At 38.4% G+C, this 209,692-nt stretch overlaps 13 protein-coding genes, 3 long non-coding RNA genes and 1 pseudogene across 77 annotated transcripts; 9 read left to right on the forward strand and 8 right to left on the reverse strand.

The window, feature by feature from the left end:
* The first annotated feature begins 4,230 nt into the window (after positions 1-4,230).
* Positions 4,231-16,899, forward strand: LOC126585491 (MADS-box transcription factor 23). The gene is made up of 7 exons (XM_050249939.1): positions 4,231-4,412; positions 11,734-11,809; positions 14,744-14,805; positions 15,954-16,053; positions 16,162-16,203; positions 16,307-16,390; positions 16,774-16,899. The coding sequence occupies exons 1-7, from the start codon at positions 4,231-4,233 to the stop codon at positions 16,897-16,899; spliced, it is 672 nt and encodes a 223-aa protein (XP_050105896.1).
* A 4,499-nt stretch (positions 16,900-21,398) lies between these two features.
* Positions 21,399-33,278, forward strand: LOC126585487 (MADS-box transcription factor 23-like). 2 transcript variants are annotated; one of them, XM_050249936.1, is made up of 9 exons: positions 21,399-21,539; positions 21,787-21,975; positions 27,384-27,462; positions 31,359-31,420; positions 32,036-32,135; positions 32,244-32,285; positions 32,391-32,474; positions 32,612-32,799; positions 32,910-33,278. In XM_050249936.1, the coding sequence occupies exons 2-9, from the start codon at positions 21,794-21,796 to the stop codon at positions 32,923-32,925; spliced, it is 753 nt and encodes a 250-aa protein (XP_050105893.1). In that variant the 5' UTR covers positions 21,399-21,539; positions 21,787-21,793; the 3' UTR covers positions 32,926-33,278. The 2 variants fall into 2 exon arrangements, with proteins under 2 accessions (XP_050105893.1, XP_050105892.1); XM_050249935.1 differs by having other exon boundaries at positions 21,422-21,539; positions 21,784-21,975.
* On the reverse strand, positions 26,803-40,158 carry LOC126585496 (uncharacterized). 8 transcript variants are annotated; one of them, XR_007610536.1, is made up of 8 exons: positions 39,976-40,157; positions 39,641-39,738; positions 34,379-34,436; positions 32,931-33,097; positions 29,608-31,125; positions 28,026-28,096; positions 27,338-27,494; positions 26,803-26,992 (listed from the first exon to the last, which is right to left on the reverse strand). It is a non-coding gene; the product is annotated as an uncharacterized LOC126585496 (long non-coding RNA). The 8 variants fall into 8 exon arrangements; XR_007610534.1 differs by having other exon boundaries at positions 26,803-27,021; XR_007610538.1 differs by lacking the exon at positions 26,803-26,992 and having other exon boundaries at positions 27,107-27,494; positions 29,608-30,672; positions 30,824-31,125; positions 39,976-40,158.
* A 1,631-nt stretch (positions 40,159-41,789) lies between these two features.
* LOC126585482 (uncharacterized) lies at positions 41,790-58,190 on the forward strand. 9 transcript variants are annotated; one of them, XR_007610522.1, is made up of 11 exons: positions 41,813-42,242; positions 42,339-42,440; positions 42,578-42,737; positions 42,834-43,013; positions 43,137-43,271; positions 43,523-43,605; positions 45,029-45,122; positions 45,277-45,397; positions 47,844-47,981; positions 48,469-48,866; positions 57,978-58,190. XR_007610522.1 is itself a non-coding variant. In XM_050249932.1 (9 exons), exons 1-8 carry the CDS (start codon positions 41,983-41,985, stop codon positions 45,364-45,366), a joined length of 1,104 nt encoding a protein of 367 aa, XP_050105889.1. In that variant the 5' UTR covers positions 41,805-41,982; the 3' UTR covers positions 45,367-45,397; positions 47,300-47,641. The 9 variants fall into 9 exon arrangements, 3 of the variants coding, with proteins under 3 accessions (XP_050105890.1, XP_050105889.1, XP_050105887.1); XR_007610524.1 differs by lacking the exon at positions 48,469-48,866 and having other exon boundaries at positions 57,531-58,190; XR_007610521.1 differs by lacking the exon at positions 57,978-58,190 and having other exon boundaries at positions 48,469-49,135.
* On the reverse strand, positions 46,277-48,081 carry LOC126585484 (oligopeptide transporter 4-like). Its single transcript, XM_050249934.1, has 3 exons — positions 47,812-48,081; positions 47,237-47,419; positions 46,277-46,994 (listed from the first exon to the last, which is right to left on the reverse strand). The coding sequence occupies exons 1-3, from the start codon at positions 48,079-48,081 to the stop codon at positions 46,383-46,385; spliced, it is 1,065 nt and encodes a 354-aa protein (XP_050105891.1). The 3' UTR covers positions 46,277-46,382.
* Positions 58,191-58,521: 331 nt separating the features above from the next.
* On the reverse strand, positions 58,522-61,438 carry LOC126585486 (oligopeptide transporter 4-like; annotated as a pseudogene).
* Positions 61,439-63,304: 1,866 nt separating this feature from the next.
* On the forward strand, positions 63,305-67,376 carry LOC126585481 (uncharacterized). Of its 4 annotated transcripts, none has more exons than XM_050249929.1 (7): positions 63,305-63,574; positions 63,669-64,781; positions 65,506-65,585; positions 66,196-66,460; positions 66,571-66,639; positions 66,721-66,856; positions 67,009-67,376. In XM_050249929.1, exons 2-6 carry the CDS (start codon positions 64,025-64,027, stop codon positions 66,834-66,836), a joined length of 1,287 nt encoding a protein of 428 aa, XP_050105886.1. In that variant the 5' UTR covers positions 63,305-63,574; positions 63,669-64,024; the 3' UTR covers positions 66,837-66,856; positions 67,009-67,376. The 4 variants fall into 4 exon arrangements, with proteins under 4 accessions (XP_050105886.1, XP_050105885.1, XP_050105884.1 ...); XM_050249928.1 differs by having other exon boundaries at positions 63,307-63,574; positions 63,669-63,719; positions 63,845-64,781; positions 66,571-66,856; XM_050249927.1 differs by having other exon boundaries at positions 63,307-63,574; positions 63,650-64,781; positions 66,571-66,856.
* Positions 67,377-68,785: 1,409 nt separating this feature from the next.
* LOC126585478 (heat shock 70 kDa protein, mitochondrial-like) lies at positions 68,786-72,399 on the forward strand. Its single transcript, XM_050249924.1, has 6 exons — positions 68,786-69,052; positions 69,582-69,646; positions 69,739-69,817; positions 69,920-70,486; positions 70,568-71,188; positions 71,465-72,399. The coding sequence occupies exons 1-6, from the start codon at positions 68,978-68,980 to the stop codon at positions 72,089-72,091; spliced, it is 2,034 nt and encodes a 677-aa protein (XP_050105881.1). The 5' UTR covers positions 68,786-68,977; the 3' UTR covers positions 72,092-72,399.
* A 5,149-nt stretch (positions 72,400-77,548) lies between these two features.
* Positions 77,549-85,651, forward strand: LOC126585476 (rDNA transcriptional regulator pol5-like). Its single transcript, XM_050249922.1, has 8 exons — positions 77,549-78,258; positions 79,229-79,354; positions 79,456-79,653; positions 81,111-81,338; positions 81,509-82,633; positions 83,097-83,384; positions 83,779-84,241; positions 84,418-85,651. The coding sequence occupies exons 1-8, from the start codon at positions 77,701-77,703 to the stop codon at positions 85,272-85,274; spliced, it is 3,843 nt and encodes a 1,280-aa protein (XP_050105879.1). The 5' UTR covers positions 77,549-77,700; the 3' UTR covers positions 85,275-85,651.
* Positions 85,652-86,924: 1,273 nt separating this feature from the next.
* LOC126585480 (transcription factor GTE7-like) lies at positions 86,925-89,654 on the reverse strand. 2 transcript variants are annotated; one of them, XR_007610519.1, is made up of 4 exons: positions 88,008-89,654; positions 87,678-87,894; positions 87,399-87,560; positions 86,925-87,282 (listed from the first exon to the last, which is right to left on the reverse strand). XR_007610519.1 is itself a non-coding variant. In XM_050249925.1 (3 exons), the coding sequence occupies exons 1-3, from the start codon at positions 89,442-89,444 to the stop codon at positions 87,502-87,504; spliced, it is 1,713 nt and encodes a 570-aa protein (XP_050105882.1). In that variant the 5' UTR covers positions 89,445-89,654; the 3' UTR covers positions 86,925-87,501. The 2 variants fall into 2 exon arrangements, 1 of the variants encoding a protein (XP_050105882.1); XM_050249925.1 differs by having other exon boundaries at positions 86,925-87,560.
* A 10,197-nt stretch (positions 89,655-99,851) lies between these two features.
* Positions 99,852-101,339, reverse strand: LOC126585494 (uncharacterized). Its single transcript, XR_007610529.1, has 3 exons — positions 101,120-101,339; positions 100,553-100,640; positions 99,852-100,075 (listed from the first exon to the last, which is right to left on the reverse strand). It is a non-coding gene; the product is annotated as an uncharacterized LOC126585494 (long non-coding RNA).
* Positions 101,340-101,583: 244 nt separating this feature from the next.
* Positions 101,584-104,431, reverse strand: LOC126585498 (uncharacterized). Of its 2 annotated transcripts, none has more exons than XR_007610542.1 (3): positions 104,212-104,431; positions 104,011-104,119; positions 101,584-103,439 (listed from the first exon to the last, which is right to left on the reverse strand). It is a non-coding gene; the product is annotated as an uncharacterized LOC126585498 (long non-coding RNA). The 2 variants fall into 2 exon arrangements; XR_007610541.1 differs by having other exon boundaries at positions 104,011-104,124.
* Positions 104,432-119,837: 15,406 nt separating this feature from the next.
* On the forward strand, positions 119,838-121,555 carry LOC126586229 (DNA-directed RNA polymerase subunit 10-like protein). Of its 2 annotated transcripts, XM_050251005.1 has the most exons (4): positions 119,861-120,028; positions 120,160-120,218; positions 121,039-121,133; positions 121,278-121,555. In XM_050251005.1, the coding sequence occupies exons 1-4, from the start codon at positions 119,993-119,995 to the stop codon at positions 121,301-121,303; spliced, it is 216 nt and encodes a 71-aa protein (XP_050106962.1). In that variant the 5' UTR covers positions 119,861-119,992; the 3' UTR covers positions 121,304-121,555. The 2 variants fall into 2 exon arrangements, with proteins under 2 accessions (XP_050106961.1, XP_050106962.1); XM_050251004.1 differs by lacking the exons at positions 121,039-121,133; positions 121,278-121,555 and adding an exon at positions 120,453-120,735 and having other exon boundaries at positions 119,838-120,028.
* Positions 121,556-126,046: 4,491 nt separating this feature from the next.
* On the reverse strand, positions 126,047-127,828 carry LOC126586220 (uncharacterized). The gene has a single exon (XM_050250953.1). It carries the CDS (start codon positions 127,676-127,678, stop codon positions 126,275-126,277), a length of 1,404 nt encoding a protein of 467 aa, XP_050106910.1. The 5' UTR covers positions 127,679-127,828; the 3' UTR covers positions 126,047-126,274.
* A 9,835-nt stretch (positions 127,829-137,663) lies between these two features.
* LOC126586223 (phosphoglycerate mutase-like protein 1) lies at positions 137,664-191,509 on the reverse strand. 39 transcript variants are annotated; one of them, XM_050250988.1, is made up of 10 exons: positions 191,253-191,475; positions 166,065-166,132; positions 140,943-141,050; positions 140,711-140,790; positions 139,439-139,601; positions 138,848-138,922; positions 138,597-138,685; positions 138,240-138,359; positions 138,079-138,123; positions 137,664-138,007 (listed from the first exon to the last, which is right to left on the reverse strand). In XM_050250988.1, the coding sequence occupies exons 2-10, from the start codon at positions 166,122-166,124 to the stop codon at positions 137,911-137,913; spliced, it is 837 nt and encodes a 278-aa protein (XP_050106945.1). In that variant the 5' UTR covers positions 166,125-166,132; positions 191,253-191,475; the 3' UTR covers positions 137,664-137,910. The 39 variants fall into 39 exon arrangements, with proteins under 39 accessions (XP_050106945.1, XP_050106939.1, XP_050106937.1 ...); XM_050250982.1 differs by lacking the exons at positions 140,943-141,050; positions 166,065-166,132 and adding exons at positions 165,369-165,476; positions 189,991-190,058 and having other exon boundaries at positions 191,237-191,475; XM_050250980.1 differs by having other exon boundaries at positions 191,237-191,474.
* Positions 191,510-203,222: 11,713 nt separating this feature from the next.
* Positions 203,223-206,579, forward strand: LOC126586221 (protein trichome birefringence-like 12). 2 transcript variants are annotated; one of them, XM_050250954.1, is made up of 4 exons: positions 203,223-203,849; positions 204,379-204,516; positions 205,176-205,425; positions 205,674-206,579. In XM_050250954.1, the coding sequence occupies exons 1-4, from the start codon at positions 203,305-203,307 to the stop codon at positions 205,953-205,955; spliced, it is 1,215 nt and encodes a 404-aa protein (XP_050106911.1). In that variant the 5' UTR covers positions 203,223-203,304; the 3' UTR covers positions 205,956-206,579. The 2 variants fall into 2 exon arrangements, with proteins under 2 accessions (XP_050106911.1, XP_050106912.1); XM_050250955.1 differs by having other exon boundaries at positions 205,697-205,894.
* A 109-nt stretch (positions 206,580-206,688) lies between these two features.
* Positions 206,689-207,546, forward strand: LOC126586228 (uncharacterized). The gene has a single exon (XM_050251003.1). It carries the CDS (start codon positions 206,833-206,835, stop codon positions 207,382-207,384), a length of 552 nt encoding a protein of 183 aa, XP_050106960.1. The 5' UTR covers positions 206,689-206,832; the 3' UTR covers positions 207,385-207,546.
* The last annotated feature ends 2,146 nt before the right edge of the window (positions 207,547-209,692 follow it).

The raw sequence follows: 209,692 nt of genomic DNA on the forward strand, positions 1-209,692 counted from the left end.
CAAAATAATTGTAAAAGTTGTCAGAAGTTCCTGAGTGTGTCCTGAGTCCTGATAGGAGGAACCCCACACACACACACAACGCACGCAACCACACACGCACACAACAACGCACGCACACAAACATCACACACGTAGACACACAAAAACCTCTATCTCTCTCTCGATCCTTCTCTATTCTCTCCATTCTCCACTCCCACACACACACACACACAGAGATCTCTCGATCTCTCTTCTCCTTTCTCCCACACACACACCACGGCTTTCTGCTCCTTCCTCTCCTTTCTCTCTGCACCGAGACCCACATACACCTCTCATTTCTCTCTGCACCGAGACCCACACGCACACTATCGCACCTGCTCCGGCGAGTTTCTTCAATTTCTCTCCATTCTCCACTCCCCCACACACACACAGAGATCTCTCGATCTCTCTTCTCCCACACACACACCACGTCCTTCTGCTCCTCTCTCTCCTTTCTCTCTGCACCGAGACCCACATACACCTCTCCTTCCTCTCTGCACCGAGACCCACACGCACACCATCGCACCTACTCCGGCAAGTTTCTTCAATTTCTCCGGTTAGGTAAGCTTCGGGTTTTTCTTTTTCTGTTCTAGATCGAAGCTTAGATGTGAAATTGAAGTTCTATCTCGTGTTTTTGCAAGGTTTTTGGGATGAAATCGGCTCGGGAATAGGCACACCCATCTCCGGCGAGGCCGTGGGTATCGACGAACTTTCCGAACACCTCCGACCGTTTCACGGCAAACAGACGTTATAAAGACGTTCCTCCCGTCTTCTATTTCATTTTCATACCTAGATCGGAGTCTAGGGGGCTCTTTTACAGTCGGCCAGAGCTATAGAAGCTTCGGCGTTCTTCTCCGATTTGCACAGTTTCGAAATTTCGCGATAATATCGACAATATCGTGATATTATCGATAATATCGCGATATTTTGACGAAAACTAATTGGATAACCATTAAAATATCGGTCTAACGAAAAACCGATAATATCGGCGAAATATTGCCGATATTATCGGCATTTAAGACACTGCTTATTATTGAGAGGTTTTAAGTTTAATTTTTGTTAAACGAATTCGAACTAAATTATTATGGCTAACTCACTGTGAGGTTTAGCACAAAAATTTCTAAATTTAAATGATAAATATCGTACTTCATGTTAAATACATGTATTATAATTTGATTAAAGTGGTTTCGTGGTAATCATTATATATCTAAGCAGTCCACATGCCACGCAATATCTGTAACACACAATAATTTATTTTTATTGAGAAGCACTGGAATAAATTCGATTCCCGCTTCATTTACTTTATGCAATTTTCTTTCAGACTCTCGTCTCAACACACATTTCCCACTTTGACATATGGTTGCCTATGATCTAGCGAAGCTTGCTTTAGTTTTTTAATATGATGATATTTTATATGTTTGAAGAACCTCCAAACATCATTCTGGTTTTTTATTTCGATACTGTAATACATTCTTATTAATTACAATCGAATCTCTATATCACGCTTTTCCTCATATAATTCCACAAGTTTAGAAGGTAAGCGTTGAATTATTATTCGCCAACCCTTCCAAAATTTAACAATTATGTCTATAACATTACCAGATTATATATATATATATATATATATATATATAAAATTGATTTTTATAACTGCGTTTCCGGTCGAGCTGCATTTCTTTATTTTTGTTTTTGCATGCTTCACCTGATCAGGTGTGTGGCTCCATGGATAACCTTTTTTTTACTGAAAGTATCTCCATGGAATTTGACAAATTGTACGGAATCATATGCAAATCCTGGCATTACAAGTTGCAAAAGCAAGTGTGCGGTCCTCCTTCTGTCGATCCTTGGTAATTGGATTCGAGCTCAAGTGCTATAGAAAATTAAGACGGAGTAAGAGGACAAAATATATACAAACAAACAAACAAACAAACGAAACCATATTTTAACTCGGCCATATTTCAGAGAGTTGTAAATGATCGATGAAAAAGGTCTGCTATCAATTCAAGAGGGTTTTTTTTTACACACACACACATATATATATATATATATTTTTTTTTTTTTTCGGTAAGAAGAATACAAATTAATCTAGAAAATGATGTTAAGAAATAATAAATAAAAAATCTTAAGATTGTAACAATACATTAGAATTTGGTTCGCATGCATGATTTGTAGAAGTCAAATCCTAGGTTTGTAAAACGAATCATTCTTCAAACGTACTTAAACAAAAGGTGTCTGAACGGGAAAGTAGTTATAAAATGTCTTCACTGCACATATATCAATTTCACATGCATGGAACAAATAGTTTTATCAAAGTATTTGAACAGTACAGACAAAGTGTGAACACTGACGATAAGATTCTTAATTAAGTTCTATCTTCCCCCTCCTATCATTCTTGTATTATAAATAAACTAACGTATGTATGATTCAACATTTATGTTCAAATTTATTAGTGAGTAACTAAATAAATCAAATAGAAGCATATTCAAGTTTGGATCGTACATAAGTTAGTGGTTGTCCACACTCCAATAGGTGGTACCTGTCAGCCGTTAATGTTTGTGATATGAATTAATGAGAAACAAACTAATCAACGGTGACAAACATCCAAACTGACACATGCTCGTACACGTATAGTGTTATTAGATTCTAAACTTATCTCTTTAGATCCCAACTTTATATTTTTTTTGTTCTTTAATAATAATTAGATTAATTTACAGACAACTTGTGTCTTCATATTCATGAAAATCTAAATAAGTAACATATTAAACTCGATTAAAAACATAATTCAATTTGAATCGATGATAAGCTAGACAAATCAAACTCTATCATATATATAATCTAACACATCAACGTCAGCAACAATAAGCACTTAGTTAAAATCAAATAAACAAAATTACTTATATATGCATCATTTATTAAGAATATTTAGAAAATATTTATGTTTAAAATTGGTTGATTACCAACGCTAGCCTTTGCTTGAACTATTATTCAAAAGAAGGGAAAAAAAAGTTAAACAAAAGAAACCCAAACATATACATATATAACCTAATTAAGTACTGTGCAAACTTTCTTTAAGTTGGTACATATATAATAAACATAGAGAACAAAATAAACTTGTGCTTGCATCTCTATTTCAAATCTTCCTTCACACGTTAAATGGTTGTCAATCGTTCACTTACATAAAATTTTCATACATGATTAACAGACACACACAACAATCTAAGCGTACATGTCATTACCAATGAAAACATAAGAAAAATACTAATGTTCTTTATTTGAGTCTCTTAATTTTCTTTTAATTTCGCAATTCATATATATATATAAAAGCATAAGTGCCTTAATTTTATAAGAGAAGAACAGCTGGGCATATAGACTATAGCTAATAGCTAGTAGGCCGACTACTGAGACTTGAGCAAGCCAAAACCCCTCCCAAAAAGAATGAAAGCGCCCTTGGTTTCCAAACACAACGTGTCAATCATCTATACGTCACCCTCTCCCATCATTTGTACACTCATACAAACAACGAATCCGGGGACTCTCTGAGAGTCCGAGGTTTCCCAATTCCCCACGCTTTTCATTTACACTCGCCAACACTCGCTCTCTTCCTCTTACGCGTGCCCATCCTGATCTGCCTTTTGTAACGTGAGCACCTCCTCCGATTCACTCCCGCTGGTCAACAGGCCTTTGTTTGATTCACTTGACAAAATATGGGCCCCAAGAAGCGAGTAGAATTGTCTTTCTCTACTCTAGCGAGTGGGGATGCGGTCCAGACGATTACCACTAAGCGGTTTCCCTCCAGAGCAGTCCGTACCGCGTTTCCTCAAATAAACAGGGTTTCTACTTTGTGGCTTTCCATAGAAAGCATTTATCGGTAGGTATATCTGAGGAAATTAAGGAAAGAGGGAGGCTGCTGCTGTTTTCTCCATAGCTTCTTCTAAGTAAGAAACTACAACTTTATTTTTTGAGGAAAAAATCAAAAAGAAAAAACGACTTTTTTTTTTAGATAAATATGATGATTTTTGTTCTTTTGGGTTTTTTTGGTTCATGTTAGTGATCTCGTTTTGCTTCGTATTACTGTTATCTCTAGCATGCTTTTGATCTTGTTTGCTTCAGGTTTTGATAACCAATTCAAGCGAATAGGAAAATTTTCCTGAATATGAGTAACTAATTTAATTTCTCTATGTATATATCTACCGATCTGATATAGAAGAAGGTATGGGGAGAGGAAAGGTTGTGATTCGAAGGATTGACAATTTGACGAGCAGGCAAGTGACCTTTTCGAAGAGAAGAAATGGGTTGCTTAAGAAGGCTAAGGAGCTATCAATCCTTTGTGATGCTGAGGTTGGATTGATTATCTTCTCTAGCACCGGCAGGCTTTACGATTATGCTAGCACTAGGTTAGATCTCTCTCTCTCTCTCTCTCTCTCTCTCTCTCTCTCTCTCTCTCTCTCTCTCTATATATATATATATATGTTGCCGGTGAACTTTTTTGTTGGATTGAGTTTGCACTGGAACTAGAGCTACTTGTTCCATGTATATGTCTTTAATGGTCTATCGAACTTTAATTTTCCTAGCTGACTTAGGGCTGGTTTGGTATTGCTGTGCTTTGAAAAAAAGCTGCTGTGAGAATAAGCGGCTGTAAAATAAATCAGCAGAGTGTTTGGTAAACTTTTTTGTAAAAGTGCTTTTGGAAAAAAAAAAGCAGTCTAATAGTGGGTCTTTTCATTAAAGAAGCACTGTAGCTCCATGTGCTTTGAAAAAAAGCCAGTTTTCCAAAGCTGCAAATAGCAGCTTCAGCTTTTTCCTTTGATTTCAGCTTATTCTCACAGCAACTTCCAAAATAAGCCCTTTTTTTTCAGTTTACCAAACACCTAAAACTCTCACAGCATTTTTTCATGGGTGCTTTTTTTTTAAGCACCTCACTCCCAAACTAGGTCTTAGTAGAATTTATGTATCCATGTTGATATATGCTGTATGTTCTAGCATAGGATTTGAGGTGGACTTGTTACTGGACTAGTCCAGACGACATATATCAGCAGTAGCGTCCTTTTTTATGAATCTATATATATATATATATATATATATATATATATATTTATATATAGAATGTCGAATTACTTACCCGAAGATGTTATTTGGCTATGTTGCTTCCTGTCTTAGGTCATGGATTGTGTAGAGTTTTGCCTTGTCTATTTTGCATAGGAATTCAGAAAGCTATATTATCTCTGATAAGAAACTGCTTTTAAAAACTTCCAACGAAAAAAAAGGTTACAGATAAAAGTATTTACATATGAATGCTTCTCACAATGTCCTATATATAGGATTCAATTATGATATAAGATATATATGCAAGAGCTGACTATTTACATATAATGATAAATAGAGACACGATGGAGTTAATGGATGATACGAAATTACATTGAATCCAGTTTATTTAGTAATGTTCAACGAAGAGGGGTTTCTGAGGTGTATGTGCGTGCGTGCATGCGCGCATGTGTCCCTCTCAGTTATTAGACCGTTTTCTCTTTAGCAGTTTTGGTTGGGGGGGGGGGGGGGAGGTGTTTATGATACTTCAAAGGTCTAAAGCATGCACAAGGAGAACTTCTACAGAAGTACTATTCAGGCAACCCCATGCATGCTTCTCCTTACTTTGACTTCCTTAAGATTGTGTTGCATGAGATGTGTTGTCTTAAAGAGAAGTTTGTAGGTAGTTTGTCAATTCTCGCGAAAAACAAGTATTATAAGGTGTACAGATTCAAGTATATACATGTTAGCAACTGTAATATCATCTAAGAATATCACATTTCTTTAGGGACTAAATTGAGGAACAGTGTAGGTCGCAATTCATCGGTGTCATTTCTTGGTACAAAGGAGGATGATGGGAAAGGCAGAATTTTCTGAACAAACTTCTCCACCACTGAACTTACAATTTCCCACTCATGTGCACCAATATATATCAAGTTAAAAATTAATGAACTTTAATTATCGTTTTTAGTGTTCAAGAAAAAAAAAAACATAAGAGATAAAGTTTGATAGGGATGACAACGGTCAATGGAGCCCGTTAATTAGTGCTATTAAATCATAACTAAATATATATATATATGTTGTCGATATATACTGTAATAGCATAACCAAACACTTACTTTATAAGTGACCTCATCATTCACAAACTCTGTTGTGACATTTTGACGACTTGATCAAGAGCGATGATGTGGGGAGATTTACTGATGGGAGACTTTGGATCTGGTCCTTAATTATGAATATTCTTTGATTGAAACCTTGTTGGTTTTTAATTTTTGATCAAGGTCCCTGAAATTAATGTGATAATTTATTTCTATGTATGTTACTATATTTTTTAAATTAAAAATTAGAAATTTTATTTGTTTATATAAATGATATTTTAAATAAAAAAACCATAATTTGTGGGATTAAAAATATTAAAATATAAATATACTATTGTAACATCCCACATCGCCCAGAGGAGTGGATCATGTAAGCCTTATATGTATATTCTCATCTCAACCTAGCACGAGGGCTTTTGGGAGTTCACTGGCTTCGGGTTCTGTAGGAACTCCGAAGTTAAGCGAGAAAGGGGCTAGAACATTCCCAGGATGTGTGACCTATTAGGAAGTTCTGCTCCCGTGAGTTCCCAGAAACAAAGCCGTGAGGGCGTGGTCGGGACCCAAAACGGACAATATCGTGCTACGGCGGTGGAGTTGAGCCTGGGATGTGGTGGGGGCTCGGGCCTAGATGTGACAACTATTGTGTGTGTGCGTATATAAACATGGGTACATTCATCAAAATTAACCAAAAAATTTATTGTATCAAAACATGGGTACATTCTTCAAAATCACACAAAAAGAAAATATATTAGGCTTAATAACATTAGTAAATTTCTTCGATTAAACTTGACATGGATACATTTTAAAATCAAAGAAAAAAGAATGTACCCATATAAGTTTAAAAATGGATTAGAAAAAAATTGAATAGATTTTATATAAAAAAAGGGGTACATTTTACATATAACAAATTGGTATATTTAAGATCAAGGTCTAAAATATCGATATTATTGGCGATATTTCGCCGATAATATCATTTTTTTTAGAGAACGATATTTTCACACTTATCCACTTAATTATCGTCAATATATCGATATTTTTGTCGATATTATCGCGATAATATCAGAGACGATATTTTCAACATTTTAATGCATTATTTGGGCAATCTATTGCGATATTATCGATAATATTGATAATATCGCAAAATGAAACCCAAATCATCTGCAACCTGTTGCATCAAGTTATTGACCTCACCTTCCAGTGTCGAAAGCGAGGTGGAGCCAGCCATGGCGGTCTCCATGAACTTGGCCTGGACCTCCATGTTCACAAACTGCTTCTCGAACGAGTCCATGGTCTCCGACATCTTCTGGTGGTTTCCAGTGGCTAGCGACGACTCGAGCGATTTGACGATATTGCCTATTGACTTGTTGATGGTGAACATCTTGGGCTAGGTGTCAAGCTGCGTCACCACGTTGTCGAGCCGCGAGGCGAGGCGGAGGTAGTTCATCTGCTCAGTGCACTTCCGGATCGCGTTCTCGGCGGAGATCCGGGCGCTGTCGACGTTTCCCTTCTCCATTGCCTTCTTGATCTTGAGCTTCTCGTCTTTCTCCTCCTTCTCGCACTTCCTGGACTGCGCTGGAGCGACTTGGAGGTGAATTTGAGCTCCATGATCTGGTTCATCACCTTCTCGGTGTTTCCCATGGCGGAATTTGGGGATTTTTTTGGGGGAATTTGATTTTCTAGGGTTTTGGTTTTCTGATAGGAGGAAGAAAGATCCGAGCTTTTGTGCATTTTTGGACTTCGATACACGTGTTTCGCGTCCGTGCCTCAAAGAAGTCAATAGAGGGCGAGGCCGACGTTTCCTACCTTACTTTTTTGGGCACTTCTGTGCAATATTTTGGGCCTCACTTGCAATTATGTTTTCACAATATATGGGGCATGTTAACCAAATTGTCAGTGATATCAAGGGTATTGCCTCAAATTTTCAAACCATTAGTTGGAACCAAGGTCTAAAATATCGATATTATCGACGCGATATTTCGCCGATAATATAGTTTTTTTCAGAGGACTATTCGAACCCCTCCCTTTGTCAACCACGCACCTGGGCCTTATCCAACTCGCTACAGATGTGTTTGTAATTACATATTTAGCCTGTAATATTTATATGGTCGTTAAGATGTCTGCAAGGCTTGCAAGCTAATATTTATTATCTAGGATAAATTTCTATGAAGTGTAAAATATTGTACTAATTCATTATATATAAATGATTATGGTGTGTTTAAACTTCTTTCATTAATTACTACATATTTTCTACACTCACAATGTTTGCCAGCTCGCTATATAATCAACTTAAATTAGTTAAATCCATCATGCAATCCATTTCCTTCCAATTTTTTGTGATAAATTAATAGATAATTGACTAAATAAACATCCTGCAAAGTTTCAATAAAAATTTCCAAGTTTTTCTTACAATTTCCGTGGTTTTTATTCAATTTTTATTGATATCGATAATATCCTGATATTTCCATTGAAATTTCCGTGTTTTTGGACTACGGATATTTCCGATATCATCGATATTTTAGACCTTGTTTAAGATTGAGTACATTTTAAGATTAAAAAGTTTTACATGAATGGGTACATATAATTAGCCTGGGTACATTTAGCAAAATAAAAAGTACAAATACAAAAAAATATATGGGTACAAATACAAACAAACTTTAAAAAATATGGGCACAAAAAGAAATTAATATATGGGTACAAATTAAAACTGAAAAGAAAATTGGTACAAGTTAAAAAAGAATTACAAATTAAAAATGGGTACAAACTAAAACTAAAAATATATGATAAAAAATTTAGTCATAAATATAAATATGCTAATTGTAACATTTTTAATATTAAATGAATATATTTAGAAATAAAAAAATATTTTATTATTGAAATAATGAATGATGTTATTAATACCCAAGGACCTTGATCAAAAATTGAAAATTAATAGGATTTTAATCAATGGAGTAGCAAAAGGAATGATGAGAACCTAATTTCTCCTTTACTAATATATACCTACGTACTCTGCATGTTAAAAAACCGAATTCTCTTCCGATCTCCCTCCATGATGATTTCATAATGTTCAGCAACACTTGGTTGTTGTAGCCCCTTGAATGCTCACTTGTGAAGAGAACCTTTAGCAATTTCATGTGAATGCTTTGTTCACGATTGTTTTATCTTCGTTCAACTTCTCAGTCAAGTGAAGGAAGAGTCTTTATACTTATCAGAACAAAGATGTAGTTGAAACATGATATCATAGTTATATTGGGTTATACTATGTTACTTTTAAGTTTTATCTATATCAAATCGTGCAATTTTATAAGCATGAAAAAAAAAAATCGAGAGTTGCCCAATTGGCTACATCAATAATGCTTAGAGAATCTCCAACACTGCTAGCTACAAATTTGTTAGTTAGCGTGAAAATGATTCAAAATCTATAATAGCTAGTTAGTTTTCTATGAGCATCTCCTACATTACTAGCTAAATAATTCATTTGCAAGAGCTAGTTGTTTTTGTGAAAATTGTTGATTCATTTAAGATGGACAAAGCCTCATGAAATATTGCAAGCCTTAAAACCATTTAAATCATTTTCCATCTCAAGTGGTTAAAGGATCAAGAAATGAAATGAATAGTACAGAAACTATAAGTCCCCAATCACAACCCTGCTCCCTTCCTTTGCCTTGGATACTCACCTAATAAGTGCTTGAAATATGCAGTCGTAGTCAAAGCCAAATAAGCCACGGACACCAAATCAATGTGCTAAAGTGAAACTTGTCATTCATCAGTCAAAAATTCTTGAAATGATAGAATATTTGATTTGAGGGTGCAACAAAGCGGTATATTTTGGTTAATTTTCTAGCTAGTAGAGCCTCAATTGAGACAGAAAAAAATAATAATGTTGAAACTCAATATTTTTCTTTCTTAATTGTAAATTTTGTCTACAAATTTAGTTTTCTTAGTATTACCCCTTTATTTTTGTTTTCTTTCATTGGTTGGCATTTGCGCATTGGTATTGATATTGGAATTTGCATTGGCATTGGTAGCAGCATCAACATGCATCAACATCAAAACTAGCTATTTTCTCGGTAAACTCATGATCTAGTGTACCTTCATGAGTTTGATGCGAGTTCTAAAAGCTTTGCAATTTGGTTTCTTTATGCTAGGCTATTTTTAGTATTTTATGTCTTAGGATTTCCTACCTTATGTTAAAATATATAAGGACTATGATGCATACATGGGTGTAGCCACATTTACTAAAAGGGATCATGTATATGAGTCCAAATCTCCCTCCCTATAGTTTTATGTTTGTTTACCTTTTATCTTCTAGGATAAGTATTGTTCTTTGCTAAGTGGGAAAATTAATTCTTGAAATGTAGCCATTTTGTTCCCTAGTCCTCTTGGCAAATAAAGCCAAAATGTAACTCTTTATGCTTGTTTGCTTCAGTTACATATGAAATAGGCGTATTACACCCCAAATTTGTTGTTGCAGTTGCATTGGTTGTTAGACCAAAAGGGTATCAGCTTAAGAGAGTATTGGCTCTTCGACGGCCGGTCACCAATGTTCTTGATATATATATATATGGCCACCAACACTTTCTTGTAGGTAAAAGTCTATTTGAATGGAGTTAGACTGAGCCATTATTGAGGAGGGTTTGAGTACTTTTGCAATGGCTACTAAAGTTTTCAGAAGATCTCTCCGCATAGATGTTTCCAACCATTTGACATATATGCACAACGTCAGGTTAGGGTTTAGGTTTTAAGGCTCCAAAGAGCTGCCAGAGGTGATGGTTGAGTAGACATGAGTGTCTGGGAGATTTCTTGGTAAGGTTAGGGTTAGGGTTTTAAGGGTACAAAATAAGAGGAGAAATGAGTTTCGGTAACTAAGGTAGGATTTCAATTAACTTTTTTTAAACCTACAAACTAAGGAACCGGATTCTCACTTCAGTAATACTCTAGCTAGCAGCTAGATCAGTGACCTAGTTACTGGATTTGGCTATCAACTCAGATTTGATATAGGATGGCTTCTTTTTCATTTTAATCAAGTGTGGCTTCTTTTATTGTTGGGAAGAAAAATATCACTCAACAGTAGCTATGCATAATGCGAATCAGGGCCAACAAATATCATCATTTAAGCAATTGAAATGACCAAATGACCAAAATATGTAACAGCATGAAAAAGTATTGTCAGATTCCTTAATACTCAAAGGGACTCTAGCTCAAGTTGCCAATGGCATTTGGCCATCCCGTAGTTTGTCTGCATACAAAAAACGGGTTACAGATTTCCACAAATCCGTTTAAAACAAACGTTAACAAATATTACAAGTATTTCCCCCATATGCTTGATAAACTTGTTTATACAATAGTTGAAAAAGATTATAGGGATTTTTGCCTTGGTTTATTCACTTGAATACAGTAGTGGAAGCATTTCAACTTATGTACCCCATATATATACATAGATATTATTCATAATTTGGTCGAGAAACATACAAAGTGTATATATCCATTGAAAAAGGAAAGGACAGAAAATATCTCATTACAATCAAAACCTAAATAATATTCACAAGGTACATGATTGTTGCATCTAACGACCATAACGCTTTGACTTTCTTATCAGCATGAAATCAGTTGTCGATCGTTTCAACAAACTGAAAGTGGAGCATCAACTGCTGAATCCTGCTTCAGAAGTCAAGGTAACCACTCAACAAAAAAAGCTCCAATTTTCTTTGTGCTGAATACCTGCAATTATACTGAATAAAGGCATTATATCTATCTGACACTGTCACTAAGCTTCGTCGACAATGAGTACATGCTAGCCAGATTTGATTTCATATAATTTTGTATGCTCTACGTAATGCCTACGCATGCATACCACTTCTTTAATTACATAGCTCTATGGTTTTGCCTATGTATAGTAACAAACATTAGCAAACATATATAATCCCCTCTAAACAATGTTGGATTATATCCTTTCAGAGAGATTAGAGACAAGCAAACATAGAAATAGCGAGAGCTAGCTCTCCAAGCTCCTGTAGTCTTTCTTAGTCACGAATTTAGTTGTATGGGAAAGTACATGATGGGATTAGTCTAGATAGTCTGAAATAGCATTATGGAAGAACATGTATGCCTAGAAAGTGAGAAATTAGGACTCAGATGTTACCAGTTTTCATTACAAAACTTCTGAGACAATCATAGAGCTCTATCCTCTTCAACACATTCTTGTCACTTGACTCATGAAGAGATGCATAAAGGATTCTAGGGAAGAGAAGCTCAATACATTAACAAACCATCAAACAATTGCACCATTTTCCAAAGGTCTAAAATGCACAAGATTGAAAGCCTGAACAAAATTTTGTATCAAAAAGTTAAACACTCAGGTTGATCGGAAGAGTGGTGGATCACGATAGGACATTCAGGAAAGACAGATACATGCTCTTTCGACGCTGACAATAGTAACTGTGAAGTCCGAATTGGAAAAGAAACATGGAAGAGAAGGTATTTATGTTATTGACATTGTCGTTCCACAGGCTCAGGTGAAATCAGGTGTTCAATGAAGTTATAAGGTATGCCATGCAAACTAGTCATTCTTCCAGGTTGAAAGTTCAATTTAAGATACCATTACTACAAACACATCGAGGGAAAGGGAGATGAGTTTCACTAATGTTGCTCTGGGACAACTTCTTTCTCATCTAGCTGACATAACTTAAGTTCAAACAACTTGTTAAAGTCTAACTGACGTTCTAGCAAATAGAAACACAAAGTTTCCATATTGATATTATAATTCGAATTTTCCGTTAGAAGCAAAATCTGGTAGTAGTAATAATTCAAGGGGTTTTCTTCAATATATCTGGAGAAAAGCCCAGCGTTACTTAGGGAAGGGTAGCACTTTCCTTTCAGGGATGCTATTGCTACTTCAGAATATACTTAAGTGAAACCTAGATTATATTTTCTTCTTTTATGAGGAGATAACTAACCATATCTTAACCACTCTTCAAAAGAATGTAGCAATCTAAAATAGCCATGGTACTCAAAGGAACCATTTAACATCCTTGCAACACCCCACCAGCCTGAAATCATTGTGGAATGAATACAACACATGAACATGCGGAGTTAACAATGAAGCCTGTCTTTGATGGATTGTAGATAAAAGGAAAATAAAGATGCAAGGCCCGGACAAGCTAAACTTATCTTATGTATAATATTCCATTTGCAAAAGGCAACGCCGTTAGCTAATGCATATTTTTTTGCATTTGCAGAAGAAAAGAACAAAAGTCTAAGAGGAAGTATGATGGTGCTGAAGCTTTGATAGCCCCAAGAGTTTTAAGGATCCAAGCTTTAGAAAAATTCCATTGAATAATAGTTCGTTTGTGTTGAACCATTTTAGACTATTCCAACTCGTATCCAATTAGAGGGCTTTATATTCACGAAAAGACAGACAGCCCGGTAAAATTCTGAAGAAACAACGAAAAAGTTAATATATTGATCCATTGAGAAATTCAACTTGCCCCATGTAACGAAAAACTTCAGCCTAGGATTGTAGTATAGTGGAAGGGAATATTTCCATTTCCATAGTTATTAGTAACATATAGTTTCTGGACATGTAAATCAGGACCTCCCACAAGAATTCCTCCATTGATGGGAAGAAAAATTGAAGAAACAAGTGCAGAATGGAAATCTTTGAGTTGATGGACACAAATGGTGAAAGAAATGGTGTGGGAAGCAATTTCCATATGTTTTGAAATCCAGGAATAACAGATGAAGAGAAAAATGTGACATAGTTGTATCCTAGGGTTTTAGTAAAACATGGGAGCTATCAGAACTTCTGAACAGCTTACCAAAGGGTGAATGTTGTTGTCATTTTCTCTTTAGTGCGAAGGATACTATGCATGGCAGGTAACATCCTTCAATTTCTATTTCAATTTCAATTTCATCGGTAATGTTCTAGCTGTTCGATCAGTAGAATGATGTAGACACCTGCTCTCAACAACTTTGTACCATTAGTAGTCACCGAGTAGCTTAGTAAATAAGTGAAAAGGCAACTTTTAGAGCAGACATAAGATGCACGTTTGGGATCAAACAAAGAATAATAATATTCACCAACATAAGATGCACGTTTGTCACAAACCTCAAACCATACGCCATTTCATTGGACCATCAATGATGTTCTCGGTTGGCATGGCCCATCGGGCTAGTCGACCATGTGTGATGTATAGATGCATTCATGTAAACCCCAGTCAACGTGCATTTATAGATTGACTATGAAAGAACAAAGCGAGTTACTACCATATGGTAGCAAGACTTCCTTGAAACGGATTCTTGGAAGAGTTAGACAGAAACGGCCAAAGAAATTAACCAACAATTTGTGCCCTAAGCTATGATGAAATTTAGTTTACTATTGTTCCTATAATCTCTAATTTGTGAGCACATGCAACCAAAACCAATTGGTGATGAGTGGAGAGGCCTAAGATATGTATTTACAGGACAAAATATAAAATAAAATATGCCACTTCAAATTCCTGATGTGTGATTTTACATTGGCTAACATTTTCTAGTGCTCCTATAAATGTGATCATCTAGTGAGTTCATATTTCATGCAGACAAATATTTAATGTATTTTTATTTGATAGTTTTGGCAAAGGGAAGCAACAAGCTTGAGGCAACAATTGCGGTACTTGGAAGAATGTCACAGGTACAATCATTGCTTTTTATTGAATCTTCAACATTACATAGCAATTTGATTCAAGTACCAAAACCTAACAATGCATATTTCATGTTGCTTACTGGAAAAGGATATCATACTAACTATGGTTCATCTAACTACCCAACCAGAAAACCTTTTCGACATGGAAGACGAGTAATGAAAAGACGTTACTTGATTATTCATAAGAAACATAACAAATAATTAGCAATAATTAATTAAATACAATAGCAGTGGACAAGAAGCTACGGAAAAAATAAAAAAAAATTAATTAGTATCCTGCTGCTCAGCCCTAACATAGAATATACAGATGCAAAATCAAGAAATTTCACAAAAGGAAATATGAAATGTCTCTGAACTTTTAAAAACTGAGGTCCCCAAAAAAGTTTCACATCTTGTCACACATGTATTGATCTAACATATAAAAATATTAAGTATATAAGAAAACATGTATTGATAGCAAAATAGTTTCGCATGTTGTCAGACATGTATTGATCTAACATATAAAAATATTAATTATATAAGAAAGGTTCTGCTAATTTCTTTAGATTACAGAGATTTGAGTCAGAGTACTCAATTCTTTCAATCCTCTATTTACGAACTTGAGGTAGTGACTGTTATTATTAGTGTTCTTCACATTTATATGGTGATGAAACGATCCCGGTGAAATCTACTTTCCGGCAGTCAAAACTAGTTTTTTCCGGACATAAGCCAGTAATCTTTTTGTATGTATTACATGAGTTGGAATCGAAAACAATTCCAAGGAATTTAGGTCTAGTGTAATTGGGTTTGAATTTTTAGGGCATTTAGGTCTATTTAGGTGGGGTTTTTGCTATAATTGATAGTTTTTTTTTATTAAAAAAAATGTCATTTACAAAATTGGAATGTAAGTTTTGGCTATTTATGATAAATTATCCTTTTAAACCAACTGAAATGCAACTTTGTAAAAATCGCTTCACAATATCCTGATACTGTTAGTTAAATATTGCTAAAACACTTAAGGTTTACCCATGAAATGTGAGATAATGATTTATTGGGAAAAAATAGTATCTCATACTCACAAAGTAACATTTAGTATATATGAATCAGTTTGTGAGAACGTTTAGAGTATAGCCTCACACCTTCTGTAAATTATGCAGGCAGTTAATGGGGGAAGAACTTTCTGGTTTGAGTGCCAATGATCTACAAAATTTGGAAAGTCAGCTTGAGATGAGTTTGAAAGGTGTCCGAACGAAAAAGGTATCAAATGCCATAGACCCTGATTACAGTCTCACTTAATAATTTCATGCTCCCTTCTTTATATAGCACATGCATGGCACTCATTGTTTTAATTTTTCTATTCTGCAGAACCAGATATGTAATGATGAAATAAAAGAACTGAACCAGAAGGTTGCCCAGGAACTGGCTCAATTTCTCCCAGTTGATTAATATTTATTCATTTTATTGGGGGTAAATTGATGCTTATTACCATTGTTTTTTACTTTATTTTCAGGGATCTTTCATACATCAAGAGAATATAGAACTGCATAAGAAGCTAGACCTCGTAAGTAAAGAGAATGAGAAATTGCAAAAGAAGGTATTGTCTATACAATAAGCTCTACTTTTATATTTAACACATTATAATTCATCAAAAGGGTAAAGAGAGGCAATGGGTAGAGGGAAAGCGAGAGGAATCAAATGAGCATAAACCTTAAAGCCATTATGTTATTATACTTATCAAGCAAACGTGAAGATGTCTTCTCTAGCAAACACTAAAAGGTCGTACCCAGTGCACAAGGCTCCCGCTTTACGCAGGGTCTGGGAGAGGTGAATGTCGGCTAGCCTTACCCCCATTTATGGAGAGGCTGCTCCCAAGTCTCGAACCCGAGACCTACCGCTCATGGGCGAAGGCACTTGCCATCGCACCAAGTGCGACCTCTCTTCTCTAGCAAACACTAACACAAAATATTTTAATATCAGGTTTATAAAGCAAGGGATGTGAATCGAGGAAACAAAAGTTCACAGCCTCCACATAGCATCAGCAATGAAGATGATTTGCATGCACCCACCCATCTGCAGCTAAGCCAACCACAGATTCAAACTTAGCATTGGGCTTGGGCCTTCGAACAATGAAGTGCCAACAAAAGTTATATATAACCCCACTAACGTGTAATATAGCCCATATTGATCCAATCGACAAACCCCCCAAAAAGAAAGAACAAGCAAAGCTCACTGTTTTGATTAACATCTCTTCAAAGTGTGCAAACAGATTACAACTGCATTGGCAAAGTTGTTTCACAGCGGTGGATAGCTATGTCATAATGCAGAATGCAGGCAACTCGCACCGCAGTGAAAGTCAATCTTCAAGGAGTGAAATGTCATACTAATAGTAAATGGATCCAACGAAAGGACCAACAGCTTTGATACGAAATGTTCTATCAAACAAACTTTAGTATTTCTGTAAGAGAATTAGACAACCAGTTAGGTGTGAATTTATGCAATAATGGCAAAGAATTGTGTCAAGACCAACTTTATGTGTTGTGACCAATCAAAGAATAATTGTCAAGACTTACTCCTACTTCCAAGACACTTTTAGAGACCCAGGTTTTCATTCTACCACTCACTGCAGCCAGTCTATGGTATGCCTAAAAGAAAAAATGAACAAGAACAGTAGCAAGCATAAAAAACCAAGCTAGTTTCTCATTTGAAGAGATAATGTTTCATGATTGGTATTTATTGTTATCCTAAAATCAAAGAGAGGGTTATGTGCCTACATTATCATCATTTCACGAAATGCATGTCTTATTTAACAATCGATTTTCTGCTCTTCTTAGATCACTCTCAACCATTGATTTTAGTTTTGAATACCAAACAAACAGTGTGTGCAGCAATCAATAAGTGAATCTACTATAAGATAACCCAAGATTCTTGCCTGTGTGGAAACTATGATCAATAATGTAGCTCTTAGTTGCTAAATCATCCTTTGTTTTTGGTGACCCAATATTGGAGGAAATTTTTTATAAAGTTAGTTAGTTTTGTATTTTTGATTGAGTGTTTGAATCGGTTTCTTGGGTAGAATTGTAGAGAATTGAGAGAGCTTTGAGATTTGGATATCAGCTGTGCAAATAATGCAGCAACCCTGATTGATTAAGTAAGGTGAACATTACACAAAAGTATGGTGCATTTCCATCACCCATACTTATCTAAAAAGGTGATTGACAAGAGACTTTAACAACCATTAAGCCTTACTACTCCAGATTACATCCTAACCCTCCATTTGGGGTTAAGTGATTTAATCTGGAGTGTACACTTGTCACTCACACACTTACACACACTTTTAAAACAAAACTAGCCATTGGAGACTAAAACCCTTTATCTTCTTTCTTCTTCTTCGATGCAGATCACATCCTTTTGCTTAGGAGTCCCTTGCTGCCTTCGACTCCTCGACTCCAGGAGCTGGTTAGCTTTCAACAATTTTGTGCCAATTGATGTTAAATGCATAAAATAAAGGCAACGAAAATAAATCAAACACCCATTTAATTAATGGCCATTTTCTAAACAGATGCAGAACGATCTTTATTTACATTTGTGGTTCAACAGATGTTAACAAATTCTTTGCTTAATCTTCTAAAAGGTGGCCTATCAGTTTCCAGATAAGAATGGACGCAATCCAATTTTCACTACCTCCATTTCTCTTGAAAACTAAGTATTTCTATCAAATTCTTCCAAATGAGATGTTGTTCTTTTTTTTTTTTTAATTCACTTTACATGCTACAAATGAACATTTGTTATCTTGCTTGGTTTGAAGAGTCATTTGAATATTTCTTATATTTTGTCTAACAAATTGGGTACAAACCCAAGAACAAGCTGAGCAAAAGAAAACTTAAACTGTAAAGCTATGAGTGTTCCGAATACTATGTTTTTTTATTAGTGATCAGTTTTGATATTTTTGAATACCAATATAGAAAGGTGACATAAATAGTTCATGGGAGAAAATTTATTCATTAAATATTCTAGATTCTTTTATACATATGGTTGCTTCAGTTTGAATTATCTGGTGGTTGGAATAGGAAGGGATATCGGGCAACATTCAAATGAACGATTTGAAGACCTGTTGACTCTAATAACTGATTGTTGAGTTTATCAGGTTGGAGGATTGCCTACATATATCTGGGAGGAAAAATCAAATCACTGGTGTAGTTATAAGAAAAGATGATATAACATAGGCAATTAAGTATTACATCATGCATGGATCATTTTTTATGAGCAGGCTACGGCGTGGTGTTAAAGAGATGAGTTATACATACACTTGTCTTCACGCAAATGGTGGCGTTGCGATTGAGCCTGGAATAGAAAGCCTACATATCCCTAGGAAGGGAATCAGATCGCGTGTAGTTCAGATTTTGCTCCTCTAATTGATCTGGAGTCGTCTGCGTGGACGGTCCATCTTAGAGTGATGGGGACTGTTCTTCTTAGCATTGATCTGCCGCCCTCTGTAAATACAGTTGATGTTGAGAGTGGGTTTCTTCGCTGGGTGTGAATCTTCATCGTTATTACGCTTATCATACCTATCTCTATCCTTTGGTTCGGCTGAATCTTCATTTCTTGCCTTGCCCCTAACGTGCTTTCAACAATGTCCCTGATCTAGCAATTCCTCAATGTGGTCTCTCAGTGTATAGAAATTCTGAGATTCATGGCCGATACTCTGGTGAAAAGAGCAATATTCATTCAGATTTTTGTTTGCTAGGTGCTCGGGAAGCGATTTTGGACGTCGGAGGTAGGGTTTGTCCTTGATGTTGTGGAGAATGTTGTTGACAATAGTGTTCAAAGCGGTGTATTGCTTTGGCTTGGTGGAGCTTGCCTGTCCCGATGCCCCATTTTGTCTATCTGACGTGGAGAAGGGAGAGGAATATCTAGTCGTTCATCCTTCAATCAGTCTTTTTGGTATAGTCCTGATCAATGACTATCTTCAAGGTTTTATTATCCCAGTTCGTGAGGTCATCTGCCAGGTTGAAGCACTCTGCCAGGGTAGCGTAGTCATATTTTCTTTTGTTCAGCTTCTAGGAGAGAGGTGAATGAACATAGAGGCTTTGTTTGAACGTCATGGGGTACAACCTATCATCCAGCTTATCTACTCAGCTTCAACATGAAAACGCTTCAGGTAAGCCCTAAGATTTTCAGCCTTGGACTAAGAAGTCATTCTGAACATGGCCTCGTGACGTTTGCGGACATCGCGGTACACTGAGAAAGTGTTGGTCAAAAGGTCAACCAGGCTCTCGAAGCAATTGATGGATCTAGCTGGCAACACCAAGAACCATCACATGGTAGGTCCTTCTAGTGTGGATGGGAACATCTTGCACATCCAGGTGTCATTGTTATTGTATAACGCCATGGCATTTCGATAGTACATAATGTGGTATTCTGGATTTGAATCTTCACGAAACGACTTAAACTGAGGTTGAGTGAACTTCTCAGGTGATGGGATGGACTCAATTGTCAAGGTGATGGGGCTCTTGTTCCGGACTGTCGGCTTAATAGGGATGCGGGGGTGGTGTTCTTTCATCATCACTTAAGAATAATTAGTATTATGGTCTAGTGGTATTCCTCTACACTTGTAAGTGAGAAGTCTTAGGTATGATTATCGTTAAAGGTAAATTTGAACCACATTATTGTTAGCCCATTATGAGGCTTAGCCCGCTTCCTCACCCCTTAGTGTAGATAATATTGTTTGTTCAGAAAAAATTAGTTGATTATCAACTCTAGCCTTTGCTTGAACTATTATTCAGAAGAAGAAAAAAAAAGTTAAACTTAAGAAACCCAAACATATACATATAACCTAATTAAGTGTGCAAACTTTCTTTAAGTTGGTACATATATAATAAACATAGAGAACAAAATAAACTTTTGCTTACATCTTTATTTCAAATCACCCTTCACACACTAAATGGTTGCCAATAGTTCAGCTACATAGAATTCACATAAATCAACAATTGACCAATATACACACACGACAATCTGAGCGTACATGTAATTACCAATTAAAAGATATAAAATCCAATCACAATAATAAAAATTACATATTAATTTTGAGAAAATAATTTCCACCAATATTTATTTTACTCAATTCAAATACTAAAATAAACATAAGTCCCTGAATATATTTTTATGAAACAAGAACAAAATGTGGGCATAGACTATAAAATTAGACCTTTTTCAAATTTTCCCTATATATATAATATTGAGAAAGCCAAAACCCCCTCCCAAAAAGGAAGAGAGCGCCCTTGGTTTCCCAAACAACACGTGTCAATCACCTATACGTCACCCTCTCCCATCATTTGTGCACTAACACACACCACGAATCCCGGGCCTATCTGACAGTCCGAGGATTCCCAATTCCCCACGCTTTTCATTTACACTCGCCAACACTCGCTCGCTTCTTCTTACGCGTGCCCATTCTGATTCCCTCCTGCTGGTCAACAGGCTTTGTTTGATCACCCGACAAAATGTCGGCCTCAAAAAGCGAGTAGAGTGGACTTCCTCTACTCTACCGAGTGGGCTTTCGGGTCCAGACCATTACCTCTAGGCGGTTTCCATACCATGTTTCCATAAAAAAACAGGGTTTCTACTTTTGTGGCATTCCATATAAAGTATTTATACATTTTAGTTAGAGGTTACATCTGAAAAAAATTAAGGAAAGAGCGAGGGAGGTTGCAACTGTTTTCTCCATAGCCTGTTTAATCTTCTAAGTAAGCTCTCTACACCTTTATTTTTTAGGAAAAAGACTTCTTTTTTGGGATAAGTACGATGATCTTTGTTCTTTTGGATTTTCTTGGTTCTTGTTGATGATCTCGTTTTGCTTCATAGTACTGTTATTTCTGAAATGATTTTGGTCTTATTTGCTTTAGGTTTTGATAATCAATTCAGTTGAATAGAAAAATTTTATTGAATATGAGTAACTAATGTAATTTCTCTATGGATCTACCGATCTAGTAGAGAAGGTATGGGGAGAGGAAAAATTGTGATTCGAAGGATTGACAATTCGACGAGCAGGCAAGTGACCTTTTCGAAGAGAAGAAATGGGTTGCTTAAGAAGGCTAAGGAGCTATCAATCCTTTGTGATGCTGAGGTTGGACTGATTATCTTCTCTACCACCGGCAGGCTTTACGATTATGCTAGCACTAGGTTAGATCTCTCTCTCTCTCTCTCTCTCTCTCTCTCTCTCTCTATATATATATATATATATGTTGCCTGTGAACTATTTTGTTGGACTGAGTTTGCACTGGAACTATAACTACTTGTTCTATATTTTGTCTTTAATTTTCCAAGCTGACTTAGTAGAATTTATGTATCGATGTTGATATATGCTGTATGTTCTAGCATAGGATTTGAGGTGGACTTGTTATTGGACTAGTTCAGACAACATATATCAGCTGTAGCGTCCTTTTTTATGAATCTGTATAAAGCGTGTGGAATTACTTACCCGAAGATGTTATTTGGCTATGTGGTTGCTTCCTGTCTTAGGTCATGATTGTGTATAACTTTCCCTTGTCTTTTTGCATAGTAATTCAGAAAGTTATATTATCTCTGATACGAAATTGCCTTTAAAAACTTCCAACGAAAAACAGGTTACAGATAAAAGTATTTACTTATGAATGCTTCTCACAGTGTGCTATATAAAGGATTCAATTATCATATATATAGGCAAGAGCTGACTATTTGCATATAATGATAAATAGAGACAGGATGGAGTGAATGCATGATTCAAATTACATTAAATTTAGTTCTTTAGTAATGTTCAATGAAGAGGGGATTTTGAGGTGTGCGCGTGTGCGTGTGTATGTCTCTCTCAATAATTAGTCCGTTTTCTCTTTCGCAGTTGTTTTTTTGGGGGGGGGGGGGGGGGGAAGGGGGGGAGAGATAGAGTTTATGACACTTTAAAGGTCTAAGGCATGCACGAGGAGGATAGATTTTTCAGTATGACCAGTACACGGGATGGTACATCACGTGTCACTATACAAATGATGGAATATATATGTTAAAAAGTTAATAAGTATTCAGCAACCCCATGCATGCTTCTCCTTACTTTTACGTCCTTAAGATTCATTGTGTTGCATAAGATGTGTTGTGTTGTCTCCTCATTGATTTGTCAGTAGTTCTTACAATGACAAAGTTCTTAGATGAAGTTTACTTGATCATACCTCCTCCAACTGGAATAGCACAACCGTGTTAATTCATGCTATTAAATCGTAGCTACGTTTATATCGTCGACAAATACACTTTAATACCATAAACATGGACAAACTTACTTTTTAAGTGCCCTCATCGTTCGCAGACTCATTTGTGACATTTTGACAACTTGATCAACAGCGATGATGTGGGAAGATAGTTTACTTCTCTATATATACCTAATCTCCATGTTAAAAACCGATTTCTTTTCTTATCTCCGTCCACGATGACTTCATAATGTTCAGCGGCACTTGGTTGTTGTAGCCTATTGAATGCTCGCTTGTGAAGAGAACCTTTAGCAATTTGACGTGAATGATTTCTTCACCATTGTTTTATCTTCGTTCAGTTCAGTGCCTTAATCAAGTGAAGGAAGAGTGTTTGTACTTATCAGAACAAAGATTTAGTTGAAACATGATATTGTGGTTATATTAGGTTATATTTTGTTACTCTGAAGTTTTATCTATATTGGATCGTGCAATTTTGTAAGCGTTAAACAAAATTTTGAGAGTTGCCCAGCAGGCTATAGGCTATATCAATAATGCTAGAGAATCTCTAACATTACTAGCTATAATTTGATAGTGTGAAAATGATTCAAAAAATATTATAACTAGTCAGTTTAATATGAACGTATCTCCAACATTACTAGCTAAATAATTCATCTTCAGGAGCTAGTTGTTTTTGTGAAAATTGTTGATTCATTTAAGAGGGACAAAGCCTCATGAAATATTGTAGCTTCTGTAAAATATTGCAAGCCTTTAAATCATTTTCCATCTCCAATGGTTCAACAAATGAAATGAATAATACAGAAACTATAAGTCCTCAATCACCTAATAAGTGCTTGAACTTTCCAGCCATGGTCAAAGGCAAATAAGCCACGGACACCAAATCAATGTGCCAGAAGCGAAACTTGTCATTCATTTGTCAAAACTTATTGAAACGATAGAATACTTGATTTGAGGGGAATGGTATCTTGGTTAATTTGCTAGTAGAGCCTCAAATGAGCCAAACAAAAAAAATAATAATCTTGAAAGAAACGGAGGATTCAAAATTCCAAGAGATGGTGGAATTAAGGGAAGCATCAGACTAATGTACGGAAGTCGCACTCAATTTTCTTCGGAAGATAGTTCTTGTGGTAAAAATAAAATTAAGATTTAAGCTATCTTGTGGTAGAGTCTATTAGGATTTACAATTTAGGTCCAAAATTGAAAATTCTGTCAACTCTCCATTAATTAGTAGTACGTGAGTCATACATATGAGGCTAAAATAGAACTCTCCGTTAATTGTTAGCATGTGAGGCTAACTTTATATTTTTATAGCCTCACATGTGAGGCTCATGTGCTAACAATTAAAAAATAGTTGACGAAATTTCAAATTTTAGGCCTAAATACTAACAGACTTCACTACATGAGCTTAAATCTTATGAATGTGTATTCAATTGAGATTTTGAGATATATTAATTCTTTTAATGAATCTAGGGGTATTCAATCAAGATTTTAAGTGATTCTCTGAAATTCAATGTGTATTCAATCAGGATTTTAAGATAGTTTATTAAAATCCTTAGAAATTCGGATGTATTTAATTAGAATATTAAAGAAGTTTGTACCATTACAGGTGTATTCAATTAGAATTTGAATTTAAAGAATTTGGAAAAGTTGAGGAATTAGAGGGAATTAGAGAGATTTTGTAGTGTATTTTAAGCGTCCACAAATCTCACCTCTCCCCCTGAGATTTCGAGGGAATTGAATCAAAATTTTACATGGAATCTCTACAAATCAGTTAAACTCCATAAGAATCCATAGCTTTATAAATCCATTAAAATCTCTCAAATTCCCAATTGAATACACCCCCATTATGAGTTATCTTCCAACTACCCTATCACCACAGAGACTATTTATCCAATTAAGCCCTTACTGAATGGAATAAGAAATGCACTTTGGTTGGCCTCAACTTTTCTTGGTTTTTTGCTATTTCTCTTTCCCTAGTTTTGGGCTGTTTTCATTTTTGTTTTGTTTCATCGGTTCGCATTTTCATTGGTATTGATTTTGGAATTTGCATTGGCATTGGTTTCAGCATCAACGTCAAAACTAGTTGTTTCTTCTTAGTAACGTCTTAGGATTTTCTACCTTAACATAAGGATTATGATGCATACGTGGGTGTAGCCACATTGACTAGAGAGAATTATGCATGCAAGTTCAAATCTCTCTCGGCATTTTTATGTTGGTTTATCTTATATCTACTAGGATAAGTATTGTTCTTTGCCAAGAGGGAAACTTAATTCTTGAAATGTAGCCATTTTGTTCCCTAGTCATCTTGCTTTGTATGACAGCCCCACATCAGCTTATAGGGGATTTGGCCATTCACACACTAATTTTTACCTCTCGCACACCCTTATTAATTTTTAGCTATTGATCTTCAATTCATTCGGCCGATAGTCGAAAATTGAGAGGAGTGTGTGAGAAGTAAAAGAAGTGTGTGGATAGCACTACCCTATATATATATACAGGGAGCTTAAGGGGAGGGATCCCCATTTTTTCAAAAAAAATGGGGACACGCTCCCCACCGTTAGATTGACTTTAATGAAATTGTGTGGTTGAGATTAAAACACAGGCCATAGAATCTCAACCACAGGATTTCATTTAATTCAAATCCAACGGTGGGGAGCGTGTCCCCATTTTTTTGAAAAAATGGGGATCCCTCCCCTTAAGCAATTCCTATATATATATATATATATATATATACAGAGAGCTTAAGGGGAGGGATCCCCATTTTTTGAAAAAAAATGGGGATTAGGTGTGGGGCCCACTTCACATCTAATTTCAACTATCCGAACCGTCTATTTTGTTAGTTTCGATTCATAGATCATCCTTGCAAAATATTAGCTAAATTGGAAATGTTTAAGACATCTAATTGGGTTCAAGGAAATGAACGAATACTTTGTTATATAAGAAAATATGAAATTTGATATTGATAATTAAATAGGCAAATGGTTTCGGATTGAATTGAATTTTTGCAAGGATGATCTATGAATCGAGACTAACAAAATAGACGGTTCGGATCGTTGAAATTTGATGTGAAGTGGGCCCCACACCTAATCCCCATTTTTTTCAAAAAATGGGGATCCCTCCTCTTAAGCTCTCTGTGTGTGTATATATATATATATATATATATATATATATATATATATATGCCTCCAACACTTTCATGTACGTTACAGTCTAATTGAATGGAGTTAGACGGAGCCATTATTGAGGAGGGTTTGTGTCCACTCTTGCAATGGTTACTGAAGTTTTCATCAGATCTCTTCGTTAAGTTGGGGATAGGGTTTTAAGGCTCCCTAGAGTTACCAAAGATGATGATTGAGTAGAAATGAGTGTCTGCGGGAGATTTATTGACAAGGCTAGGATTAGGGTTTTAAGGGTACAAAAATAAGAGGAGAAATGAATTTCGGTAATTGAGGTAGGGTTTCAATTAGCTCATTTTAAGGCTACAAACTATGAAACCGGGCCACTTATATTACAGTCTAATAGCATTCATCTTCACTTGTAAATGATAAGTCTTAGGTTTGATTCTTACCAAAGACGAATTTGAACCACATTATTGCTAGCACATTATGAGGCTAAGCTCACCTCATTCCCTTAGTGTAGATAATATTGTTTGCTCAAAAACTAAGAAACCAGATTCTCACTTGAGTAGTACGCTAGTAGATCAATGACCTAGTTACTGGATTTGGCAATCACCTCAGATTTGACATAGGATGACTTCTCTTTCTTTTTAATCAAATAATGGAGGGGGGTTTTAACGTAGGGCCTCTTTTATTGGCGGGAAGAAAAATATCACTAAACAAATATTATCATTTCAGCGATTGAAATGAACCAAAATATGTAACACCATGAAAAAGTATTGCCAGATTCCTTAATACATAAAGGAACTTATAGCTCAAGTTGCTAAACATTTGCCCCTCCTGCAGCATTGTCTGCATAGAAAAAACGGGTTTACGGATTTCTGTAAACCCGATTAAAACAAATGTTAACAAAGATTACAAGTATCCCCTAAATGCTTGATAAACTTGTTTAAAACAATAATTAAAAAGATTATACGGATTTTTACTTTACTTTAGTCACTTGAACACATATGGTACAAATCAATTGCACTTTCTTTCTTACATTTGCCTTGTGTCTTTTAATGCACAAAATTGTAGGAATTTTACTTGCATCAACACTAAAGCAATCACATTGGTCCAGAAACATATAAATGTGTGTATATCCATTGAAAAAGGGAAGGACATAAAACCAAAACCTATAGAATATTCAGAACGTACATGATTTTTGCATCTAACGACCATAACGCTATGAATTTCGTATCAGCATGAAATCAGTTGTCGATCGTTTCAACAAACTGAAAGCAGAGCATCATCAACTGCTGAATCCTGCTGCAGAAGTCAAGGTAACCACTCCAATTTTCTTTCTGCTGAATACCTGCATGTATAGAGGCATTATATCTATATCAAATACTGCCAAACATTAAGCAATAAACTTCGTCGACAATGAGTACATGCTAGCCAGAATTGCTTTCATAAAGTTTTCTATGCTCTACTTAATGCCTATGCATACATAGCACTTCTTCAATTCCGTAGCTCTATGGTTTTGCCTATGCATGGTAACAAACATTAGCAAACATAATCCCTCCTGACTCCTGAGCAATGTTGCATTACATCTTTTGGAGAGATTATAGAAAAGCAAACATAGAAATAGCAAGAAAGTAGTCTTTCTTAGTCACGAATTTAACTGTACGGAAAAGTACATGATAGAATTAGTCTAGATAGTCTGAAATAACATTACGGAAGGGACATGTATGCCTAGAAATATAGAAATTACGACTCGGATATTACCACCAGTTGTCACTACAAAACTTCTGAGACAATCGTAGAGCTCTATCCTCTTCAATGCATTCTTGGCACCTAACTCATAAAGGATTATAAGGAAAACAGGCTAAATACATTGACAAACCTGCTAAGTGGCTGGAGAAATCAAACAATTGCACCATTTTCCAAAGGCCTAAAACACATGAGAATGAAAGCCTGAAATAAATTATCAAAAAGTGAGAACACAAGGCCTCGTTTGGCACGCCGTATAAGACCACCGGATAGTATTAATAGTACGAAACAGATGTTTGGTGAACTTCGTATTAAATAAGCACCGGATTATTTAATCCGGGCCCACTCATTTTATACTCCTCCCACCCGCTTATTTATCCCAACCAAAACCTCCGTATAATTTAGTCGGGTTATCTCTCTCGCTCACTTCGTCCCCCTCTCTCTCACAGCACTCTCCTGGCTCACTTCGTCCCCCTCCTTCGTCCCCCCATTGCTCCGCCGCTCCTTCCTTCCCCAATAACACCGACCCCCGAACCTCCACATCTCCTCCGCCGCTCCCAGCAACCCAACTCTTTCTTTCTGCAGAATTCTCAGAACTCGAGCTGCAAAACGCTAACTTTTCGAATTGGGTTTCTCTAGGAATTGTAGAGAATTATAGGACTGGAGATGTTTTATGAGTTTTTAGCTTAATTGTTCCCTGATTTTGTTGATGGATTTGGGCGATTTGGGGGTGGGACGGAGAGATTTGGGACAACTTTGTGGCTGCTGGGTTCTTCCTGCATTTGACAACTTTGTTTTTTTCTATTCTTTTTCTTTTCCAGTAATCATCAAACTGGGTTTTTTGGGGGGGGGGGGGGGGGGGTGCAGAGAGATCTGCGACTGAGAGAGAGGGAGGGAGTTTGGGGGGTGCAGAGAGATTTGCGAAAAAAAAAAGATGATTTCAATTTTTTTTAATTTTATTTTAAATTTGATTTCTCTTATCTGGTATAATACCAAACACAGTATAAATAATACGATCATTAATCCGATACTGCACCAAACGCCCGATTAATTTAGTCAGTACTATCCGATGACTATTTATCATATCCGACAGAAATACCCAGTACAGTCCGAGCTGCCAAACGAGGCCTTAGGTCGGAAGAGTAGTGGATCGCAAAAGGAAAAACAATCCGATGCCTGGAAATACAAGATCATTCAGGAAATACAGGTACATGTTCTTGCGACGCTGACAATAATCAAGTCCAGATAGGAAATGAAACACGTAAGAAGGGATTTGTGTTATTGACCTTGTCCTTCAACGGACTCAGGTGAAATGCGGTGTTTAATGAAGTTATAAGGTATACCATGCAAACTAGTCATTCTTCCTGGTTGAAGGTTTAATTTAAAATACTAATACTACGACACAATGAGGGAAAGGGATATGAGTTTCACTAATGATTTGCATGATCAATAGACTGCTCTGGGAAAGCTTCTTTCTCATATATGATACAGCTGACATTAGTTAAGTTTAGATAACTTGTTAAAAGATAAACTGAAGTTCTAGCAAATAGAAACACAAGTCTACAAGTTGATATTACGATTCGAATTCTCTTCAAGGGGCTCTCTTCTATATTACTTAGGCAAGGATAGCACTTTCCTTTCAGGGATGCTACTTAAGAAAGTACCTGAGTAAAGCCCAGATTATATTGTTTCTTATGAGAAGAGAAGAGAACTACCCGTATCTCAACCACTCTTCAAAAGAATGTAGCCATCTAAAATAGCCACGGTACTCAAAGGAACCATTTAACATCCTTGGAACGCCAAACCAACCTGAAATTGTGGTGGGAAGAAAACAAACGTGAACATGTGGAGTTAACAATGAAGCCTGTCTTTGAGGGGTTGTAGATAAAAGGAAAACAAAGATGCAATGCCAGGGCAAGCTAAACTTATCTTGTGTACAATAGTCCACTTCAATGAGGCAATGCCTTAAGCTAATGCATATTCATTTGCATTTGCAGAAGAAAATAACAATAGTCCAAAAGAAAGTATGTTGGTGCTGAAGCTTTGATGGTACCAACAGTTTAAGGATCCAACCTTAAGAAAAATTCCATTGAATAATAGTTCGTTTGTCTTGAACCAGCAGTTTCAAACTATTCCAACTCATATTCAATTAGAGGGCTTTATATTTACGAAAAGATAGACAACCTGGTAATCCTGCCCAGGCTAAAATTTCAATAATCAAAGGTTTCGGGCATCAGAATTCTGAAGAAACAACAAAGAAGTTAATATATTGATCCAATGAGAAATTCGACCTGCCCCACGTAACGAAAAAACTTCAGCGTACGATTGCAGTACGGTGGAAGGGAATATTTCCATTTCCATAGTTATTGGTAACGTATAGTTTCTGGAAATGTAAATCAAGGCCTCCCACAAGAATTCCTCGATTGATGGGAAGAAAAATTGAAGAAACAAGTGCAGAATGAAAATCTTTGTGTTGATGGACACAAATGGTGATAGAAATGGTGTGGGCAAGCAACTTCCATATCTTTTGAAATCCAGCAATAACGATGAAGAGAAAACGGTGACATGGTTGTATCCTAGGGTTTCAGTAAAACATGGGAGCTATTAGAGTTTACCAAACAAGATTGCAGCACTTCTGAACAGCTTACAACGGGTGAATGTTATCGTCATTTGCCCTTTAGTGCGGAGGATACTATGCATGGCAGGTATCCTTCAATTTCAATAAAGGTAAGTCATCGGTAATGTTGTTGTTTGTTCCATCAGTAGAATGATGTAGACACCTGCTCTCAACAAGTTTGTACCATTAGTCGTCATCGAGTAGCTTAGTAAATAAGTGAAAATGCAACCTCTAAAGCAGACATAAGATGCACGTTTGGGATCAAACAAGGAATAATAATATTCACCAACATAAGATGCACGTTTGTCACAAACCTCAAACCATACGCCATCTGAGTGGACCATCCATGATGTTCTCAGTTGGCATGGTCCATCGGGCTAGTCGACCATGTGTGGTATAGATGTATTCATGTAAACACCAGTCAACGGGCATTGGCCTTTGCTTTATTCAGATTGGCTATGATAAGAATAGAAATGGAACAAAGCGAGTTACTACCATATGGTAGCAAGACTTCCTTGAAACGGATTCTTGGAAGAGCCAGACAGAACAGCAAAGAAACCACCAAATTGTGCCCTAAACTATGATGAAATTTGTAGTTCACCAATGTTCCTATAATCTTTAAATTGTGAGTACATGCAACCAAAACCAATTGGTGATAAGTGGAGAGGCCCAAGATATGTATTTTCGAAACAAATAAAATACAATTAAAAATAATAATAAAATATGCATGCTTCAGACTCCTGATGTATGATTTTACATTTGCTAACATTTTCTAGTGCTCCTATAAATGCTCATCTAGTTAGTTCTTATTTCATGCATGAAAACCTTTATTGAATTTATACCAAATAGTTTTGGCAAAGGGAGGCAGCAAGCTTGAGGCAACAATTGCGGTACTTGGAAGAATGCCACAGGTACAATCATTGCTTTATATTGAATCTTCAACACAGCCTAGCAATTTGATTCAAGTACCAAAACATAACAATGCATATTTCATGTTGCTTATTCAAAAGGATATCATACTAATAAAGGTTCATCTAACTACCAGCCCAGAAAACCTTTTCAAGGTGGAGGAAGACTAATGAAACGAGGTTTCTTGATTATTGATAAGAAACAGAACAAATAATTAGCACCAATTGAAGAAATACAGTAGCAGTGGACAAGAAGTCCACTGAAGCTACCAGAAATAATAAATAAATTAATAAATAATCAGTATCTAGCTGCTCAGCCCCAACATAGAAAATATAAATGCAATCTCAAGAGATCTTCACAAAAGGAAACAGGAAATGTCTCTGAACTCTTAAAAACTGAGGACCACAATGGAGCCCAACAACACATTGACCTAAACCTGAATGATCTGGGTGTTCCCTATGCTTCCTCCTTAAAGCGGTTTTTAAAAGAGACGAAGTTTTTAAATCAACTGAAATGCAACTTTGTTAAAAACATTTCACAAAGTAACATTCAGTGTATATGAATTAGTTTGTGAGAATGTTTAAAGTGTACCCACACACCTTCTGTAAATTATGCAGGCAGTTAATGGGGGAAGAACTTTCTGGTTTTGGTGCCAAAGATCTACAGAATTTGGAAAGCCAGCTGGAGATGAGTTTGAAAGGTGTCCGGACAAAAAAGGTATCAAAAGCCTGAGCCCTGATTATAGTCTCACTTAATAATTCCATGCTCCCTTCTTTATATAGCACATGCATGGCACTCATTTTTTTTTTCTTTTCTATTCTGCAGAACCAGATATTTAATGATGAAATAAAAGAACTGAACCAGAAGGTTGCCCAAGAGCTGGCTCAATTCCCCCCAGTTGATTAATATTAATTCATTTTATTGGGGGTAAATTGATTTCCAATTACCGTTGTTTTTCTACTTTATTTTCAGGAAACTTTCATACATCAAGAAAATATAGAACTGTATAAGAAGCTAAACCTCATAAGTAATGAGAATGAGGAACTGCAAAAGAAGGTATTATCTACACATTAAGCTCTACTTTTGTATTTAACACATAATATAATTCATCTAAAGGATAGAGAGAAGCAATGGGTAGGGAACGCAAAGATGTTTTCTCCAGCAAACACTAACACAGAATATTTTAACCTCAGGTTTATGAAGCAAGGGAAGTGAATCGAGGAAACAAAAGTTCCCAGCCTCCATATAGCATCAGTAATGAATATGATTTGCATGCACCCATTCATCTGCAGCTAAGCCAGCCACAGAATCAAACTCAGCCTGGGCCTGGTCCCAAGAACAATGAAGTACCAGCAAAAGCAATATATAACCCCTCTGAAGTGTAATATAGCATACCATATTGATTCCAATGGACCCACCCCCAAAAAGAAAAAATAAGCAAAGCTCACTATTTTGATTATGTTATTAACATCTCTTCAAATTGTGCAACAGATTACAACTGCATTAGCAAACCTGTTTCACAGTTGTGGATCACCATGTCATAATGCAGAATGCAGACAACTTGCACCGCAGTGAAAGCCAATCTTCTAGGAGTGAAATGTCATACTTACAGTAAATGTATCCAACCGAAGGACCAAAAGCTTTGGTACGAAATGTTCTGTCAAACAAACTTCGCATTTCTGTAAAAGAATTAGACAACCAGTGTGTAAGTTTATACCATATGGGAGAGAATTGTGTCAGGACCAACTTTTATCTGCATTAAATATGTGTTGTGACCAATCAGATAACAATTGTCAATTGTTATACCTATATTTTATTTTAACGAATAAAACATCTTGAACAAGATGACTTTCAAACTGACCAATATGTTTTTATTAATTCTAGCAGCAAAATTCTGATGGAAAAATAGTTAAATAAGAAATATGGAGACACGGAACAATATCATGGAAGATACATTTAAGAAGATAACGAGATATTCTCCTTTAGAGAGTTAACCTGTATTTACCCTGCTTGTACCAGGATATGGCTTCTATCGTATTGTTTTATTTTTGTTTTTCTTCTTGTTGAGGATTCACAGGTATATTGAGAAAAACATCTTTTGCATGAACAATTAGTACTTAACAATCCAGTTATTATTTCAGATAAACCTTGTACCTCTAAGAACAAAGTATTGATAACTGTAGATAAACAACCTGCTGAAACTATGAGTCAGCAACATACGCAGACTAACAGAGTAACACACAGAATAGATGAGAAGAAAGAAAAAAGGCATGTCCTATAAACAGGATGAAAATATTTTTATAACTAGTAAACATTTATAAACCAACAAAAAAATTTTAACTATAATTTCTAAGAGTTTATCAATTTGTAGTTGAGTTAAAGATTAGCAGTACATGAGATCACTCATATGAAGTTTGTTATAATTCTGAAGGTGAAAAAGAAAGATTTCCCTGAGTTCCATTCGTAAATTCCCTTGTCACTTAAAGGTAGTACATTAGAAAGTGCAGCGACAGAAAGCCAGAATTTCAAACGTTGGACTCCCGAGAAGTAGATTACCCAAAACCACACACATTAAAGGAGATCTGAGATACCACAATGAGAATGTGTGCACTATGTTCACATTTTATATCACTACCACACAGATAATACAGAAACACAAGTAGGCATGGGTTAATATATTTAGTCCGCACAATGTCCAGCGCATTAGCAAACCCATTTACTTTGATTTATTAATTTGGCACATAATGAGAGGCAAACCACTAGAATCTTTGTAATGTAAGGGCTTAATTGCATTAGTAGGGCTTGCAGGCTTCTATGATGTACTCAGAGAAATTAAAACATAGGGAGCTTTAATGAAAAGGGTTTGGGCCAACAAATATTTAACCAAAAACCATCCTAAAATGTTATTTAACCAAAATGGCTCAAAGTTTAATAAAAAATCATCCAAAACTATTGTCTACCTTTTTCGTGCCCTTATCCTCCTCTTCCTCGTCATCGTCCTCATCTTCATCCTCTTATCTGCACCACAAACAATTTATAGTGTTAGTATTTTATTCCAATCAGATCCAATAAGGACCTACGGTCCCGGTGATGTACCTACATGTCAGACGTCACGTCTGTAAATAGGAAAAAAAAGAAAAGAACCAAAACATAACAATGTTTGTGGAAAAAAAATCAGATACAGTGTTTGTTTTTTCTATGCACAAACAAACACTATATCTAGAAAGAAAAGAACCAAAATCCAGAAACAGTCTATGTTTTAACCTTTGATTGTTTCTTTTCTTTCATGCATCAATTGATTATATTTAAGAATTAGGATGCTTATTTTGCTTTGAATCCAAATACAATGAATTTCACTATTTCTTTTTTAGCTTACATTTAAGAAACAGTGTGTCTATTTCATTTGGATCCAGAAACAGTGACTTAGATTCCAGGAATAGTTTATTTTTACAGTCCATAAACAGTGACCTGTCGTTATTATTAAATAAAATGCATATCTCAAATTTTTTTTCTAGAATAACAAACGATGAACTCCACTAACGAAGAAAAATTGAAAAACAGTACCTCAAATACTTTATGAATAATAACAACGATCACGTTTCAACGAAATAATACAAAATATAAATTAAATAGCATAAGGATCTATATTTTTGTTTCAAAGAAAAAGAAGAAGGTCTGCAAAACAACGATGAACTCCATTAACGACGAAAATTTGAAACTCAACCTAAAAAAGTTAGGGGTAAAATCGACAAATCATAATTTATTATAGTTAGGCCATTTTTAGTTGGACTACTTTAATATGGGCCTTGTACTAATCATTAAACAAAACTTATAACATGGTTTTTTTATTAAAACTAAAACTTTTCAAGCCCTTTTCATTAGTTTTCCTTAAAACGTATAGTGCATTATGTGCATCTGCAGTGAAAATTTTTAAGAGGAAAGACCTTTACACTGAAATTCTGAAAATCATGGAAGATCCAAATCTCCCGCAGCAATCTTTTCAATCTCAGCTATCACAGCTAACAGATAGGACAATTCACTACTGTCGTTAAAGCTGCTCAACATGATTTTAATCCAGAAAGGAAACTTCCAAATAGTAGATTGCTGGCTCAATAATTTTTGCCAAATTGAAACTGTTACTATTATTAGCCACTGCTCTAGTCTAAAACAGGCCTCCTGAATGATTGAATAAGATATTTTACTACAAAATCTTCAACTATATCCACTGTTTCTAAAACCAATTTGTGGTTGATATGTGGTAAGTAGTAACTTTCTGGTTTATTTGTAATCATGATAAAAAAACATAACCAGTGCATATTTAATAACTTCAAAGGCAATCAATACATATTTAATAAACTAGAAGGTCATCATGCTAATACTTTAAAAGTATAACACTCTTCTCAAGATTTACTCCTGCTTCCAAGACACATTTTAGAGGCCCAGGATTTCAAGAAGGAATACCACTCACTGCTGCCATTCTATGGTATGCCTAAAAGATAAAATGAACAAGAACAGCAGCAAGCATAAAAAAAAACAAGCTACTAACACTTCTTATTTGAAGAAAAAATGCTTCATGGTTGGTATTTATTGTTATCCTAAAATCAAAGAGGGGGCTGCCTGCTCTACCATGATTTCACGAAATGCATGTCTTAAAAATAATCGATTTTCTGGTCTTCTATGAAATCTATTAGATAAAGCTCAACCACTGATTTAAATTTTGAATATCAAACAAACAGTGCGCAGCAATCAAAAAGCAAATCTACTATAAGCTAACCCATGATTCTTGCCTGTGTGGAAACTATGATCAATATTTTAGCTCTTTAGTTGCAAAATAATCCTTTGTTGTTGGTGACCCAATATTGGAGGAATTTTTGTGCCAAATGATGTTAAATGCATAAAAAGGTAATGAAGATAAATTAATCACCCATTTACTTAATCATCATTTGCTAAACAAGTGTGGAACAATCTTTATTTACATTTGGGATTCAACAGGTGCTAAAAAACTCTCTATTTAATCTTCTAAAAGGTGACCTAGGAGTTTCCAGATAAGAAGGGATGCAATCCAATTTTCACTACCTCCATTTTTCTTGAAAACTGAGTAAATATTTCTATCAAAGTCTCCTAGATGAGATGTTGCTTTCAATTTTTTAATTCACTTTGCATGCTACAAATGTACATATGCTACCTTGCTTGGTCTGAAGAGTCCTTTGAATATTTTTTTTTTTTTTTTTTGTGTTAACAAACTGGGCACAGAGCACAAGAACAAGATAAACAAAAGAAAACTTAGACCTTGAGCTATGAGTCCTCCGAATATTATGTTCTTGGATTAGTGATCAGTTTCAATATTTTTGAATACCAATATAGTATAGAAAGGTGACATAAATAGTTCATGGGAGAAAATTGAGTCATCTGGGAGATATTTTACTCATTAAATGTTCTAGATTCTTTTATACATCCAGTTGCTTCAATTTGAATTATCCGGTGGTTGGAAAAGGAAGGGATATCGGCAGCATACAAATGAACGATTTGAAGACCTGTTGATTCTAAAAACTGATTGCGGAGTTTATCAGGTTGGGGGGTAGGTCTGGATGGGGAAGTTCTAGCACATTTTCCTTGCTTTGTGTGCGAAGTACTTCACTTAACTTGAGGTACTGGGTGTAGCTTTTCGATGGGAAAAGATGCCTAATATTAAAACAATCAAGTACTTAGAAAAGTTTTTATTTCTAAACACCTCTTCTTCCAAACTTAATCTGTACTTAAGAACTTGAGTTTCTATAACTAATATGGTAATCAGGTATGCAGACCCATAGATATACCTACATGCGCACGTGCACACACACACACACATACATATGGGAAAATAAGATATTAATGATCATACTGTGCTTTACTTATACTGTCACTGTATTTATACAGATGTAAACTTTACATCTGTATACTTCAGTTTGCCTATATTTCACCACAAACGAACCACAATGGCCTAAAACCAATGTAATCAGGTCACCAATGTTGCGGTTTGCTTTGGTTCAGTTTGCGGTTTAACATGCATGTTTACCCAATGGAAAATTCAGAGCTATTGACAGAGTAAATATTAGAAAAAATTTGTCAACTTATCAATTAAAAAAAAATCTTTGTCAACATTGGAACTTAAATTTACAAGTTCATAACGTGAAAATACTTAATCTCATAACTCAACTAAAAGTCTCAAACTTCTAATCTCATAACTCCAAGATGTTTGATAAAATATTAATATATATAATATTTATGCGTGTTCTTCATACAATATTATATGTATTATGTATTATGTACTATTTTATATTTTATCATAAGTGGTTTGGTTTGGTTTGGTTAACCCACGTTTGTAAAAATCAAAACCGCATACTAAACTGATTCCTTCTGTCTGGTTTGGTTTTATAAACCAACAACAACAACATAGCATTTCTCCCCTAGATGGGGTTGGCTAACCAACCAAACCAACCAACCAAAATGGCTTGGTTTGGTTGGTTTTTCAGGTTTTCGTTTTCTTTGCCCAAGTCTAATGTAAACCTACACCTATTATCTTATACTTTAATAAAAAGTGAATTATCACATTCTTGCTTTTACTTTTTAATACACTAGATACATAATGGTAACTTATTCCTTGAACCAAGTGCAGAAGTTGGTGAGTTACTTTCGTACCAAAGCATGGATAATTTGGCATCCAATCTATTGATCCACAAACAAAATTTTCAATGGGTAGATTCAACAGATACCCATGATCCATAAGGCTTCATAGAGATTACTGAAAACCCAGACCAATTTATATTAAAAAATAAAACCCTCAATTGCTTTCCGCAATACGAGCAGAATTGATTTATACCAAAAGATGGATTAATTAATAACAATGGGATTAACAATCGTTCCTTCTTGAGTAACAATGGGATTATGCAATATTTTCCACCCTATTCACAGATTTGGAAATCAAAAGTTCCTCCGAAGGTCAAAATTCTTATCTGGCTGGTGGCCAAAGGGAAGCTCAACACTTGTGACCAAATTCAAAGGAGAAGCCATTTTATCTGTTTATCCCCACATTGGTGCATTTTGTGCAAAGCTAAGGAGGACAGTGTAAACCACATTTTTCTCCATTGTTCTTACACGATTCAACTGTGGTGGAAATTGTTTCAGGAGGTTAGAGCTAGTTGGGTCATTCCAAAGGATTGCTTCGAGCTTCTAAGCACCAAGTTTCAGGCCCTAGGAATTGGGAGGAAAGCTAAAGTTTTGTGGGGTTGTCTGGTCTCGGCAGTTTTTTGGAATATTTGGCTGGAGCGTAACAAAAGAATTTTTGAGGATTATTCGGGTGTGGGGGTAGAAGTACTTTGGGGAAGAGTAAAATTTTGGGCAGCCCTATGGGCTTCAGTCTCAAATGATTTTAATAATTACTCTCTTTCTCAATTACTGTGGGATTTGTTAGCAGCAGTAAAGTGAGTTAGGTCTAGCTATTGTTGCTGTAGCCAAATCCTATTGAGAGTTTTTCTTGTTTCTTGTAAATGGTGGATTTCTTATCCACTTCAGTGTATTTCTCTTTTCTTTTATAAAATGTTTGTTTCTTCTCAAAAAAAAATTAATAACAATTTTTTTTTTGTGAAAAAAAAAAAAATTAATTAAACTAGCCTAGTTGAAAATGAAACTCAAAAGGTACATCCAATCAAGCTTGTGGATGCATTCAAGGGTCATTTTGGGACTGCTTTTGTAGGAAGAACTTATGCTCATAAACTCTTTTTTCTAGAAGACAAATTCAAATGACCCAAAATCATTATCAAGTTTTTCTGCCAAATGATGTTGGTAATGGTTGGGCTTGTCCTTAGCAGAAAGCACCTTTAGCCGTTCCAGAAGCAGTCCCAAACTATACATGTTAGTACTAACTCCTTACTACATCATCATATATTACTATCTGAATGGGCTGGTCACCGTATTACTCTTGGCTCTAGCACCATAACATGAATATGATAAGAAAACATTACCCTACACACACACATATATATATTCCTAATACACAGCAGAAAAATGTACAAACCCAAAACTTTGCAATCGTTCAAGTAAATATCTACCAAAAAGCTTTAGAAACTCTAATATTCAGTACTAGCCCAAACCCTAAACCCCAATTCCTGTGGGCAATATAATAAATAACTAACTTGCATCCAATTAAAAGTGCTATTTCTTTGTAAAAAATAGAATTTCATTACCTGTTGCACCAATTTCAATCCAATCCAATGCAATGCATCCACCTCACATTTGATCGAACAAAAACCGCTACGCCGAATCATCCCAGCCGCAAACTCTACTGTCAATATACGGAAGGAAATGCAAGAAAATACATAAATATCAAACCATCACAAACAGAGGAAATACTTTCAGTACATACACGTTACAGAAATACAGTCGCCGCACAGACATGCATCTTCAGATACACATTACGCCATAAATAACTATATATATGCATACATACATATACACACATATATACACATATATGTTTATCGTCTTCGCCTGTGCGTGAAAAGGTAGCCATGAAAAATACCTCTGCGGATCTGAAGTCCTCGATTACAGGAAACAAAGTGTGATCAGCAAGAAGCTTAATTCGGACTAAGGAGAGGAGATGAAATCTGGTTCAACAAGCAACGAAGAGTCCGAATTCCGACGAAACCAGAAGGAGCGTTGCTTGTGTGTAGAGAGAGGAGAAAATATCTCAGGAGCTGTTGATTACATTTGATTACATGAGCCCACGTAACTTGGGCCCCATTAACGGATACGAGTTTTGTGTACAAGTGTCGCATTGGCTGCCAATGTGGCATATACTAATGAATCCGGACCTTTTTGTAGAGAAATTTTTAGTTATGATAGGAATACGAGTGAATTATATGTTTTTATGTAAATTGTGGAAAATTTTATTTTTTAAGTTATTAACTTTTTAACACATATATCCCACCAATTTATATAGTGACATGTGGTGTACCATCCCGTGTGATGGTCATCCTAAAAAATCTCTCCTCTTTGTGAGGATTCAGGAATTTGTAAATCGTATATATTTATCGTACATCGTGCGGTTAGTTTTTATCAGATATTATTTATGTTCAATTTTAAATAATAAAATTTAAAATAATTTATAATCGCACGATGTACGATGAACGGATACGATACACGAATCCAAAGAATCCTCACAAAGAGGATCCAAAGATGATCCTTATTCTATACTAACATCATAAATAGTCTATGGATATGTTAGAAGATCTAGTTTTTTTAAGCATTGACTAACGTATTTATTTATTATTGGTGATAGATTATTTAGTTTCCAAATTTGGTTTATATTTTGGTCTACAATTTTAGTTTAAAATTTTGATCACTCTAACATTATCCATAATCTTAAAACTGAACTAACTTATCATATAGTTTTTAACTTTGAAAATTAATTAAAATCGTCTTTAAACTTGACTATTGCACATTGAGTTGATCATTGCCGTTTAATTTCTTCAAGTTTTTCACGTAGCACACTTGTGGCCAAAACAAGCAATGATTTAGTGTCATTTAAACTATATATTAATGAAATTTTTTTGTCAACCAAAAGAGGGTAAAAAGATATTTTTATCTTCTATCACAACAAAAAAATTAACAATAGTAGCTTAATTTCACAAAATAAAATTTTGTTGTTTTTTATTTAAACCTCACCTACAAGTGATTTTATCATCTTTAATTAAAAATAAAAAAATAAAACATAAAACATAAAAAAAATAAACATCTTTTCCCTCTCTCTACTCCAATGTTCTCTCTCACCCTCTTCCTCTCTTCTTTATTTTAAAAAACAAAAGTAAAAAATTTCACACACACTGTGTGTGAGCATATACTAGTGTAAATGATAACAAAAGAAATATTGCTATTTAAGCAAATAAAATTAGGAATTTTTTAGTGTAAATACCGATTTTTAAAGAACTTTTAGCTAAAATATCATTTTTTAAAAGTTTAGGTGTAATGAAACGTTAACTAAAACAACTCTATAAATACTATAATAAAATATAATTACACGATTGCCGCTCAATCTACTACATTTTAGACCGGTTGATCAAATTTTTTGACTATTGGCCAATTATAAATTTTTTAATTTTGTTGTGTATACATGTAGATACGTGTAAAAAATAATTAACTCACACAAGAAAACATAATTGAAATTTGACCGTGGCCGGTGACAATTTGTGCTTGAAGATTGATCAAATTTTTTGGCTACCATCAAAAGTTGTTTTGCTTATGATCGGAGACAGTTAGTTTTCGGCTACCCGCCAATCAAAATATATTATTTTACCGAATAATCAAAATGATTTATAATTGATGATTAGAGTTCACATTAATATATTTTTAATGTGAATCAAAGTGAAGAGATGGCATACGAGGATGATTTTGGCTCAAACGCCATGCTTGAAAACATTTATAATTGCCTGGTTTCGACCGAAAAGAAGAAAAGAAATACCTTTGCCTGGCCCCGCCGTAGCAATCTCTCGCTGAAGTGAAGTCGACCCTCTCCTGAACGGCGTCGTCAATGCCTCATTCCCTTTTCGGAAAATGGAGAACCACCAACTTTGCGCCGGCTTCTCCTCCGCTGTCACAATCCCGGAGCTTCCGTTCAGACGCAGCGTTAGAAGCCCTGGCCAAAGCCTCTCAAGACAAAGTTCCCAACTTGCTTCTCTACAACTACCCTTCTTTCTCCGGAGCTTTCTCCGCTCTATTCGCTCATCTCTTTCACTCTCGCCTCAACCTCCCCTTTCTCTCTCTTCCTTTCTCTTCCGTCGAACCCTTCAGGTTGAATCCCTCTCTCTCTCTCTCTCTCTTATAATTCTTAGCATCCAATCATTCCCTTAACTTTTTGTACTTAGTTTTTTAATTTTGGTTTTACAGAGTTGATGACTTGCGGACTGAAGGGCTGGAAAGGTGCTATCTTGTTGATTTTCTTGGCCGGGAAGGATTTGCGGTCGAGCTTGCGCAGAGAGCTTCGTGCGAGTAAGTTTCCATTTGTGCATTCTCCAGTGATCAATTTGTTTTGAAATGCATGTACATTTGTGTGAATGATTGAGATGTAGTTGTTGCCAAGTTGTTTTGCTTATGATTAGCGACTGTTGGTTTCAAATTTCAATTAGGGTAATTGCTTTTGATCATCGAAAAAGGGTACTTCCACAGATACCCTCTAAGGAAGATTGTCCAAAGAACCTCACATTTCATGTCAATCTTGAAAAGAGCAGCTCTAGGGCTGCGTATGACTACTTTTCAGCTCAACTGGCCGGTATTAAATATGCTAATGTAAGTTGGATTGTGAATCCTTTTCATTTGCAGTTTTGGTATTGAGAAATGGTGTATTGAGATTCTTCAATTTTATTTTGCTTTTCTTGAAATTAGGGAATGGATGCAAGTTTATTAGAACCTGAGGACAGAGATCGTGTAGAAATGGTACTTAAGTACATTGAGGATGGAGATCTCCGTCGGTGGAGCTTGCCTGATATTAAGGCATTTAGCATTGGACTCGGCGAATGGCGCTCCAAGTTAAATTGTGTTACTAATCCGTACATGTATGAACAGGTTAGGGATGTAAATTTGAACAACACGCCTACCCATCCCCGGAATACTTATCCCTTCATTTTCAGTTCACCATGCCTAGTTCTGAAGTCACTGTTGACTTTCTTAATATCATCCTTGTTGCAGTTACTGGAAATAAATGCTGTGGATGTAATTGCCAAGGGGATGTCTTATATTTCCGCTCGCCAGAAAGCTGCAAACAAGTTACTGGATAAGGTTTTGAAAATAAGACTGGGCAGAGGGTTTTATGGGGAGTGTCTGGTAAACTATTGATTTCTCCCCTTCAAACTGTTTGCCTATGTGCTACTTTGTCACGATTAGTTTACATTGACGACAATGGTTTAGTAGGATTTGCATGATTGGCATGAAATTATGTAATGCCATATTATATGATAGGATTAAAAGCAGTTATTCTATTGCTTCCTCAATGGTTTCTTCTCAACATTTCTATTTCCTAGTTTGATCCTTTGGAAGTATATAACCAGATGTTTATTCCTACATTTTTATTGTAGGGAGTTAGAGCAGACGGGAATTCTGAGTTAAGTGATGAAATTGCCAAGCAGCTTAGTGTAGAAAGTGCCGCTGCTGGTCTTAGGTAATTTAACTAGTAAATTTTTTTACAGTTTCTATTTCTTAAAAGGATCTGCTCTCTTAATATAAGATAATTTCTGCACTTTAACGCAGATGCCTATCTATAAAGTCAACAGTTAAGTATGGAATTGGTTTATAGGTTTTGTATGGACTTGGATTATATGATCTGCCCCCAAACTGTGCACTAGATTCCTTTAACTTTTTAATTGCGTGACCCTCAATTATGCAAGGTTCCTGGGGATATACAATTGGCTTGATCTTTACATTCATGCCAAAACGTTTCCGTAAAGGCTTTCAGTAAGATGCTTCTATTTTTTGTTCAGGCTTTCACAGAGTCAGAATGTGGTTCATTTAGTTTAGGATTCCCTAGATCTTGTAAAATTGATGACCCAGCAAAATTTGTTTAGGAGAAGTATGAATGTCGAGCAAGACATTTATAGGTGTTGTGGCTACAATTTTATTAGAAAAGAAATATCCACTTTGGATGCCAAGACTAAGCCTATTAGTAACAATAGAATAAGTTAAAAGGTCAATCTAAGAGTTAATGTCAAGCGCCAATAAGAGTGAATGCCTATTTGAACCTAATTTTGAGACAATCTCTTTTAAGTTTTCTAAGGGTCTCTTATTGTTAAACGAGTCTCTTGATTTTTCTCTGTAATTTAAGGGATAGATTTTGAAAGCCCTGGTGCCTTGAGATGTCCTTTACTTTCTCATCTACCTTTTGTCGTCCATTCTTCTATGTTTCACCAATTTCTATAAAAATGGCCATGTATAGCTAATAGCTATTCTATTTACTATATTTTACAATCTAAAGTCCACCACAACCCTGAGTACAAACCAGTTTGTCCTGTTCTACATCATATTGGTATTAGAGCTCATGTTGGCTCTTTTTTGGATGGCGAGGAGAGGAAGGAATCGAAGAATTTTTTACGATCAAGAAGAACAGGTGGATTTTTGTAGGGTAGTATTCACACTTCTCTATGGACTTCTTTGCCTAAACAGTTTAAGATGTTCCCTTGAGCTCATGTTGGCTCTTTTTTGGATGGCGAGGAGAGGAAGGAATCGAAGAATTTTTTACGATCAAGAAGAACAGGTGGATTTTTGTAGGGTAGGATTCACACTTCTCTATGGACTTCTTTGCCTAAACAGTTTAAGATGTTCCCTTGATATTTTTTTTATTTGTCTGTTTTTCTGGTTTAAGAGTGTTTGTGAATGTATAACTCACAATGTACTTGTATTCTTAGGGTTTTCAGGGCCTAGGCTTTGTGTAGCATAGGATTTATGGTTTTGAGTCTGACTGCTTGCTGTTTGCATTTCTGCATTTATAGTTCATAAGTAATCAAACTTTGGTGGAGGAATTTGCACCGTGTAGTGTTCGTTGGATTAAGTTTCAGAATATCTCAAAAGCATTTCCATTCATGATGCAGGCCTATTGGAGCGGTTATATTCATGCAACGAAGAAACCTGAAAATGTGTTTAAGGAGTACTGATACTGCTACTGATACCTCTGAAGTTGCAAAGGTGTGGCTTCAGTACTTATGTGAGCAGTATTTCTTTTCATTTTTTACTTTTTTTGCATAACTATTGAGTTTTAGTGTTGTCATCATCGTCACTATTAATTATTATTATAGTTGTTGTTATTATTATTTCTGATAATGCAACTTGATGTGTGAAGGCATTTGGAGGAGGAGGCTCCCCAAGTTCTAGTTCTTTTATTATAAGAATGGATGAGTACAATCAGTGGGTTTCAGGATATTCAAGATGAACATGTCAAGATGTGAAACACTATCGTTAAGGTAATCCTCAAAATTCGTTGAATTACCCAACCACCTCTTCTTGCTGACCTTTCTATTTAAGCTATAAATACAGAAATTTTAATCAGGTGTTCTACCTATCTTATTTTCATCTTGGAAATTTAATATTTTCCTGCAACCACTTTTGAATTTACTCGCACAAGTGAACTTTGCTCCGTGCAAACAAACATTACCATTATAAGGATGACAGGGTTCAATTATATTTTTTTAACGTATCTCGCTATATAACCATTCTTAGAGTCTCTTCCAAAGTCTTCCTAGGTCTTCCTCTACCCCTTCGGAGGTTTAGGGCCGATGGGGTAGAGGAAGACCTAGGAAGACTTTGGAAGAGACTCTAAGAAAAGACTTAGAGTACTTGGACCTAATAGAAGACGTGACACAGAACCGAGTGCAATGGCATTCTAGGATTCATATAGCCAACCCCACTTAGTGGGACAAGGCTTTGTTGTTGTTGTATCTCGCTATATAGTCGTTAGTTTTCACCAGTTCAGTGAGTCTAATAGATTTCGGTAAACAGTTTGAAGTTCAATGTTCCAAGCCGTTGTCAATTATTTCCAATGGGGTGTGGTGAATGCCTTGTGCATTTGGATGTGGCCTATGTCAAATATTGTGGAGGATGAGAAAGATTGGTTGCAAATTATTCAAAACTAAGTTTAGATTAAGATCGTTCTATATGGCTATGAGGGCTCTAAGTAATGGGTACTTCCCTTGTAACGAGATATGGGTCTACAAATCCTCCCAAGTAGCCATTTTCAGTTTGATTTCCAATCAACAGAAGAGTTGGATAAATTTAACTTGTTTATGTCTATTGTTTTTGTTTTCGCATAAGAGATAGCAAGCAAGTGATTCATCTTTATCACCTTAGGAGACAAATCCATTGTACATTCAATTATTTTCTAATAGCTTCTCGTTCTGTCTCTGCAATTTTAAAAATAAAATCACTTGTAACTGGTGACGAATATGGGCTTTAGTTCACCGGACAACCGTCAACTGCTATGCCCTTGGCGGTTGGACAAGTAGCCAAGTCACAGTGTTCACCATTTGCACCCCACCAGGTCAAACTTTTATTCTCCATGCCTACTGAAAGGTACAATAGAACTACCATGAATGCCACCCCAGCATCCATCGCTGCTGAAAGAATATGGTTGTACCTCTGCCACCAGTTCTTCCTGTAACGGAAGACAAAAAAATTGAAAATGGTTCCGACTATGATCCAGGAATTGTAGTTCAATGCTGTTGCTGGTGGCATCAAGCCTGTTGCTCCCAGAAGGACTGGAAGATTAATCAGCCTTATCCAATGTTGCTTTGGGTATGCCTTGTGCAGTACCCAAACAATGACTGGTCCTACTGCACCTCCAAGGAAGAACCAGTTCATGGCACCATAGTTTCCAAGAGATCCAAATATATGTTTAGGTCCGGCCAAACCCCATATCATGGATGCATCAAAGAAAACTCGGTCATTTGGGCATGTCCAAGGACTATCCGAATGAGGATCATCCACGCACATATTCTTGATAGAGTTTAGCAACCAATGTGCTACTGCGAGGTTGACGGTTCCTGCTAGAATCGTTCCTATGAACTAGGCATACATGTAAGAACGCATCAGAATATATTCTGAAAAGCAAAGTAATAATATAAACTGGAATATGTCACAGTAGATTATTTCAGATTTTAGTTCTTTGCTTCAGCTCTCCTGGTATTTGTTAAGAGGTACTACTTTTAGAAAAAATCTCAAGCTTTTCACAAGAATTTTAAGAATGTTTTCAACTATGCCATTAGATTTTTCATTTGTATGTTTCTGTTGCATTAAATTTAATATACCTGAACTAAAAACATTGATCTTGGAGGGATCTTCATGTAATGCCCAAGCTTGAAATCATTCAGGAAGGAGACTGCCTGAGCCATGCTCATATAGCCATAGGTTTTGAAGCATACATTGGCTATTGGTCTTCCCAGTAATATGATTCCCATGACGTACTCTGTTATTATGTTTAGCCCTGGTGTCTGTACATGGAGATTGGAACATTGGTGAGTGCAGCGGAGTAAAGGGGCTGAAATGATGTCCTCTGTGTTATATTTATATAAAAATAAAAGTATCAATTGTTGTCAATTATAATGCGGGAGTGTGATGGTATGAACTTATGCCTCCAATTAATTTGAGCTGGATAAATTTATAACCAGCCGTTTAAAGTTGTATATCACTAAACTCAAGTGTTGTGTCATGCATTTGTTTACTGAGCATGTGACATGAAAGTCCAGTATAGGCCACCGTGCATGGAAAAACCCACATGACTACTCTAGATAAGCTGTTGTAATGATAACTTGATAGGTTTGACTTTCTATCAAGTTATCCTTTTGCTGCAAGTTAAATGAAAAAGTGAAGACGTCTGAGTCACCTGGTTTGTTGTTGCTGTTATGATGCTGATAGGAAGGGTGAATGTAAAGGCCATGGCACCAGCAAATAGGAGTCCCCACCATGGCAGCTGAACCTCATCATTCAAGACGATGCAGAGTACAAGAGAAACTGCTACTGTAATGATGAGCAACATGTAAAACCACCAGCTAGGTATGTCCTTGTATCTTCTCATCAATCTTGTATGGATATCTTCCTTTCCTTTGTAAGAAGAACGATAGCAATCAAGGATCTCTCTGCCATTTAGGTACATCAAAATGTAACTGACTTTAAATCTCTCAGAATGAGAATCTTATAGGGGAGAATTGTGCTTTTGTAGTTGATTTAAAAGGTCATATATGTTATTTCTTTTCATATGTATGTGTGTGATAAAACATTTAGGAAAACTGGAGGAAAACAAGTGAAGTAACATGATCAGACAATGTGTTACGTTGTTACAAACACTATTCAAACAGAAGAAACAACGCTCTTACTATCAATATGCAATAAACATTAAAAGAATTAAGTAAACGCTAATGTGAACACGGAAATTCCTGCGATGAACGAGACAATAACACGTGTACAAAAATAATATTTTGTATTAATGATTTAGGAGTTACAATCTCTCTCAAATTTGATCCTCTGATTCGATCTCCATTAGGTGTTGATTTGTGGATGTGCGATAGATTCAAGGGCCGTCGAGGCTTAATCTTGGATGAATGGTTGAAAGTTTTCTTCAAGGGCCGTTGGGGCTTAATCTTGAAAGTTGAGGGAAGTTTCTTCAAGGGCCTTTGGGCTTGATCTTGAAGGTTGATGGATGAACAGATCTTCAAGGCTTTTGGGCTTGATCTTGAATAATTGTTGATGAACGGATCTTCAAGGGCTTTTGGGCTTTGGTTGGATGTGTGGATTTGTTGATGTTGTTGATCCAAAAGACCGTCGGGGCTTGATCTAGGGATGAACGGATGATGAACGATGAACATTTTCTTCAAGTGCCGTCGGGGTTTGATCTTGAATTGGTGGAAGTTCTTCAAGGCCCGTTGGGGCTTAATCTTGAAGGTTGAGTTGACGAAGAACGAAGAGGGCTTTCTTGATCCTTCGGGATTTCTTGGGAATTTAGGAGGTTTGATGTTTGAAAGCTTTAGAACTTCAAAGCTTCAAGGATTTAGGGAATTCTCTTCCAATTTGGGAGTAAAGAAATGTATATGTGAATTCCTTCTTCAATTCCTTTCAATTTTCCTCCCTTGTATGAAATGGCTTCTATTTATAGAATTTTCCAAGGCCTAATTTTGAATATAATATTCAGATGAAATAAATCGTTTCTACCAGGTGTTGACACGTGTCATGTTTGATGACTTTTCCGATTTATTTTGATTTTTTTCGTTTAGTCACACGCTACGTGTAAAATTTATGTGACACGTAAGCGTTGAAATTTTAATTATCGGTCAACATTTATTTTACCGAAATTTTGATGTCTACAAATGCCCCCACTTCAAGGCGCGTCGTATACATGTGCTTGTCACGTGTAGGAGATGCATTTTGGAGTACCTTAATGTAGACGTAGATTCAAGGGCCATCGAGGCTTGATCTTGAATCAGGCTGGAGATTTCTTCAAGGGTCGTTGAGGTTTGTTCTTGAACTTTGTTCGAAATTTCTTCAAGGGTCGTCGAGGCTTGATCTTGAAGGTTGAAATTGGACCACAAGGAGCTTCATGTGGTAGATGATCTTTGGCTTTGGTAGTTGATGAATCGGCACGTATTTTGTTGCGCTTGTTGACTTTCCACAGCTTTGATCTTGAACTGGGTTGGAGGATTTTCTGGATTCCTCCAATTGTTGACTCTCCACATGTTTATTCTTGAACTGGGTTGGAGGATTTTCTGATTTCCTCCAATTGTTGACTTTCCACAGCTTATTCTTGAACTGGGTTAGAGGACTTTTTGGCTTTCTCCGATTGTTTGAACTTACTCTTTTTTTATGTGGAGTTGGATTTGATTCAAGGGTGATGGACACTTGATCCCGAATCGTACTTGTGATTTCTTCAAATGCCGTCAAAGCTTGATCTTGAATTTGGTTGGAAGCTTCTTCAAGGGCTGTTGAGGCTTGATCTTGAAGGTTGATTCGAACTCATGGCAAGCAGGCACGAGGTGAAGGTGACGACCTGTTTCTTTGTTCAATCTTTCTAATTCACACTTGAGTAGTTTGGTCAATGGTATGATCTTAAGAGTAGTGGGCGCTTCTTCCAGTTGGTGACTTGATCTTTAAGGATTTGATTCAAGGGTGGTGAATCGGCACGTGCAGCTCATAACGCCTAACGAGTCGACCCAAGAATTTGAGGGTGGTGAATCGGCGATGGTGCCGTCAATATGTTGTTGAAGCTTTTTGAGCTCTTAGATTCAACTCAAACTCCTTCTGCTAGGTTGGTTAATTGTGCACGGAAGGGGAGACTTGATCTTGAAGGAAATCAGCACGTTGTCTCCACCTGCTTCAAGGTATCATTTTCACTTGCCTTATCTGTTCTCCAAGCAAATGTGGCATCTTCTTCGGAAGTACATCAGCAGCTGAAGACGAGTACTCGAGAGTAATGCCAGGTAAGCAACCAGGCAAAGGTTCCAGGTAGTCGGTTCCTTACCCGGAGTTTGAATGGAGGTTCCGACATATTGCTTTCTTTATCCTTGTCTTTGCAGGTAAGAACAAGGACAAAGGAAAAGACAGGGAGAAAGCATGATATGAGATACTCTTGCTTTCTACCCTAGTGATATGAGATACTTTTGCTTTGGTGTCATTTGTTTGCAAAAGTATTCTCGGAAATGAAGAAAACTGAGTATTTCAAAAGGCTCTGCTGGAAGTGTACTCTCGGAAATGAGGAAAGGTTGGGCATTTTTGCAGGTCTACCTTGCTATGGAGGATGAAGGTCGACATATATAGGAATTTCCCAACAACCAGTAGTGGCAATATTCCTTTATTCTTGTTGGCAACCGTTGGGTAATTGAAACAGTAAGATTCACGCGTTTTCAACTTTGTCAGAAATCTTTGACAAAGTTGCGCGTGATTTCCGCAAAGCTGAGTCTGCGTGTGGAAGGTGCTGACAAATCTGGAAAAGCCGATCTTTTGAAATTCGAATAGTGGTGCCTCTTTGATCTTTGAACCGATGGCCTTGTTGCCTCTTCGATCTCTGAACAAATGGCCCAGCTTTTGAAATTCGGGGAAATGTGCTTCTTTGGTTTCCCAACGGCCACGTTGCCTCTTTGATTTCTGAACAGGCCATGTTGCCTTTTCTTTTTATAGAGGCATTAATCGTGTTCAAAAACACACTTAGAGAGTTGCTACCTGTTAGGAATTTCCCTCACTTTGTATTTCTAAGAATTCGCCTTACATGACCTCTTCTTCAATCATCATTTTTTTTTTGCAAATGGCTTGCCCATCTCATCATCGTCTTAATTTGAATGTTGGGGAAGATGTTGATATGTCTTCTCCAGACAACATATGGCGCCCGTCCTTCTTATCCATCACCGGTCCTCTTACAGTTAGGGATTCTGTGATCAAGAATGACATAATCGCTACGGTGGTAGCTAGAAATATTCTCACCCTCAATGACAATAGGTTTCTTTCCAAGCGGTCTGATGAGCTGGCTGTTCAGGACTCTCTGGCTTTCAGTGTTCAGTGTGCGGGCTCCGTATCAAATATAGGTCAACGCCTTCTTGCTCGAACTCGTCAAGTCAAGTCACTGATGGCTGAGATAGCGAGTCTTAAGCAAGAGATTAGAGGGCTTAATCATGAAAACAGAGAGTTGCACGTGCTTGCCAATAGTTACTCAACGAGCATGAAAAGAAAGCTCGATCAAGTGCAGGAATCTGAAGGTCGGATTCAAAGTGACCATCAGACGTTTGTGGCTTTACTCCAAAGGCATCTACTGCCTTCGTCTTCTAGAGTTTTACCGAGTGTTGAGGCTCCAAATAGTCAACTTACGGTGCCTCTTCTTCCTGGAGCTTCACCGAGTGGTGAGGCTTCAAACAGTCAACCTCCGGTGCCTCTTCTTCCTGGAGCTCCGCCAAGTGGTAAGGCTTCACACGAGCAACCTTCGTGAAGGCTCCCTCATTTTTGCTCTTTTTTTTTTCTTTTTTCTTTTTTTTTGTCTCATGTAAAATGTACATTTATGTAAATTTTTTGAGAAATCAATAAATGAGGCTTCTTTCATTCAATATATATATATATATATATATATACTGATCCACCATTCCAAAACCCTTTCCCTTTTTTTTTTGCATGGTGCTAGCCACCAAGAATCCACTTTCTCCTTTATATATATATATATATATATATATATATATATATATATTTTTTTTTTTTTTTTGTCTGCTTTCAGTGCCAGATGCACCCTTTTTTTTTTCACGTGGTGCCAACACCACTTTGCTCCACTATCCCATTTTTTATTATATATTTTTTGTATAAATTTTGATAATGGGTGAGGAATTTGCAAGGAAGGACGAAGACGGACAGAGAGCTGCAGTCGAGGCTTCATGACCGGTTAGTCGTTTGACGGCGGTTATTGAAGTTCTTCGCCATTGCTGCTTGCCACGGACAGAGAGCTACAGTCGAGGCTTCATGATCGGCTAGTCGTTTGACGGCGGTCACTGACTTTGGAGAACCCACAGAGTCTCACTGACTGTAGACCTTTGCAGCCCTCAGAAAGAAGAAACATGCCTACATCATGCACGTCATTCCTCCAACAGCTTTAACGCATTTAGCAACTCAACCGAGTCGCACAAGCTTAGACAACCTCAGCCTCTCGTCGATCCTCCCAATTTTCAAGCGCATCTGTTATGGTAGAGACGACAAGAAGATGGACTCGAGGGAATCTCTCAAGACACCCTACTCCCCTAACGAGCTCCTCTCTACCTATCAAGGGCTCAACCGATGGAGATATTTGCAGCGCGTGCCAGAGCCATTGCCTTTGCCTAAAGGTCGTCTGTTCGATCACCGCTACCTCGATAGATCTGCAAGTTCACCGCAGGTGTTGCTGGTCTAGATGATGGACAGAAGGAAAGTGAAGCAGGAGGTCCTTCGCAGCAAAGTCGTCTACGCAGCATGCACAGTAGGTTGCGTCACCAAGAACAAAGCACTAGGGATTGCGCTTGGTGATGGAGGAGATGTGTAGCGGAGCTAGAGACTGTTATCTTCGTTCAAGATCGCACTCGAGCCATAGCACACACGCAAGAAAGACCTTGGCCGAGTCCATGCTGAAGTCGTTGCTGCTTGGAACTGATGGGCAGAAGGAGAGAGCTGCAAAGATGGTGATGAAGAGTCCTGCTCGCGACTATCGCAGTTGTTGTGACGATGGTTGCCGTTCGTGGTTGAGCTGGAGTTGTAGGCAGCGACGCGGTGGTGAGGAGAACTCTTATGAAACTTTCGAAGCCATGGTGGTTGATGGTAGCTGTCGATCTTCCAAAGACGTTTGCAGCGCTATAGAAACCCAAAGGAGATTCCACCAAAACGCAGCAGTTCCAGGTGCTGAGGATTGGAGCTGGTGATCTCACTCACTGTCACAGCTATAACCGTCGAGATCATTCTCAAATGAAATCCTCCTCCCGTCAGACTCCGTACCTTCTTTTACCTCATTCGTGAAGTAGCCACCAGAATTGTAGAAATCGAAGGCCGACGACGAAAACGAATACGACGGTGGCGGGAGATGGTTGTTGTTGCTGTGACATTCTAAAAGATGAGATGGGCATGGGGATACTGACAGATCTGAACCCGACAGAAACCGGATTCGGAGACATGACGTGCACTGCCGGAGAAGCTAACACGTTGGTTGTCGTAGCTGCAGCGGTGGCGGCGGTGCCATGTAGAGAGAGTGAGAGGGCAATTAATCAGCGAACAACGATTCATCTTTCCCCGTCGGAACCCTAGGTCATTGGAGCAATTGATTTGAGTCTTCACTTTTCCCGGCGCCAATCGATCAGCGTGGATTTTGAAGCCTTACAGTGTCGTTTTATGGGAAAGAGAGCCCGTTGTACCGCTTCAATTCGCTTTCAGTGATCTCGCCGAGTTGGACAGGAGGCGGGCGAAGCTGCATCATTCTTCATGCTTCTGCCCCGTTAATGTTGAAGATGGATTTGGGGATGGCAACTAGGCAGAGAGTGATGCTGAGGCAGAACTCCAGAGCCTTGAATTAGAGTCGGGGCGAGAAAGATGGTTCTGTTGGGGTTGAGATGTGGCAGGTCCAAGGAAAATGAGGAAAAAGCTGCAAGAGAGAGACTTAGGCCTCTTCATGGGCCTATTGGGCATGGGATCCGACGGTTATGAAATGGAGGCTTGGGCCTTTTTTTTTTTTTTTTGTAATAAGGTTTTGGAGCGGACTTCTTCCTTTAAAGAAATAAAGTATTCACATTCTTGAATTTGCTCTTTATTCTTCAAAGTGTTTGTTTGTTTTTTTTTTTTTTTTTAATGATGTGACTGTACTTGAAGTTTTGAAGTTTCAAGTTGCCTACGTACCCTTCCAAAGAAGAGATCAAGTTATAACGTAGTTCAAATACATATTTTTTTGGATTTTTTTTTTTTGTGTGTTGTACACAGTTTATGCTCTTGCGAGCCAGGAGCATTGGTGTCGCCTTTTATGATCGTGCGGACAAGGAGCGTTGTGCCATGCAGTTTAGGCTCGTGCAGGCGAGGAGCTTTGGTGTCGCCTTTTATGCTTGTGCGGACAAGGAGCGTTGTGCCATGCAGTTTAGGCTCGTGCAGACGAGGAGTTTTGTTGGTTCGTCAAGCGATCCGGGAGAGTCGTTCCTCGCAATCTTCATAGCAATGAGCCTTGACTGAGTAGTTGAAGAAGTCTTCTGGGAAGATGTCACGCATCGTGATGTGGATGGATGATCTTCGTGTCAAAGTTTCATTATCTCCAACACTTTCACATTGTTCTAGAGGTTGACAGGAGCTGTTTTGCCCCCTTTCCCATTGGTGAACTAGTGGAAGAAATGGTTGCTGCCTGGAGAGGCGTTCCTCGCAATCTTTATAGCAAGGAGCCTTGACCGAGTAGCTGAATAATTTTTTGAGGAAAAAGAGATCGCGCATGGTCGATCTTTGTGTTGAAATTTCCTCATCTTCAACACTTTCACATAGTTTTGGAGGTTGGCGAAAACTGCTTTGCCCCCTTTCCGATTGGTGCACTTGTGGAGAAGACATATGCTTCTTGTGCAGTTTCTTCGAAGTGACATGAGTCCATCCTTCAACTTCGCTTGGCTTGACTGGCATGGTTTTAGAGCATGCCCCCAGTGATTGAGGTGAAGATTTTGAGTTGACAGAGCCGGAAGTGACGTCTTCTTCCGGGATTTCGTCTTCTTTGTCTTCTTGGGCCTCCTTTTCAGTGCGGTCTTTTTGGGTTTGTTGGCGTGAAGATTGGCCGGTGTAGACAATGGTGCGCCTCTTTACCTTCAGTGGTCATTTGTCGACCTCCAAAGCTGCTTGGCGTTTCATCCTTGAAGGAATCAAGCTTTGAACATCGTCTTTTCTTGCTAGACTGTCGAGCTTTTCTTCCTTTGGCGTTGTTTTCCTGTTTCTAGAAGGCTTCTTAGTTTCTTCAAGTCTGTCCGCAGCCGACCGTTGCGGAGGAGATCTAGCTGTGTCGTTTTGTTTCTTGGGTTTTGATAACCTTTCAAAGACAGATCTTTACGGTGTTGGTGTCTTAAGCCTTTTGAATACGGAAGTTCGGTCTCGACCACTGATGCGATCAAGTGCCGAAATTCTAGGTTTTGAATGATTCAGCCTGTCGAAGAATGAAGTTCGAGGGGCGGGTTTAGGCTCCTCTTTTGGCCTTGTGGCTTGTGGTCTTAGTTTCCTCGTTTTTTTGTAGGTCACCGATGTCCACCCTTCCTTATCACCGTTAGATGCATCTTGGTTGCTTGCCCACATTGATGGTTATGTAGGAGGTGTCGTGTGACTTGAATATTGACGGGATTGGTCATGCATGCTTTGGAGAGGCACAGGATCGAGTGATCCAAACACGATAGTAGTAGTGTGTGCCGCAACCGTGTCTTCGAGGTCAAGCTCGATTTTCCCTTGTTGTGCTAGCTTCAGGATGAGATCCTTCAATACGAAGCACTTTTCCGTTGGATGACTGATGAAACGGTGGAATTTATAGTACCTTGGATTATCAATACGATTAATCTCTTCCGGCCGTCTGCACTCAGGTAGGTCGATCACCTTTTTGTTAAGCAAGTCTTTTAACATGGCAACCACATCAGAGTCGATGAATGGATAAGTTTTCTCCTCAAGCTCCTTCAAAGTGCGTCTACGCATCTCTTGATCACGAAAAGCTTCAGCTTGAATCGCCTTGTCTCGTGTAGAGATTTTGACGAAAGCTGTGTTGACCGTCATTGCTTCCTTGATGGATTTCCACACAGCCTTCTCCACCTTTGTCCCAAGAACTTTGTCGTTCTTGTAGTCGGCGATCAGTTTTTTCTTCCCATGATGGGTGATGCCCAACTCCATGTCATGGGCGCGGGTGGCTAACTTATCAAAGGCCCGTGGTTTGATGTCTTGAAGGATGTAATGCAATCCCCACTGCATGCCTTGAACACATATCTCAATCGAGGAGGTCTCCGAAATTCTGTCTTTGCAGTCGAGACTTAAAGTGCGCCATCGGTTGATATAGTCCATGACTGGCTCATCTTTCCATTGCTTCATACTCGTCAACTCCAGCATGCTTACAGTGCGGCGGGTGCTGTATAAGTGATTAAGGAATTCTATTTCCAATTGCTCCCAGTTGTTGATAGACTCAGGCTCTAGGTCAGTGTACCACTCAAAGGCGTTTCCTTTCAGCGAGCGCACAAACTGCTTGGCGAGGTAGTCTCCCTCCGTCCTCGTGTTGTTGTAAGTTTCGACGAAATGTGCAATGTGCTGCTTTGGATTTCCTTTTCCATCAAACTGCATGAACTTTAGTGATCATCTCTTGCAGCTACTGGATAGAAAGAGATCCTATGAGTGCCGCTGCTTGGTCTGGCTCTGGCTTCACATCGACTTTCTCTACCGGAGGTTCCTCTTCTTCGCCAGCTCCTCTCTTTAGTAGATCATCCTCTGGGTCGGGGTTCTCGCAGTCCTGTGGCTCTAGTCGGCTGATGAGTGCAGTGATTTGCAAGTCTTTTTCTTCCACAATTCGTGTTAGCCTTGCGATCGCTTCATTCATTTGAGCCAGTTGTTCTTCGATGGAAGTAACGCCGATGGTCATGACTTGTGCAACCAATAGACGTGACTTTCATTTAGACATCCAGGATGCTGACGAAGAACGTCATTGGCTGCTTTGGGATGTCTTGTGTGCCTCAGCAGCATGCTTCAGTGCCCTCAGCGAGGTTAGGTTGATGACGGACTCGCGCCTTTGATGCTCCCCTTGCTCTTTTAGCAGCACCAACTTTGAAGTGGCATGTTAAGGAGCAGTTGTGGCACCAATGGATTGTCTGTTCGCAACAGAAGTGCTCAAGATTTTTCCCTTAGTGGTTGCAAGAACAGCTTGTCCCTTGCTTGATGCCATTGACTTTGAGGTGTGTTTGGATTCCTTGAACGGACAAAGAGATGAGAGGTAGAGATGGTCCTACTGGGCGTGCCAAATTTGTGAATGCAGAAATTTCTGCGATGAACGAAATAAAAACACGTGTACAAAAATAATATTTTGTATTAATGATTTAGGGGTTACAATCTCTCTCAAATTTGATCCTCTGATTCGATCTCCATAAGGTGTTGATTTGTGGATGTGCGATTGATCCAAGGCCTGTTGAGGCTTGATCTTGGATGAACGGTTGAAAGTTTTCTTCAAGGGTCGTTGGGGCTTATTCTTGAAAGTTGAGGGAAGTTTCTTCAAGGGCCTTTGGGCTTGATCTTGAAGGTTGATGGATGAACAGATCTTTAAGGCTTTTGGGCTTGATCTTGAATAATTGTTGATGAACGGATCTTCAAGGGCCTTTGGGGCTTGATCTTGATGAACAGTTGATGGATGGATCTTCAAGGGCTTTTGGGCTTTGGTTGGATGTGTGGATTTGTTGATGTTGTTGATCCAAATGGCCGTCGGGGCTTGATCTATGGATGAACGGATGATGAACAATGAACACTTTCTTCAAGGGCTGTCGGGGCTTGATCTTGAATTGGTGGAAGTTCTTCAAGGCCCGTTGGGGCTTGATCTTGAAGGTTGAGTTGACGAAGAACGAAGAGGGCTTTCTTGATCCTTCGGGATTTCTTGGGAATTTAGGAGGTTTGATGCTTGAAAGCTTTAGAACTTCAAAGCTTCAAAGATTTAGGGAATTCTCTTCCAATTTGAGAGTAGAGAAATGTATATGTGAATTCCTTCTTCAATTCCTTTCAATTTTCCTCCCTTGTATGAAATGGCGTCTATTTATAAAATTTTCCAATGCCTAATTTTGAATATAATATTCAGATGAAATAAATCGTTTCTGCCAGGTGTTGACACGTGTCATGTTTGATGACTTTTCCGATTTATTTTGATTTTTTCGTTTAGTCACACGCTACGTGTAAAATTTATGTGACACGTAAGCGTTGAAATTTTAATTATTGGTCAACATTTATTTTACCGAAATTTCGATGTCTACAGCTAATATTCTCTCTTTTTTATTGCAATGTTTATGTGAAAATTTTACATTTGAGAGCTTATATATAGAAGGTTTGACATGTGAAAGTTGTGAGAGCTATGTTACCTTCCATAGAATAAGGCTACATGTGTGAGGGTGGATGCAATGGTTGCAAAACCAAAGCCATAAGTGAGAGCGAAAAACATGCTTAAGTGAATCCGCCCTTGCTCCTCATACTTTGGAATATCCAACTGAAATTTGTCATTGACTATAGCTGTTATGTTGTAATCTTGACCTTCTGCCGTAAACAAGTGCGAGGAAAAAATGGGGAACTTTTGTGCACTGTATGAGTCCAGTCCCCAGTATGCTATAGGGATAACTAAATAGAGTATCAATGCATACCCCGCAAAAACATTAACGATGACAAGGAAGGGGCAGATGAGGGGGCTGAACAAGAAGGATGCCACTGCCGACCAGTCAAGTGTCAGGGATCCTACTCCGAGGCCTCTCATGCCCGAGCCAATCTGCTGAGCTGTACTGACTTTGAGAATAGCCAGCAAACCCATGAGATGTTAGTGAGTGTTGTGAAGAGAGACCCTGGGAAAGCATACCATGTAAAACTGCAAACTAGAGTAATTAGGAAGAACTTTGCCCGCGACATACGTTGCTCATCTTTCTCGTGCAATGCCCTGCACGTTAAATATAAAAAAGTAGTTAGCCATCAGCCGAGTGGTGGACAGTAACAACTGATTATCTAACATAGGATGCTATGCACTGAAGATTTTGAAACCACATTGTCATGAATTTAGCATGTCGCAATTGGATGTTTAGATGGATGACGTTCAATAGGAAGATAGTGTAGGTTCTGTGGATTACTAAGAAGATAATGAATGTACATGAAGTAGATGTGAGGGATTTATTAGTCTGTAGGAATTAGAGGCTAAGTTATAAGGTGTTGAGATCCTTTCGTTTTGTACGAATTAGAAGTGGCGAGTGTTATTGATGAGTCATTCATCTTCCACCGTCAACTTGGACACAATATTTTTCATTTCTTCCTACGATATATTTTGAAATTAACGAGTTGTACATTTTAGATGCTAAACAAGCCCATAATACTTTAAATCAAAAGTACTATTTCATCTCCAGACTATAGTATTTAGGAAAATGGAAAAACTTGTCCTGTTTCAATTTCAAAATGGTTTAACAATTAACACTTAAGTGACTTCAAACCTCTGGGTTTATGTTTATAACGAGGAACACACTTCAAACCTCTGGGTTTATGTTTATAATGAGGAACACACCCTTTTTTTTTCCGTTTGCGTATCTCTGTTTAATCTTCTATGTTGTTTCCGTTTGATTTATTTAATTCGTATGATCCGAAATTAAAAATAAGAAGAAGAAGAAGACGGTGGTTTTGTAAGAAAGAAAAATATGTAGAAAATTCAACTTCTCCAAGGCATTTTTTTTATTTTTTTATTTTTTTAAAGAAAGTAGGAAGGACATACCGGAAAAGTGAAACCTGTACAAGTGTATTGGGCCACCACATATGAGCAGGCTCCACAACATACTTCCTTAAAAGCCCAGCCCAGCCGTATCCCAATACCTGCAGTGCACACCATTGTTGTCACACTTACCAATTAAAATAGGTTTTTTTTTTTTTTTTTTTTTTTTTTGTAGTAGTAGTAGTAGTAGTAGACGTCAAGAAAATAGTTTTGACTTTTCAAAAAATGTAGACTAAAAACTCAAATGTAAAGGCCAAATTTTAAAAATTCAAGAAAATAGTTTTCAACCAAGATCTTAGTTTTCAGATTTCAAATATGTGAAAATAAAAACTGAAAACGAAATGTTTATTGCAAACGACACTTTATTTCAATGACGGAAACAATCATGTTTATGTATCTTGGTGCGGATTCGATCCCCACAAATTCCCCTCACCTTTAGGAACTAACAATTTAACTCACTAGCACTATTGCTAATAAGAAAAATGATAGTCAATATCCGGCAAGCAATAAACAAGAAACAAAAACAAAACCTAAATATCCGGCAAGCAAGCCAACTAGCAGTTAATAAGACAGATTAGCACATTTAACCATCTCATTTTTTATTGGCCAACCACGTTCGAAACCCACTTTTCATGGGACTGAACTTAAATAACTTGTGCTCCCAAAAAGTTAAATTAAAAAAAAATAAAAAATTATACCTGGGTTGTGATGATAAGCAGCCAACCAGCCAGAAGAGAGATTTTCCGGTGATAAAACGCTTTGATTATGTTAACAATCCCAACAGCATAAGCTGAGCCAGCTCCAAAAGCACTTCCGGCATTAGCAAATATGGTAATCAGCACGTGCTCTTTTATGTTAAAAGGACCCGGATTCAACGGAAACGTCCGGGACCAGAATCCGGGTACGTGGAACGTTTTTGTTGGGAGGACTTTGGCCATGAAATAACCAATAGGGAATGTTGATACTTGGACAGTGATTTGGGTGATGATGAGGGGCTCGGTTCTGTAGGAGAAGAATTGGTTGAGAAATGAGAGCATGAGACAAGGCCCAAGAACCACATCCGGAATGTCCATACGGGCAAGGTCGGGTCATCGGTGTTGGTCACCGTAAGACGGACTTGTTCTATCGGAGAAACATCGTCGTTTTCGGTGTCCGGCTCGAGGGAGTGAGTTGGCTTGGGATAGGGTTGCTCTATTTCTAGAGTGCTCATTGAGGATGGGTTGAGAAGTTGAGAGAAATAAAGGAAGACTAAGAGTGTTGAGGTTGGTTTGTTGTTTGGTTTAGTATAATTTGTAGGAAGGGTGGGGTAGCTTTATTAGTGTTTGTACATTAATTTTAGGTCAATGATTTTTGTGTCTTTTTTTAAGATAATGATTTTGAGTCAATGATGATGGGACTTTTTTTTTTTTTTTTTTTACAACTGGCATTATCTACACTAAAGAGTGGAGAGCGGGTTAAGCCTCATAATAGGCTTAGTAATAATATGATTCAAATTTATCTTGGCGAAAATCGAACCTAAGAGCTCTCACTTGCAAATGATACAGAATATCATTATACCGCAGTAATCGAACCTAAGACTTCATTATATTTACATTGCATATTTGCATATCTCCTTTGCACACTCGATGTGGCGGTGAAAAAAGTTTGAACAGTAACATTTATACATGCCTTGGGGGATCAACTTCAACATGCTTTGTTCGATCATGGTATACCAAATTATATGCAATGTTATGAACAACTTTAATATCACAAAATAATTTCACAGCATGGTCATGCTTTATATCAAAATAGCTTAACAGAAGCTTAAGCCACAAAATCTCTTTTACTCTTGCTCCCTCTTTCCGGTGAACCCACCCACGGATTCCATCCCTAATCTGTGACATTATTCTTATGAAAAATCATCAATAGATTCTACCCAGAAGTTAATCTGACGGAAGTTTGATTGGGCTGTGGATATTGAATGGAGAAGATGACTATTTCAATCTTGGGCCAAGAGAGAAAGAGAGGGAGGATGCTAGGGAAATGCACTTATGTTATGAGTAATGCTAGGGAAATCAAAATTTTAAATTAAATTTTGTAAACACGTGGTTGTTGATGATTTGATTGTTACTTCAGTGTGTTTATTTTCTGTTGGTAACATATCATTTGATATACAAATTTGATCTCCCTAATATTATTCCTTATATTATATATACAACAACTAAAAGTCTTCAAATTAACTTCAAATTTCAAAAGTGCTAGGTTTTGTTGGTAGACACCACACCAGATGAGCTCCAAGCTTTAATTAGATAGAGCCTACGAGAATTTTTATCATTATATTGAAGTACGGTTTCGAATCCGTTGAACTAACTATATCTACCAAAACTAACCATATCTACCAAGCAATCGCGACAACTAAGTACAAATGGACTCTTAATAAACTTAAATAACCAAAACAACCTATTGAAAGAATCATTAAAAACAAATAATTCTAAATCACAAACTTAAACCATATGAATGTATGTGTATGGCATACTTAGCGGATGTCCTCGATTTTACTTGACACTTGATCAAAAGCACGTGAGACAAACTTATACTCCCATATTACATTAAAAATATATGCTAATCTAAAATTACAGATTATGTATTTTATTAGGAATTGCCAATTTCTTTTATATTTTATACAAAATGAATTTATAATGACATTTTTTGGAATGATACTTGTAAAGGTACATGGGCAGTGGAAGTTTTAACCATTGTTCGACAGTTTTTGCAGCTGTTCTCGACAAGCCTGAGCATATCATAGTATTTGTCGACATATGTTGCCATAAACTTTTGGTAAATATGGATAGTAATTCGTATGTGCCCACCAAGTTCTAAATAAAATGGTCCAATAATATATATATATTTTTTGTTGGAATCATGATCCCGTGCGAAAATTATGGCTCTGCCACTCTAGAGGGGGACATTGCTCATAGCCAATGGATAAAAAAGCAACCCAAATAAAGAGAAACAAAAATTGACAAAGAAAAAAACGTTGGGAATTTAGTGAACCCCTCTTTTCACTCTTTCACCTCACAAAATCTAACAACAAATCCATCTTTCCTTGTTTATCTCTTCAATAAAAAAAATATAAATGTAATCAATTATCCGAATAATTAAATACTACTTGAACAACATAAATAGAATAGTAATAAGTGATTTGATCAAATATATTATACTTTATTTTTTGAAAAATCAATATATTATAGCTGAAATGGTAGATAAAATAAAAAAAATTGAGCCACTATAAAATCAATTAACAATATAAAAAATATTAAATTATTTATAAGAACATGCAAAATCTCGTTCAACGTGAAATTTATTCTCTAAACAACAAAGCAAAAGTACAATATTTGTACCAGTATTTTAAACTTGGCTTGTTTCTTCTTTTGTTTTGTTTAATGTATAGATAGATACCTATTCCGCTTTTGAAGGTAATTTTCTTTCTTGTTTTCAACGCCGCTTTGTCTCCCAAACCATCCCATCATCTCTCGAGTTTGACCAAAACAAAAAGGGTACATAAACATGCAGCTGATACGTCAGAATCTTCATTTGGAATTGTTCAACAGCGTGCGGCTGCTCTGAAACTTTCTGGGTTTTCTGTATTCCGCCGCTTTTTGATGGATTCTGCTGCCTCTCATTTGGTGCGGTGCTGGATTTCTAGCTTCCCAATGAGGTAAAAAGATTATCCATTTCCCCAATTTTCCATCTGGGTTTTTTCTGTATATTGTTGGGGATGATTTGAATATAGTTTTCATGTGTGTTTTCAGGAATTGATGATTTGGGATTATTTGAAATACACGGGCTGTTCAAGTTGATAAGTAATATTGATTTCTGTTTCCATTGGATCTAAAGAGCTTTACCTTTCCTGTATATATTTGACTTTCACCATCTTTGGCGTTTGTAATATATTTGGACCAAAAGTTTTTGATTTGACAACATACAGATTTGCAGTTGGGAGGCAGCCTGCAGTTTTTTTGTTGGACCCGAAAAATGATTGGTTAGAGGTTTTATATGATTGGTGGGAAGGTGGATTCAGGATTTTAATGCTTATATTTCACTTTGATATAATTGCAGACTTGTATTGGTAGTTTTAGATTGATCATATTATAAAAGCTATACGACTATGGAGATACCTGATGAGGAAGCCGTCACAAACGGAGAGGCGGAGGAAATGGACAAAGGGCCCTCGGCGGAGGCTCCTCTTCAGGAGCCCCATTCCTACCGGAGTCATTTTGGGGGGATGGTGAGGAAGAAAGCTTATATCTTTGATGGTCTTGGAAATTTTTACAACAAGGAATGGGATCTTACAGAAGGTAGAGGCAATGAGTTCTGTTGGTACCATGTTGAACTTCCAAAAGGACATCAGAAGCTTTCTCAGTCTGCACAATACCTCATTGGTGTTCTTTGCCCGCCTTTGAAACTCCAGGATATTCTCTCTCTTGTCAGCAATGGACCATTTTGTGGGTATGTTGATGGGGCTCTGGTCTTCAGAGTCAACTCTCCTGGCCCTCCCTCCAGTGATTTCACATTTAGAATTGCTGCTAGAATTACTAAGAATTCAGTGATCACTGTGTCTTTGGGCCGGGTTCCCAGATTGGGTTTCTCACCGGTGGGTCAATCTCTTCTCTCAGAGATTCCTAGTGTGGAGAGTCCCTCATATCATAGAGGTGAGCAGAGGGAAAAGAGCGGGATTGTCATAGGGGAGCATGTTCTCGAGTTCTTATTGACAATGAATCACTCTGAGGAAGCCGATAATCCCGTGCCAAAATCTGTCTCAAATCTTGCAGTTCATATTGTTGACACGCATGTGGACCACCTCCAAGATGTTGTGACTAAACTTGAGATAGAGTTGGATTCTGTTGAGCTTCAGATGGATAAAGGTGAGTATCATCTACTACGTTTAAGCTACTTTCCGTCTATTAATTGTTCATCCCAGCATACAATGTTTTTTTCTAACAAATTTCTAGTCAATTTCTTATATCTCATCCAGTGTGCAGAAAATGTTATAAAACTTACGAGTTTCGATTTCATTTCTCACGTTTCTAACCGATAGTGCTGTTCTATATCATAAGCAATTCTAAGTTCAGTTGATTTCGTATACCTTCAGTAGTGGGTGGGACGTACTTCATTGTCCTTTTAGTTATCTGACATGAAATTCTTGAAGACATATTTTCCTTAGACATCATTTTAAACTGCTAATGTTTTAGTAATTGTATTATCTCCCATTTGTAATTAGGACTTTGACGGTGTATATGGAGTTGGTCAAATTCCATATACACCGACTAACAATCCTATCCTTTGTTTTTTGATCTGTTAATGTAGTTGCTTAAAGATAATAATTTTGTGGTCAGTTTTGGTGGTTTTAAGTGAAGTATTTTATATTCTTTCTGTTTTCCTTGCTTAACCATTTCCTCAATTGAGAGATTTGGTAAATTACCATATCAAAAGCGATTGGTGTATACTTTGATAATATGCATCTGGCACAATATACATATGCATGTCCTTCAAATAATGTACATAGTTAGCTCAATACTGAGGTCTTCTATGTATATTTAGAACTTTCTGTGATCGAATAATATGCATCCGTGTTCTGATTTGTAACAGGTGGGCTTGCTTTAAAGAAACAAATGCTGGATGACAGGAGATTTCCTAAAATGCATCTAGATCTGCAGCGGCTCCTACAGGTAGTTTATCAGTCCATCGTTTTCTATAATTTTTGGAACAAAGAGGAACCCAAGTAAAGCATTACTGCTTATTTTGAGAGGCTATGTCTCAACCTTTATGATAGCAAACAACCCAAACAAAGAAACTAGCCCACTGCAAAACTTCTTCCATTTGGATTTTTTATGCTCCTAATGTTTTGGGGCATCCCGACAATTATATACCTGCTAATCCGATGCCCACCCCACATCATATTGTCCAGAATGAAATTTCCTACCATCCATGCCATTCTTCGTAGTATACCTGACAAATCGGAAGGTGTAGCCGCAATAGCACCTGTTTTATGTTTGCCGGCTTTACCTTTTTTAAAAAGTACGTATGTGCGTAGTTCAACTTTTTTTTCCCTATTCACTGAGGAATATTTTGGTTGCTTTTGGCGGATTGCTTACTAGGGCGAGGATAATTGTATATTGCTCTTCCGTTCTTCCAATGGAGCCAATTCCATGAGTATAAAATACTTGATTGTGTGAACGGGGTAGAAATTGTTGCTCCTAACTGATTTAAATTCTCGTTTTAGGAATGACCATGTGGGATAAACCTTCTTGATTGTGCATTTAATATTAATGACCCCAGGTGATTGCTCATGGGGAGCAAGTTTTTCCTCGCGTCAGAGAAAGATGTTCCTCTAAGCAATGGTTTTTGAGTGAAGATATTACCTCTCTTGAAGAGCTGATCGGACGGTTGAGGAGGCTAAAGGAGAATGTAGGCTTTATAGCAAATCGTGTCACGGCGATACAGGCTGGTCTAGACAGTTGGCAAGCTGAGCAGATAAACAGGAAACTGTATTATCTCTCATTCCTATCTATAATATTCCTTCCTTTATCCATCGTGACCGGAGGTACAGTTGTTTGTTGGCATAAATTTTCATTTGCAGGTTTTTATGGGGCATTCTTATATGTTCCATAGTGAGCAAGAAGCCTTTGACGACAAACCTTGTATCTCTTGCAGTGTTTGGCATGAATGTGGGGGGAGTTCCATGGACGGAACAAAAGGACCCAACGGTGAAAGATGGTTTCCGTAATGTCATGTTACTCTGTGTAGCTATGCTTCTTCTGGCACTTCTCTGCTTCAGCTTTCCTGTTTTTTATACCCGAATAGCTGCTTGGCACAGGAGAAGAGTCATGAAGAGGAGCTGGTCCCTCAACAGGAAGTCATACCTAAAGAGAACCCATGGAATTGAAGCTCAAGAAAGAAAGGGCTACCTCCGCATTTGAGGAAAGCATCTAGATTTGCAGTATGTCCTTTTATTTCTCCGTACTTGGTTTCGCATTCTTTCTTGTTTCGTTTTAACATTCATATCTTGTCATCATTGCCTTAATTCTGTTCTAGTAATCTTGTGTTGCTTTCTTAGTTCATGGGCAATAATATCATTTTACTCTGCCCTAGATCGAAGATTTCGGTTGAGCACTTACTGTTATCTGGACAACCAAGAGGAAAAGTTGGAGATTTCTCGTTGGAGACGGCCTGTTCTTTTGATGGTTTTGTTTCTTTACTTGATTTATAGTTCCTCCATTTTTTCACCTTGGAGGTCAGCTTGTAAATGTACAGTCTCTTGTATCATATGTTTAATACTGCTGCAGATGGTGTTGTACAATGTCCACTCAAAAGATTAACGGCTTCATGATCATAAGCAAACATTCCTTTCAACTGTAGTAAGGATTTGGGACTTGGGGAATAAGCTGTTTCCAGTTTCATTTCGTTTACGAATTGCTCTTTTTCGACGAAAAAATGAAAGAAAGAATTTAGCAGTTTCAGATGATGAGAATGTTGGTGACTTAACTAGCTGTTATCAGTTTCATTTCGAATGATGCTTGCTGATATTTCAACAAAGTTTAGATGTTTTACATTTTTTTTCTTTATGTTTGGAGTGTATGATAACCTTTTATCGAGTGTTAATAATAGTTTTCTCTAGGTTTTGCAAAAGAAATTTAATATGGACTTGTATTTTGTTAAAAAAAAAACTATATATATAGTAATTAACCATTGCCATTACCCACAATCCAATGCATACTCGAAGAACAAGATTTCTGAAATTGAGAATACCTTTCCAAGCAATAGAAGTTCTCATTTCTTGGGCGTCCATGTATCAGAATTCAACCTTAGTACTTGGATTTGGGCCTTAAATTCCCCTTCTCGGACTTCACGAAGGTTAGTTTTCCGCAATTTGAACAAACGATATTATTTATATTAAAAAAAAAGATGGGTTTAGCCTTACAATGGGTTACTTAATAAAGGAAAACTAACGAAAAGTCATCTAAAACTCTAGTTTTAATCAAAGGGAATTGTTATTAATACTTCAAAAAATCTCATTCTACACTCCTCACAAGTGTATTTTTCTTTCTAATTATAGAAAGTTTAGAGTGCTAATAACAATTTCCTAATCAAAATGACAAAATAAATGTGTAAGTGAATAGTATCAGGAGTGATTTTTTAAGGTAAAAATGTCATTTTCATTAAAAGTGAAAAGTACAAGTAGTGTTTCATTAAGATTTCCTAATAATAATGTGGTTCAAACTCGCATTTGGCGAGAATCAAACCTAAGACCTCTCATTGACAAGCTCTTTTTTTTTTAACAAACGATATTATCTACACTAAAGGGAAGATGATGGACTTAGCCTCATAATGACTAGCAATAATACGGTTCAAATTCGTTTTTGATGAGAATCGAACCTAAGACCTCTCACTCACAAGTGGAAAAAAAATACCACTAGACCGTAGTACTAAGTGGTTCCACGCAAACAGGCATAACTATCGTAATGGGACGCAAACTGTCTTAATGAAAGGAATCAAGTTCTTGTCTCAACTGTATTTCAAAATTTCTATTTATCTGTTCATTTAACATTGGTTGATCATATCATGTGCATGCATTAAATTGTATATTTACTTGCATGATTTATGAGATTTATTTAATAATTGAACTCTAATTTTTCAAACAACTTACACAAAATTTATTTAATTAGATTCGAACTTAGAAGCTATAAGTGGAACACGTTGCTTTAAATCAAGTTGAATGAACTAAATCTAAACACATCTAGTTGGACAGTTCGGGGTGCAGCTCAAGAAAGCTTCTTCATCCCATTCCCACTAAAGGAGGCAGGCACATGACCAAGGGAAAAGTCAAAACAGCTTACCCGACGTCGTCTCGCCAATACAAACCACAAATGACAAAAGCCCTCACGGCGCCGTTTCGTGTAAGCAGATAGATCCAGAACCTTCCATACACATCCTCCGCTCATTTTTCCGCCTCATAAAGCAACACTTTCTCCCCAACAAAAACCCTAAACCCTAACTCAAAACCCTCTATCGTCTTTTCTCGACCTCCTCGTCTCTCTCTCTCACTTTGCTCTAGTCGGCCATGGCCACCGCCGCCTTGCTCCGCTCGCTACGACGCCGTGATGTCGCATCGGCTCCTCTCTGCGCCTTCCGATCCGTACGTCTCTTTACTTTTTCTGAGATTCGGTTTTAAGTTCCCAACCTGTCACTCTCGCCACTCAATCATATCTCTGTTTCATCTGTTTTTTGGCTGAAAGCTATGAGATTTTCAGCTTGTTGTAGAATTTCTTAATTTGATTGAGTATTTGTTTGGTATGATCCGATAGAATTGAACAAGTAAAAGATTTATAATTCAATATTTGAATTTTTTGGGGCTTCTGTGTTATTTTGTCGGTTCGATTGAGTAATGGTAGATACCTTTTCCTGATCTGTTATTTACGGCGGCGGCGTATTGTTGTTTTTGTTGTCAATTCAGATTACAAGCTTTATGTTTTTTTTTTCTTTTATCTTGCATATATCACTGCAATTCCGTTGTTGCAGTTTGCTTTTTTGTTCTGATTAATTGGAGCTAATTGATGAAATGGGTTGGAGTTGGACGCTTGGGTATAAATATAGATGAATTGAGGCTTGGTATAATAGCTCGATATGAATCGTGGTGATTACTTACGTGATTTATGTTTTTGCAGTTGAACAGTGTGTCTAAGTCGTCGCATCTAGCTCAAAAATGGGCAAGCTTGGCAAGACCTTTCAGGTATTTTGGGCATTCCCTCGTACATTACGTTACTATGTCATTCATTTTGTATTTTGGATTTTGTTTCTAATTGTATCCTGTAATGTGAATAGTTCCAAACCTGCTGGAAATGATGTTATTGGCATTGACTTGGGTACAACCAACTCATGTGTGGCGGTGATGGAAGGAAAGGTAAGGGCCGTTTACAAGTTCTTGTTGATGTTCTGACTCAAATTATTGTTTAAGCTTTATGCGCATGTGTTTTATGTCTCATTAAGTGTGAAATTGTTATAGAACCCCAAAGTGATTGAGAATTCCGAAGGAGCTCGAACCACACCATCAGTAGTTGCTTTCAACCAGAAAGGAGAACTATTGGTTGGTACTCCAGCAAAGCGTCAAGCTGTTACCAACCCCACAAACACTGTTTTTGGAACCAAGCGTCTGATTGGTAGACGCTTTGATGATCCCCAAACGCAAAAAGAAATGAAGATGGTTCCATACAAGATTGTAAAGGCTCCAAATGGAGATGCTTGGGTTGAAGTCAACGGACAGCAGTACTCCCCAAGCCAAATTGGAGCCTTTGTTCTAACAAAGATGAAAGAGACTGCGGAGGCTTACCTTGGAAAGAGTGTCTCGAAAGCTGTAATTACAGTTCCAGCTTATTTCAATGATGCACAGAGACAAGCAACCAAGGATGCTGGCAGAATTGCAGGTCTAGATGTTCAGAGAATCATCAATGAGCCAACAGCTGCTGCACTTTCTTATGGTATGAACAACAAGGAAGGGCTAATAGCCGTGTTTGATCTTGGTGGTGGAACGTTTGATGTATCCATTCTCGAGATATCCAATGGTGTTTTTGAGGTTTGCTACTTTCCTAGTAAGCTAAATCTTTTAATTTTCCTTCATTTTGGACAATATTGTCATCAACTTTTTCTCATCTAGGTGAAAGCAACAAACGGCGACACATTCTTGGGAGGAGAGGACTTTGACAATGCTTTGTTGGACTTCTTGGTGAGTGAATTCAAGAGGACGGAGGGTATTGATTTGGCAAAGGATAGGCTCGCCTTGCAGAGGCTTAGGGAGGCAGCTGAGAAGGCTAAGATTGAACTTTCATCAACATCTCAAACCGAGATAAACCTTCCCTTCATCACAGCTGATTCTTCAGGTGCTAAACATCTGAACATCACATTAACTAGATCCAAATTTGAAAGTCTGGTGAATCACTTGATTGAGAGGACAAAGGCCCCGTGTAAGAACTGTTTGAAGGATGCTAATACATCCATTAAGGATGTGGATGAGGTTCTTCTTGTTGGAGGGATGACACGTGTTCCCAAAGTGCAAGAGGTCGTTACAGAAATATTTGGAAAGAGCCCAAGCAAAGGAGTGAATCCTGATGAGGCTGTTGCTATGGGAGCTGCCATCCAAGGAGGTATCCTTCGTGGGGATGTGAAGGAGTTGCTTCTTTTGGATGTTACTCCTCTGTCACTAGGTATTGAAACATTAGGTGGAATCTTCACCAGGCTGATTAGTCGCAACACGACAATTCCGACCAAGAAGAGTCAGGTCAGTCATTAAAGCCAAACATATCTCAGATTACATTGACTAGGTGTGTTGTGTCAAAGGGCAATTTTTTAGGGAAGCATTTTGTTTGTTTTTATCTTCTAGCTAGAGTTAATTACATCTTTTCTAATTAGAATTAATATGACTGGATCGTTATGCGTTTTAACCTTGCCTCTGTTAGCCTTAGAGTTTGATCTGACTAAACATTTTGCCAAAGTATCAGATTCTTTTCTTTTGTTGTGGATCTTGTGTTCCTAATTTTGATAAGTATCATTGCAGGTGTTTTCGACTGCAGCTGACAACCAAACCCAAGTGGGTATCAAGGTGCTACAAGGAGAGCGTGAGATGGCTTCTGACAACAAGATGTTGGGAGAGTTTGAACTTGTAGGCATTCCTCCTGCACCAAGAGGCCTGCCTCAGATCGAAGTCACCTTTGATATTGATGCCAATGGTATTGTCACTGTTTCTGCCAAGGACAAGGCCACCAACAAAGAACAGCAGATTACTATCCGCTCATCTGGAGGTCTTACTGACGAGGAGATAGAAAAGATGGTCAGGGAAGCAGAGCTGCATGCTCAGAGAGATCAGGAGAGGAAATCATTGATTGACCTCAGAAATAGTGCGGATACAACGATCTACAGTATTGAGAAGAGCTTGAACGAGTATCGTGACAAGGTTCCAAGTGAAGTTGCCAAAGAAATTGAGGATGCGGTAGCAGATTTGAGGAAGGCAATAGGAGAGGACAATGCCGACGAAATCAAGGCCAAGCTTGATGCCGCAAACAAAGCTGTTTCTAAGATTGGGGAACACATGTCAAAGGGTTCTGGTGGCGACTCATCTTCCGGTGGATCACAGGGTGGAGGAGACCAAGCTCCCGAAGCAGATTACGAAGAAGTGAAGAAGTGAGGTGGCTGAAGCTGGTAACTCGGCATTTTTACTCGCAAGTGATTTCTGATTCACCCCTGAATTTTTATGTGCTCGTAAAACCTCATTTATGTCGGCTTTTGTATCTAAGTGTTGGGAGTTTTAAAATGTATTAGGATAGCCATAATCTATTTTGCCTACTTCCTGTCTTTTCCAGCAAGTACAATATTAATTGAGAGGATTTTTCTTCTGCGGTGTTTAGTTATGCCTGTTTTTGACCAGGCTTATTACTGTTAAATCAAATTTTGAATAAAGAAATAGGTTCAGATTGCTCGCTCAATCTGTTTAAATGTGCATTGTGTTTTGCTTCAGTTCAGATGCCGTTCTGAAAAAAAATCTTGAGGATCAAAGTCACTTTTGCTTGCTTCAAAGGAAATTGTCATAAAAGATCCAAAAGAGCCTGTTGTGCTATCCTTAAATTTTTGACCGTGGATAGGATGATTGTGTTTGTAGTAGAGGGATGGCGTTAGTGGGTTGAAAAATTAGTTGTTAGGAGAGTTGGTTGGGGGGATTAATCACGCACTTTGTAATTAGTTGTCAGGGGAGGGGAGTCGGGGATGCGATAACGCCACTGGGTTGGACAATTAGTTGTTAGGAGAAGAGCTCTGGTGAATATCATGTTAGGATTTTGGCTCGTCAAAGTTAGTTTCTTATTTTGTATAGGATTGTACTCCTAAATAAAACTAGGAAAGGAACAAAATTTCCTTACAATTAGATTGGGAATTCTAGAAGATATCTTGGAAAAGAAAAGAAAGTGTGCTTTCCTATTCCATTTAGAATAAAAAAACTTAATCAGAAAATAGGTATGTAAACCACACCTTATGCTTAATCAGAGAATAGGATAGTCATTGGAAAGCCATAAACAGCCGCTGGCAAGTGAGAAAAGCCAGAGACAGCCGCCGAAAAGAGAGGGACAACTACTAGAAAGAGAGGGATTAGTTTTAAGGTTTGCAAAAGTACTGTTACTCTATTATTAATTAAAGGATCCGTGGTTTCTCTTCCCATGGACGGTGAACAAAGTTTTGTTGAACCAATATAAATCTTGTGTATTTATAGTTTTCTCTATTTTGTTAAGTTTTAGTGTATTGTCGAATAGATCAAAAGCAAGATCCAGAAAGTCAGAATTATAACTTATCAATCTCACACCAAGTTGTATCGGCTTATTGTTTTTTGCACCATGGTAAAGGGTCATTTGCATAGGATGTGTTTTTTGAATGTCAATAATAGCTCGTATTTTAGAGGACACTGGTTTTCGTTCACACTAACGATCCTAACTCAATTTTTGAGATGTGTTATTGGTGTCACCTACCTGTGTTCTACCGCCGTGATTAATTTCTAGACGTTTAAGAAATAATAAAGGGAGCCTAGATTTGCTTGGACGCTCGCCTAACTTGCCTAGACTCACTTAGAGATAAAATATCTTAAAGGCAAGTTTAATTAGCAATTCATGTAGAGAGACAAAATTGAAGCAACATGATTAGCAGGATGTGCTAGCTACTGGACCATTTTCATGTTAGTACAATTTGAAACATATGCAACAAAGAAATGGTGTCCAATGGAAAGAGATCCTCTTTGGATCTCTTCCACCAAGCCCACCGAATCAAGTGATCTGGACCTTTGAAATTTCATCTAACGGTAAAAAATTATTATAGCTTTTAAGAAATCAAAACAGGTGGGCCATTGGATGAAATTTCAAAGGCCCGCATCATTTGATCTGGCCTTGGTGGAAACAATTCGGAGAGGATCTCTTTCCGTTACCTTGAAGAAAACCCTTTGTTTTGACATGTGTTTTTTATTTTTTTAATAATTAATTGACTTAATTATTTGGGTGTAAAAAGAAGTTTAGATAGGCTGAGTTGGATTTTTCATAATGATAGATAAATCAAATAATTAAAAATAGATAAATCAAGTAATAGATAAAGTCAACGGTACGACAAACAGCACTACCTACATGCAAATTAGCTTTCGAGGTTGAGCAGTCTCAATTTCACTACAGTATCTACGAATGAATGTTGGGCTAGGCCACCTCGAATGGTAGAACTCAAAGCGATCATAGCACTGATTCCCTTACCTAAATAGCCATTCTTGGAGATATGGGCATTGCATGGTCGCTTGGAGCCAGTGAAAATGTAGCTACTAAAATGTTAGTCTAGTTGGTTCTTTGCGCTCAATTTTCGTGTGGCAGCTATATTTTGATTCATCCTCTTTTTCCAAGGGTTTCATAATTGAACATTGAACTTATTTCATATGATGAGAGTTGTTGGAGTGTTGGGCACTGCTCTATTATGCACTATTCATGGTGTTACTGTAGAAGATACTTTATTTGAAGATGGTGATGGTGCAAATACATTACATGCCTTAACCCAACTCAAGCTCACTTTTAACTTGTAAAGCCGGCTTCTGTTATAGTTGGTGTGGATGCAAATTTCTTCCTCCTTGATCTTGGACAATTTTGCACCTACAAAACAATTAACACCTTAGGTTAAGGCCAAGAGCTTCACGCGCCCACGATGAATAGAGGGGCTTTGGCCGAAGAACCTCCAATGCCAAAGTTAGAATTTAGAGAGAAAGAGTGTTTAGAGAATTTTGAGATTTTTGCCAAAGTGTTGGAATAAGTTTTTGGTGATAATAGGAGCCAATATAGGGCTAGGCTTGGCCATTTTTTTCCAAGGAATGGCCGGCCTTGAAGGAATTTTTGTGGTTGAGATTTTGGTTTAATTAGCCAATTTATTGGCTAATTAAACCTTAAAGAATAAATTGGTGGTTACATATTTATTTAGAATAAATTGATAATTAGGTTATGAAAAGGTTATAAAGAATAACTAAATAATTAGCTAAAAAGGGGAGAAAAGGGTAAGGAAAGGTAGGTAATAGGATGGATCCCTTTTTAGATGGGGATGGTCGGCCATTGATGTGGTTTTGGGTGGTTTATTTGATATAATGGGTGATTAAATTGATGATTAATGGATTAATTAGGAATTAATCTCTATTTATATGAAATAATTTGTAGATTATGAAGTAATTACCTAAGATGAGGATGGATGAGATAACTATGAATTTGTTACCTTCCTTTGGGCACTTTTGACTTGGTTTAGGGATGATTGCTCTCTGCTCGCGCGTAAGAATCCTAGTATGTCTCAAGGGTATTTTTGTCCTCTTTTACCCAAGAATCCATGTGTTGCCTTGTGATTATTTTTGGCTCCACAGTTGGATCCTAAGTTGCCACTTTATAGAAGGACTTTCTTCTGTAATAGGAGGAGGCCACCATTTTTTCCATTTTTAGATCAAAATATGCTCGGGGTTCACTAGCATTACAATTTATACAATACATACCACCAAAAGTTAGTCTAGAAGACAGTTCCCCCTCCCTCTTATCCTCAAAAAAGGACTGGATTGCATCCGTGGGCCTGATGCCGATGCAATGGGGGTTCCGGGAGAGCTCATATTCCATAATACGCGCACATTCGTGCTTGAGTTCCCATATTCGTGATCCCTTCCTGAGCGGCCCTCTCATTCTTGCAGTTGTTAAGGTTAAGGCCCTTCCACTATTAAACCGAGTCTTGCAGTTCTCTTTTACGGAAAAGCCATCGTATACACACGGAACACTAACCTTATCTCGAAGAAAAAAGGGCTTTCCTTTTATCAATCCCTTCTCCTAAGTGTTCATCTTCACTGATGATTGCTTATGGTGGCACTCATCGTGAACATGAACTATTGTCTGTTCTAATATCTTTGACTCGTCGAGGTAGAGCACGCCCCTAATAATTGCATCGGTGTGCTTGCGCTGTGAGGCTCTCAGCCATATGAATAGTTCAATGTGCTCATCAGTGCTTGACCATGCCTTTTTATCTTTTTCTCTCTATCGTCTGTTCCTATCCTAGTAGCTAGTTTTGAGTTCTCTTCCTCTTCTTGCCGTGGTAAAATCCAGTTGGGGCAACTGGGCCAGATGACATTAATAGCTGAGTTTCCATGATAGGATACAAGACTTGAAATGTGGGTCTTGGGCAGACGTCCTCCACTAGTTACAGACATTCATCAAATGAATGATGACACTGGTGAGCAAAATGCAAAATTCGAATTTAAATACATATGAAAACACACTATTTTAAGAAAACATCTAACCTTTAAGGGAAAACTTTTAACATTTTCTTCAGGATATTGTTCTTCAAACAACTCTAAGCCCCAGTTTGGGGTTGAGGTGATTTAAAAAAAAGCTCCTATGAAAAAAAGCTGGGAGTGTTTTTGGTGTTTGGTAAACTTAAAAAAAAGGGCTTATTTTGGAAGCTGCTGTGAGAATAAGCTGAAATCAAAGGAAAAAGCTGAAGCTGCAATTTGTAGCTTTAGAAAACTGGCTTTTTTTCAAAGCACAAGAACTACAGTGCTCCTTTAATGAAAAGATCCACTATCAGACTGCTTTTTTTTTCCAAAAGCACTTTTACAAAAAAGTTTACCAAACACTCTGCTGATTTATTTCACAGCCGCTTATTCTCACAGCACAGCCGCTTATTCTCACAGCAGCTTTTTTTCAAAGTACAGCAATACCAAACCAGCCCTAAAATACATGTAGGGTGATTTGAACTCGAACTCAAATTTGGGTCATAAAGAGAATACTTCCGCTATAGCTAATGTGGGTATACCCATGTTTGATACATAAGATTGACTTGAGTTGAACTGATTATATGGGTCGTCTTGAATTAGTTTGACTTAGGGTGAGTTGTTTCTATTTAGGCCGTCATTTTCAAGGTTCTAAAAGGTGTGAGACGCTAGTCGGCGGCAACAGGCGGGTAGCGGTCTTGTATAGGCGTCTAGGCGAGGCCTATGCAGTTTTTTTTTAAATTTTAATTAAATTTATTATATAACATATAAATAAATGTCTACTCATACTTAGAAAATACATAATTGTATTGAGATATATAAATTATAAAATAGAATACATATAGATTAGAAAATATTAAAACATGTTGAAAACATTACGAATAAGCATATAATGAGTATTTATTTAAGTATTGAACAAATCTCTTCTAATTAATTGAAAACATAAAATACAAAAGAAAAGTTATATATTTTCTGTTTAAGTGAGAGACGCGATCTAGGCAGGTGCCTAGGCCGGTCTAGACATTCTTTCTTAATTTTCAAACATTTAAAGAAAAAAAAAAGTTGAGATTCTACAATAAAATCAACTGACAATATAGGGAATAGCCCAACTTATTTATAAGCCCATGCAAAGTCTCTCTTCCCATCAATGTGAGATTCTTCTCAATAACATTTAAAAATTAATCGAAATGGTAACCAGCCGCTTAGAGTTTGTGTGAGAATTTTTAGAATAGTGCTTATGTCAAAAGATCTAAAATAAGCCAACATAACACGTCAGCCGTCAAGATCCATCGTGTGGCTCTTCTTAAACACGCATTTAATCCCCCACAAAATGACCTCCGTACTAGAGTAGCAGCGCCTCTCCTGTCCAACCTAAACCCCCAAACCTAAACCCTTCTTTCTCTTCGGCTCTTCCCTTCTCAGCAGCCTCTTTCATTCATTCTCCCATTGCCTCCCAAATTTCCACAACCCTAAGCTCCGATCGAATTTTGATTCAGATGGGCAGTAAAAAGAGAAGCTCCACTTCCATGGACGCTGCGGCTGATGCCGTCTTTGACGACGGCGGCTTCAGTAATCTGAAGAAATCGAAGAAGGGCAAAACAAAGCAGGAGACAGCAGAAGCTTCTGCCCCTTCTTCTTCTGCCGCTACCACCGCCGTCAAACCCATGGAGAGACAAAAGAAAAGAAAATCTTTGGACAAAGTGAGGCGCCTCCACACTGAGGAGACCAAACCCAAAGAACCTAAAACAGTGGAGGTTCAATTGACAACTGAGGAGCTCGCTTCGTCTTCGACGAGCGGGATTCTTCCGGAGTTCCATGTGGGTGTGTTTAAGGACTTGGCTTCGGGTGATGGGTCTGTTAGAGAAGCTGCGGCGGAGGCTTTGGCTATGGAGTTGGTGGCGGTGCAGAGAGCTTATGATGGGCTTGAGAATAAGGAGTTGGTTGAAGGTGGAGTGAAGATGGAAGCCGAGAAGGATGATGGGTTGAATGGTTGTGCGCCTTCCTTGAGATATGCCGTGCGGAGGCTCATTCGCGGTGTTTCTTCATCAAGAGAGGTTTTCATTTTCCCCCATTATTTTGTCTTATTTGTTATGTGATTGTTGCATGGTATTCGTGTTTTTGAATTTTTGTGTGTCATGATTATGGTTTTAAGTTTAGGCTATCCTGAATTGAATGCTACTTGATTTAATGTTGTTGCTTTTAAGAGTGTAATGTGGGACATATTTGTATGCAATTCTTGCAGGAATCTAAGCTTTTGGAGCTTTGGTATACTTACATTAGTCATTGTTTGACCTTTGTTATAGGCTGTGGTTTATTATCTGATTTAATACTCTTTCGAATGTAAACTGTTTCTTTCTTTTGAAGCCGTCGTTCTTCAACTTAGATTTTGTGGTAAAAGGTTCATTATGTCTCACTACAAGCAACCAGAAGTATCTTTGTTTTTCTATCGTGAATCTCATCCAAGTTCATTGTTGAAAGCTTGCACTTGCATACAAGAGGCTTGGTTTTGGGGTACATAAAGGATGTTTTGTAATTCATTTTTGGACCTGTACAATGTGCAATAAAGTTTTGGAGAAGCATATGTTAATGTGTTGAGTTCAATTTTGTGGGTTGTAGTGCTTTTTTGTTAAAATCTATACAGGGTAATTTGCTTTTCAATCTGTCAGTTGTGCAGATTATTATAATATAGTTATCAGTTTGACCTGTTTCATGGTTAGAGACAATATTTGAGAGTTTGAAAATTTTGATTATGTCAGTTGTGGTATGGCAATTTAGAGTGTGCGCGACATCTTACTGAAATTCTACTTACATTAATAAATTTTGTTGAATGTAATTCATCGAGAATTTGGCATGAGTTAGTGTGTTCTGATATTAACTTGAAAACCTTCGAATATCCTGTGCTTACACTAATGCATGTATTATGGGTTTATAAACAGTTTGATCTTGCTGAAATAAACTTGAGAAGCTAATGTAGTGCAACTTGTTTGGCTAACTTTTGTTATATGTACTGTATTTCTTTTCCAGTGTGCAAGACAAGGGTTTGCATTAGGTTTAACTATTTTAGTAAGTACAATCCCCAGCATCAAGGTGAAGTCATTGTTGAAACTCATTGTTGATTTCTTAGAGGTTTCTTCATCAATGAAGGGTCAGGTAGGCAAAACCTTTGCTTTATATTTCAAAGAATTCTTTGATTCCATTTTTCTGTATTTTCCCTAGAAAGTTTAGTTAGTTGCTTCCTCGTTGCATTGCAGGAACAAAGGGATCATCTTTTGGGTCGCTTATTTGCCTATGGAGCTATTGCCCGATCAGGAAGACTAGCTGAGGAGTGGGTTTCTGATAGAAATACTCCTCTCATAGAGGAATTCACTAGTCTTCTCATTGCCCTTGCATCAAAAAAGCGATACTTGCAGGAGCCTGTTGTTTCGGTTATTGTAGACTTGATTGAGAAGGTAAAGTTTCCTGATAAACGAAATATTGGTTTGCAGGTGGAAAATATATAATCTTTATGCCTAGTCAGGTAACGATTATGATTTCAGCGATCTATGCCGCTAAATTCAGTTCCAATCAATATAAGGTTGCTACACGATTGTTCTGAAATTTACTAATTATTAAGTATTAACTCATTGAATAAGCCGTAATATATAAGACTGGCTGTATAAACTTAGTATGTTATGTCATTGGACTGTGTTAGTATTTGTCAGCTCCTATCCATGAATATAGTTGATCTGCAAATAACTTTTCATCAACTATTCAGATTTTATTTATCAGCACAGACTAGGTGGCGTTAAAATTTGCCAAAATTCTCGACCTTGTCTTAGCTTTCCAATTGTTTATGCCTCTGTATTACAGTAGGCTGGGTTTTTATTAAATTGTCTTATTCTAGATGTTAAATGTACGTTAAATTCAAATGGCCCTTGATTTGGTCATGAGTTGCAGAAGCTTTCCATGTCGATTAATTTCTCTAGGACTTGGGCATTTCGCCAAGTGCCATGTCGTTTATGGTACAGACCACTGTTCATAGATTGTTGTCCTGTTTTGTCATAGTCCATATCCAATTTATTTTAGAAGACGGAAAAAGCAAGTAAACTTGTGTCATTTTATTTCTTTTCATCATTGCTTTCATTTAGCGAAGGTTATCCTGATAAATTTATTTCACTCACATTGTAGACTTTATATGTTAGTTGCATTATTCAATAATGTATTCTACAGTGTTTCACTGAATATCCACAATAGATAGATTAACTGTGATTATGTGTTTCTAAATACAGCCTTCCTTTGTACAAATTTTGTAAGACAATTTCGTTCCTAATTTTGGTACTTGACTATAAATCATGCATTGGCGTATAAGAACTGGTTAACTTTGCAGCTTTTAGACAACATCGGTAGGCTGCAGCGCTGGTTTCAACTGGTGTGGTTCTATGCTTTGAAGTCTACGTTTTACAGCTTGATTGCGGATCTCTTTTCTTTGCCCTCTAATAGGACTTTTATGCTTGTAGTTCTAGTCAAGCTCAAGTCGTTAAAAGATATAGAACTAGAAGGAAAAGAAAAGCATTTTTCATTCAAATATATTATAAGAGCAGTCTATAATAGTTAGTCCCATGGTTCCTTGGAAAGAATCCAGCCTGAAGTTGAAGGGGTGGGGATATAGTGAGAAAATATGTCTTTGTATGCAACACTTTGGTGAATGGTTCTTGTACTTACGGTATGCCATTATTTTGAGGGGTTGTGCGTTTCCGCTTTTGGAATCTGTCTATGAGTAGAGATAGAGGGTTCTTGCTTCTGTTTCCACTGCTTTGTTTTAGCTCCTTCTTTCTTTTTTTAACCGGATTCTTTTGGATGTGAATACATAGGTCCTTGTCATCGTCATGTCGTAATACATTTACTTCTGTGTATTCTTTGTTTGCAGTTGCACTTGGAGGCCTTGCTGAACCACATGCTAGAGGCCCCAGGACTTAATGAGTGGTTTGAAGGAGCTATTCAAGTTGGAAATCCTGATGCATTGCTTCTGGCTCTGAAAATCAGAGAAAAAACTCTTGTTGAAAGTTCAAGTTTTGGGAACCTTTTACCAGTCCCATTCAGCCCCAACAAACTGTTTTCTGCTGACCATCTGTCTTCTCTTGCTAACTGCTTGAAGGTAGTGTGTGTTTGTGTTTCTGTGCGCCAAGTGTGTGGGTTTGTGTTGCTGTGTTCCATTTGTGTATGGGTGTGCATATTTTTATGGGTGATGTACACTTCACTATGGTGGAAACTATAACTCTTCACAAAACCATTCCTGAACTTTTTTGTTTGTGTGGAATATGACAGGAATCCACCTTTTGTCAGCCTCGTGTTCACAATGTGTGGCCTGTTCTGGTAAACATGCTTTTACCTGATAGAGCTTTGCAGGCTGAAGATGCAATTTCTGTTTCAAATTCCTTGAAGAGGCCTAAAAAGAATCGCAAGTCTAGCTCTTCTGATGAAGAAATTGCAAAGAATTTCCAGTGCTTCTGCGAGGTGGTCATTGAGGGATCACTTCTACCATCATCTCATGACCGCAAACACTTGGCCTTTGATGTTCTGCTTCTTCTTCTACCAAAGTTGCCTGCATCTTTTATTCCGATTAGTCTGTCTTACAAAATTGTTCAGTGCATGATTGATATACTTTCTACAAAGGATTCTTGGCTCTATAAAGTTGTGCAACATTTTCTTAAAACATTAACTGATTGGGTTGGGGATGATGATGTGAGAAGGGTTTCTGTCATTGTGGCTTTACAGAAACATAGCAATGGAAAATTTGATTGCATTACACGAACAAAGACAGTTAAGGATTTGATGTCAGATTTCAGAACAGAATCTGGTTGCATGCTGTTCATTCAGAACCTGTTGAACATGTTTCTGGATGAAAAACATGCTACCGAGGAACCTTCAGATCAGAGTCAAACGACAGATGACAATTCAGAGATAGGTTCTGTTGAAGACAAGGATTCCGTTGGAACCATGGGAAATTCTGATTTTTTGAAAACATGGATTGTGGAATCCCTCCCTAGTATATTGAAAAATTTGAAACTGGATCCTGAAGCAAAGTTTAGGGTCCAAAAAGGAATTTTGAAGTTTCTAGCAGTTCAGGGATTGTTCACCGCATCCCTTGGGTCTGAAGTAACATCCCTTGAATTACAAGAGACATTTAGGTGGCCAAAAGCTGCCACCTCAAGTGCCCTTTGCAGGATGTGTATCGAGCAGCTTCAGTTACTGTTCGCAAACTCTCAGAAAGGAGAGGGGCCACGTCCTTTGCCAAATTGCATAGAGCAAATTGACCTTGGCTCATACTTTATGCGCTTTCTTTGCACTTTGTGCAGTATTCCTTCCGTCTCTTATTTTCAGCCTCTGGAAATTGAGGAAGAAAACACTTTGAAAAAATTGCAAGCAATGGAAACTTCACTCGCAAAAGAGGTACTTTCTTTTACCGTTTTCAGTTCCACGTAATTATTGGTGAGGTACTTTCTCGAAAGAGGCTTCACTCCATGTAATTATGCATCTGATCAACTTAATTTATTTTTGATCTCAACGTGGGTTTCAAATTTTAGATTGTAATAAGTTGGATATGACCACAATATGTCATAAAACATGAAATCAGTGAGGTTTAAAATTAGGGGATGGTGTTTCTGATGCGTTATTTCCTGGTAAAGGCCATTTTTCTCGTTGTTTTCACCCAACTCAAGATAGGTTTGATTCTATTGATGCCTTATTCAGGGGTCTTATAAATGGTGTGGTCCTGCCTTCTAGGCCATCTTCAGTAGAACTACTTTGAACTCAAGTTTAAGATTTTCTCTTTTATTCTTTCAGTTTCTTGGTTGTACTGTCCTTTCCATGTTCTTTGGCATGACATGAAGCTTCTTGAATGCTTCAATTGCAGGAAAGGAATTGTTGGCTTAGTGGTGATGCAAATAGGTTGCATGCACTAAGATACTTGCTCATCCAGCTGCTTTTGCAAATGCTCCTTCGACCAAAGGAATACTTAGAAGCAGTCTCCGAGCTTATTATATGTTGTAAGAAAGCTTTTCCTGTTGCTGATCTTCTTGATTCCCCTGGAGAAGATGACTTGGATGATGATGGTGCACCTGCCGTGATGGATGTTCTTGTGGATACATTGCTTTCTTTGCTGCCACAGTCATCAGCTCCCATGCGAACAGCAATCGAGCAGGTGTGGTGAATGTTCTTGTGCATACTTGAATGATTGTACAGATATGCTATGTTGGAATGTTAGGAATTTTATTTATGTAGTCGGACAATTTATATCTGAATGATAATCATATGCTTTCGCTGATACTTTACTGGAATTATTCTTTCTAATTCTGTAATTTGATTAGTTGGGGTGTTGAATTATCTCTTCTGATGCTAGAGTAATATATTTCATGCTGGAGTTACATTATTACATACCAGATTGATGAACTGGAATACTGCAATGCATATATATTTAGAAATCTCCCTGTATCTGCATGTACATGTGCACGCGCGTGCACGTGTGGACGTTTAAAGCAAAACCTAAATGAAGTTAAAATTTATGTGACTAATTATCTGGAGTCCATGTCTTGTAGGTATTTAAATACTTCTGTGATGATATCACGGATGATAGTCTGTTGCGGATTTTGAGGGTCATTAGGAAGAATTTGAAACCTGCTAGACATCAAGATGCTGATAGTGACGACATTTTTGACGATGAAGAAGATGATGAAGATTTTCTTAACATTGAAGAAGATGAGGGAATTGATAAAGCTGAGACAGGTGAAACTGGTGACAGTGATGAACAGCCAGATGACTCCGAGGCTGACTCTGAGGCTGTTGATGCATTTGAGGCAGTTGGCAAAGAAAGTCCTGAAGCTTCGGATGATTCTGATGGAGGAATGGATGATGATGCAATGTTTCGAATGGATACTTACCTTACCCAGATCTTCAAAGAGCGAAAGAATCTAGCTGGGGGTGACACCGCCCATCACCAACTCATGCTGTTTAAGCTTCGTGTTCTTTCATTGCTAGAAATTTACCTACATGAAAATCCAGGCAAGTGTGTTGTATTCAAATTAGCTGAGATACAAAATGGCGTACAACAAGTTTTGCAAGCACGAATTTAAAAATATATTTCTTCCATCTAAAAAAATATCCCTTGGAACTTTTTTCATTTTGTATTCTAACTTTTCCCTTTTGTATTTGTGGGCATGGTTGACTCAATTAAACAGGAAAGCCGCAGGTTTTGTTGGTGTACTCAAACTTAGCTCGGACATTTATTGACCCACCCAGTGCAGAAAGTAGCGAACAGCTAGGACAGCGTGTATGGGGGATACTGCAAAAGAAAATATTTAAAGCAAAGGACTATCCGAAGGGTGAAGATGTGCAATTATCTACTTTAGAATCTTTGCTGCAAAAGAATTTGAAGTTGGCCTCAAAACCAATTAAGAGAAAGAAATCCACAACCAACCTGTCCAAGAAGAAACAGTCAGCCTCGTGGAACCGACACAAAATGATTACTAGCCTTGCACAGAGCTCCACTTTCTGGATTCTGAAGATTGTTGAAGCAAGAAATTTTCCAGAGTCTGAGCTGCAGAGGGTTTTTGATATTTTCCAGGGAGTTCTAGTAGAGTATTTCAATAGTAAAAAATCTCAAATCAAATCTGGATTTTTGAAAGAAATATTTAGAAGAAGGCCATGGGTAGGGCACCATCTCTTTGGCTTCCTTTTGGAGAAATGTGGCACTTCAAAGTCAGATTTTCGGCGAGTAGAAGCACTTGATTTGGTGAGTGAAATATTGAAGTCCCTGGGCTCTACTGATGGAAGTAGCCAGGAAGCGCTGAAGAATATTATGAAAAGCCATCTGGAGAAACTCTGTCGTCTGATAGAACAATTGCTGACAAACAAATCAGAAAAACAGTCGAGGCAGGCTGAAGCGCGGAAGTTTTGTAGCAGGATTCTTCAGATGATAACAACCCTTAAGCTGACCAAGTCTTTCCTCAAAAATTTATCCCCAGATGCTCATGCCAAGTGTGAATCGCAACTCGGTGCCCAATTTACTAAAATGAAGACGGTAGTACATGAGTGAAACTTGCTGAGCTCATGAATGAATTATGTTTCGTATTTATGTTAAGGGAAGCTTCTTTCAGTCCCCAAACAACAATACTCGGAAGCAGTTTGTGGTAATATCAATCACTATTTTTGACTTTTGGCCCAAGGTTCAGCTGATGCTCTTGGACATCACTTTCTTGAGGTAGGTACGTATTATAACTTGAAAGAACTTTCAGTTGTTCAAACATTTTTTTAGTTTTAGTACGATTTCGTTTAGTAGTTCTTTTACTTCTTTTTACGAATAGTTTTTTCGGACGGGAAGAGTTTAGGCGATAGCAGAGAATTATGTACTTCGAATACTCAGATTTCACTTATTTTTATACCGAAGAACCTTGCGGTGCTTGAATTCCCCAACTTCTCTTGTACTGTACTAGTTCATAAGTATTTTTTTTTCAAGTGTATGCTGCATGAAGTGCTGGGCTGGTGGGTCTATTTTATGCACGTCACGTTTGGAGTGATGACGTTTTCTGTTTTGGGGGCTGCATTTTGGATTTGAAGACTATGAAATAAACAGATTGGGACCATTTGAAAAGCAAACAGGATTTTGACATTTCGTAAAGTTTAGAATTCATTTTCCTCTGTTCCATACAACACCAGATGGAGACACTTTTCCCAAGTCCAAAAAATGACCTGAAATTGAGGTCAACAACAGCATAAAACTGAATCAACAAGACTTGGTGGAACCACTGTTCTGAGTTTCTCATGTCTTAGGAATCTTATCATCCCGACAATTTCATCTGCCTTGGTTTGGTAAGTCCATATCGAGATATGCTAGGATCAGTTGCCCTGGCGCTCGAGGTTAACTACCAAGTGACACGTGGATGTTTACTATTAAGGTATCAAACAAAGCCAAAGGCTTTACAGCCACAGGTAGACTAGTCATATGATCATATCATACCCACTTTTTCAGTTTTTAATTTAACTTTGTTGGGGAATATGGTATTTGGAATATCAACTTTAATAGAAGCTGCCCGGCATTTTCCATTTGATTTTTGGCAGGCAGCAGATGCACTACACAACAAGCAGATCAATCTTTTTTCAAAAAATCACTCACTTTACCCTCTCTAACACTCGTTTAATTTAAGTAAACTGTTATTGACACTTTAACAATTTTATTTGGTATTTTTTTTTCTTTTAAATATAAATTTTTTTAAAAATAATAAAAATTTTGAAATGCCAATAACAATTTTATTATTTAATAACAATTTTATAATTTAATTTAATTATATAAGTTAAACGGTCAGTTTCCTCCCGACAGTCGGCTAGTCTGTTAATTTAGGCTTAAAGAGATGGAAAGTCTGGCAACTTATCATGCGTCCCGGACTGCAAACACTAATACTTGTCCTTTTTATTCCATCATATCATATTATTATATTCAAAGCAACCCTATATTGGTATTTAATGACGTCACCTGCACCACCCACATCACAGGGTGTTTGACTCTAAAATAAACTTTCCAACTTAACTCGCAAAAAATCTGATTTGGAAGGATTAACCGGTCCTGTTCAAATAACTTGAGTTACAATCTCCCTCTTCTACATGGTAGAATCTCTTTGTTTGGAGAGCAGGAGAAAAAGTAGAGAGGCAGGCAGGCAGGCACAGGAGCACAACAAATAAAAGCAGAACGTAAATGGGGAAAATTATGTACTAACTCTCTTTCTGTAAAATATTGTGTACAAAAAGTGTTTCAAATCTCTCTCTCTTCTCACTTCCTTCTTCCTTCTTTCCACTACTAGTCCTGTTACACTACAATTTTTACCACCTCTCTCTCTCTCTCTCTCTCTCTCTCTCTCTCTCCCTCCCTCCCTCCTACAACAAATTTTTTCTTCACGGATTTCTTTGTTTTTACACCTCCAAGCAAAACTACCAATTCCCACTACTTCTGCTTCCAAATCCCCCACAACTGCGCAATGCAAGCAACCACCACCCCGTAGCTCACACATTTCACTTCTGCTCAGTAGTTCCGAATCCGTCAACTCCCAATCCTGCTTGCATCAACACAGCCAACAATACAATTCATTCAGCTCGCGTTTCACAAACCATCATCAGCAGCAGCAACAATGTCATGATTTCACACACAAGCAATTTCAGCAAACCGTACCTCAATAAAGCGATCCACCCAAACAGTTAAAGGCCCTCCTTCCCACATGGAAAGCATGCTCTTCAATGTCTGTCTTTCAATCCAATGCAACTGAATGCACAGACTAGGATTGAGCGTTATCGTCATCTGAGTCACTCCCTGAAGAACTTCCAGAATCTGAATCTGCAAACATCCCACCCCACAAGACGTTTAGCACTATCTCTTTGTTTTGTTTTTTTCATTCTAATTCAAAAACTTCATTTACACCAAATCTAAATCCATTTCAGTTTTGGGTTATACCGCTTGATGAGGAGGAGCCACTGCTCGAACTACCAGAGCTGCTTGAACTATCACTACTAGCATGGCCACCGACATCTTTCTCAATCTCCACTGGTGGGAAGCTGCTCATTGGCATGTCATCGCCAATGTCCACGTCTTCATCTCCCGCTTCACCTTTTTTCGACCTCTTATGCTCCGCAGTTGATGCAACTTCAACTTTCTCACAAGCAGGTTGTTCCTAGAACAGTAAAAAAAGATCACGATTTCAATAAGCAAACAACGTGCAAGAAAAATCATAGTACGAATACAATGCCATTGTAAAGCTACTTCAACATTCAATCAGGCCCTTACCCGGTGCCCTCTGTTTGAAGCAATGTTGCTATTGCTGTTGCTGTTGGCGTTACCCATCAATGCTTGCCGCTTAATCTTGCTAACCATCTTCTTCCAATTCGTCACAAGCCGATCAAGCTCCCAAAGGGTCTCCGTATCAACGGCCTCAATGTCAAGCTCAATCTCGTCCCCATCCTGCTTCAAATGCCCATTCCTCTTCCTTATAATCTGCACAACCTGCTCCATCTTCTCCTGAGGCAAACTCTGCAACCCAATTCCCAACTTTTGCTTCTCCTCCATACTCATATTCCTCTTGTTTGGGTCCTTCGCCTTTGGCTTCGGCTGCTTCAATGGCTTCACTCCCGACCCCTTCAACTGTGAACTCGTCCTCACAGGAGAAGAATGCGCCAATGCTGGATTCGACGACGGGTTTGATGAGCTCACAGGAGCTGGAACGGGAGACGATCGAACTGGCGGAGGCCGAACCGGCTCAGGTTTCTTCTCTATCCGAACAGGCGTCTCCCTCCTTGAAACCCTCTCGGGCTCAACATGGTTCCAGGAACTCGCCTGCAATTCCTCATCAGAACCCTTTTCGGACCGGAACTCATCCCCGTGTTTGTCAATCAGAGGCTGAAACAACTCCTCGAACCTCGAACGAAGCTGATTGGCAAAATTGTAGACCTCGTGGCCTTGGGGATTGTACCGCATGGCATTCTCGAAAGTCAATCTCACATCAGCTGCAAAATCAGAAGGCGTTAGATAGAGACCCTTGGCGAGATAGGTTTTGACGGTGCCGAGATCCATCGGTTTCTTGATGATGTCGTAGTAATCGTGAAGGCCCAACGCAACTACATCAACTGGTTTGTTGAAGATCCAGGCATACTTCTGCTTCATCAGCTTGGATAATACCTGCCCGCAATTCTTCATCAAATCCCCATTTTCCAAATGCGACCTCTTGGAATTGGAACTTGATTCCTTGCCGTGAACGACCGGCAAGGGCCGTTTCGACCCAGCCATCTTCTTGTTGCCGATCGGCTTCTTATGAGCCGACTTAGGGTTGAAGTCGCCGGCTTCAATTCGGTTCTTGAGAACGCGAATCTGGTCGAGCTCAAAGAGGAGGCGGTTCTTGAGCTCAACCAGCTCTTTTCCCGAATAGCTCGCGATGTTGAAGCTGACGTATTGGGAGTGAACGAGATTTACGTCGTTCGTGTTCGATCGCCGATGGTGGTTGATCGACGAAGCGTCATCTGATGCAGTCTGAGTGACGGCCGGCGACTCATCGTTGAAATCGGGATGATGAGCTTGGAATTGTCGCTTTTTAGGGTTAGGGTTACGGTTAGTGTTTGAAGAAGAAAAGGGAACTTTCCCCATGAATCCTCCTCCGGCTCCGGCTCCTCCACCTCTGGGTTGCTGCGGCCAATTGGGTTCGTTCCGGTTCGCTAAGACGGCGGACGCCATAGCTGTACGGTGTTCGAAGCTTCGGGTAGGGTTCCAGTTGGGCTCCGGCTAGGGATTCTCAATGCAGGTGAAAGACCAGGCACCATGAATCGGCCCCGACGTAACCCACACGCGCCGCCAATAATTGGGATATAGAGAGGGGGCGAAGAAGGTTTGCGTAGAGAGAGGTTAGGGTTTGTGGGACTTCACCCTAATCTGAGCGAGGAACGAGAGGAGGACGAGGGCCGCTTCTTAAAGGCGGCCAGATCTACCCGAGGACGTTTTGGGCACTTTCTTGACCGTCAGTTGGGCTAGGATCGTTGATCCGACGGTGCAACATGATTTCCTTGCTGCCCGCGGAACTGACCGTGTGAACTGGCAGGGACGGTAGGGATGGAAAAGACGAGTGCACGTGGCGGAATGTGGAGCGTCGATTTCAGGCCAGGGCTTCATCGAGGCGGGATCTGTAATTTGGAGTTTGATTTTGGAGTGAATTTGGTGTGAATGTGTCGCGCATTTAGGGTTTTCCAAAAAGTTTGAAGCGTGGGATCCACCGCCGATGACGTGGACTGGGCTCGGTCATGTGTGACTGTGCGTTCCTGCCGTAACCAAGAAGTTAGAGATTTTTTAGTATGATCAGCACACGAGATGGTATATCATTTATCATTATATAAATGATTGAATATGTGTGTTAAAAAGTTAATAACTTAAAAAGTAAAATTTTTCACCACTTACATAAAAATAGGTGGTGTTCCACCCGTATTCCGATCACAATAAAAAAAATTTCATTGCAGAGGGGGCAGTGATCTCTTGTGAGGTTCCTTTAGTTTCTTCAAGGGTATTTTGGTAAATGAAAACAAGATAGGGGTTTATGAAAAGGTGTTCAAATCTCCCGCATCCATTTTTTGTGTGGCCTCTACCATTGATTGATATGTATCCATAAACTTAACATTTCTTAACTCTGTTATAATAAACTGAATACGTATCAATTAATGACATAGGTCACAAACAAAATATGTGCAGAAGATTTAAACTCCACCAAATGGGTATATATCCCAACGCGACACCTAAAACGATAAGAATTTCAATGTTTCATAAAAAAAAAAAAGAAAAAAGAAAAATAGACAATAAAATAAAAAACATGTGCGTAAACTTTTTTATATATAAAAAAAATTAAAAAATACACTCTTTGATGATTTTGCAAGCGTCACTGTAAGGTTGAATTATAATGTTTTGTATGTTTAAAGAAATGAGTGAAATTAATTAATTTTGATAATTGTAATTGAAAGATATGTTTGGTGGTTAATTATGGTAAGATGGTTGAATTGATATGTTTGTATTTATTCATAAAAAAAAAAAAAGGAATAATTCTTGCATTGCATTTGAAAATTGAAATGCATGTACCAAAAGCATTTGGACAAAAAGAAAGTGGTCTGTTTAGGGAAATTGGATTTGTGAGTTGAATTGATGGAAAAACTAATCGAATAATGCATTTTCCATTTTACAATCACACCAAATTAATTAATGCAACTTGGTATTATTTGAGTTTGAATACTTAACATGTCTAAAACAATGGTCAAAGCCTTGAATGAGTGCGTTTAAACCATATGTCACTAACTTTTCCTTTGGTTTTTATTTGGTTTCCCATATTGCCCCTTATGAACTACAAGAAACTGCAAACCTTCTTCTAGATCTTAATTACACACTCATCATCCGATGTGAGGAGGCCACCGGATCATTAAATATGATTTCTTATAACACACCGGATTTAGATAACTAGATGGAAACCCGAATCGAAATGGGTTGGTCGACACTTGAATGAGGACGAAACAATAACTTGCGTGCAAATACGTGTAATAAATAGCTTCGAATAATCTACTAAAAATTCGGCAAAATTTCCTTTGAAAATAGGTTTAGGCCCAAATTCAAAATCTCGCTGAAAACTTTATAAATTCGGCAGAATTTCCTTTGAAAATAGGTTTAGGTCCAAATTTAAAATCTTGCTGAAAACTTTATAATTATTTCAACACAACATCCCCAAAGGGCCACACCTAATGGATTGTATATCATCCATTACATGCATAAGGTTACAACAAAAAACAAAAGGGAAGACATGAAGGTGTTAGGGAATCATGGTTTCTCATCCATTAAGGAATAGACGTTCATACAAAAATGACATAAGGGACTAGTTCTACTGAGTAGGAACTGATCAAAGCTGTAACAAATCACCTCGACGTCAGAAGATCTATGCCACTAAGTCAAGTAGTATAGCATACAATTCCATATACAAGCGTAACTAGTGTGAGTTGAAAATGTAACAATACAATAGCCGTAGCTAGTAGAAGCTGAATAGACATGTCCACGGTAGGGACAAGTTGAATATATTGTAAGATAACACATACAAGTGTAAGCTGAATATCATGTTTGTATTATAGACAAGATGAGTATGAATCATATACGTGTAACATGAATGACACGTTGGTAGTATGGACAAGCTGAACATGAATCATGCATGTGTAAGCTGAATTTCATGTCAGTAGTATGGTCAAGCTAAATATAAGTCATGATGTGTAAGCTAAATGTCATGTTCGTGGTACGGACAAGCTGAATATGAATCATATATGTGCAAGTTGAATGTCATGTTCGTGCTATGGATCATACATATGTAAGCTAAATGTTATGTATGTAGTATGGACAAGTTCAATAGTATTATCATACTCGTGTAAGTAGAATGACATGTTCGTAATACGGACAAGCTGAATAATAATATCATCATATACATGTGAGTTGCGTCCTACGGCCGTATAATGGTACAATACTCTAAATATGTGTAAGTGTATGCATATCAAAACATAAATAACAATCAAGAAATCAATATTCATATAATCATCATCATCATTATCATACTCGTGTAAGTAGAATGACATGTTCGTAATATGGACAAGCTGAATAATATCATCATACACGTGTGAGTTGCATCCTACGACCGTATACTGGTACAATACTCTAAATGACATGCCCAACCCCGATATCTTCCAAACATCAGTGTAGGCACGTGCTGACCGACACCCGAAGGTGATGAAGCCATACTAACATGCATGAGAACTATGAAGAAAGAACGAACATAAATAAAACTTGTAAATTTAACTATAATGAGTATGCAATTGTGGAACGTGTTCATAGCATACAATCCAGAATGTGACAGCCCGTCCCTAATTTTTCAATTTAATAAGTTTTAAAAACGTGATTTTACGAAAATGCCCTATAGGCGAAGGTTTTGACTTTCATTGACTAACGTGTTGTGAGACGTACTAAACATTCTTTTAGCGTATTCTTGAAGTACTCAACAAGATGAATGAGGAAGCGCAAGCAGAAGTGAATTTGGAGTTACGAATCGAAAGTATTTTGAAGAAATAACTATTTTAATTATATTATATTAGTGTATGCTAAATTAGGAGGACATGGGGTGTGTGTGTGAGTATGCGTATGTGTGTGTGACAGAAAAAAAAATGATTAAAATGACAGGCAGATGTTACGGGGGAGGAAGCTCCTATCTGATGGGAGGCAGACGAACCAGAGAAGGAGGAGATGATTGGACCAATGAGAGGAAGAGAAGGGACGAAAGGAGAGAGAAGTGAGAGGCACGGGATCATGGATCCCCTCCCGTTTCCATTGCAACCTGACCCGCGGGTGGGTGATACCCGATGGGTTTTCGACGACTCATCCGACCAAATTCTGGTGATTTAAGCCGTGCCATCACCTGGGAAGTACTCTACTACTCCCTCTTTACTATTTACACCCTGAATCTGAATAGATTAGGCTCGAAATCACCAGGAATCACACTGGTGGGTGCGACGGACCACTTCGGCGAATTGGCAAATTTTGAATATCAATCTCCACCACCATTACACTTCCCTCAACCCGAGGAACAAAGCCCAAACAAGTTTGGGAGCAACGGAGTTGTTTAGGAGTCGGATCGAAGACACCCAATTTCAAGGGTTTCGTACGGATTTTGATGAAATTGGGGTGTTTCCAAGCCAAATTGGCTTTGGTCACAGGTATAAAAGTTACTCTACTCATTGAGATCTTCAATTCTGTAAAATTTGGTAATTTTTAAAAATAGTTGAATTTTCCGGCGAGTCGGGGCAGCCGACCGCCACCCGTGGCGGCGCGTGGCCATGGGGCCGCCAATGCTATTTTAAGGCTATGTTAAATGTCTTGAAGTCAGTTTTGATAATTAGATGACGTAGGTTGATCGTTGGAGCCTAAATTCTCTACGATATGTTAATAGGTATTTATGTGCATCTACGATCCGACCGTTGGATTGTTACCAAACTTTGACATGTTATAATACGTAATATTTGAGGATCATAGGAACTTATGGATTGAGAATCCGACGTACGGATCTCTCAGAATTGGAATTGTAAGTTCATAAAATAAATTGTTGACTGCCACTTAGTTTTGGCAATTGGCGGAGATCCGACCGTCAGATCATAATGAAATTTTAGTATATTCTAGAAGAATAATGTGGATCTTTAGAAGTTACAGATTGGAAATCTGATATGCGGATCTTCCGGATCGAGTTATATAGGGTCGTAGACCCTACCGTCGATCTTTGATCGACGGTTAAATTGAGATCAATGAGTTTCAAACTATTTTAGAATATCTTTGAGGATGTGCCTTATATGAATTATGTATTCTGTTGATAAGAATTCTGAGATGTGATTCGATAATTGTTATAGGCGCCAATCCTTCGAGACGCCTTGATGCGCGTGCTAGAGAATCACAGCGTGGACTCCAGGTTAATGGGTCTTTTCCTTTCTATCACAATTATATATATGTATATATGTGTGATTGATAATTTTGCAAACGTTTTTAAATTGAGTATTTCATTTAACCACTGAGAATGCTTTGGAATACTATTGTGAACTACGAATGGCTTGATCCCTGTTTAGGGTACGTATGCAGTCTAATGAGATGTTAAATGCAGCCATACAATAACGAGACTAAATATTTGAGACAATAGTCTTGTATGGGAAATTGAGTAGTGTGAAGGAGATTGGTAGAAAATGTGAGATATAACCTTAGGTTTTGTTAGTTAAATGTTGCTCATAAATTAAGATGTAAAGAATCAAGAAAATTGAAGTAAGGAATTATAAGTAATGATAGTTAAATTTTAACTAGTGTCTAATTGGGCTTATCACCGATGATTACTCTCGAAAATAAATAGTTCGGGAGTAGGGTGCTACAGATTATGCATTTTATGCCAAAGTATATAAATGTATATATTTGGAAATAATATGAAATGGTTAAGTTTTAGATTGCACTGTGGCATGTTTATGTGTATATTACCTGCACATAGTTATGGTGGATGCTTGGAGTGTGAAGGTGCATGCAGGACACCCAGGTAAGTTCAGGTAAGTTTACGACATTAATCGAAATGGTTGAGTTATAGCAATGATTGATGAGATGTGATACAGTCTAACAGATCACTAGAGGTGATTCCGACTTATGTGTTAGCAATGATTGATGAGATGTGATACAGTCTAACAGATCACTAGAGGTGATTCCAACTTATGTGCTAGCAATGATTGATGAGATATGATACAGTCGTACAGATCACTAGAGGTTATTCCGACTTATGTGCTAGCAATGATTGATGAGATGCGATACAGTCGTACAGATCACTAGAGGTTATTCCGACTTATGTGCTAGCAATGATTGATGAGATGCGATACAGTCGTACAGATCACTAGAGGTGATTCCGACTTATGTGCTAGCAATGATTGATGAGATGCGATACAGTCGTACAGATCACTAGAGGTGATTCCGACTTATGTGCTAGCAATGATTGATGAGATGCGATACAGTCGTACAGATCACTAGAGGTGATTCCGACTTATGTGCTAGCAATGATTGATGAGATGTGATACAGTCGTACAGATCACTAGAGGTGATTCTGACTTATGTGCTAGCAATGATTGATGAGATATGACAGTCATACAGATCACTAGAGGTGATTCCGACTTATGTGCTAGCAATGATTGATGAGATGTGATACAGTCGTACATATCACTAGAGGTGATTCCGACTTATGTGCTAGCAATGATTGACAAGATATGATAGTCGTACAGATCACTAGAGGTGATTCCGACTTATGTACTAGCAATGATTGATAAGATATGAGTACAGTCATACAAGTCATTAGAGGTGACTCCGACGTGCGTGCTAGTATGAGTTATTAAACACATGATTTTTCATATGCTAATGAGATGATGTGTCGTGGTATATTTCTGGACTTACTATTAGTATACATTTGAGTTCATACTCATACGTAGTATCATTTCTGTAAATTATACAGACTCTACGACGAGAGATTACTACCTTTGATAATTGAATTGATTTTGGGAATCTTTGTGTTGCTCACTCACACTTTCTATTTTTGCTCCCCTCCAGATTCTAGTAGCAATGTTCCGTATCGACGAGGATTCATGGCACTTCTTGGTACGGGCGGTTTCTTATCATGGTATAATCGTCACCTTACCTTGCTGTACTTTACTTATGCTCTATATCACGTGTGAATGAGTTCATTTCCGCTCACAGTGCACTCTCGTATTTTAGGCACATTTAGGTTTAAATTTATTCACATATTCCACATCACCCCAATTTATGGCTTCGTCACCTTCCAGGTGTCGACCATCACAGCTCGACTCGAAGTCAAAGTAGACTATCCGGGTCGAGGTGTGTCACAGAACATTTAAGAAGGAATATTATCAAATATACGAACAAAGGAAAAGATCCTACGCCGAGAGGACTCGAAGATACTGATGTGGGAGTACCTTGACACCAGGTTTGTACGCCTCGATTCTAAGTCTTGAGGGGGCACAAAACAAAACATGAGTGGACCAAGTTATATATATGGAATACTAAAACAATCATTCTTCAACGTACTGACCCCCAATTGAGAAAACTCATATAACTTAATAAGTAATAAGTTTTCCGAAACCCCCAGCATGCCATAAAACCTTCATAAAACATATATCATATATCATATATATAGTGCTTAGTAGTAGTATCACAAAGGCATATATGTATAACTTAATTCGCTCAAAGGCTCTTCATCTTCTGCCTGTAGGCATATACAAATCTTCATTCGCTCGAAGGCCCTACATCACCAGACCGAAGCCATATATAAGTATCATTAACTCGTTAGCCCTACATCACCCGACTGAAGCTATATATAAGTATCATTCACTCGTAGGTGAACCGAAACCATATATAAGCATCATTCGCCCGTAGGCCCTTCATCACCCGACCGGAGTCATATATAAAATTATTCGCCCGTAGGCCCTTCATCACCCGACCGAAGTCATATATAAAATTATTCGCCCGTAGGCATATATAAGCACAGAAAATCATAAACATAATATTTCCAAAATATATCTCATTAGAGCTCAATAGCTCAAACATCATATCATATATCATAGAAGCATTCTAGCTCAAATCATCATCATAAACCATGTTCATAGTATATAATCATAAATCTTTCAAGGGACATAAATCCGATAAAGCATGATATTTCATAAAGTGTAAATCCAAATTACTCATAAAGGTTTCATAAAACTTAGTAAAAAAATCATGCTTTTCATGTATGCATTTCTAGTAATAAAATCATGCATTTTGGAAAGGGGTCCACTTACCTTACTCCGTCATTGAAGAGCCGTGCAAACTAGAGAAGATGGAAATGCCACTAACAAACGCACCTAAGCACATAAAGGGACCAATTAATAAAATTGTACTATAATAATTGAATTTGAGAAAACGAACGTCGTTAACGGATTCAGGACATCAAAAAACCTAAAGGGGGACCTCGGGTATCCCCACGCACGTGCCACCACGCTCTGAGTTGGGTTGCCATAAAGTTGGCCTTAAAAGTCGTCAGTGCTGCCGTCCACGACGTCGAAGCACAATACCTTCGACGGAAGTGCGTGTGCTCCACGCGTCGACCATGACAGGCATCCACGTGCACCCACGCACTGACCTGGAACCTGGGAACCGGTTAGGTCAGGTCGAATCTGGTTTTCAAGTCTGGGCTTTGTTTAGTGGGCTAACGGCCTAGGTTAGGTCAGGTAGCAACTTTGGTTTGGATCCGGGTTTAAGGGTAACGGGTCGGGTCGACCGAATTTCAGGCCGTGGGTTCAGCAGAAAACTGGGCAACACTTCCCGAGCTCTGTTCGAGCACATTTCTACACCATTTGCAATGATTCAAAAGCCAAAAAGAAGCTTAAGATGAGAAGAATAGATTCGCACCAATTTGGAGCGGTTTGGTGGCCGAAGTTGGCTAGAAAATGGCATGGAAGTCTCGGCTTCTCGCTGGAATCTGGGAAAAGCTAACTTTGAGCTATTTCTGCGTATAACAAATGTGTGTGCAACTTAAAACAAGCTTCGATCTAACCTTAAAACACATTGCAAAGGTTCTAGAAGCTTACCAACATCGGAAAAACCACAAAACGTGTTGGAGTTCGTTAGGGAAGATAATGAACAATGACTCCATCACTGGAGGGGTTCCACGATGATTGGCCTGGGTTTTTGGGGTCTCCTCATCTAGTGATGAGGTCTATTGTCATGTGAATGAAGCTAAAAAAGGAGAGGGAGAGTTTGTAGAAGAGAGAGCTCGAGGGTGAAGGAAATGGGAGAGAAAAGTGAGAAGGAGATAAGAGAGAGGTCCGAGAGTTGTACACATGAAGGTGAGAAGGGTGAGAAAGAGAGAGAGTGAGCCAGGGGACCAAAAAGCCCCATATGGCACACCAAACAAGATCCAAAAAGCAACCATTTCAAAATATCTCCCAACCAAAGTGAAATTACAAAATTGTCTTTCCGATTCGTAAAATTCGGGACAAGTCGTTACACTAAACATGTGTAAGTGTATGCGTTTTGGACTGCCACTCGATTGTGTGATAGGCGGAGATCTGACTATTAGATCGTTATAGAATTATAGTATGTGGTTGTGTATGTAACACAATGCCTTTGAGAATTTACAGATAAAAATGCGACATGCAAATCTTCCCGATTAGAATTTACAGATAAATGTTGTTGATCGTAGTGTTGACTGCTTTGACTGATGGTTGACTTTTGGTCAACATGCTGCAAATCATTCTCGAATATCAATGTTAGCATCACTAAAAACCCAATAAAGCCTAGCAGTCAAATTTTGCCCATCGTCACTGTATTTCTTATTTCGGTGAAACCTTCATTTCTACTAAGTATGGATATTCAAAACTGTAGCATACATTGAATTTCTCTTATGATGGTGAACTACGATTGACTTGATCCATTCACAGAGTATGCAAGCAGTCTAACTCGAAAGTAGATGCAGCCATAATGTTAAATAAAATTAAATGTTGTATAGTGTATGGAGTTTGGGATGTGAGATTATTGTGTTTTGGTCTAGGTACGAACTTTACTAGATTGACAAAGACAAAACTCCTTAAGGGAAAGCTAGCCGGAAGTGTGTTTCGGTCTAGGTACAGACTTTACATGTATGAATATTTTCAGAAATGTTTTTTTTTAGCAAATATTAAACATACCCACATAAATATGAATTTTAGTTACATTTTATGAGTTAAACAACCTTTTAGATTTACTACTAAGTCTTATGACTTATGATGATGATGATTGTATGAATATTGATTTCTCAATTGTTAGTTATCTTGTGAACTCACAAGTTTGTCTCGGAAAATCAAGCTCGACACAAGTTCACAGGTCACTAGAAGGTCTTTAGAATTTAGACAACACTCGTGAACGACCCCATGCACTGCCACATATGTTGGTAACCATGGTGGAGGGTTTTGTAAACTTAATTTTTCGACCTTAACCAAAATGGTCAAACTTATGGGGTAGCTAGAGCTCGACAAGGGAATCAAATTTCATAATTGGGGCTGCAACTAATTGTGGCCGGAAACCAACCAAGCGCACTTGCCAAAACTGGAATTTCAAGGGTTTAGATCCCAATACTATGGACACAAGACCAATTCAAAGAATACCAACATGTATATAACGAAGAGTAGATAAAGTTTCATACCTCACTAGAAGGAAATGGTTGCCGGAAACACTAGAAAAAACGGCGAAGAAAGTCAAAACATATTGTTGCCTTCTCATCATATTTTCATAAAATCCGGTGGCTCCTCAACTAAATTGACGCTACTAGAATGATGATCTCATCGAAGCTTTCCATAGAAACCAAGATCACCCCAAACAAAGGACGGATGAGGGAGAATCGACCGGGTCAAGTTTGTGGGTTACAAGGTCAAGAGTGACCCTCTGTACTGATAGGGGCTTTCTATTTAGGAAGGCTCCTAATGCTTACAAGGAGTATAGGTACTCCTTTTATCACCAATTGATGTTATAATGAAACCTCAACTTACTCTCTTCACACAAACATAAATATATTTAGTGGTACTCAAACATATATTTATAAAGATACAGGTATATGTTTTGATGGTCGGTACAAATTTGTGTGTATTTAAAGACATGAAACACAAACTGTCCCTTCAATTTGTTCCAAAAGATGATAACATTATCAGGTAACAAATATAATGGAGGGGTCGCAGCAACACTCATCCAAGAGACAACAGCAGCACAACGCTGCAAGGCTGCATAATTAGTGCAAGAACAAATTAATTAGTAACTGCATAAGAAGTATATTAGAAAGAAACTACCACATCCCTTTTTCATACATGCATCCTCATGTGATTACATAATACATACATTTATATAAACATATGATTTGTTCAGAAGTGCTTTTGGAATAGCTGAAAACGCTTTTAGAAAACAAAAATATTTTTAAATTTCAAAAGCACTTGCATTTTTATTAAGAATTGATTCTAAAAATATTTTCACCAAAAATATTTTGAACTATTTTATGAACATTTTCAAACAAGTCCATTGATTCTAAAAATATTTTCACCAAAAATATTTTGAACTATTTTATGAACATTTTCAAACAAGTCCATAAAGGACGTTGTTGAATTAAAATAAATTTTGCTAAAAGTAATAAGGAGAAAAGGAAAGAAATAAAAGTTAACTTGTCAGAAAAAAAATATGGAATAAATAAAGAATAAAGTTAATACCATCCTTCAAGGAAACCTGGTTCTCTTTTTGGTGGTGGAGCAGCATTATATTGTGGAGGAGCCATCACAGGAGGTCCTTGATAAGGCCCTGACATCGATTTACAAGTAAAAACTATGTTAATCAATAATCTAGCTCCTAAATGCTATCAATTCCCAATAAACTACATCATGATCTCGATATCCTAATTAATTATTTTATCATCAAATCATATGTACTTAGAAGAAGTCCAAGCAGTCCTAGCACAATATCAAAAAGATGAAAATAATTTAGAGATGGTTAATCCATGGGGATGCAGCAAATTATTTGATATAAAATACAGATCAGATCGAAACATAAATATATTCTTTAGATTGTAAACAAACACGAGCAAATAATATGATCATGACCAGCAAAGAAGGATCGATCAACGAACGGCTAAACCAGTAATCATTATCCATATAGATTAAAGAATACATCAGAATTATGAATTGAGCAAAAGATTAAAAGAAGCCCTGCACTGCACATATGATATATAGTTTGGTAATCAGAAAAGAATAAAATAACAAGTAGAATACGTTCGTACGTACCTTGAGGAGGTGGATACGGGTAACCATACTTAGGCTCATTCATCTCCAACACAAGACAATGATCGATCAGTGAAACACCAGAGAGAAACACAACTGCATATATTTTCACTAGTTTATATAGATATGAGATTTATATATGGTTCTCGCACTCATATAATATTTGCATGATGAAAAGAAGAATCGAGAATATATTTGTTGTGATAAGAGTGAAAGGTACTACTTAAGAACTACGAAGGAAGGCTCCAGAATATGGCTCTGAAACTTGACGAAGACTAAACATCCTCTTTTCAATTTTTATTAATTTAATTGGAGTGTTTTGATTGGTTGGTTTACACGCATATCAATTTAAAGTTGGAACTTTCTTTTCCATGATCTATTTTCTTTTTTATGACCTATATATATAGATAGAGTAATGTTGTTTTTACCATAATTTTATATAATATTTTTTTACTATCTTAAGTAGCAAATGAGTTAGACAAACTACATCATTTAATTTCAATTTTTTTATTAATTAAAATACTTAAATAATCTTAGGTGACAGAAGAAGACTCCTCATATACCACAATCATCATTTAATTAACAATCTTTTTATTAATTATTGATTAACATTTTGAATTAAATACTAATTAATTTAGATGATGTGGTTGTCCACATCAGATGCCATCTAAGGTGGTATACAATTATAGTACAAAAATATGATAAGAATAACATTATATACATACATATATATATATATATTATATATATGTGTGTGTGTGTGTGTGGAATGATGAAGAGGGAATATTAATTTTACTTTTAGGGAAGCTGCTGTTTTTCTTGAGACATGGGAGTTGATCGAGTTGTGTGCGTGCGATGAGAGATTATCTGAAAAGCTTATGTATTAAGCTCACAAGTATTTTGGGAAATACCTACTTGGTGCATGGAGATACTGGAAGCTACCACACAACCTTTTTTTTTCTTTTTCTGTTGCTTCTTTTTATATCCCCTTCACATTGACATTGTAAAATAATATCTTAATTTACTTCAAATTAATACATTTCGGATTCAAACGCTATTTCTCTTCTTCATGTAGTTTAATAGAAATAAAATCTCTCTATAACACATCCTCTAGGAAATTCTATCTCACTTGTGAGTGTGGGAAATTACAGATATTATATTTGCACGATGATTTTGGTTATTCTTTTAGGCTTATTAATATATTTACCTGCTGAAACTGTCATTTTCATCTCATTTAGTCTCAATTCACCCATTTTCCTCCACTCCTTCTAATAGACGTTATGACACACCCCGACCCGGAAAGTTCCATTGGACTCTGAATCGAGTTGTGCTGGCCGACACCTGGAGGGTGACGAAGCCATAAAGTGTAGTGTAATGGAAAAAGAATATGAATAAATTTAAACTTAAAAGTGCCTAAACAAAGAAGTGCGCAGGTGAGCGGGATCGAACCCTTTTCATACGTGATAATAGAGCATAAGACAGTATAATGAATAGGATGAGGGTTATACCACTGAAGGTAATCATCTCCTAAGATTTGCCTGAATCCTTGTAAATACGTAAGCACAACTACTAAACCTGGAAGAGCGAAAAACAAAGTTGTGTGGGTCAGCAAAACAACGTTTTGTAAAAACCTTTATTTTCGAATATACTAACCCCTAGCCGTAAAACAAGTATAGTTTCTTTAAAACATACTACGTAAGTATGTAAACGATAAATCATCAGCATTATAATAGTATTATAACTAGAAATATGCCAAGTCATGATGTATCAAATGCCACAATAATATAATCATGTGATAATCAAGTATAGCTAAGTGTTCATCCATCTAGGCTGACACACGAGTTCAAACAGATAATTTCTTATACGAACAAGACTGGGTGTAATTGATATGCTCTAGTATTACGATCACGTGAAAGTTGGTGCAGAAGCATGGTCACATATAAGTCGGATTGCCTAATGCAATCTACCCGACAGGACTAGCACCTAATTTGGATCCAAGGCGAGCGAATGGTGCGATGTGAACATACATGTGAAGGATTGGCACTGGCCCTGGGGTGAGTACTAACACCGGTACAGCAAGATGAACATGTACAGATATGTATGAATGTCATGACAGTAATATCCCAACCCTATAGCAGCATTTATCACAATTTATATCACAATAACGAACACTTGGCAATACGTGTAAAAGTGAAGTAACTACGCATTTAGGGAAACTATCAATATGTATAGGTATAAAATAAACTGCCCACTCACAGATACGCAGTCGAAATGAAGCCTCCGAGCCTTGCTTGACCCCGTACATCCTCGGGATACGTTTCCCCTAAATGTGAAATTACTAATTTAATTAGTTTATTAACACATATATAGAAACTTAAATAAAACCTCCATAGATTACTCAAACATAAGGTTTGAATATACGACAATGATATACTCGACGTCACGGACCCACGCACGTCGACCACACGTCGACCGGAGGTAGGATGCGCCACCATGCGTCTCCACAAGTGGCTGCACAGGCAGCCATACGCGCCCATGCGCCTGCGAGTACATACGTACTTGCCTTCCTCGTGAGTTCCTGAATTTTTTTGTGTAGGTTTTGGACCAACTTTCCAAGCTCCTAACGAGCTCGATTCTCAACCAAAAACAATTCTACACAAACCAAATTAAAGCTAGAAATGAGATGAATCGATCCATATTCATAGAAAGTTCAAATGTGGTATGTGTCGTCTAGGAATTTGGCCTGAAAGTGGCCAAATGGCCACGGTCAAACTTTTCCAGATTTTTTTGAATTTCTTCCCAACTTTCAGGGTTGTTTTCTAACTCGATAGTTGACCAAACTCAGTGATTCAAAAGCCATTTTGAAGTTAGGAATATAGAGAATAAGTCTATACCTATTAGGAGTCCAGTCGTGGTCAAGGTTGGCCGGAAAAATGAGTTGAAAGTGACCAAATGGTCACGGTTCCTTTGCTGGAAAACTGAGCAGTCTCCCCATCGAGCTTTCTATGCTAAGATGTTCGTTGAAAACATGTACACGAGATCAGAGTCAACTCATAGGAATGATATGAAAGTTCTTAGGATTTCCCAAGGCTTACCTAAGCCGTGATGAAAATCGTTGAACCAAAACTCATCGAGTCAGACCTTCCGAGTTGGACATCCAAAATTCGGTCAACACATGATCAAATGGTATGGTTGAGTTCGTGGAGTCAAGATGAACACAATGGTGTAGTTTTTTTTGTCACGTTTGTGTGTTTTGGTGTGAATTTGAGAAGGTTACAGAGAAGAAGAGAGAGCTCGATGAGGAAGAGAGAGAAAAGAGAGAGAAGAGAGAGAGAGTGATGTGATGGTTGCTTTCTGATTGGTTGGGCAGAGATAAAGAGAGGTGATTGATTGGGTGAAAGAAAATGGGAAGGAAATTGATTGGTGGTGAGTAAAAAGGGGAAGACATGCGTTACATTAAAAGAAAAGAAGAGATAGGGTTAAGTTTTCAGATTTTCTATAGTACAAAGAAATGAAAAACACTTGTAACAGTGTTTCTACACTGGTAGATATTCTCATACACTCGTAACAACGTGTACAATTTAAATGCGATAGCGAGAAATAAAATAAAAGCGATATAAGTACGACGTCACTTGCCAATAAGGGCATAATAGTCATTGCACATAGTCGGAAAGAAGTTACATAAATAATATAGGGACGGGTCGTCACATGTTAAAATAAAAGGTAATATGGACATTTCGTTTCTTACATAGGTGAAGATATGCCCCATGCCTAGCGATGCGGTACTTACATGGAAATTTTGGGTGATCACCCTATATTTACTAGGCTGCACGTGAATTGTAGCAAAAAACGTTGGGGAAACAAATTAGGTTAAGTGAAAGAGGAGAAATGAATTTAGGCTTGCGAATCTAGTCCTTGAGTTCAATCGACAATTAATCTTCTTGTAAAAAGTTTATTGTAAGTTAAAATCAAAATTTTAGTTTGCATTGTCAAAAATAGAATTGGGATCATTTTAGCTGGCAGGATTGGAGGCAAAGAGTTATGGTAAAAATGAAACGTCCATACTACCCTTTACTTTAGTGTCTATATGACGGAATGAATGAAAAGGGTGATTGTGAGTAAATGAGACGAAAATGTCAGTTTAGGGGGCAAAGTGAGATAAAACCAGGTTCATGGCTAAAATGAGACTAAATAATAATTTCAAGGGCAAATTGATTAATAAACCTAATGTTTTTTTAGCCACCATCGTTACATACTTACAGTTTAATGATCTTCCTGCATCTCATCAGAAGTTGGCTCATTTACTAATTGATGATCAAAGTGGGAGGAATTGATTTGAGGGGTATTGAATTGTTGAGGAGTTTGAATGGAGAAGAGTCAAAATCGGATTCATGTTGGAGTTGTTTATTAAAACCTTCCGGAATCAGAATGGATTCCATATAAACTATTTACTAATTCACTTAAATAAGAGTGGTAATTAATATACCTACATAAATATTTTCATAAATGTTTTCTTTAGCAAATATTAAACATACCTACATAAATATGAATTTTAGTAGGGGTGGGTTCGGTTCTGTTCGGTTCGGTTTTTGGCCGAAACCGGAAACCAAACCAAAGTTATTGTTCGGTTCGGTTTTTTTTCAATTTTTTTCGGTTCGGTTTTTTCCATAAATTTTTTTTTTAAATCTGGAGCTTGAATGAAGCACATGCTTCCCTGCCCGAGAAATCAATCTGCAATGAACACATGAATTAACAAACTGGAGCTTGAAGTTTGTTATTAAAATTAACAAACTTGTAGTCAAATCCATGATGCATTCCTATAATGAACACATGAATTAACAAACCTGCAACATCAATTATTATTAAAAAAAAAAAAAAAAAACCCACAATTTATTCTTTTTCCAGTTCACCCAAAAAACCATGAATTAAACCTTTACCTCCATCTTGCAGATCGAACAAAACAAAATCAAGTACATACAGGAAAATCTCATGGCTCACATTTGTAGAGGTCGACCTTTGGGATAATTTCTAGCTCAATGGTGCGACCATTGATTTTTTGATCCAGATAGTAAGCAACAAGCTCTTCATCCGTTGGGTGGAATCTGAATCCAGGAGGAAGACTCATGGGTGCCATTGCAGTACTCTTTGAGAGTGTGAGAGAGATGAAGTTAAACAGAGAGAGAGAGAGAGAGAGAGAAGAAAAAGATGATGAAAGATGGGAATTGGGAAAGATGAGAATTGGGAATTGGGAAAGATGGTTTTTTTCGGCTAGGGTTAAAGAAATATGAAAGATGGTTTTTTCGGCTAGGGTTAAAGAAGATGAAAGATGAGAATTGGGAAAGATGAGAATTGGGGATTGAATGAAAGATGGGAATTGATAACCTATTAAACAATTATGATCCATCTTGTTTTAAATATGCTACTCATAATGGTATTAGCAAGAAACAACTTGCTGTCAAAATGGTTTAAGGGAAAGATACTCAACTAAGTGGGAATGGGTTTGAACCCCTTTGGGTGTGAACTTTTTTTTTTTTTTTAATAATTAAAATATATTTCGGTTCGGTTTGGTTTTCGAACCTCAAAAACCGAAACCGAACCAACCAAATTCAGTTCTGTTTTTTTCGGCCTCGGTCCGATTTTCGGTTCGGTTTTTTTCGGTTTTCGGTTTTTTGAACCCACCCCTAAATTTTAGTTACATTTTATGAGTAACCTTTTAGATTTACTACTAAGTCTTATGACTTATGATGATGATTGTGGATGCAAATTTATTCTTCCTTATTCTTGGACAAAATTGCACCTACAAAACAAACAACACCTTAGGTCAAGGCCAAGAGCCTCACGCGCCCACGATGAATTGGGGGGGGCTTTGGCCGAAGAACCTTCGATGCCAAAGTTAGAATTTTGAGGGAAAAATGTTTGGAGAATTTAGCAAGAGTATAGGACTTAGGTTTTGGAGAAAATGAGGGGGTTTATATAGGGGTGTGGCCGACCCCTTTGGGAGGAGGAGGACTGGCCGGCCACTTGGATGGTTTTTTGGGTGAGATTCATGATTTGTTAGCTAATTAATAAATTAATTAGGTAATAAATCAATTAATTAGCTAATTAATATAATTAGAAAGGAATGATTTGGGGGTTACCTCGTGGAGAAGATTTGATAAGGATAAATGAAATAGGTTTTGAATAAATACCTATTTTGGGCACTTTTGACTTGATTGAGGGATGATTGCTCACTGCTTGCGCATAGAAATCCTGATGTACCTCAAGGGTAATCTTGTCTTTTTCTTCCAAAAATCCATGTGTCGCCGCCATATTTTTCTTGATTATTTTTGGCTTCACAAATGTCCCCACACCTGTTGGGCTGCTCGCAGGAAAGAGCAGCATGTGTAGAGATCTCCAGCTTTGATGCAGATTCTCACTTGGACTTGGAATTAGATTCTTCTAGGAAAGATAAATAAATCGCCTCCAAAGCCTATTTAAGCCTACCTTAATTAAGGGATTAAATCAACTTCGGAGGGCAATTATGTGTCCCTACAAGAAAGTGAGAAAACTAGAGGATATTTGTTCCTTCTCTCCTAGCACTCTTCTTTGCTTGCCCGTGCAAAGAACCACATTCCGTTGATTTCTTTGTCTTCTCCGCGCCGCACTGATGTAAGAAAAACTTAATTATCCTTGTCTTTTTCTTGGGTGGTGCTGCCATGAGGTAGCTATCGAGGTGGTGCGGCACGTCGGCTGGCAGGGGTCAAGAGTCAGCTTGGCATGGGCCAAGGAAATGGTGTGGCAGAGGCCATTGCTTGTGCTACTTAGCTTGACTGAAGCCAAGGATTGGCTCGGCATGGGCCGAGGAAGTGGCATGTCATGGGCCACGGTTTGGGCTGCTTACCAAAAATGAGGAAACTGCTTGAGTTTGATTTCTCAGTTGTCGTAGATGGAACAATCATGGATTGAGCTGCCAAGATTGGAGTTGCTAAAGATGAAGTGTCGGATGAGCGAATTGTTGAATTCATTGCCTAGTTAGTCTTCAAGCATTCGATCTTTTGAACTATGTGGCCTTATCACACTGGAAAGCTTACCCAGATAGGTGTCGGGCAATTAGTTTATCCTCTCATACTGGAGAGCAATTAGTTTACCCTCTCGCACTGGAGAACTTATCCATATGGGTGTCGGGGAATTGGTTTACCCTCTCGCATTGGAGAGCAATTAGTTTAACCTCTCGAACTAGAAAGCAGACCCATATAGGTGTCGGGGAATTGGTTTACTCTCTCACACTAGAGAGCAATTAGTTTACCTTCTCGCACTAGATATCAATTAGTTTAACCTCTTGCACTGAAAAGCAGACCCATATGAGTGTCGAGGAATTGGTTTACCCTCTCGCACTGAAGAGCAATTAGTTTATCCTTTCACACTGGAGAGCTTACCCAGATGGGTGTCGGGAGATTGGTTTACCCTTTCGCTCTCTAGGGGATTGGTTTACCCTATCGTACTGGAGAGCAATTAGTTTATCCTCTCGCACTGGAGAGCTTACCCAGATGGGTGTCCAGAGATTGGTTTACCCTCTCACACTGGAGAGCATGGAAGTCGTTGTCGTGAGTGCTGCTGAGAAAAACTGTACTGCTGAATAACTGAAATAATCCTCAGCTTATGAGGTCTTGTTTGGCGAACTGCTTGTGGAACCCGCATAAGGGTGTAAGTGCAGTGAGCTGCTCCTAGAATTATTACGCTATCATTAGGTGTTTCGTCGTGTGCCATTTTGAGGCTTGGTTGGCGCAAGCCACATGGTAAGATCGGCACGGTTGGGAGCCATGGTGTAAGATTGGCATAGTTATGAGCCATGGTGATAAATCAATAGCTGTCGGGAGCCGCGGAGCAAGTAGGCACGGCTGTGAAAACATAGATTGAGCTAGCTTGGGCCAGCTTGTGCGCAACAAGAGAAATTGGACCACTAGGTCCATGATGCTCGGCTACTGGTGATGTGCTGCTTCAGTATTGAATCGTCTGGAGTGTTAGGAACAAAGTCTACCCCTGATTCTTGGTAATTGGGTTGGTGTGTCATTCTGGTACTCGTTTGCCCCCATTATGCCATTAGGCTGAGCTGCTACCTTTGTTGGAACATAAATAATCTTTGTATTCGACAATCTATATGGGATAGTCCCGTTTGCTCGATCTTTCATTGAAAGATGACCCGTTTATGTTAGTCATTTCTCATTGGAACGCCTTGTCAGTAGCTTTGTTGCGCTGGAAATCGCGCAATCGCTCGATCGTGAGTCTTTTTATTTCTTCTTGAATTTACCTTTTTAGGGGTAGCGGAGCTCTTAGTTGTCCCCGGTTATGACTTGTTGGTCTAGGTTGCTCTTCCATGTGTTCGGCTCGTCTATGCCGCGACTGCGGTGCATGTGGTATGTTCCTAACAGGCGAGCAGGTAACTCGCAGGCTATTGGTTGAACTTGAGCTGGATTGAGTAACTACTTCTCTCCGTCCGCTGTGCTGCCTACTTTGATATGAGGTGAAGGATGCTCCTTGCGGGCATTGTCGCGAATGAACACTTCGTCTGGATGGTTGCTTATGTTGATTATCGGAATGTGGCCCTAACCGTGAATGTATGTTCGTTCGTGGGCCTAACCGAGAGTGCACACTCCTCCATGCGCTAAGATGAAAGTATACGCTATCTCGGGGGCCTAGTCAAGAGTGTACTCCGTCATAACGCTTGGTTCGTGACTGGTCAAATGGCTACTTGTTGGGAAGTTGCTAGAGAGGTTCATCGTCTGCCTTTGTCCTACTTTGGGACACCTCTTTTAGGGCACATTACATCTCGGTCCGCTGCAAGAGCTGATTCACCAAGGTTGTCTATTGTACGAGAGCGCTTGTCAACTCTATGACTTGTTGAGACAAATGTTGTTCGCCATTCAGGTTGGAAGAGCTAGGACGGAATACATCTCCTTGAGTAGTGGAAGTGTAATAGACTCCGGGAGTGAGATTTGAGTTGGGATGTCAAATCTGCAGAGAAATTGGGTGAAAATGCCCTCGATTCAATTGTCAGTTTAGAAATCTGAAGCCGGGACGGTTGAACTGGCCATGGACCGATCGGGATCACCAAGTAAGCCACGGGAATGGGTTGGGCTGCGGAAGTGGGTCATGCCACATGCAGGGCTCGTGGGCGTGGTGCGACGCTATTAGCGCATTGGATATGGGTCAAGGGAATGGTCAGTGCAGCTTGGGCCTGCAATGCATCTTGGGCAGCGGTTTGAGCCTACTCGTGTTGGGCTTGGCTCGGCTGCCCTACGTCGTGGGTTGCAAATTAGGCCATATGCTCGGCTACTTACGCAGCTGCTGCCAGCGCTTGGGCTTGGGCTTAGTCCTTGGTTTAGGCTGCTGTAATGGCAACGCATAAGGCCATGGTCTGCTGCCATGGAGCTAGTCTACTCCCCACTGCCATAGTGGTCCTTGTGGCTGCCATGGTAGTGGTGCTCCGTGGTGCCACGTTGAGCCTTGTGGATCGTCGTGGTGGGGCTACATCGCAATCTTCATCACTTGATCCAGATCTTTGAATGTAGGAAGTTTCGTTCGTTGTGGTTTCCAAATTTCTTGTCATTGTATTTTTCTTTTACATTTATTCAAAGAATTTTATAAAAAAAATGCTAGGAAGTAGAACGTACAAAAAATCTACAAATGAATGAGAAATTAGAAACGTTGAATGCGAGAGTCTTCTTCAAGCGAGTGAATCAAACTCTCAATGAAAGCACAAATTTGTGGATGCAAATTTCTTCCTCTTTGTTCTTGGACAAAATTGCACCTACAAAACAAACAACACCTTAGGTCAAGGCCTCACGCGCCGTAGGTCAAGGCCAAGAGCCTCACGCGCCCACGATGAATTTGGCGGGGGGGGGGGAAGGCTTTGGCCGAAGAACCTTCGATGCCAAAGTTAGAATTTTGAGGGAAAAGTGTTTGAAGAATTTAGCAAAAGTGTAGAACTTAGGTTTTGGAGAAAATGATAATGTTTATATAAGGGTGTGGCCAGCCCTTTTGGGAGGAGGAGCACCGGCCACTTGGATGATTTTTTGGGTGAGATTCATGATTTGTTAGCTAATTAATAAATAAATTAGGTAATAAATCAATAAATTATTTTTATTTTTAGGGAAGCTGCTTTTTTCTTGAGAGATCGGAGTTGATCGAGTTGTGTGCATGAGACAAGAGATTATCTGAAAAGTTCATGTATTGAGCTCACAAGAATATTATGGGAAGTACTACTTAGTGCATTGAGATATTGGAAGCTGCTCTGAAAATCTTATGTATTAAGCTCACAAGTACTTTGGGAGAGTCCTACTTTGTGCATAGAGATGGTGGAAGCTACCGCACAACTTTTTTTTCTTTTTCTGTTGCTTCTTTTTATATCCCCTTGACATTGACATTGTAAAATAATAACTTAATTTACTTCAAATCAATACATTTCAGATTCAAATTCTCTTTCTCTTCTTCGTGTAGTTTAATAGAAATAAAATCTCTCTGTGACACATCCTCTTGTAGGAAATTTTATATACTGATTATTAGAAAAATATGTCAAATCCCTCTGTTCAGCAAATATTAAACACTGGAATTTGAGCTTTTAATTAATTCTAATTATTGTTAAATTTCATATTAAACTTGTCAGCGGTTGGTCTGTTGGGTTTATGTGAACGGTAATCTTGGAATTTTCAGAAATCAATAGGGTATAATGGAGAAGAAAAACCTATTATGATTACCCAATTCCCCAAATTTTAGAGTTAGTTTCTAAAATTTGCGTAGATTCCACCAACTTTTAATTCCCCAATATTCGATAAACATTACACTATGTTTGAATGAAGAAATTTAAGATTACTAAATAATTTTAAAATGACGAAAATTTAAATGATGAAATTTTATTCTATAGAATTTGTGAATTTTCTTGTTTGGGTAACAATGGAATTGAATACGGAATTTGTTGTTTTTTCACTCTCAATCATAGAAATTAGAAAATGACACCTATTTACATAGAATTTAAACTTGGGAATTGGAGGTGCCAAATTTCAAGTTTTTTTCCATGCAGAAATTCTAAATTTCTATGTTTATGAATCCAAACAAGAAATTAATGCATGTTAATTTATAAATTCTGTGATGGTGTATTGGTGTATTGGTCTCTCTCTCTTGAAGGTCGTTCACTTTCTCTGTCACTCATAGAATGCCGCCACCAGATGCCTCCTTTTCGATTCCCCCAGTTGGGTTTGTGTTTTAATTGCTTCTTAAGTTGATTATATCTCAAATTAATTTTTTTAAAACCTAATTACACTTTGGTTTTGAGTCGCATTTTGGATACCGTTAGTTTGATAAGACAAAATGGTTACTCAAGAAGCTTCGGCGGGAAGTCAAACTAATCCTTCATTAGTGATAATTTCTTGCCGATGACTGAAAATATATATTGCGGGATTTACACTTACAGATGGCGTGGATAATTTTCAAGTTGATTTCAATTCTTCTGAGAATGGCGCAAGGAAAGGCACAACTTTGGAGGGGGGAGCAAAATGCTGATACTTTGTCCACGTAAAGCTGATGAAAACCGTTCCTTTGTTACTGTGACGGACTCCAAGGGGAACAAGAAATTTGGGGCCTCCGCTGGTTCCTTACCGGAAATGAAAGGAGGACCAAAATTGGCCTAGTATGCTGTTGAAGCAACTGCCCAACATGTTGGACGGATGTCAAGAAATTTCGGATTGAAATCAGTTGTAAATGAAGGTGAAAGGGTTTACTTGTATTAACAAGAAAAGGCAAGCTATCATGAGCTCTCGAGTGGGAGTCACGGTCTAATTGTATACATTGAAGATACAACCCGAAAGCCCCACTCGAGAGCCAGTTTGGGCGAATGCTATAAACAGGTCGTTGTGTGTCGGTAAGTGGTTGTGCTTTGAATGAATTACAATGTGTCAAGGTAAGGTCTGCAATCCGAAAATTGGCAGAGTTTACGAGTTAATGTTGAGCAAGGGCTTTGTGCTTCATGTATGCAGCTGATGGACTATAAAAGCCACCAATTGCTGCAGATGCAAGCTGTGTTAAACTGTGACTTGGAATCGAACAATTTGGTTTTCAATTCCACTATGCACCTTTCTCCGATTCCCTCATTCTTCACCATCTTCGTGCTTTTCTAACACCGAAAGCTTTGTACATGGCAAGAAATTCATGGTTCTATAAGATTCAGCAGGAAAATAAGGTGTCAATCTGCTTATGCAACCATCACGACACTTTTTCCTTTGATGCTTGCATCACGCAGTAAGCACCATAACGTTATCAGTGTATTCCAACAGAAGGGAAAGGATAGTAGTTGATGCATACAATAACTACATTTGTACATTTGCATCACGCAGTAAGCACCATAACGTTATCAGTGTATCTCGGAATGCTCAAGTCCTTCCAACTTGTGAACCAGATTGATGGAACTTGAGAGATTCTGTGGAGAATTTTGGAAGATAACAAAGGCTTTAAACCTTTCGAGAATGATCTATTTGACTTTGTTGATATATATTGTAGACAATGATTTATTTGACATCACCTGTAATAATATAGAAAACAAAAAACAACCAGGCTGCAAGGGACTTCACAACTTCCTGCCTACGGTCATGCCTGAATTATCACCATTAACGGCAGAAGGGGCAATGTTGGTAACCATGGCTATAACATCTGAACCTTTAGCTTCACCGTCGCTCTGATTTAATAGCAAAAAACAAAGAAAGGTAAACACCTATGGGGAATTTCCTATGACCTATAAGGATCCTTAGAACATAAGGAACGATATATGGAGAGATGGATTGACACTCACAAAGTTTCCTGTATGCTCCCATCTTGTACAGATCCATGTGTAGCACCAGACGAAGCAGGGGACTCAAATTCAATCACTGAAACCAATTAAACGCATGTTAAGAGCATATTCGCGAATGAGTAGGTCAACAAGTCACTTAATGAAGTCCTCCGTTTCTATTTGGGCTCAAATTAACATGTTGGGCCGAGTATAGAACCACTCTCGGCCCGGGAGGCCTGGCGACAGGGGAGCCTTGGATCATTTAGTACGTGGGCTCCTAAACCTAGGTCGGCTAGGTCATATTACATTTACTAGTCGAGTCCTAACGCGATAAGGAGTCTCGGCAAGGGTAATAACCCGGAAGTGAATCCGGCTCAATAGAGGACTAGGCTCACAATCCTAGTAAACATAGGACTGGTCGAGTGGGTGTTTGATCCGGAGAAGAAGACCTAGTTCGAGTAGGGTTTTGACTCGACTTCAAAGGTATCCAGTGCTATAAATAGAGGAGGCTGTGCATCATTCAAAGGACCTCCAATTCAACACACAACTGCCCTGCGCAAACTCTCTCAACAACTTTGAGATTTTTTATTTTCTCTTTTCGCTGACACATCTTCCGTTGGCATCAACAGCACTGTGAAAGCAACCGGTGATATCTTAAGTCAGCATAGATAGCTCTGTCACCGTAGAATCAGCCGGTCTTGCAGCATCTTCCGTTGGCATCAACAGCACTACGGCGAGGACGGTTGATTACCTATCGAAGTCTCGGTCGAGAAGGATTTCTGAATCCTTATTGGTCGAGGTCATCTCATCAGCCTTCTCGGCAAAGTGAGGTGTTACAATTATTACATTCGGCACATTGAAAGCCGAATTCGATTCGTGAACTTCGTAAGAATAGTAGCCTTGTCTTCAGGCTCGAGAATCCAAGAGGCTGAGACGTGTTCCTTTCTCGGCCGCAATCGCAAGACGCAGAAGTCAGCCGCGCACCCAACGCAACATCAACAAATTTACTCCTCGGCCGACGAGTTGGCACGCCTCGCAATCACCGAAGGACGTAGTTAGCTTATAGATTACTCGGCCTACGCGCCACGTAGGCTTTGTAGTTTCTAGGGTCAACATTTTGGCACGCCCGGTGGGACCCAGTGCTAAACTACGAAGTTCACATGATCTATCTCGATCCGGCTTCAAGGGATGAGTGTTATCGCCTATTAAAGGAGCAAAAACAACTTCTCGAGAGTTTGAGAAGAATTTCTGAAAGGCAAGAGGCCGGGGGGAAAATCTCCACTCCGGCCACAACCAATATTCGGCCTAAGAAAATTGATAATTTGGCCGAAGAACAAAGGCCACTTGTTGTTTCGGTAGAGACTGAAAATATAGCAGGCCTAGAAGAAAAAATTCAAGTCCCTAAGCTATATACAAAAATTGACTTGGAAAAAGATTCGTCAAAAGAATGCTCCAGTGACGAACGAGGCCGAGATATTGGCCTAGCCCGAGAAACTACGCCAATTGATATGATTATTGGCAATAAAGCCGATATGGAGAAATCCTGTTCGGCTAAGTTATTTGAATTAAAAGCCGAAATTATGCCTGGGGGGCATAATAATTGTTCCACACATTCGGCGGCCGAAAATGCAAAATATTTTGCCGAGTCAAAAATATTTGGGCAAAATTTTTTATTCGGCGTTGGCAAATCTCAAAGTGAAATTTTTGATGTAAAAATATCTCGGTTTGGAATAAAACATCGCTGGCCCCCCTCCACTTTATAGCTCGGCCACTTTTGTTTTCTTTTGTTAAATAAATAACTTATTTTCTTAACCATTCGGCTGCTCGAGCCGATGCTTAAGAAAATAAAGGGGGCCGAGGAACATTTTGGCATGCAGCATTTACGAATGCACTTGTTTGGCAGAATATATATATAAAAAAAAAAAGAATGGCTTTTCGACAATTGTTCTTCATTGATAAGTTGATGTATAGTCTTTCGGCTGGTGTATTCGGCCAGAAAGACAGGAAAGGTAACATCTTTGATAGGTGATAGGCCGAGCTGCTAGGAGTGGTTTGCCTCGGCCCCTATTTTTCTCGACTCTCCAAAAGTTTTTCGACCTCGGCAGTCGAGAACTACGACAGGTTTTTATTGGCTGTGAACAATTAATTTCCTTAACCTTCGGCTTACGAGCCGAAAATCAAGGAAACTGGGGGGCAATGTTTGGGCTCAAATTAACATGTTGGGCCGAGTATAGAACCACTCTCGGCCCGGGAGGCCTGGCGACAGGGGAGCCTTGGATCATTTAGTACGTGGGCTCCTAAACCTAGGTCGGCTAGGTCATATTACATTTACTAGTCGAGTCCTAACGCGATAAGGAGTCTCGGCAAGGGTAATAACCCGGAAGTGAATCCGGCTCAATAGAGGACTAGGCTCACAATCCTAGTAAACATAGGACTGGTCGAGTGGGTGTTTGATCCGGAGAAGAAGACCTAGTTCGAGTAGGGTTTTGACTCGACTTCAAAGGTATCCAGTGCTATAAATAGAGGAGGCTGTGCATCATTCAAAGGACCTCCAATTCAACACACAACTGCCATGCGCAAACTCTCTTAACAACTTTGAGATTTTTTATTTTCTCTTTTCGCTGACACATCTTCCGTTGGCATCAACAGCACTGTGAAAGCAACCGGTGATATCTTAAGTCGGCATAGATAGCTCTGTCACCGTAGAATCAGCCGGTCTTGCAGCATCTTCCGTTGGCATCAACAGCACTACGGTGAGGACGGTTGATTACCTATCGAAGTCTCGGTCGAGAAGGATTTCTGAATCCTTATTGGTCGAGGTCATCTCATCAGCCTTCTCGGCAAAGTGAGGTGTTACAATTATTACATTCGGCACATTGAAAGCCGAATTCGATTCGTGAACTTCGTAAGAATAGTAGCCTTGTCTTCAGGCTCGAGAATCCAAGAGGCCGAGACGTGTTCCTTTCTCGGCCGCAATCGCAAGACGCAGAAGTCAGCCGCGCACCCAACGCAACATCAACAAATTTACTCCTCGGCCGAGCTCGGCCGACGAGTTGGCACACCCCGCAATCACCGAAGGACGTAGTTAGCTTATAGATTACTCGGCCTACGCGCCACGTAGGCTTTGTAGTTTCTAGAGTCAACAGTTTCTTTCGCAGTTCCACTCGTCTAGCATTCTTCACGAGCATATACAACAAACGCCACAAAGATAACAAACTATAATTGAAGAAATAAGGCAACATGCGACAGTTTGGCACCAAATATTCGGTGGTCTAGAAAAAGAAGCTGAAGTACACAATTCTCGGTCCCTTACCTTGATGACTGACCTCTTTTCCAAATGAACCGAACCTCAATACCACATTCATCATTAGAACTAACCTTGGATGATGTAGATTGACCTTTTTACGCTGCATCTGAAATATGCACACACAATTGAAAGCGTCAAGAACGATTCTGGAATGCAAAACGTGTCATTGAACAAAATAGAAGACAACGTACCTCTCCATTAATGCTATCATCTTTCAGGTCTATGATAACTACAGAAACCCTGACCTTCAATTTCGTTTCATATCCGTGCCAGTTTCACTGTGCTACAGAAAGATGCATCACAGATTTCCAAATAAAAGGCCAGACTGTACATATTCAAGATGGCAAACTGAGAAAACATGTACATGAATCTGTACAACAAATAGTCCTCTATGGAAGATAGCTTCCTATTGTTTGTAATAATATAATTGCTTAGTGATGCATACTAATATCAAGACAACACTAGCATTAATCATCAGACTTTATGTTTTATAACGCTTTATTTTCTTCGGAAAAACTACTTATACCAAGTCTCAGCTCGAATATATTTTGTCTCAAAAGAGAACATCAAAAGCAACAACATTATCAGAAGCTGTATACAAATGACAAATGGTAGTAGGAAGCGATAAAAATCATGAACTACTTTCTTTCCAAAGGAGATGGAGTGTGTTTGTAAGAAGAAAGGGAAAGAAATTTCAATTGACAAAAGACAAGGAAAATGAATAAACAAGTAAATGATCCTGCATTACCTAAGTGTAACAGATTCTCTTATCAAAACAACGTTCTTTTCTCTTCTCGCGAAACCGAGTTAAAGATGCAGCTCTCTGCGGTTGAGTTGGCTTTACAGGTAAGTCATTCGTACCCTGGAAGACGAGATGTCATCACAGCAGCAATGTGAGAGAAAGTAACACCAACTGAGAGACTATATTTTTGAGAAACTTGAAATGATATACACATTACATATCTAAAACTACATGCTGGTTAAAAGGAACCGGCCCCATGGAAGGAGGATCCAGAATGCTTAAGAGTAAGGTTGCAGTTGCACAAGAGTCTTATAACTAGGGTCATTTTGGATTTTTTATCCTCTAAAACTTTCTATACCGGCAAAGACTTATAACCGTAATAAAAATATGAGGAATTGAATTGAGGAGGAGTTGGAATGAGGAGACATTAGAATCAGATTCCTATTGAAGCTGTTCAATTAAGGGCTCGTTTGAATGTGCTTTTAAAATGACTGAAAGCGCTTTTAGAGGAAATGTTTTTTGCAAGAAGCACCAATTATGTGCTTTTCTAAGAAGCACTTTAAGTGATTTTCCAGGATTTACTTGTATTTTAACTAAGGATTGGTTCCAAAAATAATTTTACCAAAAGCGCTTTCAGTCATTTTAAAAGCACATCCAAACGAGCCCTAAATGTCCTGAAATTGGAATATAAATGACACTATAAAGCTGTTTACTAATTTAGCAGAATCGGAATATATGATTACTAAAATGCACTTGTATGTCCCAAATCAAATATTTTATATACTTTTTTTAAATAAGATTTGATATAATAGTAAGAAAAAACTTAAATTGTTTTTTTATTTCATAGACACACTAAAATGCTTTTGTTTATTTTATTTTATTCAAATTTAAGTATTTACTTTAATGTTTAATTTTTTTCGCTCAAGTTGTAGTTTCTTCTCTTCGGCATATGCATGAAGTTATGCATAATATGAATGAGCATGAAGTTGTGCATAATGTGAATGAGCATAGAAATAAAAAAAGTAAGGAGTTGTGCATAATTAAACTAGGGTTAATGGGTTTATAAAGGATAGTCTTGGAAATAAAAAAAGTAAGTGAGGGTATAAAGGGAACAAAAGTGTCATTCCGATTGCCCAAACAATCAGGAATTGGATTACCACCTACATCTAAAGAATCCAATTCCACCAATACAAGGAATTGAATTCCAAAATTTGTATGAGCCCCACCGCTTTTTTGATTCCTTAATGTTTAGTAAACATCGAAGTACTCCGTAATCGAAATTCAATTTCTACATTTTCATTATGATTACGGATACATAAACATGCCCTTAAATATTTCTATTTTGGCACTTTGAAATCCTTCTATTATGGCTACTCTCTCGCTTTATCGCGGAGAGCCTTTGTGATTGGGGTTGTGTGTTATGGTTTAGTGTTTTTGTTTATTTTGTTTAGGTTGTGGTTTTGTTGTCTATGCCTGGCAGAGGATTATGTCGACTTCTCTGTGTTGTCTCATAGTAGGACTTCTTTGGCGATGTGCATCGTTGTGTGGAAGTTCATCAGAAAGTGTTGCAAAGGTTTTGCCCTCGTGAGTGTAGTTTTCGTCTAGTTCAATGTGGTTAGGTTTTGTTTCGTCTTTTTGTTGCATTAGTAATTTGAGAATTTATTCTTGAACGATGATGTATCTAGTTCTATTGTTTAATGAAATCTCTACCTTGAAAAAAATAAAGATTGTATTTTTTAATTTATTCGATTCGACAATCGAAATTAAAAAATTTGTGCAAAAAGTAAAAATGAGGATCATTTAAGAAAAAGATTATCCCGCCACGACCCCAATTTTTTTTTATTTTGCTTTTGGGTTAATGGACTAGCACCACATTGGGCGGTGGTCTGCTATATTAACCAGTTATGTCAACCCAAAACCCTAAAACCCTCTCACGCACCCGCACTCTAGTTTCCGTCTCTCTCAAGCCCTCGTGGTTGTCGAAGACTGACAAACACTTGGACACGCAGAACAGAGTTAGGGCAAATCAAGATGATCATCCCAGTGCGCTGTTTCACCTGCGGCAAGGTACCCCCATTTCTCCCTTTACCTAACCGTAGGCCTGGGTTTTCTGCCTCTCTTAGTTTTATTCAGCGTTTCGATAGGGTTTTGGATTTGGGGATGATTGAATAATTGGTGGTTTATATGTTTAATTTTAGGTTATCGGAAACAAATGGGATACGTATCTCGACCTGCTGCAGGCCGATTACACTGAAGGGTAAGTTGCTCAATTTTGGATTTTAAAAATTCAATAATGTCAATGATTCTTGCCTTGTTTATGCTAATTGAGGCGTGTTGTGAATTGCACAATATAATGTCAAAAACCAGTTCTGTAATGCGTAGGCATAAACATAGACTAGGGTTTAATTGGGTTGATTATGAGAGGATTATGATGATATATGTTGTACGATTACCCGAAAAAGACATAATAAGATAGGCTTTATAATGACAGGGATACGAGGTTTTTCAATGGCCAATGCTCATTTTTCAGTTTTCACAGACTTATCAGTTGGGGGTGTAGTTTATCGATCCTTGAATGGAGCATAATCTGTGTTCATTATTTTTACCGTTGCATCTGCGGGCATAATCAAATAGGTCTTGTATTGACATGGATGAGAGGTTTCTCGACGGGCAATGCTCATTTTTCAGTTTTGACAAACTCATCTGGTAGGTGTAGTTTATCGATCCTCGAATGATTTGCATCTGCATGCATAATAAAATGGGCCTTGTAGTGACATGTATAAGAGGTTTCTCGATGGGAAATGCTCTTTTTTCAGTTTTTACAGAGTAATCAGTTGGGTGTAGTTTATTGATTCTTGAATGATGCATAATATGTTTCCAACTATTTTTTATGTTGCATCTGTGTGCATACAAATGTGTGTACATATTGGAGTTTAGCGTGCAGACAAATAGCTATGAGTAATTTTAAAAGTGTACTCATCACTGGTTGTAGACAGCCAGTCTGAAGTGTAGGAATAAAGTTATCAGTTTGTCCTAGAAGAGAGCTTACTTACTGGTTCGAATTTTCTGGAATACAGAGACGCACTAGATGCATTGGGTCTGGTCCGCTACTGCTGCCGGCGTATGCTTATGACTCACGTTGATCTTATCGAGAAGCTTCTCAACTACAATAGTAATCTCTCTCTCCCCCTCCCTCCCCCCCCCCTCTCTCTCTCTCTCTCTCTCTCTCTCTCTCTCTTTCTCTCTACATGCACAAAATCTACTAAAAAGGTGTCTGAGAATTTTACTGACACAGTGACACTGGGCTTTGTTACAGCTTTGGAGAAGTCTGACGCCAGTTGAGGAAGCTCGTGTAACAAGTGCCAGATGCTCGTTTTATGTGATCTTTGTCAAGTATCTTAATGTGGTAAAACCTTCATGTTGTTTTGTCTGGATCACCATCGATCCTTATTGCCATACTTAGAAACTTGAAATATCTAATATGATTATCTAGTTGTAGGGAGATACTTATGTATGCACTTGAGGCATTTATGTTGCTGCACTAGTTTACGAACTTATTAAATAGAATGAAAGACTGAATGCTTCTGACAGAAAGTAGTGTTATTGTTAGTGTTCCTTGATCTAAAATGATGATGGTATGCAAACTTTAGTCTCGCATGTAACTTTGGTGTGATTTGTTCACCATGCTACTGTAGATGCAGGATTTCTAAGGTTAGGTTCCAGGAACATGGTTTGAATTGCTCTTAGTCACAGGGGATAGTTTTCAGAAAAATGGTGGAATGTTGGGAAAAAGAAACAGGCCAGGAACACGGTTCCACCTGATATCTTTTTGTTTTCCTCCACCTCCACATAAGTGAATTCCCTGAACTCATCCTCCCTTCTTGTTCTTAGAAAGGATGAGGTGCCACTAGGGCATTAGGTATTGACACCTAGAAACAGTTCTAGTGTTTATTGTTCTCTCCTTTTCCATGGCTTTTTTGGCTGCGTGATTGTTTTCTTCCGAGCAATTTACTCGTTCGTTGTGGAAGAAATAACAATCTCCAAGTGGAATTGTGGGTGTTTTCTTACCTTCTAGAATTATAGCTATTGTTACTGGCAGTCATGAATGGTCATCTTGTATTTGCTCTCCTAACACCAATTAGAGCAGGACGGGACTTGTTTCAAGTGCAAATAGCAGCATCCTAAGGGTCTGTTTGGTATCCTATTGAAAAATTTTCATCATTTTTATAACATTTCTTAAGAACATGAACATCTCTTGAAAACAGTTTTCTTTAAGACTTAAAAACTTGTTTGGTATGAGATTTAAAATTGTTTTTAAATTTTAAAATTTAAACTGGACAAAGAAGTCCAAAGAGAGAGGTCGCAAAAGAGGGAGAAAGAGGATAGAGGATGGAAAAAAAAGCGAGGATTGGAGAAGTGAGAAAGAAGAGAGGATCCGAGGAGATAAAAAGGAGGAGAGAGAAGAAAAAGAGAGATTCGGAGTGAGAGGGGAGGGGGGGGAGAGAAAAAATGAGCGGGTTTAAGTTAACTCTTCCAAGTAAAGGGGTTACAAACGCAACCATTGCCATTAGAATAGTACTAATCTATTCAAGGATGGCTGTTTATTTTGGGACAAGGATTGTCTGCTCTCTCACTTTTGGTGCCCTCACGTGCCCGTCTATTTGTGTGGTCACAGTTAAGCCACGTCAAACATTTTTTATTACTATTTATTTTTTTGTTATTATCTCTATAAAAAAAATAATATAAAATGTTGACGTGGGTTAACCGTGACCATACAAAACAGGAGGGCATCGGAAATAGGAGGGCAGACAATCCATGTCCCTTTTTTTGCGTAGGATAACTAATAATGGAATGCTAATCAGGTGGATTAGTCACTTAATCAGGCCATGAAGGTGATGGTATGTATGCTATTGAAAGACCTGATTGATACGTTTTCTGCTTTGCCCCACTCAAATTATGGTTGATTGCATCCGGCAGATGGTATTTGACGAGACATCCACGCATTCATTTTAATAATTCTCGCACTCGTTTATTCCTTTTTATAATTTTCAGACTCGTTTAAATTGTAGTCATCGTGTCAAATGAACTGGAAATGATCAAAATGACATGTGAGAGCACCTGCCTATACATGTAACTCACTAACATATGAGAGAAATTGGGGGCAATTTTGGCTTTTTATGTCAGTTGGATTGACTTGTACATTCAATATCTCAATGATATTGAACTTTAGAAAATGCGCCTCCATGACATCCTTATTTGTGAGGAAATTGCGGGAGTGAGGGTCAATCAATTTTCATCTCGAACAATGATTTAAGCTCGTAAGAATAAATAGGCACGGCGAAAGTTATAGTTTAACCACTAAAGGACCACTCCTAAATAGGACTTTATAACACAAGATGTTTTAGAAGGAATTGGATGCACTCCGAAATTTAGTATTCGGAGCTTAGGAATAAAAAAATCTAGACTATGCAAACTGAATTTAACAGTTCTTATTAACTCATTCTGTTGGTACACTTCACACAAACAAAATGATTTTTTTTGCCACACAAATCAAATGCTAAAATTTTGGATCTCTAAACTTCGAACACTAACATCTAGAGTGAAACCAATTCCGTTTTAAAGAAGCTCTCCGTTTTAAAGAAGCTCTCGGTTTATTATTGATAGAGAAGATTACAGATGAAAATATAAATAATCCTAGCAAATCCCGGTTGAGAAAGGAAAATAAAACGGGGAATTAAATAAATAACTTTGTACCTTGAAAATTGTTGTCCTACGAAACATCATAAAAACGTCAAAATCTACTTTTGTGTCATGGTGAAGTGACAACTTGAAATCATCACCTCATTTCCTTTGCGGAAATTTATTATCGTTAGAGTGAACTCCAAAAATTCAAATACACTGTTCAACGTAGGATTTCATGATAGATCTGGATTGTCTGCCTTCCTCATCCCATATCATTTTATTTTTGTGGTCACGGTTAAACCACATCAATATTTTATATTGATTTTTTTATAGAAATAAAAAGATAAAAAGCAATGAGAATATAAAATATTGACGTGGCTTAACCGTGACCACAGAAATAGAAGGGTATAGGATGGGAGAGGGCAAACAATCCAGGTCCTTTCATGATTCACATTATACATCACGTTAACATTTCGAGCTTAAGATAAGGTCTTTTTGTAATACAAATCACTTAGTAAAGATTATATATGCAAAAAAGAAAATAAAATTAAAATCGTTTAGTTAATTAATTATAATAAATAGAATAATTTTTTCGTAATACTTTTTTTAATTTTGAACATTTAATTTCATATAATTCGATGACTAAATGATCTTGTATTTTATTTTATTTACTTTCAAATATTATGTTTACGTAGTGTTTTATAAATAAAATAAACGGTTTTGATAAAGCAAAAACATCCGTTAAACAAACACGAAACGTTTTGAGGAAGACCTCCTATAAAACTTTAAAGTAGCTAAACATTGTTCTATTGATAATAATGCAACATAGAAGTAGTGAATCAAATTTTGAAAAGGAAATATAATGAATGACAACCTAACACTAACATGTAGCTGCACCCAATTGGTCTAAACAATAAAACTTTCCACAGCCTTGTTAAATATGTATATCAACTAATTGTGTCAATTGTGTGAATGGAGACATTATGATGATGGACAGTTGCAAGGAAAATAAGATAAGAAAGGGACTCCTCATACATGATTTATCCTTACCTTTTGCTTGAATTCAAAGAAACAAACCACGTGGCAACTTCCAAATGCCTAGTGGGACAGATATTTTTTTGGTATACTAAGTATCACAATATAATTAGTTAGATATTTACACCTCAACACTCCGTTGAAGTACGACGAGAGGAAATGACGACATATATCTATACTATCATTAAGAAAACCATATTTGTCAACTTTTTTCCTCTTTTTTTCTTATTTTACCCCTACTTTTTATACACACTATTGACAAAAAGGAGGGCAAAATAGTAATTTTGTACATTTTGACAAAATGACAATCATATTTCTATTTTTCCTATTTTACCCTCTTTTTTTGAGATGATGACGATCACATTTTTCTAATTTTACCCTCACTTTTGATACACAATATTTATATAAGGAAGACAAAACAGTAATTATGTAATATTAAAAAAATATGCACTTACTAAGAGAAATTGTTCACACACAAAATGTGCTCTCCGCTGTTATTTACAATAAGTTTTATGATGCCGATGTGTTTTTATTGTGAACAAGCTTTTGGGAACTTGAATGGACAATTTTGGATAGGACAAATACACATTATTTGCATATCAACCAGGTTATTTTGTTTATTTGCATTTGGCAGCAGAATATAATACATAATACATTGCAGATGTACAAATAATTTGTTATTGATGTTTTGTTTTATTTCGAAATAATACCTTGTTTAAAGAGTCAATTTCAAGAAAACAAAGAAGAGAAGAAGAATTCCTACGTTCCCAAGTCCTTTTGGCTGTGCTCTCTCCACCTCTCTTAACAGAGATTCTAATTGATTTGCAAGTCGGTCCCTTGCTTTAGTTTGAGACCGGCGACAGCCTCTCCCCCTCCTCTAACCTATCCATCTCCTTAGCCTCTCCCCGTCCCCGTGCCTCCCATCCCCCGACTTTTGCGGCAGAATTGTACTGGCGGTGCTTGTGCTAGTCTGCGTGTGTTTGTGATAGCCAATGGAGGTATTATTATTAATGCTTGCTTGTGCAAACCAAACCAGATAAAATTAATCGCTATCGTTTCATTTCGCAAAAACAATAAAACATAAAAATTAATAATTAATGAGAGTATAGGATTATATTTGCGCTTCTAAAATTCTCAAGATCGCAAGCAATTGACTAGAGTTGCAAAGTTCAACACGGAACATGAATAAGATTATTCTACTTACTTCATTATTAAAGTTTTCATTGCCCCGGCCCCCCCAAATAAAAATTTGCATAAACATTAGTACTTCAAATTCAAATTAGACGAGTAATATTTTTGTCAAAATTTGAAGAAATCTCAAAGTTCAAATTCGAACTTCTAAAACTAATTACTAACTAACAACCGAGGTTTAAATAAACACACAAAGCATAAAGCCATTAATCTCTCTCTAGTAAACCATACAACAAATACAAGGAAAAACTGATCAGATCTTCGACTATTTAATCAAAATATGAGATGAACAAGATCATAACTAAATGTCAAATTACCAACAAAAACAAGGAACCAACTTTCAAATTTATGTCGTCATATATAATATTTTCAATATCATAAAAGAAGCTGCTAAATAATTCACATTCACACTGAAGCTTGTGGGAGCTTTGAACCCACCACCTTACCCTCCTGACCCAACCCGCCGGCCGCTCGCATTTCTCCGCCGACCCCCGCGGGGCCCACTGCTTGATACGCCTGCTGCTGTTGCTGCACAACCCCTCCCGGCGCGGTATAGTATACCTGCCTCCCCGTCGTGCTATCGTACGCCACCTGTGTATATGGTGTTGTGTCGGCGTACGTCGCCACGTATTTTGGCGGCTGTGGCGGGAGAGTAGTCGGCTGCTGCTGCTGCTGCTGCGGTTGTGGCACTACATTGTACATCTGCGGCTGTTCCCGGTAAATCTCAGACCCCATTCGCTGCTGCACTTGGTAATACCCTTGACCCGGTGGCCCGGTTACCGGTCGCACCATCGGTGGCTGTGCGTGGTACACTGCCCCACCTCCGGGAGCGGATGTAAACATGTACATCGGCTGTTCCGGAGCTCCCGTCCCCGGAAACCCCCCGCTTGTAACCTGCTTCTCCGGCCAGTAGCCAGCTGGCGGGGCAGCCGTCACCGGAGGAGCCTTCTCCGGCATCTTCTGTACGTAATAATCGCCGGCGCCGGTATAGCCTCCCACGAGATTGTCATCGTTCTTTCTCCTGTACATAGCTTGCTGATCTTGTTCCCCGATTTGTAGCCTCTGCAATTGCCTCTGGAACTCCACCGAAGTCACCACTGGATCCGATCCGATAACCCGGTCTACGTGGCCCGATCTGACAAACTCAGGAGGCGGCGCAACTTGTCCCGGTATCGTAGGCGCTGGAGGAGGAGGAAGCGACACGACAGCAGGGACGCCACCCTTTTCCATGCCGAAGAGAAAGTCGACATTATTTTCGACCGGAGGCTTGGAATTCTGGTCGGGCGCCTGGGTGGGACCCGAATTAAGAGCCTCGACGAACCGATCCTTATCGGACCTTCCATCATCCGATCCGAAGCCACCGTTGGGGCTGGCATTAAAGAGGAACAATCTCATGCGGGCGGGCCTACCGGAAGCCCGGTAGAGGCGATCGTACTCGTGCATCATGTGCTCCAAGTCGTCGTCGTTGGTAACGGAGATCAAGGCGTCGAGGTCTTCGCCGGGGAGTTGGTACTTGAACGACACGTCGTACTCGGAGAGGGAGGAGAGCTTGGAAATGATGGCGGCGAACTTGATGTTGCGATCAACGGCGAAAATCTTGGTCTCGCCGCCGACGTAGCAGAGCTGGTTGTCGTGCGGGCGAGGGAGGATCTTTCCGCCGTAGCTGCACATGAACTTGGCCTTGTAATTTTGGGTCTGAGGATTGGCTGGGTCCACCTCCCATGGCGGAGTGTTCTCGAAATCGATATCTCGGGAACGTGGGGACGAGTTACCAGACTCGGGATAGGAGCCGTACGAGTAGTTTTCCATTGTTATGGCGATGAAGGCTTGGGTGCTATGAAGAGAGAGAGAGAGAGAGAGAGAGGTTACTGGGTTTCTGAGTCGGGGAAAGAAAGAGGAAGGTTAAAGACGAAGTGGTGGATATTTTAATTAATTTTTTTCGTTTTTTCTCAAGATCTTTTATTTGGGTTTTGATAAGCTTCACCTGAGGGATTTTTTTATGACAAACCCTCAGTTGGTATCGGCTTACAAAAGAGTAACTTTTTGCAATTAATATTACGGCAGTATTACAATAATAAATACGTAACTATTTGATAGTAAATAAAAGAGATATATAAAACAAGAGTTTGAGTTTTAACGATAAGGGCAAAATAAAGAGTAAAGTAAATAATATTATGATTGAATTTTTAGTGTAAAAATATGATTTTTCGTTAAAGTAAACAGTACCGGAAGCTTTTCGTTAAAATTCTCTAAAACAAAACTTCAAAGTATAACACGTAACAAATACCGTGGTCTTCGAGAAATATTTTAATATGTCATAATTAGAAAAACATTTAAAAGAATTTTCTCCAATTATATAAGAACATGTAACTTATGGCTTTGTGTTTTAATCACACTTAAAAATATAGTGTTATTTGCATACTTATTTTTATCTCTTACGTATTTTTTTTAATTTTGATCATCAATATTTTTTAATTCATTTAATCTAATACTCAAAAATTAAAAAAAATATATGTTAGAAATAAAAATAAGTGTACTAGCACTATCCAAAATTTCTGGTCATTGACAGGAGATGGGCGTGGTGATTGGCGCAGGTGGCAGTGAAGGGTTGGGTTGCGAGGGTGTGAGGTGAGTAGGAGATGGACTTTTGGGGAAGGGGTGGGGCCACTGAGTGTGGAGCAGGAAGGTGATAAGAGAGTGATGGGTTGACGGGGATTGGAATAAATGCCAATCGAAGTGAAACAGCAAAACAATGACCAAGATTCTCTACCTTCTTAGCCCCAGTTTGGGGTTGAGGTGATTTTAAAAAAAGCTCATATGAAAAAAAGTTGGGAGTGTTTTTGGTGTTTGGTAAACTTAAAAAAAATGGCTTATTTTGGAAGCTGCTGTGAGAATAAGCTGAAATCAAAGGAAAAAGCTGAAGCTGCAATTTGTAGCTTTGGAAAACTGGCTTTTTTTCAAAGCACATAGAACTACAGTGCTCCTTTAATGAAAAGATCCACTATCAGACTGTTTTTTTTTTCAAAAGCACTTTTACAAAAAAGTTTACCAAACACTCTGCTGATTTATTTCACAGCCGCTTATTTTCACAGCACAGCCGCTTATTCTCACAGCAGCTTTTTTTCAAAGCACAGCAATACCAAACCAGCCCTTAATCTCTTTATCCTCTCATCATTTTTTATTTAAATCATTACGGTTAAGTTACGTCAATATTTTATATTAATTATTTTATAAAAATAATAAAATAAAAAGTAATGCGTGAGAAAAATGAATGAGATTAGAAGGGTAGGGAATCATCATCTCTAAAACAAAAGAAACCACAGCTAATAACTGCAGTGATTCATGATTGTTGAAGCAGGTTCAAAGTTATGCTCATCGTACCACGTTCTAGAAAGCAAGAAATCCAAAATTCAATTCAATTTAAAAATAATAAACCCTGGTTAATTATTTCTTCATTAAAAAAATGATTTACTTGGAAAACTCACGGATCTTGGTTGCATTATAATGTTAACAAATATTTGTACAGGAATAAATCGGAGTTTATTCAAACATCAACTGTCACATTACATGAGCTAAAAATATGATCTAAAAACGTAGTTTCTCTAACATTTTCTTTATTTAATTGTTGTTTTCTTAACTTTTGGTCAAGTAGAATTGATTTATCGTTTGTGTCATGTGTTTGTGAAGCGATTCCTACCCAGTTTTTTTTCTTCTATACACTTTATTTAATTTGAACTTTCGAATTGATGAAACCAGCTAAACATGTGTTTGTAGAATGAGAAAAAATGTGTGCTGATGTCATTTCTCAAATTTGATCTAATCAAACGTAAACTATATATGTTGCAAAATTGTCAATAATAACCACATATACATTCAAATTGAATGATCGTAGTAAACATTATTGAAACACATATATGAAAGGAAAAATGAAAAAAAAAAAACACATTAAGCATGATTGTTTGTGTCTTGTAGAAACATATCAGGGGCGTATATGTGTATGGCACAATTTAGAAGCAGCATACTAAAGATATGCTTCAATTATTTTGCATGTGTCCAAAATATGAGAAATTATGTCAACAAAGGCACTACATCCTCCACGCAAAAGCAACTCTTAGACGTGACAACTATATATTAACAACAAGCTTCCAAAATTCAAGTTTTAATCAGAATCTCAAACTATGTGGAGCCATACTATGATTTTTTTTCTTTCAATTAAGAAGTGTTAGTAACAGCTTTTGTAATAATTAACTTTAATCGGTTCATGTTCAGGTCCATAATTGTACTAGTATAAGTAAGACGAAGATGTTCGACATAGCACCACTATAAAAACGAAAGATGATTGCTCAAGTCAGTTGAGAGATCTGACAATTTTCTAGCATGGAGCTTCAAGAATAGGTTTGTTTAGGCGCAACTTCGAGCCACCGCCTTTGGCCACCGACGAGTGTTTGGGTAAAGTGCTTTTCAACCATTCTCCAACGAGCATTGCTCTCGAGACGCGTTGGCTTGGAAAATCATGCAAGTAGCTCATTGTAAGTGTTACTTTATTTCTACATATCGAATGGATAATGGAAGAATAGCTTATAGGTCGTATCTACGTGTTCGGTCCATTATATGATAAGGCGTTGAGGGAAAGAGACCAAGACTTTTGGGGCTCACTTGGGGCTCATTTTAAGAGTTTGAATACCCCTTATTAAGGATAAAAGTATGCTACATTTTCTATAGAGCTATAGTAATCCACATCAAATATATACATGAGACCACTAAAGTGGACGTAACTCATTTTAAGGGTGAACCACTTAAATCATACTGTCAATTATATAGCTTACCGTACTGATCCCAGTTTTAAGGGTTAAGAATGGTGTTATTAACTTATTAATTATGATATTAGGGACTCGGTATTAGCATTCCTAACATTCAATATCTACAAAGAAAAATAATTTTTTTTTAACAAACAATATTATATACACTAAGGAGGTGGGAGAGTGGGTTAAGCCAGCTTCACAATAAGCTAGCAATAATGTGATTCAAATTCGTCTTTGGCGAAAATCGAACCTAAGACATCTCACTTACAAATGAAGATAAATACTACTAACAATAACAATTTCCTTATATTATTCAAATGATAAAACATAGATTTAATTTTTATTAGTATGCTCTATATGTGAGACATATAAATCATATAGTTCACCCTTACTATAACAAGTAAAATGACATGTCAAGTGACTTGTGTTCTTGGTATTCGTAAAAATTTCTCTTCTAACTATAATATACACATACAACAAAGTATTAGACACAAAACTAATCAATCTACTAATCATCTCTCTAAGTGAATCTCAAGTACAATAATTTTCTATCTGTATTCATTGGAAGGGTTAAATTAACTAACACGTGTTTAACCGGGTGAGATTTTTTTTATATTAGTATTTTGGATGAGCATAGAAAAGTGTAAAGAACAGTTACACTATGTTTGGATGAAGAAATTTAAGTTTACTAATGAATTTTAAAATGACAGGATTTTATTTTCTAGAATTTGTGAATTTTCTTATTTGGTTAACCTAAAAGAACAATGGAATTGAATATGGAATTTGTTATTTTTAAACTCTCAATCATAGAAATTGAGAAATGACACATATACATGAAATTTAAACTTGGGAATTGGAGGTCCCAAATTCCAAGTTTTTTTTCCACGCGGAAATTCTAAATTTCTGTAATTATGAATCCAAATAAGGGAATTGGTACATATCAATTTATAAATTCTGACTTTTATCCAAATTCTAAGTTTATTTTTCTCATCCAAATATAGTGTTATTAACAGCGTGAACATAAGTGTTGTATATTATCTGTAATTGGCAGGAATACAATACAACTAGATCTTTCTAGTTGCATGTGCAGTTTTGTAGTTTTATTAACTTTGTGTCTTTCAAATTCATTACTCCCCGATTTTTTAACATTTGAGTCTAGGACTAATTTGAAATGTTTGTCCATTGATAATCTCAATATATATGTTTATTATATTGAGTGCTTCTAACTCAACCAAATAATTGTCAATGGCTCAATGGAATATCTATTAAGAGTTTTTGAATAGAAATTTCATTCCAACTCATTGTTTTACGTTGGTTTTTACTACAATTTCTCACACTTTACAACATTTTATCTATTTTACAAAGTGATACGAGAGATGAACAATGAAGAGCAAAATTGGGCTCAAACCTTGAGTTTGAGCTTGGGGTGTGTGACAATTATTCAATAATGATCTCATTAAATTCGGATTCAATTAATTATTCTTTAAATAAACAGACTCATCTTTTCGGATCAAGCTTGAGATGACGAAAGAATACCAAATCACCACACACCCATTATGAGAAGATGACTCCCAGAAGACACATCCCAAGCTCATACCTATTGCAAACAAGGATATGTGCATTATATATAGATCAATCTGCATAGCTGGTATTTAGAATATAGAAAAAAGAATCCTCCTTTTGAAATACCAAAACCTTCTTGCTGAGAGCACCACAAAGATTTTCGCCAAAAACCAAGTTTTCCAGTACTGAAATCCTAGTTTGATCATTGAATTATGGTAAAGCAGACGTCCGTCGAACTACAAGGATTGAGTAGGGACGAAATTTTGTTTCGAGCATTGCAGTACACTAGCCTTGATCATTGTTTTTACTTTTTTGATGTTAATTTCGTTTATTCATGATCCGTCAATTTATTGAGTTGTGATTATTATTTATTAGCATATTCAAATTTATTCCTATATATATATGTCATTGGTTGTTGATAATTATTGAACAATCGAGGATAATACTTGCATTCTCTTCAAGGAATGTATATATTCAATTTGTATATTCTTATTGTATAAATTTTATACTTAAATTGTTCAAATCTTAATCTTCATTTGAAATGACGGTTATGATCATGCTTTGTGTTTAATTTGGTAATTTTCCTCAAATTATACTACCTAAGTTACAATTTGATATGTATGATTTAAAGATTCACATAGATCTTTTTTCTAATCTGTCTTGTTCTTCCAAAAAAAAAAAGAAAAAAAAAAGAAACTGGTAATAATGAATGAATTAATTATTTAGTGGGCACTGCACTGACTAGAGTTTGTTTTAGTAGGTACAAATTTTTATGGACAAGGTTTTAGTAGGTACAAATGAGAACTTTTTGGCACGAAGCTTCAAGGATAAGCATGTTCACGCGTTTAACTCCGAGCCACTTGTTGGTCATCGATGAGGAAACAAGTCTATGAAGAAACATATATACTGTAAAGCTTAGCTCTGATAAAGTGCTTTGCAACCACTCTCTAACCAGCATTGCGCTTGTTGCGCTCGAGACATGTCAACCTGAGAAATCATGCAAGTAGCTATATGTAAATGTCAATTCCTCTCCACTTGTTGAGTGGATAATGGAGGAATAACTTATAAGTCGTATCCACGTGTTCGACTCATTAAATGATAGAACAGTGAGAGAATTAAGAACCCAAGACTTATGGGACTCACTCATGGCGTATATAAAGGGGTTGAATTCCCCTTATAAGCCTTTGGATCCACAAGGGTAAAATTACACTACTTTTTTCATAGAGCTATTGAAATCCACATGGACTAAATTTGTAGACAAAATTTTATAAACTAAATAACTCGGAAGTTGATAATTAGATTATTACTTAAGTGTTGATTAATATGCTTATATCTCATTGGTGACACATCATTTAGTCTACAATTTAGTCTATCTGGCATTATTTTACACACACACACACACACACACACTACTACAATGGGCGTATCCCATTTGTAAGAATGAACTGCTTAAATCTTCTTGTCAATTATCGAGATTTACATTTTGAGCTTACCAAGGATTGACCGTATTGGTCTTGTGTTTACCTCTCAAATTCGAGTATTAATAGTGATGTTATTAACTTATTAATTACTACGGTTTAGTGGTATTCCTCTTCACTTGTAATTGAGAGGTCTTAGGTTCTCGTCAAAGACGAATTTGAACCATATTATTGCTAGCCCAATTCCCAACCTTCTTAGTATAGATAATATCGTTTGTTAAAAAAAAAAAAATACTATATTAGAAAATTGTTATTGGAATTCCAAACATTTAATATTTAGAAAGAAAAATATTCTTATAAAGAGTGCACAATTACATGTTTGTAATGTCAATAGTAGATTTAATTTTTATTAGTATGCTCTATTAGTGTGAGACATAATCCACTCTTACTATAACAGGCAAAATGACATATTATTCTTAAAAATTTCTTCTTCTAATTACAATGTACAGATATAGCAAAGGTATTAGACACAAAACTAATCAAGCTACTAATCAGGACCGGCCCTGAAGGTAGCCGAGGTAGGCGGTCGCCTAGGGCCCCAGGTTTGGGGGGGGGCCCAAATTTTTTTATATATCCTGTATATAAAATATAAATAAAGAAAGCGTAAGAAACATCAAGATTATTTCGTTGGTGCAATAGAAACGGTTCTACTCCGTTTTCATTGGGGTGGGCAGTTCGAAACACCTTGTAGGCGGCATTAGTTTTTGTTTTTTTCAAATCTATGAAATTAAAGATTAAAATTAAAGATAAATTGCTCTTTAAAAATTTTAAAATTACAAGAATCAAAAGGAGTTAAAATCATTCAACAAATATTAATTTTGAATGAATTTAAAATTTTCAACTTTAGAAAAAAAATAACAAAACTTCATGTTAGTGGGTGGTTTATGTTTAAATTCTTATTTATTTTCAAAAATATTTTAAATAAAAATTGTATAAATAGAAAAAACTTGAGTATCTTAAATAAAAAACATACAAAGGCCAATTGTCACATGCCTACGCGTGTGACAAGAGGCTAGTGAAATTAATGGCCTCAATATGTACAAATGCATTTTTTTTTCTTTTACTTTTGAAAATAACCTAAAAAAATAACAAAAACCAGAATAATCATAACTTTGTAATCATTTTTCTTTCAACTTCCCAGTCTTTCTATTTCTATTGAATGTTTAAGCAACTATCACTTGGTCCTGAAGATTGTAATTTGAGGTAACCATAACTTTGAATTTAAATTTTCTTTTTCAATAATTTATTGTTAAACTAGGTTATTCTAAAATTTGATTCGCTAGTGTGTGTTGATTTTAGAAAGAACACAAGAGAACCACTTGGCGTTGTTGAGTTATTATATTCGTCAATCAAGTTTTATTGTTTTTTACTCTCTTGATCATGAAGTTTTATTGCTCTTCACTCTCAATCTCTTGACTACAAACACTTAGTGCATTTGCGTCTAAAGACATGTGACATGTAATATTAAGTAATGTTAGTATATCTCTTTTCTTTTGATATGAATTTTTAATGATATTCGATGAAGAAATAGACTTTTTATGTAATTAGCGAATTCTTTTTACTACATACCAATATACAAAGAGTCGGAGGTCCGAGAACTTTGGGGCTCCACTTTAAAAACTCGCCTAGGGCCCCCAAATTCTTAGAGCCGGCCCTGCTACTAATCACCTCTTTAAGTGAATCTCACGTACAATAGTTTTCTATTTGTATTCGTTGGGAGGGTTAAGAACGCGAGTTTAATCCGGTGAGATTTTAATAGTAATATTTTGGATGAGCATAGAAAAGTGTAAAGAATAGGTATCAACAGCAAGAACAAAAGTGTTATTTTCTGTAATTGGCAGTATTACAACTCAACCAGATCTTCTAGTTGCATGTGCAGTTTTGTATTTTTAAACTTGTGTCTTGCAAATTCATTACTCCCAGTTTTTTTAATATTTGACATTACCTGATGGAAGTGTGAACCCATAGTTGAAATGTTTGTCTATTTATAATCTCAATGTATATGCTTATTAAATGTTTTATTTCTTAATCTTCATTTGAAATAACGGGTACAATCAGAGGTAAATCTGAGATTTTAGGGGCCTTATGTGAAAATTAAAATGGGGCCTATTTGAACCCTTTTTTTTTTCTTCTATGGTATAATTATGCGTACAAAATTTAGTATAAAAGTCAATTTTGTAACACAATATCGTCTAATGAACAACAAAAATAGAAAAATTTAAAGGAAGGTATATGTCAAAGAAATGAAGTTTTTAACGAAAATAAAAGAAAGTAAAAAGATATAATATTCTCCAAAACAAAAAATAACTTGGGTATTTTTCAAATTTGCACTTAATTAAGTTATGCAATATATATATATATATATTGGGAATATATAGAACTGAAAAAAAAATGTTATGTATATAATTAAAAGTTGGGGCCTCTTGGAGATGAAGAACATTCTGCAGCTGCTCCTTTCACACTCCCCCAAAGTCTCCACTAATTATGATTGTGCTTGTGTTTGATTTGGTAACTTTCCTTAATTTATACTACCTAAGTTTCGGTTTGATATGTATGATTTAAAGATCCACAGAGATCTTCTTTGCAACTTGTTCTTCCAAAAAGAGAGAGAGAGAGAATTGTAACTGGTAATGATGAATTAATTAAGTAATTAGTGGGCACTGCACTAACTAGATTTTGTTTTTGTAGGTACAAGTGAGAACTAAATTCTCGGCGATATTTGCTGAATTGAACATGCCAATGGCAGGCATGCACCATCTTCATGCATGTTCTTCCCATGCATTATGCATATGCTCTATTACTATACTACCTATTTCACAATCTATCTCATGTGTTTAGACTAAGGACCATAAGACATACAATAATATTACCTACATATATATGGCTTGTTTGGAAGTACTTTCAAAATGACTGAAATCGTTTTTAGAGAAAATATTTATGAGTTCCAAAAGTACTGAGGATTAGTTCCAAAAACATTTTCACCAAAAGCGTTTTCAGTCATATTAAAAGCATTTCCAAACGATCTCATAATATAGGGTTTTCTTTTGTTCAAGATTTATAAAATAGGTTTTGTTCAAAAAAAAAAAAAATCTAATATAGGTATTTAGCCTAAAAAATCTCCAGTCACTGATTAGATAAGGGAAAACTTTGAAAGCTTCAAGAGAACTACCAATGGCTTATTTGTAAGTGTTTTTAAAATGACTGGAAACACTTTTAATGAAATTGATTTTGAATTCCAAAAACATTTTAAGTGTTTTTTAGAAGAAACACCAAAAGCTCATTTGGAAGTACAATTAAGCTCAACTCTATTTGAGAAAAAAAAAAACCCAAAACAAAAATAGGATCCAAGTTAAGTACTTCAAGAACCTCAATGGTGTTGAATACAAACTAACCTTTTCATGATTCCCACAAAAGGTCATGTTACAAGGCGCATCGCATAAACAAATTTGAACAAAGTATATTTAAACATCATTTGATAACTATTTCATTTTCAATTATCAATTTTTCATTTTATTGAAAGCTTAAAATTTGTTTAGTAGTTACTTTTAGTTTTTAAACTGAAAGCTTAAAACATAAAATTTGTTTGATAATTGCTTTTAGTTTTCAATTTAAAGAAATAAAAAATAAATTGAATTTTAACATTGCATTTGCATGAAAGTTGTTACGTGTGTTCAAAGTACAACAAAGCAATACAAATCACTTTGAAATGATTTGGACTTTCACATTACCCGTTCAGGTTGAGAAATTAGCTTTTCAAATTAAAACTTGGTAATTAATTTTGGGTGGTGCTACCTAGACACCTATTTTTACTTCTCTCACAACTTTCTCAATTTCTGACAATCGGATCGAACGAATTGAAGAATATCAATAGACAAAAATTAACAAGGGCATGTGGGAGGTAAAAAGGAGTGTGAAAAGAGAGAATTTGGTTTGGCAATCATACTACAGAAGTGTAGAACAATTTTGTCTATAAAATGAGCAAATGCTGAGATAGTTCAAAGACGAATACGCTGATACCGATTACAGTACACTGCTGTTTGTACTTGAAATAACCATTTCCCAGCATCAACCATACAGGTCTCATACAACGCAACCCTGTGCTGCGATCTTTTTCATGGACAATATCCAAATTTGTTCACAACTTCTGGCAGCTTCCTTTCTCTATTGCTATTTACGCTAAGTTCGGTCCTTTTCTTTCTCACGCTTCTTTTTCATCAGCAACATCACTAGGGAGATCCGGCCCCGGAGGAATCCTTCCTGGATAATCAGTTGTTGATAAATCGGTCCCTGTCATACTGGAGAACAAACAGAAATATAAGAATCCTAATCAAACAGAAGGAATCCCTTGCGTAAATCACAAACTCACCTTCTGTCAACAATGATCATGGAGCGAAGTTCGCAATTTGCAAAGCTGCAAGGACATAAAAGAATACGAATGTTGACATGATAATTGTGAAAATAAGTGCTTAACTTTAGTAGTATTGAAACATCTACTAAGCTTGTGATTCTTGTATAGAGTGCACTTACTGTGTGGACATTTCTTTTTTCATCGAAGGATGACAATCATTTCCTAGTGCATTTAGCGTGTGAAACAAGAACCCGTTATGAGTAACAATCGCTATTTCTTTCTCTTTCCTTGTCCACAACCTGTGAAGTGACAAGAAGAAGGCGCCAAACGCATATCAATTCAAACCTGTATAAGTTTGACGACACAAGAAAACAAGCAATAAAAAATTGTATCGATCTTATGGAGGATGAACCTCAAATGGGCTGATAAACTTTAAAACTCAAAATTTTGTGGAAGCGACAAAATATAGCAACACCAACGGAGCATGTGCTCCATATGATGAGCTTCTTGCTTCTGATGGTTATAAGATAAGATACCAGTTCATGAATTTCATTCCCCTAGCTGCAACTTCCTCTGTCGTCTCCCTCACATCGGCCTCCCACAATACATCCTCATCAGTTTCTATCTGTAAAATATAAAGACCATAAGCATACGCATATTGATAACAAAGATATTGAAAAATATTATAACATCCAAATGTACAGCCACCAAAAGATGAAAAGCACCATAAAGTAACTTATAACCACAAATTCCTTCCCCAGTTATCGTTATCTATCCAACTACTTGCCAGAGAAAAATTAACAGCAGGAAATAGAAACTGATAGTTGCTGATATTCCTCCTGCTATCACACGGATGAACGCCCTGCAACCAGAAATTTACAACACAAATTTAAAGCCCTGAGCATCAATATAACATCAAGACTATGCACCAACGCTACTAAGAACCAAGTTCACTATGAGTTCTAACAATTTATAGTTTAACATACAGAAATAAATGCAAAAAGTTTTTCTGGCATCTATTCTTATCAAATTGATAAGAAAAATTATGACATTAAAAAATACTTGGCAAAGACAAGCCAAGTTAACGCACACTACATCACAGCAATGTAACTATCAAGGGACAAATCAAATAAACAAACCTGCCTTAGAAAACTTAGCTTTCTTCCATAGATATTGGAGATAGCCACTAGGTTAATAATGTGCAATAATTGAGGATTCACCCCTTTAATTGAGGATAGACGTTCCTCCCCCGACCCTTGCAAAGCAAGGAGCCTTGTAGGCTTGGGGTCGCCCTTTTAATTGAGGATTCACTCAAGTTCAGTTCAAATAAAAAATAACATCAAAGATGTCAAAACATTTTGGTTCTTAATATACATACCAAATGTTCTCGACAAAGCTCTACTGCAATGATTGGCGGGCAGTTGAGACTTGAAATTGAAGGGCGTTCACTATTTCCTGCATTTTCCACCATTAGAGGCAGCACGTCCATTCCATCCTTGTAACCCTCGCCTCCAAATACTCCAACAGCCGTTTGGAGAGTCCTATTCAGTCAAATCAACTTTAATTACAGCGTAACAGAATCTAAAAATGGAAATGTTCCTCCAGAGAGGAAGAATCTTCCGGATCAGATTAAGCAAGTTCATCAATTGTAACTTGGCTATTGCATTAACAAAGAAAGTTCCAGAAAAACCAAGCTTAATTACAATGAAACAAGTGTAATATATTTCTTTTCTTTTCAGTAGCTTGGAAGAAAAGATAATTTAAGATTTGGCTCAAATTATATCATCTTTTCAACATAAAATAACTAAGAAAAGGCTCCATGCGATAACCTCTACAACCCTAAGTACTAGTTATCATGTACTCTGAATTCCGAATCATAAATAAAAGAAGTTATTTTCCTACTTCTGTCATCTTGTACCAAAGGGGTAGAGGAAGACCATCAAGGACTTTGGAAGAGACTCTAAGAAAAGACTTAGAGTACTTGGATCTAACGGAAGACGTGACAGAGAACCGAGCACAATGGAGCTCTAGGATTCATATAGCCGACCCCACTTAGTGGGAAAAGGCTTTGTTGTTGTCGTTGTTGTTTGTCATCTTGTACCAAGAACTCTGGGAGTTGCTGTCACTGACTACCAGTGTCTATTCATGTCATAGTAAGAATATAATACCCATGTCCCGAAATCAAACGCCAAAAATTTCTCTGAAAAGAAATAGTTATGTTATACAACTTCGAAATTGTTTCTATATGCTAACCAAAAACCTAATAAACAAAAATCTAGACAGAAGAAATTACAGTTTAATATCCAAATGACCCCTCAAATTACCATATTTTTTACTCTAAAAACTACTGTTAAGACCAAGATTCTTGAATACAAGTACAACCCAACCTTTTCGTTTCATCTCTCCTCTCAAGCTCCTGTATACATACAACTTAGTCCAACTAACCAGATTACTCCCTTATAGTTTTTCAATTTTTTTTCCACGAGAAGATTCACGAAACAGATCCTTTTCTACAATGATTTTGTTTGTTGCACTCAACCTTTCAAGCTGAAAATATTTCAACAAAATATAGAGAGATGAATAAAAAGCACTATCCAGGAAACAAAAAGACAGAGAGGTAGGCTAGATTCCACAACTATGGCATAAGTACCTTAGCAAAGGAGATGTGAGGACCAACTCAATCCTCTTGGAAAGCCCACATTCATGAACATGCTTACGCAAATTATCAACCTGCCACCATAGCAACAAAACAATTCATAAAATTATCTTTGATGACAATGTCTTTTGTTTGTAGTAGGAAAATATCGTTACAGGCTTTGTAGTTCTCGAAGTTTTCGTAACATAGCATCTGTAGAAGAAAAAGTCCATGATTTTCTTCCCACCTGCTGCCAGCCTAGTGGAGTAAGTTGTGCATCAAAATATTCAGGTTTCATGTATGCTTTGTAGTTCTTAGCTCCTTCTACATTGTGGATTCCTTGTCCATGCCTCACCTGGATGAACGGATTTGTAAGACCACAATGCAATGATTTCGCGAGACAAAAAGACCAGAAGGAAGATAATCTTGAATGTCCTAACGAAGAAAGTTGAGGTTCCACCATAAAACCAATTGGTAATATGGGGAGTAGCCCAACTTACTTATAAGCCCATGCAAGGCCCCTCCTCCCATCAATGTGGGATACACGCCCCCTCACGTGTGGCGAAATTTCAAGCCTAACACGTAGACAACACAACGGGATGACATGGAGCGCTCCTCCCATCAATGTGCACTCTCAACACGCCCCTCACGTGTGGTGAAATTTCAAGCCTAACACATGGACAACACAACGGGGTGACATGGAGGACGTGTGGCCGTTTGGCTTCACACGTGAGACAACCTGCTCTTATACCATGAAGAAAGTTGAGGTTCCACCATAAAACCAATTGGCAATATGGGGAGTAGCCCAACTTAGTTATAAGCCCATGCAAGGCCCCTCCTCCCATCAATGTGGGATTCACTCTCAACACTCAAACCAAAGAAAAGTACGGCTTCAAATCTACAACAAACTGTATGCAAATCCAAAATCAAAGTCAGTACCAACCAGGTGAAGAGTTTTGCATCGGTGCAGCGGAAACAAACTTGGACCTGAACCATTCTCCATATATGCAGCTTAACCATAGAATGAGAGTACAATCAAAATAAGGACTTCAATCCAGTATTTGGTGAAAATTATAGACACAAGTATATAGCTGTAGCTCAAGAATTTGAAGCTTGGCAATGATGAAAATCACATGTTAAAGAAGAGATTCATGTGCGTTTGTAGCTTTAGCCCATGAGAAGTTCGACCACAAATTTCATAGATCTTACAATCAGCCATTACAGTAAAAAATTTAATAACACGGCATGTTACTGTTTCAAAATCATCATTTGTTGCAGAACCCAAATCTCCAAGAACTATTAACTCCTTTCAAAATCATTGGTTTTCGATTGAAACACTAGTGAAGACTTTGGGGAAAAAATTGTAGTTACTAGGACATATTCTTCCTAGGAGTAAATTACCTACAACAGAAGCCTGTCACAGTACAAGCGGAGTTATGGAAGTGAAGTGCTATAGAACAGTGTATTGTCAAGAATCAGGTAGTAGCACCAACCAAAGTGCATTTTATCAAATGTCATGAACTAATACTGTACATTGTCAAGCATCGGGTGCTATCACCATTGAAAGTACAAATCACAACTATCATCGAGAACTCAGTCCATTGTCATACACAGATTTTATGCGAAAACTTCGAAACTGTAATTTTGTCTGCCTCTAGAGTGATTTTATCTCCACTTACTATCAACCTTAAAAGCCTTGGCTCTCACATTGAGCACTCGAAAAACTATAAATTGGGTTAAAAACAATTGAACATAAAACAAATGAGAATGGATCTCTGGAAAAACCAACAGCAATCGCTATCTCTCACTTTCTTACATAATCGCGAGCAGTGGATTTCAACCAGAAAAAGAAAAAAGAAAGCAAATTTCACAGTTCGACTTCAACCCAGTTACTTCAGGCCAAAAAAGTTTGGGGACAGATCACCATTCCCCAATGAGATGATCCAAAACCAAAATCATTCATGCAGTTTGGATTGGAGAATTTGATGATGTAATTCTAATAAAGCCAGGATCTTACCATCCAAATTCATAAATCAAAGATACCAAACAACCATCTAAGATACTATTATCCAAATCATAAAGTAATCTGGGAAATTAAAACAAACCCATGTTAAAGAATTCACCAAAAACAAATTGCAAGTTAAGAAATTAAAAATATATGCTATGAATACGAGAATAGTTTGGAGATGGGAGAGTTTACTAGGGCAGGGACAGACAGAGAAGATAAGCAAACTGCAGAAGGATGGTGATATCTGGGCAGTGGGGGAAGAGAGGACTTAAAGAGCAGGAGCAGTGATGGTGATATCTGTAAGAGTGGGATCAGAATCCTGCTTTCTACTGTCTCTACTCCAAGTGAGAGACTTAGGGGGTGTATTCAATTGGGATTTTAAGGGGTTTTAATTCTTTTAATAAATTTAGGGGTATTCAATCAGGATTTTAAGGGATTCTCTGAAATTCTAGGTGTATTCAATTAGAATTTTAAAATAGTTTATTAAAATCCTTAGAAATCCAGGTGTATTCAATTAAGATTTTAAAGAAGTTTATAACATTCCAGATGTATTCAATTAGAAATTGATTTTAAAGAATTTGAGAAAGTTGAGGAATTAGAGGGAATTGGAGAGATTTCATAGTATATTTTAAGTAACCACAAATCTCACCTCTTCCCATGAGATTTCGAGGGAATTGAATCAAAATTTTATATGGAATCTCTACAAATCAATTAAACTCCATAAAAATCCATGGATTTATAAATCCATTAAAATCTCTCACATTCTCAATTGAATACACCCCCCTTACTGTCCGCGACTCTGTCTGCACCTCCCAATTTTTCCTTAACTTTTGGACACGGTTTCATCTCTCTTGTAGATTGTAGACTGTAAAACAGGAGCCTCTTTATTTTTCCATTTTTTTTAATTCTTATTTAAGGCAATCCCTCGTGAAACTCAAAGGCATTCTCAACGTCAAAGTCAATCTCACTTTGTCCATGAAACGTAAATTCTACAATTGGAAACCCTGAAACTTAAATTAAATTCGATTTTGCCCATACAGTTTACGTCCATAAACAAATTTGTCAAAAGAATAATGATAGGTAGACGATGGTTTTAAATCACATTATGTAGTCAATCTCACTTTGTCCATGAAACGTAAATTCTACAATTGGAAACCCTGAAACTTAAATTAAATTCCATTTTGCCCAAACAGTTTACGTCCATAAACAAATTTGTCAAAAGAATAATGATAGGTAGACGATGGTTTTAAATCACATTATGTGATTGTTATTTATTGGAATATCACTTAACGTGTTCATTTTCTATTAATGACATATCATTTAATTTACAAAACTAGTTTTAAAATTTGATCTATCTAACATTACTCCGATTAAAACATAACATGAGTGAGACCCAATTAGGTTGAATTGTAAGCCATGTGGACCAAAATTATAAAAGAATTTAATTTTTTTAAAAACGTTAAACATTTGATAAATCTATGGAAAATTAAATGTTATATGAAATAATACACCTTTTTATATTGTTATATAAAATAAAATTTTAAGATATTTGTCATTAACTTTCCAAAATCATTAATGACATTGTGGAGCAAAAAATAATCACAAGGCTACACGTGAATTTTTGGATAAAAGAGGACAAAAATACCCTTAAGGCATACCGGGATTCCTACGCACGAGCAGCGGGCAATCATCCGTTAACCAAGTCAAAAATGCCCAAAGAAGGTAACAAATAAAAGTTATTTCATCCATATACTCCACAAGGTAACAATTCCAAACATTCCATTTAAATTAGATTAATTGGTGAATTAATGGATTTTTTTCCTAATTAATCCATTAAATCACCAATTAAATGACCCATTATGCCAATTAATCCCCCTTACATAACCCATCACCCATGACACACCAAAAGGAGCCCAAAAGGGCCGGCCACATCTTCTAAAAAGGGGATTGGTCATTCTCTATAAATTAGACCCCATTTTCTCTAAAAATACCTAAGTTGATACTCTTACAAAACTCCCAAAAATTCTCTAAACATTTTTTCTCTCTAAATTCTAATTTTGGCATCGGAGGTTCTTCGGCCAAAGCCCCCCCCATTCATCGTGGGTGCGTGAGGCTTTTGGCCTTCACCTAAGGTGTTAATTGTTTTGTAGGTGCAATTTTGTCCAAGAAGAAAGCGGCGGAAATTTGCATCCACAAATTGGTGCTCTAATTGAGAGTAGTGATCCATACTCGTAGAAGATTCTCGCATAAAAAGGTTTTTTTCTCTATTTTCTAGTCCATTTGAATATTTTTCATACGTTCTTATTGTTAGAATTTTTTATTTGCAAAGGTTCTTTGATAAAACGTATAAGAAAAATATAATGGCTAGAAATTTAGAAAAATTATACAAGTGAAAATTCTAATACTCAAGAAATGGGACCGCGGCGATCCACGAGGCTAAATGTGGTCATAGGCGGAGTGGTACCACCACTACAAGGTTCCACCATGGCCCAAGCCGTGCCATCCAAGCTTGCACGGGTTCGATCCCAAGCCTCGCATTCGTATGCATCACGCGCTGAGCAGCCTGCTCCTGACAAGCAGCCCACTCCCGTGGTCCAGCCTGCTCCCGACGAGCAGCTTACTCTCGTGGCCCAGCCTCCTCCCGCCAAACAGCCCACTCTCACGGCCCAGCCTGCTCTCGTGGCCCAGCCTGCTATTGACGATCAGCCCACTCCCGTGGTCCAGCCTGAAAACACACAAAAATGACTTTAAACACTAAAATAACCAACAAAACGAACAAAACCCAACCTAAACCTTCCAACGTTTGCCTCAAGGATTTCCAATGCACATGACATGTTAAAAATTGTCATCCCCACAGATTTTAGTTGTCTTCACACTTAAGCACATACTTAATCATAGTCACCACTTACTAGTTCACATTTAAGCAATTAAAACAATGTTTTGAATGTAGTAACATGCCTTATGCTCAAGTCCTTACAAGATATTCACTCAATTTTCACTCAGATTTTCTAACTACACACCCTATACTAGTTATATGTGAGAAGATTGATGTAAACATGAAAACGAACGCTCACATATATGTATTACAAAGAAAGCGATTTCTGGAGCATGTTTAGATATGATCTCATGAATGGAATGCTACTACTTAGATGCGAGAACCAGTGACACCATATGCTCATACCAAATTCAAACTCCACAAATTGAAACACATAACACTCAAGATTGAAGTCAAAGGTTGTAACGGGGCTTGGGGTGTTGGCTAACAAATGAAAGTAAGGGAAAACAAACGTTCTTAAAACAATAGCAAATAAAGTAATGAACTTAAACTTAGAATTCACTTAGATTGCAGAAATCAACTTTTAGACATAAGGGAAAGATTTAAACAACTCTTTAGGGTCAAATTCAACTTTTTATTTTTTTTATTTTTTTATAGCACGAATTTTTCTTTTCTTTTCTTTCCACCCGTGCCTATGGCACACTACTTACATGAGAAACACTTCCCCCACACTTGTTTTCTGCCAAACATTATTCAAAAGGAATTCAATTTGAATCATGCTTTACTATGCTTTAAGAACAAGGGTATGGATGGTCCTAATCTAGGCTAGGTGAGGATAACGTGGGTTAACAAAGAACGTAGGCTAACAAGGCTTAATGGGGTTAACTTAAACAAATAATAAAGTAGGATACACGGCAATTTGGCTTTGGTGGTGGTAACTACACAACTTCATATTGAATATGTGTTATGCAAATCAATATCATGCTTTGAATGAAATGTGCATGAGTTCTAGCATTTGGAATTAAATGATGAAACGCCTTCTAAGTAGTAACCAAGCAAAGAAAAATGAGATCATGCAACGACTTTAGAACACAATAATGCACATATTATCAACTCACCAATTAACGTTTAGGCTCAAGTCTCACAAGGTTGTAGCGTTTGTTTGAGTTCCTTCCTTCAAGCATGTTACAAAAACTAATTTTTCCTTTATGATTGCATGTGAATTCATAAATTATAACCACAACCAAGCATACACCAAAGAGTAAATCAAATGTTCATCCATGTTTATAACTCTCTTTAACAGTCATTTAATTAAAAACCAAATCCTCATCATTGTGTTGGAAGGTACCCTAAGACACAAACAAAAACAACTCTTTTTTGTTTTTGTTTTTTTTTTCAAAATAATTTTTCAAATTTTTATGAGATTTTCGGATTTTTATGTCAAAACACACTAAAATACTCCAAAATACCTTAAAAACACTTAAAAGAGCAAGGAACAACATTAGAAGTAATGGGTGATAAACTCCTACGAATTTCATGCAAAACAATGGTTACCCCCCCCACACTTAAATCAAACATTGTCCTCAATGTTTCAAGCACAAACTCACACAAAAACAAGCAAATAAACAAACAACGAATAAACATGACAAGTATAGCAAAGTAAAAAAAAAAAAAATAGACAGAGTAGAGTTTAAGAACGTAAATCTGGTTTTGGAGATAGATGATCTTGTTATATTTCCACAGCTTTGATCTCGAACTGGTTTGTATTTCTGAGCGAGAAATATGAGAGTTCCTTGGTTTCAAATCAGACTCCTTCTGCTGGGATGATTTGATTGTGCAGTCTGCATTCTTCTTTGCTTGTTTCTTCTGCACGGCGGGCAGACACGAGGTAAAGGTGTTGGTCTGTTTCTTTCTTCAATCTTTCCAAGTGCCCACCTTTTGCTTTCTTTCTCCTTGTCCCTAGCTGAGGATGAATTGGTAAATTGTCTCCACATGCTTCGAGGTATCATTTTCACTTCCCTTATCTGTTACCCAGGCAGATGTGGTAGACGAAGAGGAAGCACAAGATGATGAAGATGAGTACTCGAGAGCAAGGCTAGGTAAGCAATCAGGAAGGGGTTCCAAGCAGTCGGTTCCAGATCGGAAGATTGATGCCAAGTGCTGGCTGATTGCTTTCCTTCTCCTAGTCCTACAGGTTAGAACAAAGACAAGGAAAAGGACACGGAGAATGCATGATATGAGATACTCTTACTTTCTACCTTCATGATATGAAATACTTTTGCTCTGGATGGGTTGTTCGCAGGAGTATCCCAAGGAATGAGGAATACAGAGTGACTCGAGAGGGTTTGTTGGAAAGCCATTTCAGAGAGGATGAAAGGTTAAGTGAGGCTGAAAGTTGGGTGAGGCTACCTCACTATGAAGTTCAACATTTATAGAATTTTCTTAATGGCTGGGAAGGCATTGTTCCATTACTCGTGTCGGCAAGCCTGGGATAATTTAACAGTAGACTTCACGTGCATTCCGCTTCTCCAGAAATCTTCGACAGATTGCGCGTGATTTACGCAACGCAGATGTGCAATTGACAGATGCTGACACGTCTTGATAAAGCAGATGCCTCTTTAATATCCGGAATTTGCGCTTCGAGTTCTGAGCTTCGTTGAGGGCAGAGATTGCATGTGACAAGTGCGGACAAATCTAGAAAAGGAAGATTGGCCCGTAGTTTCAAGCCCAACTTTTTAGAAAGCGAGTGCCTCCTTGATAACTGGAATCGGCCTCATCGAGTGCTGTTTTTTTTATAGAGGTGCGTAGTTCATTTCAAAATGCATTGAAATTCCGCTTGTAAAACTCCCCTTTACACTTCTAACCTCTGGATTTAGCCCATCTCTTCTTTCTCCAAAATCTCTAAAATATGTCTGGCACTTCCGACCGTCGTTTTGACTTGAACCTTGGTGAAGAGGCAGCCCCGCCTTCTCCAGATAACATATGGCGCCCATCCTTCATATCCTCTACTGGTCTTCTTACCGTTGGGGATTCGGTGATGAAAAATGACATGACCGCTGCGGTGGTGGCCCGAAACCTTGTCACTCCTAAAGATAACAGACTGCTTTCCAGACGGTCTGATGAGTTGGCTGTTAAGGAGTCTCTGACTCTTAGTGTGCAGTGTGCGGGTTCTGTGTCCAACATGGCCCAACGCCTATTTGCTTGAACCCGTCAAGTTGAATCGTTGGCGGCTGAAGTAATGAGTCTCAAACAGGAGATTAGAAGACTCAAGCATGAGAATAAACAGTTGCACAAGCTCGCACACAACTATGCCACAAACATGAAGAGGAAAATTGACCAGATGCAGGAATCTGATGGTCAGATTTTACTTGATCATCGGAGGTTTGTGGGTTTGTTCCAACAGCATTTGCATTCGTCTTCTGGGGCTGTACCGCGTAGTGAAGCTCCAAATGATCAACCTCCGATACCTCCTCATTCTGTGGCCCCACCGACTGCTGAGACTCCGCCGACTACTGAGGCTTCTCCTAAGCAGCCTTTGTGAAGGCTCCCTCTTGTATTATGCTGTGTTTCTTTATTTCTCAGTTTCCTGTTCATTTCCATGAAGTTTAATGTTAAAATCCTTTGCATATTTGTTAATGTTTTAAAATAGAAAACCATACCAAAAAATAATTAAACAAGCAATAATATTGACAATCATGGCAGAATAAATGGGTTGCCTCCCAAGAAGCGCTTGCTTTAACGTCTTCCAGCCGGACGATGCCACATTGATCAACCTTCATGGGAACCCACGGCATAGTGGGTTGTCTCCTCCACATCATGTTTAACAAAGCTCTCGTAGTAAGGCTTCACGCGATGCTCATTCACCTTGAACTCTTGACCTGTTTTGAAACTACGAACTTGGACTGCACCATGAGGAAAAATATTAGTAATAACAAAGGATCTAATCCAACGTGAACGTAGTTTACCCGGAAATAGACGAAGACGAGAATTAAACAACACTTTTTGTCCAACAGAGAAGGACTTGGTGCGAATCATCTTGTCATGAAAAGCCTTCGTCTTTTCCTCGTAAAGTCGAGCATTCTCGTAAGCTTCATTCCGTATTTCCTCAAGTTCATTCAATTGAAGCTTACGATGAATTCCCGCCTCATCTACATCCATGTTGAACTTCCTCACGGCCCAATGGGCCTTGTGCTCCAACTCCACAGGTAAGTGACATGGTTTTCCATACACAAGCCTAAAGGGGGACATTCCTATGGGTGTTTTGTAGGCGGTCCTATAAGCCCACAATGCATCTTCTAATCTCAAGCTCCAATCTTTTCTTGTTGGCCCAACTGTCTTCTCCTGAATCTGTTTTATCTCCCGATTTGACACCTCGGCTTGCCCGCTTGTTTGAGGATGATAGGGTGTCGAAACCCTATGTGTAACGTTGTACTTTTTAAGCAGTGCCTCGATTGTGCGATTACAAAAATGTGAACCTCCATCACTTATAAGAACTTGAGGCATTCCAAACCTAGCAAATATGTTAGACTTCACAAATTCTGCAACCACTTTGGAATCGTTAGTCCGGGTGGCTTTTGCTTCCACCCATTTGGAAACATAATCCACCGCCAACAAGATATAGAGAAAACCATGTGATGACGGAAAATGACCCATAAAATCAATTCCCAACACATCAAATATTTCAACAGAAAGTATAGGGTTTTGTGGCATTTGATCCTTAGCACTTATATTACCCATTCGTTGACAACGATCACATGTAAGGCAAAATGTCCTAGCATCCCTAAAAATGGTTGGCCAATAAAATCCACATTCTAAGACTTTAAGGGCAGTGCGTTGGGTGCCAAAATGTCCCCCACATGCATATGAATGACAGAATGTCAAAATAGATTGAAACTCAGATTCATTCACACAACGGCGTACAATCTGATCGGGACAAAATTTCCAAAGGTATGGATCATCCCAAACATAAAACCTAGCATCATTTTTAAGCTTATCACGTTGATTCCTATTAAGTGTGCTAGGGATATGTTTAGACACCAGGAAGTTCACCAAATCTGCATACCAAGGCTCATTTACCTGAATGGACATTAATTGCTCATCGGGGAAGGTTTCAGAAATTGGCGATGCTTCCTCATGCACCATTCGACTTAGGTGGTCAGCCACCACATTCTCCACGCCCTTCTTATCCCGAATCTCAATGTCAAACTCTTGTAGAAGCAACATCCATCGAATTAGTCTAGGCTTGGTCTCCTTTTTCGTGAGCAAATACTTGAGAGCTGCATGATTAGTAAAAATAATAACTTTAGTACCAAGTAAGTATGATCGGAACTTATCTAATGCAAATACCACAGCAAGTAATTCTTTTTCAGTGGTGGAGTAATTTAATTGAGCATCATTTAGTGTCTTAGAGGCATAATAAATAACATGAGGTTGTTTGTTCTTTCGCTGCCCCAAAACAGCACCAATCGCATAGTCTGAAGCATCGCACATCAACTCGAATAGAAGGCTCCAATTTGGAGGTGTGATAATGGGAGCCGAAGTAAGAGGTTCTTTTAATTGCTTGAATGCCGTGGAGCATGCATCATCAAACTCGAAAGCCACGTCTTTTTGAAGCAATCGGCATAGTGGTTGTGCAATCTTGGAGAAATCCTTTATGAAACGCCTATAAAAACCTGCGTGACCAAGAAACGAACGAACCTCTCTAACCGAAGTTGGAGAGGGTAAGTGACGAACAAGGTCTACCTTAGATTTATCCACTTCAATGCCTTCTTCAGAAATAATATGTCCTAGAACAATACCTTGCTTAACCATGAAGTGACATTTTTCCCAATTAAGCACAAGATTCGTTTCAACACAACGTTTCAAAATTAAGGTCAGATTACTCAAGCAATGATCGAATGAATTACCAAACACGTTAAAATCATCCATGAATATCTCAATAATTTTCTCCACATAATTAGAAAAGATACTCACCATGCATCGTTGAAATGTCGCAGGGGCATTGCACAAACCAAATGGCATGCGCCTGTATGCAAAGGTGCCAAAGGGGCACGTGAACGTTGTCTTTTCTTGGTCCTCCGGAGCTATCACAATTTGGTTATATCCGGAATATCCATCAAGAAAGCAATAAAATTGATAACCGGCTAACCTTTCTAACATTTGGTCCAGGAATGGCAACGGAAAGTGATCCTTCCTTGTCATGGCATTTAACTTCCTGTAATCAATACAAACACGCCAACCGGTCACCACACGAGTGGGTACAAGCTCTTGTTCTTCATTCTTCACCACCGTGACTCCGGACTTCTTTGGAACAACCTGCACGGGAGACACTCAACGACTATCACAAATAGGGTTTAATTTGTGTGTTTTGTTATTTTACGCATCAAATTTTGGCGCCGTTGCCGGGGATTGACAAAGTCGCTAATCCCTTATCTTGAGTCTTGTTTAAATTGTTAGTTTCTGTTTTGTTTTAATTTTGCACCGTGGGTGTGTTTTGTTTTTGTGCCTTGTATAGGCACCTTATTTCCTTACTTGTGCCGAGTCTATTAAGTTGGTTACTAACTTTGTTTGCTCTTGTGTGTAGGTACTAGCTTATGACCCGCAGCTCACAACCTGTTCGTGAGCATATCTTCGACTTTGACAGTGATTTTGAGAGGACTTTGAGAAGGAAAAAGAGGTTGCAAAAGTCTAATCCTCCTAGTCCCGAATCTGAATTAGAAGAGCAAGAAGTTGAGATTGAAGAGGAGGCCACGACAAGGTGTGAAGAGGAAGTACCAACCATGGCAGTAGACAATCGAACCATCAAGGAGCTTTCTGCCTCGGGTTTGGCCAATGCAGCCCCTCTTTTCATCCAATACCCTAGGGCAGACCCTAAGAAGACCGATGAATTTGAGTTGAAGTCAAGTTTGCTACATCATATACCCAAGTTCCATGGGTTATCAATGGAGGACCCCAACAAGCACTTAAAGGAGTTCGAAGTAGTATGCTCAAGTATGACACCGGTGAACGTGGATAGCAACATATTGAAGATGAAAGCTTTTCCCTTTTCTTTGTTGGAGAAGGCCAAGGATTGGTTGTATGAGTTGGCTCCCGGAACTGTCACATCATGGGAGAGTATGAAGCGAGCCTTCTTAGAGAAGTTCTTTCCGACATGACGAGTCATTCTTCTTCGCAAGAAGATTAGTGGCATTCAGCAAAGCCAAGGTGAATCTTTTCCAACTTACTATGAACGTTTTAAAGCTCTTGTTGCTTCTTGTCCACAGCACCAAATGAAGGAAGAGCTACTTCTTCAATATTTTTACGGTCTTTTACCACTTGAACGACAAATGTTGGATGCATCCGCAGGAGGAGCTCTAGTGGACAAGACACCTAGGGATGCCAAAACTCTCATTGCTAATCGAGCACTCAATGCACAACAATATAAAGGTGTTGGGCAAAGAGACACCCCACGGCCACATCATGTAAATGAGGTAAGTTCTATTTCTGAGTTACAATCCCAAATGGCTAACCTTACGTCTATGTTATCGCAGTTTGTTGAAGGCCCCAAAGCGCAAGGAACTACAATCTGCGGTGTATGCTCCATTCAAGGACACCAATCTGATCAATGCCCTTAATTAATTGAGAATGGAGGGTGGGAATCTGCCAATGCTGTGGGTTATGGGAATCAAAACCAACCAAGGGGTGATCCTTTCTCCAATACATACAATCCGGGATGGCGTGACCACCCCAATTTCAGATGGAGAGATGCACCACAATATGGCCAACAAAGTGGATTCCGACAACCCCCGGGTTTCTTTCCGAGGCCAATGGCACCACAACCACCTCCTCAAGCACAATCATCCCAACCCAACACAAGTACGTCTATGAATGACGATAAAACATATCAGTTACTAACCACTCTGGCGCAGGGAATACAGAACCAAGCAAAATAGGTTAATGAGCTAAAGAAGCAAATTGGCCAAATGGTCGAGTTTTTGGGACAATTCCATGAAAATGGTAAGTTACCAAGCACTACGGTGGTCAATCCCAATGGTGGTTTCAAATCTGCAAAAGCTATCACACTAAGTAGTGGAAAAGAAGTGAAAAACAAGGAAGATGAGAAGATACAAATTGAAGAAGAGGAGCAAACTTACCCCACGACAAGGGTAGCATCACCCATGCCGCAGCCATCTAAGACCTCCCATCCGTCCACCCCAGGTAAGATTGTCCCAAATGTTGTGATTTCGAACACTAATCTGCCAAATATTCCTTTCCCTCGCAGATTTGCACAATCGAAGAAGGAAGAAAGCGAAAATGACATTTTGGATACCTTTCAAAAAGTCCAAGTAAACATTCCTTTACTTGATGCTATTAAGCAAGTGCCCAGGTATGCAAAGTTTTTAAAAGAGTTATGCACAACTAGGAAAAGAATTTCAACTAAAGAAGTTGTGAAAGTAAGTGAAAATGTATCCGCGGTTTTGCAACGAAAGTTACCTCCAAAGTGTAAGGATCCAGGGAGCTTTACTATCCCATGCATAATTGGAAACACTAGATTTGAACAATGCATGTTAGATCTAGGTGCTTCTATTAATGTTATGCCATATTCCATTTATGCATCAATGAACCTTGGTGAGTTAAAACAGGATGGTGTTATAATTCAATTGGCCGATCGTTCTAACGCATATCCCAAGGGAATCCTTGAGGATGTTTTAGTGCAGGTCAATCATCTTATTTTTCCTGAAGATTTTTATGTCTTAGAAATGGAGGATTCGAGCCATGCTCCATCATTGCCAATCTTGCTAGGCCGACCATTCATGAAAACAGCGAGAACAAAGATAGACGTGTTCATGGGAACATTGACCATGGAGTTTGATGGGGACATTATTCGTTTTAATCTTTCTGAAACCATTAAATATCCAATTGAGGACCATTCTTGTTTTGCTATTGACATTGTTGATTCTTTGGCACAGGTACATTTGGATCGAATGAACGACGATGCACTTGAAATAGCTTTAGTGCACGGCATAGGAGCAAGGAATGAGGGTGGGGGAATCCTTGCAACCCACGGCATGGAATCTGATCATATTGACGTGCCCCCTTGTGATGAAGTATTTGAAATGGTCGCGGCCCTCGCGTCGTTACCCTCACAATCTGGTAAGTCTCCACTCTCAATTTTAGATTCGGTTTTGGCTAACAAGTTACTTCCATCAATTGTGCAGCCACCTACACTGGAATTGAAGCCATTACCTTGTCACTTGAAGTATGTTTTCTTGGGAGAAGATCAGACATTACCCGTCATCATATCTAGCTCACTCACGGCCCAAGAAGAAGACAAGTTGATAAGGGTGTTAAAGGAGCACAAATCTGCCATTGGATAGACCTTGGCGGATATCAAAGGCATTAGTCCCACCACGTGCATGCATCGCATCCTTTTGGAGGAGGGAGCTAAGCCATCTCGCGAGGCTCAACGTCGCCTTAATCCACCGATGTTGGAAGTAGTAAAGAAGGAGGTTATAAAATTGCTTGATTGTGGTGTTATATACCCTATTTCTGATAGTCGTTGGGTGTCTCCCGTGCAGGTTGTTCCAAAGAAGTCCAGAGTCATGATGGTGAAGAATGAAGAACAAGAGCTTGTACCCACTCGTGTGGTGACCAGTTGGCGTGTTTGTATTGATTACAGGAAGTTAAATGCCATGACAAGGAAGGATCACTTTCCGTTGCCATTCCTAGACCAAATGTTAGAAAGGTTAGCCGGTTATCAATTTTATTGCTTTCTTGATGGATATTCCGTATATAACCAAATTGTGATAGCTCCGGAGGACCAAGAAAAAACAACGTTCACGTGCCCCTTTGGCACCTTTGCATACAAGCGCATGCCATTTGGTTTGTGCAATGCCCCTGCGACATTTCAACAATGCATGGTGAGTATCATTTCTGATTATGTAGAGAAAATTATTGAGATATTCATGGATGATTTTAGCGTGTTTGGTAATTCATTCGATCATTGCTTGAGTAATCTGACCTTAATTTTGAAACGTTGTGTTGAAACGAATCTTGTGCTTAATTGGGAAAAATGTCACTTCATGGTTAAGCAAGGTATTGTTCTATGACATTATTTCTGAAGAAGGCATTGAAGTGGATAAATCTAAGGCAGACCTTGTTCGTCACTTACCCTCTCCAACTTCGGTTAGAGAGGTTCGTTCGTTTCTTGGTCACGCAGGTTTTTATAGGCGTTTCATAAAGGATTTCTCCAAGATTGCACAACCACTATGCCGATTGCTTCAAAAAGAGATGGCTTTCGAGTTTGATGATGCATGCTCCACGGCATTCAAGCAATTAAAACAAGCTCTTACTTCGGCTCCCATTATCACACCTCCAGATTGGAGCCTTCCATTCGAGTTGATGTGCGATGCTTCGGACTATGCGATTGGTGCTGTTTTGGGGCAGCGAAAGAACAAACAACCTCATGTTATTTATTATGCCTCTAGGACACTAAATGATGCTCAATTAAATTACTCCACCACTGAAAAAGAATTACTTGCTGTGGTATTTGCATTAGATAAGTTCCGATCATACTTACTTGGTACTAAAGTTATTATTTTTACTGATCATGCAGCTCTCAAGTATTTGCTCACGAAAAAGGAGGCCAAGCCTAGACTAATTCGATGGATGTTGCTTCTACAAGAGTTTGACATTGAGATTCGGGATAAGAAGGGCGTGGAGAATGTGGTGGCTGACCACCTAAGTCGAATGGTGCATAAGGAAGCATCGCCAATTTCTGAAACCTTCCCCGATGAGCAATTAATGTCTATTCAGGTAAGTGAGCCTTGGTATGCAAATTTGGTAAACTTCCTCGTGTCTAAACATATCCCTAGCACATTTAATAGGAATCAACGTGATAAGCTTAAAAAGGATGCTAGGTTTTATGTTTGGGATGATCCATACCTTTGGAAATTTTGTCCCGATCAGATTGTACGCCGTTGTGTGAATGAATCTGAGTTTCAATCTATTTTAACATTCAGTCATTCATATGCATGTGGGGGACATTTTGGCACCCAACGCACTGCCCTTAAAGTCTTAGAATGTGGGTTTTATTGGCCAACCATTTTTAAGGATGCTAGGACATTTTGCCTTACATGTGATCGTTGTCAACGAATGGGTAATATAAGTGCTAAGGATCAAATGCCACAACACCCTATACTTTCTGTTGAAATATTTGATGTGTGGGGAATTGATTTTATGGGTCCTTTTCCGTCATCACATGGTTTTCTCTATATCTTGTTGGCGGTGGATTATGTTTCCAAATGGGTGGAAGCAAAAGCCACCCGGACTAACGATTCCAAAGTGGTTGCAGAATTTGTGAAGTCTAACATATTTGCTAGGTTTGGAATGCCTCGAGTTCTTATAAGTGATAGAGGTTCACATTTTTGTAATCGCACAATCAAGGCACTGCTTAAGAAGTACAACGTTACACATAGGGTTTCGACACCTTATCATCCTCAAACAAGCGGGCAAGCCGAGGTGTCAAATCGGGAGATAAAACAGATTCTGGAGAAGACAGTTGGGCCAACAAGAAAAGATTGGAGCTTGAGATTAGAAGATGCATTGTGGGCTTATAGGACCGCCTACAAAACACCCATAGGAATGTCCCCCTTTCGGCTTGTGTATGGAAAACCATGTCACTTACCTGTGGAGTTGGAGCACAAGGCCCATTGGGCCGTGAAGAAGTTCAACATGGATGTAGATGAGGCGGGAATTCATCGTAAGCTTCAATTGAATGAACTTGAGGAAATACGGAATGAAGCTTACGAGAATGCTCGACTTTACAAGGAAAAGACGAAGACCTTTCATGACAAGATGATTCGCACCAAGTCCTTCTCTGTTGGACAAAAAATGTTGTTGTTTAATTCTCGTATTCGTCTATTTCCGGGTAAGCTACGTTCACGTTGGATTGGACCCTTTGTTATTACTAATATTTTTCCTCATGGTGTAGTCCAAGTTCGTAGTTTCAAAACATGTCAAGAGTTCAAGGTGAATGGGCATCGCGTGAAGCCTTACTACGAGAGCTTTGTAGAACATGATGTGGAGGAGACAACCCACTATGCCGTGGGTTCCCATGAAGGTTGATCAATGTGGCATCGTCCGGCTGGAAGACGTTAAAGCAAGCGCTTCTTGGGAGGCAACCCATTTATTCTGCCATGATTGTCAATATTATTGCTTGTTTAATTATTTTTGGGTATGGTTTTTTATTTTGAAACATTAACAAATATGCAAAGGATTTTAACATTAAATTTCATGGAAATGAACAGGAAACTGGGAAATAAAGAAACACAGCATAATACAAGAGGGAGCCTTCACAAAGGCTGCTTAGGAGAAGCTTCAGTAGTCGGCGGAGTCTCAACAGTCGGTGGGGCCACAGAAGGAGGAGGTATCGGAGGTTGATCATTTGGAGCTTCACTACGCGGTACAGCCCCAGAAGACAAAGGCAAATGCTGTTGGAACAAACCCACAAACCTCCGATGATCAAGTAAAATTTGACCATCAGATTCCTGCATCTGGTCAATTTTCCTCTTCATGTTTGTGGCATAGTTGTTTGCGAGCTTGTGCAACTGTTTATTCTCATGCTTGAGTCCTCTAATCTCCTGTTTGAGACTCATTACTTCAGCCGCCAACGATTCAACTTGACGGGTTCGAGCAAATAGGCGTTGGGCCATGTTGGACACAGAACCCGCACACTGCACACTAAGAGCCAGAGACTCCTTAACAGCCAACTCATCAGACCGTCTGGAAAGCAGTCTGTTATCTTTAGGAGTGACAATGTTCCAGGCCACCACCGCAGCAGTCATGTCATTTTTCATCATCGAATCCCCAACGGTAAGAGGACCAGTAGAGGATATGAAGGATGGGCGCCATATGTTATCTGGAGAAGGCGGGGCTACCTCTTCACCAAGGTTCAAGTCAAAACGACGGTCGGAAGGGCCAGACATATTTTAGAGGTTTTGGAGAAAGAAGAGATTGGCTAAATCCAGAGGTTAGAAGTGCAAAGGGGAGTTTTACAAGCGGAATTTCAATGCACTTTGAAATGAACTACGCACCTCTATAAAAAAACAGCACTCGATGAGGCCGATTCCAGTTATCAAGGAGGCACTCGCTTTCTAAAAAGTTGGGCTTGAAACTACGGGCCAATCTTCCTTTTCTAGATTTGTCCGCACTTGTCACATGCAATCTCTGCCCTCAACGAAGCTTAGAACTCGAAGCGCAAATTCAGGATATTAAAGAGGCATCTGCTTTATCAAGACGTGTCAGCATCTGTCAATTGCACATCTGCGTTGCGTAAATCACGCGCAATCTGTCGAAGATTTCTGGAGAAGCGGAATGCACGTGAAGTCTACTGTTAAATTATCCCAGGCTTGCCGAGACGAGTAATGGAACAATGCCTTCCCAGCCATTAAGAAAATTCTATAAATGTTGAACTTCATAGTGAGGCAGCCTCACCCAACTTTCAGCCTCACTTAACCTTTCATCCTCTCTGAAATGGCTTTCCAACAAACCATCTCGAGTCACTCTGTATTCCTCATTCCTTGTGATACTCCTGCGAACAACCCATCCGGAGCAAAAGTATTTCATATCATGAAGGTAGAAAGCAAGAGTATCTCATATCATGCATTCTCCGTGTCCTTTTCATTGTCTTTGTTCTAACCTGTAGGACTAGGAGAAGGAAAGCAATCAGCCAGCACTTGGCATCAATCTTCCGATCTGGAACCGACTGCTTGGAACCCCTTCCTGATTGCTTACCTAGCCTTGCTCTCGAGTACTCATCTTCATCATCTTGTGCTTCCTCTTCGTCTACCACATCTACCTGGAGAACAGATAAGGGAAGTGAAAATGATACCTCGAAGCATGTGGAGACAATTTACCAATTCATCATCAGCTAGGGACAAGGAGAAAGAAAGCAAGAGGTGGGCACTTGGAAAGATTGAAGAAAGAAACAGACCAATACCTTTACCTCGTGCCTGCCCGCCGTGCAGAAGAAACAAGCAGAGAAGAATACAGACTGCACAATCAAATCATCCCAGTAGAATGAGTCTGATTTGAAACCAAGGAACTTTCATATTTCTCGCTCAGAAATACAAACCAGTTCGAGATCAAAGCTGTGGAAAGATAACAAGATCATCTATCTCCAAAACCAGATTTGCGTTCTTACACTCTACTCTATCTATTTTTTTTTTGTTTACTTTGCTATACTTGTCATGTTTATTCGTTGTTTGTTTATTTGCTTGTTTTTGTGTGAGTTTATGCTTGAAACATTGAGGACAATGTTTGATTTAAGTGTGGGGGGTAACCATTGTTTTGCATGAAATTCGTAGGAGTTTATCACCCATTACTTCTAATGTTGTTCCTTGCTCTTTTAAGTGTTTTTAAGGTATTTTGGAGTATTTTAGTGTGTTTTGACATAAAAATCCGAAAATCTCATAAAAATTTGAAAAATTGTTTTGAAAAACAAAAAACAAAAACAAAAAAGAGTTGTTTTTGTTTGTGTCTTAGGGTACCTTCCAACACAATGATGAGGATTTGGTTTTTAATTACATGACTGTTAAAGAGAGTTATAAACATGGATGAACATTTGATTTACTCTTTGGTGTATGCTTGGTTGTGCTTATAATTTATGAATTCACATACAATCATAAAGGAAAAATTAGTTTTTGTAACATGCTTGAAGGAAGAAACTCAAACAAACGCTACAACCTTGTGAGACTTGAGCCTAAACGTTAATTTGAGAGTTGATAATCTGTGCATTATTGTTTTCTAAAGTCGTTGCATGATCTCATTTTTCTTTGTTTGGTTACTACTTAGAAGGCGTTTCATCATTTAGTTCCAAATGCTAGAACTCATGCCCATTTCATTCAAAGCATGATATTGATTTGCATAACACATATTCAAGATGAAGTTGTGTAGTTACCACCACCAAAGCCAAATTGCCGTGTATCCTACTTCATTATTTGTTTAAGTTAACCCAATTGAGCCTTGTTAGCCTACGTTCTTTGTTAACCCACGTTATCCTCACCTAACCTAGATTAGGACCATCCATACCCTTGTTCTTAAAGCATAGTAAAGCATGATTCAAATTGAATTCCTTTTGAGTAATGTTTGGCAGAAAACAAGTGTGGGGGAAATGTTTCTCATGTAAGTAGTGTGCCATAGGCACGGGTGGAAAGAAAAGAAAAGAAAAATTCGTGCTATAAAAAAAAAGTTGAATTTGATCCTAAAGAGTTGTTTAAATCTTTCCCTTATGTCTAAAATTTGATTTCTTCAATCTAAGTGAATTCTAAGTTCAAGTTCATTACTTTATTTGCTATTGCTTTAAGAACGTTTGTTTTCCCTTACTTTCATTTGTTAGCCAACACCCCAAGCCGCGTTACAACCTTTGACTTCAATCTTGAGTGTTATGTGTTTCAATTTGTGGAGTTTGAATTTGGTATGAGCATATGGTGTCACTGGTTCTCGCATCTAAGTAGTAGCATTCCATTCATGAGATCATATCTAAACATGCTCCAGAAATCGCTTTCTTTGTAATACATATATGTGAGCGTTCGTTTTCATGTTTACATCAATCTTCTCACATATAGCTAGTATATGGTGTGTAGTTAGAAAATCTGAGTGAAAATTAAGTGAATATCTTGTAAGGACTTGAGCATAAGGCCTGTTACTATATTCAAAACATTGTTTTAATTGCTTAAATGTGAACTAGTAAGTGGTGACTATGATTAAGTATGTGCTTAAGTGTGAAGACAACTAAAATATGTGGGGATGACAATTTTTAACATGTCATGTGCATTGGAAATCCCTGAGGCAAACGTTGGAAGGTTTAGGTTGGGTTTTGTTCGTTTTGTTGGTTTTGTTTTGTTTAGTTATTTTGTTTTGCTCGAGGACTAGCAAAAGTTAAGTGTGGGGGAATTTGATAGGAGCATATTTATGCGACTTAGTTAGCTCGTTCTTGCGCATTTACGTTGTGTTTTCTTGGTTATTTTAGTGTTTAAAGTCATTTTTGTGTGTTTTCATATTCCAAGGACAAAGTATGCAAGAAGATGCATTTTGGAGGCCTTTGGAGCAGTTTCGGGTTTGGAATGGATAGTAAATGCATGGAGCAAGGTGGATGGACGAAATTGAAGACTAAAAAGGCTAAGAATGTGAAGAATTATTGTACAAAGGATAAAGAACTCAGCCACCAAAGGGTGTCACTCCACAATGCACCTTCCTTGCCGTGTAATCACCATTGTATTCCCTTTGGATTCCCATGCCATGCTTAATCACCCTTGTCCCCTACATTATTTCTGATTTGATGCCTCAATACATTTAATTATTACACTTAATTGCTGCATACCTCTTGTTCCCTTCACCCATCAGATTTCATACAACTTTCACAACCATTACATGCACCAATTAATGCTCCATCAGCCACCCTTGGAATCCCATGCCGTGTGCAACACATGTGGCTGCACCTTTGACTCATTTCTGAAACATTTCACCTCCCTTTTTATTTCTATTCAATGTGCACAATCATTCATGCTCCCTAGCTGCAACATCACTCCATTTTACCCTCCATACTTTGCATCATTACTTCATTTTCATCCTTGGACCGTTGCACACCACAAATTCACCCTCCTTGCTGTGCACTTCCTCCATTGCCTAACCTGATTCTCTAGGGTTTTTAGAGCCTATATATACATGTTTACACCCTTTGGCCAAGGAGGATCTCCCATATTCATCATTCATCACAGAAAATTCGTCCATACACACCCTAGGCAGCAAAACACCCCAAAAACACCATTCTAGTGCCCAGAAAACATAACAGCCATTCCACCTTCTTCCACCCTCTTTGCCGAGTTCTCCACCACCCTCCAACCATCAAACACTCCTCCACACTCACCCTAAACCTTTCCATACCATTCCCCATCCATTCTACACCATAAAACTACCCAAAACCTGTCCACAACCCAATCTGCCGCAAGCAAGGGAAAGGAGAAATCTTGGATGCACTTGCTGCCAAGTTGGAGCATTCTAGGTGTTTTCTTTCTTTGGATTTTAATGTCTAATTCATGTAATCTTTGTTTTGCTTTAAGTATGATTGGCTAATTTTGTTTTGGCTAAGGGTGTATTCAAAACCATGATTATATATGTGAAATAAGTTGATTACTTCCAGTTATCGTTGCATAAGTCGTGAATACAATTTGCTTAACCGTTGGATTTAGAACTTATTCTTGCATGATGATTGAGAGTGCACGCTTAATTTGCATGCTTGAATTTGGTGCTAGGATATAAATTTGTTTCACCTAATCGTTATGAATTTATATTCGCAAGTAGTGAAGGTCGCTAGTCACGATCGTGTTAAGCAGATTCCTGGAAAAAATATCATGCTTTTCATAGTTACAAATGTCTTGTCGATGTTTATGATTTCCAAAGAATGTAATGATTCTAACTTGTGTCTTTATCATGTTGTTCATATAGAGAAGTTGTTAGGAATAATTTGTTTGCGATGCATATTCATCCAATTCAATAATTCTAGGGAAATCTGAAGGTTAATTTAAGCGGACTTAATTAACTTGGAGTGTCGATGTTCATAACTTATTGAATTGATAACTGGAAATTGATTTACGTTGCATATATTTCATGTGTGGAGAAGAAACCCTTAGCTATTCCATCATCCATTGATTCATCACAATTTTGTCTTACAATCTGTTTTCTTTACAATCTGCCAAATTAATTTAATTTCGTCCAAACACAATTCCCCCATATTTTGTTGAGTCTTAGTCATTCAAATCTGTGTTATTTTGTGTTCTTAAGCATTTGGAGTCATAAACACTTTGGATTTCGTCCAAATCAAGTTCTAGTTTCTTTTTGAGTCAATTTGATTGTTTTAGGCAGTTTTGAGTGCTTTAAATCTGTTTTGAGTCATAATAGTCTTGTTAGAGTCTTTAAGTTTAGTTTTTGTGTTTTTGAATTAATTTATATTAGATTAGCACCCCTAGTTAATCCTCAGTTAGAGCGATCCCTACTTACATCATTACTACAATTGTCACAAATAGGGTTTAATTTGTGTGTTTAGTTATTTTACGCATCAGCAATGTAACTATCAAGGGACAAATCAAATAAACAAACCTGCCTAAGAAAACTTAGCTTTCTTCCATACATATTGGAGATAGCCACTAGGTTAATAATGTGCAATAATTGAGGATTCACCCTTTTAATTGAGGATAGACGTTCCTCCCCCGACCCTTGCAAAGCAAGGAGCCTTGTAGGCTTGGGGTCGCCTTTTTAATTGAGGATTCACTCAAGTTCAGTTCAAATAAAAAATAACATCAAAGAAGTCAAAGCATTTTGGTTCTTAACAGACATACCAAATGTTCTCGACAAAGCTCTACTGCAATGATTGGCGGGCAGTTGAGACTTGAAATTGAAGGGCGTTCACTATTTCCTGCATTTTCCACCATTAGAGGCAGTACGTCCATTCCATCCTTGTAACCCTCGCCTCCAAATACTCCAACAGCCGTTTGCAGAGTCCTATTCGTTCAAATCAACTTTAATTACAGCGTAACATAATCTAAAAATGGAAATGTTCCTCCAGGGAGGAAGAATCTTCCTGATCAGATTAAGCAAGTTCATCAATTGTAACTTGGCTATTGCATTAACAAAGAAAGTTCCAGAAAAACCAAGCTTAATTACAATGAAACAAGTGTAATATATTTCTTTTCTTTTCAGTAGCTTGGAAGAAAAGATAATTTAAGATTTGGCTCAAATTATATCATCTTTTCAACATAAAATAACTAAGAAAAGGCTCCATTTGCGATAACCTCTACAGCCCTAAGTACTAGTTATCATGTACTCTGTGAATTCCGAATCATAAATAAAAGAAGTTATTTTCATACTTCTGTCATCTTGTACCAAAGGGGTAGAGGAAGACCTAGAAGGACTTTGGAAGAGACTCTAAGAAAAGACTTAAGAGTACTTGGATCTAAAGGAAGACGTGACACAGAACTGAGCACAATGGCGTTCTAGGATTCATATAGCTGACCCTACTTAGTGGGAAAATGCTTTGTTGTTGTTGTTGTTGTTGTTTGTCATCTTGTACCAAGAACTCTGGGAGTTGCTGTCACTGACTACCAGTGTCTATTCATGTCATAGTAAGAATATAATACCCATGTCCCGAAATCATACAGCCAAAAATTTCTCTGAAAAGAAATAGTTATGTTATACAACTTCGAAATTGTTTCTATATGCTAACCAAAAACCTAATAAACAAAAATCTCTTGACAGAAGAAATTACTGTTTAATATCCAAATGACCCCCCAAATTACCATATTTTCGACTCTAAAAACTACTGCTAAGACCAAGATTCTTGAATACAAGTACAACCCAACCTTTCCGTTTCATCTCTCCTCTCAAGCTCCTGTATACATACAACTTAGTCCAACTAACCAGATTACGCCTTTACAGTTTTTCAATTTTTTTTCCAGAAGAAGATTCACGAAACGGATCCTTTTCTACAATGATTTTGTTTGTTGCACTCAACCTTTCAAGCTGAAAATATTTCAACAAAATATAGAGAGATGAATAAAAAACACTATCCAGGACACAAAAAGACAGAGAGGTAGGCTAGATTCCACAACTATGGCGTAAGTACCTTAGCAAAGGAGATGTGATGACCAACTCAATCCTCTTGGAAAGCCCACATTCATGAACATGCTTACGCAAATTATCAACCTGCCACCATAGCAACAAAACAATTCATAAAATTATCTTTGATGACAATGTCTTTTGTTTGTAGTAGGAAAATATCGTTACAGGCTTTGTAGTTCTCGAAGTTTTCGTAACATAGCATCTGTAGAAGAAAAAGTCCATGATTTTCTTCCCACCTGCTGCCAGCCTAGTGGAGTAAGTTGTGCATCAAAATATTCAGGTTTCATGTATGCTTTGTAGTTCTTAGCTCCTTCTACATTGTGGATTCCTTGTCCATGCCTCACCTAGATGAACGGATTTGTAAGACCACAATGCAATGATTTCGCAAGACAAAAAGACCAGAAGGAAGATAATCTTGAATGTCCTAACGAAGAAAGTTGAGGTTCCACCATAAAACCAATTGGTAATATGGGGAGTAGCCCAACTTACTTATAAGCCCATGCAAGGCCCCTCCTCCCATCAATGTGGGATACACGTCCCCTCACGTGTGGCGAAATTTCAAGCCTAACACGTGGACAACACAACGGGGTGACATGGAGCGCTCCTCCCATCAATGTGCACTCTCAACACGCCCCTCACGTGTGGTGAAATTTCAAGCCTAACACATGGACAACACAACGGGGTGACATGGAGGACGTGTGGCCGTTTGGCTTCACACGTGAGACAACCTGCTCTTATACCATGAAGAAAGTTGAGGTTCCACCATAAAACCAATTGGCAATATGGGGAGTAGCCCAACTTAGTTATAAGCCCATGCAAGGCCCCTCCTCCCATCAATGTGGAATTCACTCTCAACACTCAAACCAAAGAAAAGTACGGCTTCAAATCTACAACAAACAGTGTGCAAATCCAAAATCAAAGTCGGTACCAACCAGGTGAAGAGTTTTGCATCGGTGCAGCGGAAACAAACTTGGACCTGAACCATTCTCCATATATGCAGCTTAACCATAGAATGAGAGTACAATCAAAATAAGGACTTCAATCCAGTATTTGGTGAAAATTATAGACATAAGTATATAGCTGTAGCTCAAGAATTTGAAGCTTGGCAATGATGAAAATCACATGTTAAAGAAGAGATTCATGTGCGTTTGTAGCTTTAGCCCATGAGAAGTTCGACCACAAATTTCATAGATCTTACAATCAGCCATTACACTAAAAAATTTAATAACACGGCATGTTACTGTTTCAAAATCATCATTTGTTGCAGAACCCAAATCTCCAAGAACTATTAACTCTTTTCAAAATCATTGGTTTTCGATTGAAACACTAGTGAAGACTTTGGGGAAAAAATTGTAGTTACTAGGACATATTCTTCCTAGGAGTAAATTACCTACAACAGAAGCCTGTCACAGTACAAGCAGAGTTATGGAAGTGAAGTGCTATAGAACAGTGTATTGTCAAGAATCAGGTAGTAGCACCAACCAAAGTGCATTTTATCAAATGTCATGAACTAATACTGTACATTGTCAAGCATCGGGTGCTATCACCATTGAAAGTACAAATCACAACTATCATCGAGAACTCAGTCCATTGTCATACACAGATTTTATGCGAAAACTTCGAAACTGTAATTTTGTCTGCCTCTAGAGTGATTTTATCTCCACTTACTATCAACCTTAAAAGCCTTGGCTCTCACATTGAGCACTCGAAAAACTATAAATTGGGTTAAAAACAATTGAAAATAAAACAAATGAGAAAGGATCTCTGGAAAAACCAACAGCAATCACTATCTCTCACTTCGCGAGCAGTGGATTTCAACCAGAAATAGAAAAAAGAAAGCAAATTTAACAGTTCAACTTCAACCCAGTTACTTCAGGCCAAAAAAGTTTGGGGACAGATCACCATTCACCAATGAGATGATCCAAAACCAAAATCATTCATGCAGTTTGGATTGGAGAATTTGATGATGTAATTCTAATAAAGCCAGGATCTTACCATCCAAATTCATAAATCAAAGATATCAAACAACCATCTAAGATACTATTATCCAAATCATAAAGTAATCTGGGAAATTAAAACAAACCCATGTTAAAGAATTCACCAAAAACAAATTGCAAGTTAAGAAATTAAAAATATATGCTATGAATACGAGAATAGTTTGGAGATGGGAGAGTTTACTAGGGCAGGGACAGACAGAGAAGATAAGCAAACTGCAGAAGGATGGTGATATCTGGGCAGTGGGGGAAGAGAGGACTTAAAGAGCAGGAGCAGTGATGGTGATATCTGTAAGAGTGGGATCAGAATCCTGCTTTCTACTGTCTCTACTCCAAGTGAGAGACTTACTGTCCGCGACTCTGTCTGCACCTCCCAATTTTTCCTTAACTTTTGGACACGGTTTCATCTCTCTTGTATATTGTAGACTGTAAAACAGGAGCCTCTTTTTTTTTTCCATTTTTTTTAATTCTTATTTAAGGCAATCCCTCGTGAAACTCAAAGGCATTCTCAACGTCAAACTCAATCTCACTTTGTCCATGAAACGTAAATTCTACAATTGGAAACCTGAAACTTAAATTAAATTCCATTTTGCCCATACAGTTCACGTCCATAAACAAATTTGTCAAAAGAATAATGATAGGTAGACGATGGTTTTAAATCACATTATGTGATTGTTATTTATTGGAATATCACTTAACGTGTTCATTTTCTATTAGTGACATATCATTTAATTTACAAAACTAGTTTTAAAATTTGATCTATCTAACATTACTCTGGTTAAAACATGACATGAGTGAGACCCAATTAGGTTGAATTGTAAGCCATGTGGACCAAAATTATAAAAGAATTTAATTTTTTTAAAAACGTTAAACGTTTGATAAATCTATGGAAAATTAAATGTTATATGAAATAATACACCTTTTTTATATTGTTATATAAAATAAAATTTTAAGATATTTGTCATTAACTTTCCAAAATCATTAATGACATTGTGGAGCAAAAAATAATCACAAGGCGACACGTGAATTTTTGGATAAAAGAGGACAAAAATACCCTTAAGGCATACCGGGATTCCTACGCACGAGCAGCGGGCAATCATCCGTTAACCAAGTAAAAAATGCCCAAAGAAGGTAACAAATAAAAGTTATTTCATCCATATACTCCACAAGGTAACAATTCCAAACATTCCATTTAAATTAGATTAATTGGTGAATTAATGGATTTTTTTTCCTAATTAATCCATTAAATCACCAATTAAATGACCCATTATGCCAATTAATCCCCCTTACATAACCCATCACCCATGACACACCAAAAGGAGCCCAAAAGGGCCGGCCAAATCTTCTAAAAAGGGGATTGGTCATTCTCTATAAATTAGACCCTATTTTCTCTAAAAAGACCTAAGTTGATAATCTTACAAAACTCCCAAAAATTCTCTAAACATTTTTTCTCTCTAAATTCTAACTTTAGCATCGAAGGTTCTTCGGCCAAAGCCCCCCCATTCATCGTCGGTGCGTGAGGCTTTTGGCCTTCACCTAAGGTGTTAATTGTTTTGTAGGTGCAATTTTGTCAAAGAAGAAAGCGGCGGAAATTTGCATCCACAAATTGGTGCTTTAATTGAGAGTAGAGATCCATACTCGTAGAAGATTCTCACATAAAAAGGTTTTTTCTCTATTTTCTAGTCCATTTGAATATTTTTCATACGTTCTTATTGTTAGAATTTTTTATTTGCAAAGGTTCTTTGATAAAACGTATAAGAAAAATATAATAGCTAGAAATTTAGAAAAATTCTACAAGTGAAAATTCTAATACTCAAGAAATGGGACCGCGACGATCCACGAGGCTAAATGTGGTCATAGGTGGAGTGGTACCACCACTACAAGGTTCCACCATGGCCCAAGCCGTGCCATCCAAACTTGCACGGGTTCGATCCCAAGCCTCGCATTCGTATGCATCACGCGCTGAGTAGCCTGCTCCCGACGAGCAGCCCACTCCCGTGGTCCAGCCTGCTCCCGACGAGCAGCTTACTCTCGTGGCCCAGCCTGCTCCCGCCAAGTAGCCCACTCTCGGGACCCAGCCTGCTCTCGTGGCCCAGCCTGCTATTGACGATCAGCCCACTCTCGTGGTCCAGCCTGAAAACACACAAAAATGACTTTAAACACTAAAATAACCAAGAAAACACAACGTAAATGCGCAAGAACGAGCTAACTAAGTCGCATAAATATGCTCCTATCAAATTCCCCCACACTTAGCTTTTGCTAGTTCTCGAGCAAAACAAAATAACAAAACAAAACAAAACCAACAAAACCACCAAAACCCAACCTAAACCTTCCAACGTTTACCTCAGGGATTTCCAATGCACATGACATGTTAAAAATTGTCATCCCCACAGATTTTAGTTGTCTTCACACTTAAGCACATACTTAATCATAGTCACCACTTACTAGTTCACATTTAAGCAATTAAAACAATGTTTTGAATGTAGTAACATGCCTTATGCTCAAGTCCTTACAAGATATTCACTCAGATTTTCTAACTACACACCATATACTAGTTATATGTGAGAAGATTGATATAAACATGAAAATGAACGCTCACATATATGTATTACAAAGAAAGCGATTTCTGGAGCATGTTTAGATATGATCTCATGAATGGAATGCTACTACTTAGATGCGAGAACCAGTGACACCATATGCTCATACCAAATTCAAACTCCACAAATTGAAACACATAACATTCAAGATTGAAGTCAAAGGTTGTAACGGGGCTTGAGGTGTTGGCTAACAAATGAAAGTAAGGGAAAACAAACGTTCTTAAAGCAATAGCAAATAAAGTAATGAACTTGAACTTAGAATTCACTTAGATTGAAGAAATCAACTTTTAGACATAAGGGAAAGATTTAAAAAAACTCTTTAGGGTCAAATTCAACTTTTTTTTTTTTTATAGCACGAATTTTTCTTTTCTTTTCTTTCCACCCGTGCCTATGGCACACTACTTACATGAGAAACACTTCCCCTACACTTGTTTTCTGCCAAACATTACTCAAAAGGAATTCAATTTGAATCATGCTTTACTATGCTTTAAGAACAAGGGTATGGATGGTCCTAATCTAGTCTAGGTGAGGATAACGTGGGTTAACAAAGAACGTAGGCTAACAAGGCTCAATGGGGTTAACTTAAACAAATAATGAAGTAGGATACACGGCAATTTGGCTTTGGTGGTGGTAACTACACAACTTCATCTTGAATATGTGTTATGCAAATCAATATCATGCTTTGAATGAAATGGGCATGAGTTCTAGCATTTGGAACTAAATGATGAAATGCCTTCTAAGTAGTAACCAAGCAAAGAAAAATGAGATCATGCAATGACTTTAGAAAACAATAATGCACAGATTATCAACTCTTAAATTAACGTTTAGGCTTAAGTCTCACAAGGTTGTAGCGTTTGTTTGAGTTCCTTCCTTCAAGTATGTTACAAAAACTAATTTTTCCTTTATGATTGCATGTGAATTCATAAATTATAACCACAACCAAGCATACACCAAAGAGTAAATCAAATGTTCATCCATGTTTATAACTCTCTTTAACAGTCATGTAATTAAAAACCAAATCCTCATCATTGTGTTGGAAAGTACCCTAAGACACAAACAAAAACAACTCTTTTTGGCTTTTGTTTTTTTTTTTTCAAAACAATTTTTCAAATTTTTATGAGATTTTCGGATTTTTATGTCAAAACACACTAATATACTCCAAAATACCTTAAAAACACTTAAAAGAGTAAGGAACAACATTAGAAGTAATGGGTGATAAACTCCTACGAATTTCATGCAAAACAATGGTTACCCCCCCACACTTAAATCAAACATTGTCCTCAATGTTTCAAGCATAAACTCACACAAAAACAAGCAAATAAACAAACAACGAATAAACATGACAAGTATAGCAAAGTAAAAAAAAAAAAAAAAGACAGAGTAGAGTTTAAGAACGCAAATATGGTTTTGGAGATAGATGATCTTGTTATCTTTCCACAGCTTTGATCTCAAACTGGTTTGTATTTCTGAGCGAGAAATATGAGAGTTCCTTGGTTTCAAATCAGACTCCTTCTGCTGGGATGATTTGATTGTGCAGTCTGCATTCTTCTCTGCTTGTTTCTTCTGCACGGCGGGCAGGCACGAGGTAAAGGTGTTGGTCTGTTTCTTTCTTTAATCTTTCCAAGTGCCCACCTCTTGCTTTCTTTCTCCTTGTCCCTAGCTGATGATGAATTGGTAAATTGTCTCCACATGCTTCGAGGTATCATTTTCACTTCCCTTATCTGTTCCCCAGGCAGATGTGGTAGACGAAGAGGAATCACAAGATGATGAAGATGAGTACTCGAGAGCAAGGCTAGGTAAGCAATCAGGAAGGGGTTCCAAGCAGTCGGTTCCAGATCGGAAGATTGATGCCAAGTGCTGGCTGATTGCTTTCCTTCTCCTAATCCTACAGGTTAGAACAAAGACAAGGAAAAGGATACAGAGAATGCATGATATGAGATACTCTTGCTTTCTACCTTCATGATATGAAATACTTTTGCTCTGGATGGGTTGTTCGCAGGAGTATCCCAAGGAATGAGGAATACAGAGTGACTCGATATGGTTTGTTGGAAAGCCATTTAAGAGAGGATGAAAGGTTAAGTGAGGCTGAAAGTTGGGTGAGGCTGCCTCACTATGAAGTTCAACATTTATAGAATTTTCTTAATGGCTGGGAAGGCATTGTTCCATTACTCGTGTCGGCAAGCCTGAGATAATTTAACAGTAGACTTCACGTGCATTCCGCTTCTCCAGAAATCTTCGATAGATTGCGCGTGATTTACGCAACGCAGATGTGCAATTGACAGATGCTGACACGTCTTGATAAAGCAGATGCCTCTTTAATATCCGGAATTTGCGCTTCGAGTTCTGAGCTTCGTTGAGGGCAGAGATTGCATGTGACAAGTGCGGACAAATCTAGAAAAGGAAGATTGGCCCGTAGTTTCAAGCCCAACTTTTTAGAAAGCCAGTGCCTCCTTGATAACTGGAATCGGCCTCATCGAGTGCTGTTTTTTTTATAGAGGTGCGTAGTTCATTTCAAAGTGCATTGAAATTCCGCTTGTAAAACTCCCTTTTGCACTTCTAACCTCTGGATTTAGCCCATCTCTTCTTTCTCCAAAACCTCTGAAATATGTCTAGCCCTTCCGACCGTCGTTTTGACTTGAACCTTGGTGAAGAGGCAGCCCCGCCTTCTCCAGATAACATATGGCGCCCATCCTTCATATCCTCTACTGGTCCTCTTACCGTTGGCGATTCGGTGATGAAGAATGACATGACCGCTGCGGTGGTGGCCCGGAACCTTGTCACTCCTAAAGATAATAGACTGCTTTCCAGACGGTCTGATGAGTTGGCTATTAAGGAGTCTCTGGCTCTTAGTGTGCCGTGTGCGGGTTCTGTGTCCAACATGGCCCAACGCCTATTTGCTCGAACCCGTCAAGTTGAATCGTTGGCGGCTGAAGTAATGAGTCTCAAACAGGAGATTAGAGGACTTAAGCATAAGAATAAACAGTTGCACAAGCTCGCACACAACTATGCCACAAACATGAAGAGGAAAATTGACCAGATGCAGGAATCTGATGGTCAGATTTTACTTGATCATCGGAGGTTTGTGGGTTTGTTCCAACAGCATTTTCCTTCGTCTTCTGGGGCTGTACCGCGTAGTGAAGCTCTAAATGATCAACCTCCGATACCTCCTCCTTCTGTGGCCCCACCGACTGCTGAGACTCCGCCGACTACTGAGGTTTCTCCTAAGCAACCTTTGTGAAGGCTCCCTCTTGTATTATGCCGTGTTTCTTTATTTCCCAGTTTCCTGTTCATTTCCATGAAGTTTAATGTTAAAATCCTTTGCATATTTGTTAATGTTTCAAAATAGAAAACCATATCCAAAAATAATTAAACAAGCAATAATATTGACAATCATGGCAGAATAAATGGGTTGCCTCCCAAGAAGCGCTTGCTTTAACGTCTTCCAGCCGGACGATGCCACATTGATCAACCTTCATGGGAACCCACGGCATAGTGGGTTGTCTCCTCCACATCATGTTCTACAAAGCTCACGTAGTAAGGCTTCACGCGATGCCCATTCACCTTGAACTCTTGACCTGTTTTGAAACTACAAACTTGGACTGCACCATGAGGAAAAATATTAGTAATAACAAAGGGTCCAATCCAACGTGAACGTAACTTACCCGGAAATAGACGAAGACGAGAATTAAACAACAACACTTTTTGTCCAACAAAGAAGGACTTGGTGCGAATCATCTTGTCATGAAAGGTCTTCGTCTTTTCCTTGTAAAGTCGAGCATTCTCGTAAGCTTCATTCCATATTTCCTTAAGTTCATTCAATTGAAGCTTACGATGAATTCCCGCCTCATCTACATCCATGTTGAACTTCCTCACGGCCCAATGGGCTTTGTGCTCCGACTCCACAGGTAAGTGACATGGTTTTCCATACACAAGCCGAAAGGGGGACATTCCTATGGGTGTTTTGTAGGCGGTCCTATAAGCCCACAATGCATCTTCTAATCTCAAACTCCAATCTTTTCTTGTTGGCCCAACTGTCTTCTCCAGAATCTGTTTTATCTCCCGATTTGACACATCGGCTTGCCCGCTTGTTTGAGGATGATAGGGTGTCGAAACCCTATGTGTAACGTTGTACTTCTTAAGCAGTGCCTCGATTGTGCGATTACAAAAATGTGAACCTCCATCACTTATAAGAACTCGAGGCATTCCAAACCTAGCAAATATGTTAGACTTCACAAATTCTGCAACCACTTTGGAATCGTTAGTCCGGGTGGCTTTTGCTTCCACCCATTTGGAAACATAATCCATTGCCAACAAGATATAGAGAAAACCATGTGATGACGGAAAATGACCCATAAAATCAATTCCCCACACATCAAATATTTCAACAGAAAGTATAGGGTTTTGTGGCATTTGATCCTTAGCACTTATATTACCCATTCGTTGACAACGATCACATGTAAGGCAAAATGTCCTAGCATCCCTAAAAATGGTTGGCCAATAAAACCCACATTCTAAGACTTTAAGGGCAGTGCGTTGGGTGCCAAAATGTCCCCCACATGCATATGAATGACAGAATGTTAAAATAGATTGAAACTCAGATTCATTCACACAACGGCGTACAATCTGATCGGGACAAAATTTCCAAAGGTATGGATCATCCCAAACATAAAACCTAGCATCCTTTTTAAACTTATCACGTTGATTCCTATTAAGTGTGCTAGGGATATGTTTAGACACCAGGAAGTTCACCAAATCTGCATACCAAGGCTCACTTACCTGAATGGACATTAATTGCTCATCGGGGAAGGTTTCAGAAATTGGCGATGCTTCCTCATGCACCATTCGACTTAGGTGGTCAGCCACCACATTCTCCACGCCCTTCTTATCCCGAATCTTAATGTCAAACTCTTGTAGAAGCAACATCCATCGAATTAGTCTAGGCTTGGCCTCCTTTTTCGTGAGCAAATACTTGAGAGCTGCATGATCAGTAAAAATAATAACTTTAGTACCAAGTAAGTATGATCGGAACTTATCTAATGCAAATACCATATCAAGTAATTCTTTTTCAGTGGTGGAGTAATTTAATTGAGCATCATTTAGTGTCCTAGAGGCATAATAAATAACATGAGGTTGTTTGTTCTTTCGCTGCCCCAAAACAGCACCAATCGCATAGTCCGAAGCATCGCACATCAACTCGAATGGAAGGCTCCAATCTGGAGGTGTGATAATGGGAGCCGAAGTAAGAGCTTCTTTTAATTGCTTGAATGCCGTGGAGCATGCATCATCAAACTCGAAAGCCACCTCTTTTTGAAGCAATCGGCATAGTGGTTGTGCAATCTTGGAGAAATCCTTTATGAAACGCCTATAAAAACCTGCGTGACCAAGAAACGAACGAACCTCTCTAACCGAAGTTGGAGAGGGTAAGTGACGAACAAGGTCTACCTTAGATTTATCCACTTCAATGCCTTCTTCAGAAATAATATGTCCTAAAACAATACCTTGCTTAACCATGAAGTGACATTTTTCCCAATTAAGCACAAGATTCGTTTCAACACAACGTTTCAAAATTAAGGTCAGATTACTCAAGCAATGATCGAATGAATTACCAAACACGCTAAAATCATCCATGAATATCTCAATAATTTTCTCCACATAATCAGAAAAGATACTCACCATGCATCGTTGAAATGTCGCAGGGGCATTGCACAAACCAAATGGCATGCGCCTGTATGCAAAGGTGCCAAAGGGGCACGTGAACGTTGTCTTTTCTTGGTCCTCCGGAGCTATCACAATTTGGTTATATCCGGAATATCCATCAAGAAAGCAATAAAATTGATAACCGGCTAACCTTTCTAGCATTTGGTCCAGGAATGGCAACGGAAAGTGATCCTTCCTTGTCATGGCATTTAACTTCCTGTAATCAATACAAACACGCCAACCGGTCACCACACGAATGGGTACAAGCTCTTGTTCTTCATTCTTCACCACCGTGACTCCGGACTTCTTTGGAACAACCTGCATGGGAAACACCCAACGACTATCACAAATAGGGTTTAATTTGTGTTTAGTTATTTTACGCATCAAATTTTGGCGCCGTTGCCGGGGATTGACAAAGTCGCTAATCCCTTGTCTTGAGTCTTGTTTAAATTGTTAGTTTCTGTTTTGTTTTAATTTTGCACCGTGGGTGTGTTTTGTTTTTGTGCCGTGTATAGGCACCTTATTTCCTTACTTGTGCCGAGTCTATTAAGTTGGTTACTAACTTTGTTTGCTCTTGTGTGTAGGTACTAGCTTATGACCCGCAGCTCACAACCTGTTCGTGAGCATATCTTCGACTTTGACAGTGATTTTGAGAGGACTTTGAGAAGGAAAAAGAGGTTGCAAAAGTCTAATCCTCCTAGTCCCGAATCTGAATTAGAAGAGCAAGAAGTTGAGATTGAAGAGGAGGCCACGACAAGGTGTGAAGAGGAAGTACCAACCATGGCAGTAGACAATCGAACCATCAAGGAGCTTTCTGCCTCGGGTTTGGCCAATGCAGCCCCTCTTTGCATCCAATACCCTAGGGCAGACCCTGAGAAGACTGATGAATTTGAGTTGAAGTCAAGTTTGCTATATCATATACCCAAGTTCCATGGGTTATCAATAGAGGACCCCAATAAGCACTTAAAGGAGTTCGAAGTAGTATGCTCAAGTATGACATCGGTGAACGTGGATAGCAACATATTGAAGATGAAAGCTTTTCCCTTTTCTTTGTTGGAGAAGGCCAATGATTGGTTGTATGAGTTGGCTCCCGGAACTGTCACATCATGGGAGAGTATGAAGCGAGCCTTCTTAGAGAAGTTCTTTCCGACATCACGAGTCATTCTTCTTCGCAAGAAGATTAGTGGAATTCAGCAAAGCCAAGGTGAATCTTTTCCAACTCACTATGAACGTTTTAAAGCTCTTGTTGCTTCTTGTCCACAGCACCAAATGAAGGAGGAGCTACTTCTTCAATATTTTTACGAAGGTCTTTTACCACTTGAACGACAAATGTTGGATGCATCCGCGGGAGGAGCTCTAATAGACAAGACACCTAGGGATGCCAAAACTTTCATTGCTAATCGAGCACTCAATGCACAACAATATAAAGGTGTTGGGCAAAGAGACACCCCACAGCCACATCATGTAAATGAGGTAAGTTCTATTTCTGAGTTACAATCCCAAATGGCTAACCTTACGTCTATGTTATCGCAGTTTGTTGAATGCCCCAAAGCGCAAGGAACTACAATCTGCGGTGTATGCTCCATTCAAGGACACCAATCTGATCAATGCCCTCAATTAATTGAGAATGGAGGGTGGGAATCTGCCAATGCTGTGGGTTATGGGAATCAAAACCAACCAAGGGGTGATCCTTTCTCCAATACATACAATCCGGGATGGCGTGACCACCCCAATTTCAGATGGAGAGATGCACCACAATATGGCCAACAAAGTAGATTCCGACAACCCCGGGTTTCTTTCCGAGGCCAATGGCACCACAACCACCTCCTCAAGCACAATCATCCCAACCCAACACAGGTACGTCTATGAATGACGAAAAAACATATCAGTTACTAACCACACTGGCGCAGGGAATGCAGAACCAAGCAAAGGAGGTTAATGAGCTAAAGAAGCAAATGGGCCAAATGGCCGAGTTTTTGGGACAATTCCGTGAAAATGGTAAGTTACCAAGCACTACGATGGTCAATCCCAATGGTGGTTTCGAATCTGCAAAAGCTATCACACTAAGAAGTGGAAAAGAAGTGAAAAACAAGGAAGATGAGAAGATACAAATTGAAGGAGAGGAGCAAACTTACCCCACGACAAGGGTAGCATCACCCATGCTGCAGCCATCTAAGACCTCCCATCCGTCCACCCCAGGTAAGATTGTCCCAAATGTTGTGATTTCGAACACTAATCTGCCAAATATTCCTTTCCCTCGCAGATTTGAACAATCGAAGAAGGAAGAAAGCGAAAAGGACATTTTGGATACCTTTCGAAAAGTCCAAGTAAACATTCATTTACTTGATGCTATTAAGCAAGTGCCCAGGTATGCAAAGTTTTTAAAAGAGTTATGCACAACTAGGAAAAGAATTTCAACTAAAGAAGTTGTGAAAGTAAGTGAAAATGTATCCGCGGTTTTGCAACGAAAGTTACCTCCAAAGTGTAAGGATCCAGGGAGCTTTACTATCCCATGCATAATTGGAAACACTAGATTTGAACAATGCATGTTAGATCTAGGTGCTTCTATTAATGTTATGCCATATTCCATTTATGTATCAATGAACCTTGGTGAGTTAAAACAGGATGGTGTTATAATTCAATTGGCCGATCGTTCTAACGCATATCCCAAGGGAGTCCTTGATGATGTTTTAGTGCAGGTCAATCATCTTATTTTTCCTAAAGATTTTTATGTCTTAGAAATGGAGGATTCGAGCCATGCTCCATCATTGCCAATCTTGCTAGGCCGACCATTCATGAAAACAACGAGAACAAAGATAGACGTGTTCATGGGAACATTGACCATGGAGTTTGATGGGGACATTATTCGTTTTAATCTTTCTGAAACCATTAAATATCCAATTGAGGACCATTCTTGTTTTGCTATAAACATTGTTGATTCTTTGGCATATGTACATTTGGATCGAATGAACGACGATGCACTTGAAATAGCCTTAGTGCACGGCATAGGAGCAAGGAATGAGGGTGGGGGAATCCTTGCAACCCACGACATGGAATCTGATCATATTGACGTGCCCCCTTGTGATCAAGTATTTGAAATGGTCGCGGCCCTCGCGCCGTTACCCTCACAATCTGGTAAGTCTCCACTCTCAATTTTAGATTCGGTTTTGGCTAACAAGTTACTTCCATCAATTGTGCAGCCACCTACACTGGAATTGAAGCCATTACCTTGTCACTTGAAGTATGTTTTCTTGGGAGAAGATCAGACATTACCCGTCATCATATCTAGCTCACTCACGGCCCAAGAAGAAGACAAGTTGATAAGGGTGTTAAAGGAGCACAAATCTGCCATTGGATAGACCTTGGCGGATATCAAAGGCATTAGTCTCACCACGTGCATGCATCGCATCCTTTTGGAGGAGGGAGCTAAGCCATCTCGGGAGGCTCAACGTCGTCTTAATCCACCGATGTTGGGAAGTAGTAAAGAAAGAGGTTATAAAATTGCTTGATTGTGGTGTTATATACCCTATTTCTGATAGTCGTTGGGTGTCTCCCGTGCAGGTTGTTCCAAAGAAGTCCGGAGTCACGATGGTGAAGAATGAAGAACAAGAGCTTGTACCCACTCGTGTGGTGACCAGTTGGCGTGTTTGTATTGATTACAGGAAGTTAAATGCCATGACAAGGAAGGATCATTTTCCGTTGCCATTCCTAGACCAAATGTTAGAAAGGTTAGCCTGTTATCAATTTTATTGCTTTCTTGATGGATATTCCGTATATAACCAAATTGTGATAGCTCCGGAGGACCAAGAAAAAACAACGTTCACGTGCCCCTTTGGCACCTTTGCATACAAGCGCATGCCATTTGGATTGTGCAATGCCCCTGCGACATTTCAACGATGCATGGTGAGTATCATTTCTGATTATGTGGAGAAAATTATTGAGATATTCATGGATGATTTTAGCGTGTTTGGTAATTCATTCGATCATTGCTTGAGTAATCTGACCTTAATTTTGAAACGTTGTGTTGAAACGAATCTTGTGCTTAATTGGGAAAAATGTCACTTCATGGTTAAGCAAGGTATTGTTCTATGACATTATTTCTGAAGAAGGCATTGAAGTGGATAAATCTAAGGTAGACCTTGTTCGTCACTTACCCTCTCCAACTTCGGTTAGAGAGGTTCGTTCGTTTCTTGGTCACGCAGGTTTTTATAGGCGTTTCATAAAGGATTTCTCCAAGATTGCACAACCATTATGCCGATTGCTTCAAAAAGAGGTGGCTTTCGAGTTTGATGATGCATGCTCCACGGCATTCAAGCAATTAAAAGAAGCTCTTACTTCGGCTCCCATTATCACACCTCCAGATTGGAGCCTTCCATTCGAGTTGATGTGCGATGCTTCGGACTATGCGATTGGTGCTGTTTTGGGGCAGCGAAAGAACAAACAACCTCATGTTATTTATTATGCCTCTAGGACACTAAATGATGCTCAATTAAATTACTCCACCACTGAAAAAGAATTACTTGATGTGGTATTTGCATTAGATAAGTTCCGATCATACTTACTTGGTACTAAAGTTATTATTTTTACTGATCATGCAGCTCTCAAGTATTTGCTCACGAAAAAGGAGGCCAAGCCTAGACTAATTCGATGGATGTTGCTTCTACAAGAGTTTGACATTAAGATTCGGGATAAGAAGGGCGTGGAGAATGTGGTGGCTGACCACCTAAGTCGAATGGTGCATAAGGAAGCATCGCCAATTTCTGAAACCTTCCCCGATGAGCAATTAATGTCTATTCAGGTAAGTGAGCCTTGGTATGCAAATTTGGTGAACTTCCTGGTGTCTAAACATATCCCTAGCACACTTAATAGGAATCAACGTGATAAGCTTAAAAAGGATGCTAGGTTTTATGTTTGGGATGATCCATACCTTTGGAAATTTTGTCCCGATCAGATTGTACGCCGTTGTGTGAATGAATCTGAGTTTCAATCTATTTTAACATTCTGTCATTCATATGCATGTGGGGGACATTTTGGCACCCAACGCACTGCCCTTAAAGTCTTAGAATGTGGGTTTTATTGGCCAACCATTTTTAGGGATGCTAGGACATTTTGCCTTACATGTGATCGTTGTCAACGAATGGGTAATATAAGTGCTAAGGATCAAATGCCACAAAACCCTATACTTTCTGTTGAAATATTTGATGTGTGGGGAATTGATTTTATGGGTCATTTTCCGTCATCACATGGTTTTCTCTATATCTTGTTGGCGGTGGATTATGTTTCCAAATGGGTGGAAGCAAAAGCCACCCGGACTAACGATTCCAAAGTGGTTGCAGAATTTGTGAAGTCTAACATATTTGCTAGGTTTGGAATGCCTCGAGTTCTTATAAGTGATGGAGGTTCACATTTTTGTAATCGCACAATCAAGGCACTGCTTAAGAAGTACAACGTTACACATAGGGTTTCGACACCCTATCATCCTCAAACAAGCGGGCAAGCCGATGTGTCAAATCGGGAGATAAAACAGATTCTGGAGAAGACAGTTGGGCCAACAAGAAAAGATTGGAGCTTGAGATTAGAAGATGCATTGTGGGCTTATAGGACCGCCTACAAAACACCCATAGGAATGTCCCCCTTTCGGCTTGTGTATGGAAAACCATGTCACTTACCTGTGGAGTTGGAGCATAAGGCCCATTGGGCCATGAGGAAGTTCAACATGGATGTAGATGAGGCGGGAATTCATCGTAAGCTTCAATTGAATGAACTTGAGGAAATACGGAATGAAGCTTACGAGAATGCTCGACTTTACAAGGAAAAGACAAAAGCCTTTCATGACAAGATGATTCGCACCAAGTCCTTCTCTGTTGGACAAAAAGTGTTGTTGTTTAATTCTCGTATTCGTCTATTTCTGGGTAAGCTACGTTCACGTTGGATTGGACCCTTTGTTATTACTAATATTTTTCCTCATGGTGCAGTCCAAGTTCGTAGTTTCAAAACAGGTCAAGAGTTCAAGGTGAATGGGCATCGCGTGAAGCCTTACTACGTGAGCTTTGTAGAACATGATGTGGAGGAGACAACCCACTATGCCGTGGGTTCCCATGAAGGTTGATCAATGTGGCATCGTCCGGCTGGAAGACGTTAAAGCAAGCGCTTCTTGGGAGGCAACCCATTTATTCTGCCATGATTGTCAATATTATTGCTTGTTTAATTATTTTTTGGTATGGTTTTCTATTTTGAAACATTAACAAATATGCAAAGGATTTTAACATTAAACTTCATGGAAATGAACAGGAAACTGGAAAATAAAGAAACACAGCATAATACAAGAGGGAGCCTTCACAAAGGCTGCTTAGGAGAAGCCTCAGTAGTCGGCGGAGTCTCAGCAGTCGGTGTGGCCACAGAAGGAGGAGGTATCGGAGGTTGATCATTTGGAGCTTCACTACGCGGTACAGCCCCAGAAGACAAAGGCAAATGCTGTTGGAACAAGCCCACAAACCTCCGATGATCAAGTAAAATTTGACCATCAGATTCCTGCATCTGGTCAATTTTCCTCTTCATGTTTGTGGCATAGTTGTGTGCGAGCTTGTGCAACTGTTTATTCTCATGCTTGAGTCCTCTAATCTCCTGTTTGAGACTCATTACTTCAGCCGCCAACGATTCAACTTGACGGGTTCGAGCAAATAGGCGTTGGGCCATGTTGGACACAGAACCCGCACATTACACACTAAGAGCCAGAGACTCCTTAACAGCCAACTCATCAGACCGTCTGGAAAGCAGTCTGTTATCTTTAGGAGTGACAATGTTCCAGGCCACCACCGCAGCGGTCATGTCATTTTTCATCACCGATTCCCCAACGGTAAGAGGACCAGTAGAGGATATGAAGGATGGGCGCCATATGTTATCTGGAGAAGGCGGGGCTGCCTCTTCACCAAGGTTCAAGTCAAAACGATGGTCGGAAGGGCCAAACATATTTTAGAGGTTTTGGAGAAAGAAGAGATGGGCTAAATCCAGAGGTTAGAAGTGCAAATGGGAGTTTTACAAGCGGAATTTCAATGCACTTTGAAATGAACTACGCACCTCTATAAAAAAACAGCACTCGATGAGGCCGATTCCAGTTATCAAGGAGGCACTCGCTTTCTAAAAAGTTGGGCTTGAAACTACGGGCCAATCTTCCTTTTCTAGATTTGTCCGCACTTGTCACATGCAATCTCTGCCCTCAACGAAGCTCAGAACTCGAAGCGCAAATTCAGGATATTAAAGAGGCATCTGCTTTATCAAGACGTGTCAGCATCTATCAATTGCACATCTGCGTTGCGTAAATCACGCGCAATCTGTCGAAGATTTCTGAAGAAGCGGAATGCACGTGAAGTCTACTGTTAAATTATCCCAGGCTTGCCGACACGAGTAATGGAACAATGCCTTCCCAGCCATTAAGAAAATTCTATAAATGTTGAACTTCATAGTAAGGCAGCCTCACCCAACTTTCAGCCTCACTTAACCTTTCATCCTCTCTGAAATAGCTTTCCAACAAACCATCTCGAGTCACTCTGTATTCCTCATTCCTTGGGATACTCCTGCGAACAACCCATCCAGAGCAAAAGTATTTCATATCATGAAGGTAGAAAGCAAGAGTATCTCATATCATGCATTCTCCGTATCCTTTTCCTTGTCTTTGTTCTAACATGTAGGACTAGGAGAAGGAAAGCAATCAGCCAGCACTTGGCATCAATCTTCCGATCTGGAACCGACTGCTTGGAACCCCTTCCTGATTGCTTACCTAGCCTTGCTCTCGAGTACTCATCTTCATCATCTTGTGCTTCCTCTTCGTCTACCACATCTGCCTGGAGAACATATAATGGAAGTGAAAATGATACCTCGAAGCATGTGGAGACAATTTACCAATTCATCCTCAGCTAGGGACAAGGAGAAAGAAAGCAAGAGGTGGGCACTTGGAAAGATTGAAGAAAGAAACAGACCAACACCTTTACCTCGTGCCTGCCCGCCGTGCAGAAGAAACAAGCAGAGAAGAATGCAGACTGCACAATCAAATCATCCCAGCAGAATGAGTCTGATTTGAAACCAAGGAACTCTCATATTTCTCGCTCAGAAATACAAACCAGTTCGAGATCAAAGCTGTGGAAAGATAACAAGATCATCTATCTCCAAAACCAGATTTGCGTTCTTACACTCAACTCTGTCTATTTTTTTTTTTTTTGTTTACTTTGCTATACTTGTCATGTTTATTCGTTATTTGTTTATTTGCTTGTTTTTGTGTGAGTTTATGCTTGAAACATTGAGGACAATGTTTGATTTAAGTGTGGGGGGTAACCATTGTTTTGCATGAAATTCGTGGGAGTTTATCACCCATTACTTCTAATGTTGTTCCTTGCTCTTTTAAGTGTTTTTAAGGTATTTTGGAGTATTTTAGTGTGTTTTGACATAAAAATCCGAAAATCTCATAAAAATTTGAAAAATTGTTTTGAAAAACAAAAAACAAAAACCAAAAAGAGTTGTTTTTGTTTGTGTCTTAGGGTACCTTCCAACATAATGATGAGGATTTGGTTTTTAATTACATGACTGTTAAAAAGAGTTATAAACATGGATGAACATTTGATTTACTCTTTGGTGTATGCTTGGTTGTGGTTATAATTTATGAATTCACATGCAATCATAAAGGAAAAATTAGTTTTTGTAACATGCTTGAAGGAAGAAACTCAAACAAACGCTACAACCTTGTGAGACTTGAGCCTAAACGTTAATTGGAGAGTTGATAATCTGTGCATTATTGTTTTCTAAAGTCGTTGCATGATCTCATTTTTCTTTGCTTGGTTACTACTTAGAAGGCGTTTCATCATTTAGTTCCAAATGCTAGAACTCATGCCCATTTCATTCAAAGCATGATATTGATTTGCATAACACATATTCAAGATGAAGTTGTGTAGTTACCACCACCAAAGCCAAATTGTCGTGTATCCTACTTCATTATTTGTTTAAGTTAACCTCATTGAGCCTTGTTAGCCTACGTTCTTTGTTAACCCACGTTATCCTCACCTAACCTAGATTAGGATCATCCATACCCTTGTTCTTAAAGCATAGTAAAGCATGATTCAAATTGAATTCCTTTTGAGTAATGTTTGGTAGAAAACAAGTGTGGGGGAAGTGTTTCTCATGTAAGTAGTGTGCCATAGGCACGGGTGGAAAGAAAAGAAAAGAAAAATTCGTGCTATAAAAAAAAAAAAAGTTGAATTTGATCCTAAAGAGTTGTTTAAATCTTTCCCTTATGTCTAAAAGTTGATTTCTTCAATCTAAGTGAATTCTAAGTTCAAGTTCATTACTTTATTTGCTATTGCTTTAAGAACGTTTGTTTTCCCTTACTTTCATTTGTTAGCCAACACCCCAAGCTCCGTTACAACCTTTGACTTCAATCTTGAGTGTTATGTGTTTCAATTTGTGGAGTTTGAATTTGGTATGAGCATATGGTGTCACTGGTTCTCGCGGCATTCCATTTATGAGATCATATCTAAACATGCTCCAGAAATCGCTTTCTTTGTAATACATATATGTGAGCGTTCGTTTTCATGTTTACATCAATCTTCTCACATATAGCTAGTATATGGTGTGTAGTTAGAAAATCTGAGTGAAAATTGAGTGAATATCTTGTAAGGACTTGAGCATAAGGCATGTTACTATATTCAAAACATTGTTTTAATTGCTTAAATGTGAACTAGTAAGTGGTGACTATGATTAAGTATGTGCTTAAGTGTAAAGACAACTAAAATCTGTGGGGATGACAATTTTTAACATGTCATGTGCATTGGAAATCCCTGAGGCAAACGTTGGAAGGTTTAGGTTGGGTTTTGTTGGTTTTGTTGGTTTTGTTTTGTTTAGTTATTTTGTTTTGCTCGAGGACTAGCAAAAGTTAAGTGTGGGGGAATTTGATAGGAGCATATTTATGCGACTTAGTTAGCTCGTTCTTGCGCATTTACGTTGTGTTTTCTTGGTTATTTTAGTGTTTAAAGTCATTTTTGTGTGTTTTCAGATTCTAAGGACAAAGTATGCAAGAAGATGCATTTTGGAGACCTTTGGAGCAGTTTCGGGTTTGGAATGGATAGCAAATGCATGGAGCAAGGTGGATGGACGAAATTGAAGACTAAAGAGGCTAAGAATGTGAAGAATTATTGTACAAAGGATAAAGAACTCAGCCACCAAAGGGTGTCACTCCACAATGCACCTTCCTTGCCGTGTAATCACCATTGTATTCCCTTTGGATTCTCATGCCATGCTTAATCACCCTTGTCCCCTACATTATTTCTGATTTCATGCCTCAATACATTTAATTATTACACTTAATTGCTGCATACCTCTTGTTCCCTTCACCCATCAGATTTCATACAACTTTCACAACCATTACATGCACCAATTAATGCTCCATCAGCCACCCTTGGAATCCCATGCCGTGTGCAACACATGTGACTGCACCTTTGACTCATTTCTGAAACATTTCACCTCCCTTTTCATTTCTATTCAATGTGCACAATCATTCATGCTCCCTAGCTGCAACATCACTCCATTTTACCCTCCATACTTTGCATCATTACTTCATTTTCATCCTTGGACCATTGCACACCACAAATTCACCCTCCTTGCTGTGCACTTCCTCCATTGCCTAACCTGATTATCTAGGGTTTTTGGAGCCTATATATACATGTTTACACCTTTTGGCCAATGAGGATCTCCCATATTCATCATTCATCACAGAAAATTCGTCCATACACACCCTAGGCAGCAAAACACCCCAAAAACACCATTCTAGTGCCCAGAAAACATAACAGCCATTCCACCTTCTTCCACCCTCTTTGCCGAGTTCTCCACCACCCTCCAACCATCAAACACTCATCCACACTCACCCTAAACCTTTCCATACCATTCCCCATCCATTCTACACCATAAAACTACCCAAAACCTGTCCACAACCCAATCTGCCGCAAGCAAGGGAAAGGAGAAATCTTGGATGCACTTGCTGCCAAGTTGGAGCATTCTAGGTGTTTTCTTTCTTTGGATTTTAATGTCTAATTCATGTAATCTTTGTTTTGCTTTAAGTATGATTGGCTAATTTTGTTTTGGCTAAGGGTGTATTCAAAACCATGATTATATATGTGAAATAAGTTGATTACTTCCAGTTATCGTTGCATAAGTCGTGAATACAATTTGTTTAACCGTTGGATTTAGAACTTATTCTTGCATAATGATTGAGAGTGCACGCTTAATTTGCATGCTTGAATTTGGTGCTAGGATATAAATTTGTTTCACCTAATCGTTATGAATTTATATTCGCAAGTAGTGAAGGTCGCTAGTCACAATCGTGTTAAGCAGATTCCTGGAAAAAATATCATGCTTTTCATAGTTACAAATGTCTTGTCGATGCTTATGATTTCCAAAGAATGTAATGATTCTAACTTGTGTCTTTATCATGCTGTTCATATAGAGAACTTGTTAGGAATAATTTGTTTGCGATGCATATTCATCCAATTCAATAATTCTAGGGAAATCTGAAGGTTAATTTAAGCGGACTTAATTAACTTGGAGTGTCGAGGTTCATAACTTATTGAATTGATAACTGGAAATTGATTTACGTTGCATATATTTCATGTGTGGAGAAGAAACCCTTAACTATTCCATCATCCATTGATTCATCACAATTTTGTCTTACAATCTGCCAAATTAATTTAATTTCGTCCAAACACAATTCCCCCATATTTTGTTGAGTCGTAGTCATTCAAATCTGTGTTATTTTGTGTTCTTAAGCATTTGGAGTCATAAACACTTTGGATTTCGTCCAAATCAAGTTCTAGTTTCTTTTTGAGTCAATTTGATTGTTTTAGGCAGTTTTGAGTGCTTTAAATCTGTTTTGAGTCATAATAGTCTTGTTAGAGTCTTTAAGTTTAGTTTTTGTGTTTTTGAATTAATTTATATTAGATTAGCACCCCTAGTTAATCCTCGGTTAGAACGATCCCTACTTACATCATTACTACAATTGTCACAAATAGAGTTTAATTTGTGTGTTTAGTTATTTTACGCATCAGCAATGTAACTATCAAGGGACAAATCAAATAAACAAACCTGCCTAAGAAAACTTAGCTTTCTTCCATACATATTGGAGATAGCCACTAGGTTAATAATGTGCAATAATTGAGGATTCACCCTTTTAATTGAGGATAGACGTTCCTCCCCCGACCCTTGCAAAGCAAGGAGCCTTGTAGGCTTGGGGTCGCCTTTTTAATTGAGGATTCACTCAAGTTCAGTTCAAATAAAAAATAACATCAAAGAAGTCAAAGCATTTTGGTTCTTAACAGACATACCAAATGTTCTCGACAAAGCTCTACTGCAATGATTGGCGGGCAGTTGAGACTTGAAATTGAAGGGCGTTCACTATTTCCTGCATTTTCCCCCATTAGAGGCAGTACGTCCATTCCATCCTTGTAACCCTCGCCTCCAAATACTCCAACAGCCGTTTGCAGAGTCCTATTCGTTCAAATCAACTTTAATTACAGCGTAACATAATCTAAAAATGGAAATGTTCCTCCAGGGAGGAAGAATCTTCCTGATCAGATTAAGCAAGTTCATCAATTGTAACTTGGCTATTGCATTAACAAAGAAAGTTCCAGAAAAACCAAGCTTAATTACAATGAAACAAGTGTAATATATTTCTTTTCTTTTCAGTAGCTTGGAAGAAAAGATAATTTAAGATTTGGCTCAAATTATATCATCTTTTCAACATAAAATAACTAAGAAAAGGCTCCATTTGCGATAACCTCTACAGCCCTAAGTACTAGTTATCATGTACTCTGTGAATTCCGAATCATAAATAAAAGAAGTTATTTTCATACTTCTGTCATCTTGTACCAAAGGGGTAGAGGAAGACCTAGAAGGACTTTGGAAGAGACTCTAAGAAAAGACTTAAGAGTACTTGGATCTAAAGGAAGACGTGACACAGAACTGAGCACAATGGCGTTCTAGGATTCATATAGCTGACCCTACTTAGTGGGAAAATGCTTTGTTGTTGTTGTTGTTGTTGTTTGTCATCTTGTACCAAGAACTCTGGGAGTTGCTGTCACTGACTACCAGTGTCTATTCATGTCATAGTAAGAATATAATACCCATGTCCCGAAATCATACAGCCAAAAATTTCTCTGAAAAGAAATAGTTATGTTATACAACTTCGAAATTGTTTCTATATGCTAACCAAAAACCTAATAAACAAAAATCTCTTGACAGAAGAAATTACTGTTTAATATCCAAATGACCCCCCAAATTACCATATTTTCGACTCTAAAAACTACTGCTAAGACCAAGATTCTTGAATACAAGTACAACCCAACCTTTCCGTTTCATCTCTCCTCTCAAGCTCCTGTATACATACAACTTAGTCCAACTAACCAGATTACGCCTTTACAGTTTTTCAATTTTTTTTCCAGAAGAAGATTCACGAAACGGATCCTTTTCTACAATGATTTTGTTTGTTGCACTCAACCTTTCGAGCTGAAAATATTTCAACAAAATATAGAGAGATGAATAAAAAACACTATCCAGGACACAAAAAGACAGAGAGGTAGGCTAGATTCCACAACTATGGCGTAAGTACCTTAGCAAAGGAGATGTGATGACCAACTCAATCCTCTTGGAAAGCCCACATTCATGAACATGCTTACGCAAATTATCAACCTGCCACCATAGCAACAAAACAATTCATAAAATTATCTTTGATGACAATGTCTTTTGTTTGTAGTAGGAAAATATCGTTACAGGCTTTGTAGTTCTCGAAGTTTTCGTAACATAGCATCTGTAGAAGAAAAAGTCCATGATTTTCTTCCCACCTGCTGCCAGCCTAGTGGAGTAAGTTGTGCATCAAAATATTCAGGTTTCATGTATGCTTTGTAGTTCTTAGCTCCTTCTACATTGTGGATTCCTTGTCCATGCCTCACCTAGATGAACGGATTTGTAAGACCACAATGCAATGATTTCGCAAGACAAAAAGACCAGAAGGAAGATAATCTTGAATGTCCTAACGAAGAAAGTTGAGGTTCCACCATAAAACCAATTGGTAATATGGGGAGTAGCCCAACTTACTTATAAGCCCATGCAAGGCCCCTCCTCCCATCAATGTGGGATACACGTCCCCTCACGTGTGGCGAAATTTCAAGCCTAACACGTGGACAACACAACGGGGTGACATGGAGCGCTCCTCCCATCAATGTGCACTCTCAACACGCCCCTCACGTGTGGTGAAATTTCAAGCCTAACACATGGACAACACAACGGGGTGACATGGAGGACGTGTGGCCGTTTGGCTTCACACGTGAGACAACCTGCTCTTATACCATGAAGAAAGTTGAGGTTCCACCATAAAACCAATTGGCAATATGGGGAGTAGCCCAACTTAGTTATAAGCCCATGCAAGGCCCCTCCTCCCATCAATGTGGAATTCACTCTCAACACTCAAACCAAAGAAAAGTACGGCTTCAAATCTACAACAAACAGTGTGCAAATCCAAAATCAAAGTCGGTACCAACCAGGTGAAGAGTTTTGCATCGGTGCAGCGGAAACAAACTTGGACCTGAACCATTCTCCATATATGCAGCTTAACCATAGAATGAGAGTACAATCAAAATAAGGACTTCAATCCAGTATTTGGTGAAAATTATAGACATAAGTATATAGCTGTAGCTCAAGAATTTGAAGCTTGGCAATGATGAAAATCACATGTTAAAGAAGAGATTCATGTGCGTTTGTAGCTTTAGCCCATGAGAAGTTCGACCACAAATTTCATAGATCTTACAATCAGCCATTACACTAAAAAATTTAATAACACGGCATGTTACTGTTTCAAAATCATCATTTGTTGCAGAACCCAAATCTCCAAGAACTATTAACTCTTTTCAAAATCATTGGTTTTCGATTGAAACACTAGTGAAGACTTTGGGGAAAAAATTGTAGTTACTAGGACATATTCTTCCTAGGAGTAAATTACCTACAACAGAAGCCTGTCACAGTACAAGCAGAGTTATGGAAGTGAAGTGCTATAGAACAGTGTATTGTCAAGAATCAGGTAGTAGCACCAACCAAAGTGCATTTTATCAAATGTCATGAACTAATACTGTACATTGTCAAGCATCGGGTGCTATCACCATTGAAAGTACAAATCACAACTATCATCGAGAACTCAGTCCATTGTCATACACAGATTTTATGCGAAAACTTCGAAACTGTAATTTTGTCTGCCTCTAGAGTGATTTTATCTCCACTTACTATCAACCTTAAAAGCCTTGGCTCTCACATTGAGCACTCGAAAAACTATAAATTGGGTTAAAAACAATTGAAAATAAAACAAATGAGAAAGGATCTCTGGAAAAACCAACAGCAATCACTATCTCTCACTTCGCGAGCAGTGGATTTCAACCAGAAATAGAAAAAAGAAAGCAAATTTAACAGTTCAACTTCAACCCAGTTACTTCAGGCCAAAAAAGTTTGGGGACAGATCACCATTCACCAATGAGATGATCCAAAACCAAAATCATTCATGCAGTTTGGATTGGAGAATTTGATGATGTAATTCTAATAAAGCCAGGATCTTACCATCCAAATTCATAAATCAAAGATATCAAACAACCATCTAAGATACTATTATCCAAATCATAAAGTAATCTGGGAAATTAAAACAAACCCATGTTAAAGAATTCACCAAAAACAAATTGCAAGTTAAGAAATTAAAAATATATGCTATGAATACGAGAATAGTTTGGAGATGGGAGAGTTTACTAGGGCAGGGACAGACAGAGAAGATAAGCAAACTGCAGAAGGATGGTGATATCTGGGCAGTGGGGGAAGAGAGGACTTAAAGAGCAGGAGCAGTGATGGTGATATCTGTAAGAGTGGGATCAGAATCCTGCTTTCTACTGTCTCTACTCCAAGTGAGAGACTTACTGTCCGCGACTCTGTCTGCACCTCCCAATTTTTCCTTAACTTTTGGACACGGTTTCATCTCTCTTGTATATTGTAGACTGTAAAACAGGAGCCTCTTTTTTTTTTCCATTTTTTTTAATTCTTATTTAAGGCAATCCCTCGTGAAACTCAAAGGCATTCTCAACGTCAAACTCAATCTCACTTTGTCCATGAAACGTAAATTCTACAATTGGAAACCTGAAACTTAAATTAAATTCCATTTTGCCCATACAGTTCACGTCCATAAACAAATTTGTCAAAAGAATAATGATAGGTAGACGATGGTTTTAAATCACATTATGTGATTGTTATTTATTGGAATATCACTTAACGTGTTCATTTTCTATTAGTGACATATCATTTAATTTACAAAACTAGTTTTAAAATTTGATCTATCTAACATTACTCCGGTTAAAACATGACATGAGTGAATTGTAAGCCATGTGGACCAAAATTATAAAAGAATTTAATTTTTTTAAAAACGTTAAACGTTTGATAAATCTATGGAAAATTAAATGTTATATGAAATAATACACCTTTTTTATATTGTTATATAAAATAAAATTTTAAGATATTTGTCATTAACTTTCCAAAATCATTAATGACATTGTGGAGCAAAAAATAATCACAAGGCGACACGTGAATTTTTGGATAAAAGAGGACAAAAATACCCTTAAGGCATACCGGGATTCCTACGCACGAGCAGCGGGCAATCATCCGTTAACCAAGTAAAAAATGCCCAAAGAAGGTAACAAATAAAAGTTATTTCATCCATATACTCCACAAGGTAACAATTCCAAACATTCCATTTAAATTAGATTAATTGGTGAATTAATGGATTTTTTTTCCTAATTAATCCATTAAATCACCAATTAAATGACCCATTATGCCAATTAATCCCCCTTACATAACCCATCACCCATGACACACCAAAAGGAGCCCAAAAGGGCCGGCCACATCTTCTAAAAAGGGGATTGGTCATTCTCTATAAATTAGACCCCATTTTCTCTAAAAAGACCTAAGTTGATACTCTTACAAAACTCCCAAAAATTCTCTAAAAAATTTTTCTCTATAAATTATAACTTTGGTATCGGAGGTTCTTCGGCCAAAGCCCCCCCATTCATCGTGGGTGCGTGAGGCTTTTGGCCTTCACCTAAGGTGTTAATTGTTTTGTAGGTGCAATTTTATCCAAGAAGAAAGCGGCGGAAATTTGCATCCACAAATTGGTGCTTTAATTGAGAGTAGAGATCCATACTCGCAGAAGATTCTCGCATAAAAAGGTTTTTTTCTCTATTTTCTAGTCCATATGAATATTTTTCATACGTTCTTATTGTTAGAATTTTTTATTTGCAAAGGTTCTTTTATAAAACATATAAGAAAAATATAATGGCTAGAAATTTAGAAAAATTCTACAAGTGAAAATTCTAATACTCAAGAAATGGGACCGCGGCGATCCACGAGGCTAAATGTGGTCATAGGCGGAGTGGTACCACCACTACAAGGTTCCACCATGGCCCAAGCCGTGCCATCCAAGCTTGCACGGGTTCGATCCCAAGCCTCGCATCCGTATGCATCACGCGCTGAGCAGCCTGCTCCCGACGAGCAGCCCACTCCCGTGGTCCAGCCTGCTCCCGACGAGCAGCCCACTCTCGTGGCCCAACTTGTTTCTGCCAAGTAGCCCACTCTCGCGGCCCAGCCTGCTCTCGTGGCCCAGCCTGCTCTTGACGATCAGCCCACTCCAGTGGTCCAGCCTGTTTCCGCCGAGCAGCCCATTCTCGTGGCCTAGCCTGCTCTCATGGCCTAGCCTGCTCCCGCGGCCCAGTCTGCTCTCGTGGCTTTCCAAGCAGCCCAAGTCAGCCCAAGACTATCTCAACTATCCGGACCTACCATCGAGCCGGGGGCATTCTCATTACATTTTTTCGTGGATTTAACAATTCCCAACTCAAATCTCGCACCCAAAGTCTACCGCCCTTCCATTGCCAAATAAGGCATATTCATTCCAAGCTCTTCCAATCCAAATGGCGAACAACACTTGTCTCGACAAGTCATAGAGTTGACGAGCACCCTTGCACAACAGACAACCTTGGTGAATCAACTTTTGCAATGCACCGGAATCCAACATGCCCCGGACGAGGTATCCCGAAGTAAGACAAGAGCAGACGAACCTTTCCAGCAGCGTCTCGGCAAGCAGCTATTCGACCAGCCACGAGCCGAGCGTTCGGGCAGTGTACACTCCCGATTGGGCCCCCGAGATAGCGAATACTCCCGTCTTAGCGCACGGAGGAGTGTACACTCTTGACTAGGCCCACGGATGATCATACATTCACGGTTGGGGTCACACTCAGATAGTCAACATGAGCAACCTTTCGAGCAAAATGTTCATTTGTGGCTAAGCCCGCAAAGAGCATCATTCACCTCTCATTGGAGTAGGCAGCACGACAAACGGAGAGAAGCAGTCACTTAATCCAGCTCAAGTTCAACCAGCAGCCTACGAAGAACTCACTCGCTTGCTAGGAATGCACCACATGCACTGCATCTGCGGCATAGACGAGCCAAACACATGGAAGAGCAGCCTAAACTAGCAAGTCGGCAGCCGAAAGCTTCGCTACCCCCAACAAAGGCAAATTCACGAAGAAGTAAAGAGACTTTTGACCAAGCGATTGCATGATTTCCAATGCAATGAGGTCACCGACGAGGCACTACGATGGAACATGACCAACATAAGCTGGTCACGCTTCGCGGACGAGATCGAGCAGGCAGAGCCTCCACGCGAGTTCAACATGCCACATTTCACATCTTTCAAAGGGGATAAAGACCTAGAGAGACACTTAAAACACTACTGAAGCGCAATGATCCTTTATCGAAACAATGATGACCTCATGTGCAAGATATTCGCCACCACTCTACAAGGCGAGGCGCAAGATTGGTTCTACACCCTGCTGCCACAATCCATTCGGAATTTCTACAAACTTTCTTTGGTTTTCACCAAAGAATATTCATCCTATCGCTTGATAAAAAAGAAGTTCGATCATTTGTTTGACATCAAGAAGAACCCAAAGGAGTCACTTCATGACTATGTGAGGAGATTCAAAGCAGAGAAGGCAAAGATAGTCGCAATGACTCGATAGCTAGAGCAGCCTTCCAAAAAGGCCTTCCAGCAGACCATCCGCTATTCAGAAAATTAAGATCTAACTCTGGTAAACTCTTTAGCTTTGGTAGAGAAGCATGCACTTTGGGATGAGGTTTGCCAATGCACATTCAAGGACTTGAAGAAGTACCCAACATCACTTCCCTAGAAGTAGCGGAGGACTTATTCGCATGTTTGATGGTATCTAAAGTAGCAATAAGCTCTACCATCATGCGAGAAGAGCTGGGGACCCGACTACCTGTATTTTACAATTCAAAAGCTCTCATCGATGCTATTAAAAATTCAAAAGCTAACTTTGACGATAATTGTTGTAACCCAAAAGCTTAAGTTTTACGTTCAAACGCACGCAGTCATCATCATGATGCACTATTTCGCTGAATCCAAACCCGTGACGATAAAGGCGTAGACCCTGGCAGATGTAAAGTTTTCTGACGAATGCAACAACTCGGCCCAAAAGACACACCAAGGGCAGACGAACACACTCAGAAGCAAATTTTATCCTTATCGTCCCAGAAGATTCTACGTAAGAGTAACATGTACTGGCAGTCGAACACTACCTCCTGCTGCGCGTTACACGACCCTAGCCTATCCTTGTTCCATTATTCAGCTCTAGAGTGGCCTAATACCGAAAGTTGAACATCTCATGCTACATGTAACATGGCCCCAACGCCACGGCTCCCTACCGCGCCTTCAAGCATAGCCTTGACAACGCAACAGAGCGGCCCAATGACGCCCCAAAGGCAGCCGAACACACTTTAGCCATATCTACTCCCTCAATGGAGATTTCTGGCATTTGTATGTTGACGGTGCATCCAACTACAAAGGCTCGTGAGCAGCCGTGGTTCTTGCCACCCCAAACGATTCAATGCTCGATCAGGAGATCACTCTAAGCTTTAAAGCATCTAAACGAAGCAGAGTACGAAGCCCCACTAGCAGGCCTTCGAATGACAAAAGACTTGGTGGTGAAAAAGCTTTTAATTCATTCTGATTCCTAGCTAATCACCAGCCAGACTACTAGGGGCAAAGGCATAATGATCGTGGCAACCGACTACTTCACCAAATAGATAGAAGCAGAGCCCATGACGATCACGATTCAGACGAACATATAGCGCTTCAAATGAAAGAGAATCATTTGCTGATTTGGCATCCCTTAATCCATCGTCACCGACAACGGCCGTAATTCGTGGGCAAAGATTTGGCGAAGGTTTTCCAAAAATATGGCATCAAGCAGCACATGTCTACGCCAAGATATCATTAAGGCAATAGGCGAGCCAAAGCATCCACTAAGATAATCCTCGACTGTCACAAGAAATCCCCTACCAATAAGAAAAGAAAATAGCCAGACGAACTCCCTGGATGTCTATAGGCATATCGCACCACCAAAAGATGAGTAACCAAAAGGAGATGGCTACAAGCTTAAATCTGGCAGAGGAGAAATACGAGCAGACTATCACCCGCATCGCAACTTACCAACAACAGTTCCTCTCCAGCCACAACAAAAGGGCCAAGATCCGGCAATTCCAGCCCAGAGATCTAGTTCTAATAAGAGCCTTCATCACTGCCAGCAGAGAAGGCTCCAAAAAGATGAATCTCATCCAGGAAGGTCTGTATAAGATTAGCAGAGTAGGCAGCAATAGTAATTACACAACAAAAAAAAGATCGAAAAGCAGTGGAGCGCCTACAATCTGAAGAGCTACCATGTGTGACCTCCCACTACATCAAAGCCCGAAGACTCAAGAAGCTCGATGGGCACCACCACACAAGCTGAGGACTGTCCAGTTGTTATGCAGTTCCCACCTTACAGCTAAGTTCTCGTTCGTTTCACTCATTTTTCAATGAGGAATTTAGAAGTAATCACAACTTGGCTCGACTGCATGCTTACAACAACTAATCATTCCTACACTTCAAAAGAATACTTCGCCCTTCTTAAGGACTCATCGTAGGAATTGCGCCCCTCGAAGGACTAACCATGCTCTCCAGTGCGAGAGGGTAAACTAATTGCTCTCCAGTGCGAGAGGGTAAACCAATTCCCCGACACCTATATGGGTCAGCTCTCTAAGACGGGAGGATAAATTTTACACTCCAAATATCCAGACGTGGATGAGCCTGGCTGCTCTAGTATAACTAGATGCACGATGGCTTGCACCGGGATTCCTAGAAGTAGCCACAATGGTCTTTTTCAAGGCTTAGCTAACTGGAGGATTTTGGGTCTCTTGGTCTAATCTGTGGGGAACCGGGCCCTAGAGACGGAGGGGGCACATTACACAGTACGCCCTACAGACGGATGCCCTGGAACCCTAAAGCTACTACCCGAGTGTACTAAGGTAGCCTACGGATTCCGAAATATTGCCTACGACTTGCCCTTCGAGCAGTAAAGCTACGCTAGACTTATACAACCACACATTCTTGTGAAAGATTAAACAAGCTAGCGCGCATATATGAAGCTTTATCCACTGCCAACATGCTACGTAGTCGATAAGCTTCACCTCTGCCAAGCGTGGAACAACCTACACCAAGTCCTAAAGTATTGTGATACTTGCTACGCAACCTACGGAATTGGAGAAAGTCAAGGTTAATAGCCTAGTGGTTACGCGGACTTGTCTGCATCTGGCTGCCAACCCTATGGCTAACAACTTTGTAAAGTTCTACACCAACACCTACGACTGCATAGGCTACGCGAGCTTGTCTACTTATAAAAAAATAGCATGCCTGCCACTGGTCTATCAAGTCTAAAGGTTATAACATGAACAAAAGAAGCGAAGATGAAGAAAAACGAAGGAAAACATGTTTATAAACAATTAGCAAAGACCGAAGGAGTTCAAGCAAAACAAGAGCTACAAGATAAAAACAAATAAAATCCTAAAGACTACCTAGAAGACTACGGCAGCTTGGACATCCCACGATTACTCGGTCGCCATACCTTCAGCAACTGTAACGCTCTTAGCAGCGGCATCATCCGACGCTTCACCGCCGGCTGCCCCAACCTGGGCACCAACTTCTTCAACTACTTTACCAATGGAAGCCTCAAAAGTAAAAGCAAGCAAGTCTTCTGGAGAAATAGAAAAGGTCTCGAAACCTCAAGCCCATCCTTCTCACCCTTCAGCTGCTCATTCTTCTCAAGCAGATTAACACGGACACACTGCAGCTCATCCACTCTTTTTTTTTTCAAACTTTCGTTGATCTTTAGTAAATCTTGAAGTTCCAACACTTGGGGTTCAAGTCTATCGATGATTCTCTTGAAGTGGATCACTTGATTATAAGCAGCAATCAACTCTTCATCCTTTTCATAAGCAGCGAAACGAAGCTCAGAAACTGCAAACTCAAGATCTTGAATATGAGGTATGTAACATCCAATCTCTTTCTCTGCACTTTCATACTTAACTTGCATCGCGTCAAGCCTAGTCTTCAAGTCAACGATCTCGTGACGAGCGGTCTCAAGCTGCAGAGAAGTGGGGGCAGAAATATTAGACCCATTCAAAGCAATAAGCTTAGAATCCAACCTCTTGATCTCTTCGGATGAGGAATAAGCTTCAGTTGCCATAGTCTTCGCCACCTCCTTGGTAGCCTTGTTGTATATACATCATAGCAAGCAGAGCAGTCTTTCTATATTGGGTCGTATGCTTTGCAAAGGAACTTGGGCAAACAACCTTTCTATCGTCATCAACAAACTTGGCACAAGTGTCCGTGTCTTCAAGCAGATTTAGCTTCAGAAGCAGGCTTAGTGAATTTCTCACAGCTGCCCACGCGAGCAGTCTCTTCCTTCCTAGCAGGATCAGTCTCAGCAGCAAAGGAAGTGGGCTTTGGCGCCACTTTAGTAGTAGAGTCTACCTTATCGCTATTTATAGTAGCAAGCCTCTCCAAAGGTGAACCAGACTTAGCTCCCAATAGACATCTTGGTACAGACTTCGGCAATGGGGGCATGACAGAACCTTTACGTTGAGCAATCCTATCAGCAATCGTACTAGCCATTCTCGACATGGTAGGCGCCACATGCTCAGATTTAGCAGCCTTATTTTTTCTTCCTATTGGAAGAAGTTAGTCAATCACAAGCATCTCGGCAGCAGGCAAGCCTTCATGAGCAGCAGAGGAAGTCTTCAGTCGTTATCAACCGGTATCTCTTGATCAGGAGGGGAAGATCTCTTCTTTCCACCATCATTCATAGTAGGTTTCACGACAGCGATCAGACGAGCCAATGCATCCGTCTTGATCCTCTTTACCTCATCTTTCGGGAGCAGTCCACCTTACTTCCGATGAAGAGAACTAAGCAGCCAACGCCATTCACAGTACTCAGCAGAGGATATCAACCCAGCATTCTAGTAGGCAGGAGGCCTGCATGCCCAACATTCTAGCAACCCATGAGGCCCGCGACCTCCTCATTTCTTTCAGTTGCCAGCCTGGCCCGAGTAAGGTCAAAGAGCCCAAAGGACATGAGTCATGTGGCTCACCTAGCACTGCGCCCCAGCATCACAATCTGCGGCCCCGACCGCACAAGTTGCCCTTGGCTCTAGCCAAGCCAAACAGCCCAAGCAATGGCCCCTACCACGATGCCTCATCGGCCCATGCCGAGCCGATTCCTGGCCTCTGCCAGCCGACGTGCCTCACCACCCCGACGGTTGCCCCACAATAGCACATCCAAGAAGAAGACAAGAAAAAATTAATTTTTTCTTACATCGGTGCGGCACGGAGAAGACAAAGAAATCAAAGAAAGACGGTCCTTTGCATGGGCAAGATGTAGAAGATTGCTAGAGTAGGGGGAACAAATATCCTCTAAGCTCTCTCTCTCTTGTAGGGTAGAATAATTCGCTCTCCAAAGTTGATTTAACAACCCACTTAAGGCGGACTTAAATAGGCTTTGAGAGAAATTTATTTCCCTTTCCTAGAATGACCTAATTTCCTATTAAAGAGAGAATCTACATCAAAATAGGAAGCAGTCATACGTTTCCTAAAGCAAGATGATCTACACCTGCTGCCCTTTCCTACGAGCAGCCCAACAGGTATGGAGGCATTTGTGGAGCCAAAAATAATCATAAGGCGACACGTGGATTTTTGGATAAAAGAGGACAAAAATACCCTTGAGGCATACCAGGATTCCTACGCACGAGCAGTGGGCAATCATCCGTTAACCAAGTAAAAAATGCCCAAAGAAGGTAACAAATAAAAGTTATTTCATCCATATACTCCACAAGGTAACCATTCCAAACATTCCATTTAAATTAGATTAATTGGTGAATTAATGGATTTTTTTCCTAATTAATCCATTAAATCACCAATTAAATGACCCATTATGCCAATTAATCCCCATTACATAACCCATCACCCATGACACACCAAAAGGAGCCCATAAGGGCCGGCCACATCTTCTAAAAAGGGGATTGGTCATTCTCTATAAATTAGACCCCATTTTCTCTAAAAGGACCTAAGTTGATACTCTTGCAAAACTCCCAAAAATTCTCTAAACACTTTTTCTCTCTAAATTCTAACATTGGCATCGGAGGTTCTTCGGCCAAAGCTCCCCCATTCATCGTGGGTGCGTGAGGCTTTTGGCCTTCATCTAAGGTGTTAATTGTTTTGTAGGTGCAATTTTGTCCAAGAAGAAAGCGGCGGAAATTCGCAGAAAAAATCAACTATTTCTAAAAATTATCAAACTTCACAGAAATGAAGATCTCAGGGAGTAAAAGAACTTCCATACCTGTGACTAAGGCCAATTTGGCCGGGAAAAGCCTCGATTTCATGAAAACTCGCCGAAAACCCTTGAAATAGGTGTTCTTGATTCGACTCCAAACAAGCTATGACGCCTCCAAGGTTGATTGGGCTTTGTCTCTGGGTTCATGGAGAGTCTAGTGGTGGAAGTGGTTGACGATATTTTCTTCAGAAATGGCGGATCACCGCCACGTAGCCCTCGGCGCACCCAACTCCGTTCTTCACCAAATTGGGTGAAAAACCATCGAATATTAGAGTTTAAAAGGAAGAATGAGGGTTGTGGAGTTGATTATAAGAGGAGTATCGGTGTAATTCGTCGAATTTTGGCCCAAATCACGACGAAAAATGGTGAAGAAAGCCGGGTCTAGCATCGGATCAGGAACCGGGTCCTGTAGGGTCCGGGTTGGCTGCACCTCAACTCTCTCATTTCCCCTCCTTTCTCTCATCTCTCATTGGTTCACCCTCTCATCTCTCATTTTCTGATTGAGCGACCTGCCCTTCTTTCCCTCATTTATTTATCATCACCATTGCCCATCTTTTCTTCCATTTAATCTGGGGCACACACGTGGCTTTCCAGATATTTCCCCAAAAATTTGGAGCTTTCTTGAAACTAATCAATTTACTAAAATGCCCCCAACTTTAAACGTTAATAACTTCTTCGTTATAACTCAAAATTGCGTTTCGTTTGCGCCCACGCGTCCGTAGCTTTAAGTAATATGAGGATACGCCAAGAAAACGAACCTTACACAACATGACAAGACGGTCAACAAAAAAATCAACGCTTTGCCTCGAAGGGCATTTTCGTAAGCTCAGTTATTAAAATTATAAAAATCATAATTTTTAGGGACGAGCTATTACAATTAATTTGTCATCTTACTTTAACTACATTAAGTTTTTCATCCAAATAAATCATGTACTTTGCATAAATTGGCTTCAAGGTTATTTCGGGCTTTCTAACTCCCCAAACCCTTACAAGATTATTTCAGACATTTCAACTTTTTTTTTTTTTTTTTAAGAATGGGATAAACTGTTTGGAATCTTAAAGCTTGCAATTAGTTAAACTTCATATTAGTGACTCTAATGTAGTACACCATAAGTTTTTGAGACGAACATGACATGTTTTTTATATAAGCCAAAATTTTTTGGTGAATACCAAAAAGAAGAGATCCCATTGAAGTGGCCAATCTCAAGCATATTGTCTATATATCTGGTCGCACAAATTGCATGGTATCATAAATATAGATCTTTGATATTATCCTTCCAACTCCTTGGGTAAATATATCATTGTATAAAATCAAAAAATTCATAGAGGCTCAACTCTAGTTTTTATGAAATTATCTTTTAAAAGCAACTTATAAGAGCAGTTCCACACCTAACATAAATGCGCTAACACCCAACGCATTTATTCACTCAATGAAAAGTGATAGACCCCAATGAACAATAATAGGCCAAATGCATCTCCACCCCTAAAAAAATGCGCTGGCACAAACGATCTCCACCCTTACACAATAAGCTGGCACCTAGCCCATTTACAATATTTTAAATTTTTTTTATAAAAGAATAAATAAATAAAATAGTTTTAATTTCGAATAAGATTTTTAACCAATCTCATCACGCCACGTGTCATTATTCGAACGTACTATTTTGTGAATAGATTTCCGCTAAGATTTGCAACCAATCCTGAGGTCACACGGGCCACGCGCCTCGCGCGTCCGTGCCACGTGCCTGGCCCATGAGGTCACACGGGCCTGTCCCAAGGTCTGTCAATTTTAGGTTGGCCTAGAGACCAGCTTGGGCTGGGTGCCAGGCAATCTACTGGGCTGGAAAGAGTCCCTAGGTGTCGGGCCATTTTTTTGCCTGTGTGCAGGCCTATCCCACCCCCGGTGGAAGTGCTCTAAGGTCTTTTTAAAAGCAGTTATCTGAAGGTTATTTCTTTTAAAATAAGTAAGTAATTTTACTTTACCAAACACTTTTATTGCTTAAATTTAAAATTAAAAAACGTTTGATGAAAAATAAAAGGGTAAATTACAAAAAACTACCTCAACTATTGGGTTATTAACAGTTTCATACCTCGTCTTTAAAAAGTTTCAATGTCATAACTTATCTTCGAATTTGTTGCAATGTCATACCTTCCGTTAGTTGACTGTTAGTTCCTCTGTTAAATGCTGATGTGGCATGAGGCAAGGAAGGGGGTTGGGTTGGGGGAGGGGGAAGAACTAGGTTTGTTTTTGTTTTGGGTTGCAGGGGGTTGAGTTTTTTTTTTGGGGGGGGGGGGGACGAACTGGGTTTGGTTTGGGTCTTCTTCTTCTTCTTCTTCTTCTTCTTTCTAGGTTGCAAGGGGTTGAGTTTGTGGGCGGGTCGAGAGGGGGGGTGGTGGGGGACGAACTGGGTTTGGTTTGGGTTTTATTTTATTTTATTTTTATTTTCTTCTTCTTCCTCCTTCTTCTTTCTGGGTTTTTGTGGGCGTCGCGGGGGGGGGGGGGACGAAATGGGTTTGGTTTGAGTTTTTTTTTTTTTCTTCTTCTTCTTCCTCCCTTTTCTCTCTGGATTGCAGGGGGACGAATTGGGTTTGGTTTGGGTTTTTTATTTTTTATATTTTTTCTTCTTCTTCTAGGTTGCAGGGGTTGGCTCTTAAATTTTATTTTATTTTAATTCTTAATATTTAATTAATATTTTTAATAAAAAGTGGACCTGTCTCATGCCACGTTAGTATTTAACAGATGAAGTGACAGTCAATTGACGGAAGGTATGACATTGCAACAAATTCAATGATAAAGTATGACATTGAAACTTTTAAAGACGAGGTATGAAACTGTTAATAACTCAATAGTTAAGGTAGTTTTTTATAATTTACCCAAAATAAAATTCCAGACGGGGCTAAGAGTTAAATGATCTTGGTCAAGGGGTTGGTTGCAATTTGCTTAAAAGGAAGAAGAGGGCTGAGTTCGATAGAAAAGCACCTTCGGCCGGTTTTTGCAAAGAGTGAAAAGCCTTTGGTGTACCTCTTTTTTTTCTCAAAAATAGCAACAGATGACAGATGCTTCTAACAATGGCACCCAAGCTTCTCTCTCCCCTCTTCCCATGGCTTATTCTACTGACCCTCTTCCTCCTCTTCCTCTACTCCTCACTCCTCCCCTTCCACCCACCCTCTCCACCAACCCCTCCATCCAACAAGTTCCCCACTTTACCCTCCTGCAATTTCTTCAAAGGCCACTGGGTCCAAGACCCCAACCGCAAACCCATGTACGATGAGACCTGCCCATTTCACAGAAACTCCTGGAACTGCCTCAGGAACAAGAGGGACAACATGGGAATCATCAATTCTTGGAAATGGGTCCCTCAAGGTTGCGTCTTGCAACGGATCGACCCGGCACGGTTTCTGGGTCGGATGAGGAACAGGAATATTGGGTTCGTCGGCGACTCGCTGAATGAGAATTTTTTGGTGTCGTTTTTGTGCATTCTCAGAGTGGCGGATGCGGGTGCTAAGAAGTGGAAGAGGAAGGGGGCTTGGAGAGGAGCTTATTTTCCTAAGTTCAACGTTACGGTGGGGTATCATCGGGCAGTGTTGCTCGCTAAATATGAGTAAGATATCCTAGTTTTGTATCAACTAATTTCATGGGAATGTTTGTTTTTGCTATTTTGTTTGATTTATGAACATGCGTTGCGCCTTGCATTGACCTTTTTAACTATCCAGGATTGTGGTCTTTGATTGGATTGTGAATTTGTTGTTGTAAACCAATTTGATGTTTGGTCTAATCTATTAAAAGAATGCAACTCTGTTAGATTAAGCATTTTCGGACTTTCGTTGGCACTGACATTAGGAAGTTTCTGGATCGAACCTTGAGCTTCTTAATTTTGTATGTCGAAATGCATGCTAGACATATGTAGATCGACGTGAATGAAGTCATGGGAAACTTTGATTTATTCTTGCTTATGCATTTCGGTATTGGGTTTCCTTGAGTTTTAAGGGGACTGGTGGTGGTTTTAGTATTTCCCTAAACTGGAATTTTAATCTGGAATGCTGTTGACTGTCATTTTTCTGAGTTTCATTTTTCGTGTAAATGAGTTATGAAAATGGAAACCTCACATGCTCATAGCTGATTGAATCAAGGTGGCAACCAAAACAGACTGCGGGTGGGGATGAAGATGGATTGAAAGGAACGTATCGAGTAGATGTTGATATTCCTGCCAATGATTGGGCCAACATTGCTGATTTTTATGATGTCCTAGTTTTCAATACAGGGCACTGGTAATACCCCTCTCCTTCTGATAATTCACCAAATCTGTTGATTAACGAATTGATTTATTTATTGATATCTTTTTTAAAGCTGTGGCATGTCTGAAAGAGTTTTAACATTACAGGTCTTAAGGATTCTAGTTTTCGTAGCATCGTATATTGTATGGTCCTCTTCAGTAGTCTATTTGATTGATGAAATGGCCCATTCTAACCCTAATCATCAATGAGATTAAATTGATTAATGAATGCCAGGAAAAGGTAGTGGACATAGAGATAAATAATTTATTTATAAAATATACACACACACTCACACAGAAAGAGAGGTTACAGTCTGGTTTTTGAAAGGAACAGAAATAACTTCAAGTAATTGAAAAACTTTTTAAAAAAGGAAAATTAGAAAGCTCGCTTTACAAGTATCCTACAGTAATCCTAATTGGTGTACATGCGAAGCATTTCCTCTATCTCCTGAAAAGGACATCATATGGATTAAAAGGGTCTGTCACCCTAAAACTAGGATTCATTTGATATTGAACACACTAGTGCTCACTCAAATCTCCTGTTGAGTTTGTTGCTTTGAGCTGGCACCTCATTAGTTCTGTTTACATGTCTGGCCTCTATTATCAGTTCATATTCTGCATAAAACAGCTGCTAAAAAATTTGTGCTTAACTAGGTGGAATTCTGATAAATTTCCAAAAGAGACTCCTCTCACTTTTTATCGTGTGGGCGAACCAATACTACCTCCCCTTGATATATTAGATGGATTTAAAGTTGTTCTTGAGAATATGGTACCATACATACAAAACAAAGTTCCTCACAAGACACTCAAGATATGGCGTTTACAATCACCAAGGCATTTTTATGGAGGTGATTGGAATCAGAATGGCAGTTGCTTGTTCAATAAGCCCCTTGAGGAGCAGCAGGTATGAATTCATTATGGCTACCCTTATACCACTGACCATGGTTTCATACACCTGTCCATTGTGAAACAAAACCGTAAAATTTTGTGAGTTTCTTTTGAATTTGATATTTTCTGGAAAATGTCACCAACAATTCATAATCAAACAATGGCTTAAAAATGAAACCAGATCTTGTACTTCCATTTTTTTTTCCTTCCTTTGATTTTTGTTTAGAGTGTTTTCTCGAGAAACTCATAGTAATGCCTCAACAGCTTGACTTGTGGTTTGACCCCAGCAACAATGGACCGAACAAAGAAGAAAGACTGCTGAATCGTCTGATTGAAAGCGCATTACAAGGAACCGATATTCAACTGCTTGACCTGACTCAACTGAGTGAATTCAGAGCAGATGCCCATCCAGCAATTTGGTTGGGACAGAAGGATGCCGTTTCAGTCTGGGGCCAGGACTGTATGCACTGGTGCTTACCTGGTGTACCGGATACGTGGGTTGACATATTATCAGAACTGATCCATGTTGGGTTGGAGTTGGGATGATGAACAACACTTGGTACACCTAGACTGGAAATTGCATACAAGGATGACTTTCGTGGAAGCCGGGTTGAGCAGAATCAGTCGATCTTTTTGTAACACAAAGTAGACCAAGATAAAGTGAGGCATTGGGTGCATACAGTCTCGGCACAAGTTTAATTGGAAATTTGTTGACATCTTTTTTATGGAGGAAGGCGGCTTTCTGTTCCCTCTGTTGTGAAGGAGAATGACACGGTACAGATTCCACTGAAACTGTAACAAAACCAGACCGCGAAGAAAAAATTTGTAACAAGTGAGAGGCATCATATTTCTTCATTTTTCATTGAAATTATTTCCCGAGTCAGAGAAGGTAGTTCCTGGATAGATCATGGTTTTCTCGATCCTCTAGGTTAAAACAGAATTATCAAGCATTCAGGATCGGGTTTATGTTTGTAATTCAAACTCCTTGTTGCTTAAAATGCTTGCTTTCTAAAGAAATGCAAATCAGTTCATATGTTACAGGCTGTTGTATGCCGTACTTGAACTCTGTACACTAAAATTAAACAGTAGCTGGTATAGCGGAATGATATTGTAAAAGTATACTTGTATTTGTATGTATGTTGTTCAATCACTTGAGAACGTTTATCGTTACACGTGTTGTCATGTGTTCTACAAAATATCGATTGTATCGCGGATATTAGCAACTTTTTGGATTGGACGTGGTATAATCTAACAGGGCAGCAAGGGCCACAAATAATGTTAGCATCTGGGTTGTGGCCCAAAACTCAGGGTGTTAGACCCAAATCAGAAACTGCAACAACATCTCATTAGCTTTACTACTTGCTGGTTCCTTCTTCTGAGTTCTCAACCTTGAAGTCATCAAACAACCTGAACTCCTCTGAAAATGGCGTTGAGAATCCATCTCCTTTCCCCAAAACTCCCCCACCAACCTCCGAAATTGCACACCAATCCCTTCCCCTCCATATCCAAATCCCATCTCAGCACCGCCACAAGACCCAAGACCCGAACAATCCACTGCTCCAGCGGCGGCGGCAGCAGCAGCAGCAACCATGGCATGATGAGTGACGCGGAGCTTGCGTCGGATTTATCCAAGATGAACAGTCTCTTGGCGCAGAGGGAGGAGGCCATGGACAAGAGCAGGCAGCTCCTCTTCGCGGAGCTCTGCCAATTCGTGGGTTCGAATTCGGAGGAGGTGAAGAAGAAATGGGGGAAGTTGGAGGAGGAGGAGAAGATGGTTTTGGTGAAAGGGTTTGTTTCGGAGTGGGGTGTCAATTTCCACCCGCTGTCTGCAAAGTCCGTAAAGCAGTTGGTGGAGGAACATGTCCAGGAACAAAACCCTAAACCTGCGAATTCGAAATCGTCTTCTTCTTCTGCTGTTTCTGTTTTGTTTCCTGGTTTCAAGAGAATGATGGGCTTCTCTGACGACGACAAATAGATCGATCCATCCATCCATCCATCACTTCTCACTTTTGTTTTGGGTTTCAGTTTCATCGGTCATTGATTTTAATTTGTTATCCAGAAACATGGTTTTTCGTTATCGAAGTTCAAATGGTATTGTAAATCCACATAAATGAGAATTTCTTTTGGGAGCATGAAACATCCAAATTGGAAAAACAGATGAAATTTGATGAGAGAGGCAATCTTCATTTGATAACTCGTCCAGACTGATTTTCTATATACAAACTGATAACCCACATGGATGCAATTTCCCCAAATATCTTACCATACATTCAGTGGCGAAGTCAGGGATTGTCGGGAGGAGGAGCGAAAATAAAAAAGGCAGCACTCTCAGACACATTATGTTCTGTTTGATATAACGAGTTATGAGTTCACAACTCCCCTATTTCCAACCTCTTCCTTGTGATAGAAGCAATCCAACTCTTACACTTCATGCAAAGCGAGTCCAACACGGTGGCCTATCGCTGTTATTATCAGTGTCTTCATGACAATAAAACCAGCCGAGAGTGAAAGCAGACTCGGCCACTCTCGGAAAATAATGACAGTGAAAAGAATAAAATGCATAGGCATAACTAAGTTACCTATTTTCATACAAAACTGCATTAGGGACCGTTTGGTGCTTGGCTCACAACTTTCTGAATTCTATCAAGTTTCCCAAAATTGCTTTTCACAAATGCAAAGTTCAGTAACACAAGCTCGAAACCAGAAACACTAATTGAAGTTTGAAACTAAAACAACTTCAGTACCAACTAACAGCTTCAATCTGAGTTCGGGAATTTGTTTCCGCTAACAGTGCTCGGGTCAAAAATGCTTCAAGCTGCATATACAGTGAAAGTCAACTGTTGCATAGAAAGAGGAGGTATTACTCTCAAATATGCTCCATCTATGAGAAGGGATATCAAACTGTATCACTGAAACCCAACTTTTGGGTGAGAACTGACAAGTGAGGTCCCTGCAACTGTCAATAAGCAAAGTGTGACAAAAGCTTCAGAGATTTTAGAGGACAGAAATAAAACATACAAAAAGAGTTTAAACCCGTTCTGTTTTCCACGCGAACCTCAAAAACTCGTCTAAGAAGGAATTTTCCACCAAGAGAAAGAATACCGAGTCCACCTAAGGCTTTTAGACTTTCCTTTAGAAGCTTTGGCCAAAAACATTTCCTCTGCTAGGTTCTGCAGAAAAATAAAAATGAAGGAATGCTGAACAAGTGACAAAGAGCATACACGAGATAAAAGGTGCAAAAGTGACAAGACAAATTAGGCATAGATGATACATAAAATTCCCTCTTAAAACATGAAGCCATTGATAGTGAAAACATGTTTCCTGTATTGATATAGATGAGGACTGTTGGAACCCTATTGGACTCTAAACTTATCTCATTCGGGTTTTGAGTTTAGTGGAAACTGAGAATGGTTAGAGTTAATAGGTGAATAAACTTATTTCCTTTAAAGTAGGACATTAAGGGTTAATCATGTTGGTGAGTGGATATCCCATGTTGGAGCACTATAGACGTGTGTTTTGAACAAACCGTTTTCCTTGATGGGAGGAAATGGTTATGGTTGCACATTTATAAAAGGATAAGTCCCTGCTCAAGAGGAACACGTTCGAATATCAGAAAATCTAGCCCTATTCTAGAAAGAACATAAGGTCCTCCTTGAGTAGAAGATTTCCTTTCTTTTCCCTGCGATCAATGGCATCACAAGCTCTGAACTCAAATCACAGTACTTGATGCATGTTCATAATCTATGTTTGCAGCTATATTAATTCAAACAAGGACATCAATCATATCTTTGTGATTGGATTGTGACATTTTATTGGACTTCCCGAAGTCTCCCCCCATAACTCGCGGTACTTTACGTTGCTGTCCATCTTTGCGGAAGATGCTCCTGACTGCAAGATTAACATTTCAATCGAATCCCACTTTTATCTCCTCCTCTTTCTTCCCTCCATCGAAATTGAATCTTAAATTGAATTCTCTGTCGTCCTTCTCCTCCCTCTCCTCTCCTATGTTCACCAAAATCTCTGTCCTCCCTCTCCTCTCCAACCTCCATCAAACTGTCCTCCCTCTCCTCTCTCCATTGAAATTTAATTTTCAACAAAAATACACAAACCACGCCCACTATAACCAAAACAAAATTAAGATTTTTGTTTTTTCCTTTTTCCTTTGTCTTTTCTTCAATATATTCTAATTTCTTGAATTTCAAAGAAATCAATGACATTTCAAGATTTCAATTTTGGGTTTTGTCAACTTACATTTCAAGATTTCTGTTTTGGGTTTTGGGTGG

This window comes from Malus sylvestris, chromosome 10 (assembly GCF_916048215.2).
Source record: "Malus sylvestris chromosome 10, drMalSylv7.2, whole genome shotgun sequence".
NCBI classification, from domain to species: Eukaryota; Viridiplantae; Streptophyta; class Magnoliopsida; order Rosales; family Rosaceae; genus Malus; species Malus sylvestris.

Coding starts and splice junctions, on each gene's coding strand:
- LOC126585491 (XM_050249939.1), top strand. CDS start 4,231: ATGGGGAGAGGAAAGGTTGTGATTCGAAGGATTGACAATTTGACGAGC. Junction 4,413..11,733: donor TACGATTATGCTAGCACTAG/GTTAGATCTCTC, acceptor CTTTCTTATCAG/CATGAAATCAGTTGTCGATC. Junction 16,204..16,306: donor TAAAAGAACTGAACCAGAAG/GTTGCCCAGGAA, acceptor CTTTATTTTCAG/GGATCTTTCATACATCAAGA.
- LOC126585487 (XM_050249936.1), top strand. CDS start 21,794: ATGGGGAGAGGAAAAATTGTGATTCGAAGGATTGACAATTCGACGAGC. Junction 21,976..27,383: donor TACGATTATGCTAGCACTAG/GTTAGATCTCTC, acceptor ATTTCGTATCAG/CATGAAATCAGTTGTCGATC. Junction 31,421..32,035: donor TACTTGGAAGAATGCCACAG/GTACAATCATTG, acceptor TAAATTATGCAG/GCAGTTAATGGGGGAAGAAC.
- LOC126585482 (XM_050249932.1), top strand. CDS start 41,983: ATGCCTCATTCCCTTTTCGGAAAATGGAGAACCACCAACTTTGCGCCG. Junction 43,014..43,136: donor ATCCGTACATGTATGAACAG/GTTAGGGATGTA, acceptor TCCTTGTTGCAG/TTACTGGAAATAAATGCTGT. Junction 45,123..45,276: donor ATACCTCTGAAGTTGCAAAG/GTGTGGCTTCAG, acceptor TGATGTGTGAAG/GCATTTGGAGGAGGAGGCTC.
- LOC126585484 (XM_050249934.1), bottom strand. CDS start 48,081: ATGTACCTAAATGGCAGAGAGATCCTTGATTGCTATCGTTCTTCTTAC. Junction 47,420..47,811: donor TAACAGCAACAACAAACCAG/GTGACTCAGACG, acceptor CTCCATGTACAG/ACACCAGGGCTAAACATAAT. Junction 46,995..47,236: donor GATCAATGTTTTTAGTTCAG/GTATATTAAATT, acceptor ATGTATGCCTAG/TTCATAGGAACGATTCTAGC.
- LOC126585481 (XM_050249927.1), top strand. CDS start 64,025: ATGGAGATACCTGATGAGGAAGCCGTCACAAACGGAGAGGCGGAGGAA. Junction 64,782..65,505: donor TGAGCTTCAGATGGATAAAG/GTGAGTATCATC, acceptor GATTTGTAACAG/GTGGGCTTGCTTTAAAGAAA. Junction 65,586..66,195: donor ATCTGCAGCGGCTCCTACAG/GTAGTTTATCAG, acceptor TAATGACCCCAG/GTGATTGCTCATGGGGAGCA.
- LOC126585478 (XM_050249924.1), top strand. CDS start 68,978: ATGGCCACCGCCGCCTTGCTCCGCTCGCTACGACGCCGTGATGTCGCA. Junction 69,053..69,581: donor CTCTCTGCGCCTTCCGATCC/GTACGTCTCTTT, acceptor ATGTTTTTGCAG/TTGAACAGTGTGTCTAAGTC. Junction 69,647..69,738: donor AGCTTGGCAAGACCTTTCAG/GTATTTTGGGCA, acceptor TAATGTGAATAG/TTCCAAACCTGCTGGAAATG.
- LOC126585476 (XM_050249922.1), top strand. CDS start 77,701: ATGGGCAGTAAAAAGAGAAGCTCCACTTCCATGGACGCTGCGGCTGAT. Junction 82,634..83,096: donor AAACTTCACTCGCAAAAGAG/GTACTTTCTTTT, acceptor CTTCAATTGCAG/GAAAGGAATTGTTGGCTTAG. Junction 83,385..83,778: donor TGCGAACAGCAATCGAGCAG/GTGTGGTGAATG, acceptor CATGTCTTGTAG/GTATTTAAATACTTCTGTGA.
- LOC126585480 (XM_050249925.1), bottom strand. CDS start 89,444: ATGGCGTCCGCCGTCTTAGCGAACCGGAACGAACCCAATTGGCCGCAG. Junction 87,895..88,007: donor CTTCAAACAGAGGGCACCGG/GTAAGGGCCTGA, acceptor TTACTGTTCTAG/GAACAACCTGCTTGTGAGAA. Junction 87,561..87,677: donor TGGCTCCTCCTCATCAAGCG/GTATAACCCAAA, acceptor GGATGTTTGCAG/ATTCAGATTCTGGAAGTTCT.
- LOC126586229 (XM_050251004.1), top strand. CDS start 119,993: ATGATCATCCCAGTGCGCTGTTTCACCTGCGGCAAG. Junction 120,029..120,159: donor GCTGTTTCACCTGCGGCAAG/GTACCCCCATTT, acceptor GTTTAATTTTAG/GTTATCGGAAACAAATGGGA. Junction 120,219..120,452: donor CAGGCCGATTACACTGAAGG/GTAAGTTGCTCA, acceptor TTATAATGACAG/GGATACGAGGTTTTTCAATG.
- LOC126586220 (XM_050250953.1), bottom strand. CDS start 127,678: ATGGAAAACTACTCGTACGGCTCCTATCCCGAGTCTGGTAACTCGTCC.
- LOC126586223 (XM_050250964.1), bottom strand. CDS start 166,124: ATGGAGAATGGTTCAGGTCCAAGTTTGTTTCCGCTGCACCGATGCAAA. Junction 151,795..163,853: donor AGCTTTGTCGAGAACATTTG/GTATGTCTGTTA, acceptor TCTCCCGTGCAG/GTTGTTCCAAAGAAGTCCGG. Junction 145,303..150,555: donor AGCAATTAATGTCCATTCAG/GTAAATGAGCCT, acceptor CGTCGGGAGCAG/GCTGGACCACGGGAGTGGGC.
- LOC126586221 (XM_050250954.1), top strand. CDS start 203,305: ATGCTTCTAACAATGGCACCCAAGCTTCTCTCTCCCCTCTTCCCATGG. Junction 204,517..205,175: donor GTTTTCAATACAGGGCACTG/GTAATACCCCTC, acceptor GTGCTTAACTAG/GTGGAATTCTGATAAATTTC. Junction 205,426..205,673: donor AGCCCCTTGAGGAGCAGCAG/GTATGAATTCAT, acceptor ATGCCTCAACAG/CTTGACTTGTGGTTTGACCC.
- LOC126586228 (XM_050251003.1), top strand. CDS start 206,833: ATGGCGTTGAGAATCCATCTCCTTTCCCCAAAACTCCCCCACCAACCT.